This window comes from Electrona antarctica, assembly GCF_951216825.1.
Source record: "Electrona antarctica genome assembly, chromosome: 8".
Lineage (NCBI taxonomy): Eukaryota > Metazoa > Chordata > Actinopteri > Myctophiformes > Myctophidae > Electrona > Electrona antarctica.
The window spans coordinates 19041925-19328907 of NC_136789.1; the positions used below are offsets into that span (position 1 = coordinate 19041925).

The 286983-nt window shown below is 42.6% G+C and overlaps 4 protein-coding genes across 4 annotated transcripts; 3 read left to right on the top strand and 1 right to left on the bottom strand.

Annotated features, from left to right (window-relative positions):
* Positions 1-110426: 110426 nt before the first annotated feature.
* Positions 110427-236871, bottom strand: LOC306928394 (relaxin receptor 1-like). Its single transcript, XM_079508450.1, has 21 exons — positions 236533-236871; positions 214072-214211; positions 174369-174524; positions 173284-173373; positions 170502-170607; positions 165669-165740; positions 156938-157009; positions 156331-156402; positions 152200-152271; positions 147957-148031; positions 139336-139407; positions 133824-133895; positions 126378-126452; positions 125492-125563; positions 124805-124876; positions 123540-123769; positions 118938-119083; positions 117235-117330; positions 114771-114939; positions 111410-111628; positions 110427-111159 (listed from the first exon to the last, which is right to left on the bottom strand). Exons 2-21 carry the CDS (start codon positions 214142-214144, stop codon positions 110930-110932), a joined length of 2241 nt encoding a protein of 746 aa, XP_079364576.1. The 5' UTR covers positions 214145-214211; positions 236533-236871; the 3' UTR covers positions 110427-110929.
* On the top strand, positions 185321-193834 carry LOC306928021 (terminal uridylyltransferase 7-like; the record flags this gene model as incomplete). Its single annotated transcript, XM_079507940.1, has 3 exons — positions 185321-189100; positions 192480-192638; positions 193808-193834. The coding sequence occupies 3 exons, from the start codon at positions 185321-185323 to the stop codon at positions 193832-193834; spliced, it is 3966 nt and encodes a 1321-aa protein (XP_079364066.1).
* LOC306928022 (terminal uridylyltransferase 7-like) lies at positions 195014-204611 on the top strand (the record flags this gene model as incomplete). The annotated part of the gene is made up of 2 exons (XM_079507941.1): positions 195014-198239; positions 204601-204611. 2 exons carry the CDS (start codon positions 195014-195016, stop codon positions 204609-204611), a joined length of 3237 nt encoding a protein of 1078 aa, XP_079364067.1.
* Positions 236872-276529: 39658 nt separating the features above from the next.
* Positions 276530-281852, top strand: LOC306927820 (uncharacterized protein). Its single transcript, XM_079507673.1, has 3 exons — positions 276530-276773; positions 279410-279636; positions 280440-281852. Exons 1-3 carry the CDS (start codon positions 276719-276721, stop codon positions 280584-280586), a joined length of 429 nt encoding a protein of 142 aa, XP_079363799.1. The 5' UTR covers positions 276530-276718; the 3' UTR covers positions 280587-281852.
* The last annotated feature ends 5131 nt before the right edge of the window (positions 281853-286983 follow it).

Sequence of the window (286983 nt, forward strand, 5' to 3'; positions counted from 1 at the left end):
TCAGTCTGTTGACCCACGACTGACTGCACTGCTAAGTTTGGCAATAATCACATCATCGAATTCACTCATTAGCAATGATTATGAGTCTGCTTACAGGAAGGAAGTTACACCATTAACATCATGGTGCACTTGACACAATCTCTCTAAATGTGGACAAAACAAAAGAGATGGTGATCAATTTCAGGAGAGCCAACAACTTCCATCACACACTGACACCGCTGACCATCGGCACCTAATAATTAACAAATTAAGCACTGGACATGATGTAATTGCACTTTTGAAATGCACAACAGCACTTTATTATACTGTGTTGGTAACCTTTTAAAGAACACTTTAAATGGCACTTTACATACATACTGCATGTGCTAGTAACTCTCAGATGAATTGCACGTCATACATAAGTTATGTTTTGTCTGTTTGTTGTCATATTGTGTTTTATAGTTGGTCTTTTTATGATACTTTTGAGATGGTTTGATGTTAGTTTCATGTTGCACTGCAAGTGGCTGAGGGGGAATGGCATTTCATATTATTTATGTACATAAGGAGGGAAATTGACAAATAAAGTTATTCTGATTCTTCTTATTCTGCATTGCAATGCATTTTTCCCATAGACATTTCTTAAAGTATTTATTTAAAGACGGTTACGCCGCGGACAAAGCCAACTCGAGTCGTGACAACTCATGACAACACAAACAATATTTTGGACCAAACAAATAATTACAAAGAAGAAAAACAACAAAAAAAGTGTTGTAACCTGCCGTTTTTTTTTTCTTCTTTCTAATTATTTGTTCGGCCCAAAAAATTGTGTTTGTTGTCATGATTTGTCACGACTCGAGTTGGCTTTGTCCGCGGCGTAAACGTCTTTAAATAAATACTTTCTGAAATGTCTATGAGGAAAATGAACGGAGAATCATTTCCTGGTCCAGGGTAGGAGGCGGGACTGCGACTCTCTATAGCTGGACTTATGGGAGTTGATCTCACTTCCCCTTTGGTCGTTTAAAACGAAATATTGGCTGCATGCACAGTTGCACACTCAAGGTAACTCTGAGATTGTACCAATTAGTTACGTTTATACACTCCCAAGTTAAACACTCACAAGTTACAAACGAAACAGAACACTGTTTACTAAATGAACACTGAGGATTTTACTGTATACCGAGCAACTATTAATTAAGCTCATTCTACAGTTATTCTCTCTGTGGAAGGCATCAGCCAAATCATTAGGCCTACATTTACGCATCTCTCTGCTGATGAGTCTTCATATCCTTTGTTTTTCACTTTTAATCCAAAATAATAAAAATGCTTCTTCATTATTCCCCAGCAGCTGGCTATTTGATGGTTCTCTATTTTGAGAGCTTTGAAACTCAAGTGACACTGATGGGAGTTTCAACTCATCACTTCAGAGTGTCTTTGAGTTCAGGGTCGGTCAGGTGGCGTAAAGTAGGCTGTGGAGACTATAGTGTAGTGGTTCTCAAACTCATCAGCCGGTTCTCATCAGCCGGCTCCATTCACTGCCATGTAGTCATTGAACTTTGTTGTTACAGGATGTGTGGGTGCTCTGTTTATCCTGAGGTCCGGGGGCATAATACACACACAGAGATTACCCACTACCCAAAGCTTTGATCTTCTAAATCATTCCACCGTACAATGAAAGGCAGCACTCAGTGTTACCGATTAGCCCTAGACATAAATACGACCTGTTATATCACGAATCAGATTCGCTTCATATCAGCTCGTCAGTCGGGGCCCCTGGAAGCAGGACAGAAGGCTCGTTCTGTCATGGAGAATTCTGACGTGTCTCTCCTTTTTCAGACACTATATAGAAATCTCCCTGTCCCTCTGTGACCTTGCTTGAGCACAGCTAGGGTGCACACTCTTATAAGTAACGGTACTTACTTATAAAGGTCACTTTTATCCCACCAACTTTCGGTGTGAGTTTTGGCTCCCATGAAAGTGTCATGGCACAGCCCAGTCACGTGACCATTTCCTTTCCTTTCCCGCGTGCACGTCAGATCCGTATGTAGTCTTTATTCCAAAATCTTACAAGATTTTTTGTGTCACAAACTGGCCAATAAGTACATGAATCTTGCCTCCTCCAAACAGTAAAAGACTGACTGCAACTTTGCAACTTGTCCACAACTCGTACTAACTAATCAATATCACGATATTGGGTGGACGATACGATATTGGGTGGACGATACGATATTGGGTGGACGATACGATATTGCGACGATATATATTGCGATATCGATATATCGTCCCACCCCTAATAGGCAAGTAAAGGAGCGGTGTGCACCACTCAAAAAGGGGCCAAACTGTAATCAAGTTTTTCTTCGGGTCCCACAGTATGATTGATTATTATCCTTTTTCTGGGGGTGAACAGTGAAAGTTGCTGAGCACAGACGCTAGTTTTCAGCAACACTCTGCACACACAGACCAGTGGTGGAAGTAGTACTGAGATGTTTTACTTACAGTAGTAAAAGTATCAATTCCACAATGTAGAAATACTTGTGTCACAAGTAAAAGTCTACGATTCAGAATGTACTTGAGTAAAAGTACAAAAGCATTGGCATGAAAATGTACTTAAACTCACAAAACGTACAAGTTCACAAAGCATCAAAACGTGACGCATTGGCGAAGACATTTCGTGGAGCTGGGAACAAGAGTGGTCAAGAAACACATATCTGTTTTTCCATGGTTTGTAAGATATCTTGGTTTGTCCTTCAGGAATAAGTACAGTCAATAAACTACCCTGGAAGCTCTCAATCATGATTATATCAATGAGAGAACCATCTGTTGTTACTGTGGAACAAGGCGATCTACGTCGACACGTTGTGAACTTGTAGATTGGCTATTTGAACTAGCCTATTATCTAAAGGTTTTTCAAAATAGTAAAAAAGGGTTAAGGGGGGATAAGGGTTAAGGGGGGGCGGAAGATGCCCTGAGTCTCAGCATCAATCAGAGCCGAGACTATACCTCCCATGCGGTCCCGGGTACGGTTGGGTGATCAGCTCCGGGGAACGGTACGCAGCATCTGCCAAGTGGTCCCGAGTGCTGACTGCACACCCGGGACCATAGTCTGAATTTGCCCTCCGTTTTAAGAGGTGAAGCCTGGGGCTAAGTAAAATGCGGGAAATCTGATATTAGATTAAGTGCACCACCAGGAACAAATTATAGGGGAACCCCAAACCTGGTTTAGTAATTTCACTGTTCCACTTCATTATCTTTAGATGAAATGTTGTTATACTGTCTTTGTTTTTGCTTCATGAAATGTCCTCTGTTATTATTTTCCTAGCCTTTATGGTACCAGTGTTACAGATGTCATATAAAGTTGCCACACAGATATATTCAAACATTACATTGTTGCAGTACTAAATTATATAATTTAGATTAAGAACATAAGTCAAATTAACACATTATTTATTTCTTCATACATTTTATATATAATGCACTTCACTTTTGAAACACATCTCAAAGTGCTACAGACATTTGTCACAAACATTTGCCACAAACACCCTGAGGGCGAGAAGGGTGCCCATATGGAACTTTTTTTATTTTATTTCTTTACTTTTTCCGGCCTGGTAGGGCGTAAAATGTGTGCCAAGTAGAAAGGCCAGGCGGGGCCAGCCCAGTTAGGGCTAGGGCGGGCCTGTTGAGAACTAGTTTTCGCCGGCTGCCGGGTGCGGCTGTGCTAATGACTTTGGGGAGGGCCCGTCTAGATGTATGGCTATCCAAGGTTTGATGAGGTCAGTGTCGTGATCTTCATATATGGAGATGGCCATACTGTATATGGAGCGTGTCACGAGGCCTGACGTACTGACTGACATGATATGGAGACGACCATATATGGAGGCGTGACGGACTGACTGACATGAAATGCAGGTTTTCATAGAAAACTGCGACCTACAGTCGCAACAATAATTTGTTTTTATAAGACTAATGTAGGCCTACAGTTGATTTTGTCGACACAAATGTATTTTGGTAGGCCTTGTCATAATGGCTGATTTTACATTTGGTTTCATACCTGAAAATAGCCAATCTGCAAGCTAACAACGAGTCATGCTGCAACGTGTTGTGAGCTTGTAGATCTGCTATTCTCAAAGCACAATACCACAGCCGGTGCAATCAAACATAAAATGACTTTTCTCTTAGTTCTGCATGGATCTCTTCTCCATTTTAGTCTAGTTTATTTGTTGACGAAATTGACAATAATAGTTTTAGTCATCATCAGCTTAGTTTTTATTTTCGCCATAAAAGTAATAATATATTATAAATATATTATATATTTAAAATAATATATATATATATACAATATTTGTCTAGACTTAGGTCTCTGATGATATCTGCATACATAGCCTACATACACATACTGTACAGCCCTGCATGTTATACTTCTTCCAAGAATGTACAACATAGTGCATAATATTTCTTTCTTTAAAGTAATATTGAATATCTGCCTAGGAATAAGCCTGGTCATTTGGCAACCTTTAACAAATATATGACGGTGTGATAAATAAGTAATTACGAATACGATGCACGTTTTAATTTGCATGCAAGGAACATTATTCCCTCATTATACATTCCCAATCCATTAAAGTAAGTGTTTCATTAATTTAATTAATTAATTGATTTATGTTTGTGGAACATTAAAGTCATAATTGCTAAATTTATGTGAGGTTAATGTGATTAAATTCAGGGGTAGAAAAAGTAGTACATTAAAAGTAAAAGTATCAATGCTGTAATGTAATAATACTCTATTAGTAGAAGTCCTGTATCCAAAATGTACTTGAGTAAACATACAAAAGTATCAGAATCAAAATATACTTTAAGTATCAAAAGTAAAAGTACTCATTGTGCAGAATGGTCCATTTCACAAGTTCAAAATGTATACAAATATTTAGAAAATCTTCAAGCTCACACATGTGACTTATAAGCATAGTAGGCCTACTTGAATAGATGTAGGCTACTAAATTACTTTCCACCACTGCTCAAAGTTATAAACACATACAGTAGTAAAAATAAATTCAAACGAGTTCCAGACACAGCACAGATGGTGAAAAACAACCATGCTGTTTTCGTGCTCATACCCAGACACCCATACACCCAGCTACCCACCCAGCCACCCACACACAAAGTCACTTGAGGAAGTGGTTGCACCACTTAAAAAAAATAACTGTGGGAAACATGGCTTAGGTGACACAGTCACACAGCCAGAATGTTAACAGCCAACAGGCGTAATATAATACCACCATTGTCCCTGTGGGCTGTGGCCTGTACCATGAATACTTCCCCTGCCTGCCTGAATGACTTACCGCACGGTTGCACTGACCTCAGTGGTCATGAAGTGCTTTATTAGGAGGCTATAGACTTTTGTTTTTTTGTGCCATTGGCTATGCACTCGATGGCCGCTCTGCTCGTTCAATAGATTAATTAGCCTTGGAAGTATAACAGTTACTTTAACCCATTAAGACATGTATTTGGCCACATGTACAGTATGTGTATGGCCATGTATCCAGGAACCCCCAGAAGTATTTTAGTTGAACATGTTTGATTAAATATATACGTAATAGGCCTACTCTAAAAAGATTTGCACAAATTGTCATGATTTTTTAAAACAAACAGCAGATCTACAAGCGCATATGTTTCTATATCAGTGGTTCTCATTCATGTCAAGAACCCCCAAAATGAAATGTATGGCCACGTATCGAGGATAGGCTTGAGTGATATGCCAAAATGTTCCTATTGGCCATCGTCTGCCCCCAAATCGCCGATTAACGATATATTCGTGCTATAATAAAACAGCTCACAGCGGGTCGCATGTGGAAAAAGAAACGGCAGATCCGGCGTCCGCAACACGTTGAGAGCTTGTAGATCTACCTTTTCTGAAGTATATGGCAGGGTACACGAACGTGACTGAACGTTCATGTCGTCAATGAACAAAATAAGCTATATCACAGCCTTAGTATCATTTTATTTTTTTCCGGGTCCCGCAGTGAAGCACCTAATGAAAGACAGCAGTGTGCATTCTAGTGGGACTGTATTAAAGTGGGTCCAGCTGCTTGTGATGCACACACTAGTGTTGCGCGGGCCAACCTTCCTCTCTTGGTGTGGGGTGCCTTTCTCCAACTGAATGTCTCCAAAACCAAGGAAATGTGGGTTGACTTCAGGAGATCCCCCCCAGTTTCCCATAACAGTGTTGTCCAGGGTGAGCAAGTTGACCTGGTGACCACTTATACATATTTGGGTACTACATTTGACAGCAAGCTGAAATTTGATGTTAACTGTGAAAAGCTGTGTAAGAAATGTCAACGCCTCTTTTGCTTGAGGCAGCTTGCCAAATTTCAGGTTTATAAATCCCTAATGAAACTATTCTACAGTGCTTTTATTGAGTTATCTCCTTCTCCATCATTTGTTGGTATGGAAATCTAAACATAAAGGACAAAAACCACCTTCGTAGGATTGTGAGAACGGCCTCAAAGATTGAGTTAATTTCAGTAGTCTAGATCAAGTATTTAAAAACAGGTGCTTAAGAAAGCCAAGTCCATTTGTACGGACAACTCTCATCCCCTCAGCTCTGAGTTCAGGCTGCTTCCTTCTGACCTTCGCCTAAAGGTCCCAGGGGCCACAAGCAATATAAGTTCTATAAGTGTCTATATCCAGGCTTTAAATGCCGATAGGAGTCGCTTGACTTGCTTGTTGTATTCACTATTATACAACCGTTTTTGAAAATGTTATCAATTTCAATGCTACACTAGTACCTTGAACTGCCATCCTGTTTTATTGTTTCTATATGTACCGTGTGCTTTTTACTGTGTTTTATGTGATTCATGTTATCTGCCTGTAATTTATTTTATTTTATTTATTTATTTATTTGACAGGGACAAAGCTCATTGATCAACATGTCAGTTTTCACATCAATGTAAATGGGCCAGAGTTAGCCAAAGCTAAATTTCATCTGTAGTCCCTGGGCAGGCTCTTAAGAAATGAATGATAAAAAGAAGAAAGACATAGTGTAGTGTGCCAGCACACAACACCATGCGTTGATGCCATGTGTGCATATGTGCCAGCACCCAACACTATGTCCATACAAAAGCACAATACAAAACAGATAAAAGAAAGACATAGTGTAGTGTGCCAGCACACAACACCATGCGTTGATGCCATGTGTGCATATGTGCCAGCACCCAACACTATGTCCATACAAAAACACAATACAACAGATAAAAGAAAGACAGAGTGTGTGTGCCGGCACACAGCACCATGCGTTGATGCCATGTGTGCATATGTGCCAGCACCCAACACCATGTCCATACGAAAACACAGTACAATACAGTAAAATACAGGAACAGATCAACATGGTACAGGGGACAGAACAACAGCAACTCCACAAAGAAATGACACCGGTTGTAAATACTAAATAGTGCTGATAGTTACTCATGATTACAGATTTGAATCGTTTTTAGCCACCTTTTCATAGCTTTGCTGTAAACCAAATCACCCTTCACGGACAAACAAATAAATGAACCTGAATCTGAACCTGCAACCCGCAGTGGTTGTGACAATGGACGTCGACAAGGTGAACAATCAAAAGGTGCGGTATAAATTAAAGTCGGGGGAGTATACACAGTCAAAAGAAAAGAAGGCCAGGCTCAAACGTTCTGTGAGGTTGTGAATGCAGAAGACGGCAGCAGCATCGGTTACGTTAAGTGCAATTCCTGTGATAAAGTCTACAAACATGACAGCCACAGCTCTGGTACATTCAACTTGAAGAGACATGCTTGTGGTAATGAGAAGGATTCGTCACAAAGTGCTATAACCGGGTTTGTACAAAAACAAAATACAAATATCAGCGCAATCCAAGTCTGAAATAGCCGACACATGCGTTGCAATGTGCTGTGAAGATATACGACCCTTTGATATTGTATCTGGCAATGGATTCCATGGACTTGTCCAGGGTCTTATAAATATAGGTGCATGTTATGGACGTGTGGATGCCAGCAGTGTACTGACACAGTTGCTGCGAGTTTGCTGGCCCAGATTGATTCGCATTTTCCTCAGGTTAATTGGGCTACATTTGAACAGTTGGATTTTCAATAAGGCTGTTATTTTGCAAAAAAGAAAAGAGAAAATTGCCTGGTAAAAATATTCGGCGATTGGACTCATTCAATCCACGATTGCCGATATATTCGTCCCATCGCCCAAGCCTAATCCAGGAACCCCCAGAAGCACTTGAGTTGAAAATGTTTGATTACCGTAAATATATGTAATATTAAAAGATTTGCACAAATTGTCATGATTTAAAAAAATAAAAAAGCAGATCTACAAGCTCATAGGTCGGCACAAAGTGACGTGCTATGAGCTTGAATAGCCCAAAGTATACAATAATGGTTAAAGTGGTTAAAATCTAAAATGGCACAGACACTTTCCTGATTGTAATGGGTTAATAAGGACACATTACAGTAAGGACACTGACACGCATAACTGTGGTGTACTGTTATTATTGTCCTGCATTTTGCATGCACTGTTGAGGGTGCATAGAGTTGTATATTACGTTTCCTGCATGCCCTGCAACTGCCTATCTGAAGCTGCTGCGTCTCTCACAGCCTCAATAAAAGGTCTTATGTTCAGTCTCTCTGCCCAGCAGTATCCAGCAAACCAGTAAACCACATACCACCTCCAAAACCCTGACTTTGCAGGAAATGCATGGGGAAGATAAATTATGTCCCAATGTGGATCCAATTATGATTTAGTCTCAAGCTCTTGTTAATACTTTCCAATGGTTCAAAATGCATAAAAACCACAGACCTCAAAATGTTTCGAAAGTAGTAAAAATGGCAGAGAAGCGTTGTGATCTTATTTTAATGATGTTTGGGAGACAAGAAACACTTTTCTGGGGTTTTTAAATGGGCGTAATTATGTGTTTTTAGATATTTTAGTATTTCAAAGTGTCCATGATGTCATGAATCCAAAAGAAAGTATGCACATCTCTAAAAAACTTTTAGGTGCTGTATACAGGAGAAGGAGATGTAGTCCGCACACTGTTTTGTAGCTCCCACAGGACTTTTTATTTAGGTATAAGGATGACAACGTTTCGACCTCCTATGGGTCTTTGTCAGGTATGAGTACAACAACAAAGTAGGCGTGTTATATACAAATAGGGGCAAGTTTTAACAATGAACAAGCCGTTGTTTGCAATGATGACAATTACACACCCACCACATCTATGAAGTCAGGCTGAGTAGTGTCGTAAATATCTTCCCATGGCGTCTCTTTTCAAATGGGGGTCTGCAGGCTAATGCATGTCAATGTGGGGGTCCTTGACATGAAAAACGTTTGACAAACCACACTGTTATGGGAATCAGTGGAAGTCACACTGTGCACAGTTGCACACTGAAGTTAAAGCTGTGCCAGCCAGTCTGAGGCAGATAGCAGACAGATGAGGATTCACACAGAATTATTGTAAACACGCCCTATTTGATCAGTATCAGATGGCTGGAACCGTAGAGCTAAAACACACAAACACAGATATCTGCTGTCTGTGAACCATGCAGAGTAATGAACATTGAACAAAGTGAGCAAATCAGCCCGATTAAGTTTAACTTTATCTCAAACCCTCACCATCTGCAATAGATCAGCATTACTAAATATGGGCGTATTGGTCAGAGTCGGTGGTTCTGGGCTATGCCTATCTGACCGACTCAACGGCGGGTATATAAACGTCCATCAGTTTTGTCGGTAACAGACGGACGGACGGACAGACATACGTAAAGAGATTATTTACGTATGTCTCAATCACATGACACAATGGGGTGAGAGCGAGAGAGATGGACATTTATTTCTCCATACCCCCCAAAGAATATACAGCGAAAATACGCATATTTTGCCAAAAACATTGGCTATTTCACTTTAATAATTATGATTAATCATCATTCATAACTGGCCAAAATAAATGTAGGCAGTACTTTATGATTAATAACTCTCAATGATTAATTATGAATGTTTATGTTTATGTTTATGTTTATTGAAGGATCCCCATTAGAGACACATGACTGAGCCTCTAGTCTTCCTGGGGTCCTGAATAAAACAAATACAATACAAATGTACAACTAAAAATAAAATGTTAAATAAAAAACAGAACAAAATAAAAACAAATACAAAGAACAAATTCACATTATAAATCAAAAGTACAAATTCGCAAATCACAGTTCACAGTTATGTACTTGGCAAATTGGCAAGGTATCTTGATATTCTTTTTGAAAGTAATTTTGTTATGAATTGTAGTCGATAAGATGTTTTTGGGCAGTGCATTCCAGAGAGTTGACCTATATATACCAGTGTGTTTAAGACAGTTTGATTTTGGTGTTGTTTTTATTCTTATGTTGCCAGAAGCTGCTCCTCTGGTGTTGTAACCATGTTCAGAAGTCATTTTTAACTGGTGAGCCAAGCTATACGGCTTACCATTGGAAATAATGTTCCGCAGTAGCATTAGAAGACTCACTGCTAATTTCTTTTCAACCATTAGCCATGCCAGATGTTCGTGCATATAACTAATACTTGTCCGGTATGAACAGCCTAGTGCCAGACGAGCCGCTTTATTCTGAGCAATCTGCAACTTATTCAAATCAGATTTTGTAGCTGATGACCAGATAACAGGGCAATATTCTAAATGAGACAAAACCAAAGAATTTCATTATAGAGGGAGTGATGAAAGCAGAACACTTCCTAGTCATACCGATTAATGTGATTAAAAATCATAATTGATTGACGCACACGCACAGTATTATTTGCCGATACCGATATTGACCAATAATGGTAAATATCGTCAGATACATCACTGCATCCCTAGTAGACTAGATCCTGGAAGGACGGTGGATCCACACACACACACACACACACACACACACACACACACACACACACACACACACACACACACACACACACACACACACACACACACACACACACACACACACACACACACACACACACTTCACTTGAGCAAGGGGGGAGAGAGAGAGAGATGATAATCATGATATGACTACTGTAGCACCAATTTGTTGTTTGCTAGACGAACATGACCAAGCATATTATGCAGATATAAGCATAATATAATTATGTTCATATCTCCCTCACAAGCTATTAGCATAGGAATGACCCACAGGATGCACCGGGAGGAAACCCTGAGGCGAAATAGACAGTGGCCGAATTTGGTATTGCAGCTCGAGCCAGCGCTGGGCCGTTGACTATCATTGCGCACGTTGATGTTATTGGGCCCATGACACGTGAACGCTATGTTTCATACGTGAACGCGCGCAAATGGTGCAATGATAGTCAAGGGCCAGCACGTTCATGTTATTGGGGCAATCCATCCAAGAATGCACTCTGTTCCTACCCGGAAGGAGGAGTGAAATCGCCTCATGCGCTTTTGAGCAACTTAATGCAAGTGGATGGGAGGAGAAATCCGGTGACGTCTCTATTAATATATACTCTAAGATAAAAACGCCCTGGCCTGACTGGCCCATGTTCGGGGGAGGGCATTGCATGCATGTACTCCTACGTGTTGGGGCGGCACCTCGCACCTGTCAGTGGGTGAGTGTTGAGCAGGAGTAGGTGAAGGCTCTATACTAAGTCTACTTCCTCCCGGTGGAGGCTCCTCATTGTCAAGTGAGTCTGGGGCTGGAATCAATTGGCACAACTAAATTGGGGAGAAAAAAGGGATTACAAAAAAAACTGCATTCATACTCACTCCTCATGTTCTATACCCTATAGTCTGAAAACTCAACTCTTCAGACTCCAGCTCACACCTTAGCACTGCTCTCTCCTTATGCATCTTCTTTTTGATTATCAATAAGGGTGGTATAAAGGTGATCTGTGCCGAATTTCATGGTTGTATCACCAACTGTGGATTAACCATCTATGCAATTTAACGGCAGTCATATTGGAAAACATGCCGCCATAATTTTGAACCTAATGTTATTTTGTATCTCAATGAATTATCAATTAGGGTTATATGAAGGTAATCTGTGCCAAATGTCATGCTTTTATCACCAACTGCCAACCGCCTATTTTGAGAGATCCTGGTTATATTATGGAAATATGTGTTGTTTAGAAATATGCCAGATTTGATGTTTACCTGTTATTGTAGTTTGCTTGAAGCACTCTATTTATGCAAACAATTTACACCGTTGCTTGTTGACAAGGGTTCACGCTGTTTACTCTGATTTTGCACTTCAGCGCGCTCTAGGTAAGAGTGTTTGCTTACATGCCTAAAATATTCTATGCTACAAATCAATTCATCAGGCATTCAGGATGGTGCAGACCTGCAGTTGCTGCCAAAATAAACAAACACATTTAAAGTTATAGTTTTCTTTGACTAAAAACTAAATATTCAAAATAGATCCTAGGAACTGCTCGACCAAACAAATATTGGATGTCACTTTATAGACCTCTTGATTTGTGGGCTGTCTGTCAGCCAGAGACTATTTTACAATTTCCCGTCACTGTAGAGTAATTAAACTATACTCTAACTAACTGACAAAGCAGAGCATAATTGGCAAAAAAAAAGAAGAAAAGGTTAACTTACCACAGATGATGACAGATCATTAATGTAGTTTGCTCGCTTTGGATGGAGATAGAATGCGGGTGGATTATCCGGAAGCAACGAGAGATATTTCTCCAGTGAAGCGACAGGACACAGTGGGTTCCCAGGCAGCTCGAAGCTCGACAGTGAACGGCCCCCATTGTCGGTTTCACGGTCCCCTCTTCGTTTATTGACTTTTCAAGCTCTTGTACAGTAGGTCGCTGTCATTTATTTCTGCATGTCGTTTTGTCTGTTCTTCCTCCATATCGTCTCTTTCTTGCAACCACTCGTCCACGCTTAGGCCTCATTCACATCTAAAAGACACATGTCTTGTCCGTGTCTTGTGTCTTGTCCGTGTTTAATGGCCGCCTCAATGCATTTCCAATGGAAGTCACATGGTTTGACCAAACATTTGTTTGATGGCTGTGTTCTGCCCCCCTTTCCCCAAACAAAAATGTTTGGTCAAACCATGTGACTTCCATTGCAAATGCATTGGGGTGGCCATTAAACACGGACAAGACACAAGACACGGACAAGACAGGTGTCTTTTAGGTGTGAATGAGTCCTAGATGTCCACCCAACAGATTCAAATTCACAGTGAAAGATTCCATATCAACAACAAAGCCGGTTCCGGGTGCCGGAGTGATACTACTAAATGTGATGCGGTCAGCAGCACTGCTTTTCCAAGTATTGGGACTAGCAGTGCAATAGAAATACAGGGAAAGTCTGAAAGGATCAAGATGGTGTTGAATGCGGCCAGGATATGCCTTGGTATAGAGGACATAAGAGAGACCTTGACTGTACAGTACCTTGAGGGAAGGATTCGCGCCAACCCCGACCATTGGGTCAGTGTAGTAGAATAGATTGGGAAAACAGTAAGGGGAAATGGTGGTGGACACTATAAATAAATTGCACAGGGGACATAAAATACATGTGGAATAAATAATCCCAACCTGTGGAGGGCAATAATACGCCTTGCGCAGAGGCGTCTGGGAAAGTGCGAGGCCCTGTGTACGAATATGAATTAACTAATGAATTAATTCATGTTTATTTTGGCCTTCAATTTGAAAGTATTAATGAATTGAAATGAACACCCCGAAATGTAAGAGTAGGCTATATGAAAGCCGGACGGCGATTAGTTGGCTGACGGTGACTTAAGCCACGAGAGGCACCGCTCAGCAAGATTTATTATACCAACAACCACCCTTCATTTCTGCCAAGCCAGAGTATTTCACACCACAGAGTGGTTTCTCTGGCACCATACATGTAGGGGGGAGGAATAGAAGAAGAAAATGAAACGTGTGAGTGCCAGTTCCATCCCTGGCAAAGCATTTATATATATAACCACATGGTTTCCTTCATTTCCTCTAACTTCTATTCACCTACTACCTCCTCCACAATGTCCTAGTCTGTACCTCCCCTATCTCCACCAACCCTTTCTTCCATCGATTCGCCACCCCCTCTCATTCTTACAGATCTAGAAACACTTTCACTCTCCTCTTTCATAATTGGCTCCTTAGCTTTCACAAAAACAAATTGATTTAATATAACCCTGTTTCTAAATAGAGCAATTAACGCTTTGTGTTGTCTGTTGTGTGCTCTACTAACCCACCTGTACACATCATGAGACTATACTGTCTCTGTATGTCATGACAAACTGAAATGAAGTCTGAATGTCAAGTTTTGTCAGTTTGTCAGTTTTGTTTGTAATGTTTGGCAAAAATGGCAATATTTATTTTTTATAACAAACTTCTAAACAAAGTTTATATCAAAACTTTATTAGACATAACTCAGCTAAGCAAAATAAATGAATTAAAAGCAATAACACGAAAAATAACGAGTTGAAATCAAAGTCAACTCGGAAAGGCGATTCCGAGGTGGGTTTTCAGGGCGGATTTGAAGGTAGGGAGGGAGGGGGCGTCTACAGTTATGTACATGGTATTTTGCCGCAGTGCGTCTTACAGAGCTGACATGCCTGAAGTACCCAGCAGTTTGAAACAAGGACAGACAGACAGACAGACAGACAGACAGACAGACAGACAGACAGACAGACAGACAGACAGACAGACAGACAGACAGACAGACAGACAGACAGACAGACAGAGTGATATCACTTTAACCCTTTAAGACCTGCATGAGGATGATTCTACAATTGTCTTGAATTAAATCGTAACAGTTTTCTGAAAATAATTATTATTGAAAACTTTTTCAATGATTGCATGTATTTGGCTGCTGTGTCATTGACAATGAATAGAGAATTTATGTTATACGTAGACGAGCAAATCGGTATTTTCCTACACAAAGAAGAACTACAATGAAATTCCCATTGACAATGAATGGAGAATTTACGTCATATGTGGATGAGCAAATCGACATGTTACATCATGATGATGTACGATGATAAGAGCGCCCCCCCTTCACACTTTTTTAAATTATCTCTGTTCGGATGTTGACTGTTCCCAATCCGACTTACATTAAATGTACATTAGGGTGCAGTACCCCCTGGCGACCTTTGGGGGTAGAGAGTAAGAAAAGCTTTCCTCTGGTTCTACTCTTCTCCCTTCTGGCCCCAAAACTGTGGAATGCACTCCCCGTTGCAATCAGAACTGCAGCATCACTCCCAATCTTCCGCCGTAGTCTGAAGACCCACCTTTTCAGACTCCATCATGGCCCATAGCACTTATCCTACCCCCTTAGATAGCACTTTTTAGACTTAGATAGCATTTGAAACAGACTTATCAAGCACAATCATGTAGACCGCACAATAATTGCATTGTATGTAGTCATAGCACATCATAGTACATGTATAGCATAGTATAGTATATATGTATAGTTAATATGTATAGTGTCATTATATAGATATGTTCTAGTTACGTTCTTAGCTTACGTATGTTTCTTGATAAATGCATTTCATATATGTGATGTATTCCCATACTTTTTGTTCTTGCCTAATGTAAATCGCTCTGGATTAAGAGCGTCTGCTAAATGCCTAAATTGTAAATTGTAAATTGTTCTAGACTTTCTGGACTCTTTCCCCAGGAAAGAGGAAAAGTTGAGTTGTAAAAAACACAGGAACGGGGCGAACGGCATTGGAGATTCACCTCACATAACAATGAACGCTAACATGACAACCAATCAATCGAAGAACAGCTTTGCAAACTCTCCGTTGATATCCATAGCTTTATGACTGCACAAGCCCGGAGATATGCAAACTCCCGAGAGTGAAGGAGAAGAAAGCAGCTCTCTGGCTAGTTAGCCTGCACGATAAGACCCAACATGTCCATAGAGACAGTCAGAACACAGGTCGAACAATGTCCATAGAGACAGTCAGAACACAGGTCAAACAATGTCCATAGAGACAGTCAGAACACAGGTCGAACAATGTCCATAGAGACAGTCAGAACACAGGTCAAACAATGTCCATAGAGACAGTCAGAACACAGGTCAAACAATGTCCATAGAGACAGTCAGAACACAGGTCAAACAATGTCCATAGAGACAGTCAGAACACAGGTCAAACAATGTCCATAGAGACAGTCAGAACACCGGTCAAACAATGTCCATAGAGACAGTCAGAACACAGGTCAAACACATAAGTCAGCATCTGGACCTGCCGGATTCTGTATACACACAGGAACAACAGGACACATAAAACCTTGAACTAACAGAAGGCTATCACACAAGTAACATACTGTACCTTAGTAGACGTGTGCAAAATGGTATACCTTTCATAAATCCTATTCACCTTTTTCCTAGGCTGTGTGTGCTCCACTTCCTGTCGATTTGATCCAATGAAATCCAATGAAACTGGTCAGATGACCAATGATGTCCAATGAAATCGACAGGAAGTGGAGCACACAGCCTAGGAAAAAGGTGAATAGCCTATACAGGATAGGATACACAGAATTATAAACAGAAAGGGAGTTTTTCCCCTTTCTATCCCTGGTCATCTTATGATGATTAGGGAATTTACAATAGCAGGTTTGTTTCCTTATAGTGTCTTTAATAAAATATCTGTAGTATATGATCAAATTGTAAGACCATCAATATCAATTAAAAAAGAAGACTGCAATTTTTAAGTCCATAATAATGGAAGTAAGATGGAAGAGCATCATGGAAGCTACGATGTACAGTACAATTGTAAAGTATTGGCAATATTATTTGTATTGTAATACATGTTAAATGAACATGCATCAAACTATACTGGAAATTATATAATATTTATAATTTCCAATAAGAGTTTACATTTTTCATACCAGGATCAAATTAAAATGAAAACTGTTGCTGTGGTATATCATAGCAATATGGCAGCACACTGTAGATTAAATATTAAACAAAAAGGTAAAACAACCTTTGTCTTTGGCCAATATCAATATGGAATAGTCATCACACACCCAAGCCCAGCCCTGCCTGATATTATAGTGTCTAGCAAGTTTACATGAGACAATTAACATTGCATACCCTTTCCCCTTTCGTACTGCAGCCCAGATGGCTGTACGAAATGAGTGTACAGTGCACAACACTCCGGATGCAGAATGTGACCATGGCCCTGAGACTGATCGTGACATTTTTGTGGATTATGGCTGTATACCCAGGTGTAGTGCTTGATATTTCATTGATCCTCTCGGGGATTATGTAAAGAAGGATGCCACATAATTACAATTCAAGCATTTAGCAGACGCTCTTAATCCATAGCGATTTACAGTAAGCAAGAACACATGGCAATGCATCAAATACATAAAATAGTCATCAAGAATCATAAGGAAGAATCTATCATCTGTCTAACAGTAGGAAATATGTACAGTAAGGCTATGAGTATACACTATAGCAGGGGTTCTCAACGTTTTTGGCCGGGGACCCCCGGAAATGCTTTGGCAATATCTCGGGACCCCCGCCCCGCCCCCTCCCGACCCCCAATATAAATTGACTGCTACAATAACCTTAAACCATTTTGGGCGGGAACCCCTTTTGGTGTTTTAAGCATTGTTATAATTTAGCTATTTAAAAATAGCAGATCTACAAGCTGGCGCGCTACGAGCTTGTAGATCTGCTATTTTTGAAAAAAAAAATTGATAATAATTTGGGGACCCCCCAAAATAATTTGGCGACCCCCCGAGGGGTCGCGACCCACGGGTTGAGAACCCCTGCACTATAGAGTGCTATGTCTACATTACATGCCATATCATGCACCACAGACGCACTGTGGGGAGGTCAACTGAGAGACAGAAGATCAATGAATTGTTGAAGTCAATGAGAGCGTGCCAGACCAGCTTATGAATAAACATTTATAGTGATTGCGACAATTGCCAGATAATGGTTTCAGTCAGGTTTCAAGGCTATAGCTCAATAATAAGATGCAAAGAAACGATGTGCTTTTTAGAAACCTTAATAAAATGATATAGTGACACATCAAAATACCAGAAAACAAATTAAATTATCTTGTCCACCCAGCTCTCTGTATTCAATGTATTCCATTGAACTTCCGTCTCCAGTTCGCCTGTGCCTGACGATGACGAAGGCTGTGATAAATCTAGCATCTGGAATTGCAGGACCAAGAAACTGTCAATTATATCCTTGACTGTAACTGGAAATTCAAGTCTGTTTGCCATCCTGACAGTAAGGTCTCTGGACATTTCTGAAGAGCTAGAAGAGAGGTCACAAGTGCCCCCTAGAATGCTTTCCAAGCTGAATGGCATGATGATGTTGATGACTCCTTGTCATCAATGTTATATTATGTGTGCACACGCACACCGCACATCAGTGTCTGTACTGGGTGCCAATGTGAAACAAAATAAATTGTGGCATAACTACAGACTATTCTTAGCATTTCTTCTTTCTTCTGTCATGTTTATGTAGGCTACATATCAACTTTTATGCAAATCCTGTATCCACACAATTTCAAACCTTCCTCCTAACCTCAAATCACATCCATTGTATTTGCATGGGTACTAACATGGACTAATATGCGCTAGCGCAGCACTTTTCATCCATTAAAATACCTAGATATGAAACCGCTTCAATCACCTCGCCCTCAAGAGTGATAAGATAACAGAAAGTAGGTTCTCGTCGAAAGTGAGTTTAATTGTTTTGTCAACATTCAGGACACGCTTCAATTGACAGGGTGCGCTTTGTACTGAATGGAAATGTGTAAAGCAATAACAACTAGAAATAAAAGGTGCGCTCATGGGACCGGTGCGCAGATCTCTGCCAGGCCAGGGCTGTGTGTAAGTAGTGGGATGCAACCGTGCAGCCGTCAGTACTGGCACATTGGCACTATCCTTGCACAAGAAATGTGGCACTGATCGGTCAAGCAGTTGGCAAGACTAGTTCCAGATAGGGTGGCCATTAGTTCGGTTTTTGACCGGCATTTGTGAGACTGATTATTATTATTTATTATTTACCTTGGTAAATCCCCCGTTTCATTGGTAGCCAGTATAGAATATCAGCTGGCAGCCAGCCGGATATATGCAATGTTGCGTGTGTGCATTTAGATCTGTGCTCGCTCCTAACTTAAATGGTCGGATAAAACTGACGACATAATAATAATAATAACAAAAAAGCTGCAATTCTGGAAAATTTGCAATGTGTGGTTGCCGCTAATATAGGCCCCTCCCACACATTTTGCTAGCCAAGTCACATCACCCCTGTGATCATGTTTAAGTAATTCGGAGGAGATTTATCCCCCCCCCAAAAAAAATCATTTGCGGCACCCCCTTTGGATATAAATGGAATTTGCTTTGGCTCCGTGTTGATAAAAGCACCCCCTCCCGCAACATGTGATTCAAATTTGGGATGATTGGACATTCCGTTCGTGATTTGTGGAATTATTTTGTAAAATAGGCCCCTCCCACTAACTTCGGCCGACGATTACGGCCGAACGATAATATGGTCTATAGGGTGTGTAGGATGGGTGAAAAATTCCAAATGTACTTTGTCAATGAATTTAGCTTTCTCTCTCCATTCTGTCATAAACTATAGTAAAACCAAACCGGCGGCGGTGGCTCAGGGGGTAGAGTGGCTGGATGGTAACTGCAAGGTTGCCAGTTCGAACCCGGGCTCCCCCAGAGTTGGTGTCGAAGTGTCCTTGCACTATATATTTCTAAAACTATGAAACATTTCAAAGATTTCTTTCCAGGCAAACATGTATGTCCACCGTAAGATGAACCTAAATAGGTTTGAATGGGGTTTCTAGGTGTAAGTATGTAGGACTAGTAGCATGGCAAAGTTTGTGCTATTGCCATTGAGAATGCATTGGGTGTTTACAATTTACAATTTAGGCATTTAGCAGACGCTCTTAATCCAGAGCGACTTACATTAGGCAGGAACAAAAGTATGGGAATACATCACATATATAAAATGCATTTATCAAGAAACATGCGTAAGCTAAGAACGTAACTAGAACATATCTATATAATGACACTATACATATTAACTATACATATATACTATACTATGCTATACATATGTAGGCTACTATGATGTGCTATGACTATATACAATGCAATTATTGTGCTGTCTACATGACATGCTATAAGTCTGTTTCAAATGCTATCTAAGTCTAAAAAGTGCTATCTAAGGGGGTAGGATAAGTGCTATGGGCCATGACATGGAGTCTGAAAAGGTGGGTCTTCAGACTACGGCGGAAGATTGGGAGTGATGCTGCAGTTCTGACTGCAACGGGGAGTGCATTCCACAGTTTTGGGGCCAGAAGGGAGAAGAGTTTGGGACGTGTGGAGCGTTGGCCCGGCGTTTTTAGTGAGGGTACTTCCAGCTTTCCTGTGTTGGCTGATCTGAGTGCGCAGGAGGGTTTGTAGGGTTCAATCATGCTTGCAAGATATGGGGGAGCCATACCTTTGGTTGCTTTGAATGCCAGCATCAGAGTTTTGTATTCTGTGCGGGCAGCGACTGGGAGCCAGTGCAGGGAGCGGAGCAGGGGGGAGACATGTGAGAATTTTGGCTGGTTGAAGACCAGACGAGCTGCGGCATTTTGGATCATTTGGAGAGGCTTAAGTGCACATGCCGGTAGGCCAGCAAGGAGCGAATTACAATAGTCAAGTTTTGACAAGACTGTTGTCTGGATTAGGAGCTGGGCTGATTCCTGGGTGAGGAACGGTCTAATTCGTCGTATGTTACTAGAATTTCGCCGCCCTTTGGGCGGCTCATCCTAGTTCCGTTGCAGCGCAATGGGAAGAAGGAAATTGCGAGATTTGACAGACTCCACTTCATGTTTCAGCTGTGTTTTTAAACCCAGTATTGTGCCCTTCACATGTAGTAACGGATGGGTATTATTATTATTTGTTGTATTTTATTTTCACATCAAAGCAAATGAAATTAAATTAAAATAAGCACACATGAAACTGCTTTTTACTGTTTGTGTTTACTTACAATAAGTTACTGTTTTTGGAAACCAAAAGATGTTGAGAATGGAGCAGAACATACTGTAGTATATTTTTGTGGGGACCTTGACTGCATTATAGTAGGCCTACAATCTTTTGGATTGCAGTGACCCCACATTGTTTCTTCGGGAACAATATTTGTAGTTACAATGAGGGCTACATGAGCCGAAGGGAGAGAAACACGTCGCCTCTCTCCAGTCCGTGCGTATGGTGCTGCTGGTGGCTGAATAACAACGGATCGCATCGCTGACTGACATAAACGCACAGTTACAATTCAGAGGCACTTCAATAAGAAAACTCAACTAATAACGCTTGTGTGTGTTAATCTGGCCGATGCTGACGTTAGTATATAATGTTTAGATTGTTTTCCTCTTGTACATGCGTTTGTGGGCACAGTGGCAGGGGGTGAAAAGCCGATTTGTCCCATGGTGTGCACTGCGCAACTGTGCAGTGTAAAACATGCTGAAATCAAACTACACACACACACACACACACACACACACACACACACACACAGTCACTCAGTCACAAATCCTCCACAGTGTGATTACGTGTCTGCAGTGACACTGATGAGTCCGTGGTGTGGTGAGACTGGGAAAGGAATAATGCGCGGAAGAGCTTGGCATCCGACTGCGCGCGTTGTGGCGATGAGATGGGCGCGTTCGGAAATACCGCACCGAAGCACACTCGCCTATTAGTTTGCATTGCATTTGCACAGTGCGCTCAGTGCGATATTTCCGAACGTGGCCGTTGTGTGTGTGTGGGTGTGTGTGTGTGGCTGGCTGGCCTGTGTTTTGCTGCGTGGGGATCGCCATGTGAGGGGGCTAGCCAATAAGGGCCCTGTGTTGCATGTGGAGAATTGTGTAGGTTAGTGTGTGTGGTGTAGCCGAACGGGGTGGTGAGAACATGAGGGGGATGTAGCACAGCAATCGGTGACCCCTACATTAAGCTGTGTTGCTCCCAACATGCAGTGCAAATGCGTGTTGTAGCAACCGTAGCCAATGGGAAAACAGGATGCAGTGTTGCCAGGTCCGCGAATTGTAAGCGAGTTGTAAGTAGCGTGTTGAATGGCATTTGTTCTGGGTTTGTTTTCATAGACCTGGCAACAAATTAGGCGGGGGTGTCGGTGCTTGTGGCGTGTTTGTGTTTATTATTGATATTGATATTGTTTGTGAGTCTGGACGGGAGGCGGCTTTAGTGGCAGTGCAATGAAAATTTTTACGCGGGTTGTGTTGAGTGTGGGCGTGCTGCGCGACATGAGGAGATAGCCGTGGATCGACGCGGAGGGTAAGTATGTGACGTGTTAGTGTGTTTAGTGGGTTGTTGCAGTGTGTGTTGCAGTGTGTCAGTGACGTAGTAGCTGGTGCCTTTTGTTCCTGGGTTGCGCACAGCTTTTTGGGCACACCTTTTCAATTGTATAATAGATAGAGTGTGAACCTACAGGATCGAGTGACAGCTGTGATGCGAGTTTTAAACGAGAGCTGACTGTCCAGGACAACACCAAGGTTCCTGGCTGTTGGGACAGACGTTACCAGGGCGTTGTCTACGGAAATAGTTAGCTCCCGCATAGGGCAGGACTTAGCTGGGAAGAAGAGAAGCTCAGTCTTGTCTGGGTTCAGCTTGAGGTGGTTGGAGGACATCCACTGTGAGATGTCAGCCAGGCATGCAGTGATGCGCTCTTCCACCTGAGTGGTGTTTAAGTTAAATACGGCAGGACATATTTTGACAGCAGAAAGTGCCTGTCATAATTTCTCCCCCCTCCCTATTCCAAAGCCCCCCCAGGTACATTATATATTTAAACTATTTTCAGCAAAGGTACACTTGTTTTTTCAGTGGGTAGAACTTGTTGAGCTGGTCATTTTGAAAGTAGATCTCACGTCATAAATGTGTGGGCTATATGGACTATCAAAATTCTGACTGTGCTTTTAGATTTGACACAAATCTCAACGTCCTAACATTGCATAAACTGCATGTAGGCTACTGTAGTTATCATCTGTATAGTATAGTAATCTGCTGTAGATTTGCCCAAAAATGCCGAAACGGAAAACCTAGCAAGAAAAGGGAGTTCATAAAGAAAAGTAGACTTGTGAGTATTATACACTTTGCAGCGGCACTGTGTGTAACGGACATGATTGATGTCATGTCAGCAACAAAGGGAAAGGTTCCATAACTGCATGATTGACAATCTCAGAACTGCAGGTACTGTATAGGCCTACCCCGTGGCGTTCCCCCCGCCCATCCTGTCAAGAATCAGACCCGTCTGAAGTGACTGAGTGGTGCTGTTGGTACTGTAGTATAGTGTACTGTACTGTTCTTCATAGTACTGTACTGTACTGTGCTAGTACTGCACTGTACTTCGTAGTACTGTACTACTGTAAACTCTACTGTACTTCATTGTACTGTGGTGTTCTTCGTACTACTGTACTGTACTTTAATGTACTGTGCTTTCTTGTAGGCTACTGTACTGTACTTCATAGTAATGTACTATACTGTACTGTCTTGTAGGCTACTGTACTGTAATTCGTAGTAATGTACTGTACTTTACTTCATAGTACTGTACTGTAGCCTACTGTACGTCATAGTACTGTACTGTCCTTCGTAGTACTGTACTGTTCTTCGTAGTACTGTATTGTACTGTACTGTACTTGCGCAACAGTGACACTTGGTGGTGATTTTGTTTTACTTCCGTGCTTAGACAGACAGACAGACAGACAGGCAGGCAGGCAGGCAGGCAGGCAGGCAGGCAGGCAGACAGACAGGCCATATAATAGACGGCTAGCCTCTTTAGAGCCATGCTGTGAAACATACTGTATGCAACAAAAGTGATACAAGGAGAGAGGAGTGCTAGTAGGGGGTGATTGTGGTGATGTATTGTACTAATGAATGAATGAATGAAAGAGTTTATTTCGAACATTATTTGAAATCAAATACATTAAAACAAAACTGAAAATACTCCAACAATGTCCGAAAAGGAGTAGGGTGAAGTACTTATTAAACAACTACCCCCCTTTTGCTTTTACCCATATAACTTAATATATATACATGTATACACACATATGTTTACAACAACCCAATTTATCGTTGACATGAAAATAGAGCAAATAAAAACAATCTTGGCAATAGCAGAAATAAAACTGGTAAAACCGGTACTTTAACTAAAAACATCCAAAGGCCCACAACGGGCTGGATTACCACAAAGGTGCTAGGACAGACAGCCAGAGTTATGTTGACTCAATGCGTCAACACCGCCCCTCCTCGTCTAAGTACCTCCTAAATATAATAATTTTGTATGACCTCCTAAAGTGGTTAATGTTTGGACTGAGTTGCACCTCCTTACTCAGTCCGTTCCACAGTTGAACTCCACAGACTGAGATGCACATACTCTTCGATTTTAACTTAACACAGTGTACTTTGAAATTAAGTTCTCGTCTTAAATTATAACCCCCCTCTCTATCACTGAACATTTTTTGTACATTACCTGGTAAAAGATTTGTCCTTGCTCTAAACATGATTAGTGCAGTCTTGTATTCAACAAGGTCCATTAACTTCATATGTGATTGTAAAAATAGTGTATTAGTGTGATCCAGATATCCTGCCTTGTTATTCTGATTGCTTTTTTTTTGCAGGATGCATAGTGGTTTTAGATTACTTTTATAGGTGTTATTCCCCACATTTCTACACAGTAATTGAGATATGGTAGGACAAGCAAGCAATATAATATATGTAGTGATTTATGATCTAAAATGTGTTTGGTTTTCCCTAGAACTGCAATGCTCCGTGCAAGCTTTGTTCTTACATAGCTTATATGGGGTTTCCAGACGATTTTGTGGTTCAGTAACACACCCAGAAATTTATTTTCATATACTCTTTCAATGTTAACATAAGATTACAGTACTAACTGAGGGGGTGAGGTCATGTCATGTAGGAGCCAGGAGGGAGAAGAGAATCTTGTGCAACATACTAGATGTGACAGCATGTTCCATTCAGTATCTGGATTTGCCTGATGCTGAGTGTGCGTGTGTTTATGATGACCTCATGACTGATTAGGGTGTTGTGTAAAATTAAACCCAAGTCCAAAGGGCAGCATGTACATCCCAACAGCATTTAATTTAATTTATTGTTTTCAGGTGCTGAACTAAAATACGTAATGTTTCTTAGCTCCCAGTAGAAAATGTATTAAAGCTGGACAATGTTTCAACCCATGCAGGTCATGTGAAATGAAAACATTGTTGTCTCCACCAGGCCGAAGGCATGGGGAGAGAGTATGTTTTGCACTCCGTCCGTGTGTGTGTGTGTCCTTCCGTCCGTCCGTCTGTCCGTTATCAGCTAATCTCCGGCACCTTTGGCCCGATCCATGCCAAACTGTGCACACACACTCCCTGGATGCCAACGACGAACCTCTGCCCCAAATATTCCTCAAAGACCCGTTATAGCGCCACCATGAGGCCGATTTAGGCAAAACACATTTCTGTAGATAATTCGTACACATTTTATCCATACATCACACAATTCGGTATACACTATCTCCATAGTCATGTGATCAACACAGATCTGCACAATTTCCCATCTTCCATCCTGATTGGCTAATATTGGCTTCCAAAGCTCACATGATTGGTCCGTTTCGAACAAAATGCCACAAATCACAAACACAGTGTCCAATTTCCATGAAATTATACACGCGTATTTCCACTAAGCCGAGGACGACATGCCACTATTTTTTCCCCAAATCAGCTTCACGGTGGCGCTATAACATGCCAATTCCTGTTTTTACCTATAACTGCATCGACAACTTATGTATGCGCACTCGCTAGAGGCCATGGAAAAACATTTTCCCTGCATCCCTCCGCCGGTTATAGTGCCACCATGAGGCCGATTTCTGCAAAACACATTGTTTATGTTAGTCGCACAGATTTCATCCAAATCTCACGCAAATCGGTACACATGATCTCTGTAGTCATGTGATCAAGACGAGCCTGTTGGATTTATCAGATTCTACACTGATTAGCTAAGATTGCCTTCCAAAGTTTTCAGGAGTAGCCCGTTTTGTACAAAATGCTGCACATGTCCTGCTCATCCAGAATTCTATCCTCAGAGATGCTATGAGTGATCTGGCTCTGCATTTCCTCAACAAAATTAAGAAAATTGTTTGACAATATTATTGTTTTGACAATTGTTTGACACCGCTTTGGCTTGTGAATTTGCCAATTTGGCACGCTTATGGAATGAAGACCACAGAGGTTTTATTATGATTAAGATGGTGTTGTGAGGCACGCACATCCCAACAATTTATTTTTTGGCACTCGACCAATGCCAGAAGTTTATAGGGTACACACAGCACACATGACCGATGTAAGTCTTATTTAGTACACACAGTTTAACGGCCTGTTAACGCTTTCATTATGTTAGAAATCAAAACACAGATATTCACACCACAGCAAGCCAGACAGGCTAAAGGCTCATACATAGTCTGGATTTTCGGTGGTTAGGTGACCACCGAACTACAACATGACGTCACGAGCCGCGGTGAAGAGCAAACCACCGCCACCGCTCCAGCCCTTCTCTCTGTTTTTACTCACCACCGCTCAACGTTATTTCGAAAGAGCGGTACAGGATCGGTGGTCACCTCATCACCGAAAATCAGGACAAGAGTCAGGACGTCTACTGATTATCTTGTTTCTTATCTGTGTTAACTGTTCTAGAATGTATATACACATTCTACAACTCTATCCGGCAGATACTTTTTTAATAAGGTAGATTCAAATTATGCATTTGTGTGGTTGATGACTCGGAGAAACTGAAACGTCTCTTTCAACATGACATTTTGTTCATTTGCTTCTTTTCTTGAAAAGGTCTGGTCAATGAGGAGGAGGGCCTTTTACACGTGAAATGGCATTGTCTTATTTGTTCTTATTTTTCTGGATGTTTATTTGTGGTATGTTATAATGCAGGACATACAGTAATATGAACAGGAAGAATTGTTAATTTTCTTTTTTATAATGTGTCATATAATCACATATGAGATGGGCAAAAATGGTAGCATGACACGAAAATAAATATTTCATTCATTCATTCATTCATTCATTCATTCATTCCGAGCATCTACACTCTACACAAACACAATTGCCTGTTTTCGGGACAGAGGAGCCGGGCAGGGCCAGCATCTTCTAAATAAAAGATGATGAGATAAAAAGTGTGGCAGGTCTTTGTTTGCAACAGCATGACTGTGCGCCCAGCCCTGCAGGTGATATGGAAGCTTATAAAAGGCCATATACAGTATAAAAGCTTATAAAACTCCATTCATTGGAAAATAGCTGATATGTAAGCTTGTAGATCAATTATTTTTGAAAAAGTATTTTACTTTGGTACTGTAAGTATAGCTTGTTGCCAATAATTTTTACTCAAGGCATAATTTGAATACAGGACTTTCACTTGGATCATGTGTGTGTGCGTGTGCGTGTGCGTGTGTGTGTGTGTGTGTGTGTGTGTGTGTGTGCAATGAAAAGGGGAGGGGTCGGTGAATGCGGAAATTGTCATGTTAATTTGCATCACAGCAAAATGTTGCACAATAACAGTACTGTATGTCATACAAAAGCAATATTTGTACAGTCAATATGACAGTTGCATGGAGGCAATGTAGTGCAGATGGTTTCTTATGGCCCACAGTATTTTTTGCGCATGGAGAGATGTGTGCTAACGGAATGGTTTGGTAGCTAGAAGAAGCGGAACGGATATAAACGGTTATACTGTTTTGGCCCCATTTTCAATTAGGGTAGAAGGATTCCCTTTCAGGAGACCCATAAATGTGTCCCAATACCAAAAGCTATCCGTAAATCTACAGTCCATGAGCTGTTTATTGGCCAGGCTGGGACAGAATGATGAAGGGGAGATGAGTATACGCTGGAGTGTAGTTATGTGCTCATCTGCTCACAGGCTGAATGTGGTGTTTATGTATAAACTATAAACACTCTTTTCTTGCTGGTAGTTTGTCTTACTGTCTGCATGGGCACATTCTGGCTGGAACAGAAAGTATTACACCCCCCAAAATAAACACCTGCTTTGAGTTCTTAATGTTATGAGAGAGAGAGAGAGAGAGAGAGAGAGAGAGAGAGGGAGAGGGAGAGGGAGAGAGAGAGAGAGCACGTGCGTACACAAATGCTTGTATGGTGGAAATAGTGGAATAGAATAGTATACATAGAATAATAGAAAATAGAATAGAATAGAATAGAATAGAATAGTAGAAGAAGTTTAAGTAACATTACTCTGTAGTAAAAGTCCTTTGTTCAACATTTTTATTTGAGTAATAGTACTAAAGTAAGCTGAATCACGAGGCCCATAGGGCAGGAGCCTATCTCCTATTTCTGTAGCGTGTAAATCCAACGTATTGGCATCAAAATATACTTTAGTGTCAAAGGACAATACTCAAATTAATGAATTGTTTTCAAACTATTTCCAGAAAGTATAAAGTAGTGCTTAAGTGGTTCATGTATATTTTTTAATGATAATCAAAATCAACAAATTAACCTATAATGTTTTTTTCCCTCGTTCTTTAAAAAGAAAATTGCCGTCCCGTCCGTAATCTCCATACCAAAGACTCCTGGGAAAGCAACCCTTCTAACTCTGTGTCATTCAGCCACACCCTGGTCTCTGGTCCCGCTAGGAAGACCCTGTGACGGTGGTCTATACAGTGGTCAGGTGTTTATTTTGTGTGACCGGCAGTCAGCTGAAGCTCCCCACACTAGTGGATTTGAATGCCATCAATGCATTGAAAGGGACAAAATCATGTTTAATCAGAGCATTCATTGCTCCAGTAGATGTGTCTACTGACCTACCGCAACCGTCTCCAGCACAAAGCGTTATATTGTGACATTTGAGACTTTCAGTATGTTGCATTCTGCGTTGATCACGGCTACAGTTTAGACAGTGGCGACGCGACATTACAAACCCTAACACACCCTCTAACTCTAACCCTAACATCAGTCTTAACTGGCCATGCAAGTCCCCTAATCTCAAATCAGTTTTAACCAGCCATGCAAGTCCCCTAACCTCAAATCAGTTTTAACCAGCCATGTAAGTCCCCTAACCTCATATCAGTTTTAACCAGCCATGTAAGTCCCCTAACCTCATATCAATTTTAACCAGCCATGTAAGTCCCCTAACCTCATATCAGTTTTAACCAGCCATGTAAGTCCCCTAACCTCATATCAGTTTTAACCAGCCATGTAAGTCCCCTAACCTCATATCAATTTTAACCAGCCATGTAAGTCCCCTAACCTCATATCAGTTTAAACCAGCCATGTAAGTCCCCTAACCTCATATCAGTTTTAACCAGCCATGTAAGTCCCCTAACCTCATATCAGTTTTAACCAGCCATGTAAGTCCCCTAACCTCATATCAGTTTTAACCAGCCATGTAAGTCCCCTAACCTCATATCAGTTTTAACCAGCCATGTAAGTCCCCTAACCTCATATCAGTTTTAACCAGCCATGTACGTCCCCTAACCTCATATCCGTTTTAACCAGCCATGTAAGTCCCCTAACCTCATATCAGTTTTAACCAGCCATGTAAGTCCCCTAACCTCATATCAGTTTTAACCGGCCATGTAGTCAGTTGACAACGTGCGTTGTCGTTGGTAGCCATGGTCTTTGGGTGCAAAGATTTGTTCCAAGGCTCAGAGTGTATGAGAAAGACAAGATTTTCTAGAGGGCGCTTGATGCCACCATCTGAATGATCCTCCTGCTAGGAGAACTGTCCACATCCCCTAGTGTTATCTGATCCAGAAAAAGGATTTACCTCAATTGTTTTTAGATAACTCATGAACCAATGGTCTCTGTATAGATTTTTTTCCAACAGAGATTTTTCTCCATGGGAAAGGAGAGATGTCACTCGGCCTCCCACATAACTTTGTTTACAACATGGATAAATCGTACCTGTAGTGGCTCTTAAAACAAAATGTAAAAACACTGAAAATTGGCAGCCAAGGGTGGGGTTGCATCAACCTTCTTGGCATGCGTGGAGATTCAAAGTGTCCTGGCGGAGGCTCACCAGGTCGTATCAGCAAGGTATGAGGATAAATGAGACCCTCAAAGTCACTTTGGCCTTCACTTCTTCTAGGACACACAGTAGAGAACACCGTTTCAAACCCCAGATGAATGCTAGATTAAAAATAAAATAATAATAAAAAAAACTTTGTTAACCCAGAAAATATCAGCTCCAATAAGCTTACAATGCGTGAAGATAATGTAGAGCGAAAACAGAAAAGTCACTAGTACAGAGCCCTGAGGGAACCAAATAGCCTATAGGCTTTAGTTAAGTTAGTTAAAGTGGTTAAAGGAAAACTGTGGGGGTTTTCAACTTGTGGTTTGCAAACTTTGCACCTGAGTTGAGCTGCGTCTTAGAAAACTGCCCTTACGTGCTTCATTTGAGGGCCTTTGGTGTTATCGGTTTTTAGAGGGCAAAAAAAGCAGAACAACAGGTCAGGAAGGCCAACAAATAAAACAAATATTTTAAGTCGGAATTAATGAAGTTTAAGGATGATTACTTAACTAACATAAGTCACTAATTAAGGCTGATGCTCCATGCACGTCAGTGGTGGACATAATAGACAATAATTTGAGTATAGGAGTCACATTTTAGTAGGAGTCAGTCAAATGATTGACTTAGGAATGTGACAAAAACTAAACAATCTCCATGAATTCAAAGCTTCCTGGGGTGTGTAATTGATACGTCATTTTTTGGGTGAAGTACTCCTTTAAGCATCAGATCTGTCCATCAGTGATTCCACGCTGCAGGGGCAGAACCTGATCAAAGAATGAGTATGGAAGTGTTTCCAGATCTGTACATATGAGAGGGATGGGGAAAGAAGGGGCGGTAGGAGGACATGAAGGAGGCCTGTTACTGTGGCAGTATATGTGTAGATACATGCCAGGGATGAGTCCAGAATTTTGCTGCGTTCCCCTAAATGACGCTTACCGATTGGTTGGGAATAGAAGATGTGTGACCACAGATCACATCCTTGTTTAAATGTTCTGGCATGCAAGGCTGACTGTGTCAGTCTTAGAGCGTAGTGTGATATTTATTTCCAAATCATAAATTGGAGTATAGCTGGGGATTTAACTGCATAGCCTATAATATATTCTGTAATATTGTCACGTTGTGCATGGCAGAAACATACTCTATTCGACCTGGCCGATATATCATCCATTATCTTACTTTCTTGACGACATCAGTATTGGCGATTATGCCATACTTAATTTAACTGTTTTGGAAGCATGCCACAATGGAGAATTATGAGAATAAAATCAATACACCAGTATTATGCTCCCATATGCAAGTATTTCATGGTGCTATCATTTTGAGCCATCAGGGTCTTCCTCAGACCTTAAATATTTGCATATCGGAGCATCATACTACTACTACTACTACTGGAAGAGATTATTATTCCTGGAAAACCAGTATATGCACCAAAATGATATTTAATAGGTAAACACACAGGCCCGCTCCAGCGTCATCCTCTCAGCACGTGCACACACACATACACTAACAGAGGAACACAGGCAGGTTCCCTCACAGGTCAAAGTCACCTCGACTGGACCGGACTGAGCAAACAATGGGACCGGATGGCTCACTCACTCACTCACTCACTCACTCACTCACTCACTCACTCACTCACTCACTCACTCACTCACTCACTCACTCACTCACTCACTCACTCACTCACTCACTCACTCACTCACTCACTCACTCACTCACACACACACACACACACACACACACACACACACACACACACACACACACACACACACACACACACACACACACACACACACACACACACACACACACACACACACACACACACACACACACACACACACACACACACACACACACACACACACACACACACACACACACACACACACACACACACACACACACACACACACACACACACACACACACACACACACACACACACACACACACACACAAGCTGACTTAATAAAACACGTACACAACACTCACTCATGACAGAGGATGACCGGGAGAAGATGACCACACGGTGGATCAGACCATCTGAGGAAAACTTGTGATTGGCCGAGTGGCGGCACTAAGAGACTATAATACTATGGAGGTTGTTGGTGAACTTCACTCATTGTCACTATAGGATGATGGGTCCAGAGCTGATAATTCATTATGAGCTCTGCGGTAATCAATGTTGGTAACATCTGTCTCTGTTCGTTATAGTATGATTGTATAGGATTCATATATTATGATTTGGCTCAAGCACCATTGTAACTAGAAATAGGACATAAACGAATTGACATAATCTTAACTTCTCCTGTGTATTATTCTGCCTGGTATGAGTACATTTCTGAAATAATCATCAAACGAACGCGTGTTGATTCCATGTTGTTTTGTCTAATACCTCTTGGGAGGTTAAGGGTGAGAAACGGACTGGGATCTCTAGCACTACTACTACTACTACTAATAATAATAATAATAATAAAGCAGAACCCAGCCCTGTAGGTCTTTGTTGTGGGTGTATTTCAGCTTGTTCTCACTACGGAGAATTATGCCAAATAAATTGAGAAGAAAACGTCAATTAACTTTTCAAAACAAACTATGAACAAGCAGCAATAAATAATTAATGAATAAATAATGAGAACAATAAAACCTGTCTGCATTAGCACATTCACTGCCAAGCTGTCAGACAGCAGAATTACCTAACTGCGCCAGCTGGCACAAGTTGAAAATAAATCAAATGCATAAATCAAAACCTTATGCAGACCATGGCCATCTTTGCATTAAGTTAATGGCAGGGTGGCCACTATAGCCACAATTTGCCATTGACAGCCCATTCATCCAAACAGAAAAGTCCTATATGATTGATAAACAACATTAAACTCACCAACATTGCAGCTGTACGAAAAGCTTGAATTATCCTCTATCTGCAAAGTGTTTTTAAAAAATCCACCGTAGACATGAGCTACTTTCTGTCAAGAAATTCCTTGCAGGTGATTATTCTTAAGTCTAAGTGTTCGAGTTTGGAAGCACTCGCTTTCAGTAAAACAACGTCCTGCTGCCTCCTGATATTTAGACAGTTACTTTTATCATTGCAAAAACTTTTCTGGTTTATTTTGCTCTGGACAGCCCAGCCATATATTGTTGGCTCTAGCCATAATGACTGGCCAGATGTATGAAGAATGGAGTTGACTGGAGACGCCAATGGAGGGGATTGTCTGAGAGGTTTGTGATTAATTGTCAAACAAAAATGAAGAAAGACTTGTTTGTTTTGACTTAACACTCATAATTTAGAAACCGTTTGGTGCCGTCAGCTTAAAACGCACAATAGTTATGACAGTTGTGATTGCACAGTACTCATACAGTGCACATACTATAATGTTAGTTCATATTAATGTATTTTTCTTTCCATCTTTTGTGAAAGGAGCGGTCAACCTTCACTGCCGAAGACTTGATATGGCGTCTTTGATCGCTTTATATCAATATGAAATAGTTTCTCTGATAACCAACTTTTAGCCCTGTCCCGGTTGCTAGGCAACGCCTTGCATACTCCCAGCACCAGGAAACGTGCGCGCGCATCCCCATTGACCATTTGCAGACCGAGGCCATCTTGCCATCAGAGTTTGGAAGCACTCGTTTTTAGTAAAGCAATGTCCTACAGCCTCCTGCATTATGTGCAAATTCAAAACAAGTGGTACGCAGGGCAGTTGAGTGATATCTAACGAGCACTTCCAGACTGCAACACTTAAAAAGAATCACCTGCAAGGACAGAAAGTAGCTCATAACATGTCTGCAGTGGATTTTTATGAAACAAACACTTTGAGGATAGAAAGAGGATCATTCAAGCTTTTCGTACAGTTGCAATATTGGTGAGTTTGACGTTGTGTAATAAGATAGGACTTTTCTGTTTGGATGAATGGGCTGTAATGGGAAGTTGCACCTTGTTAGCACCTTGCCATTAACTTATATGGTAAGATGGCCGCGGTGTGCATATGGTCCATTTTCCCTCGCCGTTTTCTCTGAAACTACGAGCACTGTCTGTGCTTTTGGACATCCATCGGATCTGATTTCTGATTTTTCACCGCATTGCGATTGAAATATTAACATTTCTGCCGAAAGATAATCATTGTGAGCTAATGCTAATGTGGAATCTATCCTTAAACAGGTCTGTGGATTATAACCTTATTTTCCTTAATATAGCATGAAGTGAGTCGCGATGTCCAGGCAAAGTCCTTCTTTATTCAATCAAGGCAGCTCCCATAGTTACATCAAGTTACAAGCAGCAAGTCATCTTTCCATCAGTTCCATACAGCATTCTCAGGCCAGGCCAAGCCTGTCCTCCGTTCTCCAACCAACCAACCAACCAACCTTTTTCTCCCAACTCTTCTGTGTCCCATCTTATACAATTCTAACATGTGGGTGTCACTGTGTGTGTGTGTGTGTGTGTGTGTGTGTGTGTGTGTCAGTTAAGTCAAAGACCCCCCCCCTGTGACAGGCACTATAATAATAGAATGCCTAGAGTCAAACTGTAGCCTCCTATCATAAAGGTTGGCCCAGGTCAACCAGGAAGCCCCAGGTGGTCTTCCTGAATAGCCTAGGTATTTCTACAGCTGCCGTAAGGCAAGGCTGTGGTCGCTGACCCTACCCACAGATAACCTTTAGTTCTAGTGGGTCACTTTGGTAACTTGGCTCTCCCAAATACTTCAAGTCAAGGAGTAAAACCTACAATTTGGAATGACTGTCTTTCACCCCCGAGAGTGGCTTCCTGCCTGTGGACCAGTTGATATGCAAATAGACTTCAGTTTAAGGCACATTGTTAAGACACTGGAGAAATGGCTTACAGAAGTTATATGTACAATTGTGACTAACCATGTAGTTATGCCTATGTTATGATTCATAATACACCACATATTCCCCCCTACTAATAGTCCTTAATACTATTAGTATAAAATATGAATCATAACTTTTGCCCAAAATATAAATTTTCCAAAAAATGTTCACTTTTTTCCTTTTTCCCCAAAAATCCCCAAATGTTCAAATTAAACTGAATCCCCTTTTGTAGGTACCTCTTCCCCCCTGGACACTATTCAGAAACTGAAACAGTTAACACAAAAACTAAAAAACAAAACTAGTATGATCAAACCTAAAACAAAATGAACAAAATCAAAAGCTATGTTATTTGACATCTGTTAGACAGTGAGAGAGGCTGATCCCTGTAATAAGAATAACATTCCCTTCTCCCCCCCTTCTTAGTTAGTGAGCAACTTTCATGGAATAATGGATGAATGGTCCTGCAGAAACCATCCCTCCGACCCCGGAAAGTTGCACACAAACTAAGAGCTAACATGTAATACTCATGGTGAGGTTTTAATCCGTATTAATATTATCCCCATCAGTTCAACATTGTCTGCAATATATTACCGGTACCTAGTAATAGCAGAATAATGGACAGGAGACAAAGTAATATTGGACATACTATCCTATTTCAGGCCTATTTTAACTAACAATTAAACAACATTTGTATTACTAATTAGAATATAATTCTCATTTTCGGATTGGATTTCACTGTAATATTCAATGAAGTTATCTAAAATACTCATATTATTACCATTAACTATTATTTTTAAACAAATCAACCAAAATCTTTTCATTCCTAAACTGAAGTACCCCCTTTCTTTCCCTAAACTAAACCTCAAAGTGTCAAAAGCCCAAATGGGGCGACAATACATTGGGTCAGTGTCAGATGACAGCTAGGTGACAGATCAAAAGCCATGTGCTTTCAACAACACAGAGAGGGGCGTCTTAGCGTGCAGCCTCTCAGAGTCTCTCGCTGTGGTCCCTGGTCACACTGTCCAGAAAAATGACCAAATGTACCACAGTTATGGCAAACTCCTTTCAGTCTCGAAATATATCCTTGCTTTGAAGAATACGGCTGTACTCCCCATGGTGCAGCCCATTGATAGGATGACACCTGTTGTTGACTTGGTGATGCCCTCATTCTCCATGGCAGCCCTTCTGACTGCTGCTGCTGAAAAGGTGCAACTTCTGGCTGAATCAGTCTCTCTCCTTGAATCTTTTTCAGCTTTTCTGCTTGTAGTGACACCGTGTTCTCATTCATTTGTCGAACAAGGTCCAAAGCTTTGAGTATTTCGGACTCCTGTTTTTTCCGGAACAGGTCGACGCAGTGAACAATATGGTCTGTGTAGGTTTCCAAAGGCAGTGTTGAAAGAGAGACCATCTCCTCTAATTTAGTCTGCACGGACCGGGGCAAACCTTTCAGAATCTTGTCCCTAACCAGGGCCCGCTCGTGACCTGGACGGCTGGCATCGTTCCCCGTTACATCCATCCACGTCTGGTGCACACGGGCTACATATGAGCGTGGATTCTCGTTGTCAGCCAAAGAGTCAATCAAAATCCTGTCAGGATTGAGGTCTGTGGGGTAAAGTTCCCTTAGTGCACGATCCAGGAACCCCTTGTGTCCCACATACAAATCTGCGTCTCCTACAGTGGTGTTGACATAAGCCTGCATTCCCACACGGATCAGGAGGCTATTCAACTTCTGCATTCCCACAAGGTGTGCTAATAATTGTTTCATATCCCCTACGGTTAGCTGAGAACCCACCATAAGTACGTCGAGTTTGGCCATCCATGCGTAAGCCCCCTCCTGCAGTGGCGGCAACTTTGTCACCAAGTCCGTCATGTCCATATTAGACCATGGTCTGTAGTCAAGATTCTGTCCTCGGACAACCACAGGCAGTATTTTAATGGGCGCAATCATCACCTCCTCTTGTTCGCTTTCGTTGAAGTCCTCTTTCCTCGTCCTCTTACTCCCACTTGTCCTCTCATGACTTTGAATCCTTTTCCTCCGGTCGGTCTGTGTAGGCCTAACCTTCTCGTCAGGGTCAGAATCAGAAAGAGAGTCAGAATCAGAGTCAATGTTCATGTCCGCGCCAGGGCGGGCTGCCCTTCTGTAGATTTCATCACCTCCACGTGAACTGTCTCTGTGGCTGTGCGCAGCCTTGTCACTGAGATCACCGATCAACTGTTTCTCCCTCACTGAAAGTTCATTCAACTGCGTCTCAATCATACGCAGAAAATGTCTGTGTGCCCTCGTCGACACAGTCAATTCACTGATCAAGTCCATTTTCAGGCGCCGGACCGATCCCAGCTCCTCTTTAATACAGTCTGCTTGTAGCCCAGGTTTTGACTGCTCAGATGTTCTCACGTCCCTGTTGTCCACCTCAGTCTGTGCTGAGTTGTTGCTGTGATCCTCAGTGTCAATGCACTGGTTGTCTGTGCTGCAATCAGCGGAAATCTTCTCATCGGGCAGTACTGACACAGGAGACAATGGTACGAACAATTTCCTGCTCATGTCCTCACTGTCAATATGACTCGTTCTCAGCTGTCGACCTATTTTTACTTGAATCTTCAATCTTCGTCTTCGACCTTCTTTACAAAACAAGTCTAAAACTGATAGTTCTTCTTGCCTTTTCCTTACTCTCTCTTTTGTCGTCTGATCTGTTCTGTACGCACACACAATAGTCTTCATAATTCTAAGGACTTCTACATCGAAAGAGCCCCCTTTTGGCCATGGCCTGTCAGGCCAACGCTGATGCCATTTTTCTGAAATTCTGGAAATATTCTTAGATGAGTATTTGTTTTGCACAATGTGCACTGGAGTACCCTCTGCGGCCATAACTACTAAATTGTAGATAATCTCACTCACTGTCATAAATTCTGGGTGATACACACGCATACTCATTTGCATACTAGCCCCAAAGAATGAGTAGATAGTCTACAAACTCATGTAAAAACATGTAATACTTTCTCTCTCACCATTCACACAGGAAAGTGTAAAATAAAGAAATGAGAAAACTACTGACAGTGACAAAGAAATATAGAAATGCCTCTATATTTCTTTTTTAGACTAGCAAGTCAAATCACTGACTGAGGGAAGAGATTGACCCCCCTGCATGCACTCTAAGCAACTGTTTTGTCCCAGAATCAAATTACCCCTGCAGGCTATATTTTTTGACTAAAATAAAAAACCTGTATGCTTAACCATCCAAATTAACCTATCTAATTTTACAAAGGATAAATGAAATATCCTAACTCATTTACAATGAGAAATGTATTCTCATACTAAACTCTAAATTAAGCTTGAACCCCAAAGTAAACCCAATTTAACCTGAATTAAATCCCCAATTTAATATCTATATTCCTCCCCCCTCTGAAACATGTTTCACACGTTTCAGAAATACCCAAAAGAAAAAAAAAATTATACCAGAAGCCAGCCCAAATTAAACCACCCAAATAAAAAGTAAAATTCTCCCCACTACCATGCCCTGAGACAAAGGAAGACCCCCCAGCGTGTGTGTCCCCAGAAGAGAAACACACAGACACTGTCCCTCTCTACCGTAAACCAGGAGAGCACCGGTGAACCAAGAATAAATGCCAAATCACCCCCAAAAAACAATTTATACAGCCATGATAACCAAAATTACCAGTGGCCGCACAATTAAAATAGCAACAAATGGACTAAAGTGAGAACTATTTGGCATTCAATCACAGCTCAATGATGACCGACCAGCCCTAACACATAATATGAACATAGACCCACAGACACAAACAGACAGACAAAGCACATACGCCCACAACCATACTGTACCATGCACACACTATCGCTCAACTCACACCACGCACACACCACCGCTCAACTCCCAAACTCCCTAACAGAAGCTCACTCCTCAGTCCTCACGTAACACCAGGCCTCAACAACAGACCCGTCTCAGCATCATTGTCAGTCTTGGGGTCGCAGAACTCACTCCAAAAAATAAGAAAAATTTAGGGAAATCCACAGATCCCTCGCAGGTTCGGTTTCCGTGCCGTAGAATATCACTCCACGCCATCAAGACCACGCCGGGCGCCACTTGTGGAATCTATCCTTAAACAGGTCTGTGGATTATAACCTTATTTTCCTTAATATAGCATGAAGTGAGTCGCGATGTCCAGGCAAAGTCCTTCTTTATTCAATCAAGGCAGCTCCCATAGTTACATCAAGTTACAAGCAGCAAGTCATCTTTCCATCAGTTCCATACAGCATTCTCAGGCCAGGCCAAGCCTGTCCTCCGTTCTCCAACCAACCAACCAACCAACCTTTTTCTCCCAACTCTTCTGTGTCCCATCTTATACAATTCTAACATGTGGGTGTCACTGTGTGTGTGTGTGTGTGTGTGTGTGTGTGTGTGTCAGTTAAGTCAAAGACCCCCCCCCTGTGACAGGCACTATAATAATAGAATGCCTAGAGTCAAACTGTAGCCTCCTATCATAAAGGTTGGCCCAGGTCAACCAGGAAGCCCCAGGTGGTCTTCCTGAATAGCCTAGGTATTTCTACAGCTGCCGTAAGGCAAGGCTGTGGTCGCTGACCCTACCCACAGATAACCTTTAGTTCTAGTGGGTCACTTTGGTAACTTGGCTCTCCCAAATACTTCAAGTCAAGGAGTAAAACCTACAATTTGGAATGACTGTCTTTCACCCCCGAGAGTGGCTTCCTGCCTGTGGACCAGTTGATATGCAAATAGACTTCAGTTTAAGGCACATTGTTAAGACACTGGAGAAATGGCTTACAGAAGTTATATGTACAATTGTGACTAACCATGTAGTTATGCCTATGTTATGATTCATAATACACCACACTAACATTAGCCATTTCTTCTCTCAGTCTGCGAGGCCAGGAAACCGGATGTAAATGAGTAGTAATCCAGTCATTTCCGTCTGCAGAAGCTAAATAAAATACCTCCAATGGCCACAAGGCGGCAGTAAATGTTGGATACCTTTAGATCAGGGGTGCCCACCCTTTTTTTGAGTGGTGTAAACCACTCATACAACTGGCTGTGTTAGTTTATGTGTCTGTCCGTACCAAAAAAAATTAGCATGGTTGCTATGGTCACCCAGTTCACACAGGTGTGATTTCATTACGTCAGACATTACGTCAGACCACAGCTGATCAGTCTATATAAGACCTTACACCACTCAGTTCACACGGGTGTGATTTTTTTTACTTGAGAGCTACTTTCAAAATGACCAGCTCAACAAGATCTACCCACCTGAAAATAGTTTAAATATGTAGCCTACCTGAGGGTGCTTTAGAATATAGCGGCGCTGGCATTACATATAAGACAAATGCACTGGGAATGGGAAATAGAGGGGGAGAAATGGAATAGGTAGGGTTTTCTTGTATTTAATTTATAATGCTACCGATGTTTGTGCACAGCAACACTGAAAACAAAATGTTGCATTGTGGAGTTGAGCTGACAGGCGCATTTTGATGTCAATCAATCAAGTCACCTTTAATTCAAGTGGCAGATGCCAAGAATTGTCTTTTATATATTTAATTGAAATATTATTTAGGGGCATGTCAAGTGATCACACACATCCTTTGTGATCTACTGGTAGATCGCAATCTACCTTTTGGGCACCCTTGCTTTAGATTATATAAACATCTATTTCAGCATTTCCCAACCTGTGGGCAGGGGTCCACTGTTGGGCCGTGCGGATATTGCAGCCTCGGTATCCAGGCTTTTATTTTAATTTGCTTTCAGCTCAAAAAGAACAGCCTGGGCAAACCCATGAAATTTCCGCATAGGAAGTGGGACTTAACCTTTCATTCCCCAACCAACCAGTGTGCAGGGTGTGTCACTCCAAATATTGTGACGTCAGGGCTCTGAGCTGTGTCTAAGGGGGGCGGGGCGGGCGCAACAGATCGGCGAACCAATAGGATCCACCGGCTGGTTTTGGAGGAAAATTGAATACGCGCCCATCAGCAATCACACTGGCTGGGGCAGGCTAAAAAAATACACTATGATTATACTGATAAAACAATATGATTTTTCATTGTGATACCAATGAATAGGAACTTAAAGTAGGCCTACTACGTTAGTTCCATTGATCCAAGCCGGAACACAATAGATTGCTCTTTATGCAGGCATTGATCTGTCAGCAATTAGACTACAGCTTGTGCAGAACACACAAGAACGCTCGCCACCTCACTGGCACGAATAGGTGTGACCATTATGTGCCTCGACGGAGCGGGCAGTATAGTTTCTGCTATCTGCGTGCTGGTTGTGGTGGGCTGGTCTGAGCCAAATTCGCGCGAAAATGACCCAGTCCAGCCCTGGGCCGGACCCAGTCTCTGGAACGCCCTGCCGCTCCATGTTCGCTCTGCTCGGTCATTGACGGCTTTCAACTAAATCGCTTTTAATGCCCAATTAAGTTTACCTTGGCCATTATAGTCTAGTCTATAGTGTACCTATGTACTGCTTATTGTTTTGACATTTTGATTTAATGCTTTTCCTTCCTTTTTGCTTTAATCTATCTTCTTATCCTCTTGTCTTTTTGCCTCTATGTATGTGTGAAGTACTTTGGTTCGACCTCTGTCGTTAGAAATGTGCTATACAAATAAAGTTAGATTTTATTTTATTTTGATTAGAGTACAATTTTTAGGTAGGCCTATTTGTACTTTCCTTGAGTATTTCCAATTTCCAATACGTTTACTTATACTCCACTACATCTCGGATCTAATTAAATGTTAGTTACTTTGTAGAGTTTTTTATTATTAGTCTACAGAACATACATTAATTGTAATCACTTGTCTTCAGCCCTACATTTCGGCCAGTTGAAAATAGCCGATCTACAAGCTCACAATACGTTGCGGGTGACGCATTGTGAGCTTGTATCTGCTACTTTCAAAAGATTTGTATACATTTCAAAACTTATGCTATACCCTGAAATGTATACTGTATGTACTGTATACAGCCATGGAAGTAAAGCAGCATGTGATATGTGATTACCAGATGTATTGTACTGTACATGCATGGTTTCCCTGCCTCTCTCAAACACGAATCCATTGTAACCTGTGTTACTGAAAATGTAATTTTGCCCACTCTCTAGATTATATTTCTTTTTTTATGTTTTGTTTTGCGGCTTATATTTTGTATAGAGGGACAGACAGTAGGCTGACAGGAAATGGGGGAGAGAGATGGGGGAGTGACATGCAGTAAAGGCCGTCGGGATCGGGAGTCGAGCCCGCGGCACACTGCCAGACTTGGGCTACCCAGGCCTCTAGAAAATATTTCTGAGAAATAACAGGTTAGTTAACTACAACTACAGTCCTGTCTTCTTTTGTGATGGTTAAAAACAGCAACAATGGATGATGAGAATGCCATACAAATGTTATCTATTCTGCTGCAAGTTCATGGACGGTTCAAGTTATTCCAGAGCTCTTCAGAGTGTGCTCGGAACACAGAGAGAGTGATGGAGGTACGTAAAATACAACAGTCCCAGCATGTGTGTATGTGTGTGTGTGTGTGTGTGTGTGTGTGTGTGTGTGTGTGTGTGTGTGTGTGTGTGTGTGGGGGGGGGGGTGCTGGGACTTATCGCTTACACACAGACATTTCTATTGGTGTGACTGCAGGCTAGTGTCAGAGTCTGCTGAATCAAAGTAAACCAGAGAGCTTGACTAAGCAGCTTCAGTCCACCCAAAGCATGCATTGTCTGTAGTTTAGTCTGGGGAAAAATGTGTGTTGTTGTGTGCCGGTGTTTTTCTTCTAGCATGAATGATCCCAATGCAGAGAGACAGGGAGACAGAGAGATTGTCTTATTTATGGGGCCTTGGGGAGTGGTAAAGTGGCCCTGACTCTGCAGTTTCATATTGTCAAAGGAGACACCACACTGACTCTTAGACTTAACGAAACCACAGGAGACATTTTAGACTGGACAGGATGATGCAAGCAAATGGATAGAATAATACAAGTTAAAAATTCAGGTTGAAACATCAAGACTTAAGACTACACGAGCGACTGGACTTTATGGGAGTATACTTGCTGTCACCATGACCTCTGCACCCTGTTGAAGAAGTCTTTGCACCCCCCCCCCCCCCCCCCCCAACCCATCTGCAGAGGCATATTCACAATAAGGCCAGGCCAGGCCGCTGTCTTGCCAAGTCTCGATCTCTCCTCTCCTTGAAAATCATTCCATTGGCCCCTCGCCCATTCATGGACGTGTCCATTAAGTGGCGCAGCCCTCCCATAGACAAGCAAATGTATATACGCCTTTGTGTTCAAGCCAAGGGGAGAAGGTGGGGGATACCTGTTCTACCTTGCTATCAAAGAACAAGGGAGCTACATTTGAGACAATACTGAATGTATCGTGTCCAGGGGACTAGTTACCCTGCCAATGACCACATGTAGCCTGTTGAACGCCTGTTTACTAAACTAGTGTACAAAGAGTAAAACGTGCGCCCAGAAGTACAATGACAACCTGCTCTTCAACACATCTAAGACCCAGGAACTTGTCATCGACTACAGGAGGAAGAAAACCGACATTCCACCATTAATGGGGATTGTGAGGGTGTCCTCTTTCCGCTTTCTGGGAGTCCACATCGAAGAGGGCTTGACCTGGAATGTGAACACATCTGAACTACTGAAAAAGGCCCAGCAGAGACTTTACTTCCTGAGGGTGCTCAGGGGAAACAACATCACACTATAGTGTCCTTTTATCGGTGCGCCATAGAGAGCATTCTAACATAGTGTATATGCGTGTGGTACACCAGCTGCACAGCGGCTCAGAGGAAAAAGCTCCAGAGGGTCATTAACACAGAACAAAATATTGTTGGCTGCCCTCTCCCCACACTGGAGGACCTACACAGATCCCGCTGTCTCAAAACAAAACACAGAACATTATAAAGGACACTTCCCACCCTGGTCACTCTCTGTTTGAACTGTTGCCATCAGGCAGACGGTACAGCAGGGTTCCCCAATTAATTTTCCTCAAGGGACATATTTTGACTAGGGGGCAGAGTCCGCGAAAAAATAGAGTTTTTATTTTTTCATTAATTAATAAGCTTAGAATAGATGTAGAACAGCGGTTCTCAACCAGTGGTCCGGGGACCACCAGTGGTCCTTGAGGGGGTTCCAGGTGGTCCCCAGCTAAATTATGGAGAGTTGGTAACCAAATGGACTCTTATAGATCTTTATCTCTTGAGAGTGTAAAATGAATTCCTTTTCAGGGCAAGACTCCATTTGAAAAGATATGGATGGCAGGGCTCTAGCAGTGATTCTCATCATTTTAATTTGAAGGATGCCCAGTTTGACATGCATGATGCATATAGCTACTGATGCCAATTTAATGCCATTTATATCTGGGACCTCAATTTATTATTTATTTTTATATTGTAAAAAACAAATGGAACCAAATGGACCTGTTATGGTCCATTTGGTTCCATTTGTACACTCTCTGAGTGCCAAAAGCCCTTGAATATGATTAAGGATTACTGTTATGTATGGTAATCTCACACTTCATATCGCACACACCATACCTGTAACTTTCATTAGCCCTAAAAATATATATATATTTTTTATTATTCTTCCAGGGGCCACAATGGGGCGCCTCGCAGGCCGCAAATGGCCCGTGGGCCGCCTATTGGGGAACCCTGCGGTACAGAGCGCTCAGGTCAGGGACCAGCAGACTCAGTAACAGCTTCTATCCTACAGCGGTAGCCACACTAAATGCTGCTAAGAAATTATGTGTGTGTTCTTGTTGCATTAGTTTTTATTCTTAGTTTTATGATGCACTGATTGTTTGGCACTTTTAATCTAACATCTATCTATCTATCTATCTATCTACAACCTCTCGTCTAAATGGTCCGTGTCTCCTATAGCGTTTGAGAGAGGTTTAACTGAAGGTCTGAACTACGATTCTGTTATAGAGATTTTCAAGCGAAAGCCCCGCTGTCTCATGTTCTGAGACATCACTAAGCGTGAACACTATTTGATTTTGCTGTTAATTCTGTCAATGAGTCACTGTCAATTTGTGCTGGCGTCATGTTTGCCTTATCTGTAATGCTACTGTGTCTGAAACGTTAATAAAGACAATAAATAAACAAGTGTCTTTGCAATGTGTTCTTTCTTGTTGCTTTCTGTCCCCCCCCCACCCGGTGGGGGGTGTCAGCTTTTCGCCTAACTAACTTGTAATTCGTGCATATACGCTACTGCCCATCTGTGAGCTACATCGGAGGAGGTAACAGATGCGACTAGATATTTGCCACGCTCTCCAATTTTAAGTTCATTGCACTTTATCCAAAGCCATCACACAGAGCACCTGCTTCTTGTTTTGCAGTATGTGGACCCATGCATGCAGTACGTGGTCCCTACAAGCTCACTACCTAGGATCTTGATTCTGGTGACTAATCCCACATTTTCAAGGATGAGGAATACAGTGGTACTGTTTAAGTTTGTCCTGTGACCATGGCAGAATTTTTTAAAATGAGCATAGTAATCCATTCTGTGATCTGTTCTTTCGTGAGTCTCTAGTACACTGACTGAGGAAGTGTTCGTTAATCTCACAGAACGGACAGTAGGCATTAGCTTTCCCTGTCTCTTAGGGTGGGCCTGCAGACAGGCACCATGCAGAACTGTGGCATATCCGCCCCTTTTTCTGAGACAACCAATGTTTTGGCTCATTACTAGGGAGCTGCACACGTACTTGAAGTACTGTACTCGAAGTGTAAACTTCTCAAAGGCCGCCCCATCGCCTCGACAGATGTCGGCTGCACGATTCCATCAACATTCTGCCTGTATAGGGCCTCCGCTATTAAGTAAAAGTATCAATACTGCAATGTAGAACTACTCCAATACAGGTAAAAGTGCGGAATTCAAGTTATGGTACCAGATCTCAAGATAGGCTTCTGTTGAAGGTACCAAAAACCGAACCAAAAAAAAGGAGATACTGCCTTCAGGGTGCATGCTCCACATCTATGGAATATCTGTCAACACAAGTTGAAGCTGGATGTCCTTGTTTCATATGCTATTTTTAAAAGATTTTTAACTGACCTCACATGAGAAGAAGGCGTATGCACCTGCTTTTTGTAATATGTGTTTTTAAGATTCTGATTCTGATTCTGATCTGTAATGCTACTGTGTCTGAAACGTTAATAAAGACAATAAATAAACAAGTGTCTTTGCAATGTGTTCTTTCTTGTTGCTTTCTGTCCCCCCCCCACCCGGTGGGGGGTGTCAGCTTTTCGCCTAACTAACTTGTAATTCGTGCATATGCTTCTCATGTGAGGTCAGTTAAAAAGATTCTGATTCTGTTTCTGTTTTCTGGTGTATGTGTGTTTTTGTATTATATCTTTTTGTGTGTTTGTCATGTATGTAAAATCATTGCTGTAATTGTTCTTTGTTTGTATACAGGGCGCCATTGAAAAAGAGACCTTGGTCTCAATTGGATTCCCCTGAAATAAAGGTTTCAATCAATGTACTTGAGTAAAAGTACAAAAGTACTGGCTTCAAAATGTACTTAAAGTACCAAAAGTAAAAGTACCCATCATGCAGAATGTCTGCATTTCAAGTTTTCAAATATTGTTTTGCAAATTGCAGATCTACAAGCTCACAACACAATGCATCGCATCACGACTCACTGTGAGCTTGTAAATCGGCTATTTTCAAATGGCCGAATTGAATATGGGTCTGAAGTGAATATTAATAATAATAATAATAATAATAATAATACATTTTTATTTATAACGCACTTTACATTTGAAACAAATCTCAAAGTGCTGCATCAAGAGAATAAAAATAAAATTTGGTTAATCTGTGTGTTGTAAAATAATAATCAAAACCTGCAAAGTAACTATAGTAACTAAAGTTTTCAAATAATTGTAGTGGAGTAAAAGACCCAGGGGGTCCCCGCAACATCCAGACCCCCAGGAACACCCCCTTGTGGGCGGCCCGGTTCCGGCGAGCCGCCCCGCGTCTGAAACGGTCGAGAAATGACAGTTACCATGTTGCAGGGTAAATTCTGTGCCTTTCACAAGATATCTCGTGTTTAGAGCTTTACCACAGTTGCCAAACACAAGATTCGATTTTTTTATTAGCCTACTTTGTATGTCTTTATAAACGATTGTAAAACATAGATTGGTTACATAACCAACAACAGCCAATTAGCTGCTACAAACGTTATGGAAAGCTCGGCCAATCACAGCGGAAGTTCGATTACTCCGGAAAAAGAAAAAATCACACCCGTGTGAACTGAGTGGTGTAAGGTCTTATATAGACTGATCAGCTGTGGTCTGACGTAATGTCTGACGTAATGAAATCACACCCGTGTGAACTGGGTGACCATAGCAACCGTGCTCATTTTTTGAGCACAGACAGACAGACAGACAGACAGACTAACAAAGCCAGTTGTAGGAGTGGTTTACACCACTCAAAAAGTGTCACAATAACTATAGTCTGGTTGCCACACTATTAATAATAATAAAATAGCATGTGAGGACATTGAATGGCCTCAACTCTTGAGGACAGGGTGAGTGAGTGGGCGGCCATCCTCTGAATGGCCTCAACTCTTGAGGACAGGGTGAGTGAGTGGGCGGCCATCCTCCAGTATCTGTTATTCAGTGACACAAGTTATACTGGTAAATAAAATAGTGTATCAAAACCCAGTGTCATGCCTCTTCCTTCTGAGCAGGAATCCACCGGTCCTTACAATATTTATGAAGCTACTGTGGGGATGTTGCATTCATAAGAACAATTTGACAACCTGTCCACCAACACAGTTTGATCTCTGGCCAGCCATGCATACCCATGAGTGTCTGCCACTCAATCGCTGTGGCGAGAAGACACAAACAGGCAGCCACCAGGGGCATCATGCAAGCCACAAATCTAGAGAGCACATTTTGTTTTTTATTATTTTTTATTTTTGAGGGGTGCTAGCCCCTCCTATGCACAGCTTTGTGTGTGTGTCTGTACCACGGAATGAGATGATTTGATTTGGCTGAGCACGGAATGTGATGTATGATGATGTATGATTGAATGGCTGGACAGAGGAATAGCACCAACAGAAAGCCTCGCTATATGGCCACGACCTTGGCTGGACAACCTGGAAGTCACTCAATAGACTGCGTGTGGAACAGGGGAGGTGCAAAGCACTGATGAAAGTCTGGAACTACACAACAGCTGTGGATCAGTACTACTGGAATTTGCCGATGCCCCCCGGTGCAGTCCAGAAGACCTGGCAAGAACCCACCCCATCAGCTGTGGCCTGTGCCCGATATTGGCAGAACGACATCTGAGATTGCTACGGACTCGAAGAAGAAGATGATGTATGATAAGAGCGCCCCTCACTTCACACGTGTGATTTGTTTTTACCCAGAAAATGACATAATTATCTGCAAATAGACATATCAAAGACCTCAGGGGGACTATGTTTTTTTGAGGGCTCATATATTCAGCAATAGGGAATGCAAGGCTGACGTGATTTCGATTGTCATGTCCTACAAGCCCTACATATTAGATCTGCATCAAGTGTATAAAGTTGGTGTTTGAGTGTTTACTGCACAGTGCTAGAGCTCTTTCAGTTCGCCAACATGGGATTTATTAAGCCTACTTGAGTACTTGTGTGAACAAGTAGGCTTCTCACCATAAACAAGGTCAGAATAAAGGGGATAAAATAGATAATGGACTTACGCTATAACGTAACGTTTCACCGGTGCATTCATCTCACTGCGCCTCCGAGTGCGATTCTCTCTCACTCTCTCTCGTGCACAATATATTATGGATACATAACTCTATTCTCTGTCTCTCTCATATATCTCACACACGTTATACATTCGCGTTAGCGAGCCGATTCATACTGCAGTAGATGGGCCTTGGGCTACCCGTTTCCTACCTGCTGCTCCATCCGTCTGTCAAACCACCACCTCGGTCATTTCATTATTTAATATCTCCGACCGACGGCGACAGTCAATGAGTCAAGCTCGGCTATAGGTGGCTAACAACAAACTAGCCTGCAACATAAAACCGCTATTAATTTACTGCAGAGAGAACACATGTTTGCCTGATGATCACTTGTCACATGGGCCAAGCCCATGTGGCTGAACTGTTTACAAGATTACCAACGATAAAGGTACTATAAGAGCTTTAGAATACTTTGAGGAAATAAGTATTCTTCATTTTAATGTCAGAAAGAGTCAGTGGCCCTCCTCTCCCCTGCTGCAACGTCCTTTGTGGATGAGGAAAGGGACAGTGAGTAAACACCGTCCTCATCTTACCCAACTCTTCTCCTCTGTTTTGACTGTGTGATGCAATACCTCCCTTTCTTCCGTTAGACTCTCAGACATGTGAACATTGTTTTCTAGAGAGGAAACACCCGACCTGAACCCTCAGGTCTTTGATAAAATATCAGCAGGGTCAGCAGGTACACCAAACTATCAGTAACATATGTGACCAGATTTGACTGAGAGCCTGCCATCGCGCAAACTCCAGCTTTTCACCAGAGGAGTAAAACTTATTTATTTTATCCAAAATGAGTTAATAGCACAGGCAGACTCTTCACATACTAGAGCATGTCTGAAATAAATGACAGAGCTGAAATCGACATGTAAATATGAAATAAATGCTTAAACATGTAGCTAGGTGTAATGTTATAGTCCACAGAAGTGAACCTTTCAAGCCTGTTTTCTCAACTCGCTGTTTCTCTGAAAGACATTAATGGCAGTCCCTCAGTCAAATTTAGTCGCATATGAAGAATGCATTGGTTTAATGAGACACAACTCAGTGAAAATGGGGATTATGTGGTATTATCCAAGCCAGCAAGCAGCAAACTTCATATTGATAATATAGTCCTAGCAGTAACTTTATATTGATGTTAAACACCCAGCTGTCAGATACTCTCCCCTGACGATAGTAATGATGATGCATCCTCACTCAAGTGTTCCTTCATCCCCAGTTGGACCCATTGCACTACTCAGGGTGGCCAAACCTCTTTTCAAAAGGGGGCCATATATTGAAAATACCCTGGGACATCTCCTGTCATACTGTTGTGTGTTGTAGGCTATAGCTTTAAGTTTGGACCATAACACAGTTGCATACAAATGCATCGCATTACAATAAATGTTATATACAGTGCGGGGGGAGTCAAAAGCTGTATGGCGTTTTCAATGAATCTATCTCAATTAAAATGGAGGTTAAGTTACATTGGGTTTGTATAGGAAGGGGCTTAATTGCCTGATAGGGGCTTGCCTGATAATTCATATAAAATATCTAAACACTGAATCGAGCAACTTAAAAACTGTCTGGGAGCGTTCTGCGTTCACAAAAGCCTGAGTAGATATCCCTTTAAATGACAGGGTAGCCAAATGTAACCAGTTGTGAAAAAGTCTCCCTACAAAAATAAATAAATCCCTTTCTTTCACATATTGAGAATGTCAACACCAAAATGCCAATGTATGAAGTTCACATGAATATATTGGCAGGCCATGAATGTCACAGTTTAGGAAGGAAGCCTTGGGCCATATCAAATCTACCCATGGGCCACAATTGTCTCCCAGGCAGGCAGGACTTTGGACATGCCTATGATGTGGACTAATGAGCATTTGTGCCTGTCGTAGACATGCGCAGAGCAAGTTCAGTCAGGGAACCTCAGTGCAGTCGCTGCCGGCCGTTAATTGGGCCGCCTCAGCATCACGCTCTCATTCACATGATTCACTCCACTCCACTCCACTCACTCCATCTTCATACCGGCTACTTTAACCGGAGGTTTGCATTCCTCCTCTGCTTCCCTGCTTGCTTGCTTGCTGCTGTATCAGCGCGCTGCTATATACAAACCTGCTGCTCACCCACCGTCCACCCCAGCTACCACCTGTCGTTTTTGGATCTACTGTTTAGGTACGGGGGATTCGGAGTCCCTATGGACGGGACTGATGCGCTTGATCTGAGTACCTAAAAAGCAGATCCAATACATCGCCAAACCATAATAAATATATTACTCATCTTATATTCAATAAATATATATTACATCCATTCTTGAGTTGTCCTGACTGAAATGCAGAGGATCTGATGTGTGGATTCATGGGTGCACTGGACCAGACGTAGCGTGAGGTATTTCTACTCAGTCTGGTGAACAGCAGTGTTATTTAGTGGTGCATGTGGAGCTGAAAGTACTTGTGCAGACATCATGGGTGAGGGAGTACATGTGCGACACCGTGCTTGTTCATTCATTGTGCGTATCGAAGCATACAGTACAGTATGTGCACAGACAAATCCACACAATGTTCTTGTGAATGAAATGATTTAGTGAAAATGGTCCCGAGAAAATGATGAAGTGAAGAGGAGTGTCATTCTATGAAAATGAAGATAAGAGTTCTCAACGGGCCTGAAAATTAAGGGTCAGGTAGGGGCGGGTCGGGTTTGGGCAGAATTTGAGAACTCTAACACAGTAAAAGTGAAACGCCAATCAGCACCATCTTCATAATAGATTTTCAAGGAGCCCGAGGCCCGACCTGACCCTACTGATTAGCATACATTTTAGGCCCGGCCCGGCCTGAAAATGTCGGGTTGGGTTCGGGCAGAATTTGAGAACAGTAGGAGACAGGAACAGAGAGACAGGAACAGCAAGAGAGAAAGGATGATGTTTCTTCTTCTGTTAATCGTTTTGTGCTGCTCGGCACAAGGTAAGAAAGAACCCAATGCTGCTGCTGCTGCTATGCTGCTACAGCTACAGACTGCTTCACACAGTGGATTTCAGAACACTGTAAATTGTCAGATCACTGTCAGTGAGAAAGGAGGTATTTGCAAAGGTGTTATGTAAATGCTATTCAGATTCCATTTTTTAACAGTGAAAAGAAGTGTCGAAAAGGGACACTTGTTTTCAGGAACAAAAGAGAAGAATTAACAAGCCTAAACAACAGTGAAAAGAACCCTGGGAATTAAGTATTTCCAGAACAGATGCAGGAAAAGTACACCTTAAGTGTTGGAATGGCACATCTGTAGTACTACTACTGCCGTCTGCTACTACTCCTCATCATCGCATTCAAAAACACTTAGTCTTATTCTGCTTTTAACAATACATAATAAACATGATCATAAAAAACAGATGTTGGGATTTAATTCAACGTTATTTCACCCGTGGGATATAAATGCATCTTTAATGAAATAATCTCCAGTTTCATCAAATTATGATTATGAGCTGAGATTAAGTGGCAAAAATGTACCTCATCAGTCATCATATGCTCTTGGGGAACTTAAAAATGTATGCTTTGAATTGTTGTTCAAAGTCAAGTTTGATCAAAATGTAAAATAGGACAGGACCTTTGATCAGGATTCTTTAAAAGGGGAACAATGTATCAACTTTCACTTTGAAATGGCTGAGGGTGTCTCTGCAGTAGTCTGGCTGTCAATTATATAGAGCAGGGGTTCTCAACGTTTTTGGCCGGGGACCCCCGGAAATGCTTTGGCAATGTCTCGGGACCCCCGCCCCGCCCCCTCCCGACCCCCAATATAAATTGACTGCTACAATAACCTTAACGCATTTTGGGCGGGAACCCCTTTTGGTGTTTTAAGCATTATGTTATAATTTAGCTATTGAAAAATAGCAGATCTACAAGCTCATAGCTACGAGCTTGTAGGTCTGCTATTTTTGAAAAAACGTGAAAAAAAAATGAAAAAAAACCTTTTTTTTTTTGAAAATAATTTGGGGACCCCCTAAAATAATTTGGCGACCCCCCGAGGGGTCGCGACCCACGGGTTGAGAACCCCTGATATAGAGGGTATGCGCATGACATCGGTCATCATACCCGGAAGTTGGCAAAGAAACTGCTACTTGCCTGGCCTTGATAGCCCATAGGTAGCCTACATCCAAACAGAAAAGTCCCATCTGATTGCATTAAACAACGTTAAACGACATTAAACTCACTTTGCCAAGTTGCCACTCGATTTTCCATTCACTTTATGCAAGCGAATACCCTCTATTGGACCAAAGCTGTTCATTTAGATCTTAATTAAATGGCTGAGACCTGCATTGCAGTGCCAACAAAAGGCTTAAAGAATGTTAAATCAGTTTCTTAACTGACTGTTTGGTGGTTTATCATGCTCACTACTATCCTCTGTTTGGTGGTTTATCATGCTCACTACTATCCTCTGCAAATCCGGGCCAAATACAGAATTCGTGCATGACGTCAAACAGAACACTCTGTACAACCAAGGAGCTATTTACATAATTCTGTACAACCACAAAATGCAAAGTGAAACTCTTGGAAGAGTGTTGAACATTGTTCATGTGCAGCACTTTTGCATTTGGTGAAGTATTTTTAGACAGATCACCATTTAAGCATTCGGCCATCGATCGTTGCCTATAGGACTTGTGAGCTTTCTGATTTGACTGCACACATGTTTATACAATGAGCCGATCCACTGCTTCTAATATTGCTAACTTCATGGTATTGTTCGTCCTAGTCTGGTTGTACACAAACATATTCACTTGGCATTACCAAATGCAGCTTAAATGCTGCTAAATTTATTTTATTTTTGTGATCGGGGCTGATCATTTGATTTTGAGTAACTGCCGACACCAATTTTTCCTGATCGGATATTTATATTTTTATAGAACCCTTATGCCATCCAATTAGTACAATAATCAAAATGGCCGACAATATATCCAGTCCAGTGGTTTTCAACCTTTTCCATATCAAGGCCCTGCAAAATAACAATTATTTTACATTCTGTAATTGTGTAGACTTCTTGTAAATTAAGTAATGCAGATGTTTAATATAAATGTAACTCTTGAGTTTCATTTTACACTCTCAAGAGTTAAAGATCTAGAAGGGTCTATTTGGTTACCAACTTTCCATCATTTAGCTGGGGACCACCTGGAATCCCCTGGAAGACCACTGGTGGTCCCAAGACCACTGGTTGAAAGATATGGATATAATATTGATACTGTCCCGATCACGTATTTTTTGCTCCTGATCAGATTCCTATCTTTTGAAAATGACGTTTCTGGCCCCGATTTCTGATCACATGATCGGATCGGGACGAGAACTTACCAGGTTCTCGTGGTTCTGCTGGCGGCCCCGATTACGACACTTGCTCGATGTGTTGCGATGGTGTCCTCCTGGCGTCAGGACTGGACAGCCAGGTCTCTCGATGTCTCACTTGGCCGACATGGTCATGGTCATGGTGACTGGTCAAGTTTAGTAAACTAAAATTAACTCAAATAAACTGAACTATAACGGTTGGGACAACTTGGGGGAAGAAGCGTCCTCAATATTGTCCATGTGTGCACATCAGGTATTCCTCAGAAGGTATCCCCTCGCTGGCATGCCACACTTCCAGTGGGTTCGGGGCTTACTGAGTTGCCTGCTGCAGGTCTGCAAGACATTTCTTCATTTTAGGTGTTGTTGATTATTTTGTGAGCAGAAAGGCCATGAAAACCGGGGCAGGAAGACATTAATTAACTTAAAAGTTCCTGAAATTCCGGCCCTGGTTGCTCGTGTTCCACAATGTCTGTCAGTGTGCCTCACTAAATTCCCAAGGTGAATCTCATCAGGTGATTAATGCATTCAGAGCATGCAGTCTTCCTCACCTCCACCTCCTCCACCACCAAGCAAGTAAGAAAGTGTGTGTGTGTGTGTGTGTGTGTGTGTGTGTGTGAGTGAGTGAGTGATATCTGACAAAGCCTACCTATTGACAATATGCACATGCACGGCTGCCATCTTGCCAGCAAGGTGCTACCTAAGTGCAACTTCCCATAGACAGCCCATTCATCCAAACAGAAAAGTCCTACCTAATTGTATTAAACAACGTAAAACTCACCAACATTGCAGCTGTACGAAAAGCTTGAAATATCCTCTTACTATCTGCAAAGTGTTTGTTTCATAAAAATCCACCGTAGACATGTTATGAGCTACTTCCTGTCAAGAAATTCCTTAGATGATTATTTTTCTAAGTGTCAGAGTTTGGAAGCACTCGTTATCAGTAAAGCAACCTCCTGCTGCCTCCTGCTTTATGTGCAAATTCAAAACGCATGGGCTGTTGAGTGATAGTCAACAAGCACTTCCAAACTCCAGCACTTAGGAAAAAAAATCATCTGCAAGGAATTTCTTGACAGCAAGTAGGTGTTGGTGAGTATTCCGCGGGTGGTGTTGAGGCTCGGTGTTCGGCGCGACATGAGGAGATAGCGGCCGAACGACGCGGAGGGTAAGTGTGTGACGTCACTGCCGTGTGAGTCAACAAAATGGCTTGATGTGCAAATTCAAAACAGGTGGTACGCATGGGCTGTTGAGTGATAGTCAACAAGCACTTCCAAACTCCAGCACTTAGAAAAAGAAATCATCTGCAAGGAATTTCTTGACAGCAAGTAGGTCTAGCTCTATACAAATCTATCTATCTATCTACTGTACAGTGGATTTTTATTAAACAAACACATTGCAGACAGAACGAGGATAATTCAAGCTTTCTGTACAGCTGCAATGTTGGTGAGTATTCCGCGGGTGGTGTTGAGGCTCGGCGTTCGGCGCGACATGAGGAGATAACGGCCGAACGACGCGGAGGGTAAGTGTGTGACGTCACTGCCGTGTGAGTGTAGTGTGTAAGACGGCGTTGCAGTGCGTTGCAGTAGTGCCGTAGCTGTTGACTCTGGGTCCCTTTTCCTGGGTTGGGTACAACTTCTCAAATGTATAATAGATGTAAAATGTAATACAAATCTAGTAACTTATGTTTTCAAATAATTGTAGTGGAATAAAAGTATAATATTTGACTCTGAGATCAGATAATAATAATAACTTTTCTGTAGTAGATGTAGTGCAATAAAAGTAAAAGTATACTGAAAATACTCCAGTGAAGTAAAACAAATACCTCAAGATTGTACTTGAGGAATTGTACTGAGTTAGCCTACTTTACATCACTGGGTGCTGTGATGTATCAGATCTGGACACATGTACATCTCAGTCAGCTGTTCCTTTACAGACACAGCCTGAAGACCTATTCAGAGCCATGAGGTATATTGGTGACAAACATGTATCAGGGTTTTTGTCGAATCCCTGACTGGTGCTCACAGGAGGTGTAAGTTGAGATGGCTGTATATCCAGGCCTTGACTAAAGTGCACTAGTGCAGAATAAAATAGAACAGCGCACATCCTCCGATCTTGGTGCTGAGCCAAACTGTTAAACTAACACATATCATGAAGAAAAGCAAAGGCTCGCAACTCACTTTTGTAATGCTCCAAGTATTTATTCACAATCACAGCAGGCAAGACATACGACGTTTCGACCGGTATTGGTATAGGTCTTTTTCAAGTATTTTTCATACTTGAAAAAGACCAATACCGGTTGAAACGTTGTGGGCTCCAATTTTGTCGCAGCCTTTACCCGCAGCGCGGCTCACAATTCAGCCGCTGCCCGAAAGTTACGAATATAGGAGCTTTCTCTGTCCCTTAATGGTATTTTCGTTCCGCGTCACCCGCTATCTTTTTTGCCGACACCGGTATTTGCGCCTAGAGATGTGGTCATGGGCGTGTTGGCACGCTTTCCCCTAAATTGCTATTTTGGTCACATACATTTGGGAAGTCGATAGTGGAGTTTAAAAGCACCCGTAAGCCGTGCCAAATTTGGTAAAGCGGCGCATGGCACGCCGCGTGCGCCTCAATGGAGATGTCTGCACAGAGGCTGCCTCATCTCTCCTTATTCTCCTATCTCTTTGTAATTTTCCTATAATCAGCAGAAGTCGAGTGCCTGCCACTTCCTTGTGTCCATTGTGTTTATATAATTGTATAGTCAAAGAAGTTATTTGTGCGCGATTCCATTTCCATTTGCTCTTTCAGTTCATGATCACCCCATAGCAGCAAATGGGGTTTATTGACCGAACTTTCCTTTTCGCTTCATACCGTTCCGTAGAGACGGCTTACACGCACGATCTATATACCAAATGAAAGCCCTAATTTAGTGGTTTACATTAATGAGCAAGATTTGAGCAAGTTGTGACTCAATGAAAAGACGAGTCTTCTTGGCTCTGTGCGTTAGGAGAAAAAAAAAGAAACGGCACGAGGGGGGGGGGGGGGGGGGGGGGGGGGGGAATGCAGCTGTGAGACTTTAGGGCAGCGGCTATGAAGCAATATAGCACTAACGGGCAACGGATAAGGGATCTCTTAAAGCCAAGACTGGTGATTGGTTAAATTTGGTTTAATTATTGTAATGCCCAAACCACACCTATGCATAATATAACGGGTAACGGAGGTGTTTTATTTTTAAGGGATTTAGACAGGTAACCAAAATACCAACTTTAGTGGGGGAACACCCTTTCCCCACTCCTAAATCCCCAAATAGTGGCTTTAGAAAGATGAGACAAAAATGGAGCCCTGTATGTCCTGCCTGCTGTACTTGGAGCATTACAAAAGTGAGTTGCGAGCCTTTGCTTTTCTTCTTGACTAAAGTGCCCCATAGGGTACTGTTTGGTTGTGGTAACTTGGTTAGACTGTGAGATCCCTCAAGAAGATATCTTGAGGAATTTACCATTAAGCCTGCTTTTGTGAGGATGCGGTCAAACACCCCAGGGGTCCGGGTGCATCTCCTTAAATATCTTGGTAACTTATCTATGCAGCCTCTTAACAGCTGTGCTGAGAGAACTCTCTCTTTTAGAATTGACTTGACTAGAATGTATCTGTGCCTATAATCATCTGGAGTTAAGAATACATTGTAACTTTCACCTTTCATTACATGTGTTGAACAATGTTCTGCTTATTTCATATAGTACGGGTATTTCATTTGTGTTATTGGTAAAATAGATAATATAGTTACAAGAGCCATTTGCTGTGAGATCCTCCTACCCTCACAGGAACATCCTGCTTGTAGAAGCAATCTGATTGCATGGCTATATAAAGTTTACTAGGCCGTCCTCCCAGGAGGAGGCCTCAGGACAGTCCTATAGTATATACTGCAATGTTGTCAACTTCCGTGTGTGTTCACATTGATCGTTTGCATCGTTTCAAAACCTTGGTGAGCATACAGACCCCCACAATGTGTAACTGTTTTTAGATCATTTCGAAATTTGTTTTAGCTTAAATGTATTTGAAATTTGTTTTATCTTTTTATTTGTAAACCTATGTAATTTCACATAGTATACTTTGTATTGTATTGTATTCTTTGTTTTTATTTTCCTGATCTTCTGATGTATTGTGATGTTTTTCTATGTGATTGTATTACTCGACGACACTGAAAATGAGTTTGATTACTCAGTGTAATTTCGAGAATAAATCAAACTCGAATGAATTGAATGAATTGATAATCTGCCCATTCGGTAGCCTACTGGTGGATGGTGTGATGCCATCCATAATGTTGCGGGGCCTTCTGCCCGTGGCGCCTTGTAACTCAGAGAACTCTGTTCAATAAAACTGACCCGAATGTGTCGACTAAGATCCTCCTGCCTGACTCCTTTCTTCCCTCATTGTCGCTGCTACAACACAGAGGTCGCTTGCAGCGTGGAATACTTTGGTAATAAGTTGGAAAGATCAATATCACTTCAGTTTAACCACTCTAGACTTAGTAAAACAGACCTGAGTTGCACTGTGCACTCCTTTTGTGCTTTTATCTACACCAAAATCAACAATCTACAAGCTGAGTAGATGGGACATTTTTGGTGAATGTTACTACCACAATAGGGATGTTGGTGTTCAGGTGGTTAAATGTCAAAAGTGTTATTTTCCATCTGACCTAACTCATATGTATTCAATTCATAAACATGACGAAAATGAGGAAAAAAGAAGGAACAGCAGTTAGAAGTTAGATGCCTGGTTCATTATATACCATATCCTAATATACAGTTTCAATGGACTGTGATTTCAAATAACAGTATATTGTTTAGACTGATGCTACGTTACCTGTGATCCTAGTTTACTGAGGCACACGGTCTCTCTGCATTCTATGTATGCGATCCGATTAACTTGCTTATAAGTCGCGTAAAAAATAAATCACACCCGTGAGTGGTGCAATTCTGTGTCGGGGTCCCTGGGGGGTCCCCGGAAGTTCAAGACCCACAGGAACGCGGCCAGGATGCCGGCCCGGTTCCTGCGAGCCGCCCCGGTTCCTGCAAGCCGCCCTGCATCCAAAAGGGTCGAGAAATGACAGAGTTACCGTGTGGGGGTCCCTGGAGGTCCCTGGAGGGTCCCCGGAGCATCCAGACCCCCAGGAACGCGCCCAGGGGGCGGGCCCGGTTCCAGCGAGCCGGCCCGTGTCTGAAATGGTTGAGAAATGACAGAGTTACCGTGTGGGGGTCCCTCTACTGTACTGTACTGTACTGTACTGTAACACCCAAAATCATCATATACAGTATACAGTTAATATTTGTGTGTATGTTAGGCTGTGCAGCAGTGACACTTGTTTGTGAAAACCAAGCAAACGCTATTTTGTGCTCAGACAGACAGACAGACAGACAGACAGACAGACAGACAGACAGACAGACAGACATAGCTGTAGTGTCTATAAGAGTGTTTGCACCACTCAAAAGCTTACATGCCTAAATTGCGAATGCTATTGTAATTGTTGCGACCGTAGGTACCACTAACTATGAAAACCTGCATTTCCCGTTCGTTCATTGCGTGACCCATGCCTCCATATATGGTCACACCCTGTGACATGACGTATTGTGACATCATGCCTCCATATATGGTCAGGTCACGCCTCATGACATCACGCTTCCATTATGGTCACGCCTCATGACATCACGCCCCCATATACAGTCACACCTCGTGACATCACGTGACATCATGGAGACCCTTAGATTTCCATAATTGTCAGTCCAACCACTGTGGTTGCCGCGACGCGACTCAGACTTGCAAATGAACCAAGTTGGTACAACACATGGATCTCCATATGTGGAGCTGACTATCATCACCTGGATCTCCATATATGAAGATCACAACACTGACCTCATCAAACCCTGGATAGCCATACATGGAGAAGACTGGATCATCACCTACATCTGCATATATGGAGCTGGCCAGCAAATCTACAGCTGACCTCACTGACACTAGATTAATAGTTGAACTTGTGCTTCTCAACTGTGCCGTATTAAGAAACTCTGTTTCAGCTTCTGTCCCTGCAGAAGCTTCTCACGTCTTACTGGTCTAGTGTCAGAAGACGCATTTTCAGTTATGGGACTTTCTCTCAGGCAGCACTTCTGCCCAATAATCACCAACGATTAGGAATATTATGGAAATCATGGATAATTTCCAAATTGGGCCCCTCGTCCGCAGAACATTTTACTCTTATTCGTGACGGATATTATGAATAAACGTTCCATTTGATATTTCAATCGTAAAAAGTTTATCAGAGCCACTGTGACAAATATGTCATCGTATGAGATGTGAGAGAGTGGGGATGGACAGCAATGTAAACTAAACCCTAGGAGAAGCTCTCGTCATCCTGCTAAATACCTAACCGACACTGACTTTGCTGATGACATCGCGCTTATCAGTCAATCATTGGAATACGCCCAGGCTCTCCTTCAGTCTCTTGAGCAGGCCTCCAACTGTGTTGGTCTTTATCTCAACGAGACGAAAACTGAATACGTAAATATATGCAAATCCAACAATAACCACATTATGAAAACACTTAACAACACTCCTCTGAAACAGGTTGATGACTACAAGTATTTGGGTTCATATATATCTTCTTCCCAAAAGGACTTTCAAACTAGGAAGGGTATGGCCTTGTCAGCCTGCAATGACATGCATAAGATCTGGTCATCCCAGCTTAGTAAGATGTTAAAAGTAAAAATATTTAGGACGACCGTTAAGCCGATTCTAATCTATGGCTCCGAGACATAACACTTTCAAAGAAACTAGAGAAACGGTTGGATGGCACTTACACCCGCCTTCTAATGAGAGCGCAAAATCTGTCTTGGAAGAGCCACCCATCGACTAATCTAATATACGGCAACCTTCCCCGTGTTTCTTCACTAGTCCGATCCAGAAGAACACAGTTTGCCGGCCAATGCTACAGGGCTGACGAGTCCTGCCTCAAAGCAGACCAGAGGTAGAAAACTGTCGTTCCCTGATGTCATCGCTAGGGACACATGCATCAGTAAGCAGGAACTGGGGATGGCAATGAAGGACCGGAAAGTCTGGCGTGGCATTGTAAAATCCATGATCTCGACCGCGGTCGAAAAATGATGATGATTATGAATAAACACTGCATATAGCCAGGGTAGGCCATGGCCAGCGTGCTCCCTCAGTTTGGTCTTCTAATGACATTTTAGATGCCTTGAGGACACGGTGGCCTTTTTTCCCCCTCTGCGCCTGCCCCAGCTGATGTCGCACGCACGCACGCACGCACGCACGCACGCACGCACGCACGCACACAGTGTGCAGGCAAGCTGTCGTAGTAGATTTTAAGACAGTGATCATTAACAGAACTATCATTATTTACAGCGATCGTTAACAGACCATCATTGATATTATAAAACAATAGAGTATGACTCTATTCTATATTAATAAAGTGACAGCGTGTCAGTGTATGACAGCTCTCTCCCTGGAGATCTGTCATGCACTACCCACGACGATGAATGACCCCAGGACTGTTATTTCATCACCACAGCTTGAAGAACCAGTCCCCCATCTGTATGTAATATATCGTCATTCTGTTATTTCATCACCACAGCTTGAAGAAGCAGTCCTCCATCTGTATGTATTCTATAGTAATTTGTCACTGTCAGGCAGAAACTTTGTATGTCCCATTCTGTTACTTTTCAGGAAATGGATCCAATTTATTTAAATGCAAGCTCTTGTGTCTTAGTAATAATAAATAAATGAAAAACCCAAAGACAAAATTAAAGTGATATTTCATGTTTGTGGTGATCTACTCTGGCTTTTGTGTAAACCCCAGACAGTTTTTAATTTGCTTGATTCAGTATTTTAATACTTGATATTCATTTCATTAGACAACTCAATTTTAACCCCGTTAGATTAATTGAAAACCACTTTCACAAAAAGATTTTTAATTTTTCCCCCAAAGAATTTGCGGATCTACAAGTAACCGGCACTCAACACATCTGGTTTAGGATCATTATTGTTATTGCGACCATATAGTTCGCAGATACAATGAAAACCTGCAAAACCTGTCAGTCCGTCAGTCGATCTGTCACGCCATCATATATGGCCGTCAGCAGGGCCGGCCCTCCCATCAGGCAGAACAGGCAGTTGCCTGGGGCATCATGAGGGGAGAGGGGCATCCACCAAGCAAAAAAAAACACAGTGCTTTAGAACACAAGGGGGCCATGGTCATTGTTCAAGGGGGCATCACGAAAAATCCTGCCTATAGGGCACCAAATTGCTCAGGGCCGGCACTGGCCGTCAGTCCGTTACCCCTCATGACACGTCACGCCACCATAAATGGTCGTCAATCCATCATGCCTCGTGACACGCTCCATACAGTATATGGCCGTCTCCATTATGAAGATCACAACACTGACCTCATCAAACCCTGGATAGCCATACATAGAGAAGACTGGATCATCACCTACATCTGCATATATGGAGCCAACCAGCAACTCTACATCTGACCTCAAACCTCAAACCCTTAGATCTCCATATACGGAGCTGACCTCGCCCTTTAGGGCGAGGTCGCTTCTCGCCCTCAGGGCGTCTTACTGGTTGTTATTATTATTATAGAAATGGCTATTATTTATTTATTTCGTTATTTATTCCTTTTTTCATTGTGGGGAGGTGGGGTGGTCCATGAGAACTGTTGAAAGCGGCTATAGTCCAGAACAAAAAAAGAAATAAAACAAGAACAACTGATCAAAGCCATATGGGCCTAGTTAGACTTCAAGTGTCTCTGGTGTACCCACATACTGTAGGCTAATGTTATCACACTAATGTAATCACATACGCAATGTTCTTCTACGATATGTGCCACGAGAAAAACTTGAGAGAAAGGTAGATTCCATTACGACAGATTGAAAATAACTTCAGAGTTGACATTTAACCACTTGAAACCCAGCATCCCTATTCTGGGGGGAACATTCACCAAAAATAGCCGAACTAGATCTTCTATTTTTGGCGAGAGGGTTTAAGTGGTTAAACTGAAGTTTACTCAATATTATAAAAGTATGCTGTTCTTCTTTCATGTCAACATTCAAGTTACAGGTATGGTGTGTGTGCGATATGAAGTGTGAGATTACCATAATAACAGTAATCCTTAATCATATTCCATCATATTCAAGGGCTTGGAGGGAAATGAGTCACTTTAGACTAGACTATAGAGCACTGTAGAAGGCGTGTGTGTGTGTGTGTGTGTGTGTGTGTGTGTGTGTGTGTGTGTGTGTGTGGTTAATGTCACGGTAATTAAGCAATATTACATGAGAGGGGGTGGTTTAACGTCATGAATGCACGCCTGCGATGCTGCAGGAACGAGTTCCGAAAGCAACCACCCCCTCGAGTGTAATATTGCAATTATACAACAGCACAAAATTCTAAAACCTACGCCGCAATTCACCCCCAACCATGCCAGTCCGCGAACATTTCATGAACTGTTAGCCGGTTAATTAATTCAGCAGCTTTCAATGAATTATGTAAATTAATTAACATCACAATTTTAAACCCATTAAGTTACAACACGGGTGTGAACATACCCCTATTAGTCTACTGGAATGTTCATGAACCCAGAAATGGTGGTTAGTAAAAATGGCCATGGAAATGTTTAGCCCAAGGAGTGTGTTTTTTGCAAAAAATAATGCTGGGAATGGATTCAGCATCATGAAAACCCCCTAGTTCGACATGTCACATGCTACTTAAAGCATGATGACATTTTTATGTTTTTGCCTTATACAGGATGTTAATGGTATGGTCACATATTATGCTAATAACTCAAATTGCTCAACGTGCAACTTTTAGCAACCAAGCTTAATCTCATCTTCTAAGCCTATAGATGACATTTGAATCATAAAAGTTTATACTAACCAACATTTCTGGGTCTAACATGGGACTTATGGGGGCTTCCAGTAGACGGTCTTTAACGGCACAGACATTTTTGCCAAGAAAATATTCACACATGCACTTTGTTCAGATGCAGGTGCGCCAGTGACACAAGAAGCAGTCATGCACAAACTTTCCTGAACAAAAACTCCCCCACTCTGCCCTTGCTCATATCATGTCAAATTGACATATGTCAATGTTTAGTTCATGACCGAAACGTCAATTTGAGTAAAACTGATCCTGCTGAGCAAGAGCAGAGCCAGAGTCAGTGTGGGATTTTTGTTCATGATTGCTTCTTCAAACAGCAAGAAAAAAAAAGTCTCTTCGGAGCAGAGGCTAGTTTGACCAGAGACAATGGAGTAGGCTATGTTGACTCAACCCAGATGTGCCAGACTTGGACCTGTTGTACTGTAGAACAATGGATAAAAGCGTCTGCTAAAATGCCTAAAAACAATACATTTGTAGTAACTAACAAAGTATAGTTTTTGGTCCCATTTTTTGTAAGAAAAGTGTGAGACTTGCCCCTTTGCTTTGCTATAGAGGGTATGCACTATGCGCATACATAAAGTGAGGCTTTCCCACATAACTTACGGGTATGATGATGTCACGTGCATAGCCTCTATTGTACTGTAATCACGTGATCTTTTCAACTTGACTTATTGATTCCATCTTTATCTGTGAACCTATACAGTTTATTTATGTCCACCCATTCCTGCCAGCAGCAGCAAATACAAAAAACCTGTCTGCTTCTGTCAGATTTCTATTAGGTTTCGCGGCAGAACCCCATCCATTGCAGGGCTCTAGTACTTTGTTGACTGTGGTCCTGTCGATACATGATGGCCCCCTTCTAATTTCCCTCTACACCAAATATTTTAGCCAATAGCCAATCCACAAGCTCACAACGTTCGCTGGATGTGATATTTAAGCTGAACGTTCACCCAGAATAGGGAATTAGGGATGCAAGGGTTCATGTGGATAGTGTTTGATTGATTGAAGTATTTAACAGTTTGCAGAATTACAGTACATTTCAAGCGCTACTCAATAAAAGAAAAACTGTTAACTGTTAGTGGACGACCAATAAAGCACTAGACTTGTTTACAAGAGGGTCCACCTTGTTCAATTCATCATAACATTTAGAGACATACATACTTCTAGCCAAAAAACAGTTAATCATCATCATAAAGGAGGTAAAAAGGGAAAAAAAAACATATACAGTGAGGGGAAAAAGGGGTTACAATTTACAATTTAGGCATTTAGCAGACGCTCTTAATTCAGAGCGACTTACATTAGGCAAGAACAAAAGCATGGGAATACATCACATATATAAAATGCATTTATCATGAAACATGCGTAAGCTAAGAACATAACTAGAACATATCTATATAATGACACTATACATATAAACTATACATATATACTATACTATGCTATACATATGTACTATGAAGTGCTATGACTACATACAATGCAATGTGGGTGGGGCATTCAGATTTTACGGGGGCCAGTTTCTAATTGCAGCCATCCGTAGGTGCCCTTTCAGAGCGGTTTTGAAGGAGTCAAGGGATTTGCATGTCTTAATGACCGTTGGTAGGATGTTCCACATTTTGGTGGCATAGGAGGGAAATTAATTTAGTGCCTCGTTTGTGCCAAATCTGGGTTGCACATGGTTTGTTGAGCTCCCTCTGGTGTTGTGGGTGTGGACTTCATTGACATTAAGGACATAAAGTGTGCTGTTATCACTGTGTGCAGTTATCTACTTTAAACCTGCCATGCTGTGAGACAGTGGATTTCATCAAATGCAAAAGAGCAATATGTCTTCTCTGCCACCAATGATCCTCCAAAAAACACTCAGGCGAACTGCAATATACCAGTTGACATTCTCATGGCATTTTGGAAAGTCACCTTTACATGGCAACGGTCTTTAGAGAAAACGTCAAAATAAAATATGATATGTGCCTTCCGTTTATAATCTAAACTTTAGACGGCAACAGCGTTACCAGGGGTTGAAAACGTAACAAAGTGAAAACCCCTTTGTGAAGTTGGCCAACCGGCCATGAAGGCTCCAAAAAGACAGAAGAGTTTTTATTCACCTTTCCAGTCCAGTGCAGATTATAGTACAGTGAAGCCTCGGCAAATACAAAGACGAAAAACAAGATTTGGCCAAAATAACAGTTGTACAAACATACTTGAAGACAACACTACTGAACAACACCTAAAACAACGAGAAGCTGTAACAGGCCATACCCCTAAGGCTCATACATAGTCTGAATTTTCGGTGGTTAGGTGACCACCAAACTACAACATGATGTCACGAGCCGCTGTGAAGAGCAAACCACCGCCACGGCTCCAGCCCTTCTCTCTGTTTTTACTCACCACCGCTCAACGTTATTTCAGCTCCGGTGGTCAGCTCACCACCGGAGCAGTGGTCACCTCACCACCGAAAATCCAGACTATGAATAGGCCTTTACTTTCCAAAGGGCCCTGGCAGCTCTCACTTAGGCTGTTACCTGTGTGTCAACCAAGGTCTCACCCCCACAAACATCACCTGCAGGCTCCCTTTTATAGGAGTGAGACATACTAAACCACATCACAGTAATGGGCAATTCAATGAACTCACCATAAGCAAACAAAAGGCCAATAAGTTAACACACCATTACTGAAGGTTTTACCATTAACTTAAACATGAAATTCCGGACGTCCATTCATACACAAACTATAGGTTTGTTTTAAATAAGATTGCTCTTGAATCACACACCCCTCCTCCTCTGCAGCACTTGGCACCTTCCCAATCAACAGGAATGCCACTGCAGAGGGGAGAGGTGACTCACAATCACTTCAACTTCAAATCAATAAATACATTGAAAACTAGAAAAAGTGCCCTTCTGGGCACAGGTCTCCACCAGGAGGATAGGAGTGTGAGTGTGATGTTTGGCAAAATGTTTAGGAGCAATAAAAACGTGTGTGCGCGTGTGCGCATGCGTACATGCGTGCGTGTGTGTGACGTGGCTTGGCCTGTTGTAGCGCCACCATGAGGCTGATTTGAAAACTGTCAAGTGGCATTTCTTCCAAAGCCTAGTGGGAATATGCATGCACAGTTTCACCACAATCGGACGCTGCGTTGAGTAGTTGTGGCGATTTGTACAAAACGGGTACAAAGCGGGCTACTCCTGAAAAGTTTAGAAGCCAATCGTAGCCAATGAGGGTGGATTATGAGAAATCAAACAAACCCGTCTTGATCACATGACTATGGAGAGCATGTGTACCGATTTGCGTGAAATTTGGATAAAATCTGAAGCCGTAATATTAGAAAATGTGTTTTACATATGTCGGCCTCCTGGTGGCGCTATAAAGAGCAGATGTGAAAATTTCCAGGCAAAGGTTTTTCCTTGGCCTCTAGGGAGTTGGCATACAAAGTTATCCACAGATCCGTGCAGTTAGAGGTAAAAACACTTTTCTGCCAGTTATAGCGCCACCATGAGGCTGAGTTGAAAATGTTCATGTGGCATTTCTTCCTCGGCCTAGTGGGAATGTGCGTGCACAATTTCACAGAAATCACACGATGTGTTCATGATTTGCAGCATTTTGTTTGAAACTGAGCACTCCTGCTTGCTTTGGAAGCCAATCTTAGCCAATCAGGATGGAGTCTGAGAAATCTGAAAGACCCGTTTCGTTGAATGGCTCTAGAGAGACTGTGTACCAATTTGCGTGATGTTTGGACAAAATCTGTAGGTGTACTGTCCAAAAACTTGTTTTGCACAAAGCGGCCTCCTGGTGGCGCTATAACAGGCCGTTCTGGAAATCTTGGGGCAGAGGTTTATCGTTGGCATCCAGGGAGTGTGTGTGCAAAATGTGGCATCGACCGGGTTAACGGTGCCGGAGATTAGCTGATCCCAGACGGACGGACGGACACACGGACACACGGACGGACGGACGGACACAGGGACACACGGACGGACGGACGGAGTGCAAAACATACTCTCTCCCCATGCCTTCGGCCTGGTGGAGACAACAATTAATAGTATACTTCAGCAATGCATTTCAGTTACAGTATCAATAAATAGAACATACACTTTACAACTTGACCCGCCACTTCCCAGCCGGCTGATTGATAATTAATTGGAAGCAGGTGTAGTAAAGTTTATGCAATGTCCCCAATCATTGTCTGTGTATAGGGCACGGGCTGCCCCGTGACACCCTTCCAGAGTGGAAATCATGGAAAACGCTCCGCCTCCCATCTCCAAGTAAACGGGCAAAACGGTGAATCCGCAAACATGTGCGTAATCAAAGTCTCACACTCAGCACGGAGAGGGAAGGGGAACTGGGGGGAAACATGAGGGAGGTGACCCACACTCTGGGCACAGAGTGTGACATAACGTTGGTCTTTCATGTTGGTCCCAGACCAGTGGACCCAGTTTCTTCCCAGCGAGTAACGTACTTGGTCCCTCATCACATCAGTGACTTTGAGGGGCCTCATTAGCAGCAGCATTCATGCATTTGAGTAGAATTTGTTGTTGTTCACTAATGTAGACCTGCACTCCTGCAGTACAACGTTTGGCCTGTGTGTACAGATGCAGAACATTCAGAACCGTAGGTCTTATTATGCACAAGTTTACCTCCCCGACAATATCACCGGCACAGTTTTGTTTATTTTTGGACCACCATTTGTATATGAGACGATTCTAAGATGACCCAATGTTATTCTCCACAGAACAATTACTTTTGTGAACCAGCTAGTGATGAACAGGTGATGTCAGGACGTCTATGACTGTCTATCACCAGTTTCTCTCAAACTGTGTCTCAATGTGTGAAGCTCCACGGGTGAGACCAATAAGTCATTGTGAGCACTCCAACTCATTAAGTGATGACATATACCAGCTGGCTGCTCACACCCCACTACCTGGAGGCTGGATAGATGCCAAGCGACATACTCCAAATGCTTACTATTCATCAATCAACTTTGAAAAAGGCCGTTATGATGCCAATACATTTGGGGAGGACATACCTGTGAAGGCAAGGGTTCCAGGTTTGATTCCACCCCTCAGCAATGTGTTAAACTGAGGGAGACACTTTATACCCCCTTAACTGCTCCCTGGGTGCTTCAGAACAACGGCTGCCCGCTGCTCCTAGGATGGGTAAAATGCAGAGGACACATTTTCATACATTTGCAAATATACAGTACAGTGAAAATACACACCAACTTATTTTTATTGTTATTAAATATAGTTATGGAATCTGACTCACTGCATGGTTCATAATGTAACACTTTTGAAGGGGTGTATCTTAGTCAAGTGTTTCGTTTACCTTGTCACAATCACTTCCCAATAGCTCAAAACAAGCATTTTACCATTGCCCATAAGGAACAGGGAAAATAGTAAATTTTGTTGGTCCAACAGTGGAGGGATTTTTTTTAGCTTTTACTTAGCTGGCCATACAGCCTTTTTTAATCTACTTTGTCCTCTCCTTGTGGTAGGTTAACTAGATTAACTAGAGAGACAGCACTCACAGAGAATGCATTCATTATGCAAATGCATTTACCCCTGAATTTTATCCTTGATTTAACCTTTTTTTGTTTTGACTAAAACGTTCATCAAGTTGCATAACAATGTTCACCAATCCATTATGGGTCATTTTGAGCATGACCGTAATGTTGACCGTCATCATTGTGGCCCAAACTTTTATCAATCCTTTGAAGCAGCAGCAGCTTGCTCCCCAGTTTAATGAAATTCCGTTCTCATTTATTTTGCCAGTGGGAGAAAAGTTTAACATAATAAGTTTAGGCTAAAAGTATTAATACCCCAATATAAAAGAAAAGTTGCACATCTGTCAACCCACGGCTGACTGACACACCCCTGGGTAGACCACCCAGTATGGCGAAGACCCGCACTTCAAGGATTATGTATAACTGAGGAATGAGGCAAACTGTACAGCAATGTAGCAGGCAGGAGTCAAACAGTTGATGGCAACACAGTCTAGACTAGGAACAAACAAGACAAAACCTCCTATAGGCGGCCACGTAAGTGAGTCCAGTTTTATACTGTAGGTAGTATTGATTAGTAGGTTGATTGGTGTGTGTGTGTGTGTGTGTGTGCGTGTGCGTGTGCGTGTGCGTGTGCGTGTGTGGCACTGGACATTACACTGCTGAGGGAGTGGAGACCGGTGTGTAACTAGTACTGAGAGATGGAATGGAATGTTAAGATTCTGTTTTATTCATGAGGTTTTCTTCAGGAGAGTATAGAGAGAGACAGCACACACATGCTGGGGCGGAGATAGGAGGCATGCAAGAGATGAAGGGATCTGGATTCTAACTGGGGTCCTATAGGTCAATGGTTCCCAAAGTGGGGTCCGGGGACCGCCAGGGGTCCTTGAGGGAGTTCCCGGGGGTCCCTAGCTAAATGATAGTTAGGAACCAAATGGACCCTTATGGGTCTGTAACTACGAGAGTGTACAAATGGACATTTGTATACTCTCAGAGTTAAATGAACATTGATTTTACAATATAAAGTGAGGGTCCCAGAGATAGAAATGCCATTAAAACACAGGACGTCCAAAGGACGTGTGTAGACGTCCTAGCGCATCCTCAATGATACCGGGCGAGAGAAGAATATTCTGAATTTTTTCCTTTTTTTATTTTTCAGTTCGTCTCTCGGCTACACTCTGGGCTCATGTTAGCTTACCGTTGACTTAGCTGTTAGCGCGGCAGAAAGAATGCCTCGTCTCTCCTAATCCAGGGCGCTCTCCGTAGTTTTGATCTGACGGATATACTAGCGTTTCATTTCTGCTCCTCATCCGTCTCTCCCTCAAAATATGATCCAAAACGCCTTTTGGATCATATATCGTATAAATTAAAACGATAGCAATGTAAGCTAGCAATGTAAAGCGAACCTTTTTTCCGGATTGTTTCCGGGTCGTGGGTTTCAGAGTAAAAGCGGCCATGTCTTTCCGGCACCCCAGAGCTCCTATTTTGAAGGAATCCCGGCACGGATTGTGTTAAAGGCGTAGTGAAACGGAAATGGTGGACATTTTATTTTGAAGTTTCAGACGGTCTCAAGTTGAAACACCGCTATGAAGTTTCTGAACCAATCAGAGCATCGCATCCCTTCAGGGGATGGGACGGTAGCTATGGACGGGTAGCTATGCTACGCAGGACAGCGTGTGGATGTTTGTTTACAAATCAGATAGTCGGCCTGCTTTACCAGTTTACTCTTAATGTGGCTTATTTCTACCCTATAATGTTTTCAGATACATTTTTAGCGTGATGATTAAGTTGAAACCGAGTAATACACTCTCTGCATGTTATCTTGAATGGGAATAAAAACGGAAGATTTCTGTAATCAGTGCTGCTGCACAGCAGCTGTGCAGCCTGTGCTGGACGGATGCGGAGATATGGGGAATTATGGGGAACATCAATTTTATCGATGTGGGCCTCGACACGTCATCACGCAGCACGTTTTCGTTTTCAGGAAGTAATACAAAATATTTTTTATGGACTTTTGATATAAAAACACACAAAAATTAGAATTTTCCCATTTTTTTGGCATCCATTGTTAGGTATGCCCATAAGATGACCACGGATATGGTCTAAAAGTGTGAAAAACGTATTTTTCATTTCACTACACCTTTAAATGGGAGTCCGTAGCCTGTTGCATATCCTTGAAATGAAATAGTTGAGAATCACTGCTATAGAGTTGTAAAAATCCCTGGCATATCCTTTCTAATGTCCGCGGGCTAATGAGTGTCATTTTGGGGGTCCTTGACATGAAAAAGTTTGGGAACCACGTACTGCTATAGGTGACTCACAACAAAGAGCCCACTGTACTACTGTAGGTCAGTATACTGTAAGACCGATTCTACAAATGTTGTCTAAATCCTAACAGTTTTCTGAAAAATGTATGTTGCTCTAATTAGTGCTTCTCAAAATGTTTCATGTTAAGGACCCCCAAAATTATTCAAGGGACTCCCAGAAGCAAAGATTTTAGTCAAAGAAATGTATATTCAAAGATTTACACATGATGGATAATTTTGAATTATTAAGACATTCATTGTTTGTGGATGGAAGTTTACACATTCCCAATGACTTATTCTTCATGCCCTGTGCCCTGCATAATTATGAATCGTTACTTATGCCCCATGCCCATGTATTTTTCATGCCTCAGGTCACACTGTCCCACTGATTTCGGTTCTCACTTCTCCCCTAACCAGCGTGACATAAAGAGTTGCTTTTCTCCTGTTTGCCAAAACACAGCAGCGTAACTGTAACAACATGATATTTTTTGACCTTCTAGCTCGGCAGACATTCCGTCTCCCTCGCTCTCCTATTTACGTCTTAAAAACGTTATATTAGTCGGCACGGCCGTCAGTTGTAGTGTGTCAACTAGTACACCTCCCAGCTATAGGTGCCGCTATTATTCACTTTTTGTAACCTCTGAACTCAGATTGAACACTTTCCCATGTCAAAGGTTTGTTTTGAGTTATGCCCTATAAATTATTGTCACTGATGATGTGTCAGTGAGAGATCTTTTTAACGCTGTACGGACCTGCCATTTCTCTCCCGATGTAATTGGTAATATATCAAATGGAAAGTCCTTAGCTCTGGTGTGGACTTCTCTTCTTTCGTGTCTGGTGTCAAATCCTTCTAAGGTATTCTGGTATACTCTGAAATACTTTTACTCTGCCTAATTCTCTCATTTTAGTATTGTAGTTTTCCTCTAAAGTATTTATCCTTAAAAGGTATTAATATAGAATTACAGTTTAACATTATAACATTAAAGATAAAGTTTAATATTCACTTGGTTTAAAATGTGTTAGTCCTTCTGACTTGAGTACTTGTACTCTATTACATTATTCCAATCCTCCCCTTACAACGGAGGAAGATATTAAAGTGTTGGGTTATTAATATTCATAATAAATAAATATGTATCCTTTAAATTTACACAACACACATTTTCATGATTTTTAAAAAATTGCAGATCTACAAGCTGAGAGCTCATATAATGCGTCAACCAATATGCTATACTTATAGCCTATACTAAAATCTAAGATGACAGATACTTTGCCAGATTTAATGGGTTAACTGGCTGAGCCAATAAGGCACCTCAGACCAGGAAATTACTTTTAAAACTAATATTCATAATTCATGGGGGTCTCTGGCTCTGTGTCTCTGCCAGCTCATCTTCACCCTATGCCCCCTTCCTGTCAGTCTCATTCTTATATGGCTCTGTGTCTCTGCCAGCTCATCTTCACCCTATGCCCCCTTCCTGTCAGTCTCATTCTTATATCTCTGGCTCTGTGTCTCTGCCAGCTCATCTTCACCCTATGCCCCCTTCCTGTCAGTCTCATTCTTATATGGCTCTGTGTCTCTGCCAGCTCATCTTCACCCTATGCCCCCTTCCTGTCAGTCTCATTCTTATATCGCTCGCTTACACGCTCACATTTTCTCGCTCACTCATTTCTACCAAACTAATTACTCAGCTGATACTGAACCCCATGCTGAGTTTCACAGCAGCAGTGCCAACTGTGCCACCAATGTGCCCCCCCCACCACACACACACACACACACGCACACGCACACGCACACGCACGCTAAACCTCTAACGATACTAAAATATACACTACTATCCATTTTACCCGCGTCAGACATAACACAAACCTCTAATTTAGCAGAATATTAGGATTCCGGGACTGATATATGGTACAAGGAAGACAGTGAGTAAGTCCATGGGTCCAAATTTGGATTCTACATAGTGAAAAATGTATGATTTGACACCAAGCCTTCTGTTGGCATTGTTTCTTTATTGTCTATGTACTGTGTGATCGGTTTGTTTGTATATGTTTTATGTACTGTATATCCTGATGACTGCTTGGCACAAAACAAATTTCCGAAAGGACAAATAAAGTATCTATCAAGATCATTCAAATAGGACAAGTCTATGGGATTTAATTGCGAAATGCAATATTACTGTATATATTCAATGTCGGCCATCTTGAAAACATGGTTTTATCAAAAGAGCAATCCCTAAGGAGTGTGTGCAAAATTTTGGAAGTGCAAGTGAACGATTATTACAGTTATCTGCCCCGCTACGTCTCTGTCTCTCACTTTCTGTCATCACGCACGCACGCACGCACGCACGCACGCAAAGTATTTCGTTTTTACTTCTCACTGGCTTTAAAAAATTATTAAAGAAAAAACAATCTGCCCAGAAAGCATATTTTATGTAATAAAAACACTGGAAGCTACAATTAAAAGGGCAGCGACCCATACATTTCTTTCTCACTCTATCCTGTGTAATTGTGGACTAAATATTCCAACAGCCACAGGACACACTCCAGTTGAAATGCATCATGTCCCCCAAAAGTTTGGAAAGAGCCGAACAACATTAATTATGTATTATGAAAGGTCATTGCAGTTAGGCTCCACAGCTACTGTCATGGAAAATACAAACACAGTACATGTTGTTTTTTCCATTACTAATGTATTCATTTCATTAAAATACTATTTGCTTATAGTTAGGTAACATTCATACTTGCTGCCAGCACATTAAGCACCTTAGACTGTTTTCCTATGAGATAATTAGTCTCCCTCATGTTTGTCTAAGGACCTGCTCCAATGCAGAGCTGTGAATGCAGCTGGCAAATCCATCAGGAATGACACTTTTATGTGCAGAAAGTGTTAGCAAAATGTGCACGTCCGGTTCCCATTAGCCGAACAGAGAAAGTTTAGACGGCGTACGACTTAAGCAATATTGCACTCAAGGGTGTGATTTACCGTGATTAATGGCACGACAGCATCTCTGCAAGAACGTGGCTTTAGCCGAGATCCGTAAGCAGCGCTTAAGTGCCAATAACCTATTCTAGATAAACACATCCTCGAGTGTAATGTTGTGTTTATACATAACAGTTCAGTTAGGACAATTCATGAATGGAATATATATTGAATATAAAATGAGCAATATATTTTTCACGGTTTGCCGATTAATTGGATCTGCTTTTTAGGTACTCCGATCAAGTGCATCAGTCTCAACCATAGGGACTCTGAATCCCCCATACCTAAACAGCAGATCCAAAACGACAGGTGGTAGCTGGGGTGGAGGAGGGTGAGCAGCAAAAGTTTAAGCAGACAGCAGCGCAGCAGTACGTGATGCTGAGTCGCCCAATGAACAGCCGCTGGCAACTGCACAGTTTCCTGACTGAACTGCTGATTTAGCCTTAAAAAAACCAAACACAACTCAAGTCAATTTCATTGTCACTACGATATTCGATAGAAATTCATATAAATTTTTTGACAGATGTAGCCGCATCGCGTGTTCGAGTCCCGTTCATGATGACCTTTGCTGCATGTCTTTTCCCTTCTCTCTCTCCGTCTTTCCTGTCCGTCTTCACTGTAATTATATCAATAAAGGCAATTGTGACAAAGCATCACAATTTGGTATGCAATTAAAATTGTGTATTTATAAAAGAAGGGACATTGTAAACTAAAGTAGTCTATAACATGAGCAATGTGGGTCATTATATGAACTTTCAGGAAGTCCTGATTTCCTTAGTGGCTTCACAAAATATCTGTCTGACTGCCCCCCTGGCCCTGACACTACAACCTGCCCTCCTGAACTGCCTGGTAACAGTGTTTCAGCACCATGGACAGTAGCAAGGTGCTACCTAAGTGCAACTTCCCATAGACAGCCCATTCATCCAAACAGATCAGTCCTATCTAATTGTATTAAATAACATCAAACTCACCAACATTGCAGCTGTACGGAAAGCTTGAATTATCCTCTTTCTATCTGCAATGTGTTTGTTTAATAACAATCCACTGTAGACATGTTATGAGCTACTCCCTGTCAAGAAATTCCTTGCAGATGATTTTTTTCTAAGTGCTGGAGTTTGGAAGTGCTCGTTGACTATCACTCAACAGCCCATGCGTACCACCTGTTTAGAATTGGCACCTAATGCAGGAGGCAGCAGGAGGTTGCTTTACTGATAACGAGTGCTTCCAAACTCTGACACTTAGAAAAATAATCATCTGCAAGGAATTTCTTGACAGGAAGTAGCTCATAACATGTCTATGGTGAATTTTTATGAAAAAAACACTTTGCAGATAGACGATAATTCAAGCTTTTCGTACAGCTGCAATGTTGGTGAGTTTGACGTTATTTAATACAATTAAACAGGACCTTTCTGTTTGGATAGATGGGCTCATTGAGAGAGTGTGAGAGAGAGAGAGAGAGAGGGGGAGGGGGGGGGGGGGGGGGGGGGGGATAATTATTTGAGATTCTTCACATCGTAGTTGAAGAGGTGAAGTAAACTTCATCAGAGTTGAAGTTTACTGTTTTTTACTGAGTTTTAAGTAGGCCTACAATAAGAGAAAATACATGAAATGTTTCAAATTCAAATCGATCTCAAAGGTCAGGAAGCTTGTCATGCTCACCAGAGACGAGATGGAACATTTCATTGGTGGTGTCACGGAATATATTAGTGCAGTAGTAAAATCTCATGTCTTCCAGAGTCAACAAAGAGAACAACTGGAAGAGCTGCCATTTTTAAAAGGAGATTTTAAGATGTGTCATCGCCACACAAATAATACAAAAAACCACATCAAATAATCAAATTAAATAGTGTGGTTTAGAACTTAATATGTCGACTATCAATGAGTCAGCTGGTGACCGAAAGTGCAGGGCGGCCCAGCTGAACGCGGAAGGGTTAGATGCATATAGAGCATTTCCCAATCAGATAAAATTAAGTTTTCATAACAACAACCACAACAATAATCCAACATCAAAGTATTTTTTACACTCTATCCAGTGTGTAATTCTGTGGCTGTTGTCATGTGGCTGACAGTTTGCAATGCAAGCTTTTGCATAAGAAATAAAAACTGAAATAGGCTACAAAATAATATGTATACTGATTGGTGCTTGTCGCGCTGCAGGACCCAGCTACATTCATCAGAGTTGTGTGTGTGTGTGTGTGTGTGTGTGTGTGTGTGTGTGTGTGTGTGTGTGTGTGTGTGTGTGCATGCGTGTGTGCGTAACAAGACAAATTTTGGCTTTCATTGATAGGATGAAAGTAGTCTGACAGGAAAGGGGGAGAGAGATGGGGGGAAAGGCCGTCGGGACCGGGAGTCGAACCTGCGGCACGACTTCATGCTGGCTCAGCAGCCATTCTGACGAAAATCTTGATTGCCATTTTAGATTTATGTTTCCTGTATCATTGATGCTGAGAATAAAGTATATAACTTAACAAATTGAAAAAAGAAATTCTGAAAGTTGGCCTCTTTTCTTTTCTGAGCCTATCAAATTCATCACAGCTCATTCCAGACAGGCCTGCAGGTTATCTTATCTTTTACACGCCAATTTGAATTGAATCGAATGCTTTCTCCTTTTGCCAACATTATACTTCACAGTTGAGATATGAATGCATACACCGCATGCACGCACGCACGCACGCACGCACGCACGCACGCACGCACGCACGCACACTAAATAAGTAAATAAACAGATATCATAAATCTGCAAGGGCCACCATGGAGGCAGCTGGTGAGAGTGTCTTTGAAGCTGATTGATGTTGTTATAGGGTTGTCACCATATGTTATATTGATGTTCTGCTTCTCTGGTGGTTTTGATGAGCAGAGCAGGGCCAAGGTGGCTGATGGAAGTGGAGGCAAATGTGGTCTTATAAACCAGCAGGGTGCCTTTTAAACCCTCTTGTGGCCGTGCCTAATTAACAGTGGATTGTGCCTTCAGCCAGCATTATTCATATGTTTAATTTGTCATTTTAATGCCAATAGAAAAATCCGCGATATACACACTATATCTCATTTTGACGGGGCAAGACTATAGTATTGGGTCCTGATGGTGGCGGTAACGTCACCATTTTGCCGATTCTGACCAAAGAGAGCGAGTGAACGATGACCACTTCCGGTTTGGATCAAAATATCCGGTAGTATCTTTGCTACTGTGCAACATCATCAGATGTCCGGAATGCTAAGCTATCATCATATTTTTCATAACTAAGTCAAATTAAGCTCTAATCAAGCCCAAAACATCGCATTTTACGCAGCGATGCATGCGCGATCACGCGCGAGTGTGATCGACCGTGCACGCGCGGATTTCGGCCGGTTTTAGGAAGATTACATCGGCCGTTAGCCAAATTAGCCAAAAAATGCTAAAGTTTGCGACAATAAGCTCCCGATTATTGGGAATCAATCGATTACGTCCATTACGTCAGTGGCCATAAGGGATTTATTGATTTCATTACGTCAAGGGCCAGGGGGTTAATAGCACTGTACACGCTTAGTAAAATGTCACATTAAAAAAAAGTAGGCTATAGGCTAATCTTTCTAAAAAAAAAGAAGTTGCTTTGCTTTAACAACTATAGGTTTTAAAAAGTTGTTCAAGAGTCGATAATGTTTTTTGAGGGGTGCTAGTGCCTCCTATGACAAGCTTTGTGTGTTTGTGTGTACCCCATGATTTGTGACATTTTTTGAAGGAGGGACTGCCATTGGATTTCTTTGAATCTTCGTTTTTTCATGTCATGATGGCAGGGTATTATAGCTTCAAATTGACATATTGGCAGTGTTGTCAAGTAACCAAAGTAATATTACTTTCAGTAATAAATGCTTGGGACATTTTAGTATCGCGCATAGTTAATGACATAATTTGCATATTAGACACATTAGCTGAAATAATAATATAATAAATAAATATACTATCCATACATGTATGGATAGTATGGCAATAGGTTGACACAGTAATGTATTTATTTATTTATTTTAAAATATTAACATTTTATCAAATATAATATATATTATTTATGTGAAATGAGGTTTTAAAATGAGATTAGTAGATCAATTATGCAAACGAGGCTATTCTGTAAATGTATGAATTATTCTTTAGATGAACAACACATCAAGGCAGATATTTGCCTATATGGTTCTGGGCAATATTAACTTGCATGTGCATCATTTGTATAAACTAATTTGCATATTTGTTTAATTGAAAAGCTAAACATATTGGATTAAAAAACAAAACAAAACATGGTACCCATTTTTTGTGAAATAATATTCACTGTGTGCTAGCTTAGAATATTTAAGGTAAACAAATTTTGCAGTGTAAGATTCTAGCATGTTTATTGTGGTTAATCAGTATATATATTATGCATATGTAACATGCATATTCAGACTTAAAGCAATATGCAATTGTTAGTAAGTAAAGGTTACAGTCAGACATAACATGAGAAGTCTTATTAAAAGTCATCTGAACAGTATGATGTATATGGATCACTGCTGAGAACAAAATCACTGCCATGCACTCTCTGATGAGGAAGAGGGTGTGTCTGATGTGGTATCATCAGAGGATGTAGTATCTTTCTTTTTCTGCCTCTTTTTTGCAGGTTGAATCTTTTGTTTACTTCTTTGACTTTCTGAGTTGTCATTATCAGCTTTGATCATCATTACACCGGGGCTCCACCGGGCGCGTCAGCGTCGCGTCTCCGTCACCGTCAGGGAATGTTCCCTTTTTAAATCAATGAAGGGTGGCTCCACTGCCCGCGTTGCGTGACATTAACATTAGCATTAGCATTATTTAGCATTAATTGAACCGGTGCATTTTTTGACGCACGCGACGGAGACGCAACGCGTCCGGTGGAGCCCTGGCGTTACACTTTGATTTCTTGCACAATTCTTGGTGGCAACTATGAACACGAGAACCAAACCAAACCATTGTTCTCTGGTGTGGGATAATCAATATCTGGCTGAAAACACTGTTTCCAGATGCATGCTTGTTGTAAGTTAGATCTCTTCAGATGTTCTGGTGAGCTCACACATTCTCAGTCGTGTTTCCACTTAGTCTTCCCCCTCTTTTCCTGGGTACATTACTGTCCGCATGAAGAAGAACATGTTCAAGCACTATGATAAGCCTGCAAGACATCACATACTTCCTTCCCATATGCTTTATATACAGTGCCTTTTCTTCTTCTTTCGTGTGTCATCATCAGATGTCCAGCTCAGTAGGGTACAGCCATGGCGCAGGTACCAAATCAAATAAGCCGGCCTCCGAGGGTGGTTTATACAGGGGACAGGTGGTGATTATGTGGTCGGCGGTCTGCTCCGGCTCCCCACACTCACATGCTGCTCCGTTCGTCAGGCCCCACTTCCTTTATGGATGTTTTTAAACGTCCGACCCTTGTGCAGGATATGCCAGTCATGTATCTGGGCTTTCCTTGCTAGGGCGAGTGTAGCAGCCTCTCGTCGGAGGCCGGCCAGGGAAATTCCCGCTAGTACTGGCAGATGGAACACGGGGGTGGGCTTCAGGCAGCCAGTTATGGTCCGAAGAGCGTTGTCGACTTTCCTGGCATGTGGGCTTCTGCACCAAGCTGGGGCACAGTATTCAGCTGCGGAGAAGACTTGTGTGGAATTTCGAAGCACCTTGGTGGATGCACCCCAGCTTGTACTGGCAAGACATCGGATTAGTGAGACCCTTAATTAATGACACTTGGCCGTCACTTCTTCAAGGTGTTGATTGAAGGAGAGTCTCCTATCCAGACGTACACCAAGGTTCCGCAGAGCTTGCTGGAACTCCAGCTGACCTGTAGGGTCCACTTGCTCAGGTAGGCTGGCAGGATACTCATATCCAAGTGTAGGCCGACTTCCATTGCCTCCCATGTTGGTTGTCGCATCGTGATGGCCTGGTCATCAGCGTAGCCATATTTCCAGGATGTTGTCTCCGGTGGATCGTGGATGTATATGTTGAACTTGACCAACATCGGTGTGAGGACACACCCCTGTGGGACGCCATTCGCCAGCCTCCTGAGCCTGCTGCATTGTCCACTGGTCTTTAGGGTGAAGCTTCGTTTCATCAGCATCTCCATGAACTTCACCATATGCCGGTCAGGGATGATCTTCAGTAGCTTTAAGTGGAGTCCACGGTACCAGACGGTGTCATAGGCAACACTACTCCAGCCTTCTCTTTTTGCTGAAATCTGTCCTCAATATCACACGGGAAACTGGCCTGTTCCCGTGGGAGATGTGGGTCCACTACTCGCTCGATGCGGCTATGGATCATCCTCTCCAAGATTTCAGAAATGCTCTAGTATGGGAAGAGTCTGCCTGTGCAATTAACTCATTTTGGGGGGAAAAAAGAAAAAAAAACGTTTTTCTCCTCTGGTGAAAAGCTGGAATTTGTGCAATGGCAGGCTCTCAGTCAAATCTGGTCACATATATTAGCGTCGCTCACTTCACATGGGTGTGATTTTTATAGTATATTCAGTATTGTTTTTCTGGTAACAGAGTACCAGTACCGGTTACAGACCCATAAGGGTCTGTAACGAGAAGTCATCTGGAACATGAAGCTACTGGGAGGAGATCCTGTTCAGATCCTGAGAACACACGGAAACCTTTGGTTTTGCTAATAAGACAGATACTCTGTGATGCCGGGGAACCGTCTAGTCATTCACAAAATATATCTAATTCGGGCAGCTTATATTCGTTCATGTTACTTTGCTCATTAATCTACTTAACAGCACTGTTGGCGACGTGATGGATGATGATGACGTAGCCAATGGACTGTTTTGGGGAAGTTGTTAAGAAGGCCGGGAACAGATGATTTGAAATGTGTCTGATTTGTAGAGATAATAAAGATAAATTGCCGTGGGTTATTCTTTCTTCACTGCTGTGAACTGATCTGTGTGTGTGTGTGTGTGTGTGTGTGTGTGTGTGTGTGTGTGTGTGTGCGTGCGTGCGTGCGTGCGTGCGTGCGTGCGCGTGTGTGTGCGCGTGCGTGCGCGTGCGTGCGTGTGTTACAGACAGCGATACAGACGATTTAGCAGACTTTTAAAGGCTTCTGATGTGCGATGTGATCTAGTCGGAGGATGCTTCCAAAGCCTGCTCTGTGCCCACTGGTGTGTGTGAACGTCTTATAGGGATCTTTAACGGTATTACACTTCTGAACGTTCTGAATGCCACAGACAGCCCTATGTTCGATAAGGGGCTGTGTCTGCAGAAAATGTTTCCACCAGCAGCTTTCTGCCATGCATTTCTATTGCAAAGATGCACTAGGAGCACTCCTCTTCCTCTTCCCACAGTAGTGCCTTTTTTTCTTGCTTCCAAAAGCCCAGACATCATGCACACACGCACATCATTTACAATTTGTATTTATGAGATGCTCTTAATCCAGAGTTTACTTACAGTAAGCAAGAACACATGGTAATACTAATACATCAAATACATATAGAAATAGTCATCAATTAAGGATTATATTAAAGGGATTGTGACATTAAAACAAAGTTTTAGTTATTTTTCTTAATTTTGTTTTCTGATTGTTGTTGTCTTCAATTGCACCCAAAAAACATGAACTTTTAACATTCAATAGATTTTATGTGGTACGGGGGTTTTCTGGCTCAAACAAGTGATGTGATTTTCCAGCTGTTTGTGATGTCATGCAGCCTGCAAATCCCATATATGTCATTGGGATTTGCCAGCAGATGTCACTGTTTTCACTGTTTTGCCTGTTTTTATTGCAGCTCAAAAGTCTTCCAAACCCCAGAGAAAACTCCAGACTACAGAAAATCCACTGAATGTTCCAAGTTCAGGTTTTTTGGGTGCAATTGAGGTCATAAACCCTAAAAGAAAAACGAAAAATAAATGAAAATGAATGTCATGAAACCTTTAAGTAAGCAAAGGACCTAACATCCGTCTAACAGTATAGAATGTCTGTACAATGAAACTATGAGTACAAAGTGCTATATAGTAGTGTAGAGTGCTATGTCTACATAAAATGCTGACACACGCACACACACACACACACACACACACACACACACACACACACACACACACACACACACACACACACACACACACACACACACACACACACACACACACACACACACACACACACACACACACACACACACACACAGCTGTTTTGACAGGATGTTATAGAGCATTGTTTAACGACGGTCAGCTGGTTTCTGTGGTCACTGAGAAAGAGACTCAGTGGAGACTTGATTGACGTCAGTCAAACTTATTACTTTAAAGAGGAAGATGTTTATCCACCATCATACCTCGGAAGTATTTACACAGCAGCACAGCTGAGAGACAGACAGTGGTTTGTGAGCTGATCAACAACATGGAGAATCGTGTAAAGATGCTGTTGTTTTTCTGTGGTGTTTTTCTGACCTCTGTCCAGTGTGTCCACACTGTGAAATGGACCGATGTACCTGTGGAACTGGGACAAGTCTCCATCCTCAACTGTTCTGTGGATAAACGAGAAGTCATCTGGAACATGAAGCTACTGGGAGGAGATCCTGTTCAGATCCTGAGAACACACGGAAACATCAACTACCCTTGGTTTTACAATAAGAGTAAGTACCCAGGGAGCAAACCACCTTTTTTTTAGGAAACCTGCATTTGCCATGACCTCAAAGGTTGTCCACCAGAAATAATATCTATGACCCCGTAGGATCACAACCTATATGGACAACCCGGTCAATTTTTTGCTGGAAATCCAATATGGCCGCCCCAATATTAGATGTTATGGCAAATGCAGGTTTCCTAAAAAAATGAATCTTAGCCAATGGATTAATATTGCTTGTGTTTGCCAAAACAGTCAACAATCATGGTAGAAATCATGGTAAAGCACTATTCCGGGTAGCCACCATCTTGTAAATATGCACAATAAGGGTCCAGACACACCCAATAATAAAAATAGGTATTCCATTGAGTCTCTCATGGTCAGAAAACATGAAATAGACACTGAGTTTACGTTTCTAGTTCATCTGGTTCAGAAGTTAGAGCCAAACGTATTTTCTGGGTGCTAATATTGTGGGTGCTAATATTGTGGCGGCCATATTGTGGCGGCCATATTAGATTTCGTGGAAACTTGCAATACAATTTTTTTTCGTATATATATCATTGATCAACCTGAGAAGTTTCGTGGAAATATCCCTCAGTTTAAAATTTTGCCCTATTCACCCCCCATTATAATATATCCATATTGGATTTCCAGCAAAAAATGTACCGGGTTGTCCATATAGGTTGTGATCCTACGGGGTCATAGATATTATTTCTGGTGGACAACCTTTGAGGTCATGGCAAATGCAGGTCAACCCTCTTCGCTCCCTGGGTAAAGATTTTCAAAGACAGATACTCTGTGATGCTGGGGAACCGTCTAGTCATTCACAAAGTGACTCTGGAAGACATGAGATTTTACTACTGCACTAATATATTCAGTGACACCACCAATGAAATGAATTCAAATGAATTGAATTTGAAACATTTCATGTATTTTCTCTTATTGTAGGCATACTTAAAACTCAGTAAAAACCAGTAAACTTCACCTCTGATGAAGTTTACTTCAGAGGTGTCAAATAATGATCACCCCCCCCCCCCCCCCCCATCTCTCTCTCTCTCTCTCTCTCTCTCTCTCTCTCTCTCTCTCTCTCTCTCTCTCTCTCTCTCTCTCTCTCTCTCTCTCTCTCTCTCTCTCAGCGGGCGAGCTGCTGACCAATGAGAGCAGCTGTCAGAAGGAAGTCACTGTTGTTCGGCTCATCGTCATCGTGTCCCTGGCTGTCAACTTCATTCTGATCACATCACTAGCAGGTCTCAATATACAACTTAAACACACTTGTCACAGCCTGGGCCATGGCTCAGTGGTCCAGGCACCTTGGATGGTAATCCAGTCTGGCAGTGTGTCACGGGTTCGACTCCCGATCCCGACGGCCTTTACTGCATGTCTTCCCCCCATCTCTCTCCCCATTTCCTGTCAGCCTACTGTCTGTCCCTCCATACAAAAAAATATATAAAAATAAAGGCGAAAGCCACAAAAAAAAACACACACACTTGTCACAGGTCAGAATAGGGTTCATATTTCATACTATAATTTGTGGGCTGTCATTGTGCAGCCTCCAGCTTTTCATCAGAGGAGAAAAACTGAATTTATTTTATCCAAAATGAGTTAATAGCACAGGCAGAGTTTTCACATACTAGAGCATGTCTGAAATAAATCAACATGTAAATATGAAATAAATTCTTAAACATGTAGATAGGTGTAATGTTAGAGACCACAGAAGTGAAACTTTCAAGCCTGTTTTCTCAACTCACTGTTTTCTGCAAGACATTACTCTATAAGCCATATTTCCAAAACTGGTGGGTCAAACCAATATGTCAATTTGAAGCTATGATTCCCTGCTTTCATATGACATTAAAAAAAAATCCAATGACTTAGCCTCGGTCAGAAACGGTCACATTTAACCTGATCAATGTGACTTAAAGTTGCAATTACTATGATTGATTATTAATATGATCATTAATATGTGTGTGTTTTGTGTTTGACACACACACACACACACACACACACACACACACACACACACACACACACACACACACACACACACACACACACACACACACACACACACACACACACACACACACACTTGCTTTGGTGCTCAACCGCTTCATATATGGAGTATACAGGGTATGAATATGTACGTACCTGGCTGATAACGTCCCATAGCTGGGGGGTACGAATATGTACTTACTTAGCAAAAAAAAGAGTTAACATGTTATTAACACTGGTATGAACATGTTTTATATGATATTTTATATTATACTGTATATTAATGTATCGTTAATGTTGTTCTCAGGCAGCCTATCAGAACTGCCCTCCAAGCTCCACCCACCAGCTAGACTCCACCTACCAGACTCTCAACCCAAACACCATGGATGACAACACAGTGTACTATACTGTCTCACACACACACACACACACACACACACACACACACACACACACACACACACACACACACACACACACACACACACACACACACACACACACACACACACACACACACACACACACACACACACACACACACACACACACACACACACACCATGGCAACATCTTTCTTTATACAAACACTTTAATTTATAACAATTCAGTTATGTGCTGAGCCCCTTATCGCGACTGCAGGTGATTAATTGGTTCCAACCACCTCAAATGTGTGAACATGGCACCATTCAGGGTGTTGTACACAGACAGACATAATACAAAACAGACATAGCCTACAGTACATCACCCTCCCCTCAAGACACATTCTTAGTATAAACAACAACGCATTCAAACAACAATTCAACTTTTTTCCATTTCAGAAGTATCGGCTAACATTTTGTTTCGCTGCCAGAAGAGCTTATCATATTAAATACAACTTTGCTTTGGAATCATGGTGTGGTTGCAGCCGGTTGGGGACCATTTACTTTACTTAATTTGTTTATCTGGATGGGACAATGCAATCAATGAAATACAACGCGAGTTAAATCAACTGAACATGATCTGCATGTAAACATGCCAGATGTAGCTAGAAGCTGATTTCCATCCGAAGTCCCCAAGACCATCACAATCCACTGAGTGGGTTCTAGTCCCACGGTGCTCTGTTACCAAAGGTTGAGGGATAATAGGGATAGGGACCTCTGCGGACAGTGGGCCAAGTTTCCCAACGGAAGTGACGCACGCACATTGTTTGGTAATATTTGCAATATAAGTGTCAAATCTCTAGTTCGTCCAAGTACATTTTCAAATGTACTGTAATCCTTTCTATAGAACTTCCCAATGTGCACCATGTACTATAGATCGCCACATGAGAATAAGATACAAGATGATAAAATAACAACCGGTCATCATGGTGGAGGCCTTTCTCTCTGTGTTGTGCATGGGGAAGGCTGTGTTGTCACACCCATCTCCAAGTCTGATTAGTTTGACTCAGGCCAAGTGTGAGTGACTGCTTACTGTATATCGACAACCATCAGTCTGTATGTACAAATTGTCGCTGTCGGATGGAGCCGTGTGTCCGAAACCGTAACTTTTCAAGCAATGAGGAAAATAACCTGTTCCAATGAGTCCAATGTAGTTATTATATTTAGTCACAAGCTCTTGAAGTTTATACTTTTCATTGGTTCAATATTTATAAAACGCACTTACTTACGAACTACTTTCACTTGAATTTTGAATCTAAAAGTTCACAACTCATTGCATTGTGATGTGTTGTGAAGCTTGTAGATTGATTAATTTCAAATGTAACATATTCATCCACTTTTAAGCCTGTCATCCAAGAGATTCGGCTTTTATTTGAGCCAGATCCTCCTGAAAACAAGGTTTTTGTGTTATAGAGACTGTGCAGAGAGAGAGAGAAGCTTAGCTTATTACGCTATTTATAATTATAATTTTCCGGCAGATCATATTTCTTATACAGTACAGTATTAAGTGCACAATACAATACAAACAAATATTTATACAGTATATAGTTACAAAATAGGACCGTGAATGAAGCCCGGGGGGGAGGGTGTTGATTTTGGCCTTGGACGAGAATAACAGAGATTTTGTTATAATAGATTCTGACACTAAGTATTAGTCTGTCAGACTCGGTCAAGCCCAATATCCACTGGAAGTGTCACGTTTTAATGGTACGGTATTAGTCTGTCAGACTCGGTCAAGTCCAATATCCACTGGAAGTGTGACGTTTTAATGGTCCTACTTCTCCATACACAGCATGTACAAAATGGAATGTAAAGTGCTGAACTTCAAGCTACGGATGTTACCCATTTAAGTGCTTGTGTTCAATAAAGAGGTGGTTTAATGACACCTGTGCCTGAAGTTCACTGAGAATGCACAAGGAAGTATAGGCCCATGACACACAAAGCTTCCAGTGGTTGATCGAGACTGACACAGATAATGCAGAAGATAAGCAACGGGTGGAGGGTGCTCTGTTCCTTATAGTTATGGGTGAAGAAATCGTATATGGGAGAAAAAAAAGAGAAGAAGACATAAAAAGAACAAGACTCACGCAGGTTATTACTCCCGCAACTGGACTGTATGTAGCCTCGGAAACCCAGACGTTTTTATTTCCAGGGAGAAATAATGTGACCCAGCACCTTGCTATGGAACCACCTATCTGTTAAAAACTGTATGTGACCCATGCAGCACCTCGCTCTGGCAGCACCTATCTGTTATTTATCGGGCCGGTATAGGAAACAGGAATAACCCGTGGTGGCAATATCAAATAAGCTGAGCTGCTGACCAACTGTCTTAAGGGAGCAGGAGGTGGAGGAGCAGGAGCAGGAGGTGCGTGGTGGATGTCAGACTCATAAATCATACTTAAGTTTATTACTGTCGCTAGGTGGTAGCACAGTCATCGTTAGCAGTAGCTCATACCCCTTATCATTACAAACAGTTACATGTGCTCAGCGATGCGATACAAACTCACAAATTATTTACTATCGCCGGGTTGCGTGACGGCTCACCATGGACAGCTCTCGAAGCTTTAGAGATACAGCGCTTTGAAAATCCTGTTATAATGGAGGCTCAATGGCTGGTGGGGACGGAGGCTCTCCATAGTGACCGGAGCAATGCTAAAAGGTAAATTGACGGTCCTTATGTAATATTGTAGGATGAAGACGAACTATATATTTTTGGAAACCTTATGGCCTAACAAATCAGAAAATGTTTGATGCCATTTTTTTGGAGGTCGGTATAGCAGCCATCTTGGATCTTTAAAAATGTCTACTTTCAAAAACAAATGTCTCAGTATCTCGCCTCCTAGATGACCTAGATGATCAAGATTGCAGTGGTTAAATCTACATTTCTGGGGGCAAGGAGTCCAATGGAGCTCATTATATTCTAAATGAGGCATGTATGGGTGGGTATTTCACATTTATCATGTAAAAATGCAAAATACCCACCTTGGGTAACCCCTTTTTTAGAGTTCTGCATTTTCCCTGCTATAAAAGGTTGGCCACCAGAAATAATATCTATAACCCAGTAGGAACATAACTTATATGGACAACCCGGTCAACTTGCTGCTGGAAATCCAATATGGCCACCTCAATATTGGCCCCTATCAGAAAGTAGCTTTGGCGATACCTTTTGAACCAGATGGGATAGAAATGCAAACTTGGTGTCTATTTCATAATGTATGAGCATGAGAAACTCAATGGAATACTTATCTTTATGATTGGGTGCGTGTCTGGACCCCTAATTTGCATATTCCCAAGATGGACGCCACCCAAAAATGAGTTTTCCTTTGACTTTTATAGTGACAGCTGACTGTTATCGCAAAAAGTCTGCTTTTTAAGCAATGTGAGCACACATTTTTGGTCAGTTTGAGCTTTCATTTCTACAGTATATTGACAATATGGCTGCAGTCAAAAATAATGTATGGTATTGTCATTTCCCCTCAGATTAGATCTAGATCTATCTAGAGTTGTGGGGATGATTGCACAGAGAAATCTGAGAAAAAGCCCACAAAACTTTAAGATGACATTTTAATAAATGAACTACACACCCAGACTTGCCAACAACTTCAGCTTGGCTGGCTGTCAACACTTGTGAGCTTGAGATGATTTAGAATCCACACAACAGGAGGCTTATACAAGAATGCTCCACACCCTACAGTGTCCAGAATAACAATGTTGACAGAGTTGTCATCCATGCCAATTAAACAGACATCATCATCATGTGCCTTTACTATGCAGCAACACACCTTTGGGATGGGATCCCAAAGGTCTCAATGAGGAGCTTTTATTGGGCTGCTTCCTTTAGAGTTTAGCCTTAGTCGGCCACATTGGCGTACACAATTGGACATTTTCAAATTCTAATTACCTTAGGGTTTATAAATTCTATAATGAGAATTGAGATGAGTGATCTGGATTCCAAAGGTCTTCCTCCTTATTCATATTTAAGGTTTTCTATTAATATTTTCTATTTATCTATTGTCTTTATATATATATATTTCTAATGGGTTTAAAATATATCATTGTCTGTTCAGTCCATTAGCTTTCCAGGCACTTTAGGGGCCGGCCCCACATTCATTATGATAGCTCATTGTGATGTATTCTTATGTTATTATTTATTCTATTGCGCTTACATGATATTTATCCTGTCTTGGTACCATAAATAGAGACTTCTTATTGATACTGTGTAAGATGATAACGGTTGACACCTGTGTTCAATTACTGTTGATTGTATCTCATACCTATGCATAAATACCACACTTCCTGTTATCTTGTCACAAACGCTGAGGAAGGCCATACAGGCCGAAACGCGTCCGTTTTTCAGTCTCAGAGGTAAATAAAATCATGTAAAAGGACATACAATGAGTGCTGGCATTCTTCATCTCTACTTATACCTTTAGAGTAACACTAAACATTGTGTTGCTGAAGAGCAACACAAAAAAGCGAGTCCCGCACACGGTCTTCACTTACAAAAATGTATTAATAGGGATACAACGTTTCAGTCACTCTGACCTTCATCAGGCATAAAGCGACTGCATGGAAAACAGCCAGTATACTGTATGACAACTCTGATGTTCATCTCCGGGGTGCATGTGTTTGTTTTCCGACGTACTAAGAGTCCTGCAGTCATGAGTCTGACACCCTACCCAAAACCCAAAACCCAACCCTATAACCTCACAGGAAGCCACAGGCTAGTTTTAACTTGCCACGGGTTAGTTGTAACCGGCAGCGCGTGTCAGGAGCAACGGTTTTGTTGAACTAATGCCTGTCGAACTGTATGGCCAGATAAACCGCATGGCCAGATAAACAACCAATGCATTTGCAACCTGCACCTAGATCATCAAAATTGAGTCAGAGATAGAATAACAAGTTGTGCATGGAACCGATATGATAAAATATTAGTATCACTATTGGGTAAGTGAGATTAATACATTATACATCGTCCAGGAATAAGGGGTCAAGTGTCTTACTCAGGGATACTTTGACACCGTATAGGACCTTCTGTCATTCAGCTGGCTGGCGATATGAGCAGATAATGATGAGAGGCTCATCTCAAAGCCTCCGGGCTGCTATTTGGGTGAGCAGATTATGGCTAATGGAGAGAGACGGAGGAAAAGAGGCAGCGAGACAGTGTCAACCTAGGGAGATAAAGAGAAGCAAGGAAATGAGGTGGCAAAGAGTGGCGTGGTGCCCCGAAGCAGAATGAGAGAGAGAGAGAGAGAGAGAGAGAGAGAGAGAGAGAGAGAGAGAACTAAAGTACAGGCAGGGGACCAGTGGTTAATCTATTATACACATACCGTGGAGTTCTATATCTCCTACCGGATGGCATTAGCTCGTACTCTCGGTACAACACATGCAAAGGGTCGGATACAATATTCTGACCTTGTCTCAACACTGCTTGTTCAAAGATGGCCTGGGGAGTGTGTGTGTGTGTGTGTGGGGGGGGGGGGGGTGGGGGGGGGGATATGCCCATGATCTTCCCAGCCATATTTGCTAGCCTACTTATTTGAGATTTGTACTTCACAGTTAGATTGCCAAACCAGCTGGACATATCGTATTTTAAGATTGATTCTATACTAGCTCTGTAAAAGGTCAACATAATATTTACAAGTCTTCTGAGAGAGTGTAGATTCTGGTGTATCTTAGAACACAGTGTTGTAACATGTGTGTGCCAGCTCAGGTCCTCATCGATCTGTACTCCCAGGTATTTATACGAGGGGACCTGTTTGATGTTATGGTCATGGACACTAATCATACTGTGGTCTCCTATGGACCTGGGGTCCACTATGACCTCCTCTGTTTTGTTTACATTCTTTTTCAGATGGTGTAGATGACACCACTCTATAAACTTGTCTACTCCCTCTGTATGGCTGAGGATGTTATTATCGCTCTTGAGCAGACTAAGTATCACGATGTCATCAGACAACTTGATAACAAACTGATTTGGATGCGAGCTGACACAGTCGTCCGTATACAAGGTAAACAGAAAAGAGGAACTGACTGTTCCTTGGGGCACATTTGTACTACATAGTGTCTCCTCTGAGAACACTCCTCTGAGTTAAATCTCACCCTCTGTGGTCTCTATAGAGAGGAAAGAAACCAGACGTTCCATTTTACCATTACCATTAGTACCATTTTATTATAAAGAGGTTTACATTTAACTGAGCTAATTTACGCAACAGAATGTCTGGATGTATAATATTAAAGGCCGAGCTGAAGTCGATAAAAGGTAATCTGGCGTATGCTACCTTACTCTCCAGGTGTTTCAAAGTGAGATGAGCTACTGTAGATATTGCATCGCATGTACTGCCTTTTTTAGAATATGCAAATTGATACTGGTCTAGTCGAGGTCCTACCTCCTTTCGGAGTTCCTCTGTCAGGATCCTCTCCAGTGATTTTACTATACGTTATAGCCACAGGCCTATAATCGTTATTCTCGAGTGGACATGCTTTCTTCGGGATCTTCCTCTCTCTCTCTCTCTCTCTCTCTCTCTCATATAAAGAAGTAAATGTCAAATATGCAAGTCATTCAAGCTACAGTTGATATTGTGTGTGTGTGTGTGTGTGTGTGTGTGTGTGTGTGTGTGTGTGTGTGTGTGTGTGTGTGTGTGTGTGTGTGTGTGTGTGTGTGTGTGTGTGTGTGTGTGTGTGTGTGTGCGTGCGTGCGTGCGTGCGTGCGTGCGTGCGTGCGTGCGTGCGTGCGTGCGTGCGTGCGTGCGTGCGTGCGTGTGTTACCTGTAATAGAACATTCCTACATTGTGGTATTGTTTATATATATATATATATTGTGGTGTCTCAGTGGTTAGTTATCGCCCAATATGCAAGCGCCGCTCTGGAGAGAGAGGGAGACAGAGAGCGCCAATAAGCCACCGCCCTTTAGGTCGGGTGATTGACAGCAGGTACATCCCTCATCATCAACTCAGACAACTAGGAGCACCTGCATTCATCAGCGCACCTGAGCACAGCAGTATAAAGGGGCGAGCTCTCTGTCTCTCTAACAGATCCACTCTCCAGAGACGAGGCGAGGCTGAGGGCAACAGCATTGGGCGGTAAGCTAAAACACCACTATTTCAAATACCATTCTATGATATATGATGAAATCCCTAGACCGACGAGTGTATTCTCTGTATCTCACTCGCAGGCAATATACTGGGCACGCGCTCCGTGGCCGAAAGGCGCGTGCATGAAACCGGCTAGAAACAAGTGACTATCGGCCTATGGAAATGGAAGGGCAGCAACCAGAGTACAGGAGTATGGAAAAGGAGTAGAAATACGACCCCAGTACACAGCGTATACGGAAGGAGTACATCTACTCAAGTACAGGCTGAGTAGAAATACTTATCCCTCTGAAACCCCCCTTCTGAGGGCTCATATTGACTGTTATCCATCTGTCTGGCTAGACCTGTTGATACCCCCCTGTGGGAGAAGAGGAACTGAGATTAAGAGCTACAATAGGCCTGAAACTATCTGTGTCAATCCCGTATACTCACCTGGTAAGTATTGCAGGAATACTTACCCAAACCCCCGGGGAAAGTAATCCTACCTGTGACGTCCAGCGACGAAGATCCTCCTATTAACCTGGAAATGAACTGTGTGTTGAAACTTACCTTTGACTGCATTCCCCTGCAAAGAAAGAGAGACAAGTTCATTTCTGATTTCTGATGTCTAATTCCTGATTTATCTCCAATAAATGCCCTAGTGAATGGGCAAACCTGACTCTCTGCTCCTGAGTTGTGTATCAGTCGCCACAATATATATATATATATATTTTTTATAATAACTAATATACAACTAATAACAATAGTAGTACAATAATTTTCATTCATTCATTCCCCCCGTTACACCCAGAGGTCGAACATTCTAATAAGTCAACAACTGTGCTTGACTCCAAAGGCACCACTCACTTCACATTATGGTGTGATTTGTTTTACAGATAATGAAAGTACAGAATCTAAGATGATGTCATATAAATTGAAATGTGAAAATATTTGAAGATGTGATTATTTAAACCTGAAATCTAAGCTGAGAAAAGGGCTCTCAAACAACCCTGGCAGTCAGGTGTCATACCTGGCAATGTATGACATACAATCTACATTACAAACAACAATGTCCTCTTGTTGATTAAGGCTAATCTTACATCAGCAACACACACAAGGCAAGCACCTAAATAATGAAGTCGCTCTGCCCGTTGCTGGTGTCTGTGAATGGCTGTGTTTACTATTGGCCAGGGAGCGGAAGCCTCATAAAAGCGCCGATCTGCTTCCTACTGTAGCTTCCTGAATCCTAATGCATCAATACGTACACTGTCTAAACTTATAATGCCCAATGCTGTCGCACAGCCTGTGCTTCTGGTAAGTAGAGACTGGTGAAAGAAAGTGCTGACTCTCTGGCTTCCAATGTTATAGTTCAATACATGGTTACTTTTTAATTTGAAAGTGTCAAGCTCCATTCCTCCTCCACCCCTACAGTCAAAGGTGGTGATTCAGAAGGACAAAAATACAGAAAGAGTTTGGGAGAGAGGTAGAGAATAGGGGAGGGAAGGGAATGCTGACTTTTCTGGCTTCCGTCTCTAAAAATTAAACTCAAGGTGAGGGTGAAGTGTCAATCTGTCCATACCTCCTTTACACTATACAGCCACAGAAGCGGTCTCACAGAGGAGACTGAATGGGGACATGTCTAGTTATCACCGTGAAATTGAAGGGGTTTCTGAGCTTTTATTTGATTGTACAGTGAGTGAGATACTGGAAACTGAGAGAAAGAGCGCTGGCCGGGAATCGAACTGGGGGAATCACTCACTGTTAGGCAATAGAGGCTACAGCCAATGTGGTAGGCCTATGTACCCTATCCACTTGGCTATCGGGTCGTCCAAGTGTGAAATTGACTTCTGAAGGGAGAGATGGTCATCTGGATTCGAAGATGAGATAAGTTTTGAAAAGGTGATGGAGTTAGAGGCGTTCAAATGGAGGAATGTATAGAGGAGTACTAATGATTAGGATGGGATGAGGGGAAATGGAGGAAAATGGGGGGCTTTACCAGTTTGAAACCAACACAAGCCCAATTCATTTGCAATGTTTTTTAAAAACTGTATGTCCATCCATGGTCTCCACTCTCCACCGGTCTGGTAGTAGCAGTCACGTGTACCGTCAACATTATTTTGTTTTGAAACAAACGCGCATCCCCGCCGGTTACAAGAGAAGGAAATAAAATTAAGGAAACAGACGTTTAGAGACATTAGGACAAGTGGGGAAGTAGAAACGTGGAGAGCAACGTGGGACAAAGTGGTGTTGATTTGTGTCAAATGGAGTCTGTATGGCTGAAGATAAATGAACACATGACGTCGGTGGGAGAGTTATTGTGTGTTTTGGACAAACAGCATGGTGTTGATTTGTGTCAGCTGAGGCTTCATGTCAGAATGTTTGTGTGGCCGTAGAGGTCATGTGCAACCTCTTCCAGAGAGAGATGGAGACACTAAATCTCAGCTGGAGAAACATGGTGTTTGTATGCATGCATCTGCCTTGCATGCTGTGTGCTAGTGCTACTATGCCAAGTGAATGACAAGGCAAGTGTTGAGTCTGTCACTCACTTTGAGTGATAACGCCATAAGCGTTATCTTTCTGTTAAAATCCAAATATGTTAACTTAAGAACTCTGGACATATTATGACATTGTTTATTAATTGTGCACACGTGTAGCCTATTGTATGTCAGACTGTATGTCTGTCACCCCACAGTCACAGACCAAATGTTGTTATTCTCACACAGTGATTATAACCAGTTTACAGTATATAACCAGAAAGTAGTTATCAGTAGGGCAAAAAAAACGTCCTGCACATTTTGGAAAGTGGCTATGGCTGCTTTTAGCCCAAGGAGTGTTTTTGTGCAAAACTAATGCTTGGAATGGATTCAGAATCATGAAAAACCCCTAGTTTGACATGTCACATGCCAGCAAAAGGAAAGTTTGACATTTTTGCTTGCCATAGAATGTTAATAGTAGGGTCACAAGAAACCCCTATAAAAACAATTGCCCAATAGTGACAGCCGGTCAGCAAGTGGATTCATGAATGTATGTATATAGACAATATTTTAGGCCAATAAAAAAAAGACTATATACCAAATTTCCCACTTTAAACAAAAGAAGCCTGTCGGCTGCCGGACTATATGGAGAAATCCTGTCATTTTGCATGCATCTCAATGGGTGAGAAGGAAAGCTTGCAATGTGGATCAGTATACACAGAAATCGACTGTCCGTCGATTGTAAAGAGCATTTGAGTGGCCGGAAGACTGAAGAAAGAGCTTCATAAATGCAGTCCATTTACATAATGGGATGATAGCCTCTCTCTCTCAGCGTGATCACACTGATGAAAATGTTGCAAATTGTTTCGTCATCAAATTGTGAATAATCAGGAACCTGATCAAATTTAGACTGTGCACCAGACTCATAAATTACCCAAGACACATAATATCCTGTGACATGAAATCACAAACATTGCGTCAACTGACCTCTTTCAGTGTTTGTGGATTGTGGGTATGGAGGAATCCATTACGTCGCTGTATTCTAAAATAAAAAAGCAGCATCTTTTCCCCAGGTGGCTTAATTTCACCACAGGAACTGATGGAGAGAAGAGAAGAGAAGAGAAGAGAAGAGAAGAGAAGAGAAGAGAAGAGAAGAGAAGAGAAGATTTTCAAATAACATTGTTCCTGATCGATACAGACAAAGTACAGTACATTTTGTAGTTTTTGAATTCATATTTTAACATTTTCAGAAAACTTAGTTCAGTATTTAGAGTATCAGCCTCAGTCCTAAATGGGTACAATTTTGAGGTACAATTACAAATTAGGCATAGAGCAGACGTTCTTAATCCAGAGCAATTTATAAAGTAAGCAACACAAGGTAATACATCAAATGAAAAGATAGTCATCTAGGATTATAAGTATAAGAACCTATCAACTGTAGGATAGCCAATAATCTGTACATTGAAACTATAGGACGCCAGGTCAATAACGACTAATGACTAGCGCAAGTGTTACGGCTAAAGTGGAGTCTGAAGAGGTGAGTTGACTTCAGATTGCGGGAGTGAGTGCAGTTTTAATTGCAATGGGGAGTTCATTCCACCGTTTGGAGCCAGGCAGAAGGGAGAAGAGTCTGGGACGTGTGGAGCGTTGTCCTGGATCTTTTAGCGAAGGTTCTTCCAGCTTCCCTGTGTTAGCTGATCTGAGCAAGTGGGAGGGGTACTTACTAGGGATGTTAGAGGAACGCACATGTGGGCCTGTTAAAAAAAGTCCCCCCCCACCTTGGTATCCACAGAAAAGTCTTTGCTTTTGCATGTTATATGACAGACAACTGTAATAACTAGAACTGTAATTATGAAAAAAATCATTAACATGGTGACAAACATCTTGATGATGTCATCACGATGTGTTTCACCATGTTAATGATTTTTTTCAGACCTCTAGTTCTAGGAAAAACAGAATGGGGGGGACTTTGTTATTATTTCCACACAACAGCTCTAAGGTATATTAATGACATAGTAAAAATGAAAATGAGTGGAATGCCCCTTTAACACCTTAACACTCAAACACGTGCGCGCGCGCGCACGCACGCACGCACGCACGCACGCACGCACGCACGCACGCACGCACGCACGCACGCACGCACGCACGCACGCACGCACGCACGCACGCACGCACGCACGCACACACACACACACACACACACACACACACACACACACACACACACACACACACACACACACACACACACACACACACACACACACACACACACACACACACACACACACACACACACACACACACACACACACACACACACACACACACACTTGAAGAAAGTATTACTATTTCCATTCAAATTAATTTGATCCTATATTAACTTTTGAGGGCTGTGTAGTGAACATCTAGTATTTAAAGATAGCCAAAATAATTGTCCATCTCAAGCTGGCACAACGAAGGCCCCTGGTTCAGTACAGGGTTGTCTGAAACGCACCTCATTATGCAACACATTCATTGAGCTGAATTTCAAGTAGGGCTGCTGGCGCTGTTAAATTGCAAATAGGATCATCATGGGTGACTCGTATTTTCACGATGTTTGCTGTTTTCAAAAAAAAGAAAAGAGCCCATAATGGGAGGTTGATCTCAACCCTGTTAAAAACGGAACATTATGCATCATTATGCAGATTGTTGCTATTTGAACAGTATATTTCAACTGTCTGGCTAAGTGGACTTGAAGAGCCAGCAGAGTAATAACTGCATGGACACAAACTCACTCGAATGTTGTGTTGTTTGATAAAGTGACCTCACCTTAACACTCGCACGCACGCACGCACGCACGCACACACGCACACACACACACACACACACACTGCTCATTCATGTTGTGGTCTCAAATCTTTTTGCTATTATATTATGGTCTCCTCTTGTAGGCAGTATTTTTTATCATTTGCAATGTTTTCACTGGTTTGCAGCTTACTATTCATTTTGTCTGCACCTCTATTCAGTATTTAAGTCTGATGTCATTTTGTAGTGTAGTCCGGGTCCAAGTGGCACCAGCTCCCGTCCGCATCTCATTGTAAATAGATTATCTAAACTCGTGAATCTTTTTACAATGACGTTATTTTTCAGAAAGGAAGCCATTGCGGGTTAAAATGGGTCTTAATGCTTCCAACTCGAGTAGAATTATTAATGTTTTGTCCATGACAAAAAAAAATTGATGTGGAGACAATAAAGACTATTATTATCATTATTATTGAAGGTGGTATTACAGTCCATTTGCTCAGTAAAATATTTCGGGGGCAGAATGTTTGCAGGCTTGAGTATGTTGAATCTAGTTTGCATTAATGAGGATTTAGTTGACACAATGAAATAAAATGGCGATAGTATTCCGTGTGGGGGAGACGGCCTGTCACAGCCAGATTTGCGAGAGCAGCGCAGCTTTGTTGTTGCGAGGAAAGTGGTAAAATGAGACTTTCGTGGTTGTTTTCGTCTCAGATTTAGTCCAACGGAGCGTCACAGTATAACTTTATGGGGACACAAAAGCGACACAAAAGTAGGACCCGGAAGTATCTCAGGAGGGGGCGCTCACGTCACAGCTAAAATACTGAATACTTTCTTATTGGGTTCTAAAGAGTTGGCCCTAGTTAGAGTCCTCAGCTTGATATGCCCTTTATGCTGATTGCAGCCATAGCCTGTCAAATGCGGTGGGTGTGTCTTGCTTGATTTCCCTCATTGCAATAGAGCTTGTTCCTTGTTGACCTGCCCATAGAAAGCTAGATGGCTCACCCGTGCTCTGGCCAATGGAGAGCGACGTTGCTACGTGGTGGCCATCTTACCTCGGGGCAGCATAACATTGTGTCTATGGGGCATTTACTTTTAAATAACCATAACTTGCTAAATTTTCAACCGATTTTCAAACGGTGCTTTTATACAACGTTCATATAAAAAAATAAGCAGATCCTGAATCATAGCCACGTTGACAACGTTTGTAATAAACCAACCCGTTTGTAAATCCGTCAAGATTTGAGCGAGTTATGACTGTTTGTTTGAGCTGCCATTGAACATACTGTACTGTAGCCCCGAAGCAAGATGGCCGCCAGGTGAACTACGTCAGAGACTCCGCCTTGAGCCATCTAACCTTTATATATATCTATGGACCTGCCCATATGCTGTTGTATATACGTGTGCGGACATAACTTCCTTTTCATTGGTCTCGAAACACCGCAAGACAGTGCATGTGTTGGCGATAACTCACGCAGTTTAAACGTTGCAAATAATGACTTTGGCATGGGCGACCATGTTGTTCCAAAATTCCGATGCTGCCCGTCTGCCACGCATCCCCCAGAAATGTTCCCTGTGTGGCTCTGCTGCGAGACACGGTCTAATTCCAAAAGGGGAGGTGTCATTGCGGTGGGTGAGGCAAGGGGAGTGTTGCACCGAAAACTTTTTTGTGACAGCAGACAGCTTTTCTTAAGTTTAGAATAGATAGGCATATAAGGTATTCTTCATTTCGGAGAAATTAACATTTTGGAGTTGGAGTTAGGTGGTTTCTTTGTGACAGCAGAGATATAACCAACCAATAGTAACAGAGACCATTGAAACATTTATATCAATTATTTGGGGTTATTATTAATACTAGACCTGTACGTGCTCATCGGCTACTGGCCTACTTGAGAACGATGCAACTTGGGAACCTAATAATACCCGTTGTCAACTTGTCATAGCACCCGTTTTAACTCTCTGTCTGTGTCCCAAATGGAGATCTCTGTATCTGCCTGTGTCTGAAGAGGGCAAACTGACTGACTGTGAAAAGTGGACTGGTTAAGTAGGCAGGTAATCAATAATTGATTACCTGCCTACTTAACCAGTCAGGTTATTGTCAGGCTGGAAATTGCACAGGGGAGGGGATTTAGGCTGATTAGGCCCACTGGCAGGGCCTGAGCATAGCCTTTTGTGGTGGTTCTGGACAACCGTGGGTCCGACCGACTCGATACCAGGAACTGCACTCCCTGCAGGGGGGTGGAACGTGTGTGTCGAATATGAGTCAGTGGGGCAAACGGTTCTCGAGTTATGTGCATTACAACCATACACACGCACGCAGACACTTGGTGCATTTATAGTAGGATGTGTGGGCACTGGGCAGGGCCTATATTTAAGCACAGAATCCAATCATCCCCAATTGCAATCCTATGGTGAGGGACAGGCACATAGCAGGGATTAAAATGTTGACTGGGCCAATTAGCATCACGAGTGGGAGGGGGGACGCGCACTGGCCGATTTGCTAATGAGCGGCCATTTAAAACAAAGGCAGCTTGCTGGCTGTTGTGATTTTGGACACGTTGGCTACAACAGACATTTGCATGCACAGGGGTGACCCGGGTGAGCTAGGGGCTGCCAATGTCACTCCGAGGTGAAGTAGAAAGTCTGGTGACATGAGGTTACTGCCAATGTAGGCTTTTGTTTGTCTTGTTTTTTTGCCCAGAAGCTGACTGGGCAAGATCTCAATTGGGACTGTGCTCAAGTGGCCCAATGGACGCTACGCTTCTGTTGAGGGAGAATCTAACAGCTCACAGCGCATGTATTACTATCACTGGTGAAATCTATACGGCACTCACCATTGTATCCTCTATGGCAGGGTAGGTTGGTCTTATTCCCTCTAGAGGAGATCTAGGCACTGGCACCAGTTTATATTTAAGGCTATTGATGGGAAGCTATTGACCATTTGCAGGCCGCAGCCATCTTGCCATCAGTTTGGAAGCACTTTTTTTTTGCATTATGTGCAAATTCAAAACAGGTGGTACGCAGGGCAGTTGAGTGATATCTAACGAGCACTTCCAAACTGCAACACTTGGAAAAAGAATCACCTGCAAGGACAGAAAGTAGCTCATAACATGTCTACAGTGGATTGTTATGAACCAAACACTGAGGATAGAAAGAGAATAATTCAAGCTTTTCGTACAGCTGCAATGTTGGTGAGTTTGACGTGTAATACAATCAGATAGGACTTTTCTGTTTGGCTGAATAGGCTGCCAATGGGAAGTTGCACCTTAATTGTCATTAACTTATGGTAAGATGGCCACGGTCTGCATATGGTCCATTGCTGCTAGATTGAAGAAAAAAAAGCACTCACCAGACTCGCTCAAGTGACTGGCTTGCAGGCTTACACTAGAGGTCCCATCTGTACAGTCTGAACTGGGAAAATGTGCTTTTCTGCTTTGATGCCCATTTTGATGGAGCACTCTACAACAAACACAAATTTAATAACCTCCCTACCTCAAAATGTTTTTCACTTACCGGTATTCACTTTCCGTAGTTTTATTTCACAGTTTTAGCCTTAATTGTAATTTGTTTTTGTGTTTTATGTCTGCATAATATGTCTTAATTGTTGATTTTGTGTGTGCAGCATTGCACATGAGGGTGACCCTCAATGTTCTTTTTTGAAGAATAAATAAAGGTTTCAATCAATTATAATGTGTAACCATTTCTTAAAAGGTGACTGCAGCCATGGAAAAGTTTGGGCATATTTCTTCTTGCAGCATCCTTCCTGGCTCATGTTATGTGTCATTGTGCCTTTGTTTCCCTTGTTTCATTCTTGTTTCATTCTCTGCAAATGGTCGGGAGCTGCACGTACAAAAACATAATTGAAGTCCCACTTGCTCATAACCAATTTTAGCATAATTAAGGTCCACCATCTGCTACAATGTGCATGCCCCATATACAGCCAGTCAATTGTTTTCCTTGTATTTGTGTTCAGAGAACCCGGCCAGTTTCTACTTCATCTAGGAGGAGTTTTCTTGAAAATTTTGAATATTTCTGTAAACTTTAACAAAACAAATCTTATATGGCGATCCCTGGCAAAAATATGTTCAAATAATATATTTGGCCTGTGGCCAAATATATTATTCATTTAGGGGTCCTTGACATGAAAAGGTATCACTGTATGGCCGGCAGAGACAAGAAAGAGAGACACCATATCTTAGCCTTCAGCCCAAAAAAAATAAAAGAAAAAAATAAATATTTGTATCTTTTTATTTGCACTGTGGATCAAACAGAAAGCTAACTATAATGTAAGAAATCAAATGGAAATAGGTGTAAAAGACAGGTGTAAAAAAAGAACACTGTGATGGACTGCCAGGTGGTGCCGTATATGTAGCATAAATCCCAAACCCACACAGATGCTTTCCTAACCCCCCTACAGAGCATGCATGACAAATACATGTACACTGCAAATAATAAACTCACAGTACTATTGACACTGAAAATGATAGGCAGACAAAGTCCAAACAAAGAGGTAGGAGCTAGCGCACACTAATAGTGGGGAGGTGCTGCTAACCACGGGAGACAAAACTTGTAAAGGAAGGAGAGGTCGCACAGCTTGTAGTCACAATGCAAAAAAAACTTTTATTAAAGACCAGACAAACACCCTACTCCAAACCCTAACCGCACGCGGTAGCCACGGGTGAGTCTTAACCGGCCTCGTACAGTATGACTCTTAACCGGCAACACATGTCAGAGCCACGTATGTCAGACTATTGGTAGGCCTTATTTAAAAGCAGGTAGCACATATGGCTTGTAGCTCGTGCAAATTATTTTTAAAGGATGCAAAAATGACCGGATTAACAGTGCCGGAGATTAGCGGTTAACAGACGGACGAACGGACAAACACGCACGCACACTATTTATAATAAATATAAATAAATATAAATTATCATGGCCGTTGGCCGGCTGCCTTGCTCTACGATAGCATTATAATTAGCCTATTAGTAGTGTAGCGCCAGCCGGGAGGCGAACCCGGAACCTCGTATCAGTAAGCCGCGTACGTTACCAATCGGCTAAAGAGCCATGGCCCGATAGGCAAGTAATAACGCAGCCACCTATAGCCTACAGTCGCCCCACCCACCTGGAAGCGCATCGACGCGTGCCAGCCAGGAGCTAGGCTCCACTGACTGGGGGACCTCTAACCCAGGCAGGGTACGTGCTGTCGACTACGCTCAATGGTGCTAGTCTGTGTCGCCGAGGTTACAGAACCCACATCCCACCGCTGCCACCAATGTAGCGCCGCCCGGGAGACGAACCCGGAACCTCCTATCAGTAAGCAGCGTTTGTTACTGTGAGATGGAGGATGACTGATTTAAGCAGTCACACCTGGCCTGAGTCAAACTCGAACTGGACTCAGAACTATGGGTGTGGCTGCGCACCTGTTGTGCATGGACTTGATCAAGGCACAACAGGATAAATCAGTCATCTCCACAAACACTCGAGAGAGCCTCTGTCCGGACAGTGGAGAGCCATCTGCAGGGATGTAGCTGACCATTTGGTTGCCCTACTCGTAGGATATTTGTGTTGCCCCCCCTCCCGACGAGAGCGCTGCATTTCCTCATTCAGATCGGCTATTTTTTGCTGTTTGCGATGACGCACACACGGCCACTCGTTATTACGCGGCAGAGCCGCGGATACATTTGTTATTATGATGGTCGGCTTGGCACTTTTTGACATGTTTTGTTGCTGCCCTCGGCGTGTTGCCCTACTCGCAGTGCGTATTGCGCATGGAGGTCTACTTAAGGAAGCTGCCCTGTGTTGTGTCCTTCCTTGCCCTGGGTGGTGACTAGTAGGTCACATTTGGCGCCTGCACAGGGACATGGAGGGACAGCAGCGAACTCCTGAGACTGCGGAGGTGCAGCAGGACACCGCCACTCTTCAGCAGCCACAGTTTCAGGCATAGCTTGCTATTGACACCCGCCTGCAGTAGGCGGAGGCACAGCGGCAGCAGTTGGACCAAGCAAAGGAAAGGCCCGATGGACAGCAGTTACCGGCGCAATCACCAGCGCCTTTTGCAAGGACTACTTGCATGAAATGACGGGGCCACTGAGCTGGGCTACTGTACGTGTGAACGGCATCCTGGTGAGGACCAGCCACCCAGTGTCCTGGTGAGGACCAACTAGCCCGACTACAGGTCCCAGCAGTCTGGTCATCGGCCTGGCTACCAACCGGCAGCAGCAGAAGGCAACAGTGTTGTCCACCTGAGGGTGGGGAAGCAGAGCATCAGCCACCGTGGACAACGGCCTGCAGCGGGAGAACCCACCAACAAGCCACCATCGTGACCCCACTGATGAGCCTCCTCCCAGCCTGTCCAAGCAGCCCCTGCAGCAGCCTAAGCCCAGAACCACCTCTGCCAACCTGGTCAGCAGCCCATGCCTCTAGTCTCCGGGAATGAGGGGGGGGGGGGGGGGGGGGGGGGGCAATGTTGTTGGGGGCTTTATTATTTTAGGTATAGCAACCCTGTTGTTGTGGTGGTAGTAGGTTTCGGCCCAGTCTCAGTTTAACGAGGGGGGTATGTGAGATGGAGGACTGATTTAGGCAGTCACACCTGGCCTGAGTCAAACTAGAACTGGACTCAGAGCTGGGTGTGGCTGCGCACCTGTTGTGCATGGACTTGATCAAAGCACAACAGGATCAGTCTAGTCATCTCCACAAACACTCAAGAGAGAGCCTCTGTCCGGACAGTGGAGAGCTATCACCTCTCCTGTGTAAAATGTCATATGTTGTGTTATTCCTTGCACATGGAGGAATAAAACTACTTAAGAAAGTGTTGTGTCCTTCCTTGCCCTGGGTGGTGACTAGTTGGTCAGTTACCAATCGGCTAAAGAGCCATGGCCCGACAGTAGTAACGCAGCCACCTACTTTATAGCCTACAGTAGACATTACAAATACTTTCTCTTTTTTTTTATCCGACAGCCAGCCTCCCCTCTGCTGCGCCTCGCAATAAACACAACACACACACAGAGATACAGATTGTTGCCTGATTTGTGCTTCTTATCACGGTACAACATTTTGTCAGAGCTGATCTACAAGCTAACTGACAACGCGTCTGATCCGTGGCACTTGTTGTGTTGTACATCACATAATATTATCTGCACAACACTATCGTGCAATGAAAAAAAATCCAGGCTTGAACTTGCTGTGCACTGCCATATGGCATTAGATATATTCGGGGTGCAACACGGTTGTATGTCGGAGCATACATTGGTTGTTATTTGCAGCTGCTACTTGTGCAGAGAGACAGATCGCTAAACATTTAATCTGCTGCTAGTTTAGCCAGAGAAATGACTATCCAAAAGTATAAAGAGGATATTATATGGATATGCTGAAAACAGAGAATTTAAAGAGGAATAAGCTATTGACAGCAAACTGCAATGCTGTTGTGTTTCATCAATCATCAGCTACACATTTTGGTTGCTTGCAATGCAAGGAATATAATTTCAGATGTAAAAGTTTGAAAGCATCCTTGGCGGGGATTGATTCTCTATGGACATTTTATAGCGATAATAGCGTATTTTTGAGAATGTCAGTCGCAGACTAGTCCAAGTGTGTGCGTTTGTGTGTGATCAGTGGGCTGCTGCCTGCTTGCCCCAGCTAGCAGGTCACGTCAACCTTGTCAAAGTAGGTGATGAAAGCCTTGGTGGAGAGTGATGAACGGGGCAGGAGATGAGTTTTAAGGAGGGAGGAGAAGGTGGAAAGGAGCTTCCTTGGGTTAGAGGCAGAGGACTGAATCTTAACGCAGTAGAAAGAAGACTTGGCAGTAGATAGTGGGAGGGGAGAAGGCAGAAAGGTTCATTGTAGCCTTTGTAGCGTACTCATCTGGCAGGCGGGACGACACATCTTGCCTGCCCAAAATGTAATTCCTGAAAACGTTACTGGCGTAGGCCTACCCCATCCTACTCAGCTATGGACAGTTAACACAGGAGCTAAATGTATTCCTTGAATTCATGGAAGCCAATAAATAATGTGATGACAAATTATAGAAAATAAGTAATTATTTAACTTCTGCAGTTGTCACATGTTACAAGACAGAGCCACGGGCAACGAGACAGACTGTGTGTGTGTGTGTGTGTGTGTGTGTGCAAACCATGCAGTGTTTGTTATTTGATTAAACAAATACAAACAAATGGATTGTGGTACAGTAGCACCCGGCCAGGCCACTGATTTTCCACTTTTATTTGGAAGATTTGGAGTAGGCTTATTTTTGGCTGAATACTAATTTTCAGCCATAAATGTAGCAACCCAAGTAAACCTCTTGTTAAACATCTAGATTGGTCACAATTGTTGACTTTATCCAACTCAACAGCAACATGTTATGAAACATGAATACATGTAATCGCAGCATAGTATAGCAGTTCAGTAAAAAGGTATAAATAGTAGCAACCACAGATTAAATTATTTGTTCATGTACTGATTCATGACTCATATGAAATATGCTCAAAATGGTGACATCCAACATCCAATGACTAATAATTTATTTTCGATTTTTACATCTCATATGTTTCAAAATATTATACAGTAGGCCCATATAAAAAATAAATACATTTCAATATATATATATTATTCAAACTCTGTTCCTTACTACCCATTTGCTTCAAAATATAATCTTTCCATAATGTACAACATATTATTGAAAATCACACCTGTGTGAAGTGAGGGGCACTCTTACATCATCCCATTCCGGCCAATCACAATTTGCGTCCTCACCTTCATCTTCAATGTTTGTGTTAACACAATGTTTGTGTTTACACAAACCCTCAAAGCTGGACATAATGGCAAAACCATATGCCATATAGCCCTATATTTTGGCTGGACCCGGGAGCCGACTGATACTGATTGGATTGGATTGGCTGGGCTGGGCTGACCTCAGCCTTAGCCATCACTGGGAGAGATCTGCTACTGATTGGATTGGCTGGGCTGGGCTGGGCTGACCCCAGATCTCTCCCCGTCACTGGGAGAGATCTGCTTCCAACCAACCACATAGCATATGACCACCTGGACCTTCATATATTTCATGCAACATGGAACACAGACTGAGTTTGTTTCATATGATAGTTATTATTCATATTAAACAAGTGATTATTATTTTTCCTACTGTGTGAGCTTGTTTTTTTTCAAGATTCGTTGACATTTTCCAGTCATTCAATATTGCCTTCAGACATCTACTGCAAAGGAATCAAAGTTGTGCCTTCCATCACAACAGAAGAAAGGAGAGAGAGAGAGAGAGAGAGAGAGAGAGAGAAAGCATCAAAATTCTATTTGGATGTTAATTTGGTGTGAGAGATGAACTCGCTGTAGTCTAAATAAATTAATCAACAATATCTCACCAAGGACTCCTGCACCTACACTCCTCTCTTTCGTGAAGATTATCAATATAGACTATCATTGAAAGATGGCTGTTGTTGCAGTGGAGATTTACCTGCCACTTTAGGGGTGTGAAGAAAAGTGTTCCAACAGACGACAATAAAGACCAAAGACAATGAACAGCCCAGAACGCTACTTGAGACGTACCCCTGTCCATCAAAGGCCTGTTCTCATCACCTGATGTGTAACGGCAATAGGATGTGTAGGACCATGTCTTCGTCAACTTACTGACAGGGATGTTTTCTTTCCACCAGACCGTCACCTATCTGCATCTCTTTCTCTTTCCGCCAGACCGTCACCTATCTGCATCTCTTTCTTTCTCTTTCCGCCAGACCGTCACCTATCTGCATCTCTTTCTTTCTCTTTCAGCCAGACCGTCACCTATCTGCATCTCTTTCTTTCTCTTTCCGCCAGACCGTCACCTATCTGCATCTCTTTCTTTCTCTTTCACAACAATTAGTATGTACTGTACCTTATTTAGCATCTAAAGTTCTAATCAGGAACCACAGCAGAAATTACATCTTGTGTGGCTGTCTTGGAACATTAATATTGCCCATGGCATATACATTTTAGTAAATAAACTTCCTGGATTAGAAATACATCTCGTTTGTCTTTGGTATATTACTGAATGATCTATGTCAATAATTCAAAATCATTTAGTGTTTAGTTGAGTTTATGAGACGGATCTGTATTAAAGGACCACTTCACCACTTTTCAACCTATCTTCATAAAATTGGTCCTCACTAATGTTCATGATAAAATGCCACAAATTATTTTCTACTCAGTCTGTGTCTCATAGGAGGGCTGTGGGCAGCTCAGAAACCCGTCCACCAGTGACATAATTAATGGGGAATCCAAGCTAAACTGCAGGCTTTCTATTCCTGAAAAGTTGCAATGTGATAATGGAAGCCATCGTTCTCACGATAATACAGATCTAAATATTTAAAAAATAAAATCTGAATAACGATGATGTCACTGGTGGACGGGTTCATGAACTGCCCACAGCCCTCCTTTGAGACACCGACTGCGTAGAAATAAATGGTGGTATTTTATCATGAACATCAGTGAGGACCAATTATATGAAGACAGGTTGAAAAGTGGTGAAGTGGTCCTTTAACTGGTGAATTTATAATTTCATTCATATTAATTTGCAGCAATAATAATTTATAATGAATCACTCAATAACACAAATGAATCACTACTACTCGTGCCCAGCGTAAATAGACTTACATGGTCTTGTTTCACACGACAGACAGAGAAACATCAATAATATATTAATAATATATCAATATCATACAATTATGTATGACTCAAGAAGATGGATCCAGTTCAGGTCAGTAATATTGTACGGTGTAACTTTATTTTTTTGGCCTTTTCTAGGCTTTAGATCAGGGGTTCTCAACATTTTTGGCTGGGGACCCCGGAAATGCTTTGGCCATGTCTCGCAATTGGTATTCAGAAGAGGAGAGAGCTTTCTCAGCACGCCATGCTCTGATGATATCTCATTGATTTGTTTTTGGGGGGGTGGGGCTGGGGAGGGGATGTCACGTCTTCATAAGACCTCAATTAGGCATGAGGATTAGGCATCATTCATTACTTATTGTGCGAGGATCTCTTCTGGTGCTGGTGTATTATTGAGATGCACAATATAATCGGTAGCGGAATCGGCCACATGGGCCATAAACATGCCATATCATTGGAGACATGCCATTGGGCCTGTCTCTGTCTCTTAAGAGTGTCAGCTGTTGGTGGGGAGGGGCGCTCACCATCTTTCACTATCAATACACAAATAAAAAAAATAAGCAATGAGTTCAATATAAATATAATAATGTAATATATCGGTATCGGCCCTGTAAATAATCGGAGATTGGATATGAATTACTTCTGCCAAAAGGGGGAACAGAAACAAACGTATTAGGGCCATGTACGGTAGCTTGATTTAGCATTGAATTGCAAAGTGTGATAGTAGTGATAATCTATGCAATCCACGCATCTTGTTTGGTAATTTGCCTTAATTACAGCAGCATTGTTATTCTGAAGCACTTCAAACAAAACAGACGGGTAGAGAAATTGGGAGATGTTGGGGTGGGGGGGTGCTGGCACGTGGTGGCATGGTAGTGGTGGTGATGGGGGGGGGGGGGGGGGGGTGCAAGTGGGTGGTGACAAAGACAAGTCAAAGTCAGTATTTTCAATAAGCTGTTGGATGTCCACAGACATGCAACTTTTTAACAACTTCAATGTAGCTTATATAAATAAAACACCATTATTTAACAGTAATACGCAATGATCATCGATCGTCTCTGTGGCACGTGGAATTAAGCACTTTGTACATGAAACTCTCTGGTATGAATGTCACACATTGTTACAAAGATGGATATTGAACAAACGGTATAATAATAATAATAAATTATTATTAATAATACAACTTATACAAGGCACTAAGGCCACAAATACAGTGTGCGGTTTTAGCCAATCATGATTCACCCTGCAGACCTTTCACCAACCATTATTTTTTTCCCTCCGAAATAGCTTGTAGAAACATCTTAACATTGTTTTAACATTTTCGAGATATTTATTGTCTCAGTGTCCGTAGGAACCTACGTACGTCCTACGCCACCCGTACTGGAGGTCAGGAGCTGCCCAATCCTAAATGTACACACAGTTAAGTTGTTCCACTGCAGAAACGGTGAATGAAAGGTTTCTGCCGGAGTTCAAGTAGGCATATCTGCTTCTGAATATTCTGCGCAGATCAGATCATCTTTTAAGACAGAATCTGACGAGGTGTGCGATGCGACATACGTAAAGTAAACCGCAATACAATGATATGCAGAATCCCTTTTACTTGAAGAAAAGACCAATTTTTGGCTCAGGTCCCCGCTTCATTTGAAACGGTGAAGGACCACTTCACTCATTTTCAACCTATGTTCATATAATTGGTCCTAACAAATGCTCAATAATAAAATGGCACCATTTCTGTCTACTCTGTGTCCCAGAGAAGGGATGATTCAGTCATGAAAGTGGAGTGGAGCGCTCCAGACGGCTTTTGTCCCGCTCACACATTTGCTCGTGTTGATTCCCCCACACCCCGCTCCTCCCCACTCAGCGCTCACCTTCATTTGCGTACCAGGCGCTCCACGATCCACTCACATGTCACCTAAAGCAAAAAATAAATAAATAAATACATAAAAACAGTATTTTGTCAGTACAAACAGTTTTGTGTTTCGAACAGTATTTCGTGTCCGAAACACAGAGAAACACAGAGCAACCACAGCGCTGTTGCAACTACTACTGCGAGTACATGCTGGGCAGCAAGTGTCTCTCTGTCTGTGACCCTGCCTGCTCCAACGTGTGGTGCACGGGCTTGGAGCGGGGGGGGGGGGTGGGGGTGTACCCACATTTAAAACCTGCTCAGCGCTAAATTAAAGATCTCCCCGCTCCACTCCACACTCGTATCCTCTGTCTGACACACAGAACTACTAGACAAAAATGGTACCATCTTTGAATAAGCAGGAGGAGCAAATATATAAAGATATGTTGAAAATTGATAAAGTGGTCCGTTACATCCACCTCCCGACTGCACAGCAGGTGCTGGGGTTTCACCCTCCGCCATGCAGCCGCAGCGGGGGTCCGAGTCAGTGAGAGACGCTTAGCCGTACAGCGACTGCTGGCCGGAGGCTTTGCGTGACATCTCCGTGAAGATGGTGTTGGAGGTGATGCTCTTGCGGTTCTCCTTCTTGGACGAGAGGCTCCTCTGCCAGCGACAGAGCAGCACCTCCACCTGCTCCCTGAAGAAGGTGGTGGTCAGGCTGTACAGGATGGGGTTCAGGGCGCTGTTGATGGGCAGGATGAAGATCACCAACCAGCTGGAGATGGTGCCTGCATGGCAGGAGAACGGGGAGTGGTCACACTTTACCTGAGCAGGCAAATTCATACACGTAATTAACACTTAATCAATTATGAATTAACACTTCTGATGACTTATAAAAATACGGTAGCCACATTAGCTTTAAGCGATTTTGCTTCTGGTTAATTTTTGGGTGAATTTTGGGGTCTTCAAAATAAATGTCCCTGCTGCATCCGGAGGTAGCAGCAGCAGCGTGTCTATGATATAATAGTGTATACTCACCGGGTATCTCTACTTCCAGCAGTGAGAGCACTTTGACCAGGAATATGGGTATCCAGCAGAGGGCGTCAGAGAAGACAATGAAGAAGAACCTCTTGGCTATAGCTACGTCCCTGTGCAGCCTGCTCCTCACGTCTGTCACGTTCATGCGCGTCTTATAGATGGAGAAGAACATGCTGGAGTAGGACACCACGATCACCAGGAACGCCAGCAGGTTCAGGCCTGCATGACGCGCGCGCACACACACACACACACACACACACACACACACACACACACACACACACACACACACACACACACACACACACACACACACACACACACACACACACACACACACACACACACACACACACACACACACACACACACACACACACACACACACACACACACACACTTTTTGATTATTTGGATACAGTTCCAGTGTATATTTAGGAATACCAGAATGCTCGCCTCAAAACAGTCGCCCTAGGCACAATTCCAATTAAAAAAACATACTCCCTCCCCATGCCTTCAGCCTGGTGTAATAATGAAATTCCCACGGCCATTTCCAATGCATTTCAATGGGGTGACGTAGGATAGAATATATGTGTGGTTCGGCTCGGCCCTCTCCGAAGCGGTGGGAGGAATTTGTCTGAATAGTCGCCAAGAGTCAACTCTTCCTTCACACAGCACTGAACATGCTGTATAGTGCTGTATAGTTGCATTAGAAAATATGTTCACAACTTTGTCACAATTTAACTCATTTACATGTTAACTCACAGATCGCCACCTGTTCACTTCAACGTTAGACCATTTTAGTTTGAAAGCCGTTTTACCCGGAAACTGCGATTCAGGAAGTAAAAAGTCCCGCGAATGTTATTTAATTCACCCAAGGCCAAAACATACATTTTGTAACCGAAGATCATATATCGTTTAGAGAAATGAGCCGCAAATCAAGCTGGTTTTGGTCCAAAAAGAACATATTGCGATTCTAAAAACTGCGTTCCCATAGACAGCATAAGCCAGCAGAATTTTCATTTCCGTTTTTTTTTCTCATCACACCGCAACCGGAGTGTTACGAGTGCGTACAGAACACAGTTGAACCAAAATCAATTGATATAAAAAAGGCGATATCGGTGCCAAGTGAGTTAAGACCACTGGGTGTATGCCATTTGGCCCAGTCCCCTCTCTCACTGTGGATTTCGCTCTGGCAAGCTCACTGGCTGTGAATGGACCATCATTGATGTGCAGGTTCAAGGAATGCTGGTGTATTCTCCTCAGCTCCAATCCGCTGTTGTTCCTTTGGAAGTGGTTGAACCAGGTCGTCACACTCTCTCCAGGGCTGTGTCGCTCAACCCGCCCCTCCTTAGTCCTCTTCCGCCCAGTCGTCTCGATGATGACCCTCCAGGCCTCCCCATATAGCTTTTCACCTTGAGCTGCCTGCACTCTTGTTGCATTCTAAGGATAGCGTGATCTGGAGTGTCTTCCTTTGTTGAGCACAGGGGAGTCCAATTATTTTCTGGGCTGTGCATTTGACACCGGAGAGCTATCTAGTCTACTGCTGAACAGCTGGCATCCTTTCATCAAAGTATTTTGATGTTTTAGATTTTGTCTGCACCATTCTGCCAATTAGCTTAGAGTTGACTCATCTCAACAAGCAAAGCAACTGCAGTCTAGGGGAAGGATGAAACCTGTTTCAAGTTTTTACAAGTGTGTGGTTTTAAAACATGATTTTTAACATTAACAAAAGAAACATCCACGGTGCAACTCAATAAATAAACACAATCAATCTAAACCTAATCTTCAGTTTCAAGCACTAACCTATCCAACATAATATTAAAGTCCTAATCTTATCTACCTACCTAATAATCTACACAAATTGTACTTTTACAACCGCACACCAATGATTATATAGTTTGACAGCTAAATCAAGCTCAACCATTCGGTTTACTGACCAATATAGACCATTGCCACAGACTACAGTACATACCCTCAGAATAAAATGGTGCCTCGACTGCTTTGTCCGGACAGGATCTGTAGGTCTGGAGGGCACTTAATGGAATGCCTTGCACGGGATGAGGAGAGTGTGGACTAAACAAGAATGCTACGAATGGCACCACAAATGGACCTCAACGGGTTCTGCGTGTCACAGACAAGGTCAGAGAGAGAAGAATGAGGTCAGGCAGCAGGAACTGGCAGCGAGCAAGCTGGCACTGTTGGAGCCAAGCCAAGGCACAGCTAGGAGGGGAAAGAGGCTCACCACCTACATATACACGCTGCGGCACGACAGTGGAGTCAACGGACTGCAGTGCCTGCAGACCCTGATGACAAGAAGTGTGGAGGGCAGCGAGTCCCGAGTCGGTATTGGCTACTCCGCACTCTCGCATTGCATGTTAAAATGGTGTGAGTGCCAAAGATTCAGACAGCTGGTGCTAGTTTGTTTGTGCACAAGGTGCAGTGGTATGATCAGAGCAGATTCCAGACAGGTAATGTAGGTACAGTATTTCTGGGACATCTCAGCAAGCCAATGATGAGTGCAGCTGCTTATCAAGCATCCTTGGATGTCATCAGGCCGGCGGCGCAGCCTTCTCAACATTCACAGTGCTGAGAGTTTGTCTTATCCCCTGTGTCTGTTTGGTGTGCCTGGTGGTTTGAAGAATATTATATTTATTCAGTGTGGTGCTGTCCTATCAAATAAACTATCTTATCTTGATAAATGAGAATCTGTCTTCTTTCTTTTTTTAAAACCAAGTAGCTTCAGTAGTATTTTAAAAGCCCCATGGAATGTTTTTGCATTGTCTGATGTGAATAACACTTTATTATGCCTTCATTACTCATGTAAAACTATTGACTTATTCAATGTTTGCAGTAAGTAAGTTAAAATCGTGGTGGATCTCATGCCTGAGATGGTTGCCCCTGCTGTATTGCCTTAAAGATAGACCCGAGTGTGACTGTGAGTGAACACGCACACACGCACACGGGCAGCATAAGGCCAAAGCTCCACCCACTGTGTTGCGTTGCGTTTGGCATCAAAACATTTACCAGGGTGAATTATGAGGTTGGATGGTGCCATCGAACGCAAGGCAACGTTGGCAGTGGAGCACCATTCATTGATTAAAAAGGGAACATTCCCTGCGTTGACGCAGATGCGACGCCTGGATGCAGTGGAGCATTCACGAGGGAGGCAGACTTTTGGTCAGGAAAGGTCTGCAGTGGTGGTTCTCCAAGTGGAGTGCAGGGACACCTACAGGTCTGTAAGGGCTCAAATGGAAACCAATGGACCCCTCCGGGGTCTTGAAATTAAACAGTGGTTTGATAACCAATGACTGGACTGTTAACATTGAAGCAATGATGGATTTGTATCAATTAAAATTACCCAGGAATATTCCTATGGAGTAACCCTTGGCAGTAGGCTTCTCTTCTCGGGAGGAGTGCAGAGGAAAGCACACCCCGTTGCGTCCGTAGTAGTTCCCAAACAGGTCCTCGTTCAGGAGGGGTACGACAGCAATGATGAAGCCCGCCAGCCAGATGGAGAGCAGGACAATCTAATAGGAGGATAACAGTAAACTGTTTAGCTCTGGTGGAAGAGGAAAGAGAGCCATATGATAATAGTAGCAATGGTATGTCAACACGCCACTTATAAAGTAGTATAATCTATCTATCTATCTATCTATCTCATATTCCATCACTGGTAAACATAATGGTAACATTTCACCTACAGAGCGGTACCCCAGACTAATATCAAAGTACCGGTAAGTGTACACTATACTACGCTTTGTTGACCACATCTCCACCTAACCTGCGACGTAATTGTTCCCCATTGGTTCTCTCTCCTATGAGCAAACAGGAGTTTATTCATAGCATAAAACTGGATTACATAGAATTACAAACTGGATTAAATATGATACAAACTGGATTACATATAGGATTAATAACTGGAATACATGAACTGGATTGCACAGATTTTCAAGAGGTTCCTGGTTCGGGCTGGATATGTCAGGAGTCCATGCAGGGTGTTCCTATTCACTGACCAGTTTACCAGAGAAGATTGTAGGTTTACGACGAAAAAACAAAAATACACAGGCAAGATACAGCTCTTTTTACCACTTCGTCCAAATTTAGCATTTTGTGTGTCTCAGCTGGTCCCTCCATTTGGTCTAGTGGGAGGACTTGTCGCCTCCGGTACACATTAAGTCATCAGCCTCTATATTTTCCCCTGACAGAGAGGAGCTTCACCGCGAGGATGTAACAAATGCAGAGGAACTGTCTGGCCTAGTTCTTCTCCCTGTTGTTCAGGTGACCGGACCAACCTACAGTACTGTAGAGCAGGGGTGCCCACACATTTATGACGCGAGATCTACTTTCAAAATGACCAGCTCAACAAGATCTACCCACTGAAAAAATAAGTGTACCATTGCTGAAAATAGTTTAAATATATAATGTACCTGGGGGGGGCTTTGGAATAGGGAGAAATTATGACAGGCAGTTTCTGCTGTCAAAATATGTCCCCCCCGTATTTAACTTAAACGCCCAATGCATTCTCAATGGCAATAGCACAAACTTTGGCATGCTACTAGTCCTACATACTTACACCTAGAAACCCCATTCAAACCTATTTAGGTTCATCTTACGGTGGACCTGAAAATAAATCTTTGAAATGTTTCATAGTTTTAGAAATATAGTGCTTTCAAATTTGAGAAATTCACAATGGGGCTCAATGGCAGATATTGGCACGTCAAAAAAGCACTTTCACCTAGAAACTCCATTCACACTTTTTATAATTCAGCTTACTGTGGAGACACATGCTGGAACTTTTTACTTTGAAATGATTTGTAGTTTCGGAGTTATTTAACTTAAACGCCCACCGTAAGTGCAGATACAGAGGTCGCTCTTCCCTCCCCTACTGCCCTCTGCGTAGCATTCCAGGGGATGAATGGCTAGTGGACACTGGACAGCCCACAGCCTGGCATTTGGTGCAATTCGAGTCTGCTGGTACTTGGCTATTAATAAATTAACATATGAGTAATGTCGTAACATATTGTGATAAATAAATTACGTTCCAAATGTTCACTTTATTATTATTGTTATTATTATATGACGTGCTCAGACAAAAGTATGCTTAGGCTAATTTTTCCTAAGGCAGATTTGTCCGTCCTAAGACTGGGAGTTCAGGGTTCGATACCCGGCCGGGTCATAGCAAAGATTTAAAAAATACCTCCCTGCTTGACATCAAGGGTTGGATTGGGGGCAAGTCCCTATGATATACTAATGTCATGTCCGGGTGCACTTGTACATCAAGCTGACTCACGCTAAGGAAACAGGAGATAGGCTTCTGCCCTATGGACCTCGGGGCTCGGCAAGACTTAGGCCTCACTCAGACCTTTACTGCATTGCTGTATGCTTGTTGGATGAATGTTGTGTAGTGTCATGGCCGCCCCAATGCATTTCCAATGGAAGTCACATGGTTTGTAGTCCACATTTTGGACTACAAGCTGTTGTTTGGCTTTCGGCTGTGTTTCGACTGCGCCCCTCCCCCTCATACAACACAAATGTTGTGTCAAACCATGTGACTCCCATTGGAAATGCATTGGGGCGGCCATGACACTACACAACATTCATCCAACAAGCATACAGCAATGCAGTAAAGGTCTGAGTGAGGCCATATACTTACTTATGCTTGTTTGAGGCTGTGCGCCACTTTAGCTTCTTGGTGCTAGAGTTGGGCTGCAGCACTGGTCGACTAAAGCTAAGCTAGCTGTTAAGCTAAATGGCAGGGTGCTCAATATTGAGATATTTTTGTTAATACGACAATATTGTTGCATCCCTACAGCATGACTCACCACAGTCTGTCGTTTGCTGGGACGGAGGTTGCTGAAGGGAAAGACGATGACCAGAAACTTCTCCATGGTCAGGTATGTTAGGAGGAGCACGGACACCTGCAGTGGCAGAAAAAATACTCACATGTTTTTTACTTAAGTAAAAGTATCGATACTGCAATGTAGAAATACAAGTAAAATGGCCAGAATTGTACTTGAGTAAAAGTATTGGTATCGAAATGTACATAAAAGTAATAATTATGCAGAATGTCCCATTTCAAGTTTTCAAATGTATAAAAATCTTTTGGAAATTGCAGTAGATTGGCTATTTTCAAATGGCCGAAATGTATAGGGCTGAAGTGGTTGATGTATGCATTGCTTTGTAATAATAATAAAAATCTACAAAGTAACTAACAAAAGTTTTCAAATAAGTGTAGTGGATTAAAAGTACAATGTTTGGATCCGAGATGTACTGCAGTAGATGTAAAAGTATTGGAAATTGGAAATACTCGAGGAAGTACAAATACCTCAAAATTGTACTTAAGTACAGTACTTAAATACATTTACTTAGTTACTTTCCACCACTGGACAGTGGAACATACACAACATACAACATACATACCGTTACCGTCGGGCAGAAACCTCCATATTCTAACTTTTGTTAGAATTCTGATAGAATTATGTCTTGCAATATTGGCTATTTTTTTCTCTCATAAATGAATGCACTAGGGTTCCCCAATAGGCGGCCCGCGGAGCGCCCCCTTGTGGCCCCTGGAAGAAAAAAGAAAAAAGTTTTTGTTTTGGGGGGGGGGGGTGTCCCAGATATAAATGGCATTAAATGGAGGTCAGTAGCCTATGCATGTCAAACTGGGCACCCCCTCAAGGACCACTGGTGGTCCCCGGACCACTGGTTGAGAACAAATTTTAATGAATTAATGAAAAAATAAAAAAACCAATGCGTGCGGATTCGGCCCCCAGCCTGGTTCCCTAGTCAAAATATGGCCCTTGAGGAAAATTAATTGGGGAACCCTACTTGATCATACTGTGAAGCGAATTTGTATCCTGAAAATGCACAGTTTTGGACATAATGAGGTTTCCACCCGGCAGAGACGGGCTACACTGGGGACACAATATCTCCGCTCCGTTTGCGGAGGTTACGCGGGGGTTACGCAGCCCCATGCCTTGCCTTCAAGTTCAGAGGGAAAAATAAATGAATGAATAAATACAGAACTCCCCGCGGGACGGACGCATTTTCAGTGCAGCCTGAGCCACCTATAACTGTTTCCAGTTCCGCTCCGCCCACGGTACGGTTCCGTTCCGTCCCCAGTGTAGCCTGCTGGCCCTTAGAGTGTACAAAATGTACACACAGGATGGAACAGCAGTAGAATGGATTGTGCTACATACAAGAGTTTTTTTAATTTACCGCAGCAGCAGTCTGACAAATGGACGCGTTACAACAACTCAGGACTTAAAACGCTAGATTGGATTAGATGACCTCTGTGGCAGTGGCTCATGGGTAGATTAGATGACCTCTGTGGCAGTGGCTCATGGGTAGAGCAGCTCGAGTTATAGTGTCAAAGTGACCAGATGCTGAACCTCTAATTGCTCCCGATGTGCAGGTTGGTGCCTTGCATGGTTTCCTCCTCCATCGGTGTGTGAATGGGTGAATGTAATCTATGTAATATATGTAACCTTGGATAAAGATGCTATATAAATGCACCATTTACCTCAGAGGAGAGCATGGCGAGAAAGCCGATGGTTCTGCATTCCACGCTTTCCATCCAGACCAGAGCGTTCCTGTTGTACTGTCCCCGGAACTTCACGTCAGACACGCCCAGAAAGAACAGGTACACGCCCATCAGACAGTCTGCACCTGAAACAATAGAACAGACCACACCCCCATTAGACAGTCTGCACCTGAAACAATAGAACAGACCACACCCCCATTAGACAGTCTGCACCTGGAACAATAGAACAGACGAGACCACACCCCCAAAACAATAGAACAGACCACACCCCCATCAGACAGTCTGCACCTGAAACAATAGAACAGACCACACCCCCATCAGACAGTCTGCACCTGGAACAATAGAACAGACCACACCCCCATTAGACAGTCTGCACCTGGAACAATAGAACAGACCACACCCCCATTAGACAGTCTGCACCTGGAACAATAGAACAGACCACACCCCCATTAGACAGTCTGCACCTGGAACAATAGAACAGACCACACCCCCATCAGACAGTCTGCACCTGGAACAATAGAACAGACCACACCCCCATTAGACAGTCTGCACCTGGAACAATAGAACAGACCACACCCCCATTAGACAGTCTGCACCTGGAACAATAGAACAGACCACACCCCCATTAGACAGTCTGCACCTGGAACAATAGAACAGACCACACCCCCATTAGACAGTCTGCACCTGGAACAATAGAACAGACCACACCCCCATTAGACAGTCTGCACCTGGAACAATAGAACAGACCACACCCCCATCAGACAGTCTGCACCTGGAACAATAGAACAGATGAGACCACACCCCCAAAATATCTAGGCATGAACATAGGCTAGTACATGGTCTGTAAGGTGATCCTTTTGAAACTTCTCAAGGGAACTTTCAAAGCCAATTTTAGTCTGGACTGTAGATCGTTCCACGACCAACGGCCAAAGAAGGCCAGACATTTTTACCCCCCTTGGATTTGAATGCTGGTACTACACAGCCAAGCATTTGACCTGAGGTTGAGACCATTTTGGACCAAGTCAAATTTGGATGAAATGTAAGACGGCAGGTCACCCAGAATGGCTTTATAAATGTTTTGGTTGTTTTGGGCACAAAATGGAGTCTCACAGCTGTCACGGGTCCATTTGGTTACACTCCAAATAATTGACAATGTACTACAAACAAATATTTGAAAAGAGTGAAAATAGGCGATCTACAAGCTCCTTTTGCACAACACTCTTGTACGACAAACTAGGGCATTTATTTATGAAAACAGATGAAAAGTTGAAACATGGAGAGGTTTCTGCCAGACAGACAGCAATATAAGACAATCCATGATGAATGGTCTGTGCTGTGAGGTCACAGTGTCTACAGGTGAAGTCATTCGTCACCCTACTGCAGGTACACGTGCACGCACGCACGCACGCACGCACGCACCACTGATATTTACCACATGAGCCAACACCGCTAGAAGATTCTGCTAACAGCCAGATATGTGTGTGTCCGTGTCCGTCCTGTGGAGTTATAAGGACACGCGCACACCATGCGTGCGTGTGTGTGTGACTGTGTGTGACTGTGTGTGCGCTGTGTGTAATCACATTTCTGACTTTGGTCATAAGTGTCTGGCTTGTTATTGTTTGACACGATACAGTATGTTTGGTGCATACCAATCAGGAAACTGAACCCATTTTGTGGTAAGGGTACCATCTTATAATGAACTTTAGTGAGGAGGACCGATTATATACAGTACAATTTGGAATTGTCTGAGGGGAACGTTTTGAAAATGGCCTCTAAAGTATGGCCACCGCCCACCATTGACAACCTATACAAGGCAACATTTTCTAAATGTCATTATGCTTTAACCACTTGCCCAAATGTGCTGACCTCATCACATTTGTCAAGACCGTTTTTAGCCCAAGGAGTGTGTTTCTCTGTAGGTCGTCCTCAGACGAGCCCTCCATCGTCGCTTCCAGTCATCCCGGTTCTCCATACATCTGGCCAGCTCGTTGGTCTACTTTGCTGGCTGGCAGTTCTTGATGTCTTTGGCAGTGTCCTGCTAGTCTCATTCTCCTGGCTGCAGTGCTACTTTCTGGCTCACCCTTGGTATTCCCTCACACAGGGTATTATTGGTAACATGTATGCTCTTGCTGATGTTAAGTACTGCACGCAGCATTCTGGTGTAGCACCCCTCTATAGACTTCTGCAGGGTTGGCTTCAGGGTCCAGAATTCGCTGTCATATATAGGAGAACAGATTCCACCATTGCATAGAAGAAGCTGCTCGATTTGTCGGGGGAGATTGAAGTTCCATAAACTGGTCATGCCAGTCAGGGCACTCCATGCAAGTGCCTTCCTCACTTTCAGATCCTGCTCGGTTGAGTTGAGTGTGTTTCGTGCAAAACTAATTTGCAAATACCTAGAAAATACATTGAGGCTCATGCACGTATCCCAAGGGGAACATGTATCCCCATTTGAGAACCACTGTGATTGTTTTCACAAGAACAATCACTTTAAACTTAGTTCAAAGTGTAAGTGTTCCCGTCTTTTCAAATTCACACACACACACACACTCTCTAGAGATATAAATCACATTTCTGACTTTGGTGGGTAAGTAGATAGGATTAGAAGGATAAAATGTTGGAGTGGCCAGATGGGATGCAAAATTGTGTGCGTGCGTGCGTGCATGCGTGCGTGCTTATTTTACTTTCCTTAAGGTGATACCATAAAGGATTTCTGTGAATTGTCAAAGCCCATAGCTCAGAAAGGGGAATCTCCAAAGCTTCAGGCTAAATTAAAAAACGTGTGTATCATGCTGATATCTGTTGTGATGTATTGCGTGATGTAGAGCAGGGGTTCTCAACCCGTGGGTCACCACCCCTCGAGTCCCCAAATTATTTTCAATATATATATATATTTTGCAACTGAATGGCTGGAAAATGGAAATTAAGAGTTTACATAGCACGTGGTGCATGCATACACTTTCCTTAATGATTATATCTGGTTTCAGTATTAATTTATGATGTATTTTCTCTATTATTAAGGTTATTGTAGCGGTCAATTTGTATTGGTGGTGGGGAGGGGGGCGGGGCGGGGGTCACGAGACATGGCCAAAGCATTTCCGGGGGTCCCCAGTCCAAAACGTTGAGAACCCCTGATGTAGAGTCTGCCTAGAAGGCATATCGTCAAAACTAGGATAAGGAATGAAGACGCTCGCACACTGTGGGCTCCGATGCTAGTGATAAGTGCCTTTATTTAAAGGTCTGACCTTTAGTCTGAGGAAGAGCATTGTGCTTGAAACGTCACAGTCATTCATTTGTGCAAATAAAGGCACTTATCACTAGCATCGGAGCCCACAGTGTGCGAGCGTCTTCATTCCTTATCCTTGTATACTACTCATCGCTCGGCACCTGCCCGAGTTTGTGTTGGATTGTGCATGTCTTTGTACTTTCTTTCGTCAAAACTAGACAATGGCAAGCCGCAATCATGACATACGGTCCAGTGCTTAATTTGTGAATGTGCTGGAGCTCATGAACCCGTCAGTTTCAGGTCAGGTCATTCATAAGAATGTAGCAAGAAGAACACAATTATTTATGACTGATTCTGAGAAAGAAAAAAAGAAAGTGAGGGGACACAGCTCTCTCTCCCTCCTCTCTCCATCAACTGTGCATGCCTTCCACTCGTTTCACTTCTGTCAGGATTTTCCAGAGAGGGCTAGTTGCTGGACAGCATGACAAGTTTAATTTTGCGCATATGAATCCATGGAATCTTCACACGGTTTTAACCACTACTCAATCTGACTCTTATCAGGAACATACCGTAGTCACAGAACACTGACATATACACACTGCCAGCTCAGTTAACACAGCCAGACTACTAGAGAGAGATGCGCATCTGCGTAGGCTCATGATGGACAGAACACACATTTGCCTGATCCTCAATTCACTCTTGTGGTGTTTTTTCCTCTCTCTCTCTCTCTCTCTCTACTGTAAGTATACATTTCCACATGTCTTCTCATCAAGCCAAGTTGTACACATTGACAAAAACACTGTTTTGACGTGAGGGGGAGGCAGAGCGAGGCAAAAAGTGTTTTTGTGAAGACTTACAAACCTAACTCAGTTTAATTTCATCCACGGTCCTTTTCAATTGCAGGAAGGGACATTGAGGGGAAAATGTGAAAGCTTAATAAATATGAAATAGTCAAAATGAAGACCGGAGTGCAGGAGGCAGATTCCGGAGCCGAGCTCCGGCATTAACTGTCTCCACCAGACCGAAGGCATGGGGAGAGAGTATGTTTTGCACTCTGTGTGTGTGTGTGTGTGTGTGTGTGTGTGTGTGTGTGTGTGTGTGTGTGTGTGTGTGTGTGTGTGTGTGTGTGTGTGTGTGTGTGTGTTTTCCAGAACGGCCACCAGAAGGCCACAACCTGACCTGCCCTGGTGGAGACCTGTGCCCCGAGGGGCACTTTATCTAGTTAAACCCTGAGTCCACCCAAGAGGTGTGGTATGCACAGGCATTAACAAGCTGGTGTCAATGCCTTGCATGCTCCCTCTGCGGCCGTGGATAAAAGTGTCTGAACCGGACAGCAAAGGTGTTTGTGAACTCACAGCAGAGGACTTTGATGCAGGCGGCGTGCAGGCTGTTCTCGGAGCGTATCAGCGACCTCATGCCGATGACAAACAGGTTGCCGACGCAGGTGAGGATGGCTATGACCCAGACGGACACCCTCAGCACCACGTTGGCCAGCAGGTCCTCAAAGGACGAGATCCCGTCCGTGTTGGGCTTGCAGGAGCGGACGTGGGGCGCGTACGAGCAGTACTGGAACGTCTTGAAATAGCTACAGGGTGATTATAATAAGAATCATGTCTGTGACCAAACGCATTACAAATACGAGGCATTCTTATTATAATTTATGTTTTATGATAAGGTATGAAAGGAGACAGCGGGAAAGGAAAAAGGGTGTTACGTACATACAGAGAAGAAATAAGAAAGATAAGTTATATGAATGTTACAAAAAAAATCATATCTGTGTGAAGTGAGCGGTGCAACTATCCAGTACATGTATTGTTATAGTTACTGTACTGTACTGTGCTCTGTACTGTATTGTACTGTACTGTACTGTGCTCTGTACTGTAATTTTTTTGGAAAAACCTTTGAGAAATGACAGTTACCATGTGGGGGTCCCCGGAACATCCGGACCCCCAGGAACACGCCCAGGGGGCCGGCCCTGTTCCGGCGAGCCTTCCCACATCCAAAACGGTTGAGAAATGACAGAGTTACCGTGTTGCAGCTTTCCGTGCTCGGACACAGGGACACACATAGCTACGTAATGGAACGGAGGCACCGCTCAAAAAGGTTTAAAAGCAACAACATAGATCAGTGGTCAACCAAACTTTAGGTATTTTTGCTATTTTTTAAACCTTTTGAAAGTTAAAATAAAAGCAGCAAATTCCGTGTTGATTTTATAAATATAACCAACTAAGTCTTTGTGACTAAATGATAGCTACATTGGAACCAGTGGGAACACAAGTAATGTTTCCAATTCCCTGAGAAGTAATGGTTTTGGACATTAAAAGGATTCTGCCCGACAGCGACGATATGACACCACTGAAGGATATAGAGAGGCTGAAGATGGTTGAAGGATACGTACAATTTACAATTTAGGCATTTAGCAGACGCTCTTAATCCAGAGCGACTTACATTAAGCAATAACAAAAGCATGGCATACATCACATATATAAAAAGTAGTTATCATGAATCATGCGTAAACTAAGAATGTAACAGTGGAGTATCTATGTTAACTATACATACTATACTATATAATATATTATACATACATGTGTACTATAAAGTGCTATGACTACATACGTACATATGAGAAAGCTTGTCCATGGGCAGAAACATCTGAGGCTGAATGTCTGGGATGTCCATTCCCTCCAGGGCTCTGCAGTAACAATACAGAACAGTTAATTTACTTACCGAAGGCAGTGTTCTAACACATGCACTTCTTTGGGAGTAATTGGCTGCATGATGTGCACTCTCCCTTTCTTATTTTTATCAAAGACTTTGTTTGATACATTTTCATCTTTGGCAAGCTTACTAAAAAAATATCCCACCCTCTCCTTTCCATAAATTGCAGCCTGTGGCTGCTTGTTCATATCTCCCCCCCACTGTCTGGTGTATGTATGTATGTATGTATGTATGTATGTATGTATGTATGTATGTATATATATATATATATATATATATATATTATTATTTATTTTTTTAAATTATTATTATTATATATATATATATATATATATATATTTTTTTTTATATTATTAAAAAAACATTTTCAAATAGTGAAAATGGCAGATCTACAAGTTCACAGCACGTTGTGATGTGACTCCTAAAGTTGTAGATCGGCTATTTTCCATCCTTACACAAAGTAGGACGTTAGTACAAATAAATAATAAAGTTGAAAAAAGATGTGATGCTAATGTATAGTAAAACTAGTGTTTGTGTGCATGTGCGTGTGCAATAAGTGCATGTGGTGCATGCGCATGCATGTACTTACAGGGACTGCAAATGGGTTAGATGGACAAAGTGATCGCGGAGAACCCGCAGGGAGGGATTGTAGGAAATGTTTCTGTCACAAACAGGATACAGGTGGTGAGAACTTGACAAAGGCTGGATGACAGGTGAATGATGGATTGTAGAGGCTATGAAATGGATGACAAATTAAAGGAAAAACCAACAGAAAGAGAACTTGACAAAGGCTGGATGATTGGTGAATGATGGATTGTAGAGGGCGGCTATGAAATGGATGACAAATTAAAGGAAAAACCAACAGAAAGAGAATTTGACAAAGGCTGGATGATTGGTGAATGATGGATTGTAGAGGCTATGGAATGGATTTTTTTTAGCTGTTTTTTGTGGCTTTCGCTTTTATTTTAGTATTGTTTTGTAGAGGGATAGAATCACAGTAGGCTGACAGGAAATGGGGAGAGAGATGGGGGGGGGTGACATGCAGTAAAGGCCATCGGGATTGGGAGTCGAACCCGCGGCACACTGCCAGATTGGATTACCAGCCAAGGTGCCTGGACCGCTGACCCAGGCCGAGGCTATATGGAATGGATGACAAATTAAAGGAAAACCCAACTGAAATGTGTCTTAGTAAAGGTGGTGATGGGCCACCGCTTAAAGAAGACATTATCAAAGTGCATTTATTGTTAACCACTAGAATTACAGGAACCAAAGGTGTTGGAAAATAAATCCACGATTATGCTCTGGAACTAAATCAGGTTCAGACCAGGAACCGTCTAGAAGATGAGTCCATTTCTGTGCATTTCTTTGCAATTTTCTTTTATAGTAATTAGTCTGCAATCAGGAATAACTTAAATAATTCCATTCACTGATTAATGTACCCAACTCTTGGACCAGATACTTGACTTAATACTCACAGCTTGAGGAGAGATCTTGAGAGACCCTTAAATGTGTTCATTGGCAGTTCCTTTATCCTGTTGCTGGATAAGTCCCTGAGTGAGAGAGAGAGAGAGAGAGAGAGAGAGAGAGAGAGAGAGAGAGAGAGAGAGAGAGAGAGAGAGAGAGAAAGCGAGAGAGAGAGAGAGAAAGAGAGAGAGAGAGAGAGAGAGAGAGAGAGAGATGATACGTATCACAGCTTTAAGACAGACAGTATTTCCATTCTATTCTAATCCTTGAGAAATTCTGGATCAATATTCATTCATATAAATCAGGTCATTCAGAAATCTGGTTGTGCTTCATTCTCTGCTCAGTAGAGGAAAAATAACACCTCAAACAAGGTCAGTCAATCCTCTTAGTTAAATTAAGTACGTTTTGATATCGTGTGTAATGGCATTAGTAATGTTTTATTCAGACAGGGCCATGGTTAATATTAGATGAATCTGTCTGAATCCACCCCTTTTAGCTCTCTTTGCAGCGCTGCAGGGAAAGACTGCGGTGCAATTTATGAGCTGAACGCTCAATTAACATAATGCTAGCATCAGTAATAGTAGTAATAGTTTTCACGTCAGGTATTTTTTATTACGATGTGGCTTTAGGCCACTTCTGCCTAGAACAGGGTCTGTCTGTCTTCCTGCCTGCCAGGTTGATGGTGCATTTTTTACATGTGAGTGCAGTTAGAACTTTTCCATTGCATCTTATGAGAGGTGGGGTTCTTGTGCTGCCGGCCTGCGTGCGCATGCTGGGGCTTATCAGTGTGACGTTGTCTGATAAGGCATCTATAGCGCCTTTATCCATGGCGCTTTACTTAGGTTGTGCATTACATTCACCCATTCACACACACATTCATACACCGATGGCAGCGGAAACCATGCAAGGCACCAACCAGCACATCAGGAGCAATTTGGGGTTCAGTAGGTGCGGTTCCATTAAGCCTTTGCGAAAAAAGGAAGCGTATGTTCATTAAGTCGAAAAAAGAAAAGCGAATTGTCTGTGTTTCCATTAAACTGATAAAATGCGTATATGAAATAAGTTCATTAAATATGCAGTAGTTGGCACTGTTTTGCCAGTAAAGTGAGGCTCATGTAAAGTAGTCCTAATCCATGTTCACACCATTGATTTAGGGATTTGATGTGCTTTGTGCGTGCTCTCAGTTTAACGGACGGGACCCCATATACTGCGCTGTAATCTGATCCCTGGTCAGTGGCTGACCGACCGTCAGCAAGTCTACAGCAAGCCAGCAGGCATCTGCTGCTTTCAGTATTGACGACACCTACAGTCAAAGAACGTACAAAGAACGATTTGTTGTGTAATGCTTGTCTTAATATATTCGGGGCACATGTAGCCTGTCGCGGGACTCGATTGGAGCATACTGGTCGTTTATACTGTAAATCGATTGATTGCAGCTGCAAACAGTCGTGAATAACTTGTTTCATCGGCTATATAGCCTATAGCCTACACGTTTAGGTTGCTTATCTTATGCAATGAATATAAGAATAGATGAAGCATATGCATGGATTGAAATCGAATAGCCTGCAGGGACCCGGCAGCTAGGTTATATAAAAGTTTAGTCTACTAGCCTACACCACGTGTGTGTGTGTGTGTGTGTGTGTGTGTGTGTGTGTGTGTGTGTGTGTGTGTGTGTGTGTGTGTGTGTGTGTGTCTTGCATCCATACAGTAGCGATCCAGATATCAAAATGATCGGAGCGCCCCGATCAACTCGGGAGGATTCAGACTTCATATGGGATCTTTGAACACACTACACAATTATTAATCGGACGTGTCGGGTAGTAGTAAATTGGGACCTTATATGTATCCACAACAGCACTCCCTCTCCCTCTCTAGCCACTCTCCCATGCACCGTTCACTCACTGCCTCCCCATCGTTTTTTATTTTATTTTCCAACTGTTCAAAAGCGATATAATGCGAGTTCAATGCTTTCTAATTAAAAACCTTTTCCGCAAGTGTTTCCATACACTATTTGCGCAATTCCCTTTTTTCGATAAAGCCTAAATCCGCAACCTCCAAGCGAAAAAGTGTTTTTGCGAAAAATGGAGACTTATTCGCATTTTGATGTGTTTCCATCCAAGAGATTTTGCGCAAGAGCCTTAATGCGCAAAAAAACGGCTTTATGGAAAGGCACCTAGTGTCTTGCTCAAGGACACTTCGACACTAACTCTGGGGGATCCCGGGTTCGAACTGGCAACCTTGAGTTCCCCTGACAGCGCGCGGTATTGTGATGTGGAAAGCAAAGAGTGTCGTCGCTCCTTAAACTCTTACGGATGGCCGACACAAGCAGACCCGGGAAGGCCCCATTGGAGCAAAAACCAGTGGAAATCACTCACTTCTCCCTTCCTTCTAGGTCTTACGTGCTTCATGGCTTCCTCACACACACACACGCGCTCGTGTTTCTTCATTTCCTCCTGTCATGTATAAAGTGTCATCTGTTTGGCATATCTCATAATGTCATTGTCTTTCCTTCCTGTGTTCGACTCCCTTTAACTGTTTTACATCTTGATTTATACTTGCACGGCAAAAAGGATCTTGAAAATCGTTTAAAATCCTATACTGTAGTGATGCACGGGCCGGCCCGTTGCCCGCAGGTCCCGCGGGTTGACCCGCCAAAAAAGGAGAAACTAGAAAAAGTGCCCTTCTGGGCACAGGTCTCCACCAGGAGAATAGGAGTGTGTGTGTGTGAGACACAGCTTGGCCTGTTGTAGCGCCACCATGAGGCTGATTTGAAAACTGTCAAGTGGCATTTCTTCCTCAGCCTAGTGGGAATGAATACCGGACATCTCACCCCGGTGAGTTGTCTTCACTTTCTGACATGTCGGGGTGAGTTGTCTGTACTTTCCGCTGGGGCGAGTTGGGCGAGAAAGTACGGACAGCTCACCCCGAAAGTCCAGACAACTCACCCCGGTGAGTTGTCTTCACTTTCTGACATTGCGGGGTGAGTTGTCTGTACTTTCCGTGGCACCCATTACAGTAGGCATAATTCAATTTCGGATCTAACTATCGGTTCCTACAGACGTGCGCAGTCACGGCTAATTATTTATTTATTTAACAGTAAAATCCGGTGAAACACTTGTAAGGAGTAGAGCGTCTCTCTCTCTCTCTCTCTCTCTCTCTCTATGCAGCATTGAGGGGGGGGGGGTCGTTTGTGGATAATGTTTGCGCTTCAAAGGCAGAGTCTCACGGCTGTACAAAGTTGCTAATTAGACGCACAACGGACGCATGATCAATCAATCACAGTTCTAATAGGCCTATACTGACTGAATTACATCTGAATAGCAAAGCAATATCGATGATGATATGGCTACTGCTAGTTACATTAGCATGTGAGAAATTACAAGTGACCTTACATTCAGCCATCTGGAGTAACCAAATTAAGAGGGGTTCAGTTCACATTTCTTCAGAAGTTTGCAACACACACACACACACACACACACACACACACACACACACACACACACACACACACACACACACACACACACACACACACACACACACACACACACACACACACACACACACACACACACACACACACACACACACAAGCCTTGAATTCATGGTGATCTTTTGTTTAAAGACATTTTCAACAATTTAAGATCTCCATTTTGGCAGGAATATGCTTGGAAGATGGAAACAATGTTGCACATTCATCTAATCATATGGGTAGGCTACTGGGTAGCTTACATACAAACAATAATGTTTGTATTTGTAAGGTTTATTATGCATTTGACCTTGACATACTTAAAGGCGAATAGCACTCATTTTACTGTGTCATAAATATATTTACATCTGTAGCCTGTATTGTATTGTGATTGTGCTATCATGCCTTGACTTAATTATACTTATATATTGTAGAAATTGTTGTTGTTGTAAAGTTCTGAAAATAGACTACTTCAATATCCAATAGGAACTATGTCCCCATTAGTTCTAAATTCACGCCTTTTTTCCATTACTGGATACATTTTTCCCTTTATTTATTTAGTTCTTTATATGATGATTTCCTGTTTTCATTTCAAAGCAGAGCACCCACTAGGGAAGAATGCTGGCATATAAGATATCTAAGCACCCCCCAACAACGATGATGGTGGCTACTGCTAATTATATATTAGCATGTGAGAAATTACAAGTGACCTTAGATACCCAATGGGCAGACAAGCCCCCACCCCAAAGCAGAGCACCCACTAGGGAAGAATGCTGGCATATAAGATATCTAAGCACCCCCCAACAACGATGATGGTGGCTACTGCTAATTATATATTAGCATGTGAGAAATAGGCCCACATCTGGCCATCAAACAGGTTTGGTTGGTTGGAGTCACATTAGAGTGGAGGGGGGCTAATGGGGTCGTTGTTGCATACAGTATGAAATGACCTGAACGACAGTCGTTGAGGTAAAAAAGGGTGGAGCTTAGATTTTCTTTAAAAAGGTAGGTTACAGAGGCCTAAAATTCAGTACAGCCAGTACAGTCAAGATGCCACGACTAGTGAAACGACCAGTACGCTTTGATAACTATGAAGTTGATTTTGAAGTTCTTCCGAAGAGGACGAGAAGAAGGGTGCTTGCAGAACCACCAGCTGAACCACCAGCAGATGAACCACCAGCAGCTGAACCTCAACCAGAAGCTGTGGCGGCGCCTCCAGAACCAGTTCGTTAGACCACGATTGCAAGCGGTACACAGCGCGGTGGCAGGCTTTTAGTGAAACGACCAGTACGGTTTCAGAGAACAAGCTACGCCGCTACCAGCGAAAGCAGACCAAGGCTACACAGGGCAATCTGGCCCAGTTGTGGAAGGACTTGGAAAGGAACGATCTGACCATCATGGACATGCTAACGATTGCTTCTGAAGTGAATGCCCCAGTGTGGAGATGAGCACACTGCACACTGCACTGCACACAGCACAACTTTTGCAACTTTTGACCAAAATGGGACAGCACACTGCACACTGCACTGCACACAGCACAACTTTTGCAACTTTTGACCAAAATGGGACAGCACACTGCACTGCACACTGCACACAGCACAACTTTTTTCTTCTATCACTGAAACAGTGTTTTTGTAGATATGACAACTTTTTAGTGTTTTTGTAGCAAACTGATGTTTTTAGATATGACAACTTTTTATTATATTTTTTAGTTTAAATTTTTTCTATACTTAACTTTTTTCTATATTTTTTTGTACAAACTGATGTTTTTCTAAACTTTTGATGTTTACCTTTTTTCTATATTTTTTGTACAAACTGCTGTTTGAACTTTGTTTACAATGTTTCTATATTTTTTGTACAAACTGCTGTTTGAACTTTGTTTACAATGTTTCTATATTTAAATAAACTACATTACATTTGACCGTACATTTGACTCTTGTGTTATATTCTTGTGAAATATTCAGTAAAGTATTATTGTGCAATATTCAGTAAAGTATATAAAAGAGCTCAAAGGCTACATATTCAGTCAGACTTTTGGTGAGTTGTCCTGACAACTCACCCCGAACGTGAAGACAACTCACCCCGAAAGTGGCCAAAAGTGAAGACATCTCACCCCGGAAAGTGAAGACATCTCACCCCTGGTGAGTTGTCTTCACGTTCGGGGTGAGTTGTCAGGACAACTCACCAAAAGTGGCAAAAGGGGTGAGTTGTCTTGTTACCGTGGGGAATATGCATGCACAGTTTCACCGAAATCGGACGCTGCGTTGAGTAGTTGTGGCGATTTGTACAAAGCAGGTACAAAGCGGGCTACTCCTGAAAAGTTTTGAAGCCAATCGTAGGCAATGAAGGTGGATTATGAGAAATCAAACAAACCCGTCTTGATCACATGACTATGGAGAGCACGTGTACCGATTTGCGTGAAATTTGGATAACATCTGAAGCAGTAATATTAGAAAATGTGTTTTACATATGTCGGCCTCCTGGTGGCGCTATAAAGAGCAGATGTGAAAAATTCCAGGCAAAGGTTTTTCCTTGGCCTCTAGGGAGTTGGCATACAAAGTTATCCACAAATCCATGCAGTTGGAGGTAAAAACACTTTTCGGCCAGTTATAGCGCCACCATGAGGCTGAGTTGAAAATGTTCACGTGGCATTTTTTCCTCGGCCTAGTGGGAATGTGCGTGCGCAATTTCATGGAAATCACACGATGTGTTCATGATTTGCAGCATTTTGTTTGAAACTAAGCATTCCTGCGAACTTTGGGAACCAATCTTAGCCAATCAGGATGGAGTCTGAGAAATCTGAAAGACCCGTTTCGTTGAATGGCTCTAGAGAGACTGTGTACCAATTTGCATGATGTTTGGACAAAATCTGTAGGTGTACTGTCCAAAAACTTGTTTTGCACAAAGCGGCCTCCTGGTGGCGCTATAACAGGCCGTTCTGGAAATTTTGGGGCAGAGGTTAATCGTTGGCATCCAGGGAGTGTGTGTGCAAAATGTGGCATCGCCCGGGTTAACAGTGCCGGAGATTAGCTGGACACACGGACGGACGGACGGACACACGGACGGACGGACGGACGGAGTGCAAAACATACTCTCTCCCCATGCCTTCGGCCTGGTGGAGACAAAAAAGCATTCCGGTACCTGCTCTCCTGTGTCTACTGTCTACTCCTGCTGAAACCATATCAGCTTGTTCAATTCAATTCAATTCAAGATTCAATTCAATAACTTATTTGCCATGTCAACAAGTTGATAGGAATTTGTCTTGGTTCATACTCAACATATACAGACAGCCATAGATACAAAAACAAGAAGGACAATACAATACAAAAACCAGCAGCATACGGAATTACATTCAGTTTTTAAAAGTGCTATATGCATATTGCTACATACATACATCTATCAGCCCAACTGTGCCTAGTGAGTCAGGTTCAGATGTCTAATGGCTACGAGGTAATGTTGTTCTGTTGTTCATCAATGTGTTGCTTATGAAAGGGCGCTTTAGCCCCTGCCTTTTTGACCATTGGAGAAAAGTGCCCTCTCCGTTCTGAGGCTCTGAACCTGACCGTCATCAACGGTATGAGCACATCTGCACCAAATCTTTCTTAATTGAGCGTGGTGCTGTGCAGGCGTGCACAGTTCGCACACACAGAATTATAGCAGATCTACAAGCTCACAACGCGTTGCAGGCGACGCGTTGTGAGCTTGTAGAGTGGCTATTTTGGGTGTGCGGTACCGCCGCCACGCAACAAAGTTGAAGTAGCCTATACACAATCAAAACTAAAATGAGCACATGAGATTCATTCATTTCGAGCGGAGTACACTGCTGCAGTGCACACACACTGCAGCGTTAGGTTTAAATGTTTAAGCATAGTTTACTTAGGTTCTGTTTAGGAATACCAGGCCGAGCAGTTACCGCTGGCTCTATGCTCCCCGGGGTGACTATGTTTTCAGGGGAGCTTTCCATCCAGTATTTGTTTACTTTACTTACAGTTCCTGCAGGTTCCACAGGGACTGGAAGGTGTTCTCGGGTATGGATGTAATCCTGTTGTCCATCAGTGAGCTGCACAGGACAAGAAGGGAAAGTCAGGATTAGTCAGGACTGTGGCACACGAGGTAGAGCGGTTGTCAAGTAATCCAAAGTTTACCAATTTGGTCCCCTGCTTCTCTTGGCATTGTGTCGAAGTGTCCTTGTCAGGTTGCCTCCACCATCCGTGTGTAGATATAATGCACAAAGGATAACAGGAAGGCCTTTATCCTATGTGCATGAATGAATGAATGAATGAATGAATTAATTAATTAATTAAGGAATGAATTAATGAATGAATGAACTAGAAAAAGTGCCCCTCGGGGCACAGGTCTCTACCAGGGCAGGGCAGGTCAGGTTGTGGCCTCCTGGTGGCGCTATAATAGGCCAACGTGAAAAGGGTGCCATTTCTTCTTACGCCAATTGGATAATTTGAGGCATTTTGTTCCAAAAATGAGTTTTGCAAAAATCCACCTGTTGGTGGCGCTATAACAGGCCAATATGAAAAGGGTGGGATATATTCCTCAGCCTAGTAGGAAAGTCTGTGAAAGATTTCACGTAAATTGCACGCTGTGTTCAAATGGGCCAATCCTGCAAACTTTGTAAGACAATGTTAGTCAATTAGGATGGAATATGACATATCGGACAGATCCATCTTGAACACATGACGATAGAGATAGTGTGTAATGATTTGCGGGATTTTTGGACAGAATCTGGAGTAGTAATATCAAAAAATGTTTTTCAAAAGTCGGCCTCCTGGTGGCGCTATAACAGGCCGTTCTGGACAATTTGGGGCAGAGGTTCATCGTTGGCATTCACAGCCAAAATGTGGCACCGACCGGGTTAACGGTGCCGGAGATTAGCTGGTAACAGACGGACGGACAGACACACACACACACACACGGACGGACGCACTCACACACACACGGATGGAGTGCAAAACATACTCTCTCCCCATGCCTTCGGCCTGGTGGAGACAATGAATGAATTTTTTATTTCCGTGTCTTGTCATAGACCCATCCCTTACGGTATTATAACACACCAAAAACATAGTGTGAAAATAATAGCTTCCAGGTCAGTGGTTATCAAACATTTTCACGGCCACGAACATCTGAAAATATTTGGTGCCACGGACCCCCATTTGAATTCGCATGTTTTCAAAAAGTTTTGAAAATAGACAATCTACAAGCTCACAACAGGTTGTTATAGAGCTTATAGAGCTTGGGTACTCTGACAAACGGGTGTAGAACAGGTACAACGGCCATTGTGTAGTTCCATGCGTTTCCAACAGGTGTCTGACTATCCATCCATCCATCTTCAACCGCTTATCCGTAGTCGGGTCGTCGGGGCAACATCTCCACCAGAGTGTTTCAGACTTCCCTCTCCAGAGCAATATTAGTGACTTCCTCCTGGGGGATCCCAGGCCAGTGAGTCGATGTGTTTCCTCCAACTGCGCCTTGGTCTGCCCCGGGGTCTCCTGCCAGTGGGACGTGCCTTGAGGACCTCCCTAGGGAGAAGCCTGAGATGCCCGAACCAGGCTCCTTTCCAGGCGAAGAAGCAACGACTCTACTCCGAGTCTCTCTCGTGTGACTGAACTTCTCACCTTATCTCTAAGGGAGATGCCAGCCACCCGTCGAAAAAAACTAATTTCAACCGCTGGTATTCGCGACCTTATTCTTTCGGTCATGACCCACACTTCATGACCATAGGTGAGAGTAGGAACGAAGATTGCTCGGTAGACAGAGAGCTTTGCCTTCTGGCTCAACTCTCTTTTTGTCACAACAGCGTCGGACTAGATCAATTAATTTCAAATTGATTACTGTCTACTGTTCACAGGCTTTTCTTTTCTCTCTCCTTCTTTCAAAGGTTTCTGCCAAATTTTCACCCCAAAATAGAATAGAGACGCTATGGAGTGTCGCAGTCCCGCCCCCTTTCATGACGACGCCAGGCCCAGGAAATGATTCCCAATGCATTTTTCCCATAGACAGTTGGGATGGTTACACCACGGACGAAGCCATGACAACAAACACATTTTTTTGGACCAAACAAATAATTACAAAGAAGAAAAACAACAACAAAAGTGTAACCTGCCGTTTTTTTCTTCTTTCTAATTATTTGTTCGGCCCAAGAAAATTGTGTTTGTTGTCATGATTTGTCACGACAAGAGTTGGCCTTGTACGAGGCTTAAAATGTCTTTAAATAAATACTTATGAGGAAAATGAACGGAGAATAATTTCCTGGGCCCTGGTAGGGGGCGGGACTGCGACGCTCTATAGGGTCCACATGGTAGACAGACACAACAATTAATTAAATTCACTCTTTCGTGGCCTGCTGCCATGTTTTGGTCTCGTGATTTAATTAACAGGCCATGACTGCAGGCCATCGGGAAATGCCTCATAAAGTTAATTTAAAAAAGGACTGTGCGTGCTCCAGTATACTCTTCTCCCAGATGACAGAGTATAAACTGCGTGCCACTGACGTCAGCCCGGTGAGGCCGTCTGTCTGTCTGTCCTCTAAGATATTTGATTTGACTGGAGCTCCTAAGCAGAGCGAGGGAAACTGTTCCTTTGAATGACACAAATCACAAATCGGTGCCTCGGGCGCTGAACCATCCAAGAGCCATTTGAAGTCACATTAGCAGTAAAGCCTGCCAGTCTGCCTGGACGATAATCGATTGTTCACGCAGTCCGTGGGTGGACTGGATGTCTCAAGAGGTAAACTGGCTGCAGGTTACATCTTGCTGCTCTCAGATGGAAACCATATGTCCAAAACCCTTTCCTTATTTTAAGTGAGAATAGTGAGAATAGCCTATCTGCAAGCTTTAGGGGGACACTCTTGAATGATGAAGTAGGGCATGATGTACAAAACACAAAGTTGAAACAGGTAGTGGAGGTGGAGGTGCAAGGTTTCTACCCAACAGCAACAATATAGGTAATGGTACGAGAGAGAGAGAGAGAGAGAGAGAGAGATTTTTCCTCTGAATTACTGTGGAAGCTAGAGATCCTGACCTTATTGAAAGGATATGATGACCTCTGTTTCACTTAGACTAAAACGGACAATATTATGGCCCCTACACACTGTAGGAGTTTTAAAGTCGTCGGCGAGTCATCAGATCGTTGTGCATTTCACACTGCAGGAGTCTTTTTTTTAAATCGGCTGTCATTATATCTTTGTGGCTTTCACACTAAACGATTGATCGCCGACCAGGGATCACGCACTGCAAGAGTTCACCAAGATGCGATCCAGACCCGAAACATTATAGGCAGCGGCATCATTTGTTTTTTTATTCCAATTCATTTTGACATGCACGTGCAGGATGCCGTGATACAAGCGCGAGACCCACACAGGGCGCATCTCTCTCTCTCTCTCTCTCTCTCTGCGTGTACAGGAATAGCTGCCAGGCTACACAGGGCGACATGTTTGTGATAGCGCTATAGCGAGACAGGACGTTATAATCTTGAGTTTCATTAAATAACTGTCTCTCTCCGCACGCACGCGCGCACGCACGCGCGCACGCGCGCGCGCACGCACGCACGCGCGCACACGCACACACGCACACACGCACACACACACACACACACACAATATCATGGCAGCCTCGAAAACGAGGATCCGTTCTTCTCATCCACCCGAGAGTCTATACTTATAGTGCTTGGAGCTGTCTACAGCAAATCTCTTCACCAAAATAGCGGGCCGCAACACAACAATAATATTGACAAATGCGATAAATGTGAGAAAAGGTTAAATCACAATTACACCCCAAACAAAATGACCCTCTCTTAAGGTGGCCTTACACTAGCCGATAATCGGGCATTTTTGACGCTCGGGGGGTGCCCGACTCAATCGGGAACCCCCCGCGCGCGATCGGGATCGGCCCGATCAACATCAAGCATGTTTGATATTTGCTCGGCCCCGCTCCGATTATCCTGTAGTGTGTGGTGCTGTCAGATTTCAAATGCCCGATTATCGGCTAGTGTAAGGCCACCTTTAGACAGAGTGAGAGAGACTGACAGACAGAATGACCCTCTCTTAGACAGAGAGAGAGTGAGAGAGAGAGAGACTGACAGACAGAATTACCCTCTCTTAGACAGAGAGAGAGTGAGAGAGAGAGAGACTGACAGACAGAATTACCCTCTCTTAGACAGAGAGAGAGTGAGAGTGAGAGAGACTGACAGACAGAGAGACGTCAGAGAGGAAAGAAGAGAATTAAAGAAATGATCAAAAAATAAGAAAAAGATGAAAGAATGAATTGCCTGGAGCACTTTCATTCTGTTTAATCCAGACTTAACACAAGACCTGATACAGACGTTATTTTCCCAAAAAACAACATAGATAAGCCTGGCTCAAAGCTGGAGCGGGATAGAGTGCAGAGATCAAAATCTCCTGGCGGCAGGGATAATCTGTCCGTCACCTTAGCCCCTTGAAGCCCGTTCCTTCTTTGTGGGAAGTACAAAACTATCTGCCTGTGCTTAGACTTCAGGCGATCTGTCAATAGCATAACAGTGAAGAATATTACCCGCTGCCTGACTTGCCTCTCGTGAACTCTGCCTTTGAATTGCTCCAGGGAGCCACAGAGTTAGAAATAGAATATACAGTAGATGCTTACCTGACATCCTATACTATAGTCTCTGAGTCATTACATCGCTCACTTTGCCCTCTGCTTGTGTGTGACTATTTACCCTGTGGTTTGGCGACTGTCCACCTCCCTGCGCTATTTGCATTCACCGACATTGTTATCAACAATAAATCCAAAAAGCAGACGTTTTTGCATTTGAGGGGGGTGAAGGAAGGAAGACAGGTTCTCAATCACACGCAATTCACATGTACAGTTGACGTGCAGATTGCGTGCACTGTGAGAATACATGTGGGCTTCAAAATAAAAGCGATGCGGTTTTAGTCCACACATAAGGTAATTAGAAAGTATGTTTTATTTTCTGATTATCAAGTAATCTTTCGCGGGCCGGTCAGAGTCAGCCCACGGGCCGTATTTGGCCGTACAATATGCCCAGGTCTGGTTTAGAATCTAAACAAACTAAACAATCGTTTATTGCTTCATATGCCTGAATGTCTCACCTATTCATTTAAAATATTTATTTTTTTGTGAAATATTTGTTGAAATGGTTATTAGGACAACGCACATGTGAGTGGTCAGAGTGGAACAAGCTTGTATTTGACAGAGACAAAGAAACAACCAGGTGCTCATTGGAAACGTAAAAGTCAAAAAAACTTAAAACAGTAAAAAGGTGCTCCTGCATCAGTCGGGATTTATCACATCAGATTAAAAAGGAGTAGATCCAGGCAAGGGAGAAGATACTTTATTAATCCCACATGTTTCGACCTATACCGGTCTTCATCAGGGCTAAAGCTTGTATTTGAGTTTTGCCTTGATTCACACAAAAAAGTGGCATTAGAAATAGGCTACAATTGTCACGAGGAAAACAGGATCAGCTAAACGCGAGAGTGACGTAATACTTACAGAACTGTAAGTTTACTGCAGTTCTTCAACAAGGAGTAGTTGAGCAGCTGAATCTGGTTCCCAGCGAGGTCACTGACAGAGAGAGAGAGAGAGAATGGGGCAGTTAGTAAAATAAGTAAGAAAATGCGTGTGTGTGTGTGTGTGTGTGTGAGTGTGAGTGTGAGTGTGTGTGTTTGTTTGATTGATTGATTGAAAATTGTATTAACAGTTTGCAGAATTACAGTAAATTTCAAGCACAAACTCAATACAAAGGCTGTTAACTGTGAGTGGACGACCCAATTAAGCATTACACTTGTTTACAACAGGGTCCACCATGTTCAAATCATCAAAACATTTAGAGACGTACAAATAGACACTTCTATATAGACAAAGAACAGTACAGGAATTCATCATAATGGAGGTAAAAAGGGAAAAGAAACATATACAGTGAGGGGAAGAAGGGGGGGGGGGGCGGTGGGGGGGGGATTCAGATTTTACGGGGGCCAGTTTCGAATTGCAGCCATCCGTAGGTGCCCTTTGAGAGCGGTTTCGAAGGAGTCAAGGGATTCGCATGTCTTAATGACTGTTGGTAGGGCGTTCCACATTTTGGTGGCATAGGAGCGAAAATAATTTAGTCCCTTGTTTGTGCCGAATCTGGGTTGAACATGATTCGTTGCACTCCCTCTGGTGTTGTGGGTGTGGACTTCGTTAACATTAAGGAAGTATCTACACAGGTACATGGGTATCTTGGTGGAGTATCGAATCTTGTGGACCAGACCCATTGCAAGATGCTGTACTCTGTCGCCGACCCTAAGCCATGCCAGTCTGTCAAAGTGGGCAGGGGTGAGGTGGGTTCGGGGGGTGAGGCCAAGTAGGAGCCTGACCAGTTTGTTTTGGAGGTCTGGAGCCTAGTTTTAAGGGCCTTTGAGGTGCTGTGGTACCAGGAGGTGCATGCATAGTCAAAGAAGCCTTGTACAAGGGCTCCTGTTAAGGTCATCAAGGTGTTTTTGTCGACCAGTGAGGAGATCCTGTAAAGGAATCTTGTTCTTTGGTTGACTTTTTTGATTACGTTGGTGGCCATTTTATCACCGGAAAGATTAGCCTCCAGGATGGAACCTAGGTAGGTAATTTCATCTTTACGTGTGATAACATTGTCACCCACTCTAACCAAGAAGCCATTTGCCTTGCTGAGATTACTATTAAATCCAAAGAGAATGGATTCAGTTTTTCCCAGGTGTAAAGATAGTTTGTTATCAGCGAGCCAGGTGCAGATTCTACCGAGTTCAGAGCTGAGGGCATTTTCAACCTGCAGTCTGTCCCTGTCCGAGACCAGCAGTGCCGAGTCATCTGCGAACAGGAACAGTGTGTGTGTGTGTGTGTGTGTGTGTGTGTGTGTGTGTGTGTGTGTGTGTGTGTGTGTGTGTGTGTGTGTGTGTGTGTGTGTGTGTGCGCGCGCACGTGCATGCGTGGGTGTGAGATACAGAGACAGACAGGGAGAGAAAGAAGACAAAAATGGTATTAGCTAGAGATTCACTCTGATTTATGTCCTATCCTTTCTCTACAACAACACCATTTCTCCCAGGTTTTCAGGTTGTTGTGGAACCATGGCATGCACCTCATAAACCCTGTTCTCTGTCAACAGACACTGTTGGTCTGGTCTGGGGACACCAGAGCGTTAAAACCTCCCAACATGGGGCAACACGCCCCTGCTGGGCTCCCGTCTGCAAAACACTAGTAAAAGTAGCATTATACCCATACCAGGGCTGCACACAACGTTTTTGGTCTAGTACTCAGAGGAGCACCTGGAGAAATTACTTGGTGCTCCCAAAATGCGGCGACCCGTCTCGCCGGATGGATAAAAGAGTGATGCATGAATAACTTATAGCAAAAAGGATATTTATTGGATGAGTGGTCAATGGAGGGTATTGCAACTCTAGATTCATCCCATTATTAAAAAATCTAGAGTTGCAAATTGCAGCTAGGTCCATGTGTGGTCCAGCCCTATGGAATGCATATTCTAATAAAAACAACGTAATACTTCGTAAGGATAATATGAGCATCAAAGCAATATTTAGATACTTTTTTTTTTTTTTTTTTTTAATAGCCGATCTACTAGCTCACAACGTGTTGCGGAGGCGACACGTTGTGAGCTTGCAGATCAGCTATTTGTTTTAACATGCGACACGTCGTACGGCGAAGCATACGTCAGGCTTCCCTTTTGTTTTTAACCGAGGTGACGTACAGTCAGACAGTCAGACACACATGGCTCCTCGGTGCAAAATAAACAGTGTACACTACCCGACTTTACGATAATAAGGGACAGTATGTTGGGACACAGTGTTAAGCTCCATTTTGTGCAGCAGCAGTGCCAGTCCGCAATGCTTTGCACTCTTCCCACTCCACTATGTTGGAACTAAAACCTGTACCCGTACAGGCTATCTAGTATAGCCTAGTGCCAAAGCTAAAGACCCGGACATCCAGAAACACATCCAGCGAAGAAAACTACCTCCCAGGGTTTTGTATCATCCTTTTTCACTACATATTATTGTCATTACTATTATTGTTATTATTATTATTATTATTTGTATTATTATTATTATTATTATTATCATTATTACTACGGTTTTGTTCTATTATTACTACCACTATATATATATATTACCTATTTTTCTCTGTACAATGTGTTTTCCCACCATCCCCATACTTTCCCCCTCATGCCGTCCTAGTCACTACTTCCCCCGTCTCAGAAATCCCTCAAATCTCATCTATCCAGCTCGTTCACCCAGTCACCACATGGTGGTGGAGGGAGGCCTCTGGAACTGCCATGCAGCTACCAAGAAGAAAATGCCTGAATTCATCTCAGGCCACGCCTCCCTCAAGTCTCTGCATTTCCTTGCTCTGACTGAAACCTGGATTACCCCAGACAACACTTCAACCCCGGCCGCCCTCTCTGTTTCCCACAAGTTTACCCACACCCCTCGCCCAACAGGTGCAGGGGGTGGCACAGGACTACTAATGTCCCCCAAATGGAATTTCCGTGTCTTAAATCTCTCTCACCTTTCTCTGTCCACATTTGAATTCCATGCTATCTCAATATCACAACCAGTCCCCCTCACCCTCATTGTCCTCTATCGCCCCCCAGGAACTCTTGGGAACTTCCTGGAAGAACTAGATTCCCTGATTAGTTCATTTCCAGAAGATGGCACCCCCCTGATCCTACTGGGCGATTTCAACCTACCTACAGCAGAGAAGTATCTTCCCGTTACATCCCTTCTGGCCTCATTTGACCTCTCTCTATCTCCCTCCCCTCCCACTCACAAGGCTGGTAATGTTTTGGACCTTGTGTTCTCCAGAGCCTGCTCTCCCTCTACACTCTCTGTTACTCCGTTAATTAGGTCTGACCACCACTTCATAGCCTTCTCCCTCTCTCTCTCCACCCTCCCGCCTAAACCCACTAACCCTCCTAACGTCACCACCCGACGCAATCTCAAATCCCTAAACCCCTCCTCCCTCTCATCCTCTATTCTCTCCTCTCTACCCTCCCTGGAGTCCTTCCTCTCTCTCTCACCTGACTCTGCAACCTCATCCTTCCTCTCCTCTATCTCATCTGCATTCGACCAACACTGCCCGCTCTCATCCAGGCCAGCTCGCTCATGTCCACCGGCTCCCTGGTTATCTGAAACTCTCAGATCTGAACGAACACCTCTAAGAGCAGCCGAAAGGAAGTGGCGCAAGACAAAGCTACCTGATGACCTATCCCACTTTCACTCACTCCTCTCTGCCTTCTCCCTCTCACTAACCACTGCTAAAACCTCTTTCTACCACACCAAAATCCAATCCTGTACTTCTAACCCAAGGAAGCTCTTCTCCACTTTCTCCTCCCTCCTTAAGCCCCCTCCCCCCACCCAACCTTCATCCCTCACTGCTGATGTTTTTGTCAACTACTTCGAGAAGAAGGTTGACGATATCAGCAGCTCCTTCCCCCCTCTCCCCCATAAAGTGGCATCTGACTCAACCAACACTAACCCCAACACACCATGTATGTCCTCCTTCTCTCCTCTTTCCCCAGACGAGGTCCTACAACTAGTGACTTCCACTAGACCTACCACCTGTCCTCTCGACCCTGTCCCGTCTCCAATCTTCCAGACCATCGCACCTGATCTGCTCCCCTTCATCACCTCCATCATCAACACCTCAGTAACCTCAGGCTGCGTCCCATCTGCCCTCAAGTCAGCCAGAGTAACACCACTCCTCAAGAAACCAACCCTTGACCCCTCAGATGTCAAGAACTACAGACCGGTATCACTCCTTTCATTTCTATCAAAAAGCATTGAACGTGTTGTCTCCAACCAGCTCTCTCTCCATCTCTCACATAACAACCTGCTGGATCCCAACCAGTCCGGATTCAAAAAGGCCCACTCCACAGAAACTGCCCTGCTGGCAGTCACAGAAGCACTACATGCTGCCCAGGCTGCTTCCCACTCCGCAGTCCTGATTCTCCTAGACCTATCAGCAGCATTTGACACAGTGAACCACCAGCTGCTCCTAGACACCCTAGCGGATCTAGGCATCGGCGGGACGGCACTAAAGTGGTTCTCCTCTTACCTCACCGACCGGACCTACCAGGTCTCCTGGAAAGGTCTGTTATCATCCCCCCGAACCCTCCAAACTGGGGTCCCACAGGGATCTGTACTTGGTCCCCTCCTTTTCTCACTGTACACAAAATCCCTTGGCACTATCATCTCTGCTCACAATATATCCTATCACTGTTATGCCGATGACACACAACTGTTTCTATCCTTCCCCCCCTCTGCCACCCAGGTGGAAGAGCGCATCACTGCTTGCCTGGCTGACATCTCACAGTGGATGTCCTCCAACCACCTCAAGCTGAACCCAGACAAGACTGAGCTTCTCTTCTTCCCAGCTAAGTCCTGCCCGATGCGGGAGCTAACTATTTCCGTAGACAACGCCCTGGTAACGTCTGTCCCAACAGCCAGGAACCTTGGTGTTGTCCTGGACAGTCAGCTCTCGTTCAAAACTCACATCACAGCTGTCACTCGATCCTGTAGGTTCACACTCTATAACATACGACGAATTAGACCGTTCCTCACCCAGGAATCATCCCAGCTCCTAATCCAGACAACAGTCCTGTCAAAACTTGACTATTGTAACTCTCTCCTTACTGGCCTACCGGCATGTGCACTGAAGCCTCTCCAACTGATCCAAAATGCCGCAGCTCGCTTGGTCTTCAACCAGCCAAAATTCTCACATGTCTCCCCCCTGCTCCGCTCCCTGCACTGGCTCCCGGTCGCTGCCCGCACAGAATACAAAACTCTGATGTTGGCATTTAAAGCAACCAAAGGTATGGCTCCCCCATATCTTGCCAGCATGATTGAACCCTACAAACCCTCCCGCGCACTCAGATCAGCCAACGCAGGGAAGCTGGAAGTACCCTCACTAAAAACGCCGGGACAACGCTCCACACGTCCCAAACTCTTCTCCCTTCTGGCCCCAAAACTGTGGAATGCACTTCCCGTTGCAATCAGAACTGCAGCATCACTCCCGATCTTCCGCCGTAGTTTGAAAACCCACCTTTTCAGACTCCATCATGGCCCATAGCACTTACCCTACCCCCCTTAGACAGCACTTCTTAGACTTATATAGCATTTGAAACAGACTTATAGCATGTCATGTAGACAGCACAATAAGTGCATTGTATGTAGTCATAGCACTTCATAGTATATAGTGTATAGTAGTCATAGCACTTCATAGTATATATGTACAGCATAGTATAGCATATATGTGTAGTTTATATGTATAGTGTCATTATATAGATATGTTCTAGTTATAGTTTATATGTATAGTGTCATTATATAGATATGTTCTAGTCACGTTCTTAGCTTACGCATGTTTCGCGATAAATGCTTTTTTACATATGTGATGTATTCCCATGCTTTTGTTCTTGCTTATTGTAAGTCGCTCTGGATTAAGAGCGTCTGCTAAATGCCTAAATTGTAAATTGTAAATTGTAAAAAGTCGGTGGCCGATGCCTAGGCTGTGAGAGACGGCATTGCACACGAGCAACCAGCTGCTCCAGCACCCATAAAACAAACACAAGCACAGCAGCGAATGGGAAGAGTGCAAAGCATCCCCTTTTACAACTTTTACACCGGGGACTAGTTTGCTCCACATCTGAAACGGAGAAGCCGAACCATTTGTGTTAGGTTTTCTCAGTAGTAAACTCCTGTCCCCCTGTCAACCTCCTCCCAGCAGCGAGCAGCATGGAATCCTCCCTCGTTTTAGTAAGGACGCGCTGTGATTGGCCACAATGGCCAGTGCACTTGTGCAAGACGTGCTGTGATTGGCCAGTAGGCGCTTTGAGTGGCGGTGGGAAATGCTCTCGCCACAGAATTTACTAGTATTCTGGCCATAATAATCATTCTGGGCGGCCACAGCTGTTGGTACACAGAAGCGCTTCCCGGCGCTTGATTGACAGCCCAGAATTAATGTTGACGACGCATACGCACTGGCGCACTGCCTGTGTGCAGGCCTGATTATACCACCACTATATAATTACACCTCGAGCTGTTCATGTTTATGTCAGTAAAAGTAGAAAGAAAATAAGTACCTAAAGTAAGGTAAATAGTTGATCACACCCAGTCCGTGTATTACTCATTTTAAACTTAAGCAGCACACTAAAATATGTATCTGAAAATATTTTAAGTCAGAAATAAGCAACTTGGTAACAGACATGCTTCACACTGGCCCTCTCCCTCTACCTTGGGCTGCGTGAGCGACAGGTTACACAATCACTAGCCATTCCACTGCACAGCTGCAGTGGAGTGAGAATCCAGTATACCACTGATGGAATGGGACGTTCCGATTGATTGGTCAAAATAAAATGAGTGAAAAAGCCATTTTGCCAGGTCTTTAACTATGATGCTCGTAGTACAGAAGAATGTATCACCATGATCAGTCTCATGGCTGATATAATCCTGGCAGATGGGGTGGACGGGTGGGAAATTTGGTATATAGACTTTTTTATTGGCCTAATATATTGTCTATATACATAGATTCATGAATCCACTTGCTGACCGGCTGTCGGTATTGCGCAATTGTCTTTATAGGGGTTTCTTGTGACCCTACCATCCTATGGCAGACAAAAATGTCAAACTTTCCTTATGCTTTAAGTAGCATGTGACATGTCAAACTAGGGGGTTTTCATGATTCTGAATACATTCCAAGCATTAGTTTTGCACAAAAAACACTCAAAGTGGCTATGGCTGTTTTTAGCCCAAGGAGGCCAAGCTTAACCTAGGATCGGAGGCCTTTCTCAGAAAGCAAGCTGAGGATGTTTAAGTGAAAAGTGACATTATGAGTCATGTTTATAGTGTGCGTGGCACATAACCTAAGGCAATGTTTTAAAATGTTTCTCTTCCGAATTGACTGATGCAAGTGAATTGCCCGATTTAGTTTTTGGCCACAACCGGTTGTAATAACACAGATGGAATAACACAGATGTACTCTGGTCCTGTCACCACTCACTGTTGTTTAGTCGTGCCCCAGCGAGTCAGCTGCTCCACTCTTTCAAGTGAGTTTCTCCAGACCTCAATTCGGAGTGGGGCAAGAGCCCCAATGCAAGACCAAAACCAAGCTGGAGGCAGCGTGGAACAATCAAACCACAGATTGACAGAAAACTAGGTTTTGCAATGTTATATCCAAAAGCAACATAGAAGAAAAATGCATTTAAACATTGCCTGGGGTACGGTAAGTACACTGCAACATATTAACAAACAAACAAGAATTTGGCATTTCAATAAATACACCACATTTTTTTGGTTTGGTTTTCCACTTCTCATCTCATCATCATCATTTTTCAACCGCGGTCGAGATCATGGATTTCACAATGCCACGCCAAACTTTCCGGTCCTTCATTGCCATCCCCAGTTCCTCACATCTTGGTGAACTCTTGCAGTGTGTGATGCCTAGTCGGCGACCAATCGTATAGTGTGAAAGCCACACAGATATAAGACAGTCGATTAAAAAAAAAAAGACTCCTGTAGTGTACTGTGAAATATATAACGATCTGATGACTCGCCGACAACTTTAAAACTCCTATCAGCATTACTGATGCATGTGTCCCTAGCGATGACATCAGGGAACGACCTACTGGGAACTACTGTAACTATAGAAGGCCATTCTCCTCTGTTCCCACACTTCTCTCTTCCCCATCTCTCCATCTCTTCCATTGTCTCCACGTTCCTCCATCATCATCGTGCTCTCCATTTTTTTAGGCAGATTCTACACGTGCCTTCTAAATCAGTAGTTCTCACACTTTTTTCTTTTTCCAAAAATGTTCAAAAATAGCAGATATGCAAGCTCAGAATGTTTCACTTTGTGCCACGCTGCGAGCTTGTACATCTGCTATTTTTGAATAGCCACCGCTAAAATCTAAAATGACACAGATGCTTTCCCGGTTTTAATGGAATAATGTAGTGCGTAGTGCATACATACACAACACACACGCACGCACATACGCACACACACAATGTCCACCAACAACAGAGATTGTCTGAAATACACTCAAACGTACTGTACAGTATCTAGACATCATTTAAACGTAACACACACAGTTGACTCACAGCCAGTCCAGAGCGGGCATGTGATGACAGAAGCTGGGATGGGACAGCTGCTCTAGAGAGGTGTTCACCATGGACCTGCAGAGAACACACACACACACACACACACACACACACACACACACACACACACACACACACACACACACACACACACACACACACACACACACACACACACACACACACACACACACACACACACACACACACACACACACACACACACACACACACACACACATTACTATACATGTGAGGACCATAGCACTCTTCGATCCAGGGGCTGTTCATGCTCGCTATTCTCTCTTGTTGATCCTTGGAGCGGAGGACGGTACTCTGGCCCATTTTAAAAACAGCTCCAACCGAAAGGTCAAATCCTGCCCCAACTCATCACCCATTTGACTGAGCAGGTGTGCGAACACGTCCGTTGATCTTATGACATAATTGACCTACGTATAGCAAAGCCCCTCCCCAAACTGCTATGGTCCAATCACAGCTAAGCATAACATGGGTTGTTAGACAAACCTCTCCACCAATAGTTTTCCTATATGATAAAAAAAATGTTTTAAAAAAGAAATGTCACGCACATATTTTTCCAGTGCATAAGGCAGGCCTTGTTGACGGATTTGGAAGAGATTTTGAAGGTCTGGTTTAAAAAATGAACCAGTATTTAATGTGTACAATCCATGATATTTACATGGAACTAGAAAAAGTGCCCTTCTGGGCACAGGTCTCCACCAGGAGGATAGGAGTGTGTTTGATGTTTGGCAAAATGTTTAGGAGTAATATAATCATGTTGTGTGTGTGTGTGTGTGTGTGTGTGTGTGTGTGTGTGTGTGTGTGTGTGTGTGTGAGACACGGCTTGGCCTGTTGTAGCGCCACCATGAGGCTGATTTGAAAACTGTCAAGTGGCATTTCTTCTAGTGGGAATATGCATGCACAGTTTCATCGCAATCGGACGCTGCGTTGAGTAGTTGTGGTGATTTGTACAAAACGGGTACAAAGCGGACTACTCCTGAAAAGTTTAGAAGCCAATCGTAGGCAATGAAGGTGGATTATGAGAAATCAAACAAACCCGTCTTGATCACATGACTATGGAGAGCATGTGTACCGATTTGCGTGAAATTTGGATAACATCTGAAGGAGTAATATTAGAAAATGTGTTTTACATATGTCGGCCTCCTGGTGGCACTATAAAGAGCAGATGTGAAAAATTCCAGGCAAAGGTTTTTCCTTGGCCTCTAGGGAGTTGGCATACAAAGTTATCCACAAATCCGTGCAGTTGGAGGTAAAAACACTTTTCGGCCAGCCACCATGAGGCTGAGTTGAAAATGTTCACGTGGCATTTCTTCCTCGGCCTAGTGGGAATTGTTTTGCACAAAACGGCCTCCTGGTGGCGCTATAACAGGCCGTTCTGGAAATTTTGGGGCAGAGGTTCATCTTTGGCATCCAGGGAGTGTGTGTGCAAAATGTGGCATCGACCGGGTTAACGGTGCCGGAGATTAGCTGTTCACAGACGGACGGACCGACGGACGGACGTACAGACACACGGACGGAGTGCAAAACATACTCTCTCCCCATGCCTTCGGCCTGGTGGAGACAATGAATGAGCCTGGCTGGAGTGTCCAAGTGGGAGTGTCTAAGTGGGAGAGGCCGGGGCTTAGCTATAGGTGAATTGGCATCATCTCTAGCATGAGATGTAGCACATTTGGAATGGAAACAGAGAGCCAGGTTGAGAGTCAGGCAGGCACATGGATAAAGGTGCTGTACTGAGATGATGAGATCGCAGGACAGGATGACATTACATTAAGTTAGAGAGGCAGACATGTTTTAATAAGGTTCTGGAGAACAGCATCTGTCAAAAGGGTTTCTGTGAAGCGGAGTGAAATGCTCCAGCATTTCCCAAAAGCTTCCAAGATCACAGCGCTACAACATCATGACTTATGTGGTTTGATTTGATTCATTAGTTAAAAGAAAAAGCATGACATACTGTAGATGCCTTCTCAGAAATAGGAACGTCAAGGACAAAATAATGTCCAATTTGTGTTCATTCAATTCAATTCAATTCAATTCAATTCAATTCAATTCAATTCAATTCAATTCAATTCAATTCAATTCAATTCAATTCAATTCAATTCAATTCAATTCAATTCAATTCAATTCAATTTTATTAAAGTGTCAAATCACAAGTTTTCTCAAGACACTTTACATATAGAGCAGAAAACCGACAGAGATCCACCCAGAGCAAGCAATATTGCGACAGTGGCAACGAACAACTCCCCCTTAGGAAGAAACGTCAAGCAGAACCCGGGTGGCCATCTGCCTCGACCGTGTCGGGGGAGAGAGAGAGAGAGAGAGGGGGTGGGGAATAGAAATAAATAAATAGAAGAAAGATAGACAGGGCCAGATACAGGCAAATACAAGTAGTAGCAATAACAATAACAATAATAATGATAATATAATAATGGTATAGCAATGTTGTCAGATAATATATAATGTATAAGAATATTAAGATATAGTGTAGTGGTGTAATAATATGATAGCAGTCCATGGTCGTGCTCTGTGAGGAGGCCGGGTCCACGGTTACACTTTTGATCTCAGACAAATTATCTCAGATTTTCCATTTTGTGCTGCGGAGCCCTGGCCGCGGACCACACTATCTGAAAATGATTTGTGCCAGGGACCCCCAGAAGAGAAGATTTGTGTAAAAAAAAAAAAATGAAACCAGGGGTTCTCAACGTTTTTGGCTGGGGACCCCCGGAAATGCTTTGGCCATGTCAATCTAAAATGATGCAGATGCTTTCCTGGATTTATTGAGTTAACACTTGCAATTTGCATAAGAAAGTGTCGTGTATTTTCCTACACTGACTGACTAACAAACTAGAGAAGAAAGGAGCTCTCTAAAGCAAACTGTAGAGTAGTGAAAACCAGGCATCAAAGCATCAGATGAAGAAACGCAGGCAGAGAGAGATTTCCTCGGAGTGTGGTGGACCATTTCAATCAATCAAAGACAGAGTCCAGAATGGCAAAATAGCAGAGCTACTGACCGCCTGAGTGGCCAGTCACGACAAGACTAGTTTAACATCGCAGTTACAAGACAATATATATAGTACTTTTGCATAGACAAGAGATTAATACAAGCGTGGAGTTACTTCAAATCAACATATGACATAGGAGATACTGCAGTGCAGACTGCTGTCTGCTCTCTCACTGTGTTTTGGGTCCACAAGCTTCAAATGGTTAGGACAATGGGATTGCAAATGACATGGCCCTGCAGGGTACTGCTGAGATCCTCTGAGGTGAAGGAAGATTCTCAGATTCTCAGCCCCTCTGACTGGACATGTCTCACTCATGAACCATTGACTAAACACAGTGACCAAAATGTCCTAATTATTATGAATATTATGAAAATATGGATTGTCACGAGACCACAGAAGAAACACACTCGTAAATGTGGATCACTCACATGTGTTTTGGAAATGTCGCAAAATTGATGTTTTTTGGAAAATGATACATGATCAGATACAAAAGATATTGGGATATGAGGTGCCTATGAAGTGTGATGTTCAGTACTTAGGAAACTTGATGGGGGGAAAGATACGAGGAGAGGATAGATATCTGGTAAACATTTTATTGGCGGCAGGAAAGAAAGCTATCACAGGGATAATGGGATGAGTTGATTCAGGAGATACACCCAAGGGGCCAGTGAGGCGCTCCAACGTTGAAGCTCTGGGCCCTAGTGGTAAGAGGAAGGACTGCAGGTGGACCCGTGCACGGACACGTAGGACCATCACTCCCTACGTCACCCATACGTCACCCCGGACCTCAAATTTGAGGTCCGGAGGAGGTACTTCCGGCAGTCTTCCGGGTGCTTCAAAACGCCACTGAGCAACTTCATCGAAATGAATAGCTTGGGGGCGGGGCTAGTGCTCCAGTTCGGTCTCTATCCTTTATATACTCTATGGATACACCTCATGGAGAAACTGACACCGTCTGAGACTGCAGGAAGAACTAATGGAGGACAAAATGGACAACATTTAAGACTGAACAGAAAGAATAAGGGTATGGGGGAATGAGGAACAACAGTAAATGCCTAGGAATATGTGATGTAACATGCAAATGTTATTTTTCTTTTTTCATGTTTGTTTGTACTGTATGTGTGTTGCTATTGTTTTTTGTTTTTTTGTTCAAAAAATTTATAAAAAATGTAAGTGACAAAAAAAAAAGAAAGAAACACACTCACAGGTACCAGAGAGACTGGAGTCCACGGAAGGTGTCGTGAGACAGCCTTGTTAGAGGGTTGTTATCCAATAACCTGACAAAACAAACAAGCAAACAAATAACCACACATTACAAACAAAGCTTAGACGCATATTACAAGGTCACGGCGTGTCATGTTACGGCATCTTTTTACTTTTTTTCTTTGTAAGCTATTTTTTGAGAATTTGAGAAAGTACTAGTGACTAGTCCTTCCTTAACCAAAATTATATATGAACACCAAATTATGTACAGTGTGGGTAATACGATTTAATATATTATAATATATTATTGATATACTGTATTGTATTTTGAGGTGTAATCAGTCTGGTGTCAGAGGCACTTGCCTGTCGGGCAAGTAGTACAAGAAAGGTGCAATTCTGGGGAAATTGCAAAGTGTGGTTGGGTCAAAGGCACAAACGCCTTCGGAAATATAGGCCCCTGAGCTCCCACTGAAGTCACCCCTGTGATCATGTGTAAGTAATTAGGGTGGGATTTATCCTCCAAAAATTCAAATAACTGATCTACATGTAGATGTAGATCGGCTAGTTGAACTATTTTAAAATGATTTTCAAAATAGTAAAAAATGGCAAATAAGTTTAGCGATAATGGATAAGGGTGGTGCAAGATGGAGCCCTCCGTTCGTGAGTTGTGGTATTTTTTAGGCCCCTCCCACTAAATTTGGAAGCCGATTATGGCCGAACGATGCCCAGCTGTAGAGAACCAAGTCGGCAACGATGGAAGTTGGACATCCATGCCCCACCTGGCTATGCAATACCCGTTGTACCCATGTCAGAGTACCCGTTCCACCCATCTGTATGTGTCCCTTTTATACCCATATATGGAGATTTCTGTATCTGTCTCTGTGTGTCCCTTCATTGCTATATATGGAGTTCTGTGACAGGCATTCCCAATTATGAAGTGTTGTGATGTCAGAACAGGCCAGCTCCATATATAGAGATATAGGGGTGATCAGGTCCAGAGCCCAGGCAGAGGCTTTTGTGCTGGTTCTGGACAACGGCGTATCCGACCGACTCGACACCGGATGCGTTCCGGAATCCGGATGTCAAACCTTCCTCAGCATGACAAGGGATGCCAGGTTGAAAGTGGATGAAAGCAACTTTTGATTTTGTGCAACAAATTTTCCATGAAGTTGGGCCACTCTGGCTAAGCTCTATCAGATGGACAAACATAATACGATAGACACTTAAAGTGCTCTCCGACGAGCAAGGACTTTAAATTAAAAAATAAGCCTGCATTTGCTAAACAGGGCTAAGCATAAAATCAATTATTTTGAAGTTTCAGCCTCGAGTACAAACTAGCCCCCAAGTACCTCGGGGTTCGGCTGGACAGGACACTGTCCTACAAACAACATCTGCAGGAAGTAAGAGCCAAAGTGACATCAAGGGTCTCACTTATCCGCCGCCTCGCTGGCACAACTTGGGGAGCCTCTGCCAGGACACTACGGATCTCCACACAAGCCCTGTTGTACTCTGCTGCCGAGTACTGTGCTCCAGTCTGGAGTAGAAGCCCACACGTGAAGAAGGTTGATCCTGTCATCAACAATGCCCTTCGGATCGTAACTGGCTGCCTGAAGCCCACCCCCACCTGACAGTCCTTTTGCCCCAGCCGGCCTCCGACGAGAGGCTGCGACCCTTGCACTTGCAAGGAAAGCCCAAGAACACGACTGGCATATCCTGCATGAAACAACAACTAAGGCAGCGCCCCCATGCAGACTCAAGTCCCGCCACCCCTACAACTGGACAGTACAAGATATGCTTGGTTCCATCCCTGAGGACCTGTCTACAAGGGCATGGCTGGCAACCACCTGGAAGTGGGAATGGGAGTCGGCTGAGCCACCACTACATCCAAGACCCAGGAGATGGAGTCGTAGGAGAACATCTACCACGCCGGCATTGGACCCTGCTGAACCGCCTCCGTTGGTGTTGGTCGCTTCAAATCGGCCATGAAGGAGTGGGGCCTGGCAGACAGCGCAGCATGTGAGTGTGGCAAGCCTGAGCAGACCTCCGACCACATAATCACCACCTGTCCTCTGTACAGAGCTCCTTCAGAGGCTGGCCTCGTCCACGTGGGACCAGAGACAAGAGTGTGGTTTTGCGACATTACACGAAAGAAGAAGAAGACGATACAGCTGTGTTGAAACAGAGAGCCTTCCTCTCATCTATGAGTTTGTTTTAACTTTGTGAGCACCACTTAACCATCTGGACTGGAATCTTCACCTTTTGAGAGGATAAACCTGAATTCTCATGAAGTGCACAAAGGAAGCCATGATTATCATCGGTAATCCGTTTTACAAAGCAGAATTATTAACACCTTGGAGGCGCAAGACGGAGATCACCGTCAAGTTCAAGTGCACGGTCAGTTGCCCGAGACGGAGATTGATAAAAACGACGGAGATTAATGATATCAAAACCGGTCGCATCGCTCCACAGCCTAGGAGCGCTTGTTGCCCAATCCTCTGTGTTGCACAACAGTGACACGTCATCGAAAATGTTCCCTGCCTGTTTAGCGGACGACAACGAAAATCTTAAAACGTTCATAACTCGCGATCAAAATCATCCCGTCTAATTATGAAAAAAGATCCTGTGTTAGACGGCGCTCCGCGGTCCAGTCACTAGTCGCGATAGATTTATTCTTACCTCCCGTTGTTGTCGATCGACTCTAGAGTGGTGTGGCTATTGTTAGCTGCTACACAGACATTCACAACAACTTCCGGTCCGCTGGTAAAAGTGGTGGCACTATAAACGATGGGCACATTTTATTAATGGATTAAATAGGCCCGAGCCCTCAAGGTGTTAACAGCGTCCTCAGACGCTTTAACCTATTAAAAAATAATAATAAATAAATAAATCTTAATAGTTTTCTGAAAAACATATAATAGTTTTCTGAAAAACATATAATAATAATACTAATACTTATACTAATACTAATACTAATAATAATACTAATAATAATAATAAAGCTTTATTTATATAGCACCTTTCAAGAACAAGGTCACAAAGTGCTGAACAACAAGAGCACTTTGAATTATCTGTATTTGGCCGTGGACCCCCATCTGAAAATAGTTCGCTCTGAAAGAATATATTCAAAGATTTGCGCCACATTTTCAAGATTTTTCAAAAATAGCAGATCTACAAGCTTGTAGCGCAGTACCGCGCTATGAGCTTGTAGATCTGCTATTTTTCAATAGATAAAGTTTAAAATAAAGGGGTTCCCGCCCTGAATGAGTTAAGACTGATGGAGCAGCAATCCTATAAACAATGTCACCATAATCATCTACAGTACATTAAATCTAAATGAGTTTGTCATCCAGCCAGATGCAAAGGCATTTATAATACACAGCCAACGTCCGTGTTTCTAGCATTGGTAAACATGCGTTTTGTTTTGCTTGCATTTGGGACATGCCTGAGATCAATCAGGGCAACCTGGATAACATTAAAGGTAAGCTGCAGGTTGTTAATGGCAAGCTCTCAACTGAGTCGAAAACACAGTCTAAAACCTGTCGGATGGAATTGGCAGAGTGGAGACAATATATTGTTGGCTCAAGTACTGTAAAAAGGACATAAGCCTACCCTAAAATGTATCCATGTGTCGTGGGACGCTTAAGGAGAGTGTTTCCGGACTTAACAGACTGAAATCAATCATACAGATCAGAAGGAGCGAGTGCATTCTCTGGCAGCGGCTTCAGACGTGGCGCTGGCGGGAGGCAGCAACAGGCAACAGGCAGGCAACAGGCAGAAATATAGATCTACTGTATATTCTGATAGTACTCATTGATATAGTGTTCAGTCTCCCCATCTTACCTGCTCTTTAGTAAATAGAATTGAAGCCCTCAATGGGGCCTTGGGTTTTTTAGAGGATATATATTATATAAAAAAAGATTTTTGAACGATATAAATAAGCGAATTAGCACTAAAACCCAACGCCCCATTGAGGGCTTATGGTAGGGGAAATAGCCACTAATGCGTTTTTGCACAAACTAACACCTGGACTACAAATAAAGGTAAGAAAGCCTTCTAGTCCGAAATTCTCCTTTAAAGGTGAGTTGCTTATCACCTAAAACTGGAGTATGAATGAGCCTTTATTTTCTACTTACAGCCACTGCAATTGGTGGAGGTCTCTGAACACACCTGGTCTCAGATGGGTTATCAGGTTGTCACTCAGACTCCTGGGAGACACATCAAGATGACATCAGATAAACAACACTGTATAAATGCAACTTACACACAAACAAAACATCACCAATGTTATTATAGTTTATTATATTCATTCAGCATTATTTATTTATTTTTCCTTCTTTCGTTTAGATTTTTGGTTCTCAATTTAAAACTTAATTTGTTTTTAAAGCGGTTTGCTAGTTTTATACTATTTTCAAAAGGCGTGTTAGTTTTGTTTTTATTAGTTGTCAGGGTCAAGATTGCAAAAGGTCAGACAAATAGAAATCTTACAGTATGTTTTAACAGCGGGCGACAACCAGACGAATTTTCCGGAAGTGCATTATTTGTCTATGGGACCCGGCGACTACCAGCGATAGCAGGCGAACAGGCGATGGTCGAAAAGTGGGCGGAGGAACGTCGCCTGAAAAGCACCACTCGGTGGCGCGCTATGAGCTTGTAGATCTGCTATTTTCAGAAACTGAGAATCCGACAGCAATGAAATGTTCATTTTTGAACGTTACTTGTGGAGGGAAGCAGGGTACTCACATGGACTCCAGCATGTAGAGTCCACTGAAGGCGTGCCTGCTGATGAGCTGCACACTGTTGTTCTGAAGATACCTGGAAAAACAAACAAGCACACAGTCATCACACCTGGCAACATTTGAGATTCCATACCACAGCGAACCTGTGGGAAGAATATAGAACTTGGACATTTTAACAAAGAAATATAATTTACAGGATCTTTAAGAAAAGAAAACTCAAGCTGTTGACTTGTAGCAACCGGCTGTTGCACGCGCGCGCGCGCACACACACACACACACACACACACACACACACACACACACACACACACACACACACACACACACACACACACACACACACACACACACACACACACACACACACACACACACACACACACACACACACACACACACACACACACACACACACACACACACACACACACACACACACACACTTTGTCCTTTGGGATTTGATCTAGATTCTAGACTTTACTTTACTGTATGTAAGTGTGTGTAGTGTGTAGTGTGTATACTGTTGTCCATGTGTCTTTATATGTAGCCAAATGTGTGTGTGCGTGTGTCTCTGTTCTCATTAGCAAAGCAAAAATGAAAATGAGCACCAGAACGAGACAGAACACAATGTGCAGACATTACACTTCCATGTAAATTATCTCATAATACAACATTACAACTTGATTGGTTGAAATAGCCAATCTAGCTGTGCTTAAACGAGCATGATGGAACGCCTAATCAGAACATAAAAGCTTTGCTGAGTCAGGCTGCGTACACACCTAAAGAACAAATGTTCGGTCCGTGTGCGATGCCTGATTGCTATTTGATTGCTGCTCCAATTCATTTTCAATGGGAGTCACGTCGTTTGATCGGACAAACCTGTCCGATGTGGGGGCGGAGGGCACAACAAACACATCGGACACCTTGTAGTCAAAACAGCCAACGAACAGGGTGGGACTTCAGATCGGACAGAAGGGTGTTTTTTAACCGCCAACTAATAGGAGAGAACTTCCGTTCTTGACAGCACTGGGTGGGGTTTAGGCTGTAGTCTTCTGAGTTACGTGACACAGACTATTATATCGCTTGTTTGTATGTCTTCTTTTGGCTACGGCCGTGCGTAACTTGGAGAGTCCAAGTTGCGCACGGCTGTCTCCAGTGAGTGAGTCCAGTCTGAGTTATATTCTAAATACAGAAATACAGGACGATAGCCAAAATAGCCGTCGGGCCTCGGCAGTTGTGAGGCTGCATTAATAATTCGTTCTAAAAGCATGTCTTTTTTACGGGGATCACTATTGATTTTAATAGTAGACGCATATATGTCTATGCGTAGAGTAGAAATGTAATGGCAGCGTACGAGGTTCACATGCGCAAATATAACAGATGTACAAGTTATCGACACGAATGGTACTTACGGTATGGTACACGATGTAAGCTTGTAGATCTGTTTATTTTAAGCATGCGCCACCGCCACCACGCAAAGTTATGACGCGCGCACATGTGGGGGGGAGAGACCCGATATATTTTATAGCTCTTATGGGAGAGACGCAGACAGAGAAATATTTAAAATCATCCTGTCTCGCTCTAGCGCACGGACGCACGCATAAAGAGCCAATGGAGCAAATGTTAAATAAGCTACACAGGTGGTCCTAAATGATTCATTGATTACATCACTATAGCAAAAGACGTGATATAGGTCAACTGCAGCGGAGCTGTTCTGACTTGAAGCTTTAACTGACCAGCACGGCTTCAAGTTTAAACCATAAGATGACATGGAAATGCCCGTCGATTTGATGCGCAGAAATAACATAGGCCTATATCGAATCAGGTTAAGGTGCACACATGGAAGAAAAGTCCTTTTTTATCGGGATTCGGGGATACTTTGTTGTAGGCTATACGTCTCCGGTGAATTGTATGCACCAGCAGCAAGCACATTATTGTTCAAACACCTGCTCCTCTGTTCATCTGTTGTCTTATTTGGCTAATAAAATAATTATTAAGAATTAATGCAATTTCAAGTTGTTGCTGCAATCATGGTTCATGTTGCTGTTCTCTTCTCTCTGTGTGACTGAAGGTTGCGCCCAAAAATTGTATAGGCCTACAGTGATTTCCCTCCGTCGTAAAATGACCTCTTTTCTTTTTTTCACTATTTGGTTCGCTTAACATGTCCACGTGTCATTTGTTTACATATTTGACACGCTTTACAAAGTCCAGTGTGAACACCAAACGGACCAAAATCAAAATGCAAATATTTGGTCCTTGGTCCTTGATCCGGACCTTCTAAGTGAACTTTGAGTGTGAAAAACGGCCTCGACAAACTACCGCTAGCTGCTGGTGCAGTCAAGAAAACTACACTGAACATATGTGCATCTATTTCTGCGTGTCGTAGCACCGCCCAAATCGCGCAAAGCATTGTTGGACATGGAGGCATCAAATCATAAAAATGTAATCAGTGGTCGGTCGGACAGATCTGTGTGTCCGAAAGGTGTGTACGAAGCCTCAGGCCTCATTCACACGTACCAAACACCAATCAAGCAATGTTTGGCCGTTTTTTTGTTTTTTTGGGCTACCGCAATGCTTTTCCAATGGGAGTCACATGGTTTGATCAAACATTTGTGTTTGATCGCTGATTGCTGATTGCCCCCCCCTCATCAAACAAAAATGTTTGGTCAAACCATGTGACTCCCATTGAAAATGAATTGGAGCAGCAATCAAAAAGCAATCAGGCATCACACACGGACCGAACATTTGTTGTGTAGGTGTGAACTAGGCCCTAGGCCTCATTCTCACGTACCAAACACCAATCAAGCAAATGTTTGGTTGTTTTTTTGGGCCACCACAATGCTTTTCCAATGGGAGTTTGACCAAACGTTTTTGTTTGATGAGGGGGGAGGGGCAGAACACCACCAGCAATCAGCAATCAAACACAAATGTTTGATTAAACCATGTGACTCCCATTGGAAAAGCATTGTGGTGGCCCAAAAAAACGACCAAACATTTGCTTGATTGGTGTTTGGTACGTGTGAATGAGGCCTAATCTTGCTGAATTCAGGAAAAAAAAAACTAAATCTCACATGTATAGTACCAACATGAATCGCACCTGAAAAGTCATAAACACCACCAAAACGTGCTGGTTTTAGATTGCCTGGTTCTCAAACCCACCTGCTTTGTACCCCACATTCAGCTTCCGTCTTTGTCTTTCTAAATTAGTCCTTGATTAAACAGCTCCAGGGAAACCAGTTTAGTTTAATTATCCAATTGCACTCGCCATTAAGTCACTATTAATTATAGCGCCACTAGACCAGTTACATAAACTCAGTTATTTATCACCTCAATAAAGGCAGCAAAGGCCTAGCTGCAACTATGTAGTCTGCATCACTGTAATGTGATGGCTGCCTTACAAGAATATATTTAGGGGCGCGCCGCCCGCTGGCCTAATGGTCCAGGCGTATTCCACATACAGTAGGCCTATAGGCTCTCGCCTGGCAGTGTATCGTGTGTTCTTGTCCCGTTCATGACAACCTTTGCTTTGTGTCTCTCCCCCTCTTTCCTGTCCATCTTCACTTCGATGATCAAGGCAGAAAAGCCAAAAACAAACTGACGTTGACATTATTGAATGATTAATCCTAATAATAATCAGCCTGCAATACGTGTCTTCACGGGTGCAATTTGACCGACCCGTACCCAAATTAACGTGTTTCTTTCTTTAAACAACAGTGTTTTTGCTGTTAGCAGAATATGTCTTGAGAGATGACTACCGTATTTGCATAGTACTGCCATGCACTGACTTCCATATAAGGAGGCCGCCCTGCCAGCTCAGAGCATGACAGAGAGATAGAGAAGTGGAGAGGAAAAACAAACCATGGCCCCTAAAGTAAAACAAAGACTAATGAGTGATCATTTGACCTGTTAATGCCACCTCTTCTGGAATGACTGGCTTGAGGAAAGATGATGCAATAATTGAGTCAGAGATTGAAGGCTGCCATGTACTCGGATATGTGCACTCTGACTTCAATCTAATAAAAGTGGTTTGATATAAAAGGTCATGACAAAAATGAGAATATTAGATCTAAAACTGAAGAATACATACTGGTGGAGGACAAGAGCCGTCTTATCACCCAGGGTGAGAGGATCAGGGTTATTATTGGTGACACATTTTAAGTTTAATAATGTCACGGAACAAGGGAAAGAGTGATAGCAGATCCAACCAGCAAGCACTTACACAGAGCAGCAATTTATTTTTATTTTATTGTTGAGGCAGCAAGGACTAACATTGAGAGCAGCAATATATTTTATTCTTGAGTTCTCCATTACTTTCAATAAGACTCTTAGACAATAAGGCCAGTCTCTCCTGGAAACAGCTTGAGACAGTAACTCACTGTTTTAACTCATCTAGGCTCGATTATTGCAACACTTTATATACCAGTATTGAACAGGCATCACTAAGGCCCAGGCCACACGTATATGGATCTTCTGCGAGCAAAGGCTCTGCTCTGCTGCATCCAATAATAAATATATCAGCCTACTAGTCCAGTGCGGACTGGTGATTTAATTTGTATTGATGCCGAGTGCGAAGCTTGAACAATAGGTTAATTGCGGACCGCTACAGATAAACTGTGGATATTAACCTACAAATAAAGACCCAGGCCAAATGCCATTGCGCAGTAGCCTACACCAACAAGTCTATGCATGGTGTGTGCATAGCCGCATGTGAAACTATAGGCCTATCGTGCTGTATTTTGCTCTCCATTTCATAGTCATGGTCATGCGAGGAGAGAGAGAGAGAGAGGGTGCAGGGAGAGAGAGAGAGAGGTGTGAATGGAATCGCATCAAATAGCGTGGTTGGTGAGAAGAAAGTATACAGTGGGTCGCCGTGTGCATATGGCACATCTCTCTCCTGTTTTGGTAATAAAGGGCGCACCCTTGACTGCATTCCGTTGTCACTGCGCCTGCATGCCGACAATGTGCGCGTGTGAACTTTTATTAGTCTACATCAGGGGTGCCCAAAAGGTAGATTGCGATCTACCAGTAGATCACAAAGGCTGTGCAGGTAGATCACATGACATGCCCCTAAATAATATTTCAATTAAATATATAAAAGACAATTCTTCGCATCTGCCACTTGAATTAAAGGTTGACTTGATTGATTGACATCAAAAAGCGCCATGTCAGCTCAAATCCACAATGCAACATTTTGTTTTCAGTTTTGCTGTGCACAAACATCGGTAGCATTATAAATTAAATACAAAAAACCCTACCTATTCCATTTCTCCCCCTCTTATTTCCCATTCCAACTTCCAAGTGCATTTGTCTTATATATAATGCCAGCGCCGCTATTATAAAGCCCCCTCAGGTACATATTTAAACTATTGTCAGGTGGGTAGATCTTGTTGAGCTGGTAATTTTGAAAGTAGCTCTCAAGTAAAAAAAAAAGGGTGGGCACTCCTGGTCTACATTATAACGTGACATTTATTATACACCTGGAAAATATAGCCACTCTACAAGCTCAAAACTGGTTGTGGACACTTCTATAGGTCTGACTCTGCTATTATTTTCTGTGCAGGACTTGCCAAGTCGCCAGAGCAATGGTAAAGTGTCTATCATTTTTTTTATTATATGGAGAGAAAAGTCGAGAGTCGGGATTTGGAGATTTACGCACATTAGTGTGACATGCTGACAGACAATGAAAGAAACATGTTCCACTTCCACTCACAATTGAGGTGGCTTTTCAAATTTGGTACTTATTCCTTCATTAAAAAACATGATTGGCACCTCATAAGTGTAAATATAAAATCAAATATAATATAGCCTATATTGAAACCTGCTACTGCAGTGATTTTATCCTGTGTTCAATGCGTTTCTGCGTTTGTGTGTGAACATAGATATCTCTGTCGTATGGGCAGGGATTTTTTCTAAAACGGAGGACGGAAATATCCGTTTAGCAAAAGATCCATGTACGTGTAGCCTGGGCCTAAAGCACCTGCAGCTGGTTCAGAATTAAGCTGCATGTCTCCTCACCAGTAGCCTGGAACTCACCTATGCTTTTTTATGGCATAGGCAGCTCCCGGCAGAAACTATGCGCAGCTGCTAGACATGAGACTAATTAATTAGAGAGCGACAGAGAGTGAGAGGAGTGTGTGTGTGTGTATATGTGTGCGTGTGCGTGTCAATTTAACAAAGGTGCAGACGATCAGAAATCAGCAGAGAGTGAGTGATGTTTGCACTACTCTATGCCGAATTAAAGTGGACTCGGACCCAGACTTTTTTTTAAATAAATAAAAACGTCTGGGTTTCAGAGGCTACCTCACCAGTAACAATAAGTATATCACCTCGGACCTGGCCTCACTCCACTCACTGGCTCCCTGTTGGTTTTAGAAACCAACAGGAAAAAGACAGGACTTAAAAGGTCTTAATTGTGGGCTCACTACAACAAATCCATTCAAACTGTAAAAACATCAATCTATTGTAGACACATACTGTACGCTCATTCTTTTCGCTTTGAAATGTTTTATAGTTCGTTTAATATTTTACTTTAAATACCATAAAAAGTCGATTGGAAAGTCAAAGTTATTTCAACTGTTTGTTTGTTTTTTATAATATAAAACAGGTGTGAGGGGATGAGAAGTGAAGGCCTGTGGGGTATATGGTGATTGAAGGATGCTACATTCCAGCTTGTTGGCTCCATGGACAGCTGCACACCTACACACAGCTGACTCATTAGGCTAGGCTTCTCCAGAGCTAGACACCTACCGATATGGGAACCCATTGTTTGTTTCCTTTGAATTTACCTCTGGGGGCGGCGCCCAATAGAATGTGTGGATAACAGCCAGGATGTTGGCCCGTTTGGTGGTCCTCTTCCTGTGCGGCGCATATGCACTAACAACAACACTAACAACAATGTATGCACGTTCTGAATGCCACTGCAGACAGATTCAGTAGCACAGCTCGGACTTCATTGGGGACTTTCTAGCAGGAGAGGAAATGATAGTTTCATCATCCCCAGGGGGACATGCAGTAGAGTGTCTTTTGTGATAGTCTTTGCAGCTGCACCTATAAACCAGTGATGTGACAATAAAGATTCTGATTCTGTGTAATGATGCACATGATGACCGGCCGCTCTGCTCGTTCAATAGAGTAATCAGATCGGAAGTAATAACAGTTAATTACAGTACAAATCTGGCTTAGGGGGCTGGCGGAATGTGTTCATCTACTGTATGTGTGGGTGGAAATGATCGGAATCTGAGAGAGAGAGAGAGAGAGAGAGAGAAAAGTGAACCTATTCTGGTTTCTGTAGCAAAAGAATGCAAAGCCTCAGTCCACACAATTGCTTCCGATTTTCTCGTTGCTGTGGTCTTCAGGTCTGTAGGCTACAGGAGCGTTTCTTTAGGCTATGCTTAACAACAATATTCTCAATAAAAGTTATTGAACGTATTCATTCATTCAGACCGTTCGTAAAACACAAAAGTGAGCCTATGCCGTTTTCTACAGTAGCCTACAGAATGCAAAGCCTGTCATTAAAACTATACACAACTAAATAAATAAATAAATAAATATCTGTTGGCCCACTTATATATCCTCCCAGCCCCCCTCGCTGCTCTACAGTGATGAGTCATTCTTCTTGGTAATCTACATCTTACACTCGTTCAAAGTTTGTTTCAATTAAAAACTCACTTAACCTCAGATCAAACGCCTGGCCGCGCTATACTCACTGCCCCCTTTGTGAACTGAACCTTGTATTTTATTTTAGCTTGGAGCAGACTCAAATTGCCATATTAAATTTCACTGAGGAGTTTAATATGACAGCGTGAGTACGCTGTTGAATATCTGCCGTTTTATTGCATTTATGTGATTTGGTTCTTAATTCTTTCTCTGCGAAGTACGAACATATTCGTACCCCCCAGCTATGGGACGTTATCAGCCATACACGAACATGTCTATGTATACAGTACATAGACATGTACACTCGTATACTCTATGGTTGAGCCCCACAGCAGCTTTTAACGTTGATCCGGTTGCTATGCAACGCCTCTGTCACCACCAGCTATGGGACGTTAAAACTGGGCTCCGTTTAACTCAATTCAAAGCTGGATTTTCAAACCTCCATAATTCGGATTCTACGAGCGCTGTCCTTGGTGGATCTTTAGCCATCCAAAGTTTGGATGTAATTTGTGACTTTTACCGCATTGCTCCCGACACATACACGTTTCTGCCAAAAGGTAATCAGTGAGCGCTAATGCTAATGACAGCAAATGTTTACAGTGAGTGTGTGCAGGGGGGTGCTGCCGAGAGGAAATAGATCCTGTTAAAGTGGGCGCAGCCGTGGCACTAACAGCTAGCAGCAATAGAGTCTGACGTCAATATCGGTAGAGGGCGCAAATCCACGGGTTCATGTACTTTTTAATTGTAATCCCCATAGGGGGATTTTAGGATTCTAAGATGACCCCGTGTTATTCTCCATAGAGAAATTACTTCCGTGAACCAGGCAGAACCAGGGATGAGCGAGTGACGCCAGGACTTTGGCGCTCTATAAAACAGTTAATGAACAAGTTTAAGATGTGTGCGTGCGTGCGTGGTCCTGCATTGTCTATAATGTATGCATGCAATGCTAAATAATATGTCTGCCTCTCTCTTGGCCAGTGCATATTTGTAAAAGAGAATTTGTCTCAATGTACTTACTGGTTGAATAGGTTATCATATGACAGCGTGTGTGTGTGTGTGTTACTGTATGATGTACTCACAGTTTCTCCAGGGAGGAATATTGTGAGAAGACGTTGTCAGGCAGCGTTCGGATCATATTGTTCCTTAGGGACCTGAAACGGAAACCACATCAATGTCCCAGTTACTCCAAAGGCATCTCACTTGTGTTCTAAAGGCCAATTCATACTTTTTTTGCATGACGTTGTCGCACACATCAAAAGTAGAGTAGACACGAGTAGAAATTAGGCTTATAAAGAGCCCAGTCACCCACGAACATATGTAATGTATGTGTGTACGCACGCGCATGCACACACACACACACACACACACACACACACACACACACACACACACACACACACACACACACACACACACACACACACACACACACACACACACACACACACACACACACACACACACAGATAGATAAAATAAAGAAATCTGCATAATGCATGAAACGAGATGAATGAAAGGTTAGAGCAGGACTTGGTGTTAACCGTCTCCTTTGAAACGTGATTATGCAAATTAAGCCTCCTGACTTACATTTTGTACATAAGCCCTGGAGCTCTAAGAATGAATTAAACTTCAATCACTCAACGCTCCTCCAAACAGAAAAGTTAGCAAAGCGTGAAAACCAAACCAAAATAGAATAGAAAGAGAATTTGCATAAAATGATTGTGGCTCTATTATTGGAGTCAAAGTTGCATTATGTGGGTTTTCCTTCTTTGTATTATTTTTTCCCCCTCTGCGGTTTGGTTTGGTTTCCTCAAGTCTTCAAGTCTTAATGGGTTAAGAGGTCAGAGGCAGGAAAAGCACTATTTTGTGGCTGCACCCTATGGTTGTACCACTCAAAAAAAGGAAGAAAATAGAAGACAGACACAATGCCAAGATTATAAAAGGCCTTGGGCCCTGGTAGAGTGCATTCCAGGGTTATTCAAGTAAAAGCTGCCCTACCTGTATTGTAACTTTCCTGTTCTACTCCAGAATTGAACCCGAGTCTCCTGCGCAAGTTTTCACCACTGCCGTTTGAACAACCCTCCTTTCAGTTTTTTGTCCAATATTCTCCCCAAAGAGAAAAAGGGTTTAAAACATCTAAGTTTAATATTGTTTTTGCTAAGTCCGTATATATACGGACCTGCCACTAGAGGATGCTAGTGTCCGTATGTGTAAATAATGGTTGAGCCCCACGGCAGCTTTTAACATTGGTCCTGTTGCTATGGCACCGCCCCACCACTCCAGCTATGGGACGGAAGTCGGAATCCATGAGAGCTGTCCTTGGTGGATCTTCTGCCATCCAAATTTCTGATTTAATGTGTGCCTTTGTACCGCGTCGCTCCCGCCATGTAAACGCTTCTGACAAAAGGTAAACAATGTGTGCTTGTGCCAATGATACTAAAGTGTGTGTAGTGACTAGTGAGTGTGTGTGGGGGGCGGGAAAACTCACTCTTAAAGTGAAGGCTTATGGTGGCATTGGGAACTTCCTAAATGCTAACTGCTAGCCAGCAATAAAATAATTAATACAACACTCAAGTACAATATATTTGTGAGGATACTTTGTGAGGGGGCCAAGCACAGATAAAGCGGAAATTGACTGAGCACCTTGGGGAGTTCCATGTTTCCAGAGGGAAAGGCCATAAATGGAACTTCCCATGCCGATTGAAAACTCTATTATTATACAAACTGCACCATAAAAAGATGCAGTGTCCATGAGGTCATGACGTGGCTTATAATATGATATCAAGATCACTGCTCGTATAGCATTTTCTTATGTTTCATGTTCTCGTTTGGGAGCTCCTAACCTAAGAAAAGTTTGTATCACTGTGATGTAATGCATGAAGTACATAATACATTAAACATTGTTGAAGCTTGAAAAACTGCTTGGCTCAGGTGACCCTCAATACAGGCTGGAACTTCTTCAACTTCCTCTTGCTGTTGAGAAGGTTGACTATATGGGTTCATGTCCGTGCTTTATTATTATGTTAATTTGGCTCAGTTTCTATTCTCTCAGGCCTCTGTATCATTATATGCCTGAGTAGATCAGAGAAGACCTGTTCTCAGCAATAATCACGAGAGAGTGGTCAGTTTGAGAAAAACGTAGCACATCTGAGAGCTCGAAACAACGAGAAAAACGATCGGTGAACTACAATAGGTCGCCTTAATTAAAGCTCTATTACAGCATGTAATTTACTTTAGTCAATACTATGCTATTTTTGGTAATGTTAATTGAATTTAACCAACACAACTGCGGTGGTTGTATTTGGTCTCCCTGCTCTTCTATAGAGAGATCTTTGTGGTTGGGGTAGGACCTAGCCTGGATCCAGCCCAAAGACCCCGCCCACTCTCTTAGTGGACTGCATAAGCTACAGTCTGATAATCAGGCTAGGTAGGACCACTACTGGCTGACAAGTACTACGCAAAGGTAAAAATAAAAAAAGGAAAAATAAAAAAAACAATTTCTCCCCTGAGGATGTTACAGATTAATGGCCTGAACGAGATTAAATACCTCTCTTAAATTAAACAAGTCCTGGCTGTACATACAAAACAAGCAACCAGGCCTGCTCAGTGCTTACAGTACAAAATTAGCTGTGCCATTTACAAATAACGCAGCACAGGGATATTAATAATACGCTCTGTTGGGGTACAAGGGGAAGACAATTAAATCACCAGAAGACTCACTCCTACACGTCCTATACTTCTCTGCACTTCCATTGGACAATAAACCCACGTCCCACGGTACCCAAAACCAGGCCTCAAAAATGTATTTTATCCTGAGTCCTGAAACTGTCCCACTTTAAAGTGTCCCAGAGTTAACAACCATTGTCCCAACCTGAAGTTGTTTTGTTTTCATTCTACAGAACAAATATAGGTTATTAAATAATGAGCTTTAATTGACATAGATCTTGGCCAATGGCCAGTGTTAATACGGTAGCTTTGCTTCACTGACTCACTGTGGCCTGTCATGGAAAGTTCTGCTAACTGATGTTTAACCACTTACCGAGTCATAATATGCAAACATCCGGCAGAAACGGCAGATCTGCAAGCTCACCGCAATGCAACATATTATGAACTGAACTTGTAGATTTGCTAATTTCGGCAAAGAGATTTGACACAGAGGGAAAAATTGAGGGGACAAAGTATAGAGCCCTGGGGGACCCCGACCAAGGGGACAAAGTATAGAGCCCTGGGGGACCCCGACCAACTAAGCATAGGCCTAATAGGGTTTAAGTGGTTAGAGTGTTTCTATTCATGCCAAACTGTGGGGTGGAAATCAGACTTATATATATATATATATATATATATATATATATATACAGATGCAGGCAGTTCCAAAATGAATGACGCCGAAGCCCCACTGCAGCCATAGGGCATTGTGTCAGCGTTCCAAGCATTAGTTTTTTGCACAAAAACACTCCTTGGGCTAAAAGCAGCCATGCCCTTGCACTTGCAGTGTCCAAATGTGCCCAAATGTGCTGACCTCATCACATTTGTCATGATGGCTATGGCTGTTTTTAGCCCAAGGAGTGCATTTTGTGCAAAACTAATGCTTGGAATGGATTCAGAATCATGAAAACCCCCTAGTGTCAAACTAGGGGTTTTCATGATTCACAATTCACATGCTACTTAAAGCAAAAGGAAAGTTTGACATTTGTGCCTGCCATAGGATGTTAATGGTAGGGTCACAAGAAACCCCTATAAAAACAATTGCCCAATAGTGACAGCCGGTGAGCAAGTGGATTCATGAATGTATGTATATAGACAATATTCTAGGCCAATAAGAAAGACTATATACCAAATTTCCCACCCCATAACCCTGGCAGCCGGACTAATACAGATTAAAACAATACACACAATTAAAAACATAACAACGGCAGAAGCCACTAAGAAAAGGCTTTAACATACAAATAGGTTTTTAGAAGTGATTTGACACTGATTTTGCCAGCCTCAGCTCCACGGGTAGGGCATTCCACATCATGGGTGGCCGAACTGCGAAAGCCCGATCTCCCCATGTAACGAGGCGAGACGGGTGGCCTTTCAGGAGGGCCATGCCCGAGGATCTAAGGCAGCGCCCTGCCCTGGTTCAACGGGGGGCAGCAGGGCTTTGATATAGCTAGGATAGTTTTTGATAAATAATCAAAATCTACAAAGTAACTATAACTATACATGTGGAGTAAAACTACAATAGGCCTATTATAGCAACACTGCAAGTATGCTACAATTTATTCCATAAAGTTACTTGTAGTTTTAGACCTGCTTTTATTTGCTAAATTTACAGTAAAGCAGTAATTGTATCTGTATGTGGCATCTGGACAGAATTCCCAAAGAGAAGAATTAATTAATCTAGAAAACTCTCAGAATAAGAATAAATAGAGATGAGAATTAGACTAGTTTGTTTATTTTCACAGACTTGAAATTTGCATAGTGTGACAATGACAAATAAGGCTATAGTGAGTGAAAAAGAAAACTAATTTAAAAAAATGAAACGCATCATGCTACAATTTCAAAAGCCTGTGGTCATAGTTTCATATTGCACTTTCCCATGGGACTAAAGATTATACACAATTAAATATATACAGTTTAAAATTGCACTTTGCCTGGGACTAAAGATTATACCGAATATATACACTTTAATATTGCAATTTCCCTGTTACTAATAGGATGTGTGCAACACAATGCATGATGCAACACAATAGCAAGGCAGTTTATAAATGTTCCCCACCATAAATAAAAGAAACCGGCCACAAAACATCCACAATTGTCCCTGGCCGCACAACATGAAACGACATGGAAAAGTTTGAGAAGCACTGGTGTAGAATACATGCAGGCGTACGTACTGTACATACAGTAGAAACCGGAAGCTTGTCACTTACAGCCAGGTGACGTTGTGGGAGAGCTGAGGGACCTCCTCCAGATTAACGTCCACACACCACACCTTGGTCTGGGTACAGTCGCAGCTTTCTGGATACTCCAGCAAGACTGCGCGCGCGAGCGACACACACACACACACACACACACACACACACACACACACACACACACACACACACACACACACACACACACACACACACACACACACACACACACACACACACACACACACACACACACACACACACACACACACACACACACACACACACACTTCAAATGTATGAATTACTATTTGTGAGGACATCAACATTTTAACCCTAAACCTTTCGGCTCATCACATCCAAGGTATCTAATATTACAATTGTAATCTTCATGCGCACACACGGTTATGAAACCCAAAGTCAATAGCTACGTCATACCAAGCCCGCCCTCCTAACCACTGCACCTCTGTCCTACACACTGCACTCACACGGCAGTGTCGTCACGGACTTACCCTCCGCGTCGTTCCAGATCTATCTCCTCATGTCGCGCCGATCGCCGAGCCTCAACACCACCCGCGGACCAATGCTCATTGCACTGCCACCAAAGTCAGTTCCCTTCCACACTCACGCCGGCAATAGGTGTTGCCACACTTACAAGAGAGCCGCGGACGTTTTCTCTGTCTGTCTGCCGCGGAGGAGAGCGTTTCCGGGAATCTGGCCGTCGCGGCAGTCAGCCGCGTGGGTGGAGCTTCTTTTCCATCCACCAGCTGTCTAAAAAAACGGAAAAGAAGCTGGCCGACAGAGAAAACGTCCGCGGCTGTCGGCTCAGGTGTGGAAACCCTCAATGCATTTATTTACTACAAACACTATCGCCAAAAACACCCACGCACGCACACACTTACACACACAGGCCACGGAACACTGTTGCCACGTCTATGACAACAAGCCCACACAAAATGCCATTCATCACGCTACTTACACACACTACAACTCGCTTACAATTCACGGACCTGGAAACACTGCATCCCGTGATTCCCGTCTTTCCATTGGCTCTGCCGCCACAATTGTTGCCATGTCTATGCAAACAAGCCCGCAAACCCTGACTTTCGACAGCCTACTTACACACACTACCACTCGCTTACAATACGCGGACCTGGCAACACTACATCCCCTCTTTCCATTGGCTCCGCCGCCACCATGTGCCCCACGAGTTTTCATGTTACCTTGAGGGCTTCCTACAACGCCACCGGAAGTTACACACACGCACGTGCGCTGCAACAACGGCTGCTAAACAAGTTCAGCGTCACATCGTCCAATCAACTTCTGCGCCCTTCTGCGTCCAGTGCACGTATCAGATATGGTCACTAGGGGGAGCCTTGGCACAGTGTAAATGCAACAGCCACACTGCTCACAACCAATAAAAACGTGAGGCTACTCACTAATCCATGTCATAATACTAACAATTGTAATAATAGCAATAATAACAACAACAACAACAACACTAATAACAATAATATAAACAGTACAGTACACTACAGTACAGTATCCATGTAATAATAATAACAATTGTAATAATAACAACAACAATAACAACACTAATAACAACAATATTAACAGTACAGTACAGTACAGTACAGTACAGTACAGTACAGTACAGTACAGTACAGTACAGTACAGTACAGTACAAATGAGTCCAGTCCAGTCCAGTACAAAGGAGTCCAGCACAGTACAGCCCAGCCCAGCCCAACACAACACAACACAACACAACACAACACAACACAACACAGTACAGTACAGTACAGTACAGTAGAGAACATTACAGTACAGTACAGTACAGTACAGAGTAGCACAGCACAGCACAGCACAGTACAGTACAGTGTAGTACAAAGGACTACAGCACAGTAGTACAGTACAGCCCAGTACAGTACAGTACAGAACAGGACAGGACAGTACAGTGGAGTACAGTAAAGGACAGGACAGGACAGGACAATGACTTACAGTACAGTACAGTACAGTACAGTACAGTACAGTACAGTACAGTACAGTACAGTACAGTACAGTACAGCATACTGTTCCTGCTAGGATGCCACATTTCCAGCTTCCAATCAACTTGGGATATAGACACATTGCACCTTGCCATGCCCACTTTCAGACGAAAAAAACCAAAACACAGGGCCACTCTGCCAGGTTGCCAACTTTGCGCTTTCCAAGCAAATGCATATATGAAGATGTGTGCTCCGCCTTTCCGGGAAGGCAAATTGCCTATGACCCGGACATGGCGGAAAGGATACGATTTGAAGCAACCATACTCTCCTTGCGAGTCCCGCTCTCTTTCTCTCTCTCTCTCTCTCTCTCTTTGACCTGGTAATTAACCCACAGGATTTAATATTATCTGTCTTCTTAAAAAAAGGTAATGCCTACATAAAAAGAACACTTGGGCGGTGTGTTTGGCATCATAGTTGCTGTTCATCTAAGCTCACTAAACTGATGGGAACACATTTGTGCCAAAAGAGGAAGTGTTTCGGACCTGCAGAAAATACATTTATTTTTTGCCTGCTGAGCGGAGCACGGGACGCACAAAACGAGGTGAGTGATGTAGCGGGGAACGAAGCGGGCTCACAAACATACAGAAAAATAACGCACGCACACACACACACACACACACACACACACACACACACACACACACACACACACACACACACACACACACACACACACACACACACACACACACACACACACACACACACACACACACACACACACACACACACACACACACACACACACTTACAGCACTCGGTCTCGGTTGCATTGCTGTCGCCCAAGGTAATGGTGTTGTGAAATATTTGACCAAATAAATCAGCCCATCCAACGTTGTCCCCTGCAAGCACAGAACAAAAGCACCCAGATAGAAGCTGTTAACTGTTTGTGGTGTATTTATGTTTCTTCGATTTATGTTCCTCTGTGTGGACTTGACTTTCCCTGTGAACCTGCCTTTACCTGTACAGTTTATGCCCTGTGTGCATGTGCCGTCCGTCCGTCCTCTCCCCTCTCTATCTCTCTCCCCCCCCCCCCCCCCCCCCCCCTCTCTCTCTCTCTGAAAGATAGACTACAATGACTACTTATATATACTTTGTTTAGGGATGTTCAGCAATAACAATACATTCAATACTGTGTACAGAACTGTACACATAAACCACATAAAGCACATCCCCGGGTATGAACTAGTACTTCATAACATGCCTGATTTTAAAGCTTTTTGATTTCAAGGACGGAACCCCAGCTTGATATACATTAGGCCACGGACCCCCTTTGACATGATATTTTATTTCTGGGACCCCAATCAACACAGCAAATCTGAGAGGTTCCATTAGATGTTGTACACTCTCACACTCCGAGACTGTGAAAATAATATAATAATAGAAAGTAATAATTCTGAAATGGCCAATAAATAAATAATTTGCCAATTAATCTACAAGCCATTCCATCGCAACGGAGCATGAAGGTGCACAGGGATTTGTAAGCTAGTCGTTTTGGAGACATCTTGTTTGAAAAGTTGGGGAGGGACGAACGGATGGATATGAGTAGATCAGTTATTTTGGTGCAATGATATCTGGTGGATACGGAAAAAAGCAGTTCAAGTACATTTGTCAGTTTTTACGAGGGTAATGTTTAAGTTGGAATTGTAGGAGTAGGAAGACATTACATTGTCACTTTAGAAATATGCAGATACCCTGTATACACCCGCACTGTATGTTGGTCTGTTTATTGTGAGAAAACAGTGTTGCACATTAAGCTAATCATCTGGGGACCCCCCCTAAAACCATTCCGACCCCCAGTTTGGGAACCACATGCACTGTACTGACAAACACCCACCACAGTGGCGCTCGTCGGCTCCGTTGGGACAGTCCTTGTGTCCGTTGCAGTGCATCATCTGAGGCAGACACAGAGCACTGAGGTTCCCACATGGGAACTGACCCAGAGGGCAGGAGGAGTCCTCTCCATCCGCCTGGCTGGACACCATGGACACCGCTGCAGGGTTGGGGGGGGGGGGGGGGGGGGGGGTATTCAGGGGCAAAAAAGAGGGAGGTGAGAAGTCAAAAGAGGGAGGGGGAAGCGCTCGCTCTCTCTCTCTCTCACACACACACACACACACACACACACACACACACACACACACACACACACACACACACACACACACACACACACACACACACACACACACACACACACACACACACACACACACACACACACACACACACACACACACACACACACACACACACACACACACACACACACACACACACACACACACACACACACAGAGATCATCTTACTGAACCGAGATTCGGCACATGGGGTCAAATATTTTCTACTGCTATGCCACCAGAATGTGGAATGACATACCAACAGTCATAGAAAGTAGGCTCTGTAAACGTCTAAGCTTATTAGCTGTAATACTACTCTTACATGATGTTTTGCATATCATTGTTTGTCTTGATGAATTGACTGTACCACTGTACCTTTTTTGCAAACTGTTAATAAAGTATTCACTATTCAATAAATATATCAAAAACGTTTGGGTGACACACTGTAGTATGACGAAGTACGGCATTAATTTGCGGAAAAAAAGAATCGTTGAAAAAGTGAGGCCAGTGCCAGTGAACCCGGCCGACCCGAAGTGATAGCCCTCCATATCTGTAGTCTAGCCTCACTCCAGGCTGTGGACAACCACCGGGAGGGTTATTAAGGTACTTTATCCCATTTTAAGCAGGAAAACCACTAATAGCCGCGTGCACTGCCGCATGCATGGAGGACTGGGGTAATATAATGTATAGGCTAAGTGATTGCATGTGTTACTGTACAGGTCAATGCAATTTGTGATCATTAGATTAGTAAAAATATATTTGTGGTCTAATCATCGTTATGGTATATTTAAACTTCCACCAACTCAGTGGAATTGTATCCGCCCTGCTTGGCCCTGATCATCAAGGGCTGGATAGGGCGTTGTGACATATGGACTGGGCTCCTGCCGCGAGATGGAGCCCTTGATGTCTAACAACTGTGAAGGATGCTGCAATTATGATAAAATTGGCTGCTAATCACACTCAATCCCACGATTCCCCAGTCACTGTCTCAGGGCAAGCAATTGAATCTGACATCAGATGACTGTGCCCCTCAAAAGGAGTTCCTTCATTTTATGAAGCAGTGGTTCACCAAAATAATCATATTTGAACTTAAATAAATAAATAATTCATTTTAGACGTATAGCATCAACATAGGTTTTTCAAAAAACTCTCTACCTCCTGAACTGCTTCCGCCCTCTAAATGTGCTTTGTTACTGTCAACTATACTGACACCCACCACGGCAGCACACATCGTCTCCGCTGGGACAGTCCTTGGGTCCATTGTAGTGCATCATCTGAGGCAGACATTGCATAGTAGTGCCATGCCTAGGGCCGGGGTTGTTCTTGTACTGTACGTCAAGCTGCCTCATACTACGGAAACAAGAAATAGGCTCCTGCCCTATGGGCCACATGGCCCGGCAAGGCTTACTTACTTACTATTCAAACTGCCAAAAAAGGCAAACATCAATGAAAAATAGAGGCATGCCCCAAAAGAGCATGACTAAAGGTTTATAACCACCAAGGCGTGACGTGTGGAGCCAAGTGGCTCATCCTTAGACTACTCAAACTCCCAAAATAAACAAGGCTTACAGTAGTTCATCTCAAATGTCCAAAGTGTAGGCCTACATACACGTTTCAGCATTTAGCATGAATCTGGTGGGGCTTGATGATGGGCAGGAGAGATATGGTAACATGGACACTAATGGCCTCAGGACAGACCTGAGGCCATTAGTGGTACAATTAGTAATTTTATTTTAAATGAGTATTCCCGTTTTCAGATACTTTATAATTCTACACCACTATATCTCAAAGGCAAATATTGTAGGCCTACTTTCTATTCCAACACAATTCTTTGAAAATTTTCGTTACAAGTTACTTTGAGATTTGTATTAATAATACAAACAAAACCAATATTCTATACTTTTCCAAAACAGCAGATCTACAACCTCAAGCTTGTAGATTAAAAAACAAAATGAGGCCAATGCCAATTATGCGTGTCTTAAGTACCAGGTCTTATTACTTAACTTAAGACCTGGAGGCGTGATCAATGCCATTTGGCTATATTCTGAGTGGCCAAACAGCATTGACCACGCCTCCAGGTCTTAAGTTAAGTAATAAGACCTGGTACTTAAGACACGCATAATACTGCCCTAAGAGTTTTTTGAAAAACCTATGTTGATTCTATACGTCTAAAATTAATTATTTATTTATTTAAGTTCAAATATGATTATTTTGGTGAACCACTGCTTCATAAAATGAAGGAACTCCCTTTGAGGGGCACAGTCATCTGATGTCAGATTCAATTGCTTGCCCTGAGACAGTGACTGGGGAATCGTGGGATTGAGTGTGATTAGCAGCCAATTTTATCATAATTGCAGCATCCTTCACAGTTGTTAGACATCAAGGGCTCCATCTCGCGCCAGGAGCCCTATTTCCTCAATTTGGGGAATTAGTAATGTGTAAGAGGCGTTCCCCTGTAAAAAATTGTATCTTGTGCCACCACCTACATCCTTAAAACACCTCCGCTACCCATTACATTATGCGTGTGGTTTGGGCGTTACGCAACATCAGTGTGCTAGGTACCATTGCCTTTAAGAGATCTATTATCCATAATCCATTATGCCCTGGATATTGCCTTATGGAAGAGCAACGCGTGCTGCCTGGAATACATTTATATTAGATACAGAGGGTTGTTTTGTGTCCAGTATCTGACTATTCTGCCATCGACTCCACGACCAACACAGCTAATAATAGTGGGTTGTGTGGCCGCAAGATAACGTTTACGCATAGTGGATTAAGCTCCTAAATGCGTAATTCACGGAAAATGTTCATTACTTGCGGATAAAGCATGGCACAAGATCTAGTCCCAAGTTTCTTGCCCTACTTGATCAGTCTCACACAGTCTCACACAAAAGCATCAAAAGTAGCAGTTATTTGAACTTTCAATCCAATAGTTTTGATGCTAACCAATTTTAGTTCTGAAACGTAACAGTTTTGGACATTATGAGGTTTACACCTGACATAATCGGCCTCAGGTCTTAATTTAATGGGTTAGTGATGTCATCACGCCTCAGCTGACTCACTCATCATAAAAAATATCTGTTTTATTTGACATAACTTATTGACTTAGACAGATGTGACACGTAAAAGAGCCCACCATCTGACCACTTAACACGGCAGCTGCTGTGATAAGTATTTCGGCTGTGATAAGTAGTCCGATGGGTGCATTTTCAGAGCATGTTTATTTTAACGATCAGAGGACAGAGAGTGCCTCTCCTAGAGTAGTAACCTGTGGGGCTGGGTAAATGTACTGTATTTTTGAGTGGCCATTACACAGCTATGTGTGTCCCTGGGTCTGTTCGTCTCTGGGTCTGTCTGTCCCTGGGTCTGTTTGTCCAAGCACGAAAATAGCTGGGTTGGTTTTCACCATTTCTCAACCGTTTCGGATGCGGGCGGCTTGCCGGAAACGGCCCGGGCCCGGCACGGCCCCCTGGGCGCATTCCTGGGGGTCTGCATGTTCCAGCGACCCCCGGGGACCCCCACACCGTAACTGTCATTTCTCTACCATTTCGGACGCGGGGCGGCTCGCCGGAACCCGGGCCAGCCCCCTGGCCGCATTCCTAGGGATCTGGATGTTCCAGGGACACCCAGGAAACCCCACACAGTAACTGTAATTTCTCGACCGTTTCGGACGCGGGGGCGGCTCGCTGGAACCGGGCAAGCCCCCTGGGAACGTTCTTGGTGGTCTGGATGTTCCGGAACTCCACATGGTAACTGTCATTTCTCGACCATTTCGGACGCGGGGCGGCTCGCCAGAACCGGGCCGGCACCCTGCCGGTTGGAGCCTGTACAGCGGTGCCCGTTGGGCACAGGCCTACTTGGAACGATGTAAGTTGGAAATGCATGCCCTACCCAAGACTCTGAACCCCTAATTGCCTTGCATGTTTTCCTTCACCATTGGTGTGTGATTGTGAATGTGTGTGTGAATGGGTGAATGTAATGCACAATCTACAGTATGTAAAGTGCCTTGGATAAAGGGAAGGCGCTATATAAATGCGCCATTTACCATTTGTATGGGGGTTTTTAGATATTTTAGAATTTCAAAGTGTCCATGATGTTATGGACACTGGGCTCACTTACTTCCTGGACTACATGTTGTCTCAGTAAGCCATCCCTCCCCTTATCCACAAGGAGGAGCAGTGCATCAAAGCATTATGGGAATTGTAGTTCAGGAAGGAAGTGAGCCCAGTCCATGACACTTTGAAATACTAAAATATCAGTAAAAACACATATTACCCACATAAAAACCCCAGGAAAGTGTTTCTCGTCTCCCAAACATCATTAAAATAAGATCTGGTTGCAAAAGGGGTGAAGTGTCCCTTTAATAAACCTGATAGAGACACATTAAGGCACAGGACACTTGACGGACTGCATTCCACCCTCAGTCAATAAAGAGAGCAGTGCTTGTTTAAGTTTGAATAAAAAGAAGAAACTGCTTCCAGGTATTTTTGCAGTGTTTTGTTTTCCAGGTTTCCAGCTGTCTAAAAGTAGCCTTTTTATTTGAGAGAGAGAGAGAAAGCGTGAGAGAAAGTGAACGAGAGCAAGGTAGCTTCTGGGTGCACAAATTGTGATTACACACTGGCATTACCCAAGGCAATAGGCATAGCCATAACTGCACGCAGAAATCAGGTAGAATGGTGGTGCGTCGGAATGCCACTCTGTCCCCACAAATTGTGTGATGCATGCTTGTGTGTGTCCGCAAAATTGCACAACATACCGTGGCATTTATTTTTGCTTGAAAAAATCACGCTTGCAAGCTGAGCTGTATGGATTGTGACCCAGTGTGTGGCAGGCTGTGTGCGAAATGACACAAGATCCCCCGCTCACCTGTGCTGTGGGTGAACATGATCTTTGTTCCTTGACTAACCTATTAAAACCGGGAAAGCATCCGTGTCATGATAGGTTTTCACCACTTGAACCATGTTTTATATATTGGCGCTATTAGCTAGTAGATGCTGCCATTAAAGATTGACAATTTGTGCTAAATCTTTGAATATACAGTATATATTTTTAAAGAAAATATTTTGAGAGGTGGGTCAACGGCCAAGTATATATCATTTTAGGGGTCCTTGAACATGAAAAGGTTTGAGAACCACTGAATAGCAACATAAGTCTTAATGGGTTAACACAGCCTGCTCATCAGACTAGCTGCATGGCACAGCCATTCTCACACACACACACACACACACACACACACACACACACATGCATGCACAACACACAGACACACCAGCTCACGCATTAACCTGGGAAAATGAACTTCTATTCAGCTCCATGTATTGTGCCAATTGAAAATATTCTCTTTTATTGACATTTAGCAAACACTCTTGTAAATGGCATGAACCCAATAGTCACCAAATGACGTTGAAAATGATATTTATCTGGATCGTTAAAGACAGCCGCTGTTCGAACGCAACCGCAATGCAGAAGGCCCACTGAACACACACACACACACACACACACACACACACACACACACACACACACACACACACACACACACACACACACACACACACACACACACACACACACACACACACACACACACACACACACACACACACACACACACACACACACACACACACACGGTTTATGTGCTTCAACTCAATGTGTACTTAGTTAATTAACACCAAAAGGTCACTGAAACAACACAGTGCATACAACACACTCAGACCATCCCTGAGGAAACCACTTACAAACAGGGTCTGAGTCATAATCCTTCAGAGGGACGTTAGAAAAATTAGGGCCAGAGATACATGAATAAACATCCAGACCCCCAGGAAAGCGCCCAGAGGGCCGGCCCGGTTCTGGCGAGCTTTCCCGCGCCCGAAATGGAGGCAGCTTCCCGTGCTCGGACACGTATACATACATCTACGTAATGGAGCGGAGGCACCGTTCAATAATACTGATATCGTTCGTGCTCTGCTCAACAGGCATATTGCGGAGTACTCTACTGCATAACATGATGGCTTGGTATATGCTCTTGTATTCAAGAGAATAATGATGCCATTAGTTCTTTTGGATGAAAAAGAAAACGAAAAAGACTGTTGGAAATGTATTACCCTTTATATCATTTCATGGGAGCTTGGAACCCTCTTCATGCGAACCCGTCTGCCATTCACTCCGAGCACGACTCTAAACCCCATTCCAGAGTCATTCTTTGCCCCTGCAGCATTCGATGAATCACTCCCATCCTTTTATGTAACACTTTTATCAAGTTCAAAGGAAAGGACGAATGAATGAACACCATTTTTGCCAACTTCAGAGAACGGTTAAAGTTGCACTATAACTTCCCCGTTCTACCCCAGATTTGAATCTCCGGTGCAAATGCTGAAATTTGGACCACCAACCTAATAGAACCTTGACCTGAAAAACTTTGAAGACCCCTGACTTAAACCAATACTTCAATGACTTTGCTCGGTCCTTCTTTATCCCCCATCTATACACCAAGGGCGCATTCGGAAATAGCGCACTGAGCGCACTGTGAAATGCTAACTAATAGGTGCTCCAACGTGGTATTTCCGAACACGCCCTAAATCTCTTTATTGAAAGTAGTCAAACTACAAGCTCACAATGCGTCATCCCCCAGACTTAGGACACTAGAGTTCATGTGGTTAAAAGCTGTATTTTAATATAACATTTGCATTTAACAACATTTAACATATTCCCCACCTTTGGCATAGATGTACGCCAATTGAATTAATCTGATTCAGCGCCATTGGCGTAGAATATATGGCAATGGCACTGGGTCAGATTAATTCACGCCAATTGAGTACCACAGACGAAAAACAGTCTAAGTCCAAATTTAATTCTGATTGTCCTGAACCCTTATCTATCATTTATACATTATGGATCAATAGTGTGGACTTAGACGTCTGTGGCATTCAATTGGTCTTTTATAGTGCTATGACCGATCAAGTCGTAATGCTACTTAGTACATTAGCATTGGTTTGCTAGGTGATGATGTAAACAGCAAAGACGCACGGCATCTTGTTTCTTGAGCACATCCGCACCTATCTGCTTCTTTTGATCGCCTTTATCTCCAATTCCTTGTCCCAGATGCCATTTCTGGTCAAAACAAGCTTTTTCGACGGTCCATAGCCAACGCCGTAATGGTCGTGGTAACCCTTTCGAGCGAGAGACCGGATATGGATCCGACACCACACACAGTGTAAGTAACAAAAGTAATATCCGGTCGCAGGTTTTGGCTATTCAAAACAAGGGTTAAATGGGGGGAAATCCTGGCGGTATACGGGTGAATAAATTAAAAAAGTTAATTTGTAGTTTTGCTTTGAAATAACAAAAAAATCTTCAACAGCAGAAAATGTATTTGTGAGAGCTCTACTGTATATAGGTCTTGACAGGCCCCTCTTCTTCGTAGACAGTGTAGCTTTCCAACACTACTTCCAGGTACTGAATTAATATGCAAATGTAATTACATTTTCTCCAAATACACTGAATCAATTAGAACTAAATATTATAAATGATACAGAGCCACATCCGTAACAGAATGCCCAGATGTTTTTTTTTATTACAGTTCTGACTTCCAGGAATTTAATTAATATGCAAATGTATACATGTTTTCTCCAAATACACTGAATCAATTATACTATTATAAATGATACAGAGCTACAACAGAATGCCCAGTTGCTTTTTTATTATTATTTTACAGTTCTCGCATTACGGCATAGCAGCAGCAATAATCTTTGGCGCACTGCAGCACCAGTAATACGTGTTTGACACGGCAAACTTTCAGGTACTGTTGAAATGATTTAAACACAATTCCTTTCAGAGTACAATTGTTTAAAATAAGATGGGTTCGAATCAAGCCTCCAAGACCAGAGGGCTTTCTGAAGCAAAATTAACTCGGTACCTCCAACTTGGGCCCAAAACATAAGCAACACAGGCCGGACCAACAGGCTCAACTCATAGGCTTGCGCATGGTGGTAGTTTGTGACAAAGAAGCATAAAGCATATGCTTATGGGCTCATTTCATTTCATTTGCTATCTAAGTCTACATAAAATAAGTCGGGGCTAGGGCAAGTGCTACGAGCCATGATGGAGTCTGAAGAGGTGAGTTTTCAGACTACGGCGGAAGGTTGGGAGTGAGGCTGCGGATCTGATTGTAATGGGAAGTGCATTCCATAGTTTTGGAGCCAGAAGGGAGAAGAGTTTGGGACGTGTGGAGCGTTGTCCCAGCGTTTTTAGTGAAGGTACTTCCAGCTTCCCTGTAATGGCTGATCTGAGTAGCCTGGTTAATAAACCAGACCGAATCAGCCGTTGGCAAAAAAAATTGCCTGCGACAGTGTTGTGTGATATTAGTCTGGCTTATTAGCCAGGCTATGATCTGAGTGCACGGGAGGGTTTGCAGGGTTCGATCAGACTTGCAAGAATAGGGGGGGGGGGGGGGGGGGGGCAGGCATGCAATGATGGCAGACAGCAGATTCGTCGCACAATGGGAGCCAAACTACACCCGGAAGTTATGTGGAATGCATTGGAGTCATTGAGAGCCCGGTGACCAACTCATGAACAAACACTATTTCTGAATGACTGAGACCTTTGTAAAGTATTCGCTCCTGGAAAAGAACAGAAGACATATAATACACTATTGTCTGCTGTAAGGTTACGTTCCTGAACATACAGAGTATAAAGACCACCGTTTCCTGTCTGGCAGTAAAATCTTGCAATACCTCTGAGACAGAAACGATACCTGCCGCTGTTTAGATCCTCAAATAAAATTATGTACTGTACACATTGAAAAGCAAGTGATTAGAAAACACCTCTTTTATATTCCTGAACCGATTATGACAAATGTTGCAATTGCCGATTTTTTTTTTATTCACGAGCTGGTCCAGCCGGCTCCGGCAGTGAAACCGCCACTGTCATGGCGTACCATGATGTCAGTGGCATCTCTTCCTTCTGTAACGACCCTTGGGAGTATGAATCCAGTCTAAGATGCTGTGCAATGCCTGTACTTGGAGGTAGAGCTCTTCACGGGTCCAGAAAAATGGTTCCGACATCCGAAATTAATCTGTGACATTTTACCGATTCTGACCCGTTCCGAAAATATTTTCAAATAGTTAAACCAAACCCGAGTGGATCCGTGACAATTTTGTGCGATTCCGACCCGTTCTTTCAAATGGCGGCGCCGAGCCCGACTGAGATCCGATTATTTCCGACATTCCGAGAGTCCCGACCCAGCCAGGCAGACATAAATGTGGACTATATGAAATATAGCGGACGTATTGACCAATTACCATTTCATGATTAAAGCGCGAGAGAGAGAAAGAGAGAGACACACAGACAGAGAGAGAGGTTCCCTGCAGGCTGCGCGCTGCAGCAGAGGGTGAGAGAGACTCTCTTCTCATCTCCTCAGCGTGTGCGCATTTAAAATACCAAACGGATCATTTGTTTTTTTTACACAGAGTTTTAGCAGAAGCAGATGCATGTACCGGTCTTGGCTGATTGGAATATTAACAAGGCGCGACACTCAATGCACTAAACAGCTCCTACTTTGCTCTCTTCTTCAACACTGTTGTCGGGATCCGTGATCGTGATATAAAGTATATTGCACACCGGTGTTTTCATTCAAATCAGTGCAAGGCAAACTGAGGATGGGGCTTGCATTGCGTGGTACGTAACAGCATAATCATCACAGCCGTTCATGTCGCTGCAATACTAACCTGATCCTAGGTCAGCCTAAATTATCACACTTTAAACAGAACTTTTTTTCCTCGTTTTTCTCCTCCCCAGCGCTGTGCAGCATGAGCGCACAGTGGACAGAGAGAAAGAGTATACAGTCAGACTGGCACACAATCACACACATGATTGAATATTTTATTAACATTTGCAACAACAAAAAAGCACAGACAGTACACACACACGTCACACACAGTAGCCTATACAGGTCTTCTCGAATCCACTCGGACATTACACATAATGATATGAATGACAGACCCGAGATCCGCGGGGGATACGTCCGATTCCGACCCTGCCCGAGTGATTACGGTAAAACACGTCGGGGGACCCGGTGAAGAGCTCTACTTAGAGGCCTGCCACTAGCCATGTGGAACGGGTTCATGTGTTTGGTCCGACGGAGCTTAGGTCCGAATGACAACCTACCTCAAACCCTCACCCTAACCCTAACCTCCCCCAGGGCAGCACACCTAAACCTAACCCCAACCCTCCCCCGACCCCCAACGCACCTCGGACCAATGCTCCTTCGGACCATAGTATGCCTCCCATGTGGAACTCCATATTTGGGGAAATATTTGATGTTGCGTGGAACTCCACATTTGGGCAGATATAGTTATGATGACATCATCATCACAACCATGTAAGTATTTTAAAGAGATTTGTCAATGAGACCAAATTGAATTCAAGAATGATGTATTTGACGAAGCTTCTCGTGAGTATTAGTATAATAATTAGCTCCCTTTAGTTTTGGGTGTATATGCACATTCCAGTAGCAACAGGAGCAATAGGCAATTATCCTTCGAAACAGCGCCTCGGAGCAGTTTAGGTCAAGTGTGTCTTCCTCGCTCAAGGACGCCTCGACACAAGCAGGGAATCGATTCCCAAGTGGCCACTCTACCACATATACAGACATTTTAGCATACGCACACCATGGGAGAGTCGTTACGCCATTACTATGGACATGGAGTGGGAGATCGGGTGAGGGGTATGGTGGCAGATGAGGTGGAACGCTGGAGGTTCCAGCATCAAGGACAGAGATACGCCCCCACAACTGATGGAGGTCAACAAGTCAAGAGGAAGTTAAGAGGAGGTCAAGTCAAGCCAAGTCAAGAGGAAGCCTTAAGTGTTTTCGAGGCTGGCATGGCAAGGCCTGCACATTACCATGTCAGCTTCAAGAAGGCAAGAGATAGCCCTCCTTTACAGATGATGGACTTCCCCTACAACGGCTCTTTACAGACTATGGACGTCCCTTACAACCGCCCCTTACAAAGGATGGATGTCCCTTACAACCGCCCCTTACAAAGGATGGATGTCCCTTACAATCGCCCCTTACAAAGGATGGACGTCCCTTACAATTGCCCCTTACAAAGGATGGACGTCCCTTACAATTGCCCTATACAGAAGATGAATGACCCTTATAGTCACCCCATACAGAACAGGGTTATCCCTTCCAGCCGCCCTTCACAGAAATGGGACGGCTTCCAGCAGCGGTTCCCTGTCACCGAGAACAATCAAGGGCCCATCAAAGATTTCTCGCAGCAGCAGTACTGGAGGAGAAACCCGCTTGGAAAGGACCACCTGAGAGAGGACAGGGAACAGGGAAAGAGGTACTCTGCTAATAGCACTGCTTACAGCTCATTCGGAAGACGACGAAGGAACCAAGATTTTGTGGACGAGAACAGGGGTCCAGTGTTTGACGAGTCTCAGCTGCCCTCTGGGCAGGAGCAGATTGGTGCGGTGAGTGCTGCCTTAGAGGCTGTCACCAGGGAAAGAGGCCTGACTGACCAGGATGTAGAAAGGAGAAAGTGCATCGTCTCCACCATGCAAGAGCTTCTCCAGGCTGTCAATCCAGAGATCACTCTCCGTCTCTATGGCTCGTCGTGCACCAAGTTCGGTTTTAAGAATTCTGATGTCAACATTGACATTCAGTACCCCCTTCACATGCATCGGTCAAAAGTCTTGTTGATGGTCAAGGACAGCCTCTCTGTGAGCCCTGTCTTTGTTGATGTCCACATCAACAAAGACAAATGCAATGGCATGGTCCCTGTGGTCACATGCAAAGAGAAAAGCAGTGGTCTAATATGCAAAGTAAGCTCTGGGAATGACAACCGCTGTCTCACAACTGCCTATCTGACTGCCTTAGCTAATCAGGAGCCACTTCTCCTTCCACTGGTCCTGGGCTTCAGAGAGTGGGGCCGGCTCTGTGAGGTGGACCAAGTAGAAGGAGAAGGTCTGCCAACATACGCTTTTGCCCTGATGGTCATCTACTTCTTGCAGAAGCGTAAAGAGCCACTCCTCCCTACCTACCTGAACAATGAAATTGAGGAGTTCTCTCTCAGCAAACTGTCTGACTTTAATATGACACACATGGTGGATGGCTATGTGCACTGGACTTACTCCCCCCCATCCAAACAATGTTCACAGGACTCCCATAAGAGCGGAAAGGCTCCACTGGTGTTCCAAAGGCATCGCACCTCTGCAGAGGTTGGCCTCCTGTGGTTAGAAATGTTTCACTTCTACTCGCTGAAGTTCAACATGGCAGATGCTGTGATCAGTGTGCGCACCAGTGTGGTGCTCCCACGTGATGCAAAGGAGAAATGGCGAAAGGAACTCATCGCTGTAGAAGATCCATTTGCTGTGAAGAGGAATGTGGCTCGTTCAGTATATCGTCAGCAAATGTTTGACCACATCCTCCACTGCCTCAAAACCACATACAGATATTTTGCACTGCCACACACCAGGTCAGCTATCAACCAGAAGAAAGAAGCCTTGCAAAGGCCTGTCCAGACAGGGGCACATACCAACACATTGAAAAGAGACACTGTGAACCTGGTAGACACTAATATGTATGCTAATACACCTCATACTGTAGGAGAGAGTCCTCAAGACTCTGATTGTATCATTGAACTGAAGGTCGGAGAAGAATGTGACTCAGACAATGAGGGGGGGGAGGAAAAGCCAGACTCTTGCAAAAAGAGCCTCTCTCACGATGAGGATGAGGAGTTGGAGGAAGAAGAGAGGCATGATCACATGGATGGATTTGGCCGAGAGCACATGGAAAGTGTCAACATGGTGGACAAGATCTCGGGGGCGGCAATACTCTATGAGAAAATGTGTGACTTGGTCACACCCAACTCTACGGTTGAAGAGGAGCTGGCTCCTGTCATTATGTTACACCCACCTCTAGAGAGAGACTTGGATAAAGATGAGGGCATTGAAGTCAAGAATGAAAAACAAAGTGGCCTGCACTATGAGTTCACCAGCCAAGTGTTTACTCAAGGCAAGTCCCTCTTGGCTGTGTGCTGCTTATGTAAAAATTACGGCCATATGCAGAAAGACTGCCCGGAAGATTTCAGGAACATGGAAATGGAACCCTTGCCCCCAATGACACCAGCGTTCTTGGAAACCCTCAACTATGTTTGTGAGCAGTGCTATGAGGACTTTTCCCCTGACAAACGTGAAATGGACAGAGAGAGAGAGAACATCGTTCACGACCTGGAAAACTTTGTCAGAAGGGAGTTTTCAAGGGCGAAGCTGCGGCTATTTGGATCGTCCAAGAATGGCTTTGCCTTTACACAGAGTGACCTTGATATCTGCATGGTGATGGAGGGACAAGCGACCTCAGATGGTCTGGACTGCATTGGGATCATCGACAGCCTGGCAAAACTACTGAGGAAACACCCAGGTCTGAAGAATATCCTGCCTATCACTACAGCCAAGGTGCCCATTGTCAAGTTCATCCACGTCCACACAGGGCTTGAGGGAGACATCAGTCTCTACAACACCCTGGCCCTGCACAACACCCGCCTATTGGCATCATATGCTGCTATCGACAAGAGAGTGAAGATCCTCTGCTATGTCATGAAGGTCTTTGCCAAGGTGTGTGACATCGGAGATGCGTCCCGTGGCAGCCTCTCGTCCTATGCCTACTCGATCATGGTCCTGTTCTTCCTCCAGCAGAGAAACCCACCGGTGATTCCTGTGCTGCAGGAGATTTATGATGGAGACAAGAAACCAGAAGTTCTGGTTGATGGTTGGAACATCCATTTCTTTGATGATTTGGAAGCACTGCCGAAACAGTGGCCTCAGTACGGATTGAACACTGAAACGGTGGGGGAACTGTGGCTTGGCCTGCTCCGCTTCTACACAGAAGACTTTGACTTCAAGGAGCATGTTATCTGCATCCGGCAGAAAGCCTGTCTCACCAAAAACACAAAACAGTGGACCTCCAAGTACATTGCCATCGAAGATCCATTTAACCAGAATCACAATCTGGGTGCTGGACTGTCATGGAGAATGACTAACTTCATCATGAAGTCTTTCATTAATGGCAGAAGGGTGTTTGGATCACCAGTCAAAGTCTCCCATGACATATATTATTTCTTCGATCCTGAGATTCTCACTCAAGGACAGCTGGCCCCAAACGACCGCTGCTGTCGAATCTGCGGAAAGATAGGTCACTTCCTGAGAGAATGTCCCATGCGTAAGACATCCATGCAGCGGAGGCACCTGGGGAACAACCTGCGAGAAAGGCTTGAGTCTGCAGGTGGAGCCAAAGAGAGGATGTCGCAGAAGAGCGGGCGCTGGAGGAGACCGAACGAGAAGCGACACTGTTCACAATTTCCTAATTCCCAGGGAGAGAGGTTGGAGTCTGCGGGTGATGCCAAAGAGCAGACGAGACACAAGTCTCAGCAATTTACTAATTCCTGTGTGGGTCACATGCCCACATTAATACAGACTGAGTGCAATACTGAGGCACTAGAGGAAATGTCAAAATGGTCAACTGGCAAAGCCACGTTGCCAGTGGCTTAACTTGAAGCAATTTGGGGCAATTCATTTTTTGACGGAATGGCTCTGTAGGAGGCGAAGTGTCAAAAAGAGGGACTGTTTGAAATTCTGTATCCGTTTGTTCATCCAGTGTTTATATCACAAACTGCTGGACTAATAAGCACCAAATTTGTTTGTTCATGCTGCCAGAAGGCCAAGGAAGTACATTCAGGCATTTTTCCCACACTTTTTACAATTATTTAAATATAACAATAATGTTGGAAGTGATATGGAGGTTGGATGAAATATGGAGTAATACATCATCATAACAGTTACAATAGATGCCACGTGAAGGCCAAGAACCACATGGGAGCTACATCATTATTAGATCTCTGTTTTTGACACTAGGGTGCTGGATTTTGAACTCTATTAACTTTGAGCTGGAAGCTTGTAGAAGGCTCCCATTTCATGACATTTCCTAAATGTGTCATGTATACACGTGTCTAATTAAAGTTCGAAAACATTTTTTCTGGAAACAAAAGATGACCATATTACACAATGAAAGAAAGGTGATTTTACAGTTAAATTGATCGTCTCCCCCTCTCTCCTGACATTCACATGTCAGACCATCTGTGGAGGCCGTTTGATTTCTTTGTAATCCTAAACACATTTGCATTAATTATCTCTAGCTGCTAGCTATGAGAGAGAGAGAGGGAGAGAGAGAGAGAGAGAGAGAGAGCGTGTGTGCGTGTGACAGCAACGCTGTATACCGGTCCTTAAATTGTAAACTTAATTTAACAGTCCAGATAAGATGCAATTATAGAAACGTCTCATGTGATCAAGTGTCTCTCTCATTTCAACTCACTGAACAACAACATCCTAAGTGTTTGTTTATCCATTTTTAACTGAAGAGTTTAGACATGTAACCAAATGAAGACATTTTGCTGTGATATGTTTGTATAAACACTGCCCTTTCACTGTGAAATTGAATGAACATAGTGGATGGACAATCAAATTAAATAAGGACAAGACCGTGAGGTATAGGGAAGAAGTTCTGTCGTCTACATAGGTCTGTTTCTGGGGTGGTGACATCATGGAACTTATCCCTTGGTAAACTTTCAGCTGACAGACGTAAATCTAGAAAAAAGTACATTCAAAGTGGAATAAACCTACATCAACTTTAAGCACTGCACATCATTTTGGACTTTGTTTTAAACATACTGTTGCAGGAGCTCAGGTAGGGTAGGCCTATTATGTTCCCTCTCTAACCAAATGGAGTATTCCTGTGAGTGGTGAGTATTTCAATCAGACCTGTTGCGGAAATATGGGCATGTGAATCCCCATTAGGTGGGTGAGACCGTTTTTAGCCAGAGGGTGAAGTCAGTAAATAATAGAAGATCAACGGTCAGTTTGATAGCAACATGAGGCGCAATTTTGTAGGCAAAAGTCACGTTAGGGTTAAATAGTCAGCAAGGAACTGTTACTGTAAGACTTACTATGTCTTAACTTTTTCTTTGCCATCTACGTTTAGAAAAGTAGCGAGGCTAACGGTACCTACTGGTGCTATCTACGCATATGTCCGTATACTCCATATATGAAAGCGCTGTCTGTCCGTTTACCTTTTAGCATTGCTCCGGTTGATATGGAGAGCCTCCCCACCAGCTATGGGATTTTTAAATCCAGCTCCGTTATAACATGATTTTCAAAGCGCTGTATCTCCAAAGGTTCGAGAGCTGTCCATGGTCAGCTGCTGCGCACCCGACGATCGTAAATCTTTTGCGAGTTTGTACCGCATCGCTGGGCAAATGTATGTAACTGGTTGTAATGCTAAAGGCTGTGAGCTAATGCCAATGGTGATGTACTCATAACAAAGGCCCCCACCTTCCTGAATAACCCGGAAGAAAACAAGCTCCGTAGAGTTAAGGTAGACTGCTGGCATTCCTTAGGTGTGCGCATGCTAACACTAGATGGTGCTAAAGGAGTTAAGATACCCATACATGTGATTCATTCGCATTCATTTAAACTACTATTGGTGTTATGTGAATATAACGCAGGACATAAAGTGACACATTTATTTTTTTTGAATGCATGTTCCCCGAGTAATACCATCTGTAGGTCCCAACAAAGAGATTGGACCAATGACAGTGAACTGCTCAAATCAGCTAAAGCTGCTAAACCAATCACAACCCAACCCAACCCAATAAACATTAACTTATACAGCTCACATTAGTATATCTTCTCTTCAGTGGTGATGTGTAGGCATTGTTCAATATGCATATCGTTGCTGTCGGCCAGAATCCGATTATCTCCATATTTCAACTGTATTCGTAAATGAATGCCCTACTTCTACTAACAACACAGAGTCACATACCTGACAGAATTGCCGGACTGATTTGTTTATTTTTTTATTATTATTAAGACGCAATGTTAAGATGATCCTATGGTATTTTCGGTAGAACACAATACTTCTTTGATCCATGGGGATGGAGTGACGTTGGGACTTCGACATTATGTCACCTGTTTCCCAAACAGTGGGTTGGGAATCCATTTTAGTATACCTTCTTACATTTTTTCATTAATCATATTTATTTCTAAAGATGTCCACAAAAATTCACACATTTGCATGAGTTGAAAACAAATTTAAACATTTGGGAATTTCATGAATTCAAAAAATAAAATAAATTCCCTAAATTAGAAAACAAATGGTCTGGTATTCTCACTAGTTTATTGGGTCTCAGGTAAACATCTAAGTTCTCTTTTGGATCTTGAGCTAAAAGGTTTGGGAACCACAGTTGCTCTATGTCAAAAAGACTGGGAAGTCATGTGTTGGTAAAGCCAACTCAACACTGCCCGACGGTCGGCTGTCACCAGTCGCGAGCAGGTCGGCAGGAGACTCCCGATGAGAAGCTTCCGTCGCTTGCCGTCCATATCGCCTTATCGACGCTTCGGAACCCGTTGATGAAGAACCGAACATGCCCGGTCGGTTGCTGATGTCGGGAGCGACGCTATCCATGTTGTAGCGATGAGGGGGGTAGATTACTCCACTTTAGCGGGGACTTCTATCTGCTCGTCATGTTTCAGGGCTAACTACTGGTGTAGTGTGAACTAGATACCATATTCTCAATATCAACTCTAATAAATAAGTCCCATTTAGTCCTGGATAGGTTTTAGGGAAGCCCTGGACAAGAGATTAAGACCAGAGCAAGCAGGGTTTCACCAGGACAGGTCCTGTACAGACCATATCGCTACTCTGCGTATGATAATCGAACAGTCCATTGAATGGCAGACTTCTCTCTATCTAACTTTTGTGGATTTTGAGAAGACCTTCGACAGCGTGGACCGAGATACCATCTGGAAGCTGATGCAACACTACGGAATCCCTCAGAAATTCATCAACATCATCCAACAGCTGTATGAGGACTCCGACTGCCAAATCATCCACAATGGAAAGCTAACTTGCCCTCTTGAAGTTAAGACCGGGGTGAGACAAGGCAGTACGGAGCCCCTGAATGGCCATGCATTCAAAATATATTTTATCTTGTACGTACAAGATATTATCTTGTACGTACAAGATATATCTTGTGCGTGCGAGACATTATCTTGTACGTACGAGATATTATCTTGTACGTACGAGATATTATCTTGTACGTACGAGATAATTATTATCTTGTATGGACAAGATAATATCTTGTACGTACAAGATAATATCTTGTACGTACGAGATAATATCTTGTACGTACAAGTTATATCTTGTACGTACAAGATATATCTTGTGCGTACGAGATATTATCTTGTACGTACGAGATATTATCTTGTACGTACGAGATATTATCTTGTACGTACGAGATAATTATTATCTTGTACGGACAAGATAATATCTTGTACGTACAAGATAATATCTTGTACGTACGAGATAATATCTTGTATGGACGAGATATTATCTTGTACGTACAAGATAAAATATATTTTGAATGCATGGCCATTCAGGGGCTCCGTAAGGCTAGCCTGGCTAATAAGCCAGACTAATATCACACAACACTGTCGCGGTATATCAGTCTGGGCTGGCTCCACTTGGATTTCATTTCCCGGGGAACATTTTCTCTTTGACGCAATTGGTCAGAGCTACTGTCAGTCAAAGGTCTCAAGCATTGAACGTCACTGTACCAAAGCCCGCCTATATTGCATACCGTGTCCCGATTGGTCCGACCTGTTCTCTGCTGTAGGAAAGAGGCGTGCTACTGAGCCTCGCCAGACCGTAATCCGCTGGTAGGCAACTTTTTTTTGCCAACGGCTGATTCGGTCTGGTTTATTAACCAGGCTACCGTAAGGCTGCATGCTCTCACCAACAATTTTCTTGATGGCCATCGACTGGAACATGAAAAACACAACCATGGCCAGTAAGACTGGCATCCAGTGGACCTTCACCCAACAACTCGAAGACCTTGACTTTGCACCAACACGCACAGTCAAAGCTAACACTACTCTCCGAAGAGGCAGCAAAGACTGGCCTCAAGATAAATGAGGACAAGTTATTTGGAACAAGACTACGAGGTACCGTAATCCACTGTCTGTCTGTGTCTGTGTTGTGCATGCCTGTGTCACTCGACACAACACCACACTTTCTCTCTCCTCTCTGTCACCGTCCGTCAGGCACAAGTTCGCACAACGTATCTCTAGACTACTCGACAACTAAATGCAGACTCAGAGAACTATAGCTCAGCCTCAGCCGATCTCCAAGCCCCTAACGTGTCGCTGATCCAACGCGGTGTAGGCTTGTAGATCAGGTCTGTTCCCTGCACCTCTATAAAAGGGAAGAAAATAAATAAATAAATAGCACGTGATGCGCGCGTCTGTGGGAGAACTGAAATTCAATTATTGTAATGGGTACCCTGTACCCAAGACGGTTCGGTACCTGCTTGGTCCCGTGGTTTGGGACCCACCCCTAGGCACGCCCAACTCGTTTGCACAGCTTTTTTGAAAACCTAATACCCATACCTAACACCACACCAAAAACTATTCACCAAAAGCCAAATCTTGGTGACAGGAAAGAGAACAAATTGAACAAAAATATTGATTTACACTGAGCACAATTGTTTGACCTGCGGAAAAACAAAATAAATACCATGATCGGAGCCTAATTAAACAATAATTTGAGCTCCCGCTAAACAAAACAATGATCGCATCGCTAGTAGGCCTCTGTGGGCCTCAGGTGGTACTTTTAGTTTCAGACAGAACAAGGGCTCTTCTTCTGTGCTCATGTTGCACATTTAGCTGGCACTCGGCACCTACTGCCTCCTATGGGACCTGGCGTCAAAATAGTTAAGAGTTAACATTGGGTCTGGAAATGAAAACCTTCAAACTGTAGTCATCATGCTGATGTCATAATGACGCCACGCTGGTGTCCAGTCTCCATCGCAAATTAAGGGAAAGATAATTTAAACTGTCTTGACGCTGGTCAGATATGTGTCGTCACATGTAGGCCACATAAAAATAAAAGACAACTGGTCCCACTACCTTCTAGACAGGAACAGGCAAAGACATCATGCTGATGTCATAATGACGCCACGCTGGTGTCCAGTCTCCATCGCAAATTAAGGGAAAGATAATTTAAACTGTCTTGACGCTGGTCAGATATGTGTCGTCACATGTAGGCCACATAAAAATAAAAGACAACTGGTCCCACTACCTTCTAGACAGGAACAGGCAAAGACATCAGTGAGGTTTCATGAACAACTGGTCCCACCACCTTCTAGACGGAAACAGGCAAAGGCATCAGTGAGGCTTCATGCTGGCATTTCAACACATGCATACATATAACCCATACAAATACTGACATTTTAATATTCTACCTGCTCCATGGAAGAGTCAGGAAGGGCTCGCCATGCCAAGGCAGGAGGTCGGAATAGGAGTAATATGGGAAATGAGACAGAAAGCTGGAGGATCCTGGACCAAGGACAGGAATTCTGCCCCCAAACCGACGGAGGTCACCAAGCCAAGAGGAACCGGGGCAAGCCGTACACCACCAGCCCTAAGAGGAGGGGTCACAGGCTCCGCAGCAGCTCTGCAGGGAGGCCCAGGGGTGGACACGGTCATTCACGGAGGGACGGCTTCCAGCATTGCCATGTTGTCGAGAACTGGATAGAGCACTCACAGCAGCACCCAAGGAAGAATTCAATTGTAGAGGACTTGAGGGATCATAAAGCGGAGGGAAAGAGGCGCTCTGTTGATGGCACTGCTCACAGCTCAGGCGGTAGACGAAAGAACCAAGAACAAAGGAAAACATTGGACTTGCGTGATGCTCCCACCCAGCATCACGTCAAAGACATGTACCACAAGACAGGGCAGGAGAGGCAAGAGGAGGTCATTCTGACTGAAACCCTGCACCCTGAGCAAGAGCAAATCAGTGCGGTGAGTGCTGCCTTAGAGGCTGTCACCAGGGAAAGAGGCCTGACTGACCAGGATGTAGAAAGGAGAAAGTGGATTGTCTCCGCCATGCAAGAGCTCCTCCAGGCTGTGAAGCCTGAGATCAATCTCCGGCTCTATGGCTCGTCATGCTCCAAGCTTGGTTTTAAGGATTCTGATGTCAACATTGACATTCAGTACCCACTTCACACGCATCAGTCAGACATCTTGTTGCTGGTCCAGAACAGCCTCTCAGTGAGCCCTGTGTTTGTCAATGTGAAGGCTGATCTTCGAGTTCCTGTGGTCATATGCATAGAGAAAAACAGTGGTCTGATCTGCAAAATAAGCACAGGGAATGAAAATGCCCGGCTCACAACTGCCTATCTGTCTGCCTTAGCTAATCAGGAGCCACTTCTCCTTCCACTGGTCCTGGGCTTCAGACAATGGGCCCGGCTCTGTCAAGTGGACCGAGCAGAGGAAGGTGGTCTGCCAACGTACATCTTCGCCCTGATGGTCGTCCACTTTTTGCAGAAGCGAAAAGAGCCACTTCTGCCCACCTACCTGAACAATGAGATTAAGGGATTTTCTCTCAGCAAACTGTCCGAGTTCAATTTCACAGATGTAAAAGACGGATATGTGCACTGGACTGGCGGAAAGGCTCCTCTGGTGTTCCAAAGTCCTCACACATCTGTAGAGGTTGGTCTCCTGTGGGTAGAAATGCTTCGCTTCTACTCGGTTGAGTTCAACATGGCAGAAAGCGTGATCAGCGTGCGCACCAATCTGGTCCTCTCGCATCATGCAAAGGGCTGGACAAAGAAACCGATTGCTGTGGAAGACCCGTTTGCTGTGAAGAGGAACGTGGCTCGCTCAGTGAACAGTCGGCAAATGTACGACTACATCCTCCACTGCTTGAAAACCACATATGAGTACTTTGCCCTGCCACACAACATGGCAGCTAACAACCACAAGATGGAAGCACAGCAAAGGCCTGTTCACCTGACAGGCACGAGCTTGCCCACGATTAAACCTCATACTGAAGCAGAGGGTCCTCAAGAATATGAATGTATTATGGAAGAGGAGGTTGATAAAGACTGTGAAAATGCAGACAGTCTCTTCTCTGAAGATGAGGATTTTGAGGATGCCTTCAACAACATGGACAGCCTGAGCACAGAAGATGAGGAGATCTTCCTCGTGGACGAGGTCTTGATGGAAGCACCCCACTCTGATGAGGAAGCGCCTCCAAGAAAGCGGGCGTGTCATGACCCGGACACACGTGCTCCCATGGATGCAGAGGATATGTTGACTCCTGTTCTGCTGTCACACCCACCTGCAGCAAGAGGCATGGGTAAAGATCAGGGCCTCAAATTCAATAATGAAACATGGATTGACTTGCGCTATGAGTTCACCAAACAAGCGTTTACCCAAGGCAAGTCCCACATGGTTGTGTGCAGCTTGTGTAAAAATGCCGGTCATCTGCAGAAAGACTGCCCAGAAGATTTCAAGAGAGTCCAGCTGGAACCCTTGCCACCGATGACACCTAAATTCTTGAAAACCCTCAACTATGTGTGTGAGCAATGCTATGAGGACTTTGCCCCTAAGAAACTGGAAAAGGATGTGAGAGAGTACATTGTTCACGATCTGGAGAACTTTGTTAGAAGGGAGTTTCCAAGAGCAAAGCTGCGGTTGTTTGGATCATCTAGGAATGGCTTTGGATTTAGACAGAGTGACCTTGATATCTGCATGGTGATGGAGGGACAAGCAACCTCAGATGGTCTGGACTGCATTGGGATCATTGAGAGCCTGACAAAATTACTGAGGAAACACCCAGGTCTGAGGAACATCTTGCCTATCACTACAGCCAAGGTGCCCATTGTCAAGTTCATTCACGCCCACACAGAGCTGGAAGGAGACATCAGTCTCTACAACACCCTGGCCCTGCACAACACGCGCCTATTGGCAACATATTCTGCTATCGACAAGAGAGTGAAGATCCTCTGCTATATCATGAAAGTTTTTGCCAAGATGTGTCACATAGGGGACGCGTCCCGTGGCAGCCTCTCGTCCTACGCCTACTCGATCATGGTCCTGTTCTTCCTCCAGCAGAGAAACCCACCAGTGATTCCTGTGCTGCAGGAGCTTTATGAAGGAGACAATAAACCAGAAGTGCTGGCTGATGGTTGGAGGAACATCTATTATTTTGATGATTTGGAAGCACTGCCTAAACAGTGGTCTCAGTACAGATTGAACACTGAAACGGTGGGGGATCTGTGGCTTGGCCTGCTCCGCTTTTACACAGAAGACTTTGACTTCAAGGAGCATGTTATTTGCATCCGGCAGAAAGCCTGTCTCACCAAAATTACAAAACAGTGGACCTCCAAGTACATTGTAATGGAAGATCCATTTGATCTGAGTCACAATCTGGCCACAGGGCTGTCGCGGAGAATGACCAACTTCATTATGAAGGCTTTCATCAATGGCAGAAAGGTGTTTGGGACACCTATCGATACATATCCTCATCAATACACAGATGAGATGGAGTATTTCTTCGATCCCGATGTTCTCACTGAGGGAGAGCTGGCCCCCAATGGCCGCTGCTGCCGAATCTGTGGGAATGTCGGACACTTCATTAGAGACTGTCCCAAGTACCTCATGCGTAGGAAGTTCAAGCGCTGTTTTCGGTGTTGGTCAAATACCCACATTAAGAAGAATTGTATGCAGTACAGACTTCCAAGTAATGTTAAAAGTAAATCTACAAGAACAGAACAATGACTAAACACAACAAAGTTATTTATGGTACATCATGTCAACAAGAGAGGTAATATACTTTTATCGATGGTAATCTAAACTCTAAACTGTGTGTGTGTGTGTGTGTGTGTGTACGTTTGTTCAGAGTGAATGCCGCAAACCACTGGACTGACCAACTTAGTTAGGGTTAGTATTCTTTTTTTCAATAGTTCAATAGTTTTATAGTTACCTTTTTAAAATTTTAACTTTATAGTTAAAGTCAATGAGACTGGAGGATGAGAAACAGTTTAAACACTCCTACCTATTTTATTTTTTTCAGCCATTCAAAAAATTACCGATCTACAAGCTGACGTGCCGTGATAGACAGTGTTGTCAGCTTTCAGATACGCTAGATTTGCAAAGAATGGCAAATAGACAAATGTTATAGGGGTCCCCTGGAACCAAATCGTGTGTTGTCAAGTGTAGCAGTGCCTCTCAGCCTCAGCCTGATGGCCTCAAAAGTCTAATATCTTCCCGAGCCATAGGCAATTTCCTTTGGCTTAGTGGATAAGATGTTGGCTTTCCACGCAGGGTATCCGGGTTCGATTCCTGGGTGTTACAACGGTGCCGTGACCTGGATCGGCTTTCCGCGTGGGAGGAGGTCAAAAGAGGCTGAGTGTAGCAGAGTGGCTCTCAGCCTGATGGCCTCATAAGTCTAATATCCCCCCGAGTCATAGGGATATCCCTTTGGCTTAGTGGTTAAGATGTTGGCATTCCACGCGGGAGACCCGGATTCAATTCCCGGGTATTACACAATGCACAGGAAAAAGTGAGAGAAAAGAGAATGTCATGTTTGTGACGCTGTTATAGTACTTTCGTCATAAATGACTGTAGTGGTTCTCAAACTTGTCAAGCCATGACCCACACAATCATTTTTCAACAGTGGCTGCCTCTTTCTTTTCATAGTATGTTGGTTGAGTACTTATGTCAAAGCAAGGGTCTAATTTTTTTATTTTTTAGTATTAAAGTTTTTTAGTATTAAAGTTTAATTGTCACAGTATAAGTGCATACAGGCTGCACAGAAACGTGCAGATACGCTGTATTCTCTTATACTGCATGTTGATTAGTTTACTGTTGAGTGAGAAAACAATATTGCACATTAAAGGGATATTTTACTTTCAAATAAAAAAAAACATTAAAAAAAGATATTAAAATATATTCAAAAGGTAATGGAAAAATCACGGCCGCCTCATCCTTTATATTAGAGCATTCCAATGCATGAGGGGGCTGTGATTTTGCCCCGACTCACATTATGGGAACCCCTACTGACAGATGATGACGCATGAAGTCCGAGATCGACGTGGGACCCATGCCATTCCTAGACCCCGTGTCTTGTTTTTTTTGTTACTGAAGGTCTTGATATGATACTGCAACCCTCGGGTCCAGGCACCACCAGCCATGCAATTCAATGGAGCGTGCTGAATCACCACATGACACAAAATGTCCCAGAAAGTCATCACAGTTATTTTGTACTGCTGTGGGTAATAGTATTATTAGGGTACACAAGACTAATGAATATAATATAATAGAACTAACAGAACAGTATTTAGTAATTTAGTAGACGCTGATTGTGTTTCGGCTTGGATCAATAGAACTAATGTACTTCTGGATTTTTTTTTAAAACATTATTTTAATGACATACCAGTGCTCACGGCCAGTAGTGTGTTCTACCGTTAGGCGCTAGTATAATACGTAGTGGATGTGAACGACCCAGTGTTTTGCGGGTCGATGTGTGGATCGATTTTTCTTTTCTTCTTTTTTTGCTATGCAACAGTTGAGAGCAGTTGAGGAGAGCAACTATGCATTCCGTTAAGCACCACAACTTCTGCAGCTGCTGCACCCACCCATCATGTTTAGAATTTGCATCAAAGCCCTAATGATAATAAAAATCAAGTGAGGGGAGATCTTATCATCATACATCATTCTCAACCAATGGCACATCTCCCACACAATCACGCCGCCCAATCACAATTTCTCACTTTTGTCGTCAATGTTTGAGTTTACACACTTTGTCTTCAATGTTTTATTTGTGTTTACACAATGTTTGTGTTTACACACATGTCTTCAATGTTTGACACTCAAAGCTGGACATAGAAGGGGCTAGTGCCACTCAAAAATTAGACAATTTTGTAAACATGTCTATTAAACACAGAACAGTTGTTTAATCTGTACGTTGCAGCAGCCTAACTAACAAAGTTGACGTTTGACAAAATTTGAATAATGTCAGACTCCATTTACCAGTGGTTCCAAATAATTGCCATTTAATTTTGCAATGCAAATAATCGATTTTTACCAATACTAAGTACTTGTGTACACCAGACAGTGGACTTGTGGTTAGAGTGTCCGCCCTGTAACTGGGAGGTCGGGGTTCGATCCCCGGCCGGGTCATACCAAAGACTGTAAAAATGGGACCCAATGCCTCCCTGCTTGGCACTCAGCATCAAGGGTTGGATTGGGGGGTCAAATCTACTAATCAAATGATTCCCGAGCGCGGCACGGCTGCAGCTCACCGCTCCAAGAGATGGGTCAAATGCGGAGAACAAATTTCACTGCGGTAACGTGTGTGACAAATCGTACGACTTTGTGCATTTTATTTAGCAATTTTAAGAAAAAATAAAAAGAGGCGTTTAATAATAACACATTTTTAGTTAATTAATAACTTTTCCATTCCATATAGGCCTAGCTATGGATAAATGTGTGTAATCTCTGTTTTCATGTCAAGGTTTGGGTTTGTCCATATGTGTTCAAATACAATGTCCATGTATTTGCCAGAGAAATATTGTGCTTACTTATTTATATCCATAATAATAAATATTTCCTGTGGCTCGGTAGTCCAAGCCTGGCAGTGTGCCGCGGGATCGACTCCCGATCCCGACGGCCTTTACTGCATGTCACCCCCCCCCCCCCCCATCTCTGTCTCCCATTTCCTGTCAGCCTACCGTCTGTCCCTCTATAAAAAATATAAAATAAAGGCGAAAGCCACAAAAAAAGCCACAAAAAAAACGCACTATCCAGTTTCACACACATTTAATTAATATTTATTTGTTTAGTTACCAATATCATCCATGTATTGTATCGTCAACCATGTATCGTGATATGCATCGTATCGCTGTTAAAATGTATCGTTACACCCCCTAGTATGATAATTCTACTAAGAATTCTATCATATCCATCTATAGCTGCCTCCCACAGCTCTTCACTTGATTGCATTCCCTTTTACTTCTCCCAAACAGTCTTGATGAACTGAGTGCCTAATATATTATTAGTATTATGTCTTTGAAATCAGTGCTCTCTTCAGTGGCACTGGAATAGGGGGCACTGGGGACCCAGCGGCCACAGTTACTGTGTCCACCTAAATCATGACAGCTCACATCAAGGTGACAAGCTGAGATCAGGATTGTTTGTTGTTAGGCTACTCTTATGTAAAAGCCTGCTCCATGATGCTCCTTTCCTTTCTCCCGTTCCAGACAGTTTGTTCACTCATACATTCTACCTCTCGCTCTCACAGATATATTAGACTGTGTGTGTGTGTGTGTGTGTGTGCGAGTGCGTGCGTGCGTGCGTGTGCGTGTATGTGCGTGCGTGTCCATGTGCTTGCGCTTGCGTTTGCGTGTGCATGCGTGCGAGAGAGAGAGAGAAATACTGTACAGACAGAGAGCTAGAGAATGAGAGAGATACAATATTTGCAGAAATAAGTGTGGGTTTTCAAAACAACGATAATGGTTAAGCGGTGGGATACGACTCGGCTGGTTCATTGATATCTGACCTTGTCATGATTTGTTCCGTCTTCTGGGGAGTTAAAGGAGAATACCACTTATTTTCAACATTGAACTGTGACATTCATAATAGAGTTTTTGTGTGGAAACAAAAAAAAGTCCCCCCCCCTTCTGTGTAGCCTAGAACTGGAGGTCTATGGGGTCATGAGATCAGTGACATCACGAAAGTGAAAGTGCACTCTTTGGAGTACGTTCATGATGTCACTGATCACATGACTCCAAGTTCTAGACCTCCAGTTCTAGGCTAAACAGAAAGGGGGGACTTTCATTATTTCCACTGGCATTCTTAAAGTTGAAAATGGGTGGAATGACCCTTTTATTCCCATATTGAAGGTTGATTCTCAGGCTTTATTCAACTGAGTTTCCATTAGTTCTGACATTGCCCAACATATCCTGATAAACATTAGTGACCATTTAGGCTATTTTTAAAGTGTAAAGCCTCTGTTTACGCTCATGTGATTACTTTGAGACCAACCCCTCGATCTCGACTGTTTAATCTTCGTTTCTGGGGAGACTCGACAGACAAAATTATTAGGGCTCTGATGCCTGACAGCAAGTAACCCTGTTCAATTCCCAGGCCAGGCGGACCATTGCCCAGTCTCTCTCTCACTACCGAATATCAATAATGCAAAAACGATCTAGGGACACTGGAAGGTGTTTTGAGTGCTTAATCCAATCCAAGCCAAGGAACGACAGGTTATGTTTTAAGCACTATAACGCCCTGTGCCAGGACATAATTGTGCGTCTTAAAAAAAGTAAAAATAGAAACGCTGGCAACTGGTCTGCGTTTCTATTGTAGTGTACTGGCATGGATTGTGTTAAATTGTCATTGCAGGGTTTCCGGCAGACCTTGTTTGCCTCAGCAGTGCACCAGACTAATCGAGAATGCAGACTGTAATCTTGAAATAGGCTCTCGAGCTGTGCCAAAATGGGCATGACAACACACCTGTAGACGTTAATAGAAGATTTGAGAACGGATTAATCAAATTAGAAATATCATCTGTGCTGATAGACGAATCTCAGCACTGCCGCAGAGGAGCGTGGTGGTGCTGTTGCTACTTGGCTAATGGCTATGCGAGCATGTTGTAAGTCGCGTCCCCATACGTAGGAGCTACATCTGGCATTAAAAACAAATCAACTAAACTAAAATGAACATTGACCAGTCACCAGCCGCTAGAGGCTGAGAGCCCAGCAGAAGCTGCTGGTAGCCAGGCCCGCCTGACTGGAAAACAACATGGGGGGACCTTAATGTGGGCGTGGTCACAATGTGGGCATGGCCAGGCAGTGACGTTAGGATTCACAGGATTCTGAAAATAGTGTAACCAAATGGACCCATATGTGTTTAATTAACTATACTATACTATACTATACTATACTATACTATACTATACTATACTATACTATACTATACTATACTATAGAGCGTCGCAGTCCCACCCCCTTTCATGACGACGCCAGGCCCAGGAAATAATTCCCGTACGAAGCCAACTCGAGTCGTGACAAATCATGACAACAAACACAATACTTATTCTTTCTAATTATTTGTTCGGCCCAAAACATTGTGTTTATTGTCATGATTTGTCACGACAAGAGTTGGCTTTGTCCGCGGCGTAAACGTCTTTAAATAAATACTTTTTGAAAAGTCTATGAGGAAAATGAACAGGGAATTATTTTCCGGGTCTCTTGAGGGGGCGGGACTGCGATGCTCTAGTCTATACTATACTATAATATTCTATACTACTACAATAAGAACGTGTTAATTTGTTAGAAATAATTATAAACAGCTCTCTGTATACAGAACATAATTGTAATATCGTGCGCAATATTGTGATTCTCATCACTTAATTCCAGATTTAGATATTCTGTTCAATTGATTTTTATTGACATTTTGACAAAACAAATCATTACAATATATTTGTAGGCCATATGTTGACAGATATGACAGAATTTTGTCTAAGGGTTTGTTAAGATTTGTGAAGTCTAAAGAAATTGCAGACAAGCTCATGACTTTAACTTTATGTTATGAGGTTGTTGGCCGGCTATTTTCCAACCACCATTAGCGTCAATGTAGCATTAACAGTTCTACTGCGTAACCCGCGGTCCCCGCTATTTAGTCGGTGCTGCGGATCTGGTGTCGAGGCCGTCGCGTTATGATGACGAAACTGGAAATCAAGCCATGCTCTGGGCTGCTAGGGGTTCTGGGAAAATGAGTTCAATGCAAGTGAACGGACTATTTTCCACCGGATTTTCGTCAATCAAAGCTGCAAATACTTCGGCGTATGCTCCACAGTTAATCAATCCTGGCAGCCTAGATAGGATGGATAGAATAATCTAAGGCCCCGAAAGTGTTCAAATAAACAGGCGACGGAGCCTCTGCTGCTAGCTGTGGTGGCTAGCGAGGCAGGCAGACTGTTTTGAGTATAACTGTTTTTTATACTCATGTGTTTTTTGCCTTTGTGATTTGTTATTTGTGTTGTGAAGCACTGGTGTAGTAGACAGCGGCTGCGAGCAGGGGAGGCAGGGGTGGCTCTGCCAACTCACAGGAACTTATTGCAGCCAGCAGGTCAGGTAAATGGGACATGGTATTTAGCCACAGACAATGGATCATCAAAGCCGCCATCCCAGCCACAATCCATTTACAAAATGCTACCACCATGGATGTGATATCACTGAATCACATGCCCAATGCCAATGCACTGACTGAGGGACAGCCAGGCCATCAGGCTGTTAAACAGGCATAGCAGTCCTGTCTTACATACTCCCATTTCACTGGCAGCGTCATTTTATGACTGCCAATGCAATGCATCCCCACAGGTGTCATATTTGTGCTTATGATCATAGTTACGTTTTCACGAGCATAGCCTGATTCATCATCAACGCATTTCCACCTTGAATATCACTGACATTCTGATATCGGATAGCGATGTTCCAGTGTTCTGCATTACATCTTTTTTTTGCTTTAAGCAGTGACATCACAAGGTTCCGGTGATAATCCATCACGAGAGGCACTCACTATCCAAATAATATACCAGATCAAGGAGTCATAATGCAAAGCGTTGGAGCGTATAGATCTGATTTTAATGAGATCCTCATCTGTGGTCGTTAAGCTTGAAGTACTTCTGGAATTGAACCTGAAGGCTCTTAACTCCACTGATAATGATAATGACTAAGTCTAAGTATATTTTTAAAATCTTCACTTTCCTGCTGAATGCATGGTCCGGGACCACATGCAATACGTTCATTAACTTTGGGTGCCAGGGGGTGGACCCCAGTTTTGGTCCTGGGTGCCACTTTTCCCATTATAAATAAAAGAAAGAAAATGTAATTATTTTGTGCATGTAATGTGCATGTCATAACCTGCACACCAGATTAGAGGAATTTTCAAAAACATGGATTCAAAAAATAATTATAATAAAAAATAATAATATATATATATTTTTTTGCTCGTCTTAACGTCCCTGGCAATCAGTACATAGTGATATCGGGCTCGTCTTAACGTCCCTGGCACTTAAACTGTTCCAACAATGGTCTATGGACCACCAATTGAAAACCCTTGATCAATATATGATTCATATGTCAACATGCATCCAATATACAATACAATAAAATACAAGTCACATTCATCTTATAATACACCTGGCCCTAGGGGTGACCTACTGTTTACTTTCTAAAGATCTCCCTTCCAACTTAAAATGTGCGTAACAAAGTAATGTATTAACTTACAGTGACCTAGAAACTCCAGGAAATTGAATCCATTGAATATAAATTGAGTGAACAGACAGTGAACTTCATGAAACATACTGTAATGTGGAGTGTGCGCCTTGTGCTCTCTGGCAATCAAGTATTTCCATGTTCTTCAAGGACCTTTACATAAGGCGTAAAAGCCATTCAAAGATAAAACATAAATTACAGAAATATATCATAAACATAAAAGGCAGTAGTCAAGACCATAAAGGTATGCTTGGATTTAACTTAACCTGGCCAAAAAAAAACGAAACAAAAAAAACAAAAATCCGCTAGCTTATGTCGTCTATGGGAACGCTGTTTTTGGAATCGTAATATCTCAGATTCTTTTTTTTTTTACCAAAACAAGCTTGATTTGCGGCTCATTTCATTCACGGGACATGTTACATAGCGGGTTTTCACTTCCTGACTCACAGTTTCCGGGTAAATCGTCTTTTAAACTAAGACGCTTTAACATTGAAGTGGACAGGTGGCAATCTGTGATTGCCGGTGGTTTGAATAAAAGTTAAAACAGCTTGCCATTATGGCAAGCCGTTTTAACTTTTAATCGAACCACCCTCCTAGATATCCAAAACCAAGTTTCTCCTAGTCAAAACTGCATTCTCACTAGTGATAATTGTAATTAAAGATATCCATAGTAACATTCTTACTAGTAGAAATTGTATTTCAAGATATCTAGAATTCAGTTCTTCCTAATAACAATTAAAGTTTTGGATACAATGACATTCCTCCTATCAACAACTGTCATTTCAGATATCCATAACGAATTACAGATATCTGGAATACATATCTAGTCTAGCTATTAAATGTTAAAACGGCTTGCCATAGAGGGTCCTCATCTGGATATGTTTGAGGTCTCAGTCTCTTTGAAGAGATGGATGGATGAGGGACAGAAAGGCTGGACACTACATTTTAAATGCTGGCTGTTACATTGTTGTTTTTATGAATGTAAAAAATTGATTACATCTATTGGTGCTCCTAATTTTTTTCTGGTGCTCCTTACTTTTGAAATTGGTAGCACCGGTGCTACCAAGGAGAAACGTTAATTTCGAGCCCTGCGATACTCTCTCATTTTCACATGTTCACAGAATAGAAGAGTGAGCTACTGTACATTTGTCTCCTCACACGTCCTACAGCAGGACTGTTGTGGAGTAATAAAACATCCAGACAGGTCTGCCTTCCTATACATAACCTTTTTATGCACCACATACAGTATCTTGAACAAACCCTAAACTCTTTAATACCTATGTACCTATTACCTATACCTGTTGGACCCCTGTGACGTTAGTTTTGTTAGTTTCTTAGTTTTTTGAGCTACTGTACCTAAACTAACAGTGAAAACAGTAAAATACAGCGAGAGGGCAATGTGTTTCTGCACCACACTACATCAGTGGCTGACGACTGCTGGTATAGAGCAGGGGTTCTCAACCCGTGGGTCACGACCCCTCGAGGGTTTTTTTTTTACCAACTGAATGGCTGTAAAGTGGAAATTAAGAGTTTACATATAGTACACATAGTACATGCATACACCTTCCCTAATGATTATGGTTTCAGTATTTATTTATGGTGTATTGTCTCTATTATTAAGGTTATTGTAACAGTCAATTTATATTGGGGGTCAGGAGGGGGCGGGGCGGGGGTCCCGAGACGTTGCCAAAGCATTTTCGGGGGTCCCCGGCCAAAAACGTTGAGAACCCCTGGTATAGAGGGATATGATGGCTATAGGCTACTTTTTTGTTTTTGGTGTGCGTTTACGTGCGGTACATGCCGTGCAATTCTTATTATTATACAGTAATAAACTTGGTTTAATTGGGATACGAGTTGCCATATTTGGAAGTTGATTTATAAAAGCAATATAGCCATACAAGGCCATGTAACCACTATGAAAGGCTTCATACTAATCCATTACCTGAGATAACATTGCAAATTTGCAATTCTATTCTAAATAAAGTTTAAGGGTTTAGAATGTATCAGTTTCAAGGAATTGAAATTTCTTCTTCCTTGTTTGCTTAATATTACTGTCCAAAATACCTAACCCACATACAACCTTCTGGCCATTCGATCACAATCAGGCTTACATAACCGGCTAAGATTATTTCATTTATTGAGAATTAAAAAAATGTGAGTCCTTTTTCCACCCCTGGGTGTATGCATTGCCCTCGCTGTGTACAAACAAAAACATTCATTGATTTCAAATCCAATATAAACATGCATAAGGAAATCAGGAAAGTGTGTGTACAGAGCAACAGGGACTTGCAGCAGCTCAGCATGGCGCAGACTGCATATTTATAATTTCATACATTACTCCTTACCCTTTTTGCATTTTTCCAATTGTGTATTCACCCGAGCACAAAGCAGAATCCCAAACAGCGATCACCACTCAAGTGAATCTGGCAACCTTTCAACTAACATTGAGCCGCGCCTAGATCTGTGGTCCATGTCAATTTCAAAGCAGACAATCAAAACACAGGGGAGGGAGCACACACCAGCATTGATGTGGTGCTGACCATGGCAGGAAGGAGGAGGCTGCACAACTCTTAGGCTGAGCTCACACCTTTCATGCAATTCTCTGTGCTCGTTGGGTGTTGTGTCATGGCCGTTGGGTGTTGTGTCACGACTGCGCCCCTCCCTCAGGGGGAGGGGCGCAGTCGTCCGCCCCTCCCCCTCACACAACACAATGTTGGGTCAAACCATGTGACCTCCATTGGAAATGCATTGGGCCGCTGGGCGGCCATGACACAACACCCAACGAGCACAGAGAATTGCATGAAAGGTGTGAGCTCAGCCTTAGCCTTGATGCAAAAACCAACAACAAATTATTAATACATTTTCCGGGGATCCGCAGGAGCCCCTTCAAGGACGCGTGATTATGAATCCCATCAACGTTGGCTCCCGGACAGGCATAGTTTAGCAGGCATAGTTCCCGGGCAACTCACAGGCACTTATTGCAGCCAGCAGGTCTGGTAAATGGGACATGGTATTTAGCCACAGACAATGGATGATATCACTGAATCACATGCCCAATGCCAAGGCACTGACTGAGGGACAGCCAGGCCATCAGGCTGTTAAACAGGCATAGCAGTCCTGTTTTACATACTCCCATTTCACTGGCAGCGTCATTTTATGACTGCCAATGCAATGCATCCCCACAGGTGTCATATTTGTGCTTATGATCATAGTTATGTTTTCACGAGCCTGAAAACATCATCATTGTTATTATCTTAATTTATTTGCCGGTACATTATATTTACGATGTTAATCCAAAGAACGCATTTCCACCTTGAATATCACTGACATTCTGATATCGGATAGCGATGTTCCAGTGTTCTGCATAACATCATAATTTTTTTTTTAAATTTAATTAAATTTAATCAGCAACGGTGACCAATCGTTCATACCATTATTCCTTATTATTCTATTATTTGGTCTTGTGATGTCACTGCTTAAACTTTGAGATTAACTCTCACAAAGGTTCCGGTGAGATTAACTCACAAAGGTTCCGGTGATAATCCATCACGAGAGGCACTCACTATCCAAATAATATACCAGATCAACAAGCTGACAAGGAGTCATAATGCAAAGCATTGGAGCTTATAGATCTGATTTTAATGAGTTTCCGGGGATCCACAGGAGCCCCTTCAAGGACGCGTGATTATGAATCCCATCAACATTGGCTCCCGGGCAGGCATAGTTTAACAGGCATAGTTCCCGGGCAGGCATAGGTTAGGTTTAGGTACAGTTTTACTGAGGTTAGGTTTAGGCATAGTTTTACTGAGGCTACAGTAGGTTTAGGGTTAGGTTTAGGCATAGTTGCAAAAACGAGAACTGTCCAATCACAGCAACTACTGGCCAATCACAGCGGGGCTTAAAAACATACTAATGAGAGAATTCAGAACAAAAAACATTGTGTACCATCCAAGTTTGTCCCTCTAACTTGAGATGTCTAAAAATGAGTATTGATTCTCCAGGAGAGACATGTTGCCTCTACAAAAACCAAACTACTAATGAGAGAATTCCAGAACAAAACAATTATGTTGAACCATCCAATACCCCACAAATACTTAAATCATTTTAAACTTAAGTAAACGGAGGAGTTACGGGAATACATGAAGATCTAATTAAAATGACCTCTGAAGTAGTACAGCAAAATAGGATAATTAAATCTGGACTCTTAACAACACTAACCCTGCAGTGTCCCAATTCTGGGCAACAAAACAATAAGCTATTTGTAGAGATACAGTAGAGTAGCTAGGCTATTGGACAGTATTGGAATAACTACTCACATTTTGTAATAACGAAAGTATTCAAATAATTGTAGAAAACAAAGTGCAATATTTGCCTCTGAGACAGTACAAACTGTTTTGAAAACAGGGGAAAAAAGAAAAAAGTACAGTACTTAAGCCCATAGTTACTTTCCACCACTGCCAGGTTTGGATAGCAGTGGTGTAAAGTAATGAAGTACAATTACTTTGTTACTGTACTTAAGTACAAGTTTTGTACTTATACTTTAACTAGTCTGAATGCGCTGCGCTGTGAGAACAAATTAAAGGGGCTCTGCTCTGAGTGGCGACATTCCAAATCCAAGAAGGGATGTGCTTATAACCACGCCACTGGGCAGGCATAGTATTACTGAGGTTAGGGATAGGTGTAGGCTGTCAATCACAGCGACTGGCCAATCACAGCACGTCCTTGCACACACCGTGTAGGTTTTGGAATGACGCCTTTGCGTGTGAGATGAAAGGGGGGCAGCGCGCTGCGGTGCGAGCTTGTACATCTGCTATCTCATTCCACATCGGACAATAACAGTCACAGAAGAACGGCTAATCTTAATCGATTTCCGACGTCGCCATGGCTTCCTCCTCGTCTGATACAGTGATACAGAAGAAGTTACTGCCTGTGGCAAAACTTCTGATGCCGTATGTGGCATTTGCTTGCACAAATGTTTGCATACGTCGGGACTCGGGAAGGAAGATGCATCACACCGAATTAAGTGCCTCTCAACAAAGAACTGCTGGCGTTCAACAAGTCATGGTGCACATTAGGGTAAGTGTCATGTGCCTGTAATTCGTAAAGATAAATATTGTCAATAACAAACCAACACGCGTCAACATTTTGGTACACACACACACGCACGCACACTTCAATTTATTTATTTGAGTCGACATTATCAAGGGCACAAACATTTTTCAGTTGCTTCTGATATTTCACACACTCGAAACATGTGTCTCAGTGCTTGAATCCAAACAAGCCAGGTACAGAATATAAGCAACAAAACCGTTATAGGTGAAGGCACGCTCTACTCAGGGAGTCAAGTTGATAGTCTCTGTAGCTGATGGGTGCAGATTCTTGAAGATCAATGGAAAAAGGGAATATCTGCACTCTTAACACATTAAGTTTGAGTTTATAAAGTTGAGAAATAAAGAAACTCAAACTTTACTTTAAGAGAGTGCGGATATTCCTTTTTTCCAGAATATAAGCAACACATGCACAGGAACATATTCACAGTCAACATTGGTCACTTCAGTCTGTCATATTACCAACACCTGGGAAATCATGGGTGCAAAAAGCACCTTCTCCTCCAAATAGACAGACTGCCTATAATGTAGGAGATTGAACAGTACCGTATGTTGCAAACTGCTTTGCTTTACACTTGGACAATAATATAATCCTCAAGCCTCTGACCACCAGCCTGTGGACCAAGCTGCCAAATATAACAATGAGCTGACACGTATAGCCTAGTTGTATAATGGCTTGTAATAATGTTTGGTATTTTATTTGTTTAGTAAGGAAAGCTTCCTCTGAACTTGAATAAAAAGCACAGCCAACTTCCAATCATTGCGTTTAAACATTTCTGGTTTCACACAGGATCTTTTGTGAAACACAACAGAGGAATCAAACATGGGTAAACACATATTTGGCAATAATGTTAACAATTCTGTCATGCCTGGCTTGTACAGTCCTTTGTAGAAATTACAGCCGTTTAATACAGTATATAGGACATAGACTCTATGGTTTGATGCGGTCCATAGTGTAGACAGTAAGAGTCTGTGATACCAGATGGACAGATTCAGTTTAGTTGGCAGCACTTGGAGGCATGCCTTTTACTGTGAAGATGAGGATATCCTCATCAATCGCTGTGTTTTTTAGAATTGATTGGGACACATCAGCTGACTGGAGGCAAGCAAGCTTCAGCCGCAGTCCTGTCCAGCGCTGTTTTCTATGCTGCTGAGCGTGCATGCATGCACGCACGCACGCATGCACGCACACACACCCAGGGGGTGCCGATAATCATAGCCTACCTCCTGAGCTACTGCCGCAGCCCCTAGAACTTTGCAATGGATCGAAAAATATGATACTCTGTGCTTTGTAGGAAAGTTATGACTGCAATGACTTGGACTTGACTGATGATGATTCGGACAAAATTGTTGTCCAAAAGTTATAGCCATGTTAACATGGGATGATTAATTCATGCCATCAATGTGTAAAAGACTGGAGTTGGAGAGAGAGCTGACTTTCCCTGTTCTCACGACTGTTAAGTACATAAGTACAGGCATGCATTAATGAGGATAAAGAACACCCTCTTGTGCAATATTGCTTAACTAAAACACCACAACACAGCCACCACCGCAAACGGTGTTGCTGTCTGTGGGAGTGCGAGGTCCATGTGCTTTACATCTAGATTTACAGCAGAGCAATGCTGAATGGGCTATTTTCCAAATCGCAGAGAAGATGGTAAGTCTTCCGTGATGGCTACACTGTGGTGAAAGTGCCCACCGGGATCCTTGCAGGGGGGCCTCGGGATCCTACTGATTCTAGCATTTGAAAGGAAGGAAACATTTACTGAAGTACGAAAACAACAAAGCGCTGTCTCAGTCCGCTTGACTAACACACACTAGGGGTAAAGACAGTATTGACAAGTTGTAGAAGAGAAACAAGCAGCCAGGCATATGAAAATAAAAGCCAAAAAAGTTAGTTAGTTGCACCAAGCAAGGTGGGGGGTAGTGATATACAGTGTTGGGACCGTTCATTTTAAAAAGTAACTAGTTACAGTTACTAGTTACATCATTTCAAAAGTAACGTAGTTACTTTACTGTTACTTAAACCAAAAAGTAATGAGTTACTGTGAAAAGTAACTTTTTCGTTACAAAAAAAAGAAAGAAGAATCACACCCATGTGGGGGTCCCCAGAACTTCCAGACCCACATGAACACACCCAGGGGGCCGGGCCGGTTCCGGTGAGCCGTCCCACGTCCAAAACGGTCAAGAAATGACAGAGTTACTGTGTGGGGGTCCCTGGATCATCCAGACCCCCAGGAACACGCCCAGGGGGCCGGGCCGGTTCCGGTGAGCCGCCCTGCATCCAAAACGCCTGGTGGAGAAAATATGCTATTTCCGTGCTCAGACCCAGGGACACAGTCAGCCAGCCAGGGACACACATAGCTGTCTATATAGAAGTGGTTGCACCACTCAAAAAGAAAAAAGGGCTCCCACTTCCAGGCCATTCATTCATGCCTTCATTTCAGTACTAGGCTATTAGTGATAATAATACCAGGGTGGTGATTTTAATTATGCTATGTAGGCCTATCAATACATATTTATAGCAAACAACACCACAAGTATCACTTTCAGTATCTGTCTGTGTCTCTCTCTCTCGCTCACAAGTACGCACACACACACACACACGCACGTGCACGCACACACACACAGCCTCTTTCAGTGTCTGACTGTCTGTCTGTCCCTCTCCATCTCTCGTTCGCTCACATGATGCGCCCGCCCACGCACACACACACACACAAGCACGCACGCACACACGCACACTCCTCCTCCTCCCCCTTCTATCCCGCAAGGCAAGCAGACTGACAGTTCTTCTCATTCTCTCCCGAGACTACATGAAAAATAACGGAAGAATAACGGAATAACGCACCATGTAGTAACGGTAACAAAGTTACTGAATTCAAAAAATAACGCGTTACAGCAACCGTTACTGCCGAAAGTAACGGCGTTACTGTAACGCGTTATTTACGTTACGTTACGTCCCAACGCTGGTGATATAAGACTGTGGTTGTATTTGGCAGTTCCCAGATTTTAATACACAACTCAGTATGGGTGTACAGGGCGTTGCTGAATAAAGGCGCAAAGTGGGTAAATTAAGCTTAAAACGAAAGCAAAACAAAACACTGTACAGTGATTTTCTCAACAATACTCTTACCTGGGATGAAGTTGATTAGGAAAAGGACGACTGATTTCTCCAGCCTGGTGCTCAAACCTTTTTCGGCACTCATGGTCCGTTCCCACGGTCCAATTGTGCCAAACAAGCTGCTGGTTCTGGTTAGATATTCCTTGCAGAACCTGTCAGTAGACAACAGAACAACCACAAGAGGGGAAGATGATTCAGCCCGCTGTCAGATCATCATTCCATTCTAGACGGGAACCCCTTTCCTTTTGGAAGCATTATGTTATACTTCAGCTATTGAAAAATAGCAGATCAAGGTTCAAGGTTTCTTTATTTTTGTCTCCCGAAGGACCCCAAGGACCCGCCCTGCAGCATACAGATACAATACAATACAATACAATTACAATACAATACAATACAATACAATACAATGACTCGTACAACATTTAAATACACACACACACCAACATACCTAGTGCAAAAGAAGGGAAGAACATCATCACCTCAAAACCTTCGCCCCCTACAAGCTCATAGCGCTACGAGCTTGTAGATCTGCTATTTTTGAAAAATCATGAAAATGTGGCAGATCTTTGAATATATATTCTTTCACAGTGAACATTTTTAACTCAAATCTTTGCTTCTTGAGGGGGTCCCTGGAACAACATTTTCAGATGTGGGTCCGCAGCCAAATACAGATAATTCTGGGGGTTCTTGACATGAAAAAGGTTGAGCACCACTGACATTTTTAGAATCTGGTCTCAATGGGTTAAGAAAGAGGGAAGAATTCACATGGGAAATGAGGATCTTGTTCATAGAGGGCAGGGGTTGACACTAATGTCCCAGAGGCACTTGCCCGGCGGGGAAGTACAGGTCATGTTCTACTTGCCCTCAGTAGGCCGTAGGATGAATGATTTTAAAATGCTTCCTTAAGAGATATTATATTCACCATCAAGGAACAAAGAACAACAGCTGGTGAACTTGGGGAGGCTAATAATGTTATTAGCGATTAGCGAATGAACATTGCAAACGGTCGAGCCCTAGCGCCACGCGATGCCATACTGTAGTGTAGCACACTGTACTGTACTGTACTGTACTGTACTGTACTGTACTGTACTGTACTGTACTGTACAGTACGTACTGTACTGTACTGTACTGTACTGTACTGTACTGTACTGTACTGTACTGTACTGTACTGTACTGTACTGTACTGTACTGCAGGGGTCTGCAATAGTTTTCACATAAGGTGCCATGTTTGACTTTTCGTGATTGTCAGTCTGGAATATACCATATCTAAATTAAATATGCCCAACTGATTGTGATTGTCCATAGGATACACATAACCTTAGAAATATTGTTGTGGACATCAGGATGCAATGTTAATGGACTCAGAGCAATAACCCACCTATAGGCCTGTCTATGTCCCAGACTCCCTGCCACTTCGGAGTTTGAATGAATGTCCAATTATGTTCAGGATTTAATTTGTAGATGTGAGTGGAGTAAATGTAACGGACAACTTTTTGGGAATATGTAAATGTAAAAGATCAAACGTGTCTGTCTCACACTTATGCCAGTGTGCCAGTGATCACCCTCCCCTGTGCCAATGTTGCCACCCGTGCCTAAGGTTGTAAGGTTGCCTCCCCCTGCTGTAGCGTACTGTACCATACTGTAAAGTATATATATATATATATATATATATATATATATAAGGTGCCATTGCCAGCATGACTGTGCCTCTGTTGTAGCTCCATGATTGAAGTGAAACATGCATGTATTTATTGTGGATGATTGCACATAGCCAAAATGCATGAATAATATGAGGCGTAGTTGGCATTCCTTAATTGTAGTTACCTTTTAGGGAGAGAGCGACACACACACGCACGCACGCAGACACAATCAAGACTAAAGCGTGCGCAGCTGTTGTTAATTTTGACGTTGTGCAGGCTCATCTTAAAGGGGAGTAACCTGTTGTGTATTAGCAAAACTGTTGACACACGTCTCTCAGAAAACCCTTAAGTATGTCAACTATATATAAAAGATTTTTGGGGAGGAGCCACATTTGATATTTTAGCTTTATCAACTGAAATGATCGACATCCGCCATTTTGAAGAAATAAACTTCGGGTTGCCTGGTACTACTTCCTCCTCTTTCACACACACACAGACATAGTAATACATCCTATAGTTGTAGAAGAAGGAAGGAAGAAGCGCTTTCTTTGGAAGAGTTAGGCCCTTCTCACCCTGTTATGTAACGCACACACACACACACACACACACACACACACACACACACACACACACACACACACACACACACACACACACACACACACACACACACACACACACACACACACACACACACACACACACACACACACACACACACACACACACACACACACACACACACACACACACACACACACACACACACACACACACAATAAAGATTGGCCAGGAGAGATGTTGAGAATCACTGCACAACAACCAGACATTTCAAGGTAGCCTGTTCCTTGTATAATTATAGTCTAGGTCGTCTACTTCTATTACTGTACATCATAAAGCATGTTGTAGCCTAGCTAAATATTTTAACTGCGCTGATTGAATGGTTAGAATTACCATTGTATGATAATAACATTAGGAACACAGTTGGTAGGTGTGTGAATCATCTGATGAAAAAGGACACGCTGAGGAGTGGACTTCATTGCACTTCAATGGAGCAGACAAACAAAAGGAACGAGGTGTTGGTTGGTGGTGGTTGGTGAACTTTTATCATCTAAAAGTAGTTATGTTTGCAGAAATGGACACTGAATTAACAGTATATTATACAATACCCCCACCCCCGCAATTATACTGTATATAATGTATAATCTCTACGGCCCTACGAGTCAACATGCAGTCTCGAGAGACTATGGCTCGCCAGCGTTCAATCTGCTTTTGCAATTCATATCCGATGTAATGATATTAGTATGGCTATACGAGGCTAACGTCGGTCATGGTTCAAATTATACCTCGGAACCAACAGTAGGTATAATTTGAACCAAGACCGACGCATGTAGATGATAAAACATGGGAACGTTGATATTATTAAGCAAGCACATGTGACTGCAATATATAAAAGTTAATGGTGACATTAACGTTTAATCAAACAAACTAGGTAGGTTTCTCATTACGATTGAATGAGTAGTATCAATCAATTTGTTTATCGTTTTACTGTGCGACGTTGTGGCGTAAGCCATGTGGTTCCCAAACTTTTTCATGTCAAGGACCCCCAAATTGACACTAATCAGCCCGCGGACCCCCATTTGAAGATAGGCCTATAATGCCAGGGAGTCAGGGACCACCATACGAGAAGAGGTTTATGGCTCTAGCAGTGATTCTCAACCCGTTTCATTTCAAGGACCCCCAGTTTGACATGCATTAGTCTACGGATCCCATTTTTGGCATTTCTACCTCTGAGACCCCGATTTATAGTGTAAAATCGATGTTAATTTAACTCAGTGTACAAATGGAACCAAACAGACCGTTTGGTTCCATGTGTAGAATAGAAGTGCAGCGCTAAGGTAACAAGGTGTAACAGCATGGGTGCATGTATCTGCAAACATTGACGTTAAAATATAGCAGATTAATTTATTCTTTGTCCGGTAAAATACAATCCCGTCAGCCAAGGTGGCCGGCCCAATACGGCCAGCGGAATAAACCCTGATATTCTTTTAATAGCCTTATAGCCTGATTTATGCATACTCTAAATTACTCAATCTTTCATTTGTCTCGAAAACCTCGGACAAAAAGTGCTTGGTTTGATTGATTGAATTAAGTATGTATTAACAGAATGGGTACATTTCACATGAAAGCACAACTCAATACAAAGACTGTTACTGTGGAGTGTGGACGACACACTGATAAAGCATTATACTTGTTTACAACAGGGTCCACGTTTAAATGTTATGTTTTATGTTATTAAAGTCTTTCTAATTATTATCAACTTTCCCTCATAAATATGCTTCATATCCCGTATTAATCCTATGTTGTCATCATTTGTCTAGAAAAAAAACCTCCATAATAATCATGCCAAGGCCTGGGCTCAGTGGTCCAGGCACCTTGGCTGGCAATCCAGTCTGGCAGTGTGCCGCGGGTTCGACTCCCGATCCCGACGGCCTTTACTGCATGTCTTCCCCCCCATCTCTCTCCCCATTTCCTGTCAGCCTACTGTCTGTCCCTCCATAAAAAAATAAAATAAAGGCGAAAGCCACAAAAAAAAAAAAACATTAAATAATCATGCCAAGTCACCCCACTTATAGCCTACTAGTGCCCACAGAGAAGCACTCATTCTGGGATAGCTGCCTCTCAGTGGCCCGCTGTAACCAGCCTGGAGCAGAGTTAAGACACGCCCCTCGCAACTAGCCACCGACGCTAGCTCTGTTTCACTATGAATATTGCAAAAACGGTCTGCTCAATTATTAAGAAAACACAACGTGTGATAGCCGAAATATCCCCGGTCATGGTCGTTAACAAAGTTATGTATTTACTCCCTTAGTAAAGTGTTTAATATGGTAATTCCCACAGCCACTTTTCAATGTAATCCTATGGGGGGCCGACCAGATCTCCCTGTGATGACGCGCCATATTGACTCATCACTTTCCGAGGTGAATGGGCGGTGCTTTGGGAGTTGTAAGTAGACACAGTGCAACTATAGATAATTCAAAATAGAGCCATACGGTCATTTCTTGGAGTTCATAAGCTTACGCCTATCTTGGCCATTAGCGGAGATATGGGATGGATGCCCGTAAATATTAGACACAAAGGTGAGATGTTGAGACTTTGGAATAGACTTGTTAATATGTCCGATGACAGACTAACCAAAAAGATTTTTAACTGGGACATTTCTAATGGTTACCCCTGGGCCAATGAAGTAAAGTCTTTATTTTTTATGAATAATTCATCATTTATTTATTTAAATAAACTATGCTGTAATATTCATGAGATACAGAACTATATGTTCCTTGGGTATAAGGAGAGTTGGGCTGTTGATTTATGGTACAAACCAAAACTAAGAACATATCGTCTTATTAAAAATAATTATGGCCCTGAACCTTATGTTACACAAAATGTATCCAAAAGTCAGATCTTTTTGTGCACAGCTGCATTCTGGGACCTTACCATTAGCTTTAGAAACGGGTAGATTCATTGGTACTCCTGAGGAGGACAGAGTATGTTTACTGTGTGATTTGAAAGAAATTGAAAATGAAATTCATTTTTTGTTTTACTGCCCATTATATGAAGAACTAAGACATGTATTATTTTGTAAAATGACAACCATCTGTGTTAACTTTTTCTGGTTAGAGGACTACGAAAAGTTGGAATTTTGTTTTAGGAAAGGTATTTTTGCTTTAGCAGACTTTTTATGCAAAGCGTGGGAAAAAAGGCAGAATGTTTTGTTTGTGTAAAAAAATAAAAAAATAAAAACTGTTTCTTGTACACAATGCAATACTGACGCAATGATTTGTATGGTGTGTCCTATAAGTCCATGTGGGCTGGGCGCCTTGGGTGCATGACACAAAAATAAAGAATCTATCTATCTATCTATAGTTGTATTGACAAATGTTTTCACAATTATTACACAAATAATTGGGAGAAAGTAGTGCCAAAAATTACCAGTTACAGCTGGTTACTGTTGTTACACCTTTTGACATGTGAGTTGTTGTTTGGATGAAAACAGTGTGGACAGTGGACAAAGCGAGGTGTGTTGGCTTGTTTGAGAGTTGAGACAAACTATGTGACTGTCGCTTTTGACATCACAGAAAGCTGGGCAGTTGGATTGTGTTTTGATAAAAAAACAATATTTGTACAGTAAATATGGCAGTTGCGTGGATGCAATGTAGTGCAGCTGGATTCAGGTGGCATGCAGATTTTTTTGTGCATGGAGAGATGTGTGCGAACAGAGTGGTTTGGTAGGAGAAGGAGCCATGTGCTTGTGTACCCCTGTCCATTAGGGTAGAAGGATAACATTAATCATGACAGTGACCGATCAGTATGTACTGTAGCCTCGATCCCAGGCTTACTCATCTGATCAGTATTCACCCTAGATAACTTGGTCGCTATGATTGGCTCTGCTATATATTGTTTAATTAGTTTATTTATTCCAATCCAAACGGGCACGGACAGCTTCGTCTCGTGCTTGGATCGTAGCATTCATTCAGTCCAGTCGGTGTGTGCAATGTGTTACCGTAACTGTACATTTCATTTGGTGTTTTGGGTTGACATATAGTGGGTTATTTGTTCTAATGCCATCTTAAATGTTTTATGCTTAAGTTACCAGTATTGTAGTAAGTTGGGCTACAGTATGTTGCGTTTGCACAGTTGGTTCGTTTGATGTTCTACCATGTCATACCAAGATCTACAAAATGCCAGATAAAAAAATGCTGGTAATATTAAGATAAGAACTACAGCTGGCTAGGTTATGTGCTATTATGTGTGTTGTGAAATTATGCTCAGAATATTGCATTGGTTCTTCTATTCATGTTCTAATGGGAGTATATGGGACACACAAATGTATTGAGTGTGTGTGTGTGTGTGTGTGTGTGTGTGTGTGTGTGTGTGTGTGTGTGTGTGTGTGTGTGTGTGTGTGTGTGTGTGTGTGTGTGTGTGTGTGTGTGTGTGTGTGTGCGCGCGCACATGCTTGTTTTGCAGCTAAGGTGACAGAGTGGACCTGGGAAATGATTATGAATGATACGGATGAATAATACAGAATATACTGTCTCATCATCACACTGTCTATGGGGGAGACTGAAGTGCCTGGTTCTAAGTTCTAACTGCCCTCAACGAAGATGTGTGAATACCCAAAAATGTCTTGCATGCTAATGTCTTGATGGAAGTATTGGCCATCACCAAAAATGTCTTGCATGCTAATGTCTTGATGGAAGTATTGGCCATCATCATTAGCCTAAATTGAACCATTATCTGGACATCCCAAAAACAACAATGGAGACTCTTAAAGAGGCAGTGTTATAAAAGTGGAGTGCACTGCCAAAAATGTAACCTCTCATAGAAAATGGCCTTTGCACACACAAGAGCATACAGTGTCAACCTTTTTAAAGTATAACTATTCATAATGCTATACATGGAGAGTTGACCCTTATTAAATATTGAACTCGAGTGTAAAATGAAACCAAATGGAAGAAGAGTTACATTATTGTTAAACATCTGTATTGCTTAATTTACACAAAATCTACACAATTAGAGAATGTAGAATAATTGTTATTTGGGTCAACGACTGTTATCTATCCTATGGTACCAACATCAATACAGCATGGAAGTGTACACAAAATCCCATCTGACGACAACACAACATTCTTCTAAGTTTTGGGTCTGAGAGGCTAAATATCTGTGGCTCAAATGCCAAATAAACAATGGACCCTGATATGAAAAGAACCACTGCTATAAAGCTTGCTTAAAAATGCAGCATCTGTATAGATATCTTATGTCTGAAGTTATATGCAATATTGGCATCTCTTTAATACTGTAATACTGTAATGTGATTATGTGATTATATTGTAATGGCATTGATTTCATGCACCCCAGGTGCACCAATCACTGTGAATGGGCACACTCTTGAAGGTGTAGAAGAGTTCACATATCTGGGAAGTCTGATCAGCAAAGAGAATGCAGCAGAAAAGGACATCAGAGCAAGGCTAGGGAAGGCTCACAGTGTTTTTGTTAGGCTCCAATCTATCTGGAAGTCCAAGCAGTACACTGTAAGAACCAAAGTCAGGCTTTACAACAGCAATGTGAAGTCAGTGCTGTTGTATGGATATGAATGTTGGCGAGTCACAATGCATGATATGAAGAAGATCGATGCCTTCCACAATCGATGCCTCAGGAAAATCTGCCGAATCTTCTGGCCTGAGAGGATATCTAACGAAGAGCTTCACCGGATTACCAAGTGCAACAGCGTAGTATCGGAGATCAAACACCGCAGATTCCGATGGATGGGGCATGTGTTCAGGATGGCCCAGGAGCGTGTACCAAAGGTCGCTCTAGGATGGACCCATGTAGGGAAAAGGAAGAAAGGTCGGCCTAAAACAACCTGGCGCCGAACTGTAGCAGCTGAGCTGAAGGAGATGAACCTGACATGGGGCGAGGCACAACATGCAGCACAAGACAGGTCCCGATGGAGGAAGATCGTTAAGGTCTTATGTCCCACCTGGGACGAAGAGGATTAAGTAACGTAAGTATTGATTTCATGGGCTTGCTGGTGAAGTGAGGCAGTGATATTCACCATAATGTGCTGGAAAATAACCATCTTTGTTGTTTGTTAAGCGGACAGTATATTGTTTTAGTTTCTGGGGATGATGTAGAACATTAAAAATAAATAGAAAATAAAACAATGGTAGTTCATGACAATCCACAGTAAACAGTTTTTTAATTTACCTGTGCCTTTGTTTGAAATGTACCCATTCTACTGTGAAACACCTCTCCCTTTTGCCTGAGTGGAGAAACACCCCCCACCTCCTCCCACCTCTCCTCCAGATGGGTCATCATCAGATATATTTACTTATTTCTTCATCCACATGCTAACATTCCTTCATGTCTTCATCAATATAGTATGTCAACCCCACAGATGTTATAGTTCATTTCCAAAGCGATCAAATTATTTTGTGCAATGGTCAGCTAGATAATGAAAGGTGAGTACTGGTATGTCACCGTATGTGAATACAATAAAGTGATATTTTTCTGTGCATTCTTCTTAGGATTATTCCCAAATCCAAACACTTACTAAATAGCTAATCAACAAGCAGATGTTGAGTTTCTTTAACTACCAAGCACATGAGATGCACCAAACAGATACCACTATATTTTATGCCTGTATAAGCCATTTAACAGGTTTGTATGTTCTGATTATTGTTATTTCTGTTATTTAGCCTTATTAAGTTGTTCATTGATTTGTTTGAAGTGGATGTCAATGTAGGGTTTGGGGACCCCAGGTGTCAGGGTGGACTAATCGAAATGTTTTGGTCCTTTTCATTAAATGATGTAGCCTACTACACATTATAGTCTGTAATGACATACATTAACAGGCAATACACGTCATTTTTCTAAACAATCATCTCCAACACAACAGAGAAAGCATACCATTTAATTTACCAGTGGGCAGTGTAAAAACGACTAAGAGAATGACAAGAATTCTCATTCAAGCGATCGTGGTTGCTTTGTTCCCACTTACACATACAGCCAGATCGCCGCGGCGCAGTAAAACGAGATATAGCGAAAATAATCGGCCATATAAAAAGTAATCCAACAAGGTTATGAATTAGCCTATGGTATACCTGTTGCAAGTTCGCCTGGAAAATATATATATTACGCTAATTTTGTCTTTTTGGACCAGAAATATGTCTTCCTGGTTGTCATAGAGATGTCTTGTTAGCCCTGCATATTTGCCTGTTTAAAATTGCATTTTAGGCCTGGGCCATGGCTCAGTGGTCCAGGCACCTTGGCTGGCAATCCAGTCTGGCAGTGTGCCGCGGGTTCGACTCCCGATCCCGACGGCCTTTACTGCATGTCTTCCCCCCATTTCCTGTCAGCCTACTGTCTGTCCCTCCATAAAAAATATAAAATAAAGGCGAAAGCCACAAAAAAAATCATTTAAAAAAAATCGGGAGTTAACCTCAACTCACTAGCCTCAGAGACTGCAGGTGTTTTGTTTTCAAAAGAAAAGAAAAGCCCTCCCCCTCCCTCCCTCCCTCCCCCTCTCCCTCCCCATCCCCTGCACCTGTGTATAATCTCTCACACATACACGCTCTTCCTTCAATTGGTGAACCAATAGGGCAGCCTCCGTCCGTTTCCAGCGGTAGATATACCCAGCCCTCTATGCCCAGAAAAGCATAGGTTTAGCCTATAAACTGTCCCACAGCAGGACATTTTGTATTTTATTCTGTCTTTATTCTGCTGTGTATGTTTTGGTTTATTATGCAGAATTATCAGTCAGAATATAAATGTAACATGTCAGCCATCAATCATGTCAGTAAATGATATGTCGCTTGCGGAGTTAGTTCAGTCAGGGGTTTCATGCTGTGCTCATGGGCGCATACATATACTCAAGATGTTAATATGCTGCATTACTATGTGGGTGTATTCAGTGTGTGCAAGACCCACATGTCATTCGCTGATGTGGCAGTCAGCTGACCAATTGGGCGGGGTATCTAAGCTCACTAGACTGCATGCTTCTTCCTGCCTTCCTTCTGCATATGGTTCCTGGTTGTTGTTATGTGATGTTTGCTCCCACCACCACCCCAGCAACACCGGTGGGCTCTGTTATTTATGTTCCCCATGCAGGGGTTGTTATTGTATATCTATCTCCCTGCTCTTAATGTTTAATGATGGTGTTTAATTGTGCCGAGCAAGGAGAAAAATTTAGCAGAGCCGAATGCCAAGATAAAATATTATATGCACACTTGTATTCTCATTCTATAATAAATATTGGTTAAATCTATTCGTGAGTTATCTGACTGAAATGTGCATAAGTCTGTTGCTGCGCGGTTGCTGTCCATGGTTCTGAAGTGTCTGTTACTGATGGTTGCTGGGCTGTCGTGTATAGCCTAGGTGGGTACAGGCTTTAGTTCCGACATACTATTGGTCCGACTGTCATTAGACCGACAACCTACCTCGAACCCTAACCTAACCATAACCGCAAGCACGGGAGCAGCGCATGTTCGACCGCATGTCCGACCGCATGTCCGACCGTTGTTTCCACATGTCCGACCTTTGGTGTGTCGCCTAGGGGGATGTGATTATGTGTTTATTTGTAAAGTGGATTTTCATGAATGCTTAAGAGAATAGTTGCTTTTTTGGTTTTATGTTAAAGCTCACCGTCTCCATGATGTTTTATTGTTATATTGCTACGGCTAAACTAGCATCTTTTCATTTTTGAGCTGGAATTGGCATTATGTGATGTTTTGTCACCGTCGAGTGGAGAAATCACTAGGGAAATAAGTTCCAGTCCTACTGGGTTTGTTTACTCACTACTGACAGTGAGTTAACTGCAACACAACTGGGAAGTGAACTGATGGTTTGTGGCGTTTTTATTTTGTGGTGTTTTGCTCATTCCAACCATAGAGATTCATAGAGAGATCAAATGGAAACAGATTGGCAATTTGGCATATCAAAACAACTCTCATATAAAATGAATCCAATCATTCCAATGTCATTATCTTTAGCTTTTCAGAAATAGCAAACAAATAACAAACTAAAGCTTGTAGATCGTCAATTTTTGCCAATTCTGTGTGATACGTATATGGGGTGTTCTTTGGTCAAGGATAAATGAATAATCCCATTGGCACAGCAGCAGGAAAACGAAGGCACTTGCAATCCCTTTAGTTGAATGGCATGTGGCATGAATAGATAAAAATAAAGGAAAAAAACTAAAGAAACGTTTTGGCTACATGGCCTTCCTCAGGGGGTGAACTATTTGCTATGGGTCAGTAAAAGACGTTTATAAATCACTCCTGCTACCCCCAAATGCACCATGTGCTGTGAGCATTTAAAGCATCTAGGGAGCTCTCCATGGTTTTGACCAGATGGGCATACTTCTGTCTCATTTCTGACTTCAACATTCTCGTTTAGAATAGTAATGCTTCTAGAGACTTTATCGTAATCATCGTGAGGTAATTGCAAGCAACATTATGCATCCCGGTTTTTGTACGGAACAGAAGGGGGCACCCCGAGCTCCTGTTTTGAAAGAAATACCGGCATCATTGTGTTAAAGAGCTGGAGAGACAGGGAGACGCATGTTACTGAACAAACACTCTAGTCCAGCTCAACCCGTGGGTCGCGACCCCTCAGGGGGGGGGGGGGGGGGGTCACTGTCATCTGCCCCAAAATCATGTGAGAACCATCAAGTTAATAATTGACATTTTGATTTTCCCCAAATGATTTCAAATATTTTTCTGGGATTTCTAGAAAATATATTATGTTAAAGAAACAGATCTACAAGCACACAACCCGTCACAACGTGATTTATAGAGAAATCACTAGGGAAATAAGTTCCAGTCCTACTGGGTTTGTTTACTCACTACTGACAGTGAGTTAACTGCAACACAACTGGGAAGTGAACTGATCCACACAGTCAAGAACACATGCTCAAGTGGACAGCCGGGTTTGTGGCGTTTTGCTCATTCCAACCATAGAGATTCATAGAGAGATAAAATGGAAACAGATTGGCAATTTGGCATATCAAAACAACTCTCATATAAGACCGAAGAGGAGGTTAGATTAACAGATTTGCGCTTGGCTTTGTGATCAATAAGTCATAGCAAAAATAACAAGACACCCTGCTGTGCCTTTGGGCCTAGGCCCTAGGGCGGCTATACATTTCATCTCTAAGTCTTCTTCATCCCTTCTTAATAATCTGATTTATCTTTCTGTGTTGGACTGGAACCGTGGCACTTCTAACCACCTTCTGTCTGCACTGGCTTGTACTCCAAGTTCCTGAACTAAGACAGTTACTTTTGTGCTCCAAAAAATATATATTTTTGAAACAGACATGTGGTTATAAGATTTGGGATCCTTTCGAATTTTAACGATTCCAGTTAGTTCCTGAACGATTCCCTCTTAGCGGTCCGATTTGAACGGTTCCCTTTAACGATTCCTATATTTCACTAAATCTAGATTGGCCTTACTTATAATGTTTGATAAAAAAATAAATTAAACTAGAAAAAGTGCCCTTCTGGGCACAGGTCTCCACCAGGAGGATAGGACTGTGTGAGATTTTTGGCAAAATATTTAGGATTAATATAAACATGTTTTTGTGTTTGTTTATTTTTTGCAACAATTTTCTTCATTTTGTTGAAGAAATGCAGAGCCAGATCACTCTGAGGATAGAATTCTGGATGAGCAGAACGAAACGGGCCACTCCTGAAAACTTTGGAAGGCAATGATAGCCAATCAGTGTAGAATCTGAGAAATCCAACAGACTCGTCTTGATCACATGACTACAGAGATCATGTGTACCGATTTGCATGAGATTTCGATGAAATCTGTGCGACTAACATAAGCAATGTGCCTCATGGTGGAGCTATAACCGGCAGATGTGGATGCAGGGACAATGTTTTTCCATGGACTCTAGGGAGTGCGCATACATAAGTTGTATACAGATCGATGCAGTTATAGCTAAAAACAGGAATTGGCCTGTTATAGCGCCACCATGAGGCTGATTTGGAAAGAAATTAGTGGCATGTCGTCCTCGGCCAAGTAAAAATGTGCATGTATAATTTCACGGAAATTGCACACTGTATTTGTGATTTGTGGCATTTTGTTCAAAACGGACCAATCATGTGAGCTTTGGAAGTCAATCTTAGCCAATCAGGATGGACGATGGGAAATGGTGCAGATCCGTGTTGATCACATGACTATGGACTATGGAGATGGTGTATACCGAATTGTGTGATGTATGGATAAAATGTGTACGAGTAATCTACAGAAATGTGTTTTGCCTAAATCGGCCTCATGGTGGCGCTATAATAACAGGCCGTTGAAGAATATTCGGGGCAGAGGTTCGTCGCACACACACACACACACACGGACGGAGTGCAAAACATACTCTCTCTGGTGGAGACATACATACACATACATACATACATACATACATACATACATACATACATACATACATACATACATACATACATACATACATACATACATACATACATACATATCTGTACCATAACTTAGTGTAAAAATTTAACCAAATTGACCTGTATTTGGTTCCATTTGTACACTCTCAGAGTTATGTTGCTCCTTGAAATAAAAACAACCGGTTCTCCCATTTGTTAGTCCATATACCAGCTCTGACAGTGTCATGAACCGGTTCTGGAAACCGTTCCAAAAGTGATGGAAATAAAACCAATTATGGTTCCTCAATGTTGGTCCTATCGGCTAAGGTGCATTCCATATAGGCTCTAATACATTGAGTTCCATTACCAAGCCCGACGACCTTTGCTGCATCTCCCCGTTTCACGTCTATCTTAACTGCCCATCCAAATAAAGGCACTAAAGCCGCCAATTTTTTTTACTTATGTTATTGTCAGGAGACTGCAGTGGTTGCTGTGTCATTCACTGTACTGATCCCCCGTTGCCACTCTCGGCATTATAGAGTGTAAAAACGTGTACGTCACCAAGAGGGGGGCGGCGTCTGAAAAGCTAGCGGCGCCATGTTTGATGTTTCTGGGATTTAAACTCTAGCCTACATGACTCAGAACAACGTGACGGTTGTCTGTTTTTGTAAACATTGAGGTCGTTCTTGGCGACAATATAGTGAACCAACACCAGGGGCCTGTTTCACGAAACTTGGATTAACTAATCCAGGATTTAAGACAAAACCAGGCTTGTTAAATCCTGGTCTGTACAGCCTGGTTTATTCCATTCCACTAAAGCCAAGCAAAGCTTAGAATGGGTGGATTTATCGAGCCAGGATCATAAAGCCTGGCTGAATGCAGAGCCTGGCTTTTCCTCTCTAGACCCATTCGGTGGAACACAGTTTTACAGATCCTTCTTCTTCGTGGGGTATTATGGCAGTTGGCATCCTTAATAGTTGCATTACTGCCCCCTTCTGTATATCTCAGTATCTTTACTAATATATTCCAGACTTTAATTACTGCTGCTGTAATTAAAGAGAGAAAATACTCTCAATAGTGAATAGACTGAATGATTAACTATACCCCAAAAATATAGTCTACATTTTACCACTACTCTTAACTTAAAACTTCATAATGAAATCGTCATAATAAATGTAACATAATTCTTAATATTGTAAGCATAATGATATTGTAGCATCGTGATATTTGGCCATAACTCCCTCCTCTGAGGGAGCTACCTTTGAAGAAGGGGGTTGTTGCCTGTGTAGATACTTCCTTAATGTTAACGAAGTCCACACCCACAACACCAGAGGGAGTGCAACGAATCATGTTCAACCCAGATTCGGCACAAACAAGGGACTAAATTATTTTCGCTCCTATGCCACCAAAATGTGGAACGCCCTACCAACAGTCATTAAGACATGCGAATCCCTTGACTCCTTCAAAACCGCTCTCAAAGGGCACCTACGGATGGCTGCAATTCGAAACTGGCCCCCGTAAAATCTGAATCCCCCCCCACCGCCCCCCCCTTTTTCCCCTCACTGTATATGTTTCTTTTCCCTTTTTACCTCCATTATGATGAATTCCTGTACTGTTCTTTGTCTATATAGAAGTGTCTATTTGTACGTCTCTAAATGTTTTGATGAATTGAACATGGTGGACCCTGTTGTAAACAAGTGTAATGCTTAATTGGGTCGTCCACTCACAGTTAACAGCCTTTGTATTGAGTTTGTGCTTGAAATGTACTGTAATTCTGCAAACTGTTAATAAAATTTTCAATCAATCAATCAATCAAAGCCCAGACAGCTAGGGGCCAGACTGGTGAACCGTGGGTCATGGGTTCAATAGTGGGTGAAATGTTACAATGGTAATATGTTGTAAAACAATGAGTAATGGTAATATTTAGTAATGTTTTCACCTTATATTATACAAAAAGAATAATAATAATTTTATAATATAATATAATAATTCTTCTTTACCACTTGCATCACAGCAAACCTATTCTGGGGGAACATTCACCAAAAGTAGCTGATCTACAAGCTCACAAGCTGTCATGATGAGGTTGTGCAGCCTATATATTTTGTTTCTTTGATTTTGTATATAGTGCTTAAATTAGTCCTTTAATGCAGACCGATTAAAACAAGGCAACATAAACCCATAATAATTGAATAAGTGTGGAAAAAATCATTGGTTTGTGATCAGATTGACTGCTTAATGAACAGTAAAGACATCAGGATTAGGTTAAACCTGGCTGTTAATTAGCCTGGTCCGGAGCAGGCTAAGTCCACAGCATTAGTTTCCGTGGTAACTAGTGCTTTCATGAAACCGAATCAAGCCTCAACATACAGTATCCAGGTTAACTGGCAAAATGAATCTGGCAAGATTAACCATCTTTCATGAAACCGGTTAATCGCTGATCCAGGCTGAAAAATCTAATTCCGTTTTCCGGCTCATTTCCTTGACGTGACCTGCTGTGGCACTTATGTACTGAGCAAGTCTGCACCATTGTGAGATGTCAGTTTAAAAAAAGAACACACAGGATAGTCACTCAATGTAAACAAACCAGACAATCCCAGAAGTATGGCGGCCGCTACCAGTGACACATATGTTGACGGCCCCACAAGCATATTTTGGTACTCCCTATAGACAATCTACAGTAGAGGCAGTGAACCTAATCCAAGGAATCAGCCTGGCAACCTGCCACAGCGAGCGGTTTCGGATGTTATCTCCATATTTCCATATTTAATCCATTGTCCACTGGCGTTGGTCGCGTTCCCCAACTATTACTAACCATAACGGCTAAATCTAACTAACTATAACCCTAACCTCAGTCTTAACCGGCCACGAAATTCCCTTAACCTGATCAGTTTCAAAATGTTTTCGCTTTGGTCTTGATTAAGAATTAAGAACATACTGGTGATTATATAGTCCCCACATGAATCTCAGGATTTCTCGACCATCCGCGGAAAGGAATAGTCGGACGCGTCCCAGTTTTTCCTCCTGGAATACCAGTACCAGTAGGCTAGGTAGTAATGTTCTTGCATTTATGGTGAGGTGTCTGAGGACTAGGGCTGGGGGACTAGTTAGTGTGGCACATAAGGTCCTTCCTAATATCTGGACTTGAAACTGAATCTGTGTAAATGGTTCCTACTGAATCTGTGTCCTCACAATGACAATGCTGAAGCAGAAAAGAATAAATATTACACCCACATTAGGTATCCTCTAAACTGCAGTTACTGTGGGCAGGGTTTGAATGACAATAACCTTTGCAACCAAAACAAATAATTAAAACACGAATAATAATTATTATTATAATTATAACAATAATTGATTTTTATCCCCAAAAACTATTATTGGAATATTTGATTATTATGACCCATCCATAATTACAATTAATTGTATCTATTTAATAAAAGATTTTACTTGATTATTAAAACAAAATAAAAACATTGCTTGATAACTGGTCATTTTAGGTTAAATTAGTTCATCTCTGCTGAATATTATCTAAGCCACGGAATCAAGGATTGTTCTCCACGGAATTAGGAATGTTCTCCGCGGAATCAAGACTTTCTCTGTGGATTCCTGTGGGGACTAATTATAACATTCAAAGCGGGTGCCACAGCTGGGGAATCAGCCTCCAATACAGCCAAAATAGGAGATTCATCATTAATCTTCATTAATCATTAATTAAGTTGAATTAGTCAAGGCTGACCTTGGAAAGAGCTGCTTTCTCCACTATGGTTCTTTCGCTCAAGTTGGGAGCCTTCATTTATGAGCAGATAACGATCCGTTTATCTGTAATTGGCAGCAGGCAACCGTGCAATTGAAGGAAGCTCAATGGAGGTGATTTACAGTAATGTGCAGATATGAGAAGAAGCAGCTTGGTGGAAAGACATTTGTATAAATTTGAGCCTGTACTATTTCCACATCTTTTTCTGATAATGTTTAATCTCGCCCAACACTAAAACACACCCGTGTGAACTGAGTGGTGCAACTCCGTGTGGGGGTCCCCGGTGGGTCCCCGCCTCAACGGAACTTCCAGACCCACAGGAACGCGCCCAGGGTGCCAGCCCAGTTCCGGCGAGCTGCCCCGTGTCCGAAACGGTCGATAAATGACAGAGTTACTGTGTGGGGGAATTAGCAGACCTCTCTCTCTCGCTCTCTCTCTCTCTCTGTAATTAGCAGGCAACAGTGCAACACTATCTCTCTCTCTGTTTCTAGCACAACAGCGCCACTTTTGCCCCTACTGGTACTCTAAACATAGGGACACGTACGTGGACATAGGGACATTGCTGTTCCTTGGGTGGTTAAAAACGAAGCCTTTTGAATAGACTAAAATAGCAAAACCCACTTTAAAAACCAATTAAAATCAACTGACATTTCACTAAACATAATGTAAAAATAAGTATTTTTTTCCCTAAATCCAGTCTTAGAATCTGACTTTTTAATTCACAACATATTCCCCCACTTCTACTGGGATTTATGGGGCGAATGAATTGAGTGTGGCAACAGAGTATTTGGTTTGGAACAGACCCATCTCTTTCCGTCATAGTGACATTCCTCTGCATCAGTGTCCCTATCCAAATCAGGTTTTCTAATAGCCTCTTCTGTTTTGTTTTGAAATCAGATGAAATCAAAACAAAATCAGAACTTATGAAAATTGCAAAACTATAATAACCTGCGTCATCCAGTTATTGGACTTCCTTGTTGCACAACGTGGATGCACCAAAAAAGCATATAAATAAGCTGATGTAAGGATGTAAGATGTAAGATGTAAGGAGACCACAAACTTAGAATTAGAGGGAGAGAGCATGAGTGTGTAGAGAACAGAGATGAAAGACCTCTGCAGGTTCTTCCGCAGTATGACCCAGGCATCCACAAAATGCCAATGAGGCATGGCAACACTCGAACACTCTCAAAGTTCACCTGTGATTTAAAACATCATGACAAAAGTTATTGATGTGAAAGATGGTATAAGAGCTTAAAGAGACACTTCACCCGTTTTGCAACCAGATCTTATTGTAATGATGTTTGGGAGACAAGAAACACTTTCCTGAGGTTTTTCTGTGTTTTTAGATATTTTAGTATTTTAAAGTGTCCATGAAGTCATGGACACTGGACACACTACAAAATGATCCGTAGCTGGCATATAACGTCCCATAATGGGAGGGTACGGATATTGACGTAGTTGGCAAAAAATGAAACACCATGGTTAATCCGGGCCTGCACTTAAAGTACCACTTACCCATTTTCAATCTATCTTCATATCTATCCTCACTATTGCTCTTTATAAGATGCACCATTTCTGTCTACTCGATCGGCCTGCGTCACAGAGGAGGGCTGTGGACAGTTCAGAAACCCGTCTACCAGTTACAGACATGGCAGGTGAAATAATCATTTTTTTTGTGCTATTTTTCTTCAAAATGTGCTATTTGTGCTATTTTGCATTCAAAATTGTCTATCTTATAGGGGATATTCAGATAAACTGTTAAACGGGGCTGCCCTATAACGGTTTTTAAAATAAAATGTTGTTTCAGAAAATATAATTGTTGGGGAAACTTCTGAGAGCTTCATGAACAAAGATAAACGACTTCAAAAACTCAAAATTGGTCTGGAAAACTGCTTAGACAATAGACATGTGAGTGATAAGGAGAGCGTGAAGGGATTTATTGCTCAGCATTAGCATTTATAGGGGCTTTGTAGGCTAGCAATGTCCCTTCACCATGACTGAAATAAGGATTGTTTGGAGTCCTGTGATTAGACAAACAGGCCCGTTTCCAGACAGTCAAAATCCATAACCCCTTAAAGTATGTTTTAACAGCGGACGACAGCCAAACGAATTTTCCGGAAGTGCATTATTTGTCTATGGGACCCGGCGACTACCGGCGATAGCAGGCGAACGGCCGATAGTAAAAAAGTGGGCGGAGGAACGTACCGGGCGATTAGGCGATGTGTCGGCTGATGCTTTTTTAACCTGTGATAACAAAAATAAACTACAAATATTATACACAGGGACCTTTAAAGCCGAACTGCTCGATAAGAATAGCTCAGTTGTATGCCTGTGGGCATGCGTGATGTGCCTCGCTCTCTCCTGATCTTGGAGAGAGAACTGTATACAGTACATTATTCCATTTCTAGTTTTGATTTACTATTGTTGTTTTGTACTTTACTATTGACAGCAGGGCCACTTGAGGCATTTTAATTACCTGGGCATTAGCAATCATGAATTATATGAAGAAAAAAAATACTTTTAGTTACTCCACTGCGCCCTCTACCGATATTGCCAAGAGAAAACCCACATAGAGAATATTTTTCTGGCCAAAAAGTACCTTTTATACGTGTGGTGGGGGGCTCAGAGTGCTTCCTGCACTAAGTTAAGTAGGCTTTCTAATGACACAACCCGCCTTTGTATTGGTGAGAAGCAAAAACGTTATTTTTATTTACTAAAGACGAGAGGCTGGTCTGCATTTATGCGAGCCCCAGAAGTCATCGGTAACATAGCTCTAAATGTAACGGCATTGCAACGCATTAGAGCTATGGACCAGAGCTATGTTTTTCCCACATTTTGTGAATAGGCATACACAAAACAGTTTCAGTTAGTTCTCTTTTTTTGTAAAGTTTTTTTTATTATTATTATTAACTATAATAACCTTAAGATGCAGTGAAACTGAGCTATACTTAACTACCTGCCAACTGTACCGAGATATCACATAGCGGCTATGTATCCCTCCCTCCACAGAAGCGCAGTGATGCCTGATTTATTCTTCGTCGTACACGTGTTCCATGCTGAAAATGGCTGTCGATCAGCTATTTTCAGCACGTGGAAATATGCAGGCTGTGAGAACTGAGACCCTTCACAATAAAAGCATGCAGCTTTCACAAGTTGGCCCATAATAAAGACAAGGAAAAGGATTAAGAATTGCATATGAGCTATTTTTTCTCCAAAATGTATTTTTTTGAAAGGAATTAATTTTGTATTATTAAATCCCCCAAGTTTTTTTATTCAATAAAGTCTGAGGTTCTATATGGCTATGGGCTGTGGTACTGTAGTAATAATAATAATAATAATTCAAAAAAGAAAGAACGAAAAATAACTAAAATAGTTGAACCATGAACTTTAGTTCAAAATATTGAATGATGAATATATATATATATATATATATATATATATATATACACACATATGTATGTATATGTATATAGATAGGCCTATACACCGTATATCTAGGTGTGCCCTGAGATTTTTAGGCTATGAAAAGTGTGCCCTGGGACAAAAAAGGTTGGGAAACACTGACATAGCCTATACTTCTCACTGCACATTACAAACATGCAAAGTAGAGTTTTAAAACATGACCAACTAGAAAAAGTGCCCCTCGGGGCACAGGTCTCCACCAGGGCAGGTCAGGTTGTGGCCTCCTGGTGGCGCTATAATAGGCCAATGTGAAAAGGGTGCCATTGATGGCAAGAATTGGATGATTTGAGACATTTTGTTCAAAAAATGTGTTTTGCAAAAATCAACCTGTTGGTGGCGCTATAACAGGCCAATGTGAAAAGGGTGGGATATATTCCTCAGCCTAGTAAGAAAATGTGTGAAAGATTTCACGTAAATTGCATGCTGCGTTCATGATTTGAGGCTTTTGTTCAAAACGGGGCACTCTTGCAAACTGTGAAAGCCAATTAATTAGGATGGAATATGAAATATGGGACAGATCCGACTTGAGCACATGACTAAAGAGATACTGTGTAACGATTTGTGAGATTTTTGGACAGAATCTGGATGAGTAATATCAAAAAATGTGTTTTACAAAAGTCGGCCTCCTGGTGGCGCTATAAAAGGCAGATGCGGAAAATGCAGGTCAAAGTTTTGTCCTTGGCCTCTAGGGAGTGTGCATGCAACGTTTCACACAGATCGGTGCAGTTCCAGGTAAAAAATGTGAAAAGCTTCCTCATGGTGGCGCTATAACAGGCCGTTCTGGAAAATGTGGGGCAGAGGTTCATCGTTGGCATCCAGGGAGTGTGTGTGCAAAGTTTGGCATCGACCGGGTTAACGGTGCCGGAGATTAGCTGGTAACAGACGGACGGAAGGATGGACACACACACGGCCGGAGTGCAAAACATACTCTCTCCCCATGCCTTCGGCCTGGTGGAGACAATAACTATAAAACTCCCTTATCTATATCCTGTTGGGTGAAGTACAGCCAACGTACAGCAACATTTGCAGATGTTGTATTTGTGGCAGGAAAATAATGTAAATGGTGCTTTTTATAGATTTAAATGAATTTATATAGCACTTTTATCCAAAGCGCTTTGTAGATTGTGCATTACATTCTCTCTCTCTCACACACACACACACACACACACACCTCCAATTAGGGGTTCAGAGTCTTGTTCATGGACAGGGAACCTTACCTCGCGGTTGCACTCTAATGGCCAGTCTACCCCTGAGCCACTGCCTTCTGCCGTCCAATGTAAAACAACCACCTTAAAAACTACCAATCATGTGTATTTCTGCACAATCTGCACCACCAGTTTCTTCCTTTATTGTATTGTGCTTGTTCATGCAAACTGATAATAAAGTAGCCTATCAATCAAAAGACATTGACAACATGGGTCGAAGTGGACCTTTTGCACAGGAAACCTAACTTGATTGGATCCCATGCAGCTATGGAAGCTGTTCTGTTCTCCATATGTCGCAATGCAACACTAATTCACTAAATTACAAGGTAATAGGGTTTATCTACGCCCATTAGTGCAGTAAATAAACAACAATAATATACAAGCTTACGTAGGCTATAAAGTAGGCTTATAAAGGGGTATGAATTCGCCAAAAGTATGCCATAACGTGTATAAAATGTGTGGTAATTTACCTGGGATGAAGTTAATCACGAAAAGTATGACCAATTTATCCAGCCTGGTGCGCAAAACTTTCCCACCGGCACTCATGGTCCGTTCCAGTAGGCTACGGTGTTTGTGCCCCGAACAAGCTGGCGTCGGTTCTCGGTTATATATTCCTTGCAGAGCAGAGCCTGTAAGTCATGTAGACAGGCACTAAACAACAACCAGGACAGCCAGTCACAGTCAGTTCGCCGTCAGTCAGATCATAATTACTCAGATGTCAGAAGCTGCAAATTAACACTCGAATGAAGGAAAAACGAACAGGTTCGTATAAGACAGCCTCGACTGTCCTCTGCTGTCACTGTTTTTTCGCCCCGACTAAAATGAAAGCCTGGGTATCGAGGGAGGCTACTGTTCCCCCACTCAAACTATAACCAGCAGAAGCGCTCTCTCTCTCTCTCTCTCTCTCTCTCTCTCTCTCTCTCTCAAATGAGAGAGATATGGAGCAGTGTTTTGTTGTTTTGGCATGCTTTTGCAAATTGCTCGCAATAAAATTTTGTTTAATTCCATAATTGTAAAATCATTGTATTTTCATAAGGGGCACCAAAAACAATCCAGGAGGAATGACTAATTAATGCTTCAATATAGAGCATGCAGTAGCATGGCTGAGTATAGGCTATCTCGGCATTGTCAAAACACCTTCAGAATAGCTACATTTGGGTTTAATATTGCACTACACTTCATGAAGTGCATAGGGTATAGGCTACTGTGTTTCACACATTTGAGAGGGATCTGGGGGTCAGCTATATAGGGCAGCCGCAGTGATTCCCATTCCTCCAATTAAACAACTGATTTTGATTACAGAACTACTTTTTTGAGGCCCCTCCTACAGCTTTTTGTCCTATGTCACATTTGTCATTGACAATGAAAGGAGAATTGACGTCATGTGTCTGAGCAAATCGGCTTTTTGTGCTAACAAACATTAAATGCCATTGACAATGAAAGGAGAGTGTGTCTGATCAAATCGACATGTTACGTCATGATTATGTACGATGATAAGAGCGCCCCTCACTTCACACAGGTGTGATTTTTGAGGGGCGCCCTCCTAAATACAGCTTTTGTCCCCACACGTCTCAATATTTGCCATCGACAATGAAAGGAGAAATTAGGCCAAATGTCCGCCATATGACGTATTTGTCCCCACACGTCTCAATATTTGCCATTGACGATGAAAGGAGAAATTACGTCAAATGTCCGCCAAATATGACGTAAATTTGTGGCAACAAACATATGTAGACGAGCAAATCGACTAACCAATGATAGGCCTACCAATCACAAATTCAGTTGTTCATGAGATGTATAATGATAAGAGCGCCCCTCACTTCACACGGTTTTATATACAGCTTTTCTCCTCACACATCTCAATATTTGCCATTGAAAATGAAAGGAGAAATTAGGTCAAATGTCTGCCAAATATGACGTGAATTTAACCAACCAATCACATAAATGCAGTTGTTCATGTGCACCCTAGGAAGACATTTATACTTCATTGCGCAACAGTATTGCGCACAGAGAACAGCTGAAGCTCACATCGCGTCGCGGATGCTATGCATGGATGCGACTGTTGTGAGCTTATTAAAGGCATAGACATATAAAGGTAGACGCCTCTTGGGCTGGGGCGTGTGCGGCTGGGGCATGTGTTCTCGAGAGGGGGCAACATTTTCCAGAGATTTCATGCGAAGCATAAAGCGGAAGCATGAGCGGAAGCCGCGTGAGTAACAGAAGTCTCGGAAAAGACGCACTGCCAGTAGTCACTTGAGTGGCAGCGAGAGACGTGGAGGAGTCACATGAGTGACTTCACTTGGGCAGCGACGCAGAGTTCCTTCAGCACTTCCTGCGCACTTCTCCCCCCTTTTGCACACACATCGCTCCAACGACCTGCAGCGGCCAGTGAGGCATCTATTTATTTAAATATCTATGATTAGAGGTCTGCTAGTCTCTGCCGTTCTCTGCGCGCGCGACACCGGGACGGAGCATAAATTAGGCTTGATGGGCTGCAGCTGCACGTGCACAAAGAGGCTCTGCTGCCGTGATCATGAGTGCTCCCTGCATTCTTATGACAGCTACAGAAGGTGTGGTTTTGAGGACAACTGTTTTGAATTGCTATTATTGTTCACACAACAGAAACCAAGGATTATATATTTAAAGGACGAGAGATCACAATAAAAATCAGATACACGTCACAATCAGATGTATGCACGTGCGCATGGCATGCTGGTGCTCATCACTGAGAGAGTCTGTTAAGGTGTCTATTGGTTACTTTTTCTCACTTGTAAACAAACAGTAGCGCTGCACAAGTGCACTGGCCAATCACAGCGTGTTCTTACTCAAACGCGAAGAGGATTCCATGCTAGCGAATACAGGCTTTCATTTCAGACTGAAACTTAAAAATAAAATGAACAAAAAAAGCCATTGCAGTCCGACTTTAAGTGGTTATGGTGAGTTTGAAGTAAAATGCTGCAGGAAATTACCTGTAGGCCTACTGTTAACAGTAGGTATGCTGCCATCCGGCCTTCGCTTGCGAGCCCCTTGTGCCACAAAAAACAGGCACAAACATTCCTTTGTCCCTGTCTCTATCTGCACACTAAATGCTGCTGTGGGTAGATCTAGGAGATAACTTATGATAAGCACTTTTACGTACTTACCTTCATACTTTTTACTTACTTTATTTGTCTCGTGCCTAAATGCCTATGCACTCGCACTTTTATGACTATGGCATAGCACTTTAACGCCTGCACTTTATTGGTTATGTGCACCTTTGTACTTTGGTATGATCTGCTATGTGAACTGTTGTTTATGTGTACTTGTCTCATTGTTTAATGTACGTCTATGCTGCAACCCAATTTGCCCTTCGGGGACACTAAATAAACTTGAACCTTGAACCTTGAACCTTAAGGGCCTATATGGGGAAATCACCAAGGTCAGAATTGATTAAAACAATTATAATCTCTGACCGTCTTGATCCAAGGCTTTTTATTTCCCTGCATTTGCCACAAATGTGCTTTTGAGATAGATTTGAAGTGAAGTGCTGAGGGTGTTGTTCATGGTTTTCAATGCGACTCAAGATTTAAGTTGTTAGGTAAGTAAAAGAAAAAGATAGATTGCCAGCCTTTCTCTTCAGCTATCCAAATGGCAAAACCATTATTCCAACCACTGTATATAGACTATATATTTATTTTTATGAAGCAGTACCACAATGTAGAAATACAATGCGACTCAAGAAAGCTGGCATGGGCACCAATGTTCTAAAAGCTTTTTACAGAGGCACCACAGAGAGCATCCTGACTGGCTGCTTCACTGCCTGGTATGGCAGCTACACCGACCTCAACCGCAAAGCAATGCAGAGAGTTGTGTGGACAGCCAAACGCATCAGTGATCTCCCCCCTTTGAAGTATGACGATCGCTGTGTGTCAGCAAAGCTTGTGGAATTATGAAGGATCCAATCTATCCCAATCAGTTTGAGATGCTGCCGCATGGAAAACGGCTACGCAGTCCCAAAGCCACTGGTAATAAAGCTTCTTCCCACGTACAGTCAGGTACGTACATTATTTTGGAAAAGATAATAAATGAAAACGGTACATGAAAAAACACAGACCCTCACGTATTAGGAGGGCAGTATCAGTCACCAGAAAAAAGGACAGGTATTTTCGATGAATCTATCATGGTTGAAATGGAGTTTGAAGTTAAAAAGTAAAATATCAAATTACTGAATCAAGCAACTTAAAAACTGTCTGGGGTATTCACATAAGCCCGAGTAGACGATAACATTACCAAAAGTTTTAAGTGAAATATCCCTTTAAGCTGCTAAATGCTTAAATGTTACATGTTACTGTGCCTGCACAGCACATTATTTGTACGTATAAGCACCAAAAGTAAAAGTACTCATTAAAAAGGTCCCATTTCACAAAAATGGATGCCAGCCAACTGCAAGCCTTAGGCCAGGAGAGTATAGTTAACGAACCATCCCGTGTTCTACATGCCGTGAACTAGCCAATGCCCTCTGGGAGATGGTTCACAGTCCCCAGTTGGAAATTAATCATATTTTGTAATTCATTTATCACGATGTTACAGCCCCGCCCTAGGGAACCGACTCCCCTCTCTATCCTCTCATGCGAGACTTGAGGGTGGGCTGACAGCAAAATAAGGAACAAAATAAGCTATAACATTATCTAAGCCAAAATAATATAAATAAAGTATGCTCCTTGGAGTGCAGATCTCTGCCTGGCCAAGTTGGCCATCCATGGCTTGCAAGGTTTGGAGTTTGCAATCAACCAATGTGAATGGAATATGAAATATCAAACTGATACATCTTGACGTGACTCCAAATAAAATGTGTATCGAAAACGCTAAATGGTGGAAAATCTTTTCTGGAGGAAATGGGCGTGGGATGGAGGTTCTTCCTTGGTAAACTGGAGTGTACTTTCAAAGATTCACACCTATCGGTAGAGCAAGATCAGATCCCCCTGTCTGGGGGTCTCACTGTGACAGGCCAGACCTACTGCTGTTGTAATACAGACACAGTAGATCAGTGGTTCTCAACCTGTGGGCTGGGGCCCACAGGTTGAGGAGATTGCAAACACTAATATTTTATTGATAACATAACATTCATATTTAAAAACAATCATGTAGAAAATATACAGGAACTCAAAAGTACTGCGTTAGTTCCATTGACACAAGCCGGAACACTGCAGACGCCTATAGATGCATGAATCGGTGAAACCAGGGAGAGCATCAGCACCGCGCAGCCAGCACAGTGCATGATGGATAAGACACGGAGAGATTTTCCATCAGTCACACTCAGTCTTTGTTTTGTGGTCATTTATTTTTTGATAGAGACGGGATTTTATTGTATTTATTTTTTTAGTTTGTATACAAATTTCAGAATAAACAGGCTGACGTAACCGCACGCACGCACGCACGCACGCACGCACGCAGGCAGGCAGGCAGGCAGGCAGGCAGGCAGGCAGGCAGGCAGGCAGGCAGGCAGGCACGCACGCAGTTTGTCTCTGAGTTGCCAATGAATATCAAACCCTCAGCAGAAAACAGTGCTCAATATGTTTCAGTAACTTAATAATGAATGAAAGGAAACATGTCTTTGACATTTTCACCTGCAACAGACAAATAAAATACAGTGAGTCTTCAAGTTGCCACTGCCTACCTGTACAGTATGTGTGCAAAATAAAAATGAAGTAGGCCTACAGTATACATTCTCCTACCAAGAAACATGCATTCATCCTCATGGCACTACCAGAGTCACAAAGAAAAGCATTGAATGGTGCAAAGCAACCATCACTAATTCCAATGTGGTGAAACAAAAGATGTGTATAAATGTGTTATTTGTAGTCAAACTGATAAAAATCACATGAACCCATACAATGCAATTATTATGCATTATGCATTTCTACTCAAAACTTAAATTAGCCATTTTCACAGCCAATTAGTAAAAGAAAGAGGACAACTTACACTCAGCAGAATAAAAACGAATTGCTAGGCAGCTAGGCCAAGACAAAGGCAGCTAGGCCAAGACAAAAAAAGTGCAATATATATTTGTGTGTATGTCTATTATCCCCTATTATTAGTGATGCCATGTTGTTGGGCTTTGTTGGCATCATCATCGTGCTAAAAGACACCGCTCACTTCACACAAGTCTTATTTTTAAGGGACGCTAGCCCCTCCCATGCCCAGCTTTCCAGGTTTGTGTGAACACAAACATGATTGATTGATTGATTGATTATTTATTTAAGTGTCATGCTTCCAAAGAAGCCCAGCCCATATGGACTTACAGGACACTTTTTACAGTTTACATTTACATAAACAATTACAATAAACCGACATGACGGTTTGCAAACAATGATCAAGTGAATACCAAACTGACACTCCAGATCCTTACAAGGCAGATTACATAATATACACCATTAGCCTACTGAAGAGCTGGGATTGTCTTCTACTCCAGGCTCTAGAAACAAACTGGGCTGTCCTAAATACTTAATAACCAGTCTAACTGCTGTCCATCATCTTCCCAGAATAGATCAGGATGTCTTTGTTGCATTGCCTCAAACAGTGGAGCCCTCAAATCATCATACAGAGCACAATAAAACATAAAATTACATTCATGTTCCACATCATTTAGGCCACATACATTACATAATCTATTCTCTTCTGGCACATCTGAAAATCGCCCTACCTCAATAGCCAGAGGCAGGATACCAGTTCTGAGCTGGGCACACTAGGGGCTCAAATTTCGTCTCATCTTTCTAAATACACTGTTTTGGGATTTAGCAGTGGGGAAGGGGTGTTCCCCCACTAAAGTTGGTATTTTGGTTACCTGTCTAAATCCCTAAAACACCTCCGTTACCCGTTATATTATGCATAGGTGTGGTTTGGGCGTTACAATAATTAAACCAATCACCGTGCCACATATGCCATTGCCTTTAAGAGATCCCTTATCCGTTGCCCGTTATGCCCAGTGCTATATTGCTTCATAGCCTTACGGTCTATAGCCCATGGAAGAGTGTTGCATCGCTACCCCCCTCGTGTCGTTCTTTTTTTTCCTCCACCCCGCACAGAGCCAAGAACACTCGTCTTTTCATTGAGTCACAACTCGCTCATTTAAAAAAATTCAAAGTACTATGTAAACTACGAAATTCGGGCTTTCATTTGGTATATAGATCGAGCGAGTAGGCCGTCTCTACGAAACGGTATCAAGCGGAAAGGAAAGGTCGGTCAATTGGATTAAACGCCATTTGCTGCGCTATGGGATGATGCAACTGAACGAACAAATGCGTGGAATCGCATTTGGAGTCTTTGACTATACAATTATAAACACAATGGACACAAGGAAGGCACTCACTTCTGCTGATTATAGGAAAATTACAAAGAGATGCGTATAGGAGAATAAGGAGAGATGCTACTCCATGTCCTTGGATGCTACTCCAAGGACATCTGGCGCTCTACCAAACTAATTTGGCATACGGTTTACGGGTGCTTTTAAAATCGCTTTCCCAATTGTGTTTGACCAAAATAGCAATTTAGGGGAAAGCGTGCCAGCACACCCATGACCACACCTCTAGGCGCAAATACCGGTGTCGGCAAAAAAGATAGCGGGTGATGTTGGACGAAAATACCATTAAGGGACAGAGAAAGCTCCTATATTGGAAGAGCGCATCACTGCATGCCTGGCTGACATCTCACAGTGGATGTCCTCCAACCACCTCAAGCTGAACCCAGACAAGACTGAGCTTCTCTTCTTCCCAGCTAAGTCCTGCCCTATGCGGGAGCTAACTATTTCCGTAGACAACGCCCTGGTAACGTCTGTCCCAACAGCCAGGAACCTTGGTGTTGTCCTGGACAGTCAGCTCTCGTTCAAAACTCACATCACAGCTGTCACTCGATCCTGCAGGTTCACACTCTATAACATACGACGAATTAGACCGTTCCTCACCCAGGAATCAGCCCAGCTCCTAATCCAGACAACAGTCTTGTCAAAACTCGACTATTGTAACGCCCTCCTTACTGGCCTACCGGCATGTGCACTTAAGCCTCTCCAACTGATCCAAAATGCCGCAGCTCGCTTGGTCTTCAACCAGCCAAAATTCTCACATGTCTCCCCCCTGCTCCGCTCCCTCCACTGGCTCCCGGTCGCTGCCCGCACAGAATACAAAACCCTGATGCTGGCATTCAAAGCAACCAGAGGTATGGCTCCCCCATATCTTGCAAGTATGATTGAACCCTACAAACCCTCCCGCGCACTCAGATCAGCCAATGCAGGGAAGCTGGAAGTACCCTCACTAAAAACGCCGGGACAACGCTCCACACGTCCCAAACTCTTCTCCCTTCTGGCTCCAAAACTGTGGAATGCACTCCCCGTTGCAGTCAGAACTGCAGCATCACTCCCAATCTTCCGCCGTAGTCTGAAAACCCACCTTTTCAGACTCCACCATGGCCCATACCCCCTTAGACAGCACTTTTTAGACTTAGATAGCATTTGATACAGACTTATAGCATGTTATGTAGACAGCACAATAATTGCATTGTATGTAGTCATAGCACTTCATAGTATATATGTACAGCATAGTATAGTATATATGTATAGTTTATATGTACAGTGTCATTATATAGATATGTTCTAGCTACGTTCTTAGCTTACGCATGTTTCTTGATAAATGCTTTTTATATATGTGATGTATTCCCATGCTTTTGTTCTTGCTAAATGTAAGTCGCTCTGGATTAAGAGCGTCTGCTAAATTGTAAATTGTATATTCGTAATTTTCGGGGAGGGGCTGAATTGCGGGCCGCGTTGCGGGTAAAGGCGGCGACGAAATTGGAGCCCAATGACCGCTGGTTTCTGGTCAGAAAGGATTTGACATACAGTTCAGTACCAAAACACTGCTTCATCTGGACATACAGTTCAGTACCAAAACACTGCTTCATCTGGACATACAGTTCAGTACCAAAACACTGCTTCATCTGGACATACAGTTCAGTACCAAAACACTGCTTCATCTGGACATACAGTTCAGTACCAAAACACTGCTTCCTCTGGACATACAGTTCAGTACCAAAACACTGCTTCATCTGGACATACAGTTCAGTATCAAAACACTGCTTCCTCTGGACATACAGTTCAGTACCAAAACACTGCTTCATCTGGACATACAGTTCAGTACCAAAACACTGCTTCATCTGGACATATGATCTAAGTTTTGGTTTAGACCATATCTCATTTGACTATTTACTTTGTAATTACTAAATAGTTTTTGTTTCAACCTATTGATATCACCACAAAGCATATTCTGAAAGATATAAGACAGATCTGCCTCTCTAAAAATAGAAAAAACTTCCTTTATTCAGGGGCCATTGTGTGCCTTATCCCAATTGAATACCTTTTTTGTTAACCTATCTTCTGGCAGATTAATGAGACGGTTCCACAAGCGGATCACTTCTCCCTTTTGCCTAGTCTCCATTGGTTCCCAACACATATCTCCCTGGATTGCAAGAGAAGGGCATTGGCCAAACATTGGCTTGTGATTGGCTGATCACCCCATAGCGATGATTTGATTGGCTGAGCAAAGTACATATTGAAGATAAAAGTGAGGGCAGAAATATATCTAAAACATATCTAATCTACAGGCTGACACCACGTCGTGATGCAATGTCTTGTGGGTTTGTAGATCTGCAATTTTTTCACTATTTCACTATTTTGTAAAATTTGGGAAAACCTTCATGCACTTATGACATCCCCAAGTTCTTACCCTCAAAATCGATTATTAATTATAATCGATAATAAGCAAATGTATTATATTTTAGCACAAAGGCTCCCTGAGCCACTCACATTCCTGAGGAGCTTAATTCCAATGACACCAGTCAGTCCATATCATACTGTCTGCACATTAGCACAACTATTGTCTGCATAATATCACCATCTACAACTGAAATATTAATATGAAAACACTGCAATTCTAAATATAAGTCTTGGAGACTATTTCCTCTATTCACTGACTATCTCTCAGATTTATATTATCCATGTACTGTATAGTCAGGGACAACGTGCACACCAACCTGAACTCAGTGTGAATGTATTTTATTTGTCAAAGATGGAACGCATATCCACGGAGGAAGAGTTCAAAACTGTGTTCATTATTCAATACTTTCAGTACCAATACACCCTTCTCACAAACTAAATATATTACAATCAACAGAACGACGGCAAACAGACGACAAACGTGTAACATATTATGAATACCAGTACATGAATAACAAAAACGCATAATTCAGGTGATCTGGCTACAGAATCCTGTTACATCCTCCTCGCGTCCAGTTTTGTTCACTGCTGTAATCAAGTGAGGTCAAAAATCAGATGAATGCCTTCTTGGGCCAATTCAAGGAAATTATAGTTTACAACACTTTTGTTTAAGATTGTAACTGCTTTAATACATGTTTTGGTCTGTTTTAGTTCTTTGAGTATGTTCTGTCTTCTGATTCATATATTTAATATTGCTGTATATAAATGTATATTCCTGGCTGTTCATTATTGTGTTCTGCATCTCGGCTACATTGAAAATGAGGCCCTGCCTGTACTCAGAGTTGAAAAAAAGGTTATGATGAATAATAAATTTGATTGTTTTTTGCATAAATCAGTGCTGAACACCATTTACGTCTGTGTGTTGTTGACCACTGCAGCGCACGCACGCGCGAGCGTACACACACGCAAGTGTACACACACGAAGCGAACGCAGCTCGTACACCACACACACACACACACACACACACACACACACACACACACACACACACACACACACACACACACACACACACACACACACACACACACACACACACACACACACACACACACACACACACACACACACACACACACACACACACACACACACACACAGTTCAGAAGGGTCAGATTGTTTTTAATGTGTTGCATTCATGTTATTGTGCATTTTCAGATGTTTGAGGGGTGCTAGCCCCTCCTATAATCAGCTAGTGTAGATTTTCATCCTACACAAACATTAAACTCCTATTGATAATGACTGTATAATTCTACGTCATAGTGTCTGAGCAAATCGGCATAGTGTTTATTTTTGTCTTACGCAAACATTAAATTCCCATCGACAATGAATGGACAATTCTACGTCATAGTGTCTGAGCAAATAGACATACTACATCATGATGACAAATTCCCTGACACAAACATTGATATCTTGTAAGCCTCTAATTCTTGTTGGCGATCAATTAAAGTTGGCGATACACAAAGACAAGTCTTTATTGCAACCGCAGGTCGCATTTACTATGAAATCGTTTCACTCAAAATACATGGGAAAGCCCCCATATATGGTGCCCAGGTCTCGTGACATCACGTGACATCATCAGGGATGTCATAGTAAATGTGACCTGCTGTTGCAATTAAGCCCATATTTGGAGATCCCTGATGTCATCAATATTGGCCAGCAACTCTACATCTGACCTCAAACCCTTAGATCTCCATATATGGATATATGTCAGAACCTGTTCTGACATTCCATATGTTGATCCTTCCCCATCCATCGTTCCTCTTCGATGTCTCCCTTTTAACTCATACCTGTCCATTCAAACTCTAGACGGGCTGCCCCAAAGTTATTAGTGCAGCCACGCCCGGCAGCCGGCGAAAACTAGAGTTCTTAACAGGCCCGAAAATTAAGGCCCAGCCCTCCCTCCTGTTCTGACATTCCATATGTTGATCTGACCTCATCAAACCCTATACACTCAAGACCTGACCTGACCTGACCCCCCATGTCAAAGCGCATGTGCACGCGACCTCGCCCTTTAGGGTGAGGTCGCTTCTCGCCCTCAGGCGTCTTTACTGTCTTCCACTGCTGGCCTGCTCGCTTTGCCTAAAAAAAATGGCAACTAAAAAATACGGGGAAGCAGCTTTTTGCTTCTACGGGCCGACGGCGTGGAACAAACTCCCACTGTACCTTCGACAGGCAGCCTCTGTAGACATTTTTAAAGCTCAGCTCAAGACCCACTTTTACACCCTTGCTTTTAATTGATTTATTTGTCTTTTTAAAAAAAATGTTATTCATGTCCTCACTGTATTGTTTATGCCCTGCCTTTCTTTTCTTTTTTGTGTAAAGCACTTTGAGCTGCATTTCATGTCATGAAAGGTGCTATACAAATAAAGTTTTATTATTATTATTATTATTATTACTGGTATCATCACTATCAGGGGGCTGTCTATTGGAAAAAAGAGAGACAGAGGCCGGCAGAGACAAGAAGAGGGAGACAGGCAGGCAGAGAGAGGGGCAGGCAGGCAGGGAGAGGAGAGGCAAAGGCGGGCAGAGATAAGCGTCAGGGAGAGAGAGGCAGAGGAAGTTATTTCATTATTACTTTGTGGAATTTGGGAACCCATAATTCTACAATATTTCACGTCTTGGGACAAATGTGTGCTCATCCTGTGCGTGTCAGCCCGAGACCCTCTTCTCAGGGGTCCCCTAGGGTGATGGTTGTTTATACTGTGCCTTTTGTTCTGAGTTCACTTGAGTTCAGTTCCTGAGTCACACCCGTTGGACATTTACATAGAGACAAGTAAGACGCACAAAGCGAACGCAGCTCGTAAAGACAGTTATGTGTGGTTTTGCATCTTGCTGAATACCCATTCACACACTGTCGGCTATTCTGCACGAAGCGCTGTTGTGTGAGCGCAGCCACACACACACACACACACACACACACACACACACACACACACACACACACACACACACACACACACACACACACACACACACACACACACACACACACACACACACACACACACACACACACACACACACACACACACACACACACACACACACACACACACACACACACACACAAGACAACGAAGCGCTGTTGTGGCAGTCTGACACAGACACACACACACACGTTAGACAGCTAACTTCGCACACGTTAGACAGCTAACTGCGCTGTTCTGCCTGGCTTCCATAGTAACTGCGCCCTCTGGTGGTGGCAGGTGGTTACACCGTGACACACAGACAGACAGACATGTTCTGCCTGGCTTCCATAGTAACTGCGCCCTCTGGTGGTGGCAGGTGGTTACACCGTGACACACAGACAGACAGACAGACATGTTCTGCCTGGCTTCCATAGTTAGGGCTCATTGCATTTGCAATAAGCAAAGGGCGGCCAGTGATCCCAATTCCAAACTATATGGGGGGGATTTCTACCCTCCAGGACGGTGGTCACTGTCTGAGCAAATGTGTATTGTGATTCTTTATAAACCAGTTGGAATTGAATGGAAAGTTGGTCAGTTCTCTCTGAGGCCGTAAGGCTGTCGGAGGAGCCTGCTGTGCTTTGCTGCTGTGTACTTTGAAATAAACCACGAGCAAACATCACTCCGCCAATCTCTCTCTACTTTCTCCGTGCTCTGAGTCTATTTTGCATGGTAGGGACTATAGAGTGTCCTGTAAAATAATATACCGCAACTTCATATACTGTATCATTAAGAAATGTATGTATGTATAAAATCGTACTATGCAAAACAGTTTATATTTAGGAGTATTTCAATAAAGACAGAAAAAAGTAACAAATCAAAACTAGCAGAAGAAAGCAATACAAAAGACAAGCCAGCAAAAGGAGAGGAGCAGGAACAGAAGACCTCTGATAGACAGAGGCAGGCAAAGAGAGGCAAGCAGACAGAGAGAGCGCCCTTCACTTCATGTGATTTTTAATGTGGTTAGCGGCACTATGTAACCTTTTTTAATGAATACATTTTAATTGTATCCAGCATGTTAATACAATATAGGCCAACTTATACAATTGGGGTGGTTGTATATGGTCTCCTGCTCTTCTGTTGAGACATTTAGATCATGTCAAAGGTCATGTCTCACCTAGACACAGGATCTAACACGAATTTTGACCTGATGGTCAAGATTCTACGTATTTATCCCCTGAGCAAGAAGCCAGTTTCTATCAGTTTCTAACTAAACTGGGAGGAAAAAGATGGTGAAAACTATATATTGTATTATACAAAGAAAAAGGTTGAGTCTTTTGAGTTTTGTGGCTGTTGTTGCACAATGCACATGCTTCTTGTGTGCCATGAGGACTAGAATTGTATTCTGACATGGCATACTCTGGCATACAAATACATGCAAGTTTTTTCTTCATGTCGCACAGTATTGACTATACCACATGATCCCTATATACCACATTCAGCTAAAGTACTGTACCTATTGGAAGTATAGGGTTCAAGTGGCCAAGAAACATGCTACATTACATTTGTGTGGTTTGTTAACCGTCTTCTAGGAATAAGAACCGTCAAGATACTTCCGGAAGCTCTCAACCATTAATCATATATAAATGAGACAAGCAGCTGTTGTTACTGTGGAACTACAACTGTTTCCAATATAAAACAATTTGAGGCTCTTAGTTTTACGAGGTGCAGCCCGGGGCAAAGTCAATTGAGGGAAATCCGATATTAGAGGAAATGCACCAGGAACAAATTATAGGGAAACCCCAAATCTGATTTATTAATTTCATTGTTACACTTCAGATCTTCGGATGAAATGCTGTAAACATATTGGCTTTATTTTTGGTTCATGAAATGTCCTTTGTTTTCTGTCGTTTCCCATCGTATTCCCAGATACCATATAAAGTTATGCTGAGACATGGATGAAGGAGGAATTACAAGACCGGCTAGATGGCACATATACAAGACTCCTCATGTGTGTTAAAAAACATCTCCTGGAAAACTCATCCAACCAAAAAGCAGATCTATGGTGAACTGCCAACAATAACTATAACTGTAGCGCGTCGTAGAGCAATCTATTGGCACACTAGTGAGTATTGAGTACTGAGTATTAGACCTGCTGTAACTTCTAACACATCCTGGAATTCACTTTAATTTAGGTTTCCTCACAAATTCAAGATACTAGAGATGCATAATATTTGTCTAGATTAGGCCCTGAGAGCTGCGTACATAGCCTACAGCACTGTACACATACTTTTGCAAATAGTGCATATTTCTTGTTTGAATAAATGCCTAGCAAAAAGCTGATGAACGAGTATATGAGGATGTGATAAAAAAAAGTCATGATGAACTTTTTAATTGCATGCAAGGAACATTATGCCCTCATTATAGGCTACATTCCCAATCCCACTATGTGTCACTGCCTTCCAACAGTACAGTGTTTGGGGATTAAGTCATGTTTGGGGAACATAATATTGAAGTCATCATTTCTACATTTTTTACATAGAGACAAGTAAGACGCACGAAGCAAACGCAGCTCGTAAAGACAGCTATGTGTGGTTTTGCATCTTGCTGAATACCCATTCACACACTGTCGGCTATTCTGCACGAAGCGCTGTTGTGTGAGCGCAGCGTCACGCACACGCACACGCACACGCACACACACACACACACACACACACACACACACACACACACACACACACACACACACACACACACACACACACACACACACTCATAAATGATACAGAGACACCTCCCCGACAATATCACCGGGACAGTTTGTTTATTTTTGGACCACAATTCTTATATGAGACGATTTTAAGATGACCCCATGTTATTCTCCATAGAGGAATACTTGGAACCAAGGGGATGAGAGAGTGACGTTAGGACTTCGGCGCTCTATTTTGGGTTCCGGGCGGGGATCACCTTATCTTTAATAATATATCTTTTGAGCCTCAAAGCTGAAAGAGTTTGGGAAACTCTGGCTTAGGTGACAGCCAGAGTTTTAATAGCCAACAGACATACTGTATAATAACACCATTGTCACCATTGTAAACACCATTGTCCACATAAAAAAAACTTGTGAATTCCTCCACTGCCTGCCTGAACGCCCGGTTACAATGACCTAGTGGTAATGAAGTGCTTTGGGGGATATTAAAAGACCATGTCTGCTCCTCGAGTTGGTAATCACTCAACGGCCCTATAAACATACGACCCGTGCACATGCAGGAAGCAGCAGGAGGTGGTGTTATTGAAAACAAGCACAAATCCCATGTGCATAGGAGGCCTTATTTGCTTCCAAACTCCAACAATTAGAGAAATAATCACATGCACGGAATCTATTGACACAGAAGGTATAGCTCATAACATGTCTATGGTGGATTTTTATGAAACAAACACTTTGCAGATAGAAAGAGGATAATAAAAGCTTTTTGTACAGCTGTAACGTTGGTGAGATGGAAAGAGGATAATTCAAGCTTTTCGTACAGTTGCAATGTTGGCAAGTTTAACACGTGTGTATTACAATCAATATACAATCAGCAATTTTCTGTTTGGCTGAATGGGCTGTTATGGCTGGTGTTGCAACTCTAGGTCAACCCATTATAAAATATCTAGTGTTGCAAATTGCAGCTAGAGCTGTCCCGTGACAGTGCCACTGGATCATAAACTTCTTATCTTGCTGAGCCCAGCAGCGAGCCAGATATACATTGTCACAGATAATGGTGTGACAATGGATTTCACTTCCACCGTGAAATGCTCTGTTTAGTCACAGTACATGAACAGGATTTAAAGACTGTGATCAATTTGGAACAAGGTGTTGTAGGGTTTTCATCTTTTATTCACAAACTCGTAACACATGGCTGATGGGGCGGCTGTGGCTCAGGAGGTAGAGCAGGTCGTCCAATGATCCCTGGGTCGGCGGTTCGAATCCCGGCTCCTCCTGTCCACATGTCGAAGTGTCCTTGGGCAAGACACTGAACCCTACATTGCCTCCAATGAGTCGGTCGGTGTAAGCTTGCCATCATTGGTGTGTGAATGTGGGAAGTGAGGACGCTGGCGTCGACTGTTCGCCGCTTCACCTCCCAATGTATGAATGAATGAACCATTGTAAAGCGCTTTGAGCACTTGGAAAAGCGCTATAAAAATGCAATTCATTATGTCCGTTTTAAATTTCAATTATCATGTTTTTATTGTATACATTTGTGTGTGGACCCCAGGAAGACTAGCGACCACTTTGTGGAAGCTAATGAGGATCCTAATAAAGAAAGAAAGACCATGGCACCATGACTCATTGTGAGCTTGTATGCTATTTCTAAATAACCCAAGTATAAAATAGTGCTTAAAGTTGTATACACTTAATACATATACACTTTGTAATAATGTGCACATAACTAACATGTACAATAGATTTAGGGAGTAGAAGTATAAAAAAAAAAAGGAAAATTAAGGAAATTATCTCACATCTTTACTTAAGTGCAGTATTTGTAAAGTAAAGTAAAATGTACGTAGTTAGCTGTGTTGACTGAGTGGAACTTACACTGTGCTGTTACTGTATGGTTGCCTGTGTGCCAGCCATAGAGGCAGATAGCAGGCAGGATTCACGCTGAATTATTGAAAACACACCGTATTTGATCAGTGTCAGATGGCTGGAACAGAGCTAAAACACACAAACAAGGATATCTGCCGTCACCCCAGATGTGATTAACACATCAGAGCGAAGGCAGCCCAAATTATCTCAGGATCAAACCCACACCACCTGCAATGGATCAGAGAGACAGACAGAGAACATTTTTAACAAAAGCCCTAAAGCCGAATGTACTGTACGTATATACGTACATACGACCCCTAATTCCACCCACCATGCACTGGTTGTTGCTCTGCTATCTGATAGATCCAAACAATGTTCTACATGACAAGGAAAGAGAACCCTTTACGTGGCCCTATCTGAATGGTGAAAAAACAGAAAAGGCTGCACAATTTATGAAGGCTCAAATCACACAGCATTAAGGAGGCAAGAGACAGAGAGTGAGTGAGTGAGTGAGTGAGTGAGTGAGTGCCATTCATCTTTCAGTTCCTACAAAAACACACAATGTGCATAGTTAAGAATAGTGATTAATCAATAATCAAGATTATTATTAATTATTATATTGTAATCTGATTACAATTTGTAACTGTTTGACAGCCATAACAGTAATAAAAGTACACATATGCACGGGCGCACGCACACTGCACACAGACAAATCACATAGATGCCATAAACAGAAACAAAGCCATGTTTATTCATGAGCTGACAAGCAGATGACAAAGAAATGCTAATCATCGTCACAATTTCATCCTCTTTTGTCAGCCCATATAAAATTAAATCAATTTGTTGTTTGTTAGATGAATATTGTCAAGCATGCTGTCACCCGTATCTTGAGAGACTACCCGTATACTGAATTAGCATAAGAATGACACTTTACATCTCTCTCTGTGTGTGTGTGTGTGTGTGTGACGTGCGTGCGTGCGTGCGTGCGTGCGTGCGTGCGTGCGTGCGTGCGTGCGTGCGTGCGTGTGTGCGTGCGCGTCTCGTATCACGTATGGAATCTAGACTCAATTATTTGTATCCGGAAAAACAGATTTGTACTCGTAGAGGCAATTTGTAACAGTCTGTAAGTGTAAATGAGATTTGTACTTTTTGCAATTATATGACTTGCAAATGTTAGATGAGATACAAATCTGACAATATGAGTTACAAATTGCGATTTACAAGTACAAATCTGATTTACACTTACAGACTGTTACGAATTGTCTCTACGAGTACCATTTAGACAGGAAACACTCACGTCAAAGTAGATTGACCATCTATTGCAACCAGTAAGACGCCCTGATATGAGGGGCAAGAAGCGACCTTGCGGTAGACTGCTGGGCGAGCGCTGGTGCTTTGGCATGGGAAGACAGATCAACATATGGAATGTCAGAACAGGTCAGCTCCAAATATGGAGATCTAAGGGTGGCAACGGGGGCAGTGGCTTGAGTGTACAGGGTTCGATGAGGTCTGGCCATATATGGAGCGTGTCTTGAGTGTACAGGGTTTGATGAGGTGACTTCAGATCAACATATGGAATGTCAGAACAGGTCATCTCCATATATGGAGATGGAGAAGGGTGGCAGTGGGGGCAGTGTTTTGAGTGTACAGGGTTTGATGAGGGCCCAGGTAGGGCTGGGCCTTAATTTTCAGGTCTGAGAGAACTCTAGTTTTCGCCGGCTGCCGGACGCGGCTGCACTAATAACTTTGGGGCGGGCCCGTCTAGAGTTGGACAGGATGGAAGGTATCAGTCAAGAGGGAGAAAGCATCGAAGAGGAAGGACACGTGGGGAGGGATCAACATACTGTATGGAATGTCAGAACAGGTCAGCTCCATAAATGGAGATCAGAGGGTTTGCGGTCAAATCCAGGGTTTGATGAGGTCTGTGTCGTGATCTTCATCTATGGAGACGGCCATATATGGTGGCGTGACATGTCACGAGGCGTGACCATATATGGAGGCATGATGTCACGAGGCGTGACCATATATGGATGCATGATGGCACAAGGTGTGATCAACCAACCGACCAACCGACTGACGGGCGATTCAAGTTTTCATAGTAAACTGCGGCCTTTGGTCGCAAGAAATGGTATAGTTAAACTTGGCGAACTCTAAAGTTCAGTTATAGTGTAATGGTGAGAAATGATGCAACAATTGACCAAAAATGTATAAGATCAAACAATAAAGACAAAGTGGGTGCTCTTGTTTAGAGTTCAGTAGGTAATCAGCCGGTTAAGAGGTGCTCACAAAGTCTATACAGCTTCTCGAAGAAGGTGAAGCACTTATGCTCACTTCCAAAAGACGAGTGCTGACAAGTCAAGGAGGAAGTAAAAATAAAGGTTCAGAGGCATTAAAGGCTTTTTAACTTTATTCATGACATGACAGGGGTGTGTTTGGTTTCAGGGCTTCCCTTTCATCCTAGCCATAAGATGTTTGAATTAAAGATGCTTGAATTATTTGGCAAGGTTCATTCTTTAGTCCCTGCGACACGATCAGAGTTCAGTTGTGCTTGTTTTGATCCAAGTATCAATTCAACTTTCAGTGTGTGCCTGTGTTCTAAACCCTGGTCCTGGTGGATTACTTGAGAATGTAATCTGATAATCTCTGATAAGCCTAAAGAAAAACAACTCATCTTTTGGCTAATTTAGGGGAAAAAATCACACCTGTGTGAAGTGAGGGGCGCTAATATATTAAAGTCTAACTCATGTTGATTAGGTGATGTAATGGTGATGTAAACAAACGGTGCCAACACAAACATTAAATGCCAATAACAATAAAGAGACAATATGGCGTAATGAGGCACAAAATGACGTATGTTTTCCCTTCATTGTCAATGGCGTTTATTAAACAAACATTGAACTAAAGACAAACATTACATTTGTGTCCCTCAAAAACTAGGAAAGCAAACCCAGAACTTAAAGGGATTGTGACATAAAAAAAAATATTGTAATTTTTTTAGGTTTTCTGAGCTCAATTGCACCAAAAAAAACTGAACTTTTAACATTCAGTAGATTGTCTGTGGTCTGGGGTTTTCTGGCTCAAACAAGTGCTCTGATTTTCCTGTTTGTGATGTAAGAGCCAGCAAATCCCACATATGTCAATGGGATTTGCCAGCATATGTCACTGTTTTGCCTGTTTTCAGTGCAGCTCAAAAGTCTTCCAACCCCCAGATAAGAGAAAACTCCAGACCACAGAAAATCCACTGAATGTTCAAAGTTCAGGCTTTTTGGGTGTAAATGAGGTCATAAAACCTAAAAGAAAAACGAAAAATAAAAATTCATGAAAATTAATGTCACAAAACCTTTAAGAAAACTATATTAGGGTATAAAGGGCAGCTTTTGAATGCTGCTCTCAGGGCAGCTTAACACTTTCAGCGCCCCCTGGTGTTCATGTGAAATTACCGCAGGCAGCCAGGCAATATTTGTGAATTTGCGGCAACTACTTCCGCCCCATACAGCCCAATACAGCAAGAGGAGGAGCAAAAGGTTTTACCAGCAGCAGCCGACATGTCTTAGTTTTCACCACAAGCGGTAATATATCTTGCGCGATGCGATCAGAAATTACTATTTACATCTGAACGTCGGGCGGATTGGACTAAAACAACTGGAGTATTTTCAGAGAAAACAAGCAGCAAAGAAACGACAATGAGTGGATCCTTATGGGAGGCGCGCACATTGATCCTCAGATGGGAAGAACGTAGGTGCTGTCTAGCAGCCTGGGAAGCACGAAAGGTTAGTGTTGAGCTTCAGCTGCTTGGAATTGATATAAACGTTACTACCCGCCATCTGACCGGTATGGCGACCTTCGGGGTTAAATCTTAACGGTAACCTGTCATCTGACTGTAGTCATCCTGACCCCTGACCGCTCCTATGCCACAAAAATGTCAACTGTCATTAATACATGTGAATCCCTTGACTCCTTCAAAACCGCTCTCAAAGGGCACCTATGGTTCGAAACTGGCCCCCGTAAAATCTGAATCCCCCACCCACCCCTTTTCCCCCCTCACTGTATGTTTTTCCCCCTTTTTACCTCCTTTATGATGATTTCCTGTTTTTCTTTCATTAATTCCATTCTTTAAATGTTTTTCCTTATTCTCTAGTTAACTCAATCATTATTACTCCTGAGTCCTCACCCTTTACAGTATATAAAGTATTGTGCCACAGTTTATTGAGAACACTTTGGTCTCCAGCTCTATGAAGTTATAACTCATTGATACGTTTTTATTCATTGTAATTTGTTTAATTTGGTTATATAGGAATCATTTTCATCTGTCACTTCATTTCTTACTGGAGAAATGCATAGGTTGTGTATACAAATGTAAAGTTTTATTCTTGTGTTAACTTTAGCTGTGAATCTGCTATATTGTGCACACATTTGTCCTGTCACTCTAAAACAGGCCTTCTCAGCTCCTGAAAGTCAACCCTTCTTCATAAGTACCTGAGGGGTTTGTTTTTGACGAAGAATAGCCTCTCTCTCTCTCTGATTGCACAGCCAGATAATGGAGACAGTCAGGGCGCGGTTTGCACAGGAAACAATCAGTTTGTCTTGAGTAACACGTATCACGCTGCAATCAAGAATCAATCAAGATGCGGTTTCTTTGCCACACATTACTTGAAGTGGCAAATAACCTTCTTAAAGAAGGTTATTTGCCACCACACACACACACACACACACACACACACACACACACACACACACACACACACACACACACACACACACACACACACACACACACACACACACACACACACACACACACACACACACACACACACACACACACACACACACACACACACACACACACACACACACACACACACACACCACACACGTGTTGATCTGACCTCATCAAACCCTGTACACTCATCTTATATGGACAGTACAGAATTCATTCCATATGTTGATCTGACCCCCCATGCCAAAGCGCCAGCGCTCGTCCAGCAGTTTGCCAGCAATGAGGCGGATGCACCCGAGCGAGGTAACTTCTCGCCCTTAGGCGTCTTACTGGTATTTATACTTCCATAAGAGATTACATTTTAATACCAGGGTCAAATTCAAATACAAAATGTTGCTGTGGTGTGTATAAACAATAAACACAAAGGGGTTTTTTGTTAACCTTTTTCATGTAAATGTCAAGATTGTTCTCCTATCTTTTTGGTTTTATACATAAACATCATGTTGATCACATGCCTACTACTGGGTCCGCATTTTATTCATGTGCCATATTGACAGGCAAAAACATTTGAGACTGGCCCATCATTGGGCCAGTCTCAAATACCGTTGATTTAAATGTAGACTCTAAGAAAACATCACAACAATTTGGCTTTTATCAACAGAGCAATGGTAATTTCACTAAGTCATCTGACTAAACTCTGGTGTGGATTTCTCCAAAACTATCAACAACAATGAAATATGTGGAGAAGAAAACCCTGCTAAGTGTTAAGAACGTGTACAAGTTGTCTTGACAGAATTTAAGTCAGTGGTCAGTGCACAAATAAAAAATCGAATTCAACTGATTGCGTTGCCTAAAAAGAGAATGTTACCATCAATGTTCTTAAGCAAAAAAAAAAATCAATATGTTTTAAAGAGCATTATTGTGAAATTTGTGGTCAGTATATGGAGCATTTTGACATTTACGGTGGGCTCTGAGACAAAAATCCATCTAATGAATCCGGTCATAACAAAGCAGTGTTTTCAGGAACCTGCTTCTGCACGCTGCAAGGCAGCATTACAGTCAGCACAAGAGAAAGGCAAGAAGCATTGTGCAGCGCTAACCCCAGTTGGCAGCCGTTTCGCTTGTATTTTTGTTTTCATGAGCCAAACTCTTCCATGTAAGTCCAACGATGAAACGAACACACCGAAAAACTGGCACTCCTGCCGGCGCTGCATGCCCACACACCTGCAAGACATCATGGGACATTGAATTGAAGGCCACATTTTATTCATAAACTACTGCGCTGAAACAGACACAGAGGCAGTTATAGCGGAACCCCGCAGATAATAATAATGCAGCTGGTAATTAATTGATTTAATCAATTCTTGTGTTTATATATGCAGGGGCGGCGGTGGCTCAGGGGTAGAGTGGCTTGTATTTTTGTTTTCATGAGCCAAACTCTTCCATGTAAGTCCAACGATGAAACGAACACACCGAAAAACTGGCACTCCTGTACTCGACTGGGTGTGCACATTTTATTCATAAACTACTGCGCTGAAACTGACACAGAGGCAGTTATAGCGGAACCCCGCAGATAATAATAATTGCAGCTGGTAATTAATTGATTTAATCAATTCTTGTGTTTATATATGCAGGGGCGGCGGTGGCTCAGGGGTAGAGTCGCTTGTATTTTTGTTTTCATGAGCCAAACTCTTCCATGTAAGTCCAACGATGAAACGCACACACCGAAAAACTGGCACTCCTGCCGGCGCTGCATGCCCACACACCTGCAAGACATCATGGGACATTGAATTGAAGGCCACAGTGGTGTAAAGTAACTAAGTACATTGACTCAAGTACTGTACTTAAGTACACTTGAGGATTTTGTTTTACTTTACTGTAGTATTTAAACATTTCTATACTTTTACTTCTACTTGTGAAACGGGACATTCAGCATAATGAGTACTTTTATTTTTAGTACTTTAAGTACATGCTGATGCTAATACTTTAGTACTTTTGCTCAAGTAACTTTTGGACTTTTACTTGTAACAGAGTATTTCTACATTGCAGTATTGATACTTTTACTTAGGTAACAAAACAAGTATTTTTTCCACCACTGGGTCTTTGGCTGTTTTCCATGTGTCGTGCCTGCTATTTCCTTGCTTCTGTCTTAAAGGGACACTTCACCCTTTTTGCAAAGAAATATATGTTAATGACGTTTAGAAAATTTAGAACACTTTCCTGGGGTCTTTGTGTGTAATATGAGGGTTTTAGATATTTTAGCAGTGAGCCCAGTGTCTCTGATGTCATGGACATTGGGCTCACTTACTTCCTGGACTACAAATCCGATAATGCTTTGGTGCACTGCTCCTCCTTGTGGATAGGGGGAGGGCTGTTTTACTGAGACAGCATGTAGTCCAGGAAGGAAGTGAGCCCAGTGTCCATGACTCACTGCTAAAATCTAAAATATCTAAAACCCAGGAAAGTGTTCTAAATCTTCCAAATGTCATTAACATATTTTCTTTGCAAAAAGGGTGAAGTGTCCTTTCAAGGTTATGTAAAGAAAGAGAGGAGCAGAGGACAGAGATTCTAAGCCGCACTGAGAGGCAATCTGGCAGAGACAGAAGTTCAATGCATCGAATGAAGTCAACGAGAACATGCAGGCTGAACCAGCTTATGAATAAACATGATTTATATTGATTTTTTTCAGGGAAATAAAAGACAAAGATAAGTCCAACGCGTTTCAGCCAGTTGTGGGTATATGCTGGGTATATGCCATGGGTATATGCTGGGTATATGCCATGCTCAACAGTGGGACGCATAGAATATACATAGAAAAATACCTGGGAACTTCAAAAGAGGTAGTATAAAATACATCAAAATATAAAACAAAATTAAATACTGGAGCACTCGACTGGGTGTGCACATTTTATTCATAAACTACTGCGCTGAAACTGACACAGAGGCAGTTATAGCGGAACCCCGCAGATAATAACAATGCAGCTGGTAATTAATTGATTTAATCAATTCTTGTGTTTATATATGCAGGGGCGGCGGTGGCTCAGGGGTAGAGTGGCTGGATGGTAACCGCAAGGTCGCCAGCTCGAACCCGGGCTCCCCCAGAGTTAGTGTCGAAGTGTCCTTGAGCAAGACACTGAACCCAATTGCTCCTGATGTGCTGGTTGGTGCCTTGCATGGTTGGTTTCCGCCGCCATTGGTGTATGAATGTGTGTGTGAATGGGTGAATGTGATGCACAATCTCTGTAAAGCGCCTTAAATGCACCTCTTTTTTTTAATATACCTCACAATATGTATGCACATCACACGAGAGACCAGAAAACAAAAGTATTTTTATTTTAAAGAACCGATTTAACAAAGGTCTTGATCATTAAAAGATGGTATAGTTATTCCTCTCGTCGACTTCAAAGCATTCCACTGAACTTCTGTCTCCAGCTTGCCCCCCATGCAGTGCCTAACGAAGGCTGACAAATCTGACATCTTGAATTATCGGACCAAGAAAGTGATCAGTATCTCCTTATTACACATCATTGGCTCATATATCCTCACTTGAACTAGAAGTCTGTTTGCCAACCTGACAGTCACGCAAGGTCTCTGCTGCACCAAGGGAGCAAGGATTAGGAAGAATGTTTGCGGAACTAGAAGCAATTATACACAAGTGCATCCTCCCTGGAGTACATACAAGCTCAATGACATGTTTAATTACTTGCCGGATGGCATCATTATGTGGGTGTGCGCTCTTACGTCTGTGTCTGTGTATACCGGATGCCAATGTATACAGGGAAAATTAAACTGTGGCTTAACTAAAGATTATTTTTAGCAGGTAATTTGTGTCTCATGTTTGTGTACGTTTAATCAAATCTTCTGCAAATAATGTATCAATAAAATGCAGATCAAATTTCCTAACCTCAAATCACATCCTTTCCTGATATATTTGCATGGGTATTATGGGAATATAGCCTACTAACAGATGCAAAACCCTTACTTGAAATAATACTACACTATAGCAATATCAACATTTTTCTCCAAAAATTGACCAGGTACTAAAAAAGACAGGCCGACAGTTAGACGTACAAAGACAAACAAGACGTACAGTATAGAATTAAACACAATACAGGATTTACAGGGAAACTTACATTAATTACAGTGGCCATAAAACAGAGAGTGGATTGACACGGCAGGAGGGGTGGTTGAATGATGAATTGAACAAGGTGGACCCTCTTGTAAACAAGTGTAATGCTTTATTGGGTCCGGTCGTCCACTCACAGTTAACGGTCTTTGTATTGAGTTGTGCTTGAAATGTACTGTAATTCTGCAAACTGTTAATAAATATTTCAATCAATCAAAAGCACCGAATATGGGTTAGAGTTACTTTACATGATTATAGATTTGTATTTTGTCAGTTTTTACTAGTGTTACAGTTTATTAGTGTCACGTAATGTAATGTCAGGATTTCCTGACATAATTAACCCAGTTAACCCAAGAATACAAAACATAATGGTGTGTTTACTCGATCAACACATTAATTACATTAGCCAGAATTTATATTTTACTATCAAAAGACACAGACAGACCAGACCCTCTTGTGGCTATATCCTCTAGCCCAGGGACCACTGGTGGTCCTTGAGGGGGTTCCAGGTGGTCCCCAGCTAAATGATGGAGCTGGTAACCAAATACACCTTTAACTCTTGAGAGCATAAAATGAAACCAAATGGGGGGGTCCATTTGGTTTCATTTTACGCTCTCAAAAGTTAAATTATTGGTAAAAATCAGCATAAGTTAATTTGCAATAAGTCTACACATTTACAGATTGAGAGGTCATGTTACAGCATGGGAGTCAGGAGGAAGAAGAGAATGTTGTACATGCAAGAGGTGACAGCAGGTTCAAAGAAGTATCTGGACTTGGTTGATGCTGAATGTATGTTTTTAAGATGAACTGATGACCGATACCGTTGTTGATATTAAACTATGGTGTTGTGTAAAATGATAACATTGTTTGACCGCAGAAGTTTTATTATGATCCGAGTAAAGCCGGAGGTTTACAGGTAAACACAGCACACATAACTGATGTAAGTCTATTTAGTACACATACAGTTTATTGCGGTTATCTAAGATAGTCAAAGGGCTATCTTAGATATAACCCTCAATAACCTCATACCTGCACAACTACTTCTCCAAAGTGAGTGACACCCACAGCCACAATACTAGAGGAAGTGACAAATGTGGAATGCCCTGACACCATCCCTTTAAAAAAAAATGGGTATGACAGTATAATTTTGCCTTAATTAAATGTTTGCAGATTTGTCTGGTCTCGTCAAGTGTGACAGAGAATAAATTGTACTTATGACTCTCACTGACCCTGGCTGTCTTCTGCACAAACAAGATATGGACGCGAGCACGCACGCACGCACAACACTTGCATTGTCTCGTGTGTCTCTATTGATGTGTGCCAGAGGTTTCCTCCAAGCATATGCTGCATATCCCAATGCAGCGGGAGAGAGAGAGAGATCATACAGAGACAGATTAACACAGACTATAAGAGTGTGAGAGGGAGAGAGATAGAACTTTGGTCTTTTCTGGGCCCTGGGGGAGCGGGTTCTTCCTCCTGCCTAGCGCTACAGTAAATAGAATCCACTGAGAGTGGTCCTGACTCTGCAGTTTTACATAAACAAGAGGAGACGGAGATGCCACGCTGACTTCTACAGGTGGACCGAAACCACAGGGGATATTTTAGACTGGACAGGATGACGAATAGATAAAATAGGAGAGGAGACAGAAGCAGATGGACACAGAGAAAAGAGAGTGGGTGGGTTAGCAGAGAGAGAGAGAGAGAGAGAGAGAGCAGGAGATATATGATATGGGACAGGATCACGAGGAGATACTGCAAATAGGAGAGGAGACAGTCACAGAAGCTCTCCTCCTACAGAGGAGGAGAGCAAGGGGGTATAGAGTGAGACTGTTACAAACTGCAAGGTTAACTTCCCCTCCGCTCCACAAGGAGACTCGACAGTGGTTCAGGAAGTACCTGTGGCAGTGCCTCACCGTTACCAGACTGTTGACTCTCGCAATTTCCAAATGCTTCATCATACAGTCTGGACCAACGGAAGAGCTATCATGAGTAAGCGATAAAGCCTCCTCCCCACTACCGTTTCGTCTTTACAGTCGCATAAGAAAAAGTCCTTCTGCACACCTACAATGGACAGGTGTGTCGGATAACTGGAACTGAGAAGTAGAGAAAAAGAATCCCGCACACTGTCTTCACTTGAGTTTAGATTTTATTGAGCAATGTTTTTACAGTCGCGCAAATTTATTCTAATATAAATAGAAATCATCTAAGCATATATAGCTTGTTGCTTAGCAGAAAAGAAAATACAACAATAAAATGTAAAGATATTTTAAAATATATTTTTGTGAACGGAAATGGCAGCTTCCTTACTCAGCTCATGGGGGCTTCCAGACCTTCCAGACTCTATATAGCATTCAGAGATTGCACTGCCTGACTACACTGCCTGACTACACTGCCTCCCTCACTTCCTCCCAATAAAGCAGGCCTGGATGCTCACTTGTCCCTTTATCTCCAACCACACAGCCACCTTTGTTTGCTGTATGCATGATGCTGATGTTTGCCTATGCAATATAAAATGTATAATATGATCTAAAGGCAATACTTTATAATTTAATGTTTATATAGAGAGATATTATAACTTGATTCCTTTTCTTTCTTTATTTGTAGAACCATGGCAATCATCATGTGAACCCGATGTCAATGATCTTTCTTCATTATCTTGCAAAATAAAACTGGATAATTGAAATCCCTGTTTCCTGGAGGTTTGTGGCTCCAGTTTGAACTTTAAAACCTAGCAGAGACAGACAGACAGGACTTATTTTGTGTCAAGTGTGTTTTTATTTCCCCTTGTGTTATTATGTATACTATACCAGCTCCAAAAGTATTGATGATAATAATAATATGGTAAATGTTTTCTAAACGCTACCAATATGTATTGTATAATTTGTATTGTATGTATTATAATTATGTATTATTGATTAATTATGTATAATGGATGCTAAGTCTCCTGGGGCTTTTTGTGCCATCCTTTTACCATGACTTTTGACTGTACTAGCTGTATGTGAACAAACCTGTTAATTAATGAATAAAGTAATCAATCAATCAATCATTGAATCCCGGTACTAGTGTGAGCTTGTAGATTGGCAATTTTCGGCAGAATCTATGCCCTGAATAATTGTAGTTTGTTTTGCTGTCACAGAGCAGCCACTGACAGATTTGGGAAAGGGAAAGATAGACTGATAGACTGACAGATATATAAACAAACCTTTCAAATGTCAGCAGTTGCCACAATTCAGTACAGAACAGTTTGGGAAAAATACAAATTAACAATTGCAATACTGTGTGTGTGTGTGTGTGTGTGTGTGTGTGTGTGTGTGTGTGTGTGTGTGTGTGTGTGTGGAGCTCGTTTATTTTTATTGATTGATTTTGATTGATTATTTTGTGGAAAGCCGGGAGACAATACATTCTGAACAGAACCTTATTTTTATTGGCCAGTTCAACCCAGTTGTGAGAGTTTGCACGCACGCGCACGCACGCACGCATGCACGCGTCATCGTACGATGGTGTCATGCACCACAAATAGCCAATCTACAAGCTCACACTGTGTCTGGTTGCACCGCGTTGTAAATCTGCCTTACGATGGACTGAGAAGTCGCACATTGAATTATTATTAGAACTCTATGGCAGGGTGTTTTGAGTTTAAATGCTGGTTCGTAATGGACCCGACTTTCGGGCTCCATCCATAATATATATATCCCTCCAGTTCCTTTCTCAATGAAATACACACGTAGTCGCATGATATCAGAGCCGAACAACACAAACCGTTGCCAATGGTGACATCCGTGTACACAAACTGGCTCTGTCGTATACGAAGTTTTGAGGTTTGAATAGCACACTTCTGTCGTCGTGACAGACCACAGACAACAGATTCTTGCCGTTCTTTGCGTACCAACAAGAACTGTTGGAATATATATATATATTTCTGTTGAGATATCCTTTGATTATATCCTCTTCAATTATATTGTTATATCCATTAATCTTAAAAAGTGCCAATTAGTTATGGCATAGTGTGATAATATAGTTTTACTGAATATTATGAGTATATTATGTTATTGTGTGTCTATGCTTGAACACTTGACCCACATTATTAGTTGTAGGTTGTCTTCCCAACAGAATACCACATGAAGCAGTTCATTCAATCAAGACATGTTGTAGTGGCAGCGGTGGCCGAACGGATTGCGGAGCGGTCTTGATACCGGAAGGTCGCCAGTTCGAATCAGCGGTCCGACACGTTACAATTACCACCGCTGAAGTGCCCTTGAACAAGGCATTGAACCACTACGATGAAATGTTCCATGAGCAGGGCCTGGCTGGAAACAAGTTCTTGAGCTTAGCCCAGATACCCTGGGTAAATATAGTAATCATTACATACTGTGACAATGTATAGTAGTTATCCTCTCACAGGGCAAAAAGCCCCATGCAGTCACACCAGGCCAGAAATAGGCGCCTCTCAGGAAGTATTGAGAAACGAACATACATCCATAGCAACTCAAGTGTTCAAGCGATGACTGTTAACCCATTAGTTCCCATAATTCTAAAGGCTGTGTTGTCTTCTTCCTCTTTAGGTTGAAAATGGCTATATTATGACCAATATATCACCCCAAGGAAGAGCAGAAATTTCCGAGAAGGGGACGCACAGAAATGATGATTCATTGGAATTTCCCTTGCGTTGTTAAAACGTATATATATATATATATATACACTTGGTGACTATGTATTGCTGAGAGGGAGAGCATTTTGGACGCCCAGAGATCTCTGTAACTCATTCTATTATTCAATCTGTAATATTTTATCTTTATGCAATTTGATTAACTACATGTTAACCTTAATACTCTTGTCCGCTCTTAACTTCACCAATTTGTTTGTTGTCGTTGTGGCCCCTAGGGATTATTTGGGTCAAAAAGTTAAGCATTACAACTCTGAAACAATACCACCCCCCATTTAAAAATGTACAGACATTCAATCCCATGTAAGAATGCCTAAACACTGTTCTGTGCATGTAACAGTAAGAGGACAGCAGAGGGCGCTTTGAGGCTTTGTGAGTTTGTTACATGTATGTGTATGTATATATATATGTGGGCAGATACAACAAGCTGATGGGGCATATGAAGGCCTCCAAGCAGCTGAAGCAGTACGTCAACAAGATCATCGAGTGCACTTTCAGGAACAATGCCTGGGTCTTCATGAGACAGAGGACGGACAAGAGTTTCCCCAACTCCTATGCCACGGCTATGGCCGTGTGGAACAGCATCCAGGATCCCGTCACAAAGCACATGCTTTTGGAGTTGTTGGACCACTGTCCCCAGGGAATGCAAACACAGAACCTGAAGCACCCGGCAGACCTGAACTCATGCCCCCCTCTTCCAAAGAGACCCAACCATGCTATCCTGTAAACATGGGACCCACATGTTCCACATGTCTGTTCATGTGGCGAGTGCGTTGCAGAAGGTCCATTTTAGTTTTTAGTTTTGCTTTTTTGTTTTTGCTGGCATGATGCATCATTGATGATGCATCATCATCAAGGTCAAGGTCAAGGTCAAGGTAAACTTTATTGTCCACGGGGGAAATTTGTCTTGGGCTTTCACCCCAGCTACAGCCACACATAAAACATCAATGACAAACAACAACATTACACAATTGCACACATGCATGTGGATAATCTAGCCTCACACAGTTACTGCTGTTTCAGAGCCTCGTTCAACATCTTAGGTGATGCTGGTACAAACGATTTTTTAAATCTGATGTACTTCCACTTTGGTTCTTTGTATCTTCTCCCAGAGGGCAGAAGTACAAACTCGCCATTTAAAACATGGGTAACATCACTGACGATTCAATATGATGTCATAGTTTACTGATATCATATTCTGGCCTCCAAATACTCTTATAATTGATACTGACTGCACTACGCTTCTAGCGATGGACTTGCCCCATCATCATCATCCATGAAACAATGCAATTGCATTGATCCCACATATACGCAAACATAACAGACTCGATATAACAACTATTTGAAATGGCCATGCAGATGGTGATTTATACTGTACACCGAGCACCTATAGGATCCCCTTCTCTCTCCCCCTTCTGTATCTCTCCACCCTCTGTATCTCTCCACCCTCTGTATCTCTCCCCCCTCTGCCGCTGATAACGGGTGTCCTCTATGGCACACCCGTAGTTTGTTAATCACTTTTGATGCAGTAATGGTCTTAGTGTCCGTATTAAAAGTCCTTAAATTGCCATTTAGCTGTCATTTGGAACCGCCCTGCCTGACCCACAGGTTGAGAGAACCACTGCTATAGCGGAGGAGTTCTTTCTAATTGTATTTTTAGCAGTTTATCCTTTTGTGTACAATTCGAGAACCAGTCTGACATAATTATATGCTGCTGTGCATTTATTGTGCACAAGAGAGAGAGACAGAGAAAAGGAGCGAGCTAGAGGAGATAGAGATAGATAAAATGCACGTCACCAGGAATAAACTAATATAATTGTATCTTTAATTAACTAGAGGAAGAAATAGAGTCCGCAACACTGGTATATGAAAAACTCTTCTTAACTCTTCTTATTAATTCAACGTTTCGATCACTGGGATTCTTCAGGAATGATCGTGAATCATTCCTGAAGAAGATCCCAGTGATCAAAACGTTGAGCTGAGTTTTTCATATACCAGACTCTATTTCTTCCTCTTGTACTACTGCCATTTGTCCAGCACATGGGCTAGAGTGGAGGTGCATCCTCTATTACCTTTATCTTTAATTAACTACCCATGCACTCAGTCTCGCACACATGCTTTGTTTTGTTTGTTGGCAAACTGTGATCTAAGCCCATTAAATGAGTTCCCCAGGCAAGGAGGCATACTGTATATGAGTAGGCGGGTTGCACACTGTAGCTATGCAGGCCTTGCAGGGTAGACAGAACATCTGTAATAGCCTCACTGATTTGGCATTCTGAACACACAACCACATGTGGTTATCTCCATCTCATCTCTCAGTAAAGGTTCCCAGTATATACGCACGCACGCACGATTTTTTAAATCTGATGTACTTCCACTTTGGTTCTTTGTATCTTCTCCCAGAGGGCAGAAGTACAAACTCGCCATTTAAAACATGGGTAACATCACTGACGATTCAATATGATGTCATAGTTTACTGATATCATATTCTGGCCTCCAAATACTCTTGTAATTGATACTGACTGCACTACGCTGAAGTAATTAATTACTTAATATATTCCTCAGCCTAGTAGGAAAGTCTGTGAAAGATTTCACGTGAATTGCATGCTGCGTTCATGATTTGAGGCTTTTCGTTCAAAACAGGCCAATCCTGCAAACTTTGAAAGCCAATGTTAGCCAATTAGGACGGAATATGAAATATCGGACAGATCCAGCGGATTCGACCGCTGGATTGAATAGGCGAAATCATCCGTTATCAGCACCTTCGAATAGGGCCAATATGGCCATACTGGCATACTCACCCTTGGCTGAACGTGTCATAGTTGGCTCCCCATGCCTTCGGCCTGGTGGAGACAACTACTGTACGCCCCCAAGGTCACAACGTGACTTGTAGCCCCGAGTTGGGATAATAAAGAAAACAGACTTTTCATGTACAGAATTCAAAGATCATTTAACCACTATACTTTACTATACTATACTACTAATTCCCTGTTGACCGGGGTTAATTAGGTTGAAATATTAAGACACATGTATGGCAGTTGTTAGTGTTGATACATACAGTATGATAGCTTCATTGAAGCTACAACATATCAAAAACTGCTGGAATCAGTGATCGGCATGCAGGAAGGCCCGAGTTGTGGACTATTAAATTGGTCCTGGCTTGTTATGACAGTCACTGTTTCACTGTTTCATATCACTGTGCCAATCCTATTACTGTATGAAACACAGCACTGATTGATTGGCTCACTTGGCTGCTGTGAAAGGGATCTTTTGGACGAGGGTTACAATGTTTGTTGTTCCAAAAGTGGGCAGTAGTCTCGTGAACAGAACGGAATGAATAGCTATATTCATATTTTGTCCACTAGTGCAGTGGTTCCCAAACATTTTCATGTCAAGGACCCCCAAATTGACACTTATTAGACCACGGACCCCCATAAAAACATATGCCAGGGACCCCCAATGTCCCCCATAAGACAACATTTGTACGGCTCTAGCAGTGATTCTCAACGCATTTAATTTCAAGGACCCCCAGTTTGACATGCATTAGTCTACGGACCCCCATTGAATGGCATTTTTATCTCTGGGACCCCAATTATATTGTAAAATCAATGTTAAATGTACAAATGGAACCAAATGGACCCGTAAGGGTCCATTTGGTTCCAAACTATCATTTAGCTGGGGACCCCCTGGAACTCCTTCAAGGACCCCTGGGGGTCCCCGGACCCCACTTTGGGAACCACTGCACTAGTGGGATCCAAAATGACATGATGACATTATTCATGGCATGAATTGAAAATTATGGATATGGCCATTATTTTTTAATACCAAATTAAAATCTCCGACACTCAGATGTTCTGTTCGGCAGTTTAAAAATTACGGCTGGCGAAGCACTGAGATTCCCCCCAAGTTCTAACACTTGCCGCTTCAGTGACAGTGCACGTATCTACATTTGCAATGCAATGTCATCCGTAGCAAATTACATTTTCAACATCTATCGCCCAGCCCCCCACCCCACCCCCACCCCAAACACAGACATACTATGAACCAAAGATAGAAAAACAACAAAACCGACCTTCACAGCAGCAACACCTTGGTCTAGAGTATAAACCACAACATAAATCAAGTGACAGACTAATAAATGTTCAATTTATTGCTGCACACAGTGACTTATCTGCAGAAGAAGCTTGACGTTAGGGTTAACCACGGCCATAAATAATAACTCTGCTACCTAATCTGCCACCTCAAAAAGAATGTAAGAGACTGGGTGAACACCTGCGTGGCGTGCCAAGGCTCCAAATTGCATCGCCACACCAAAGCGCCGTTCCCGGTATGTAGGCCGGCCGCCCTACGGACCAATTATATGAAGGTGTGTTGAAAATGGATGAAGCCATCCTTTAACTGAATAAAAAATATTATTTTACTACTACTACAAAAATACCCTCACTGAAACGGTATTCTGTGTTTACAGAACAAGCTACAATGATAGAAAGAATGTCCCTATAGTTGTAGTCTACGTACAGTAGGTTTAGTCACAACGCATCGTGATAGCCTTTTGAATATCACCCACTACCACATTACACTAAAAAAAAAACTATACAAAACTATGCAACACACACACAAAACTATGCAACACACGCGCGCGCGCCCGCCCACCCACACACCCACACACACACACACACACACACACACACACACACACACACACACACAATAGGAGAACAGCCAGTTACAAAGTGCCTACACAGCAGAACATTGTTTTTCACAGTATAGTTGGCATACTGGTCTGACACAGCGGACATAAATCATGCATAAAGGAAACAACGTCTCGTCCAAATTGAGCCGCTTCCTATAATAGCTGATAACCTTGCAAACTGTTTGGCCCTCCTTTTGGAGAGGCCAGCCATCTGTCCCTCAAAACCAACGTGTACACGTGTCCTAGTGTGTGTGTGTGTGTGTGTGTGTGTGTGTGTGTGTGTGTGTGTGTGTGTGCCTGCGTGCACCAGGTTGAGAAATTACTGAATAGTATGTAAGCCCTATTTTATACGTTTATTAATTTATAATAGGCTACTTTACAGTTTACTGTTCTACTGTTTGAAGTAAATTCCCGCCGTCTAGTAGTTTGCATATCCAGTTGCCGATCCAATTCAATGTCTATATAATTATGGAGATTCCAATATTCACTGTATGGACATACTGATGACATCAGGGATCTCCCTACAGTACTGTACTGTAAGTGGGCATAAAAGGGACAAGGACCGACAGATACAGAGATCTCCATATGGGCACAAAAGACAGACAGACAGACAGACAGACAGACAGACAGACAGACAGACAGACAGACAAAGCACTCGGGGTGCTTTGCCACTATGTCTCAGACAGATTGGTCCCCATTAAAGAGACACCGGCAGACAGACAGTTACAGTGATCTGCATACTGTATGTGGCCACACAGAGACGGTTACAACTCTGACAACAGTCAACGGGTATAACGGGTATTGCATAACAGGGTTAACGGGTATAACGGGTATTGCATAACAGGGTGGGGCATGCATCCGCTATTTGCTGCGTTCCGAACTTCGGACATCATTGCCGAGTCGGTTGGTGGCGGTGCCCAACGGTGCAGTGGACAGGACACCACCTATCCCCTTTGACCAACGGTGCAGTGGACAGGACACCACCTATCCCCGTTCTTATTTGGGTTAGCTTGGTATTAACCCATTTGGTGGCGGTGCCCACCGGTGCAGTGGACAGGACACCACCTATCCCCTTTCTTATTTGGGTTAGCTTGGTATTAACCCGTTTTGACCTGAGATCAGATTCTAAAAATGTCTTCTACAGTCTGACAGTTTTCTGAAAAAGCTGTTTCTATGTCAGTGGTTCTTCGATTTTTCAAAAATAGCAGACCTACAAGCTCGCTATGAGCTTGTAGATCTGCTATTTTTCAATAGCTAAAGCATAACATAATGCTAACACCAAAAGGGGTTCCCGCCCAAAACGGGTTAAGTGAGTTATAAATAGTTATAAAATAGTGTTCCTATCAAAGATTCAGCATCATGCCTCTTCCTTTCCTTCTGAGCAGGGATCCAACAGTTAATATTTATGAAGCAAGCTACTGAGGTGAAGTTACATTATGAGAACAATGTGAACAATCTGTCCACCCACAGTTTCGTCCATGGCCAATGGCCATACCCAGCTGCCTGTCTGAAACCCAATCACCAGAGAGAAACAGCAACCAGCCGGAGGCGTGCAAGCCACTGTCATACAATTGACACTAAGTTATTCACCATCTTCTGTATCCATTTGTCTTGAAGAATCACAACTGTGCGAATTGTGAGCAGTGCAACTATACATTGTTATAGTTACAGTGTGTGTGTGTGTGTGTGTGTGTGTGTGTGTGTGTGTGTGTGTGTGTGTGTGTGTGTGTGTGTGTGTGTGTGTGTGTGTGCGTGTGTGTGTGTGTGTGTCTGACCCCAATTAGCTGACTGCTCAAAAGAGCTGCAGAGGTCAATAGGTCATACTTGGATGGACATAGGGACCGATAGACTTGGCACTGCTAAAAAAAAACCATTATGTTTGCTCTAACTGAACAGTGTTATATTGCTGCAGGAGTGCCATTAATAGTACTTCATAAACTGCATGGGTAGCTTTCATCGGCTGACCTTGCTGGTCAGCTGATGTTGCAGTTGGCTAGCCTATAGAGAGAACCCATTCCAGAATTGTATTTCAGAACCACTTCATGTTTAAATTAAGCAGGAACAATTGAGGGATGCATTGCTGGGGTTATTGCACGGACAAGCACAATAACAGCGTATTACGGTTCCAGCACCCACACTGACAAGGTGAAAACTTTCTTATTTAACTAAATCTCACGCCCTCTTTTTATGTTGAAAATTGTATTATAATCTATGTTGATGACACCCCAGGGCATATTGTGCATTATTATTGCGTTATAGGTCTGCAGTTGTATTATTGCATATTATCTGTCATGACTAACCATATAGTAAATATATTGGAAGGTGCAATATTAAAGGTGTAGTGAAACGGAAATGGTGGTCATTTTATTTTTAAGTTTTAGCTTGAAACGCTGGCTGTGAAGTTTCTGAACCAATCAGAGCGTTGCATCCCTCCAGGCCATGGGTCCTATAGGTCCTCTCATGCACGCACATATGCACAGTGGTTTGTTTACAAAGTGACAGAGAGACGGCAGCAAAACCAGGGGATTTTTTTCTAACCTTTACACAACCTATTTTAGCGTGATTATTAGGTTGAAAACGAGTAATACACTGTCTGGATGTCATCTTGAATTGGATTAAAAACTGAGGATTTCTGTAAATAGTAGCACCTGTGTTTGGACGGATGCGCTAATATGGGAATCAAACTGTGGTGAGCTTAATTTTTATTGGCTTTTATTGATATGGGCCTCGACACGGAATCACGCAGCACGTTTTCATTTCCAGGAAGTAATTCTTTTTTTATGGACATCCATTGTTAGGTATGCCCATATGATGACCACGGATATGGTCTAAAAGTGTGAATGTATTTTTCATTTCACTACACCTTTAATACATATTTGACTACACAGTGGTTAAGGTACAATAAGGCTAACCTGACTCCGCCAGATGGGGCAGCAGAGAGTACACTGGGTTCCCCCCTCCTGCTCCCATCTGGGAACTCTCAGGCAGACTTGATGCCCGGCCACAAAACGGCCTGGCCAATCAGCAGCAGCTATCCCGCCTCTAGCTGCTGCTGATTGGCCAGGCCGTTTTGTGCCGTATTTGTACAATAAGGCACCTATAGATGAGTGTATCCTCCATGCTTTTTTTTCCTTTTAAAAAAAAAAAAAACCTTTTCTGTAATAATAAAAATCACACCCCTGTGAAGTGAGCGGTGCAACTGTTCTCTACAGTTGCACAACTGTAGAGAACAGTTGCACCGCTCACTTCACAGGGGTGTGATTTTTATTATTACAGTAGAAGTTTACAGACCAAACTGTAAATAAAAGCTTTACATGACTTTCTGCCTCAGTCCGTATATAGCGAGCTGTAGTGAATAAGTAGAGAACAGAGTTGCACCGCTCACTTCACAGGGGTGTGATTTTTATTATTACAGTAGAAGTTTACAGACCAAACTGTAAATAAAAGGTTTACATGACTTTCTGTCTCAGTCCGTATATAGCGAGCTGTAGTGAATAAGTAGAGAAGTAGAGTTGCACCGCTCACTTCACAGGGGTGTGATTTTTTATTATTACAGTAGAATTTTTTTCCTTATGAAAGCAGAGAGTCTGTTTCATACGGTATATAGTATTTATATGTCGCTATAGGCCTTATTTTGTGAATATTGAGGAGTTCACGTCCATGTCTTCTCTGAAGTTATCTGGTGGGCACAAGCTGCATTCAATAACCAATTACTGTCAAATTGTAGATGGGATCAATGTGTACTGTTTTCCTCGTAAAAGTACACATTCAGGGCTTTCATTCGGTGTATAGGATGTATAGGATATTTATTGTGTTCATTTTTATATCTGCCTGTCAATGTCTCTGACTTTAAACCATCCATAACTCTGCTCGCTGTTCAAGATAACCACTTCCAGGCAAAAGCAGGTGTTGCAAAAAGGTCAATATCTCCAGAATGGAACATGGTAAAATCAAAATGTATTTTTTAAATTGAAGTGGACAAGTTCAGCTTTCTTTTGATGTATGCGTGTGATTCTCGCTATAAGAGAACATTTTGCTGTGGGCCCCCGAACAAGGGCTTCGTGCAATGTTAAACGGTAGCAACATCAAAATAGGCCTGGGGAGATTCTGTAGCAATCAAAGTGTTAAACCTTCTTGGCTAAGCATTCTCTACTGAAGCCATCTGCTCCATCTCTTCTTGTCCTAAATGTCAGTAAAGAGTCAGTCCCTCCTCTCCCCCTGCACTTCCTTTGTGGATGAGGAAGGGAGAGTATTCAGAGTGAGTGAGTATAAACACCACACGTCCTCATCTTGCCCAACACCTCTGTTTTGACTGTGGTGCAATACCTCCCTTTGTTCCGCTAGACTCTCAGACACGTGAACATTGTTTTCTAGAGAGGAAACACCCGACCGTGTCAACATAGAACCCTCATATCATTGCTATCGGGCAGACACCTTGTATCTCCATTTATTTATCCGTAAATGAATGCCCATGTTGCCAATGGCGTATGCATTTGAGTTAATAAACTTCCTTGGTTTGTTTATTACTGGATGATCTATGACCCTGCCTCAACCAATAATTTAAAATAATCCAGAGTTTATATATCACCAGTTAATACAGATTATTTTTCATTAACATTAATTTAATTATAAGTAATCCCTAAATTACACCTACTATGCTGATCTATGATCTCACAACACGTTCAAGCTCACAATGTGTTGCATCGCAACACAGCTCAGAGCGGCTATTTTCAGTAATATTTAAAAACGTTCAAAGTGAAAGTGGTTGAGTGCATCTGTGGAATTTTTACCAATATAACCATCATGCCAAAATAACAAAAAGAGAGAGAGAGAGAGAGAGAGAGAGAGAAAGAGAGAGAGAGAGAGAGACTGCATGAGAGGAGAAGAGACACCAAGAAAGAGAAAAGACAGAAGAATAGAGGGTATGCGCATGCATAAATCGAGTGGCAAGTTTGTGGCCTTTGAGTTTAACGTTTTTTAATGCAATCAGATAGAACTTTTCAGTTTTGATGTATGGGCTGTCAAGGCCAGAAAGTAGTTTTTGCCACTCAGTAGGCGTTCCCGCATAACTTCCGGGTATGATGTTGATGTCATGTGCATGCCCTCTATAGAAAATAAAAAGGTGGGTGAGTATAATTCTATGAAAATTAAAACAGAGACCGCAAGAGATAAAACATGATGTTTCTCCAGTCTCTCCTCCTGTTGATCATGTTGTGCTGCTCGACACAAGGTAAGAATCCCTCTAATACTACTACTACTATTACTACTAATCATCATCATCATCGTCGTAAATAATTAATCATATTCTGCATTAAAATAATAATAAGAAACATATTCCTGAAACAAACTAAATTATATAAGTTGGATTTCATTTAAATGTCCTGTGAAACTGGTCCACTGTAAAGCTCAGGGACAACACAAATTCTGATATGAGCTCAGATTCAGCAATAATTTACCACATCATATTCTGCTCTTTAAGAACTGGAAATATGTCTGATAGAATTACACTCATTGGCATCCGTCAGTCTCCATAGTCTCGAGAGACTATGGAGTCGCGCTTTGGCTCTTCTGATAGAATTATTGCTATGGATTTGCTTGAAGGCAAGTTTGATCAAAATGGAAAATATCTTCTGACATTCAACATGATTAGTTGGGAGATGGGACAGATGGTGGCTTTGATCAGAATTCTTTGAGGGAAAAAGGCGACATCTTTCACTTTGAAACGGTTGTGGTGTTGAAATTTAGATTCTTATGATGTGCTGCTCTGCAGGAGACTTTATCAATGTAGGCCTAATTCATGGCGGCTAGACTGGTGCAATAGCGATCCACATGATTAATGTATTAGAGACTTGCACTGCAGTGACGGCAAAAAGATTTTGCAGAAGTTGATCAGTTTCTTAACAGTGTCTAGATTCAGATTAGCTGTCACTATAAGATGCACTGTTCAGGTACATATGTGACAATTTTACTTTGGGAAGTTTAACTCAAAGAATACAAATTAAAAAGACAACCTAAAAGCACAAAAAAGAAAATAAACAAAAAGTCACCAAACATGTGTAGTGCATGAGTGAACATGTGTAGTGTCATTATTTCCATTTAGGTTGGCAAACCTAAATGGTGCATTACCGCCACCTACTAGACTGAGTGTGGAAACAGTGTTGTTGTCAGGGGGGGAGGGTGGAGGTCGGGGAGAAGCAAACCACGCCTACTATATTTAGGAGACCATTTGTAGGCTTTGTGTACCATTTCGCCTCTAGTGGCTCCAATGAAGTTGGCCCATCTTCATACATAAACCATCTTTGATATAGCCCAAGAGGGGCCAACTTTGCATTACTTCCTGTATCTGCGTGAGGTGGGCGGTAACATTATTAGGAGACAGGAAGAATGTTGGAGTTTATTCATTTCCAATGGGAGAGTGAACCATTCCTTAGCTCCATGGTCACTGAACTAAATACTGGACCCAATCATCACAAGGCACACAATATTTCCAAGATATTCATACTAAAATGCTTTCTTTTAGCAAGACAAATCAGGAGAAACTCTACATTGTTATCGACCTTTCTTTATCCCAGCAACAAACGCGATATTTGAGAGGAGATTTGGGAGGAAGCCTCTCTCTGTCCATCTGCAATTTGACGGACAACACATAGGGGGCTCTGGCCCCATATTTAAGATGAGAATATGTGATATATGAATATTATAACGTGAAATGAATGGACATATTAAAAGTGAAATAATGATGCAATATTGCCATATTGCCAGATGTGAGTCATGGCTGTGTCTGTTTTTGTGTGTGTGTGTGTGTGTGTGTGTGTGTGTGTGTGTGTGCGCGTGCGTGCGTGTTTATTATTCTCTAGTTATTCTTTTCATTATCATTTATATTTAGTTTAGGCTTTGTATATTATATCCTTATCCTGTATATTTGTACTCATAAACATAACTCATTTCTAATAACTCTTGTCCCGCATCTTTACTAAATACATTTCTTCTCTATTTGTTGACTTTGACCAATTTGCATACAGTTCATTGACGTTTTGAGCGATCCTCTCGCAAACCCCCCATATTGAATATCACTGTGCTATGAACTGTGGGTAATTCCTCCAGGCGATCCTCTCGCAAACCCCCCATATTGAATATCACTGTGCTATGAACTGTGGGTAATTCCTTCAGACAAAGTCTGCAGAAATACACACTGCATAAAAGAGCCCTTGTACACTTGGATTGATGGAGTGGATTTGAAATGGATTTGACAGTTGTCTGTAAACAGAATTGGGACTGGAGGTGGGCCAGAGAGACAAATTCAACTGGAAAGGATTTCCAGTCAATCATTGACTGCAAAGGAAAATGGTACAAAATATACTGGGGAACTCAACAGAAGATCAAATATGGAACGTAACCAGAAAGTACAACGCAAGAGTGAAATTATCTTACAAAAATTAAGCCAGCAAACAGCACAGAGAGATACAACAAAATAAACAGAGAGATATTCAACAGAGAACCACAAACCATTTTGATCAACAAGAAAAGCAATTGATCATGTTGGATACAGCAGACAATTGTATGCAATTTGCCCAAATGGGACATTTGCATTTTTTTCAAAAGAATAACTAGATGGTTTTGAGCATTTCTGATCTGCGAAAGCGGCTGAGAAAAATTGTAACCAAACCATAGAAAGATTAATTATGATTAATTCATTCTCCAGAATGAAAATAAGATCCTCCATCCTTGGTGTTGACTGTTGACCCAAACCTTTATGTTTGCATAGTTGTGAGCCCCTTCCTTTTCTTCTCCAGAATGAACCATCAGTGAATGTTAATTGGTATTAATTATGTACTTGTTTTGTTTTTTTCTTCAATACATATTTAGCTGCAACAACGATGAGACCTGACCAATCTGGCCAGTCTACTGAAACGTGTGCCTGCTCCCCGCTTGACCTGCAGCCCCTGCTGTCAGCGATGGGCATCGACCACAGCCAAGCTGTCCAGTGGAGGGCGGAGGTTCTGGCTCTCCTCTCTCAGCTGGTCTCGGTTCAGAAGGAGATTTCAGGAGGCCAGACGGAGGTGTCCAAGTTGCTGGGAACGCTGGGAGCTCAGGTGGGTCTGCCATATAGAGCAGTGGTTCGTTCTCAAACATTTTCATGGCAAGGACCCCCAAGCTGATATACATGGATTTGGCCACAGACCCCATCTGAAAATATATTGTGCCAGGCGGAATTATTCTAAAACATTCATAGATTCGAAAAAAAACCATCTACAACCTGTAGCATCGCAACTATGAAGTAGGGCTAGGCACCGGCGTAGCGTAGTGACGGCGGGTTGCGACAGCTTCAGGGGAAAGTTGATTAAGCAGTCTCCTCATAGAGCTTTTCAGTTCAAGTAGTAGTCTAAGTCCATCATTTATTCTGACCCCTCCCCGAAAAGGCCTAGCTGTCCTGACCCCGTATCCATCATTTATACATTATGGATAATATGGACTTAGACTGTTATTCGTCTCAACTGCTCATTTAACGTACATGTGTCCATCTCTATGGTTAATGTTGTCTTTCATCTGCACGTGACATGACCGCGCAATAGATGTGGATAGCAGTTGTGAAGAGTCTAGGCACCCGTGCTGGATGTTTCATCTTCAAATGCGTGTGCATTTGTGTTAATTTATGATAGGACAACTTCCCACCTGCACTCCATCTTGCCCTCTTGTTTGAAAGTCCGGATACTGCAGCTTCTGACGGGCGCCGTGAAGGGCCCTTCACAATAAAGTGTCTCCCTTTTACCTATGAATCTCATTCTTATTAGTTCGAGCCTAGCATGTGACATACTGCCCAAATAATCTAATCTCATTTAAAAATGTATTCATCTAAATGTCATTATAAATTAACTAATTCTGGCTGAACTTCCAGGGGGCCCAGCAGATTCTGGACACCCAGAATCTGGCTCGTCACCAAAGCCTTTTGGTAGAAAACCACCAGGCCTTACTGCTGCAGCTCTCTCGCATCCACACACAGCTACAGGACATGGCTAAGAATGCTGTCAGTGTCAGCCAATGAAGTCATCTGATGTTAACCTGCAACTGAATGAAATCATCTGACTACCTACTAGTGAATTAAATCATCTATTGTTAACCTACTAGTGAATGAAACCATCTCTTGTTAATCTACTAGTAAATTATATCATCTATTGTTAACAAGGGCATAACAGTGGCGGACATTTTCTGGTTCCATCGTTCCAGACCCCATTCATTTTTTCCCATAGAGATTTGGATTTCCAAAAATATTAATATCAATTATTGTAAGCCTAGACTCAAGCCATCCCGGATCCTGGTGAATCATGACCATAAAACATTTGATTAAAATTTGTATTTTTATATAAATATAGTATATAATATAGTATATTTTACTATAGTATAGTATATTTTATATATATGGTCACGATTCACCAGAATCCTTGGTGGCTTGCTACAAAATTGATATAAATATTTACTGCTATGAATAAAATGATCTACTGTTAACATGAAAGTGAATTAAATGATCTATTGTTAACATAAAAGTGAATGAAATTAATTATCTATTGTTAACCTACTAGTGAATGAAATCGTATTCCTACTAGTAATCTCTCAAGAACAGATTTCGAGCTGTGATGAAACAAACAGGGGTGCTGTTTTTTTCCCCCCATTTCTTTGCCAATGGGTTCCCAGATTGACCTACTAGTGAATGAAATCATCTATTATTAACCTGCTGAAAGTGAATGAAATCACATGGTGTGAACCAGCAAGTAGTCTCTTGGGCCAGAGCCGCCAGACTGTCGACTAACACAGTTTCTTCCATCATACAGTCTGCACAACAGAAGCACAGAAAATGTTTTCTTTTTTTGGTCCCCAGTACCGCCTCACTTCCATTTACTCTATAGATGCAGTCGGGCAAATTTGTCCTAATGTAAATCAAAATAATCTAAGCATATACAGTATAGCTTGCTGCTTAGCAGAAAGAAAAATGGAAAAACATGTTTTAAAGATGTTTAAAAACATTATGAAATCAGCTTTCAGGGGTCTCTCCAGTCTCTATAGCGTTCAGAGATTGCGTAATAATTTACCGGTAGGCTAGTTGTCTGGCTACACGAGACGAGACTAACATGCAAGTGAATGAAATCATTCAATGTTAACCTGAAAGTGAATTAAATCATATGATGTTAACCTGAAAGTGAATGAAATCATATGATGTTAACCTGAAAGTGAAAGTTGTTTTCTTATTGTCGTTAGATTTTCCTTTTTTATTTTATTTTCAAATCTTTTGAAATAATTGTAAAATAAAAATGAAGGAAATGAGTAGGAAATCTGATTAATGTATGTTTTAATTAATAGTCTTAAATTAGGTGTCAAATAAATGTTAAAGGTACAATTATTTGCGGAGTAGAAAAATAGAAATGTCTCAAAGTACTCAAGTATATGCACCTTAAAATTGCTCTCTATCCAAAAGTTGGAAAAAAATCACACCTGTGTGAACTGAGCGGTGCAACTATACATTTATATTTACTGTACTGTGCTCTGTATACTGCATTGTAGTCTACTGTACTCTCTACTGTACTTAGATTATTTTTGGAAAAACCATGTGGGGGTCCCCGGAACATCCAAACCCCCAGGAACACGTCCAGGGTGCCGGCCCGTTTCCGGGGAGCCGGCCCGTGTCCGAAACGGTCGAGAAATGACAGAGTTACCGTGTGGGGCTCCCCGGGGGGTCCGTGTGGGGGACCCCGGGGGGTCCCCGGAACATCCAGACCCCCAGGAACGTGCCCAGAGCTCGTACTGTAGTGTACTCTGTGCCACTTTACTCTGTGCTGTACGGCCACTTTAGCCGTAAAGCTTTCTGTGCTCAGACACAGAGACGGACACACATGCATGTATACACATACACACAGGAACACAGCTGTGTAATGGAGCGGAGGCACCGCTCAAAAACCCAGAAAGCACTCTCACCACCCCTGAGTACAGCAGCAGATGGCACACGGCCACTCAGTATGCACCACAAATAACTGCGTTCTACAAACAAAACACCCAATCATTCACATTTCATTAACTTGGACAAGTACTGATAGCTTCAACCTGTGTGCTAAGATACTGCATGAGCCCAATTGGCTTCAGCGGGTGTAAATCATTCCCTTGGGACAAGAAATATCCATGGAATTAAAAGCTAGCACACAATGCTCTGCTACGTCTGAGCTCTCATCAAACAGCTTTCTAAAACAGTTTCCACAACGCACGCCACTACAGTACCTTCAGCAAAAGAGCTAAGACTGGCCGATATGACTTAAAATCAATATCACGATTATATCAAAATGTTACCTTATGTTAAATTAACAATTTAAACAAACAAATAGGGAAATAACAAATCTACAAGTTCACGATGAATCACAATGTGACACGTGAGTTTGTAGATCAGTTGTTTTCACTATTTGTATATCACCATTGTTTAAGGTCCAATGTTCTCTTTTAACATGGGGGACTTGTGTCTTGATTATTCGGTTATTGGTTCTAAATGTCAGTTTCGATATATAGTATTCTTGGTTACGTACTTGCCTAGCCCTAATCGGACCCATTATCATGTAGACTCAGGAAGAAACAGGCCTGTGTTGGCAACCCTGAGAAATGTCTTTCCGATTGCTTCTCCTCAGAGTTCTCTGTTAGATGAAGACCAATGAGCAGGGGGCAGGCCTGCTTTTTCGTCGTTTTAAGGGCAAGGGCAAATGGCTTTTGGTGTTGTCATTTATTTTTGAAGGGACTAAATGCCAGGGCAGCAAGGTCGTCAAATCAAATGACTCTGTGGAAGAGAGAGATGGATAAATTGTTTTTTCTTTTTTTCTTTTGCTTACCCAATCTCTGAACTTTCTTTCTAGGGGCGCGTTTGGAAATACCGCACCGGAGCGCACATTTTGACATCACCTCATCAATACTGGTGTGCAGGTCCTTCTCCTGTTTGTTTTGCCCGCTTACTCATATTACAAAAATGTTTTAATAATATAGATATATATTTGCTTCAAGTCCACAAAGTAACTGAACAGGCGGGAACAAACCGCACTTAGGCAAAGATAGGGATCTTTCTTAGCTTTTTTTTTAAGGTAAGAGATAAGAGGTTTGTAGAAAAATACTTTTGCAATGTTTTTTTTAAAAAGCTGGATGTGATGAATTCTGTTGAATTCATCACATCATATTTCTTCACCTATGCGTTTAAGGTTTAAAAGCATACAATGTCTAACAACAATGTGCATCTGGCATATAATAAGCCAGCAACTTCACTAGACTTGAAAATTATATACGGTATAATAGACACAACTTCCTGCTCTCTGCACTAAATACATGCTCTTCAATACCTTTATGAAATCCTGACTGAAAGCTCTCAAAGGAGTTGTTTAGTGTGTAAAAATCACACTCGTGTGAGGTGAGGGCGCCCAGATTCTTGGAGACATATTGATGCTCATGTAATACAAGATGTATTATCAGTGAGATTACTTTGTCATTTACTGCCCTAAACAAATATCAAAGTCCATAGACTTGGCTGGCAAACAATGCATCATAACTACCCTAAACCAACATTAATGTACAAACCATTGGAAAAAGTAAATTGTCTCTTGAAATGTCCTTTCTTTGACTGTCTGAACATTTTCTCTCAATGAGCAACAGCATGGATGATGATTTTCCACATGAAAGGCATGTCTGAAGAAGGAATTATTGAATGCGAACACTGGGATTTGGAGACAAAAGAGTGAAATTTAAAAGCATCCTTTCTCTTCACATCTTATATTTCACCGCTTTCTATAAGATTACAGTACAAAGGTTATGTGTCCTTGAGCAGAATTGAATGAGTCTTCTCTGTCATGCCGTACTTAAGTACCAAATAAATTATTGATTGAAACATACAATAACATTATGTTAATTAACCACTTTCACTTTCAAACTGGCGTTGTTGTTGGTGGGCATGTCATTATGGGTGAAGATTTTCAAAACATAAAAAAATAGCTAGAATAGGTGTGTAGTGTGAGCATTGTGAGCTTTATCGGCAATTAACGCTTTGTCGTAACAATTAAATATGTACGGCAGGGATTATCAAAACTACATCATACATACAGGTAACAAAACATTCTGTACAAGTCATCGCTTATTCAGAACAAAAATGCTCCTACTGGTGATTATATGCTAAGTATAGTCACTGCTAGACCCACATGGTAGAGTCTCTAGACCGATCCCAGATGTCCTTGAGGTGGTTCCACCTCTGCCAGGCCAGCTATTAGGAATTATTATCATTATTATAGAATTATGGAATAGCCAAATCTCAAATTTAATAATATGTCATGATCATAATAAGTCTCTAAGGACCACTGTGTTCATCATAGATGAATATCACTTCAGCTATGAATAAATAATTATTGATTGGATGTGTGGCCGGTTACAACTAACCCGTGGCCGTGTTAAAACTCACCCATGGCTCCCGACATGTGCGGCAGGTTAAAACTAACCCGTGGTAAGTTAAAACTAACCCCTTGGCTCCCGACACGGGCGGCAGGTTAAAACTAACCTGTGGCAGGATAAAACGAACCTGTGGCTTCTTTTGAGTACAAGTGTTAAAAAACCACTGCCTGCCCTGTGAGTTGCCTTTGAAGAAAAGCTTCCTGGCAGCCAATTATACAGCAGTGCAGTCTGTGACACAGACAGGAGAATGGAATATTACCACGAGGACATTCGCTTTCTGACTGTGCTCAATGTGAACGGACAAGCAAATACTGAACACTATGTGCACGTTTGCCATTACAGAGTGTGTGTGTGTGTGTGTGTGTGTGTGTGTGTGTGTGTGTGTGTGTGTGTGTGTTATTTTTCTTCAATTGAACATATGAATTGTCCAATTCAATGATCACATTTTCATTATGTTTTATCCTTGGGATGATACTTTCGGCTGATTCCTTCTATTTCAGTTCCATTAGACATGCAGGCCGGCAGACAATAAAACAAAAATTGTAATGAAAGCCAGCACCCAAGGGAAATAAGTATAGACTTCCATTCACTATCAGTAAACACCCTGACAAGGGCATCGGTGTCAGACACGATTTAATAAAGGGCGTTTTAACTTTTGTTACACCTGAGCTTTTGAGTGCTTTGGGACTTTTAAATATTTAAGCTGCTTCAGAGATTCAGTGTATAGACTAGGGTATGCGCATGCATAAAGTGAGTGGCAAAGTGAGTTTAACGTTGTTTAATGTTGTTTATTGCAATCAGATTGCATGTATGTGCTGTCAAGGCCAGAAAGTCGTTTTTTGCCACTTAGTAGGCGTTCCTGCATAACTTCCTGGTATAATGATGTCACGCGCATACCCTCTATTGTTTAAAACAAGGACGCAATCAAACATATGTATTCATAACATTGCTGTCGGGGAGAAACCTCATATATCATTCTCTATGTCAACTTATTTTACACTTGTAAATGAATTCCCTATATAATACAGTGTCACACAAAAGTAACCAGCAAGACGGAGAGGGAAGATGTATAAGAAGATGTGTAAGACCATCCATGCTGCCATGCTTGGAAACAGTGGCACGAAAGGTCAGGAGGCAGAGCTGGAGGTGGCATAGATGCTACGATGGTCATTAGGAGTGACAAGATCATAAATTATACATTATAGGATCAGCCCAGGTTAGAGTGGATAAAACTGGAGGATGGTGGCTAAAAGGAGAGACGAGCAGTACATTAGATGGATCATCATGGATGGCTGCTCAAGATGGAGCTGCCAGGGAAGAGGAGAAGAGGGAGGCCAAAGAAGAGTTTTAGAGGTTCAGTGAGAGAGGGCATGCAGGTGGCAGTCCAATAAACACAACACAGTTCAGTCTGATCAACTCATGAATGGAATATATATATTGAATATAAAATGAGCAATATATATGTGGTGAATATGGTTTGGCGATGAATTGGATCACATCCCAAGTCCCAGCCATAGGGACTCTGAATCCCCCGTACCTAAACAGCAGATCCAAAATGACAGGTGGTAGCTGGGGTGGAGGAGGGTGAGCAGCAAAGGTTTAGCAGAACACACTGCATTTTCCCATGCAGACTGAGTTTTTGGTCAAAACAAGCTTTTTTTCAACAGCCCACAAATCCAGCAAACCGGTGATCTGGGAACCAACACATCGATCACGAGGACGTCCCACACTAACATACGTGGATGTACTCAAGAACGATGCAGGAGCGCAAAGTACCAACGAACTGGCCAGATGTATGGAGAACCGGGATGACTGAGGTTGTAAATGGCAGCCATTGTATCTAAAGAGCACAAAGTATGTTTCTGAACGTACCAAGTATCGCGAGACTTCCCACCGTTTCCTATCTGGCAGCCAAATCTCGCGATACCTCCGAGCCAGAAACGATACCTGCTGCCTTTTACATCCTCAAATTATTAATCTGAGTTCCC

Bases quoted from the DNA above. Each gene is read 5' to 3' on its own strand.
- LOC306928394 (XM_079508450.1), bottom strand. From the start codon at position 214,144: ATGAGTGCCGAAAAAGGTTTGAGCACCAGGCTGGAGAAATCAGTCGTC. The intron at 173,374-174,368 runs GTGGGTGTTTGT...CTGTGCTTGCAG, and splicing joins AGCCGACGAGCGCCACTGTG to GGGACAACGTTGGATGGGCT. The intron at 123,770-124,804 runs GTACGTATGTAG...ATCACCCTGTAG, and splicing joins ATGGACAAGCTTTCTCATAT to CTATTTCAAGACGTTCCAGT.
- LOC306927820 (XM_079507673.1), top strand. From the start codon at position 276,719: ATGATGTTTCTCCAGTCTCTCCTCCTGTTGATCATGTTGTGCTGCTCG. The intron at 276,774-279,409 runs GTAAGAATCCCT...ATACATATTTAG, and splicing joins GTTGTGCTGCTCGACACAAG to CTGCAACAACGATGAGACCT. The intron at 279,637-280,439 runs GTGGGTCTGCCA...CTGAACTTCCAG, and splicing joins TGGGAACGCTGGGAGCTCAG to GGGGCCCAGCAGATTCTGGA.